This window comes from Saccostrea echinata, unplaced genomic scaffold (genome assembly GCF_033153115.1).
Source record: "Saccostrea echinata isolate AGI-Se365-2 ecotype Australia unplaced genomic scaffold, CSIRO_AGI_Sech_v1 ptg000023l, whole genome shotgun sequence".
NCBI classification, from domain to species: domain Eukaryota; kingdom Metazoa; phylum Mollusca; class Bivalvia; order Ostreida; family Ostreidae; genus Saccostrea; species Saccostrea echinata.
Genome location: NW_026889772.1, coordinates 15,642,468 through 15,910,997, shown reverse-complemented (window position 1 = coordinate 15,910,997; position 268,530 = coordinate 15,642,468). Strand labels below are relative to the sequence as shown.

At 34.0% G+C, this 268,530-nt stretch overlaps 12 protein-coding genes across 12 annotated transcripts; 7 read left to right on the top strand and 5 right to left on the bottom strand.

Annotated features, from left to right (window-relative positions):
- The first annotated feature begins 67,634 nt into the window (after nucleotides 1-67,634).
- LOC133191543 (uncharacterized) lies at nucleotides 67,635-70,253 on the top strand. Its single transcript, XM_061327291.1, has 3 exons — nucleotides 67,635-67,747; nucleotides 68,938-69,075; nucleotides 69,974-70,253. Exons 1-3 carry the CDS (start codon nucleotides 67,675-67,677, stop codon nucleotides 70,183-70,185), a joined length of 423 nt encoding a protein of 140 aa, XP_061183275.1. The 5' UTR covers nucleotides 67,635-67,674; the 3' UTR covers nucleotides 70,186-70,253.
- A 1,605-nt stretch (nucleotides 70,254-71,858) lies between these two features.
- LOC133191542 (uncharacterized) lies at nucleotides 71,859-78,387 on the top strand. Its single transcript, XM_061327290.1, has 3 exons — nucleotides 71,859-72,216; nucleotides 77,457-77,612; nucleotides 78,063-78,387. The coding sequence occupies exons 1-3, from the start codon at nucleotides 72,003-72,005 to the stop codon at nucleotides 78,206-78,208; spliced, it is 516 nt and encodes a 171-aa protein (XP_061183274.1). The 5' UTR covers nucleotides 71,859-72,002; the 3' UTR covers nucleotides 78,209-78,387.
- Nucleotides 78,388-80,717: 2,330 nt separating this feature from the next.
- LOC133191319 (trichohyalin-like) lies at nucleotides 80,718-82,244 on the bottom strand. Its single transcript, XM_061327067.1, has one exon. The coding sequence runs from the start codon at nucleotides 82,242-82,244 to the stop codon at nucleotides 80,718-80,720; it is 1,527 nt and encodes a 508-aa protein (XP_061183051.1).
- A 4,328-nt stretch (nucleotides 82,245-86,572) lies between these two features.
- LOC133191541 (uncharacterized) lies at nucleotides 86,573-88,972 on the top strand. The gene is made up of 3 exons (XM_061327289.1): nucleotides 86,573-87,008; nucleotides 88,331-88,486; nucleotides 88,700-88,972. The coding sequence occupies exons 1-3, from the start codon at nucleotides 86,792-86,794 to the stop codon at nucleotides 88,840-88,842; spliced, it is 516 nt and encodes a 171-aa protein (XP_061183273.1). The 5' UTR covers nucleotides 86,573-86,791; the 3' UTR covers nucleotides 88,843-88,972.
- A 5,868-nt stretch (nucleotides 88,973-94,840) lies between these two features.
- Nucleotides 94,841-117,892, bottom strand: LOC133191260 (nicotinate phosphoribosyltransferase-like). The gene is made up of 15 exons (XM_061327015.1): nucleotides 117,771-117,892; nucleotides 116,755-116,925; nucleotides 115,808-116,018; nucleotides 114,764-114,894; nucleotides 112,254-112,369; nucleotides 111,854-111,938; nucleotides 109,182-109,290; nucleotides 108,112-108,252; nucleotides 107,582-107,666; nucleotides 107,410-107,490; nucleotides 105,105-105,207; nucleotides 104,487-104,572; nucleotides 100,640-100,711; nucleotides 100,165-100,272; nucleotides 94,841-95,151 (listed from the first exon to the last, which is right to left on the bottom strand). Exons 1-15 carry the CDS (start codon nucleotides 117,847-117,849, stop codon nucleotides 95,074-95,076), a joined length of 1,656 nt encoding a protein of 551 aa, XP_061182999.1. The 5' UTR covers nucleotides 117,850-117,892; the 3' UTR covers nucleotides 94,841-95,073.
- Nucleotides 117,893-117,957: 65 nt separating this feature from the next.
- Nucleotides 117,958-126,741, top strand: LOC133191262 (uncharacterized). Its single transcript, XM_061327016.1, has 3 exons — nucleotides 117,958-118,079; nucleotides 124,831-124,930; nucleotides 125,362-126,741. The coding sequence occupies exons 1-3, from the start codon at nucleotides 117,967-117,969 to the stop codon at nucleotides 125,524-125,526; spliced, it is 378 nt and encodes a 125-aa protein (XP_061183000.1). The 5' UTR covers nucleotides 117,958-117,966; the 3' UTR covers nucleotides 125,527-126,741.
- Nucleotides 126,742-131,065: 4,324 nt separating this feature from the next.
- LOC133191263 (oxidoreductase HTATIP2-like) lies at nucleotides 131,066-132,843 on the top strand. The gene is made up of 5 exons (XM_061327017.1): nucleotides 131,066-131,230; nucleotides 131,314-131,424; nucleotides 131,548-131,685; nucleotides 131,836-131,897; nucleotides 132,332-132,843. Exons 1-5 carry the CDS (start codon nucleotides 131,066-131,068, stop codon nucleotides 132,531-132,533), a joined length of 678 nt encoding a protein of 225 aa, XP_061183001.1. The 3' UTR covers nucleotides 132,534-132,843.
- A 5,711-nt stretch (nucleotides 132,844-138,554) lies between these two features.
- Nucleotides 138,555-209,242, bottom strand: LOC133191259 (histone-lysine N-methyltransferase 2C-like). Its single transcript, XM_061327014.1, has 58 exons — nucleotides 209,124-209,242; nucleotides 208,623-208,771; nucleotides 201,555-202,302; nucleotides 201,193-201,392; nucleotides 200,677-200,728; nucleotides 200,269-200,487; nucleotides 199,819-199,955; nucleotides 199,340-199,449; nucleotides 199,066-199,170; nucleotides 198,895-198,952; nucleotides 198,477-198,654; nucleotides 198,049-198,163; nucleotides 197,719-197,909; nucleotides 197,160-197,277; nucleotides 196,926-197,001; nucleotides 196,473-196,582; nucleotides 196,152-196,271; nucleotides 195,491-195,598; nucleotides 195,040-195,168; nucleotides 194,248-194,352; nucleotides 192,508-192,689; nucleotides 192,031-192,308; nucleotides 191,549-191,629; nucleotides 190,863-190,916; nucleotides 189,958-190,155; nucleotides 189,552-189,707; nucleotides 189,320-189,424; nucleotides 187,560-187,675; nucleotides 187,089-187,362; nucleotides 186,817-186,882; nucleotides 186,415-186,537; nucleotides 185,796-185,873; nucleotides 185,511-185,631; nucleotides 185,093-185,280; nucleotides 184,794-184,867; nucleotides 184,604-184,636; nucleotides 183,021-183,135; nucleotides 182,709-182,783; nucleotides 180,994-181,104; nucleotides 179,053-179,759; nucleotides 177,219-177,305; nucleotides 175,516-175,648; nucleotides 174,027-174,122; nucleotides 172,534-172,694; nucleotides 170,868-171,171; nucleotides 169,095-170,503; nucleotides 168,866-168,901; nucleotides 168,591-168,730; nucleotides 168,272-168,477; nucleotides 163,303-163,457; nucleotides 162,972-163,127; nucleotides 162,574-162,801; nucleotides 162,036-162,077; nucleotides 155,484-155,568; nucleotides 155,119-155,238; nucleotides 146,345-146,518; nucleotides 144,040-144,132; nucleotides 138,555-140,132 (listed from the first exon to the last, which is right to left on the bottom strand). Exons 2-58 carry the CDS (start codon nucleotides 208,627-208,629, stop codon nucleotides 138,646-138,648), a joined length of 11,133 nt encoding a protein of 3,710 aa, XP_061182998.1. The 5' UTR covers nucleotides 208,630-208,771; nucleotides 209,124-209,242; the 3' UTR covers nucleotides 138,555-138,645.
- LOC133191258 (uncharacterized) lies at nucleotides 146,865-152,647 on the top strand. The gene is made up of 12 exons (XM_061327013.1): nucleotides 146,865-147,049; nucleotides 147,335-147,490; nucleotides 147,661-147,762; nucleotides 148,962-149,051; nucleotides 149,245-149,521; nucleotides 149,634-149,916; nucleotides 150,031-150,267; nucleotides 150,424-150,500; nucleotides 150,592-150,696; nucleotides 150,789-151,003; nucleotides 151,208-151,372; nucleotides 151,490-152,647. The coding sequence occupies exons 3-12, from the start codon at nucleotides 147,674-147,676 to the stop codon at nucleotides 151,749-151,751; spliced, it is 1,800 nt and encodes a 599-aa protein (XP_061182997.1). The 5' UTR covers nucleotides 146,865-147,049; nucleotides 147,335-147,490; nucleotides 147,661-147,673; the 3' UTR covers nucleotides 151,752-152,647.
- Nucleotides 152,708-153,528, bottom strand: LOC133191540 (P2X purinoceptor 7-like). The gene is made up of 3 exons (XM_061327288.1): nucleotides 153,469-153,528; nucleotides 153,087-153,326; nucleotides 152,708-152,982 (listed from the first exon to the last, which is right to left on the bottom strand). Exons 1-3 carry the CDS (start codon nucleotides 153,508-153,510, stop codon nucleotides 152,719-152,721), a joined length of 546 nt encoding a protein of 181 aa, XP_061183272.1. The 5' UTR covers nucleotides 153,511-153,528; the 3' UTR covers nucleotides 152,708-152,718.
- Nucleotides 209,243-221,827: 12,585 nt separating the features above from the next.
- LOC133191539 (uncharacterized) lies at nucleotides 221,828-248,607 on the bottom strand. Its single transcript, XM_061327287.1, has 5 exons — nucleotides 248,348-248,607; nucleotides 236,726-236,828; nucleotides 233,383-233,528; nucleotides 223,210-223,620; nucleotides 221,828-222,621 (listed from the first exon to the last, which is right to left on the bottom strand). Exons 1-5 carry the CDS (start codon nucleotides 248,544-248,546, stop codon nucleotides 222,101-222,103), a joined length of 1,380 nt encoding a protein of 459 aa, XP_061183271.1. The 5' UTR covers nucleotides 248,547-248,607; the 3' UTR covers nucleotides 221,828-222,100.
- Nucleotides 248,608-260,273: 11,666 nt separating this feature from the next.
- On the top strand, nucleotides 260,274-261,558 carry LOC133191318 (uncharacterized). Its single transcript, XM_061327066.1, has 2 exons — nucleotides 260,274-261,063; nucleotides 261,155-261,558. The coding sequence occupies exons 1-2, from the start codon at nucleotides 260,274-260,276 to the stop codon at nucleotides 261,556-261,558; spliced, it is 1,194 nt and encodes a 397-aa protein (XP_061183050.1).
- The last annotated feature ends 6,972 nt before the right edge of the window (nucleotides 261,559-268,530 follow it).

Genomic DNA, 268,530 nt, shown 5'->3' with positions numbered 1-268,530 from the left:
TTATAACCAATTAATTATTTATATCAACACTCGGATGCTCACAGGTATAGTGTCATCTATGTAAACACCCAATTAACACCATCATGCCAGCCCCAGGCGTTCACTGTTATCCAGGTAAGTCCAAGCTGCATTAATTTTACGCTTGATTGGCGTGTACAGACGCGCAATCAAAACTTCGAGAGATAGAGAGTAAAAAACGTGTGTAACGGGACCGAGGTCTTGGTTCGAGAGATAGAGAACTTCGAGAGATTGAAAGTTCGAGAGATCGGAAATAAATTTCCTTAGTTATATAGAGGGAAAAAACGGGACCGGAGGTTCACTTCGAGAGATCGAGAACTTCGAGAGATCGGAGTTCGAGCCATCGAGAGTCACCTGTAATTAAAACTAATTTGATATTGTATAATAAACTAATTTGATATCGTATAATAAACTAATAAACTAATTAATTAAAACTAATTATACTCGGGGGGGGGGGGGGGGGGGGGTATGATATTGGATTTGGAATTAGCATGCCCGTTGTCCATATGAATTGCAGCTTAAAACCAGTCTGACATTGAATCTAAAAAAAAAAAAAAACAAGTATTTAAAAAAAAAAGTTTTAATTATGGTAAATAGTCCCTACAAATCTAAGAGTCAAGCAGAAACCTTATTAAAAATGTTGCATCGAGATTACATTTTTTTTTCTTTTTATAAATCTTTGTAACAAATTGAAAAAAAAATCTTTGTTTTCAAATTTAATTTCAGAATGACATAAATATTCATTTAAATTGCACTACAAAGCAGACAGCGCAGATCCATTCATCCCTTGGGAGTAATGAGTGGACATGCATCCAGTTAAAGATTAATTAATGAGTTCAGTGTAGGAAGGCTAGCTGTCTCAATCATTTCTGTTAGAGCATCTCTGATCAAGCAGTTCTTATCTGTATCCTTTGGGAATTAGACAGAACATCTGCTGGTCAGTTTATAGCATATGTCATTTGATGGCCAGTCTTTTATTTTAAAATTGAATTGATATAGATTAAGTTGTTAAGACTAAATTGATACTGTTTAATTTGATATTTTTATTTAATTTTTTGAAAATATCAACTAGTAAATTTCAGAGCATCATGTCTCACAAATATGAAAGATTGTGTGTGTGTGTCACTGTGTGTGTGTGTGTGGGGGGGGGGGGTGCAGATGGGCATTTGTCAAGCTCTAACACTACCAGTTGAGGATCCATAATGTAATATTTGTTATAATGCCTACACCACAGGAAATGTATAAACAAAAATTATAAGAAATGGAAAAGTCTTGGAAGTCCTTGTATCAAGGTTGACTTGATTTTCTTGCACTCTAAACTGTTCGTGATAATTGAACAATATTTGATGGGCGTATCATGCTGTGGCGGGGCTTTTTATTATTTAATTGTATATTTTTCAATGGCTTATTCCTTTTTCCCTACACTGCATTATTTTATACATTGGCATAAGATACACAGATGTTTATAACCATGATTATTAAGTAATGATTTTAGGGTTGTTTTTTTTTTTACACTTTGAACATATGTTGAATTTTTCAGATGCAGGGAACATTAAAATTTCTAAGAAGATTTCAATTCTTGTTAATGAAAAGTTGTGTGAATAGGCAAAAAAATGTGTTTACTGTTACATGTTGAAGAAAAAAATTCTAGGCTCTCAGGATTTTTTTATGCATTTGCCATATTGGTTAAAAAATTAATTAAGCATATTGCTGAAAATAAAGTTGATTTTTTATCATTTTTAGCTCTTCTGAGCCAAAGGCTCAAAGAGCTAATGCTATGGCCATTTGTGCGGTGTGCGTAAACTTTTTAGAATATGGGCCATAACTCAAGAACCCCTTGGCCAATTATTGTCAAATTTGTCACAGGGTATCCTTGGCCCAAGGGCTCCCTTTTATACTAAAACTGGGGTTGTGACCCTTTAACAAGGGGAGATAATTAGGAAAATAGAAAAGTACTGGTTGCTAAAAAATCTTCTTCTCAAGAACCACTGGGCAGATTATCACCAAACTTACACAAAAGGATGAGGATATGTTGTAGATTAAAATTTGCACGGGGATTTACCCTGGGGCAAAGGGCGTGGTCTCAAGGTCACTTCAAAGTTGACCAAAAATTACATTTTATTAAAATGTTGATATTTTGCTTACTATAAGGACTAGGATCATCAAATCTTGTCAGTTGGTGCATCTAAGGACCTCATATCATGTTGACTCAAAAGTAGGTCACGGTGACCTACTTTTTAAATTTTGCGGCCATTCTTTTTCAAAATGATTTAGAGGCATATTTTGAACAATTTAAGGCCTATGATCATCAAACTTTGTCAGTTGATGCATCTTCGGTCCTCAAAGTAGGTCAACTAAAAAGTAGGTCAACTTGACCTACTTTTTGAATTTTATGGCTAATCTTTTTTAAAACAATTAAGGTCATTAATTCAAATACGGGGAGGCTTAGAATCATTAGATCTTGTAAGATGATGCATCTTGGGGCCATAAAACATATTTATTAAAAAGTAGGTCACAGTGACCTACTTTTTGAACTTTGCAGGCATTCGATTTCAAAGTGTTTTAGAGGCATAATTTGGACATTTCAAGTCCTATGATCATAAAACTTTGTAAGTTGATGCATCTTGGGTCCTCAAAAAAGGTCAACTGAAAAGTAAGTCACCGTGACCTACTTTTCAATTTATATGACTATAATTAAATATTTCAGGTACTAATTGGCTTAGAATCATCAAACTTTGTCAGTTGATGCATCTTGGGTCTTCGGAATAGGTCGACTAAAAAGTAGGTCACCGTGACCTACTTTTGAAAATTTATGGCTTTAATTAAATATTTCGGGTACTAATTGGCTTAGAATCATCAAACTTTGTCAGTTGATGCGTCATGGGTCTTCGGAGTAGGTCGACTAAAAAGTAGGTCACCGTGACCTACTTTCGGAAAATTTATGGCTTTAATAAAATATTTCGGGTACTAATTGGCTTAGAATCATAAAACTTTGTCAGTTGATGCGTCATGGGTCCTCGGAGTACAACAACTGAAAAGTAGCTCACAGTGACCTACTTTTGAAAATTTATGGTTTTAATCAAATATTTCGGGTACTAATTGGCTTAGAATCATTAAACTTTGTCAGTTGATGCCTCTTGGGTCCTCGGAGTACAACAACTGAAAAGTAGGTCACGGTGACCTACTTTTGAAATTTTATGGCTGTATTTAATATTTTCAGGAATTATTTGGCTTAGAATCGTCAAAATTTGTCAGTTGATGCATCTTTGGTCCTCGGAGTAGGTTGACTGAAAAGTAGGTCACGGTGACCTACTTTTGAAAATTTATGGCTGTAATTAAATATTTTGGGTATTTATTGGCTAGAATCATCAAACTTTGTCAGTTGATGCGTCATTTGTCTTCGGAGTAGGTCGACTAAAAAAGTAGGTCACCATGACCTACTTTCGGAAAATTTATGGCTTTAATAAAATATTTCGGGTACTAATTGGCTTAGAATCATAAAACTTTGTCAGTTGATGCGTCACTGGGTCCTTGGAGTACAACAACTGAAAAGTAGGTCACGGTGACCTACTTTTGAAAATTTATGGCTTTAATCAAATATTTCGGGTACTAATTGGCTTAGAATCATTAAACTTTGTCAGTTGATGCGTCTTCGGTCCTCGGAGTACAACAACTGAAAAGTAGGTCACGGTGACCTACTTGTGAAATTTTATGGCTGTATTTAATATTTTCAGGAATTATTTGGCTTAGAATCGTCAAAATTTGTCAGTTGATGCATCTTTGGTCCTCGGAGTAGGTTGACTGAAAAGTAGGTCATGGTGACCTACTTTTGAAAATTTATGGCTTTAATTAAATATTACAGGTACTAATTGGCTTAGAATCATCAAACTTTGTCAGTTGATGCATCATTGGTCCTTGGAGTAAAACAATTGAAAAGTAGGTCACTTTGACCTACTTATAAAATTTTATGATTATAATTTTAAAAAATATTTTAGGTATTAATTGGCTTAGAATCATCAAACTTAGTTGATGGGTCCTAAGAGAATGACAAGTGATAAGTAGGTCACCATGACCAACTCTCAGGTACTAATTGGCATAGAATCATCTTGGGTTCTCAGAGTGTGAATTGGAATTTCAAGGGTTTATGTAAATATACAGGATACTTCGAGGCTTCAAATAGAAGTGATAGGTTGTACAGTTTATCAGAAGAGCGATTCAAGGCCCATGGGCCTCTTGTTATGTACTAGTTAATCAATAGTCATGCATAAATATCACTGAATTTAACTATCTTTCTATCCCCTTTTGCAAAGGTGGATACCTATAGATTATAGAGTGAACATTGACTTTTTTCATGTTAAAATTTTAAATTTATTTTCATTATATTTTTATGTGATCTAAATCAAACCAACATCAATTCTTTGGTTTTTTGAGTCAGGAAATAATTTTATGGGATATTTAGACGTATTTACAATAAACAGAGGAATTATGGAAATTCGGACTACAAAAAAAAATTATGATTGTTTTAGGAATAAATAAAACATGTAGTACTGCAAAATGGATCAGATGAATTAGATTTATGAATAATAGAGCATTGAAGCTTAAGTTTTTCCTTGGCTGAAAAGTTGTATTGAGTGAAACGGCCAATTTTACTCTATAGACAAATCGGTCTTGTGATATTCACCTTGCTATAGACCAGACACATTTTCTATAGATTTTGTCTATCGGTCTACCGTTAATTTCGCACACTGAAGATGTGACAGTAAGTCAGTCACAGCCACAGTGAGTGTAACATTTATTTAATATTATTGTTAATGTTTACAAATAGTGAAATACTGATACTATGAAATTTTAATGGATATATAGAAAACATACAAGTACAACCATTTATTGTAAATCACATACATGAAAAGCTTTTTCTTTCAAGCAATTGGAAATTCTTCATCTTTTCATGAAATTATTTTATTTCATATATATAATAATTTATTTCGTATTTTAATTCAGTCAACAAATCATTGTCGCAGCCTAGTTCCCTTCATTATTTTCAGCAGTTCAGTGACAGAGATAAAATGATCCCCCCCCACCAAATGAAACTGAAAAGTGTTTGGTTTTGGTCCCCTTCAACTGAAATTGATTCCTACTTACCATGCTTACAGGCTTAACTATGAAGATGTGACAGGGAGTGTAATAACAATAATTGTTCAGACGGATACATAAGCTCATATGCGTATCAAATTTTAATGGATAGATAGAAATTAATATACAATTACAACCATTTATTATAAACTACATAAAGATAATTTTTCAAGCAATTTGAAATTCTTCATTTTTTATGATATTTTATTTCGTATATATGTTTATAGGTTTATTCGTATCAACAAATCTATGTACGAGTTAATAACGCAGTCTGGTTCCCTGCATGTTCAGTGACAGAGAACCAGATTGCAGGGAAACAAGCCTTGTTACAAGGTTTGAGGTTTGTTTATTTTATATTTTAATTTACACTTTTTAAAAATTATTATTATCATGCAAAACTCTGTGTGCAGATGAATATTTACATTTTAATGTTATAAGTCGTTTTGTGGTTCATTTATTTGCAGTGACTGTCCCCATGTGTGTTTACCTATTTACATTCACCTACTGACCTAGAGTCTCTAAAATATACCTTCTGTAATCATGACTGTTGTAATCTTGTTTTTATGTTAGTTTACCATATGTAACTTGACTGTTGTATAGATTTATAGCTATCACTGCAAGCTTTTAATATTTAGGTGAAGAGAAATTTCAGACTATCAATCACAGGCACTTGTTTCATATATGGTGCACCCCTACTTATTTTTACCACAAGGTATCTAACTCAATTTCAGGCACCCCCGCTTCAAGCTCGTATTTTGTTCATATATCATTATCAATCATTAACCTACTTTAAATGACATCGTTCGCTTCAAGAGACTTTTTTCTTGTCAAATAAATCGTTTCAGACGTCTCTGGTCGAGCCTCTTTATTGTAAACCACTCATTTATTCCTCGAAAATTACCTCGATACATTTTAAGACTTTAGATAGGATACAACTTCCAGTTGGGGGTAGAATAAAACCAGAGACTTCCGAGTTTTCCATTTCGAGGTCTCTGCGCAGGTAGGTTAAGGCTTCCCGTAGAATATCACAGTGCACTCTGTGCCTTCATATCTCTGAACTACCAAAATATGACGTCATAATGGAAAATGACATCAAGTCACTGCAAATTTAAGGTGTTATGACGGGGAGAGTGTCATGAACTTTACACTTTATTTCAAACTGCATGTAAAATGCTAGATAGCTACTGCAAAATTCACGGGTCGTTAAAGGTTTTTTAAGTCTTATTTGTCCGAATATTTTAAAAGTACACTGCTTACCTACCCTTGATTGAAATTCAGCATGTTCAAAATGCTTATGAAAAATATACTTTTGAAATGTACTCTGTTTTATACCCGTGGTTGGAGGTAGAATTTATTTTGTGTGTATAAAAGAGTCTGGCGCAGGTGATTAATGAGGATTAATCTGAGAATTTTTGTGGAAATCTGTAAGAAGAGGTTTTTCTCTAACTGAATCTTGCTTGGGAAAAATGTGTGTTGGCTTTGTTTTAATGGAGATTACGATATTGTGTGGAAAATACCCTCAAATTTGTAGGTAAATTGAATTTCTCAGGAAATATTTTGTACCCAAGTAATACCATGACTTTTCCCAAGCACATTTCGGATACACAAGGATACGATGAGTTTATTTATATGACAAAATGTTAATAATTATCATATTAATCAGTTGCGCCGAAGCGATTTATATGAAAAACTTCAAAATATTATAAATGACCGTCACGTGATCAACAAAGTCATGTGATATCATAACAAATACGTTAATATATAGCCGAGGAAACCCTTTATATAAATTGGAAGTACTAAAGTTCAATACTTATAAATTAAAACCAAAACCAACCTCGAAATGACATATTATGTTTTGAGCGCATTTTAAAGCTTCGGGAAGCCTTAACATAGCTGCGTGGTTTTATCCTTCATTTATAACCCCAACCGCAAATTTGTATCGAAAATTACCTTGATACATTTTAAGACTTTAGATGGGATACAAATTTCATTTTTTTCACAGGTCACAGGGTTTTAACTTAAAAAATAAAAATTCTCACCGTTAAGATATGTTGGAAATTTTAGCTTGTCAATGATATGTTGATAATTTGCCAAATTATTATGTAATAAAAGGGACTCTATATGATCACCCGGCGCTGTCGCTTTAGTTCAGTCTTCACAACAATTCTTTTTCAGCACATGCCCTTCGGGCATGTAGACCTATCATTTTTACCCAGCCCATTCAAATTTGTACATGCCCTACTCAAAATTCTTACATTTACCAGTATTGTGCAACAAAAAAAAAACCCATTAGGTATAAAGGTTTTATTTTAATTTTTTCAGCATCGTAAACCAACCATGGCCTGTGATTGCCATTTTCTAAAGCGTTTTTGTTCATAAATAACTTTTGAGTTGCATTCTGGTCATTTGTTGGCCGGTTTAGCTGAAATGAATTTCAGAATTGGGATCATGACTGTAGTGCCACAGTATGTGGCATTGATGAACGTCTCGTAATTTAGCAAGAAACTTCGAGAAAATAAATAGGTTAAACTAATAAACTAAAAACTTCAATGATTAGATTGACAATCATTTGACAGGTCGTATTGAGAATGTAGACAGGCAATCCATCTAAGACATTACATATAGCAACGTTTACGCGAATAATGGGGACAGAATAAATGGCAAGTAAAGATCGTACAATGAAAGAAGATTCACATATGCCCTCTTCGGACATGTAATTTGGCAATTTTTACATGCCTGGCTGCAAATTTAACAAGTCCCTGGCATTGAACTCCCGGGTTATTTGGAAGACGGTTAGTTTAGTTTCATGAGGTCTGACAACATAGATTCTCAATGTCTGCTCCCTCTACCCCATACACTTATCTTGGTAAAATTATATAAATTATATTATTAATTATATAAATTGATATAAATTATATAAACCGGTCTTGTTTATATAATTTTACAATGTCATAAACAGCTGCTTAAGTGCATATAATATTGTAAATGGATTTATATATAGGATTAGGGAAAGATCCTCACTTGATTATGCCAGCATATTTTGCTCGTAGGAGTTTATTATCTACCACACATGATCAATGTCACTTTTGGACGTGAATGACTTTTGACACCCTAGCTTCAGTTCAAATCAACGTTAACTTTATGTGACGTCTCTCTGAATCTTTTTTGGCATGTAACTTGGGTAAAAACTATTAAACTCTCGATGCATTTGATTTCTCTTAGCCCGTTTAAACATTTCCTAGGTCTATACCAGTTTTTGCAGGGGCGAAACTATATAGAAATTGGAAAAGAAACCCATCCCCTTTTTGACGTATTTGATGGTTTTAGAGGGGTGAAAATTTTCAATGTTACACTCAACTACATGCAACATCTATTATATTATACTGAATATTTTATACAAATACAAATAATAGTGAACCTTGAGTGCATAAATCTGCGCAGTCACTATTTTTTGGAATATCACCCGTTGTCAAGCAATGTTGACTGTTGCGACACTGGAGGGCGTGGCTTCATTATTCAGCGGGTAATAGTGCTTTTTAAAAATGTTTCTTGACGAATCAGATTAATTCATCTAATATACCTGAAAGTACAATATTAATTAATTGTCATCATTTTCCTATATTAGCATTTTTACTGGTAATGGTTTTGAAATGATAGGAACATGCACTGTTCAAAAAGTCTTAAAATGTTGTTTTGGCTCAATTTCTTTGTTAGATTACTGTGTTGAACTAAGGCAGGTCAATTAAAGTAACATGATCCTATAGATTCCATGTACATTTAGTACTGTAAAGTAGACAAATTTATTGTTCTCACAAGTAGTTCTCAAACATTGATTTAAGTTGGTCTCCTGAAGGATGTAATAATGCAATTGGTCTCCTTAAGGTATAATATAGACATGCATATTTTATTTTGAATTTGTATTAAGTCAATCATTAGAAATATATGGATCTTAATTAAAAAAACATTGTTTTTATTAGAATTTAAGATATGTATAATAGGCATATATTCTTCATGCTTTCCATAATTAAGTCCTTTTTTACAGGGTCTCTGCTATCATGTGGATGCCAGTGTAACAAATCTATGGAAAGAGAGAAAATCTCAGCTCAAGGGTCAACATGACTTTATTCCAAGAAAGGTAAATTGATAATTTTTTCTGCTAAAATACTCTTTTATAAATTATAATATCAATGCAAAAGAATGAACAAACGATGTACCTAACAACATTTTGAAAATGAAAGTGCAATAACAGTTAATAATTATGATCAATCGAATGAATGTTAATAATCCAATCGAAGTCCTTGTTGTATATCTTTTTTGCTAGGGCTGTGTATTGAGCAAAAAAAAAAAATAAAAAAGAAGACATTTTTTAATGCGATATGCTATATATTGGATTCTTTAACAATTCTGTCAAAAAAGTCTTATAAATCATTATGCATGAATTTTATAAAAATAATAATAGTTTTGCAACTCGTTTTTAATTTTTTTGTCTCACCATCTTCAAAAATTACACTTCAAATTCAAACTTTTCTTGACTGTAAAATCAACATGTTAAGTAAAATTGTCTATGTATTTTTTATGATTTTGTAATAATCATCTAAGATGTGCTACCTCCTTAATGATTATATCATTTTTGATCAGTTTTAATTCAAAACAGTTACCGGTAAATATAATCTTTGGTGATTGAAATTCCCAACTTTTTCACAGAATTACATAAAAAAACTGCCTGCCCAAAATGTATTGGAATTCAGTTATTTTTTTGATACGATATATTCATTAATCTAGATATGTATTGATATATTTGATGCAGCCCTAATTATTGCTTGTTCATAAAATAACTAAAAAATAAACAAATGCCAAATGTTGGCATGGTTGGCATTGCAACTGTATCTTACACATTCAAATCAGGCCATTCGTACAAGTTTTGGAACATGTTGGGTTCTTCACTAGTGCCGCTACTACAGAGAAGACAGCATGTTTTCAAACTGTGTCATTCAAAGTTTCAGTATATGAGAAACACAACAAATCTGAATGCTTAGCCATTAGACTAAATGATGAATCTACTTTATTGTGTTATCTATTGACATTTGACAATCATGATTTATAAATCATTTGAAATTTTTAAAAACAAATTAAAGCAATTCCCATCAATTTCTCCCTAGACAAATATATTAATGATAATTTTTACAGCAATACCTTGCTGTCAATTTCAATTCAAGTGATTTGATTTTTGATTTTTTTTGTTTGTTTGTTTGTATATTTACGGTTAATTTATCCTCAGAAAAAAAAAATTAATAAAGTAATTTTATTAAAATTTTATAACTTAAATAATGTCTAGATTCATGTATTGAATCATATAATTGTTTTGAGATATGTATCATATCATAATGTCTGTATTATCCCAACCCTATATGCCTACATATCACGATGTATCATTTCAGCATTTATTTGTTAGTTTCTATGTTCAAAATTGCTTTTGAGAATTTTTTTACTCATATTGAGATGCCACTGTCCCACCTGCCTGCTAACGTGGAAACAAAACTCCCCTCCGTAACAAAAGAGTGCACCAATGGAGATAATCTCAAAACTTGTGTAGTAGGATCAACTCCTAACAATGCACCACTTTTCAGCATTTATATTCATTGCTTAAAGGTTTATTCTTGCTAATGAAATAAGTTGTGGTGATGCATATATTTACTGTAAGACATTTGTAATAATGAAGCATTTGTGAGATATACCCTTTATCAGTTATTTACAAACAAGGCATTTGAAGAGGACGAGCACAGTGCATTTTTTAGCTCACCTCAACGAAGTTGGGGGAGCTTATGTAATACCCTCGGCGTCGGCGTCCCAGGTTAAAGTTTTTGGAGCAGTTTTCTTTTCAAGTACTTCTATAGCCTATATTAGTCAGAGATGCATGGAGGATGCTTCTAGTGTGTTTCATTGTACCAGTCAAGGTTTCAGATGCTGCAATTTCAGCTAAAGAATGACCAGGTTAATGTTTTTGGAGCAGGTTAAAGTTTTTGGAGCAGGTCTCATTTCCAAGTAACTATAAGCCCTATATTGACCAAACTTGCATGGATGATACATCTAAAGATGTAAACTACTGGACTTGCTTTGGATGCTGGATCTGACCTATATTTTCCGGATGAGTAACCAGGTTAAGGTTTTTGGAGCAGATCTCATTTCCAAGTAACTAAAAGCCCTATATTGACCAAACTTGCATGGATGATACATCTAAGTATGCACACTACTGGACTTGCTTCGGATGCTGAATCTCACCTATATTTTCCTATATAGGTGAGATTCAGCATCCGAAGCAAGTCCAGTAGTGTGCATACTTAGATGTATCATCCATGCAAGTTTGGTCAATATAGGGCTTTTCCGGATGAGGGGCCAGGCTAAAGTTTTTGGAGCAGATGTCATTTCCAAGTATCTATAAACCCTATATTGACCAAACTTGCATGGATGATACATCTAAAGATGTAAACTACTGGACTTGCTTCGGATGCTGGATCTGACCTATGTTTTCCAGATGAGTAACCAGGTTAAAGTTTTTGGAGCAGATCTCATTTCCAAGTAACTATAGTATAAGCCCTGTATTGACTAAACTTGCATGGATGATACATCTAAGGATGCACACTATTGGACTTGCTTCGGATGCTGGGTCTGACCTACATTTTCCGGATGAGTAACCAGGTTAAAGTTTTTGGAGTAGATCTCATTTCCAAGTAACTATAAGGCCTATCTGAACCAAACTTGCATGGAAGATGCATCAAGGGACGAACAATCTCAAAACTTGCTTTGGATGCTGGATTTGACTTACATTTTCTGGATGAGTGACTAGTTTTAAGTTTTCAGATAAATCTATTCCCAAGTAACTGCAAGCCCTATCAGACCAAAATTGCATAAATGTTGCATCTAGGGATGCACACTACTAGATTATTAGTTTAGTGTGGGACTTTGCCTTACTTAAAGACAACATTTGTTGAGGTGAGCTCTGTAATCTCTGATTACCTATGTTTATCTGAAGTTAAGGTGATTTAAAGCAAAAAAACATTTCTTGTCCCTATTTAGAAAGCAAAATATTTTGACTTAGTTTGAAGTTTTTTAAACCCATTAACCTTTTTAAAAAATTAAGTATGTAAACTAAATTTTGAATAAAGAGTTGGTCCTCTGTGTAAAACTTGCTCTGTGAGCAAGTTGAAATTACAATGCCTTTCATGATTCCTTCACAAAAAATGGGGTGATGACCCACAATATTAATAAATGTAGATTAAACATCCTATTTATGTCAGTTATTGAGTTAAATGAGCTTTCAACCATTTTATGCTTTATGGTTTTAAATAATATTTTATATTTCATAAATTAAATAGTGAAATTTGAAAAAAAAAAAAAAAAAAAAATTATTGATTTTTAAACTGTTGTTACATTTAGGCATGTGGGTATATGTACATATCCTGTTAAAGTCTTTGTGTATCACATTATATCATGATCTACTTCAGACAAATTAGTACACCTGTAGTTTTGAATACAATTCATACATTGATTTCATTTGCCGCAGTGGTCTCTTTAATATTGCAATAATGCATTTGGTCTTCCTAATACTTGTATAATGCAGGTACTGTATATACTCTATGTCCAACTTATAGGTGAGTCATAAAAAGATTAGTATTTTGAAACCAGGTTAAAACATCAGAGCATTGATTTGAAATTGTCAATTGATTCTGGCAAAAAGTTGTACCGATTTATAAGCGGGTTAATAGCAAATCCCTCCAAAATAACCTCAAAAAATACAACTGACTTCAGGGGTGTGCAATTAAAAAAATCAAGTACTAGCCCACAGGCTAGTGGCAGCAATAAACTTACTAGCCCCAAGTAAAAAGTTACTAGCCCAAATGTAAGAGGTGGGGGGGGGGGGGGGGGGGGGGGAGTAACAACTTATATTGAAAAAAAAAGATTATTGTTAAAAAAGTTAATTAATTAATTAATTAAATTAATTAAAGTTGAATTCTCACTAGTAAAATTGAATCATGTATAAATTAATTATTATGATAGAAAATAAAAATGAATTTAAATAAATTATTTATCCTTTTTTCTGTGCATTGCACTAGCTCATCTAAAATGAAGTGAAATAATTTTTTTTTTCATCTTAAATTATTAAAAACACTGGAAATATATTTTACGTAAATCACATAACAGTTGATTGAGTGATCGTAAATAATTTAATGAGATATCTGCCTTTATATACCATAAATACATGGATGGAGGAAATTCGGATTAGAAAAAAAAAATGATCGTTTTTGGAAGTAAATAAGTCAGGAAGTGCTGCAAAATGGATAAGATTATGGAGATTTACGAACAATTGGAGCATCTGCCTGGAAACTTTTCATTGGCTGGGAGTTTAATAGCAAAAAATGTGTGAAAATACCGTTAGTGAATTTCATATATTACATTGGTATTTTTAAATTTTACTAGCCCAAGGGGATACCTGCATGCAGAAAACCACTAGCCCAACCCCAAAAAATGGTAGCCCCGGGCGTCGATCGATGCTAATTGCACACCCCTGGACTTATAGGCGGACCACCTTATAGGCAAGTATATACGGTATAGTTTTTGTTGAATTTTGCTAACAGCAAATACTATGAATAATGAATTTTGGAAAAAAAGATTATTAAGTTTAATGATGCATGTATGTAGTGTAGAAATATTGTTCATATGCCTGTACATGGTACAAATATGCATTTTACAGAGTGTACATATGCCAGAATCATATGGACCGCAGACTGGCCCTGGTGATTCTGTTAAGAACAAGAGGCCCAAGGGCCTTAACGGTCACCTGAGTATAATACAACAATTTAGAGAATCCATAGAGTATAAAATGAACTGAAAAGTGAAGCTTTGTTGCCCAAAAGCAAGAAAAATAGGGTGATCAGGTTCAACAAAATAATTAGTCTAGTGTTCATTAACAGTTCATAAATTAGGTTCTAATCTGTTCCCCATTTATCACTATCACCATACAGTATATTAACAAACTATCAATGCTTCTGTACTATTTTAATTCCTTGTTGAAATCTCTTACATTGGACTCTCTTGGTCTTTGATGAACATTTAATAAGACAAGTTATTTTTGTCTCATTTTTATTTATTTATTACTTACAAGTCTACCTGATCATTAAAACTATGAAAGTACTTTTTGTATTATACAATAAAAAATCTTGCAAAATTCTCTTATTCTATTAACCTTTCAAGTACATTATTTACAGTGACTAATTATCAAAAGTAAATGGCAAAGGGGAATAACTCCCCTCAGTAGAATACAAATTAATAGAGCCCTGGCCAGGACCAGAACACTTGACAAAATGGCCCAGATGTTCAAAAATATTTATTAAAACTTTTACTCTTTTTGCCTCTGATATGCCCAGGTGCAGAGAAGATTTTCAAAGAAATAATGCAGTTTTTACTACAGATTCACTACATTATCAATAGAGCCCCCCAGCCCCCCCCCCCCCCCCCCACCTCCCATCCCCACCGAGAAACACCAGAGTCTCTCACCCTGGGACCAGAAGTTTATTCATCATACATGTAAGTAATCACTTTGTTTATCTGATTAACACTAAGGAGCAGACAGGATTATTTAACAGAATTAATGCATTTTCACTACATTATCAAGAGCCCCACCCTTACACCAGCACATCTGACCCAGGGGTCATGCAATTCACTACTCTGGAAGAAGTAATCATGCTCATCATAACTATACACTTAGCTTCTTTGCTTTTTAACCAGAAGCAGAAAAGAATATTTTCAGAGAAATTTTGCTTTTTCACTATATAATCAATAGAGCCCCCCCCCTTTTCACCAGAACCCTTGACCCTGGGGCCATGAAATTCACAATTTTGGAAGGGGCATACTTGCGTATCATAACAATGTACTAATAGTTTGTTTAAATAATACCAAGGCGCAAAGAAGAAGATTTTTAAAGAAATAATTCACCTTCACTATAGGATATATGTGGCCCCGCCCTAGCACCAGAACCCCTGTACCTGGGGCCATGAATTTCATAATTTTGGAAGAAGCATCCTTGCTTATCATAACAATGTACTTAATTTGTTTAAATAATACCCAGGAGTAGAGAAGATTTTTAAAGCATTAATGCATTTTCACTATATAATAAATAGAGCCCCAGCCTAACACCAGAACCCCTGATCCAGGGTCCATGAAATTCACAATTTTGGAAGAGGCATCCTTGCTTATCATAACTATGTATTTAATTTGTTTAAATAATACCCAGGAGTAGAGAAGATTTTTAAAGCATTAATGCATTTTCACTATATGATTTATATAGCCCAGCCCTAGCACCAGAACTCTTGACCCTGGGGCCATGAAGTTCACAATTTTGGTAGAGTCACCCTTGCTTATCATAACTATGTATTCAATTTGTTTCAATAATACCCAGGAGTAGAGAAGAAGATTTTCAAAGAAATAATGCACTTTCACTATATGATTTATATAGCCCTGCCCTAACACCAGAACCCCTGCCCCTGGGGCTATGAATTTCACAATTTTGGTAGAGTCACTCTTGCTTATCATAACTATGTATTCAATTTGTTTAAATGATACCCAGGAGTAGAGAAGAAGATTTTCAAAGAAATAATGCACTTTCACTATATGATTTATATAGCCCCGCCCTAACACCAGAACCCCTGACCCTGGGGCCATGAATTTCACAATTTTGGTAAAGTCACTCTTGCTTATCATAAATATGTATTCAATTTTGTTCAATAATACCCAGGGGTAGAGAAGAAGATTTTCAAAGAAATAATGCACTTTCACTATATGATCTATATAGCCCCGCCCTAGCACCAGAACCCCTGACCCTGGGGCCATGAATTTAACAATTTTGGTAGAGTCACTCTTGCTTATCATAACTATGTATTCAATTTGTTTCAATAATACCCAGGAGTAGAGAAGAAGATTTTCAAAGAAATAATGCACTTTCACTATATGATTTATATAGCCCCGCCCTAACACCAGAACCCCTGACCCTGGGGCCATGAATTTCACAATTTTGGTAAAGTCACTCTTGCTTATCATAAATATGTATTCAATTTTGTTCAATAATACCCAGGGGTAGAGAAGAAGATTTTCAAAGAAATAATGCACTTTCACTATATGATCTATATAGCCCCGCCCTAGCACCAGAACCCCTGACCCTGGGGCCATGAATTTCACAATTTTGGTAGAGGGCTCAATGCTTATTACAATCATGTCAACAGTTTGACTGCTTGATGTCCAGGAGTAAAGAAGAAGATTTTTAAAGATTGCATTAATTTTGGTGGTTTTAGCCCCACCCCTCAGACCCCAGGGGGGCAGGGACCATGAAATTCACAATTTTTGTCCCCCTTCACCCATAGATGCTATATGCCAAAATTGGCTGAAATTGGTTGAGCGGTTTCAGAGAAGAAGCTGAAAATGTTTAAATGTTGACGCACGACGGACGACGGACGATGCACGACGACGGACAAAAACGGATAGCAATAGGTCACCTGAGTGACTCAGGTGACCTAAAAAAAGAGGAAAAATCAGTGCTAATGTGCTCATTGGTCATTGGACAAAGGTAAATAGATTTATTTCATGAAACTAAACATGTAAATTACTAGGATATTAAAATATCACAATTAAAATACATGTACTGATATATATATATATATATATATATATATATATATATATGTATATATATATGTATATATATATATATATATATATATATATATATATATATATATATATCAGTTGGTCTCCTTGATGGAGTTAAATGCATTTGTTATCCCTTTTAAGGGGATGAAGGACACATGGTCATATGACTCTGTTTAACTACGTCATAGTCTCCGTTTATATAAGTGCAAAACTTGTAAAGCATCAGTTCTTGTATAAATTTTTGACAATTTTTTAACTTTGATTACCATCTTATATAAAAAAAAATAAAAAGTTTTAACATTCTTGTAAACATTAACAAATTAATTATGAAAAGGATTGATCCACGCCTCTGTTTCCCTAAACTGCACGTCCAACAAGTCGGTGACGTCATATACGATCTGTTAGTACAGCAAGATCATACTCGGTGAACAGAGGGGTGGTATTATTATGTAAAAAACAGGTCATAATCAGTATATGATGAAATATTTTGAGAAATGGGAAACACAAAAATTATTTTTGCATGACTGATGATGGAAATCTTATGTAGATATATATTATTTTGCTTATTTAGCTTACTTGTGACGTCATAATTGGTTTTTCCCGTACTCTAGAAATGTAACATGACACATTTTTGTCATGCTTATGTTCTCTTTAAATGTCCTGTGAAATATTGAGGTCAGCTTCATCATTCGAAATTTTTACAGTTAATCAATAATTTGAAGGATTTGCATTTCAACATAAATTAAAAAATATTGAATGATAGAATTTTTTGTAAATTACGTTTTTTATTGTTTAAGTTGTCTTAAAAAGTGCGTAATTTTCCCTATCCGGATGCAGTGTGATTGACGAAACTTGCTTTTTCGAATTTTAAACCCTGTTCACATATTGAAATATTTTAAAAGATACATGTCAAATTTAATATTTTTTTTTATATATGTTTAAAAAATCTCATAATGGACAGGGTAATGAGATTTTTAAACATGGAGAATTAAAACTCCACTTAGATACTATAGGGCAATGTATTTTTCAATCAATATCTCCAAAATAAGGTAAGAAGCCTAATGATATAACTGCTTTAGGTTATGTTGGACATACTTAATTAGAAATATACAAAATATGAAAAAAATTGAATGACAAGTATTTTTTCAGCTAAAGGTCCTTCTCCTCCTTAAGTGGATCTTTTAAATATTATGCAGTTTATTTAGAAGCTCTCTATTATCTGCACTGTTTACTTTTACAGGGTGTATGCCAGAATTTTTTCAAGAACAGTCTGAATCTGACATGGAAAAAATGAAGAAAAACAACCTTCCTGTTTATAAATCTACATTCTGACAAAGGGTAATTTTGTTTAGTTCAATTAGAATTGCACATTTAATTTCAGTTGCTTTCCTTATTGATATATTATAGCATTTTTATTCCCTTACGAACAATATGTATACTTGTAAAGCATGTATCACAAAATCTTCTGCAAACAAAGTTTTGGGTGTATATTGTTTGTTGCTTAATGTCCCTCTTGAGAATTTTTCACTCATATGGAGACGTCACCACTTGCCGGTGGAGAGCTGCAAATTTTTGTCCTATGCTCAGCACTTACGGCCATTGAGCATTGAGGGATCTTTATCGAGCCAGCACCTACTGTGACACGGGACCTCGGTTAATACGTCTGTCTCATCTGAAGAACGGGTCTCCACGTTCCACAGTGGGATTCAAACTCGCTATGTAAGGATCAGCTTCTTTCTCGGCGACTCTAGAGTAGACGCTCTAACCACTGCATCTGCTCTACTTTGGCAACTTTTTGTGTATATAAGCATGGGTATATATAAGCATAGAAATCATCATGTCCATCTGTCTGTTCATGTGTTTGGCCACTTGTGTGATTAGCTTTTTTGTTCCAATTCTGGCTGAGATAAATTGATTTAGGTCATCTAAATAAAAACAAATTAAGGGAAATTACTATGGTATTGGGATGAACATTTTGGAATACTGTCTCATTGTTCCATTGTGGTTGGTCTCTTTAATGTTGTAAATAATGCATCTGGTCTTCCTAATGCATGGCATACACTGTATGCATGTATAATATTGTTAAAGTTGCCTGAATGTAAAACAGTTCTTACGTTATGACAAAGGTAAATAGATTTAGTTCATGTAACTAAACATGTAAATTACTAGGGTATTAAAAAAGTTTTGAATACTGATTTACATGTGGAGAGTAGTTGGTCTCCTTAATGCAGTAATAATACATTTGGTCTTCCTTATGCATACTGTATATGATATAAATTTAATGACTGACATGTACGAGGGTTGATCCAAAGTTCGTGGAATTTCTTCATATTTTATTTATTTATTAGTGAAAGTGGTTGAAAATTACAAATAAGAATATAGACACTTGTTGAATTTTTTTGATAAACAATATTTTAAATATTAATGATAGTAACTCTATGGCAGTTGCCATAGCAAAGGATGTTTGAAAATGCAGGGGAGACATTTACTCGTTCATTATCATTTTAATTCTTAATATGTAAAATAAGAAAAAACCTCCACCAAGTGGCAAATAAAATGAGAATTTTGTCATAATTATGATTGCTTGACCACTAATATACCTTTCTGTGAGAGTTTTACTGATTTAACTTGATATTTAGATTATTAGTTGATGATTTCTTGTTCATCTTTTAATTGTTAGAGAACATCATATTTTGGTCAAGTTATAAGTTTTGTTAAAATCTTGGGAACACTCTGACTTAAAGTGGTATACTACTGATACAGGCTGGAGAAAAATGCATTAAAGCAACTGATTTACCAGTGGCGTTAGAAATTCAAGAAAAATAGAACTTCCATGGAGGTTGATTAAAGGTGTGGCCACCTTTTGGAGGGTCTGTTTTTCTCATAGACAAATTAAGCATTGATGGACGTTGACCGCTGACGTACTGTGCTTGACTTTGCTACTGAAATTGGAACACCACATGGAAAGACGGGGAGTATTTTTGAAATATGAGTGTAATATGAAGATAAGTCGATCGGTGTGAGAGGATACCCAGGCTTTTCTTGAGAGAGAAATGGAGAAAAAGGCAGAATATTCTGTAGAATTACTTAATCGAATTGAACATGAGGGTGAGATGCTCCTATAACGCTCCTATAATGTGACATGACATACTGGTACTTAACTTGACGTTACGTCGAAGTCTCCTCCTGATTTTACAAGTATCAATGTTCAGAAAGCTCGTGTGACCTTATTCAGGGTTCGACACTAACTTTTTAAGGCTTTAGTCCAGCCGGACTAGTTCTTCATTACTTTTACTAGTACGCACGCGATTTTATTAGTCCGTCAAAAAAAAAAAGAAAAAAGAAAAGAAACATCAATGTTTTTTAACATTAATTTAACGTGACAATTAATATACATATTATTTTTTGAAATAAACAAAGTATTTACGTGAAATATATTATTCCACAGATTCATTGAAATCTCGCAATCAGCAAGTATAGGATCGTATTCCCGATCTCGGTTTTTTTTTTTTGTCTTTCCATTACATCCAAAATGTCCAACATTTTTCTTAAAAGTGTCATACTTAATCATGATCGCTAAAACCTTATACTTCATATCGATCAGTCGAAAAACTAAGCGCTGAATTGACCCAGCATTGCGTAACTACCCGCCAAAAGCTAGAAATCTAAAAATACTCGCAGGGTTTTCCAGTAAAAGTTGTCGAGAATCGGACATCGGTAATTTATTGATACTGTTTTTCAGAAATTTTTATTGGTCCGTTCGGACTAATTAGCCACATATTTTATTGGTCCGAATGAAAATGTATTAGTCTGAGACTAACGGACTAAGGTTAGTGTCGAACCCTGCTTATTGGTAATTGGAACATGGTGAAAATTTCCAGTATTGTTGCATAATGACTCTATATTATAAATATGCCTATTGTTTGCTTTCATCAAATCACAATAAAATTTTAGAAATAATTAAATTTCACGAACTTTTGGATCAACCCTCGTATTAGATCTAAGATTGAACAGGTTATAATTCACCTGAGTCATTTAAATTACTTATTGGGCTTTTTGACTTTTGGCGAAAAGCCCTATTGTTTTCGTCTTGTTTTATTATTAGGGCTTTTTGCTTTCAGGCGAAAAGCCCTATTGTTTTTGTCTTGTTTTATTATTATTATTATTATTATTATTATTCTGACACTTTTTATGTCAAGGATTTAGAGAAATCTTTAAGAGATATATTTATTATTTTATAATCATCTAATAGACCATCTAACTGTCTCTGGAATGTAAGGTTTTGGACTTCCGGTTACATCACTTCCGGTCTTTGTAAGTCAAAACCTATCTTTTTAATAGGAGCCAATATCTTTGTTAATTTACAGATAATATCATTAAAATTTAAGGGATAGATTCTCGATACTATTTCCTACAAAAAAGTTAGCGATAGTGATTTTTCACCACAGATACTTTTCGAGCTATAAGACTCCAAACATTGAAGAAGTGGGGATGAAAATTTCAAAAGTGATAAATAATGGTTGAAAAGATACACTGAGCATTGCAGATTGTTAAGAATGATAAATACAAGTTACACTGTAAGTTTCATTTCAATCAGATCAGTACTTCCGGTTTTATGAGTCTTTGAAATTGTCTATGGGAGTTTCTATGTTAAATTTACTATTTTCTATGTTAAAGTTTTCTCTAAAAGTAAACAAGATATTCTTGTGAAATTCAGAATATAGAATGACTGTGACATTGTTCCGACCTGATTAAGTTTTGAAATTGAAATTCAGGAAAATAAGGGATTTCAAGGGGCCAAACCTGAAAACAGACTTTTCCCTGTAACTTTTTTATTTCTTAACCAATTTCTAAACCGTTTTTGGTTTTGGCTTCAGCATTAAGAGTACAACGTAAAATATTATGGTCCGTGGGTCACTTTTGTACCCCTTATAGGAGTTTCTGAGGACTGAAAAAACGTAATTTGTATTTGTTAAAATAAATAGAAAGTAAGAGTTATCTCTCTTTGCATGGTTGTTAGTACGCTTATGTACTATACAGGTTTCAATTTTGGTGCACATACAAGAAGTACTTCCGGTTTTATTAGTCTTTGAAAGTTGACTATGGGAGTTTCTATGTTAAATTTGAAATCAGGCATTTCACGTTTTCTCTAAAAGTAAACAAGATATTTTTGTGAAATTCAGAATATAGAATGACTGTGACATTGTTCCAACCTGATTAAGTTTTGAAATTGAAATTCAGGAAAATAAGGGATTTCAAGGGGCCAAACCTGAAAACAGACTTTTCCCTGTAACTTTTTTATTTCTTAACCAATTTCTAAACCGTTTTTGGTTTTGGCTTCAGCATTAAGAGTACAACATAAATATTATGGTCCGTGGGGTCACTTTTGTACCCCTTATAGGAGTTTCTGAGGACTGAAAAAACGTAATTTGTATTTGTTAAAATAAATAGAAAGTAAGAGTTATCTCTCTTTGCATGGTTGTTAGTACGCTTATGTACTATACAGGTTTCAATTTTGGTGCACATACAAGAAGTACTTCCGGTTTTATTAGTCTTTGAAAGTTGACTATGGGAGTTTCTATGTTAAATTTGAAATCAGGCATTTCACGTTTTCTCTAAAAGTAAACAAGATATTTTTGTGAAATTCAGAATATAGAATGACTGTGACATTGTTCCAACCTGATTAAGTTTTGAAATTGAAATTCAGGAAAATAAGGGATTTCAAGGGGCCAAACCTGAAAACAGACTTTTCCCTGATACTTTTTTAAAACCGTTTTTGGTTTTGAGTTTAGTATTAAAGGTACTATGTAAAAAGTATGGTCCATGGGGTCACTTTTTGACCCTCTATAGGAGTTTAAGTGGATAGAAGTACAGTACTTTTTGTTAATTTTTAAATAGTCATGACAGAGTTATGTCTCTTTTAATAGCCCTTGATGGACATTTATACTTGTTATGTTTTCAGTTCAGTAGGGATCTCGAAGTACCTTTTGGTTTATGAACCCTTTAAATTTTTTATAATTAAAGATTGATTTCTCTTTAACAGGTTGGAGAGAATACTCGAAATCGGGTATTATCCGTGAAATCGCGTATAGTCCTCGATATCAGGGTATCGTTGAATCCGCGAAATCGGGTATACCGTGCAACTTTCTGTAAAAACAGAAAAATAAAGCAACGGCGCATTGTGTCAGTTAGTGTTACTTGTACATCAGTATCTTGGGAGTTTATTTTTATTGAACTCAATTAAAATGGTTGTCTGACAAGTTTAAAAACACGAGACAAACACTGCTGAGGTAGCAAAGAAGGCATTTTTCAGTAGAAGTTCTAAAAAAAAATAACTACATGTCATCTGTGTTTATTTCCCTATAAATTATTCCCCAAGCTTAATTTCTTAACTTGTGCATTATTCACAAAATGTAAAACTTTGAAGAAATTTAACGACTAACGCTGTGTTATGTATTTTTTACTTAAAATGTATGGTGTCCCTTTCACGTTGAATTTAAATCATTCCTCAGTTGGTAAGTACATGTTTTTCTCATCGATATAGAATACCGACGCTTTTGTAAGGGAAAAAAAATAAAATAAAAATTAACAAACAAACATAAAAAAAACAACAAAGGGAAAGCAGGTTGAAAAATGATATAAAATGAAATAAATTTAATATCTACATGTGTACATGCATGTAAACTTAAATACATTTTTAAAAATTAACACAGTGTATATTGATAAAGGTAAAGAACCTTTTGTAAAATCATCAGTTCCTCCTATGGTGTATGTATACAGTCCTGCAATTCCCGCGGGGAAAGGGGGGGTGCGTATTTTTTAAAGAAAATATTTTAATGTCAGTTTACCATGAAAATTTTCATTCAAAGAACCCGCCAATGTTTTGGTTGCATTTTGATTGATGCAAGCGACGTTATTTTACCTGTGTGTGTTTGTGTGGAAATTGAGAACGAGATGTCTTGTTAAAGGATTTTCGTTTAGCTGGGGTGGGGGGGGGGGGGGGCTTGGTTCATATAAATAAATAAAAAAATCCAATTCGCACATCTTTTCGTGTGCTTATTATACATTCTCAATATAGAGCTAATATTCAAATATGAATTATATATTAAAGTTTTCACATATTATACTGTTTTTACTTTTTATACATATGAACAAACTGAAGTGGAGTGTTCAATCGCGTCTTAGCTTAAGTCTTGAGCTGCATTATTTTTAATTATTATGCTTCCTGTCAGTTTGTCTCTATATAATCAATACTCAACTATTTTCGCATAGTGTTCTAAGGATTTATATAGCGTAAGCATACTATGCCGAAATAGTGCACGGCTGTCTTTTCTAGAGAAAATGTAATTAGCACCCACGCTGGGGATCGAACTCACGATCTGGAGAACGTCAGTCCAATGCGTTACCGATTACGCCACAAACACCGCTACTTTACGAAATGTATTTTCAAGTATATAAACGTAGTTTTTATGCATTTGTCACAAAACAAGAAATAAATGAATATAATTTCTAAAAGACTGATATTATTGATAAGGATCTTAAAGAAAAATTCTCTAACAAATAATCGAATTTATCAGTAACCAAAATTGCAACGTAACATGAACTGGTTCTTCGGAGTCAATAAAACGCTTTTTGATATAACGCTTGATTAAAGAATGTTCAAGAAAATTTTCATTTAGATTTAACGTCTGCAAACAGGTTTGGGATTGAGAATTTAATTAAATTGTCGTATACAAACAACAGTCACTTTTTGTTATTATTCATCTATGGTGAAAAATGTGTTAAAAAATAAACATGAAGTTTAGTTATTTTTAAAACTTGTCGAATGTGGTAGAAAATAACAGATTTCTAACCTGATATTGTTTCGGCCTATAAACAATTATTGCATGAATGTTTTGGAGATATGAAGAATTCTATTCACTCAAGAGGGCAAAATAGGGAATCAATATGATTTTTATTAGATGAATAGATCTCTCTTTATCATGCAATGAATATATACCATTCAATGACATTTAGCACAAAACTCTAGAATAACATTTTACATTTAATTTGATTATTTTGAGAGGGGAGGGATGTTTCTCTTGGACACATGCATAACACATCCGAGGTTAATTTTCGCTTGACCGAGATAGTCCGGACAAGGAATAATTAATGTAAGCAGCTAGTAACAACCATTATAGCTATTCACTTTGGTCCCCTGAAGTCGCCGTAAAATGGTAAAATATTGCCGACTCAGCGTAATTAAATGATCAACAGTTATTTTCTCTCACAAGCTATGTTGCTGAGAACATCATTGTCTTTGCTAAAACGTTGGAGGCATGTTGAATCCAAAGGAAATTTTAATAATTTTAAAAAAAAAAATAAGAAAGAGTATGTCGCCTTTTATAACTTCTGGGGATTAGCTTTAATTGTCATTCTCTGTTTATAAAACATATATACTGGTACAAGATATATGTAAGGAATGCTATTCAACGGCAAAAAAATCAACTGATGAAAATAGATTCATAACACCCCCCCCTCCGAAAAAATACTAAAATAATATACACGTTATATTAGTTTTTGCTGTAATTTGAAACATTTTAACCATTAAATAGTTTATACATTTTGTAAGGAATTATTTTTATGCACAAGATGAATGTTAAAGCAATTAATGACGCATAATTAAATATGATAGAAAACCCCCTGTTTAAATGTCAGATTATTTTGTGTGTGAAATGTGTTTCCGTATAAATTGAATTATTTACAAAATGTTCATGTTTGTCGTATTGATGTGGAAATATTATTAATTCCAGACTTCTTATATTTAATAGTTCTGTTGTGTTGGGTATGAAAATGAAGAAGATGCAAATACTTTTAACATTATATAAAATATAAAAGCAGAACGAACGTTTGTTTGGGTGCAGATCATGAAATGTACTAAGCTGCACGGGTATTTGTTGTCCTATGCGCATTAATTCAGACTTCCAAATTGTTATTTGGCTAGTGATACCTTTAGATAACATTTGTCTCTAGGTGAAAGTTGACTTGGCAATATGCGCCATCCCATTGTTTAAGTTTTATAAGGTGATTACACCGCCTATACCCGATTTCGCGGATACAACGATAATCCGATTTCGGGGACTATACGCGATTTCACGGATAATACCCGATTTCGAGTATTCTCTCCAACCTGTTTAAGCTCCCAAATTTTTTAGGGGTCAAAAAGCCCTCTGTTTTTGTTGAACGACAAAAAAGGTCTAGTTATTATTATTATTATTATTATACCTAACACTTTTACGTTTCGGATTTAGAGAAACCTTTGGTTATATGTATTTTATAATAAAAGCGTTAGACAGCATATCTTAATGTCTCCCGTATGTAAATTTTGTACTTCCAGAAACCTCTCTTCCGGTATTTACAAGTAGAAAACTCATATTTCTTAAGGAGCTTAAAAAATCTTATTTTATATGGAAATTCATTCAAATTTTAGGAATAGATTCTTCAAAGTAAAACCTACAAAAAAGTTAGCGACAGCGTTATTGTACCTATGATACATTTTCGTGTTCTATGACTCCAAAATTAAGAAAAAGGGGGGATGGAAATTTTAAAATTTAGAAACCATGTACAGGGTTCGACAGTAACGTTAGTCCGTTAGTCTCAGACTAATACATTTTCATTCGGACTAATAAAATATGTGGCTAATTAGTCCGAACGGACCAATAAAAATTTCTGAAAAACAATGTGAATAAATTACCGATGTCCGATTCTCTACAACTATTACTGGAAAACCCCGTGTGTATTTTTAGATTTCCAGCTTTTGGCGGGTGGTTACGCAATGCCGGGTCAGTTCAGCGCTTAATTTTTCGACTGATCGAAGTATAAGGTTTTAGCTATCATGATTTAGTATGACACTTTTAAGAAAGATGTTGGACGTTTTGGATGTAATGTAAAGACAAAAAAAAAAAAAAAAAAAAAAAAACGAGATCGGGAATACGATCGCACTTGCTGATTGCGAGATTTCAATGAATATGTGGAATAATATATTTCACGTAAATACTTTGTTTATTTAAAAAAATAATACGTATTTTAATTGTCACGTTAAATTAATGTTAAAAAACATCAATTTGATGTTGTTGTTGTTTTTTTTTTTTGACGGACTAATAAAATCGCGTGCGGACTAGTAAAAGTAATGAAGCACTAGTCCGGCTGGACTAAAGCCTTAAAAAGTTAGTGTCGAACCCTGCATGTAGGAAATATATTTTGAAGACTACATATTGTTAAGAGTGATTAATAGAACATGTTCTATTAGTTTCAAGTCAATCCAAATAGAACTTTCGGTTTTATGAGTCACCAAAAATTGTCTATGAGAGTTTCTATGTTAAATTAAAGTCACGCATGTTCCATTAATTCAGAAAGGAAGCAAGCAATTCTTGTCATATTTAAGTGGAATACTTACTTTTACACTGTCTTCAGGTGATCAGGTGATGAAAACAAAATTCCACAAAATAAGGGATTTTTAGGGATAGGTACAAAAAAAAACAGTTTTTTCCCTGTAACTTTTTTATTTCGCAACCAATCTGTAAACAGTTTTCAGATTTGAGTTAAGCACGAAGAGTATATTTTAAAAATTATGGTCCGTGGGGTCACTTTTTGACCCTTTATAGGAGTTTCAGAGGCCTGAAAAACAGTACTTTTAGAGTTCTCTTGATTTCATCCCGTAATTAGATTTATCGGCCTTTGCGCAGTTGGCGAGCGTAGAAAGCGAAAGTAAGGTTTGGTCCTGTTAGCTGCATAGCTATACTTTTTCAACAAGCGCTCTGCTAGACTGGCCATGTATCCCATAATGGTTCATTTCATTTTGTTGCATCGAATATCACATCAAACATAAGAGATCTCAGCGTTTTAAGATATTTGACCGGGACTTTAGTGCGAAACTAAATTCGCTGCTACCTAAAATGCGTTGAACAAAAATATGGGGGTGGATCCTGAAGTGTTTTGTAGATGGACTTTCATAAATTAAAGTCAAATCATGTAAAGTTAGAAGGTACAGGAAAAAAACATGAATCTCATTTCATGATCACAAAAAGCATATTTTACAAGATGAATTAATTTTAAATAAAATTAAAATAAATTTGATGTTTGAAAAAGAAGATAAATATCTGAAAGGAAATTAACTAATCATAACAGGAGAAACAAATGACATCAAAGATATTTGAAGAAATTCTAGATAAAATGTATATCTTGTTTCTTTGATCATCAGAAAAGAAATTTTAGGCACTTCTGATTTTCTTCTTCTTGCCCATAAAGTTTATATCTTTTAGGTAAATGAGACAATGACCTTTGAACTTTCCAGAAAGTTTTAATGGGGTTTTCTGTAAAGTATTCTGAAATTTTAGGTTAATACGATGTCTGGTTTAGAGTTTAGAGGAAAAATTTACGTCGCATTGTGCAGAAAAAAGGGGGGGGGGAACGTAAAGAATGCTAATATATATAACGAATATACATAACAGAAATCTTAGCTTACTAAAGGGCTTATTGTGTCTGAAAGGTCAAAGGTCAAAAGTCAAGGTCCTGTGAAAGTATTTTTTTTTTCCCCGCTTTGAATTATATCAATGGTAAACAATTAAAGACTTAGGGAGTAGAGTCGAAAAGCACTTCAGTTTTCGTTGAACAACGAAAAAGGTCTAGTTAGGGCTTTTCGACTTTTGGCGAAAAGCCCTGTTGTTTTCGTCTTGTTTTATTATTATTAGGGTTTTTTGCTTTCAGGCGAAAAGCCCTATTGTTTTCGTCTTGTTTTATTAAGGTCTTCCGTCTTCACGGAAGACCTTATAGTGATTCTACTGTTTCTTATTATTATTATTCTTATTTTTTAGACAAATTTTGTGCACGCAATATCTCTAGAACTATTCAGTGGTTTTTCATCAAACTTTCAGGGATAATGCGCTTTAAAATGCCATTGTTACATTTGAAAGAATTTTGGAGAAATTCGCTTCCGGTTCCAAGTTATGGACATTTTTCTGATTTTGAAATGAAATTTTATCCGCACGAGATCTAAAGAACGGCTAAAGATATGAACTGGAAACTTGTTGGAGAGCATAGAACATGACTTCTAGATGTGCGAGTTTGCCTTTTCGTGCGTCGGGAATACTTCCGGTTGCTACCGGAAGCGAATTAAAAAAGTCAATTTTTTCAACTTTTACGTTTTTCAATATTTTTCTTTGATTTTAGTAGGGTTATATTCCTTTATAGATGCAAGTTACCGAACATAATAGGTATCAGATTCCTTGAGCATCATATGGCGAGACGTGTTTTGTTGCAAAACATTCAAGTCTTTTCGTTAATGTGTTACTAATTGGAATAGTCCACTTTGGGGGTGAAGAGGAATATAAAATGTGTAAGAAAACTTAGCGCTGCGTTTATGTTACTTGCCCGTATACAATATGTTATATGTACGTAACCTCTGATCTTAAATATGCAACTATTAAATGATAGAACTACTAGATGAAATCCCGCGCAAGCGCGGGGAATTGAATTTATACCACTACCGACAGAAAAAATTCAATAATATATATATTGTAGTTTCTACTGACAGCATAAAGGCTTATAGCAGGAAGAAATACTTTGTTCAAAATCCCGCATGAAGTAGAAGTTCGTCTCCACCTCAAACCCCTCCCCCCAACCCCACCCCCCTTTGTTAAACTTAAATAACAATTTCATTAATTGATGTTTATTGTGAAAGCTGTTATATACCATGTTATGGATATTGTACATGTATATACTGTGTTATGGATATTGTACTTTAGATATTCTTATTTCATTTCCGTCAAGAAATTTTCATTTTACTGAGAAATTTATTTGGGGGGGGGGGGGGTTTAAAAATTCACAGGTACTTGGGTCTTGGTTTATAAATATGTATGTACCTTATTGATATGTAAAAACTGTACCTTACCTCTTTTTTTTTTACATATCAATAAGGTACATCCATATTTATAATCCAAGACCCAAGTATCTGTGTAAAAAATAGCTTTTATACAACACCCTTTGAATACACTGGCGGATTTAGAGGGGGCAACCCCCACCCCCCACCCTCTCCCATTTTGTGTCCAAAATATACATAAAATTTAATAAATCATTTTTTTGTGTGTGTCTGTGGGCCCCTTCCCCAACCCAAAACTGGTCCCCCCCCCTTTTAAAATTCCTGGATCCGCCACTGGAATAGGTCGAGTATTTGATACAAAAGACTATTCAGAAAAAACATTAAATGTATTGATTAAAGCACAAAATTTTACAGCATTATTATATTAGAACAATGCCTTATTCATTAATTTTCTCTTTTCATGTAAGCAGGTTTATTGTACTTTGGGTTCGTTGCCACGATGCTCTCAGTGAGGAATATATATATACACATTTTACCAATAAATTTATTAGGAAAATCTACTAAATATATGTAATAGTCTTTCGATATATAAATATATTCACAACTTACAATGTTATCAATGATTTAACATTATTTCAATGACGATTCACACAAAACTTTTTTATGTTAAAGAAGCTATTTCTTTTTAACATCGGGCTCGATGCTATATGATGTTCTAGAAGCTTCTGTCAATGTTACGATCGGTGAATGACGAAAATAATTTGCACATTTTCCTTTTTAATGGGTTATCACAACTTATTTCTTTTATATCATTTTAAATCAAGTTTCGATTGAATAATTCAGTAATGACGTTTAATAAAATAAATAAACGATTGCTTGTTGCCAGTTTCATTAGAAATTGCCAGTAACTTAGATCCGCCAACGGGAAACGCCACCGTACTCACGTTTTTGCTATTTCATGGCTGTTTATAGAAAATAAAAGTACACTTTTAATTTAATGTACGATACTTACAATGCAAGTGAATTCTAAATATAGTTTATGGACATCATCTTGTATCGTGTGTATTCTTAGAGGAGTAAGTAAGAACTCTAGTACACCCGTTTCGGAGTTTATTTGCAAAATTTATTAATTTATAAGTATAGATTTCTGAGGATTACAAAACCTGTTTTATTTTTTAGATCAGAGGATGCACTCATATTATTTCTCTTCTTTCTTTTTTAAACTAAAACTTGCATCACTTTATTGCATCTCTTTCGCTGTTTTGAAATATGTTAGATTCCACCGGAAATGAAACATCAACTTCCGGTCTATTGCTCGGCAACAGTAAACGACTGAAGTCTAAAACTTTCAGGACTGATAGTCAGTCATCAGTTTATTTGAATCCTGACAAAATCTTGTATCGCCGTTACTTCCCGTCATGACAGGAAGTGATGCAAAAAAGGAAATTGTTAATGGTTAGCACGTTGGACTTTTAGGCTAACGACCAGGGTTAAATCTCCAGAGTGTCTGAATTTCTTATATCACTTTTTCAGCTTGAGTTTTCTTTTTTTTTTTTCAGAATCGGACAGAAGACCTCTCATTGCTCGCAATGAGTTTCTAGTTAAGGTCTTCCGTCTTCACGGAAGACCTTATAGTGATTCTATTGTTTCTTATTATTATTATTCTTTTTTTTTTAGACAAAATTTTGTGCACGCGATTTCTCGAAAACTATTTAATGAATTTCTTTGAAATTTTCAGGGATAAAAGGTCTTTATATGAATTTTATATAAAATTCCGTTTTTTGGTAAATTCGGTTCCAGTGCCAAGTTATGGACAATTTCCTGATTTTAAATTGAAATTTTGTCCTCGAAGGATCTAAGAAACGGCTAAAGATATGAACTGGAGACTTGTTAGAGATGATAGGATACGACTTCTAGATTTGCAAAATTGCCTTTTCGTTCGTCGTCAGTACTTCCGGTTGCTTACGGAAGTGATCAAAGAAATCGTTAAATTTCAACTTTCCTTTTTTTAATCAATACTTACATCACATTATTGCATCTCTTTTGTGGTTTCGAAATATGTTGGTCCCACCGGAAACAAAAACGTCAACTTCCGGTTATAAGAGAAAAAACGACATAATTTGAGTAGTTTTCTTTCCCATTAACATCTTTTGTAGATAAAGTATTTGGAATGAATTTTAAATATGTTATTCAGACAGCAAATGTCTAGAGTATTTTCAAATATCTTTGTAAAAGTCACTTCCGGTCGCGTGTTTTTCTGTCCTAAAAATGAGAAGTTGTCTTAGCAAGATCTCGGAAAGGGTAAGAGATTTTGACACCAAACATATATGAGCAACAGACCTTAAGATGTAGGTTAAACCATTTGGGTTCAGAGCATCAGCCGTCACTTCCTGTCGTCACAGGAAGTGATCAAAGAAATCGAAAATTTCAACTTTTCTTTTTTTACTTAAAAATTGCATCACTTTATTGCATGTTTTTTGCAGATTCGAAAGATGTTGGTGCCACCGGAAACAAAAACGACAACTTCTGGTTATAAGAGAAAAACTAAATAATTTGAGTATTTTACTTTCCCATAAATATTCTTTATAGATAAAGTATTTGAAATGAATTTTAAATATGTTATTCAGAGTGCAAATGTGTAGAGTAACCATAATAATCTTTCAAAAATTCACTTCCGGTCGCGTGTTTTCCTGTCCTTAAAATGAGAAGTTGTCTGAGCGAGATCTCAATAACAGGTAAAAGATTAAAACACCAAACTTTTATGAGTAATAGACCTTGAGGAGTAGGCAAAATCATTTGGGTTAAAAGCATCAGTCGTCACTTCCGCTTGTCACAGGAAGTGATCAAAGAAATCAAAAATTTTAACTTTCCTTTTTTGAATTAAAACTTGCATCACTTTGTTGCATCTCTTTCGCTGTTTTGAAATATGTTAAATTCCACTGGACACAAAAACGTCAACTTCCGGTTTTAGGAGATAAACTACGTTATTTTGATATTTGACTATCTGATAAATATTGCTTATCGATAATGCACCTGAAATGATTTTATGTATGTTGTAGATACTGCAAATGTCTAGAGAAAAGTCAGAGATTTTTTTTTTATAAATTTCACTTTCGGTCGCGTGTTTACCTGTTCTCAAAATTCGGATTTGTTCTCACAATATTGCTTGGCAACAGTAAACAACTGAAGTCTAAAACTTTCAGGACTGACAGTCAGTCATCCGTTTATTTGAATTGTGAGAAAATCTTGTATCGCCGTTACTTCCGGTCGTGACAGGAAGTGATGCAAAAAATTTAATGGTTAGCACGTTGGATTTTCACGCTGACGACCAGGGTTAAATCTCCAGAGTGTCTGAATTTCTCTTATCACTTTTTCAGCTTGAATTTTCGTTTTTATTTTCAGAATCGGACGGAAGACCTCTCATTGCTCGCAATGAGTTTCTAGTTATTATTATTATTATACCTAACCCTTTTTCGTCACTGATTTAAGGAGAACCCTTGTATACATGTATTTCATATTAAGACCGTCAGATTGCATTCCTAAATGTCTCGCATATGTAAGGTTTTGTACTTCCGGAAACGTCACTTCCGGTATTTACAAGTAGAAAACTCAGATTTCTTTAGGAGCTTAAAAAATTCTTATTTTATATGGAAATTCATTCAAATTTTAGTAATTGATTTTTCAAAGTAAAACCTGCAACAAAGTTAGCGAAAGCGTTACTGTGCCTATGATATATTTTTATACGCCCATCTTTAGACGGGATGTATTATGTTATGGCGTTCATGTCCGTCTGTCTGTCCATCTGTCTGTCTGTTAGCTTTTCTCGTGTCCGGCTCATAACTTTAATACTATTAGGCCTAGGATTATCAAACTTTGTCAGCTGATACTTCTTGGGTAGAAGGTGTGTCGCGCACTAAAAGTAGGTCGCTCTGACCTTTCATTAAGATGCTATGGCCAAATATGGAAAAATCCTGTCCGGCTCATAACTAGAAAACTATTAGACTTAGAATCATCAAACTTTGCCAATTTATGCATCTTAGGTAGAAGGTGTGTCGTGACCTATTCAAGGTCACTGTGACCTTTAATTTAAGTGAAATTTAAAAATAATAAAACTGTCTTTTTACTTTTAGATTACACAATCCCAAAAAATGCAAGAGTGTTGCAGTATCCTTATTAAAAATCTGTTAAATCAAGAAAATACTTATTTTTTCATTATATACTTTACAGCAATCTATAACAAATGTAATGTTACAAGAGAAATTCCACCACTCCCATGGGTGTAATTATCAAGCACTGGTCAAGGAGAATTTAATAACAGAAAATTGCATGTCAAATTAGAGAGAAATTAATGTGTTGAGTGTGAGGAGCTAACTGGTAGAGCATCTCTGTTCAAGCAGGTGTTATCTATATCTGTTGGGAACTGGGTAAAAAGAATCAGACCTGTTGGATTAAATAGTTGGCTAGCCTAACTTTGAAAATGAATTTGGTGAAAAGTAATTAAAACTTATTTGATATTGTATAATAAATTAATTTGATATTGTATAATAAACTAATTGATATTGTATAATATAATTAAAACTAATTATACTTGGGGGGGGGGGGGGGGGTATTGGAATCAGCATGCCAGTTGTCTGTATGAATTGCAGCTTAAAACCAGTCTGACATTAAATCTAAAAATAATGAAGTATTTTAAAAAAATGTTTTAACTATGGTAGGTAGTCCCTACAAATCTAAGAGTAATGCAGGAACCTTATTAAAAATATTGCATCAAGATTACACAAGTTTTTTTTTCTTTTTATAAATGTTTGTAACAAAAAAAAATCTTTGTTTTCAAATTTAATATCAGAATGACATAAATATGCATTTTTATTGCACTACAAAGCAGATAGTATGTATAGATCCATTCATCCGTTGGGAGTAATGAGTGGACATGCATCCAGTTAAAGATTAATTAATGAGTTCAGTGTAGGAAGGCTAGCTGTCTCAATCATTTCTGTTAGAGCATCTCTGATCAAGCAGCTCTTATCTGTATCCTTTGGGAATTAGACAGAAGAACTGCTTGTCAGTTTATAGCATATGTCATTTGATGGCCAGCCTTTTATTTTTGATATTAATTTGATATAGATTAAGTTGTTAAGACTAAATTGATATTGTTTAATATGATATTTTAAATTAATTTTTTGAAAATATCAACAAATTCAGAGCATCATGTCTCACAAATCTGAAAGCTGGAAAAGGGGGGGGGGGGGGGGGGGGGGGCTGCAGATGGGCATTTGTCAAGCTCTAACACAACCAGTTGAAGATCTAGAATGTAATATTTGTTATAATTAATGCCTACACCACAGGATATATATAAACAAATATTATGAGGAAATTGCAAAAATCATTGAAATCCTTGTATCAAGGTTGACTTGATTTTTTTGCACTCTAAACTGTTTATGACAATTGGACAATATTTGACGGGCGTATCATGCTGTGGCGGGGCACTTTATTTTGTTATAAGACTCCAAAGTTAGAAAAAGGGGGATGGAAATTTTAAAATTGAAAAACTATATAGGAGACTGAAATATTTTGAAGACTTCACATTGTTAAAAATGATTAATAGAACATGTACTGTTAGTTTGAAGTTAATCAAAGCGGTACTTCCGGTTTTATAAGTCTCCTAAAATTGTCTATGGAAGTTTCTATGTTTAACTTAAATTGAAATCACGCATGTTCCATTATCTCAAAAAGGAAGCATGCAATTCTTGTAATATTAAAGTGAAATACTCACTTTCACATTGTCTTCAGGTGATTAGGTGTTGAAAAGAACATTTCAAAAAATTAGGGATTTTTAGGGGCCAGTACAAAAAAACAGTTTTTTCCCTGTAACTTTTTCATTTCTTAACCAATCTTCAAACTGATTTCGGTATTGAATTCAGCATGAAGAGTACAATTTAAAAATTATGGTCCGTGGGGTCACTTTTTGACCCCTTATAGGAGTTTTAGATAATTGAAATATAGTAAAATTTAGCAATTCCAAAAATGATCAAGTAAGAGTTATCTCCGTTTCCTCAACTCTTAAGAGCTTTACATATTCTTTAGTTTCCATTCTGGTAAGCATCTGAAAAGTACTTCCGGTTTTATTAGTCTCCTAAAATTGTCTATGGGAGTTTCTATGTTAAATTGGAAATCACACATGTTCCATTATCTCAAAAAGGAAGCAAGCAATAGTTGTAATATTTAAGTAAAATACTTATTTTTCAAATGTATTTAGGTGATTACGTGATGAAAAGAAAATTTAAAAAATTTAAGGATTTTTAGGGCCCAGAACAAAAAACAGTTTTTTCCCTGTAACTTTTTCGTCTATGAACCAATCTTCAAACTGATTTTGGTTTTGAATTTAGCATGAAGAGTACAATTTAAAAATTATGGTCCGTGGGGTCACTTTTTGACCCCTTATAGGAGTTTTATAGAATTGGAATATAGTAAATTTTAACAGTTTTAGAAAATTTTAATGATCATGTAAGAGTTTTCTTGCTTTGCACAACTGTTAAGACACTTACATAGTCTTCAGGTTCAAATTTTGTAAGCATCTGAAAAGTACTTCCGGTTTTATAAGTCTCCTAAAATTGTCTATGGGAGTTCCTTTGTTAAATTGGAAATCACACATGTTCCATTATCTCAGAAAGGAAGCAAGCAATAGTTGGAATATCTAAGTAGAATACTTATTTTTCAATTGTCTTCAGGTGATTAGGTGATGAAAAGAAAATTTCAAATATTTAGGGATTTTTAGGGGCCAGTACAAAAAACAGTTTTTTCCCAGTTACTTTTTTATTTATTAACCAATCTTCAAACTGATTTTGGTTTTGAATTTAGCATGAAGAGTACAATTTAAAAATTATGATCTGTGGGGTCACTTTTTGACCCCTTATAGGAGTTTTAAAGAGCTGAAATACAGTAACTTTTAGTAACGTCAAAAATGACAATGTAAGAGTTATCTCCCTTCGCAGAGCACTTGTGAGAATAACATACTCTTTAAGCTTTCATTTTATACGCTTCTGAAAAACATACCTGGTCTGATTATTTTTTTATGGTTTTTTTATCTTGTTAGAATTATCTCTCTTTAAGGTGCTCGAAATTTTTAAGCGTCGAAAAGCCCTCCGTTTTTGTTGAACGACAAAAAAGGTCTAGTTGCGATCTCTTTTTGTTCAGTCATTATGTTTCAAGTATTGTCTGTAAACTATTGAACATTTTCAGCTTCTTTTCTGGAACTAGTTTCAACTAATTTCTCAGTTGAAGTATACAGACATAATATAGAAATGATTTTATCGACTTTCGCAGTCTATCATGAATTTAAAAATGTAAATATAAGCATTTAATTGTAAATATTGAACATTTAGCATCTCATAACCAGAGTTGGAAATTACTGACTGCCTGAGGCAGTCTGTTTTTCAGATAGGCAGGGACAAACTTTAGATTAACTTCGGTGGTCGGGGCATTTAAACAGCTAGTTCCTGTTTTCCATTTTTTTTTTTCAGGGTATAGTAAGTCTATTGAAGATAAGTAAAGTATAGTGTATCAAAGGAACACTTCTAGTTAAAAATATGAGTTGACCTATACGACCAATATTGGTTTCAGTCTTCAGAAAAAGCTTATCGATATATGTTCCGGTCACTGACTTTAGGCCACATGTGTGTAGTTTCTTCTTTCTCATGTATTGCTTTAGTTCTAGTTAATGGTAATCTAACAACCAAGCTTTATGACAAATGAGATGGCTTTAACTTTTCAATTGTCAACTTCCCTTACTTATTCAGCAATATGCCTTCATCACCTGCACACAGGGTTTATATCTCTCAGTTGATTCGATACTCAAGAGCATCCTCTATCGAGGTAAGTTATTGACAAACAAGTTGCTGAAACAAGAATATCAGCAGTCTTGTTTAAAGTCATCATTTTGTAAGTTCTATGGTCGATACAATGACCTTGTCAGCAAGTACAATTTATCATTAAGTCAAATGCTGACTGACGTTTTTCATACTTATTGTTAGGCCATTATTTACACACTGAATTGTCGATGGATTTTTCAATTGTTTCCCACTTGTGACAAGGAGCACATGGCGAGTGTGACCGGTCTGCAGGGGATGCTCACTCCTCCATGGCACTCTGCTCCTATTTTGTATTTTTTGATGGGCTTTTGAGCTTGAATACTGTTTGTTATCTCAATATATTTCATTCTAGTCAACTGTGTGTTCATATGATCCTACCTCAGTATTTAAAGAATGATTCATCCTTTGTATGAGGGTCATTCTTGATGTCTGACTGAGTATTGGCAACGGGACATAAAACCCTAACTGACCTTACCACATTCTTTTCTAATCTGAAAACCCTCATGCATTTTTAGCATAACATATCACAATTTGCACACATTTTTCCCTAGGAATGAACTGCATCTAATCTCCATAGAACAGTATCTCTCCCACTGGCACAACAGTACTATTACACATTATTATGTTCTTGAAAGGAAAACACAGCAATTATTGCTCGGCATGATTTTTTTTCCTGACACCTGCAGTATCGAGTAACACAAAGTGAATGATTCGTGTCCTTGAACAAAGTGTGCTAAGAATGAGGTATAGTTCCAGTTGATTGCGTTTAGTTAAAGAGAATTTATGATCTGCATTTCTATAGATGTCTTTTATATCAACACCAAACATGCATTTAAGGAAGAAAATATAAGTAAAATGCAAAAGCCTGTATAAAAAAATCAAAGTGCAAGGACAAGTGCACTTAAGCAATGCTTAATGGGCCCTATTTCAGTGCTGTATTACTTTAGAATATATTACCAAATTGTTCTCTTTTGGTAATAGTTAAACACAAGTGGACATTTCTAATTAAAATCATGTTAAAACATCACCTAAATCAAAATGGATTTGAAACAAAGGAAGTTTTTTAAACGCCTATAGATCCGGAAAAGTCATATCAAACCTATTTTGAGTTTCGATCGTTTATTTAAATCAAGGGGAGGAGACATTTAAATCAGACACTTGAACAATCTGATGGTGGATCATTGACAGGTGCGTTTGCCGAATGATACTTCTTGCGCTATTTTACCCGAGAAAAAAATCGAATGAAGTTGTATAGATGCCTGTATCCATAGTGATCAAACTAAGAAATTTGCACGCTTGCATTTGAAATAATACAATAAGTATTAACATTAGTTCCTTTAAATTTTAAAATGAAAAAAAGTGTATTTAGGTGGCTTTCAATACTAGTACCTTTGTCTTGCATGAATGTTAAAAATGTTTGACGCTTTTATTTATGATGACATTTTAACGACACTAAACTCTCCTAACCCTCCCGTGTTCCTAAAACCAAATACATACAAACTTCTCTATGCGGCACGACTTTGATACAATGATACAAAACGTGGCTATGTTTTACAGTGAGCATCTTTGAGGAATGTTTACCTGGGTAGAACTCACGTGACTACCGGTATTTTAAATAATTTATTCCACGGGTGGGTTCAACATAGGTCATACAGGTAAATAGCTCTCACTTGCTATAGGAAAAACATTGAACTTTTCATACATTTTTAATGTTTTAAGTACAAGCCTAATCTTGTACAAATTTCCTACTTTCACACAAGTTTTATAAATGTATAATGCGTTTTTTGTCAATCGCACAAGTTTGTACAACGTTAGGCTGACAATAAACAAAAGCTTTGAAATGAATGACTGTCCTCGAATTACTATGGAAAATCACGAATGTCAGGTGACCCCTACCACATTGTATGGCTTTGCTCTTTGTATATTCATGAATTTCAGCAATAAAATTTGTTGAATCTTATGGTTTAGATATCAATTAATGATCTGAGATGGGAAATTATGCTTAATTTGATTCTTCATTTTTCACATTTTACCGGGGCCCATAAGTGCACTCGTTCTTTAGTGTTTATACAGGTAAAAAGTTTGAAAAAATTAAAATGTGCCAACAAATGGATTCGAACCAGGACACTAAAACTGTTCATGTGAGAGTCGGCGGTTTATCATTCTGGGCTATGCTGACTATGAGGACATTTGTAATAAATATAAACCAGTAAGATAAAAATAGACAACATTTGTTTTTCCTTTTTGCCTTATACTTTTATGATTTTCACTAATAAATTGATTATTGAAAAAAGCCTTTAATATGACTGCTGATTTTATCTCCATCTGTTAATTTTCAACACCTTTTCTCATGATTATAGTAGATAGAGAACAGATTATGATTTCTAACATTTACTGTTACAGATCATTTCCTTGAGATAGGTGGAACCAACAGTCAAATACAGACACTTTTAAGAAAAGTAAAAATCTGGCTCAGGTTAAAAAAAAAATCATATACAGTTTTATCAATTAGTAATTTTTACCTTAATTAACTGGAAAAATCTCATTTGATGATATACAGGTCAAGAATGAAGAGTTTAAAGCCTAGTAGGGATTTTGGTCAATCATTACAGGTAATCTGCAGTCCCTCTCGAGAATTTTACACTCATATGGAGAAGCCACCACTGGCCAGTGGAAAGCTGCATATTCTGTCCTATACTCTGCACTCACGGCCATTGAGCAGTGAGGGGTCTTTTTCATGCCAGCACTTACTGCGACACGGGACCTCAGTTTATAAGGTCTCATCCGAAGGACTGGTCTCCACATCCCACAGTGGGATTCAAACCCGCGATGTAAGGATCAACTCCTTACTTCATGACTCTAGAGCAGACGCTCTAACCATGGGGCCACGCTTGTGACTAGCTCAGTTTTAAAGAAATCATTCAAGATATTTTTTATCAAACTTAATATGCTGATACATAATTAGTAAGTCATATTCAACTATTTCAAAAACTTTTGACCTTTCCTGTGACCTTGACCTCACCTTCCTTTAATTTGCATTTTGCATGGTTTTAAAACCATTTAAGATATTATTATCTAAGCCTATGCATCTATACATAATTTGGTGAGAATTTATCATCTATTCATTATTTTAGATTTCAATTTCAATTTCAAAGAAACTATTCAAGATATTCTCATCAAACTTCATACACTAACACAAAATTTCATGTTGCATTACTATACACTCAATGGGGCATTCATGTCCTATGGACATATTTCTAGTGTATTGCTATTTCTGTTGTTTGTTTACTTCCGGTCAGTAAGTGCCCCCTAGGGGGCAAGCCCCGGTCCTATTTTCTTTTCCAGGGTTGCAACAGGGCCCCCTAGAAAAACAAGTTGCACCATCCAATCAAATTTTGTTTTGTGCTGCTTTTTGCCAATGAAATTAAGGCTGGACAGCATATTTATTATATTCTGACCAATGGGGTTGCCGTATTTTCAAATAATTAGGATAGACTTACCACTTCAGTGTTCCTTTCATCACTGAAGTGATATGCATGCTCAAAAATTGACTAACTTTCATTTTTGTGTCAACTGCAGAGCAGAACGACACTTAGAGATCACTTTACCTGGTGTCTGTCTGTCCGTCTGTCACACCTTATATCTCCAAAATTTTGAGAGGCAGGGTTTTGATAATTAGCATTTATATATGTTTTTGAGCTCATGATACTATACTTTGAAACTGTATGAAATTCAGTTACCACACAAACTTATTTAAATACTATGAAAATACATTGGGATCAGTATTCCACAATGAATCGTGTTGACTGACAAAGTGACAATTAAAGTAAAGACAGTCTGAAATCCCTTTCCTCCGAGGATTGTTGGAAGCACCTACATGTGTATTAATAAAATGATAAATAGTTATTCATCATAATTTCAATTAAATTATTCATTTGAGGACTGGGGAACCATATTTTTTGATTGCCAGATTCTATCCCAGTCTTTTACTTCTGGATCCTTTTTTTTCCTTGCAGGCAAATGCATGAACCTCCATGCTAATATTAAACTAATAGATGACCACTCTTAGATTTATTTACCTCTTTAATGAAGATACCTAGCAGGGGACATATACATTCCTTGAAACACTCTAGTTCGATCCTATTTGATTTTCACTAATATAATGATTATTGAAAAAAGACTAAGGTGCTCTATAGTGATCAGTCTATTCATTCATCTGTCTGTCAAATACACATGTCCCTTGTTCAGAATACAGGTGACTCTAAATACTTCAAACTTTATATTTTTTAATTAGGTACATGTAGCTGCTTCGGAACATCTGAAAGGTCTATTACATTATCACTAGTTTTCTTCATGTAAGTTGAATATATTTTAAACTTTTTAATTTTTATTTTTGCCAGGTAAGAAAGAAATTCAGGAGTTCTTAAATTGCCCTCGGAGTTCTTGGATTGCATCAAACTGCTAAAAGACCTCAACAAAAACAGTGTCTTGAAAATAAAAATGAAAATAATCAGTGAAAAAAAAAATGATGAGAGAAAGAGCCACTAAAAATCTTCAAGCATTTGAGCTGAAATCTGGAAGTCAATCTGTGGACTTTACTGGTATGTCTTACTAAGTCATCATTTGTGTATAATAAATACACTAAACTGTAAACACTTGTTAAAATGTGTATAATTTTTAGATATAATTTGTAGCTCACAGACTTCAATAGTTTCATGTAATTTAAGTACAGTTCTTTGTAAAAATCATGCAAAATAGGCATGCAGGTGATATATGAGGGTTCTCGGAATTCGATGATTTTCCACACATAGTTTTCTTTTGCCCTATGAACCATGTATGCAAAAGGAAAAATGTTTTGATTCACGGTTACCATGGAAACATGGGTAAAGAATTTTCCCTAGCAACCAGCCGATTTTCAGCTTTGATGGACTAAAAAATCTCTTATCTTTCAGGCTCAAATTAAATGTAAATACTAAAAGAATTTCTTTTTCATTGCTGTTATTCTCAAGATAATGATCTTAACAGTCTTCACAATCAAAATATAGAAATAAGATTTAAAGATATATCTGTGATAGATGTGTGAATATATGCATGTTTTTCCTTTTTTGCTGACTCAGCATTTTCCTTGATTTTGGAATTATTCAATGCCTAATTACTCCAGTGATGGACCTCATACAGACATCCTATGTATATAACATAAAAGCAGAGGATTCTTTCTTTTAGAATTTGAATTCAGAAGCGTATAATTTTTAAACATTCCTATCCGTTGCCTAGCAACAAAAATGGATGTTTTGATGAATAAAAAGAGAAAAAATGTAGAATGCTAAAGTCATAAATCACATAACTTGTTATCTTTGAATACTCAAAACAAATTTTACAATAAATTGAAATTTTTGAGACCTCTCTGCAAGCTATGGAATGTTTTACAATTTGTAATCTCCATGGTAACAGCAATTTCCCCTTAGCAACACATCATAGAATAATAATTTTAGCATGTTCATGTACCTGTTGTTAAGGATTCTTCAAAGCATGCTGTAAAATTGTGATTAGGCAAATTTTACAATGTAATTAGCATCTTATAAAATTTTATTTTTCACTTGATTTTCCCATGGCAACGATTCTGAGCACATAGCAACCAATGTAACCTATGTAGAGTTAAGAGATTCTCTGTAGGAATTTCAACTGTTTTGATACTCAGAATCAAGATTACAGGACATGTTTATGTAAAATCATTGCTGGTACAAAATATACATAAATATATACATTTGCAATCAAGATTTAAAAATTCAAACTAAGAATGTTACCATGGTAACGGGTATAAACATTTTTAGTTCACCTGAGCCAAAGGCTCAAGTGAGCTTTTCTGATCGAAATTTGTCCATTGTTTGTCGTCGTTGTCGTCGTCATTGTCGTTGTAAACTTTTCACAATTTCATCTTCTTCTCCAGAACTCCTCGACCAATTTCAACCAAACTTGGCACAGAGTATCCTTGGATAAAGGGAATTCAAGTTTGTTCAAATGAAGGGCCATGCTCTCTTCCAAGGGGAGATAATTACAAATTAATGAAAAATTAATGGCATCTTTTAAAAATCTACTTCTCAAGAACCACTGAGCCAGGAAATATGAAACTCGTGTGGAATCATTCTCAGGTAGTGTAGATTCAATTTTGTTAAAATCATGACCCCCGGGAGTAGGTTGGGGCAGCAATGGATGATCAAAGTTTTACATAGGAATATATAGGAAAAATCTTTTAACATCTTCTCAAGAGCAGCGAAACCATAATTGGTCATATTTATATAGAAGCATCCTCAGGTGGTGTAGATTCAAGTTTGTTCAAATCATGACCCCCGGGGGTAGGTTGGGGCCACAATGGACGATCAAAGTTTTATATAGAAATATATATAGGAAAAATCTTCTCAAGAACAACAAAGCCATGATTGGTTATTAACTATTAGGAAGTATCCAAGGTAGTGTAGATTCATATTTGATAAAAATCATGACCCACTGGTATATATAAATATCTCCTGGGATATGTAGTGGTCACAATTGATTATTAAAGTTATGCATAGGAATACATAGGACATTTTTTTTCAAATCTTGTTCTCAAGAAGAGCAAAGCTATGATTAGTCATATTTATATGGAAGCATCCTCAAATAGTGTAGATTCAGATTGTTCAAATCATGACCCCAGGGGATAGGGTAGGATCATAATGAAAGTTCAAACTTGTAGTGAAAAAAGTCACAATTAGTCAAAGAAATATGAAAGCGTGTTTAGTTAGTGTAGATTCAATTTTGTTCAAATCATACCCCCCCCCCCCCCTCTTTTTTAGGGGTAGGTTGGGACCACGTATGCATTAAAGCTCTTCAATACTGAACTGATTTTTGCTTTTTTCCAAGCCACAGTGCTCAGGTGAGTGATGTGGCCCATGGGCCTCATGTTGTTTTTATCATTTTAGTTTTATTTCTGCATTTTCATTCAGGGTTCATTGATCTTTCTAAATTAAAAAAAAAGAAATATACAAGCACGGGTTTTCAAGTTTTGACAAAAAAATTAATGCACTTTGTTAATTATTATTTCATGAAAGAAATAAATTCATTTTTTTAATTAATATACAATTATTGCTGCTTTTTGAGGTCAATACGATGATTAAGACACCCGAGGAGTACAATATTCACCGAGCCCGAAGGGCAAGGTGAATACTGTACTTCGAAGGTGTCTAAATCATCGTATTGACCTAAAAAAAACCCAGCAATAACTGTTTTATTATACGATTATCTATTTTTGGTCCAATGTAGAATAAATAATTCCCTATATTGACCTGGAAATAATTCCTTATATTGACCTGGAGGGTCACGTGCAGGTCAATATAACGTAGTGTTTTTCTAACATTGTTGGATCTCAGCCAATCAGAGAAATTGGGAATTATTCAATCATACAATAAAGTATTTTATAAAATGAATGTTTGCATTTTGGCATAGTAATTTTTCCTTACTTTTTCCCATGCTTGTGCCTGAAAATGAATCTGATGTGGGATTTCCGTAGGGGGGAGGATCCTACTCTAGAGTCTATTTTCTGGGGGGGGGGGGGGAATCCTACTCTTGAGTCAGTTTTCTGGGGGAAAAAGATTTTAGAGGGGAAATCCTACTCTACAACACCGGTAGATAATGAGCTGATTTATGGTATGTCTCTTGATATTGTACAAATCAGGTTTCGAGTTTCTTTGGTCCATTTTTTGCTCACCAGAGCAGATGGCTCAAGCATCTTTTTATCGTTCAAAAATCATAACACTTAGGGATTGTGTGGAGCAACAACAATGATCAAAGTTATACAAAGGAATACAGAAAAACATGCTTATAGATAAGGAGCTTATATATGAAATGACGCTTACAGCTAAGAGATCTGTGGGTTAAGAAAATATTTGGTACTGTACTTTATCAAATGAGTTGAAATGGTGTATATTCCCGATGTTTTCCGAGCGAATATACACAATTTAAACGACGTGGATAAAGCGAATACCACGTCACACAATTATAGATGTTTTATTATTTGCACAATTATATATATTTTAGTTATCTCATAAGATTTTCTTTTTTCACAAAAAATTAAGATAATCCCTGTAAAATGATGTTAATTGCTTTCTATCCAAATCGACAACGCGTAAATTGATGACGTCGCACTGTTAACGTTGAAATGCTGAAAGTTTTTTGTAAATCTATACAAAATATTAAATCTTGGAATGATATTTGCTGCGTCTTTTAAAATATATGTGACAGTTTGTTGATTTATTTTTATACAAACGTTTGATTTTGAAGTTCTACACGTTGTAAAGACCGAGGAATCATTAAATGTAATCCTATTCTGAAATCATTCTGTGTATGGTGACAGTGCTAAGCCAGCTATTTGTAGAATCATAGTAAGTTATATAGTATAATGTAAGAAAGTATTGATGAAAGTGGCCAGATCACTTTCCTGAATGGTAAAATGATCATGAAACACCAACTTCACTAATAGGCCTAATGTTTCCTGTGAGAACGTGTTGGGGGTGTGGAGAGTGGGGTTAACATTCATATTTACAGTGGTCAGTTAAAAAAAATGTAATTTCGTTGAGATAAAACGAGAGCTTTCTTGTTTTTAACAAAATGTTTGCTCATTATCATTTATGTTAAAACGCAAGAACTTTCAAAAATAAAAGTTTCGAAAATTTTACGTCTTGAAGCATCGGATTGTGTCAAAACCGGAAGTGCTATTTATAAATCATACGGAAGGATAAAACATTACTTTATCTTATGGATAGTATCCACCACAAGCATGGGATTAAACTAATTAGTTTAATCTCACACGTGTGGTGGATACTACCTATAAGATAAACTTATAATAAATTAAAATTGTCTATCCCTGGTACTTCAATTCGATATAAGCATGTTTTACTATATATAGAAAAGTTTAAAAACAGCAAAGCCATGATTAGTCATTTTAATTCAGAAGCATCCTAAGTGCAAATTTTAAGTTTGTTGCTGACTGACCAACTTTTATGAAAGTACTTCTATTAGTGCCTTAAATGTAAAAAAAAATCCTTTTTATTCACTGCTCAGTTCAATAATAAAAATTTCAAATCTTTTTTTTCTGCTATGCCTGCAGATAATTAGCTGAAGTTTCTTTATATCAATGACCAAGATTAGGTTTGACAATCATGATTAAGATAGAAATGTACAGCCATCAGACTTAAGAAATTCACAGATGGTCGTTTGTTTGTCTCTTCATATTTCATTTTCTAGTTTCGCATTGATTGAACCATTTCAATAAGTTCACCTGTACAGAAGTTTCAATGTAAAAGGTGAAGATAACGAACAGTGATCGATCTCATAAAATCTATAAACATTACAAATATGTGAAGAGGGCATAAAACACGGACCCCTTGAAATTCCAGAGGTTGGACCAGGTGCCTAGGAGGAGTAAGCATCCCCTGTTGACCGGTCAAACCCGCCGTGAGCCCTATGTAATTATGAGGATGACGGAACTTTCCATAGTCAATTCAGTATAAAAACAAAGGCTTAACAATTGGTATGAAACAAGTCATCCAAATACTACCCAATGATAGGTTATATATATTTGCTAACAAGGTCATTATAACGACCATAAAATTTACGAAATACCAACTTTAATCGAGGTTGTTGAAATCCCTGTAACATCAACTTATCAGTGAGTAGCATGCCTCACTTTAAAAATTGATCGTACTCAGAGCAAGCTCTTGAGTACCGAATAAACAACATAAACAAGCGATACTGGAACATTAAAAATAAGGAAAGGTGAAAGTGAGCTTTTCTGATCACCTATCTTCTGTCTATCTGTCCGTCTGTCCATTGTTCATTTCTTATTTTTTCAACTTTTTTCTACAAAACCTGTTGGTCAAATTCAACCAAACTGTCGCAAACTAGTGTATTCTAACAAAACCTATATATCTAAGGGAGAGGAGAATATAATCGAAAATGATTCCTCATCATCACAATTAAGGTTAAAATGCATAATTTTTTAATAGCAACGTCTAGATGATTGATAGATTTTTCGATATTGGTCATATTGTACGAATGCAACATAGGTTTTATGATTTAAGAATAAAATTGCGCATTACAGGAAAAAGTTATATATGCAAAAATATTAACACAAGTTTCCTTTTTAGTTTTGGTTTTAGGACTTGATTGCAGAATGTATAACATTTATATATATTTTCTACCAGTAATCATTTTAATTGTCAATGTTCCGTAATCTTGATTCTGTGTAACAAAACTGTTGAAGTGCTTAAGGAGGGATTCTTTTCTGGTTTCTGACTAGATGAAATATTCAAAGTACATTTGCTTGTATGTCTTGTATATTACATGTAAGTGATTTAAAAAAAATCATAGTTTTCTTTCCTCATCAAAGTTGTACAACTTTAAATAGAAATGGTAAACTGAGTTCGAAATCTAACAGGGACTATATTTTTGGCGCAATGATGGCGTATGAAAAAATCTCCTTTTCTGCTTCTCAACATTACTATAGAATAATGAATTTACTTAAAATTTTCAAACAAAACAAGACTTTTTAAACAAGAGGCCCAAGGGCCTTAACGGTCACCTGAGTATGATACAACAATTTAAAGGATGCATAGAGTATACTATGAACTGAAAGGTGAAACTTTGTTGCCAAAAAGCAAGAAAAATAGGGTGATCATGATCAACAAAATAATTGGTCTTAATATTCATTAACAGTTTATAAATTATGTTCTATAAATCTGATCCCCATTTATCACTATCACCATACAGTATATTAACAAATTATCAATGCTTCTGTACTATTTTAATCCTTTGTTGAAATTTCTTACATTGGCCTCTCTTGGTCCTTGATGAACATTTAATAAGACAAGTTATTTTTGTCTCATTTTTATTTATCTACTACTTACAAGTCTATCTGATCATTAAAACTATGAAAGTACTTTCTGTATTATACAATAAAAGTTTTTGCATAATTATCTTATTCTATTTACCTTTCAAGTACATTATTTACAGTGATAAATTATCAAAAGTAAATGGCAAAGGGGAATAACTCCTCTCAGTATAATACAAAATAATAGAGCCCTGGCCAGGACCAGAACACTTGACCAAATGGTCCAGATGTTCAAAAATCTGGTAAAAATAATCTTCCTTATTAAAACTTTTACTCTTTTTACCTCTGATATGCCCAGGTGCAGAGAAGATTTTTAAAGAAATAATGCATTTTTACTACAGATTCACTATATTATCAATAGAGCCCCCCCCCCCCCCCCAACACCACAGCTTCTGACCCTGGGACCATAAGTTTGCTCATCATAACTAATCACTTTGTTTATCTGCTAAACACCAAGGAGCAAACAGGATTATTTAATAGAATTAATGCATTTTTACCATATTATCAAGAGCCCCACCCTCACACCAGCACATCTGACCCAGCAAATAAATTTTGCTTTTTCACTTTATAATCAATAGAAGCCCCCCCCCCCCCTCCCCCACCACCAGAACCCTTAAATCTGGGGTCATAAAATTCACAATTTTGGAAGAGGCATCCTTGCCTATCATAACAATGTACTTAGTTTGTTTAAACAATACCCAGGGGCAGAGAAGAAGATTTTCAAAGAAATAATTCACCTTCACTACAGGATCTATATAGCCCCACCCTAGCACCAGAACTCCTGTCCCCGGGGCCATGAATTTCACAATTTTGGAAGAGGCATCATTGCTTATTATAACAATGTACTTAGTTTGTTTGAATAATACCCAGGGGCAGAGAAAAAGATTTTTAAAGAATTAAAACATTTTCACATTAAATCAATAGAGCCCGCGGCGCTCTAACACCAGAACCCCTGATCCAGGAGCCACGAATTTCACAATTTTGGAAGAGGCATCCTTGCTTATCAAAACTATGTATTTAATTTGTTTCAATAATACCCAGGAGCAGAGAAGTAGATTTTCAAAGAATTAAGGCATTTTCACTATATAGTCAATAGAGCCCCGCCCTAACACCAGAACCCCTGCCCCTGGGGCCATGAAATTCATAATTTTGAAAGAGGTATTCTTGCTCATCATAACTATGTACTTAGTTACTTTATTTAATACCCAGGAGCAGAGAAGAAGATTTTCAAAGAAGTAATGCATTTTCACTATATAATCAATAGAGCCCCGCCCTAACACCAGAACCCCTGCCCCTGGGGCCATGAAATTCACAATTTTGAAAGAGGCACTCTTGCTCATCATAACTGTGTACTTAGTTACTGTATTTAATACCCAGGAGCAGAGAAGAAGATTTTCAAAGAAGTAATGCATTTTCACTATATAATCAATAGAGCCCCGCCCTAACACCAGAACCCCTGACCCTGGGGCCATGAATTTCACAATTTTGGAAGAGGCACTCTTACTCATCATAACTATATACTTAGTTAGTTTATTTAATACCCAGGAGCAGAGAAGAAGATTTTCAAAGAAATAATGCACTTTCACTATATAATCTATATAGCCCCTCCCTAGCACCAGAACCCCTGACCCTGGGGCCATGAATTTCACAATTTTGGTAGAGGGGTCAATGCTTATTACAATCATGCCAACAGTTTGACTGCTTGATGTCCAGGAGTAAAGAAGATTTTTGAAGATTGCATTAATTTTGGTGGTTTTAGCCCCACCCCTCAGGCCCCAGGGGGGCAGGGATCATGAAATTCATAATTTTTGTTCCCCTTCACCCATAGATGCTATATGCCAAATTTGGTTGAAATTGGTTGAGCGATTTCAGAGAAGAAGCTAAAAATGTTCAAATGTTAACGCACATCGCACGACGACGGACAAAAACGGATAGCAATAGGTCACCTGAGTGACTCAGGTGACCTAAAAATTCAAATGTAATTAAAATTAATAATAACGGATTGAAGTTTTAAAATATATCAAATAAATATGATTTTACAAACAAACTACAATTTTCTTAGCTTTTAAAAGCTTTCAATCTAAGTAAAGATTTGAGCAAAAAATATTTAAAAAGTGTTTTTCTCTCTTAGTAAACCATCAAAACTTGTTGTTTTTGTGTCAATTTGTATCTTTATATGACTGCTTCATTGTTTGTAAAAATAAGAAAAATTTAAATTTACGAAGCATATATTTACATTTCCAATGTCTTTGTCCGAGATAAAATTACAAATTGTAAAAATACTTTATTTCTACATAAATCTACTGTAGGTGCGGTTTAAAAAATCACGTGCGGGGCGGGACAAATAGAGGCAGAAGCGGGGTTATTAGCACGGGAATTTTCAGAATCAGCAGCATATAAATATAAGGAATAACTGTCAGATTTTTTGGATTCATGACGATGATCAATCAATTGGCTTGCATGATAATTTTATGCATAAACGCCTTCGGCGTTTATGCAAATTATCACGCAAGCCACTCGATTGATCACATCATGAATCCAAAAAATTAGACAGTTATTCCTTAAATAAAAATGACTAAAATATCCTAACAATTTAAGAAAAATTGAGGAAATTCGGGTTAGCCAATATCTACATGTACTTTAGTTGAATTATGCATGTTGATTCGGTGGTATCAACTGAAAGACCCTATATGGTAGTATCTTTTTACGCAGAAAGAAAAACATTTTAACTTTTGAAATAGAAGAAGGCATCACATGATTGGAAACAGTGTTTCTTTATTGTTAAAGTGAAGGAAAAAGATATGACCTTGACCTGACCTTTGTTCTAAAATTTAATCTTACTGATACCATCACTTAGTGATTATGTCTTCTTGATTCTATGAAAATTTCGTCAATTTTTAGATACAAGAAATATGATAAGAAACCCTCCTTAAGAATATGACTCTCAACTCTTCATAGATTACATTGGTTGTTATGTTCACATAACAAAAAAACTTTGATAAGATGCTAATTGCATTGTAAAATTTGCCTAATCACAATTTTACAGCATGCTTTGAAAAATCCTTAATAAAATCTTTACCCCCGGAAAACTGGCTCTAGAGTAGGATTCTCCGGAAAATGACTCTAGAGTAGGATTTGCCCTACAGAAATTCCACATAAGATTCAATTTTCTGTTACAACATAGCAAAATAGTTTGAAAAATTAACTATGCCAAAATGCGAACATTCATTTTATAAAATACTTGAATAAAAAAAATGAATTTATTTCATTCATGAAAAAGTAATTAAAGAAGTGCATTAATATTTTTTTTTTCAAAACATGAAATCCTGTGCTTGTATATTTTCTTTTTTGAATTTAAAAAGCTATGAATGAAAATGAAGAAATAAAGCTGAAATGATATAAACAAAGATGTTTATACCCGTTACCATGGTAACATTCTTAGTTTGAATTTTTAAATCTTGATTGCAAATGTATATATTTATGTATATTTTGTACCAGCAATGATTTTACATAAACATGTCCTGTAATCTTGATTCTGAGTATCAAAACAGTTGAAATTCCTACAGAGAATCTCTTAACTCTACATAGGTTACATTGGTTGCTATGTGCTCAGAATCGTTGCCATGGGAAAATCAAGTGAAAAATAAAATTTTATAAGATGCTAATTACATTGTAAAATTTGCCTAATCACAATTTTACAGCATGCTTTGAAGAATCCTTAACAACAGGTACATGAACATGCTAAAATTATTATTCTATGATGTGTTGCTAAGGGGAAATTGCTGTTACCATGGAGATTACAAATTGTAAAACATTCCATAGCTTGCAGAGAGGTCTCAAAAATTTCAATTTATTGTAAAATTTGTTTTGAGTATTCAAAGATAACAAGTTATGTGATTTATGACTTTAGCATTCTACATTTTTTCTCTTTTTATTCATCAAAACATCCATTTTTGTTGCTAGGCAACGGATAGGAATGTTTAAAAATTATACGCTTCTGAATTCAAATTCTAAAAGAAAGAATCCTCTGCTTTTATGTTATATACATAGGATGTCTGTATGAGGTCCATCACTGGAGTAATTAGGCATTGAATAATTCCAAAATCAAGGAAAATGCTGAGTCAGCAAAAAAGGAAAAACATGCATATATTCACACATCTATCACAGATATATCTTTAAATCTTATTTCTATATTTTGATTGTGAAGACTGTTAAGATCATTATCTTGAGAATAACAGCAATGAAAAAGAAATTCTTTTAGTATTTACATTTAATTTGAGCCTGAAAGATAAGAGATTTTTTAGTCCATCAAAGCTGAAAATCGGCTGGTTGCTAGGGAAAATTCTTTACCCATGTTTCCATGGTAACTGTGAATCAAAACATTTTTCCTTTTGCATACATGGTTCATAGGGCAAAAGAAAACTATGTGTGGAAAATCATCGAATTCCGAGAACCCTCATATATCACCTGCATGCCTATTTTGCATGATTTTTACACAGAACTGTACTTAAGTAATAATGAAAATTTGCTGTTGTCTGGCAAGATCAGAAACTATTATAATTGTCCAATTTTGGATATTGTGAAATAATTCATCTAGTAAAATTGGATATGCATACATGTGTGTACACTTACATGTAAATTAATTGTTATAGCAAATTCAATCTATCATTAAGTTGAATGTTGACTAATGTTTTTCATCAAAATTTTTTACACTGAATTGTTTGTGGAATTTTCCATTTGCCCAATCATGTCAAGGAACACATGGCAGGAAATGCTTTCTCCTCCATTGCACCTGGTGTTTTTAGAGGTCTGTGTTTGCTCTGCTCCAATTTTGTATTGTTTCAATGGACTTTAAAGCTTGATCACTGTTGGTAATCTTCATATTTTATATACTATTAGAGTACTTGAAGAGAACTGTAAAGATTTAACATACAGTATAATGCATGTATATTGCACTTTAAGTACAGTGCATGTGGTTTAGAAATGTTAATTCATCTCATAGTGCATTGAATTTGTTGAAAATTAGAAAATGTGTTGAAATTTTTTTAAAAATAATGTTAGATTGCAGATTTTTTTTAAATCATGCAAGTAAGAAATTGCTTAATATTTTTCAGCTTTTCTGGACAGTCTAGATGAGTTCTTGCTATATACCTAGCATTGTATCCCAGTTAAAATTTAAGGAGCAAGGTTCATTCATAAGCTCTACCTGGACAAACTTGCATGGATTAAAGCACATTAACAGATTTACTTCAGATGCTTTACCTGATCTACATTTTCTTCATGTGTTTTTTTGTTTTTGTTTGTTTGTTGTTTAACATTCCTGTCAAGAATTTTTCATCCATATGGAGATGCCACTACTTGCTGGTGGAGAGCTGCAAAATTTGACCTATACTTGGCACTCAGGGTCATTGAGCAGTAAGGGATCTTTTTTGTGCCCACATCAACTGCGAGGTGGGACCTCGGTTTATACGGTCGAATCTGAAGGACTGGTCCCCACATCCCCAGTGGATCTGAACCTGAGACTTAAAAGCTGAGGTTTTCAACCGGTCGGTTTTCCTCAGGTAAGTTTGGTGTGGGGTGGAGCTTAATCGAAGCGGGTGAGAAGCCCCGAGGGAACAACGCTGGCTTGTGTATACCTACCTATATACACAGGATGTTACCTGTATTACCTGTACAGGTTTTCCTACGACATGGTAAAACAATGTTATTGTTTTTTGTTGTGTGGGTTTGAAATGTTGACCGTCAAATTTACTAGATAAGGCATGCGAAATATTTTAGTTGCGAACAGAATCTTACTTCAATTCTTTCTTTTGAAATTAAAATTTTTTAAAAATAATTTGACAATTTTAATTATACTGTGTGTTTGTTAATTAATATTAAATGTTATAACGAATATAGGGCCAAATCTGTCATTGTAAGCTGGCGACACAAAGGGAAGTAATTCAAATTGCACGTCGTGCATGCAAAACGAAAACAGAAAGTGGGTCATAAATAAGTCTCTCAGTAAAAATAAAACTTAGAAACGCTGTTTGGAGGCTACATTTTGTAAAAATATGATAAGCTTAATAAATATTTTTGAAGATAATTCCTAAGTGATTTTTCCAGGACGCATGATCTGTATAAAATGGCCAGGGCTTTGGACTGGGGATGGTTTCCCGACGACTAGCTATTACCTGGTGAAACGGGAATGGAATCACCTGCTTCATACACTTTTTTTCCCTAAGGGATTCATAATTTCAAATATTATATGCAAAGCAAGACGTTATAATCCGAATAATTTCTCTTCTAAAACTGATTATTATACCGTAACTTTGTCACCTTGTCTCGAAGAAAAGCGACACGTCTACTAGCACAATTGTCTTATCTAAAATTTTGTTTGAGCAATATTGCAATGTTTTCATACTTGTTTTAAAAAAAATAATTTTATTTACTTCCATGATACTTCAAACGCGGGTCGGTATATTTTGTTAAGGTAGAATAAATGTACGTCAGTTAAACTATGTTTTGACAAATTATAGTTATCGATTGTAATCGTGAAATGAAATCCCCCCTTTATAAATTTTAATATATAAGCATATTTTTTCTTGTCATTTTTTTAATTATTTAACAGAATTATTACATTTATGGTATATTCTTATGAATTAAATAAAAAAATGTTTTCATTGCTTCTTTATCACGTTTTCATTTGCGGTAAGCATCAAAAGCCTGAATGTAAATTCGATGGTCGTTATGATCCCCAGACAAGGTACACAAGATATACACAATGGCAGAAAACTAAATGTCAATCAAATCCAAGTATCCAATCCCAGGCTTAATTTCAGGTGATTGACAGGGGTTCACAGACCAGGTAAATTTGAAGGAGGTGCTTATTTCCTCCCCCTTTAAGGATTAAATCCTTACTCGCGACTCTAGATTACACACTCTAACCTTTGCACCACATGGGGGACTCCACAAGAGTAAGTGTTTTGAACAGTCCTATTCTCATGTAATTATAAACTGTATGTTGAACAAACCTGCAAAGATGATGTATGTACATGTAAATGTTTCAGGGTACCAATCCTTGATTTGACTTAGATTTTTAGGTCACCTGAGTCACTCAGGTGACCTATTGCTATCTGTTTTCGTCCGTCGTTGTGCGTCGTCCGTTAACTTTTGAACATTTTTAACTTCTTCTCTAGAACCACTCAACCAATTTCAACCAAATTTGGTATATAGCATCTATGGGTGAAGGGGAACAAAAATTGTGAATTTCATGGTCCCTGCCCCCCTGGGGCCTGAGGGGTGGGGCTAAAACCACCAAAAATAATGCAATCTTTAAAAATCTTCTTCTTTACTCCTGGACATCAAGCAGTCAAACTGTTGGCATCATTGTAATAAGCATTGAGCCCTCTACCAAAATTGTGAAATTCATGGCCCCAGGGTCAGGGGTTCTGGCCCCAGGGTGGGGCTATATAGATCATATAGTGAAAGTGCATTATTTCTTTGAAAATCTTCTTCTCTGCTCCTGGGTATTAAATAAAGTTACTAAGTACATAGTTATGATGAGCAAGAGTGCCTCTTCCAAAATTGTGAAATTCATGGCCCCAGGGTCAGGGGTTCTGGTGTTTGGGTGGGGCTCTACTGATTATATAGTGAAAATGCATTAATTCTTTGAAAATCTTCTTCTCTGCCCCTGGGTATTAAATAAAGGAACTAAGTACATAGTTATGATGAGCAAGAGTGCCTCTTCCAAAATTGTGAAATTCATGGCCCCAGGGTCAGGGGTTCTGGTGTTAGGACGGGGCACTATATATTATGTAGTGAAAAAGCATTAATTCTTTGAAAATCTTCTCTGCTCCTGGGTATTAAATAAAGTAACTAAGTACATAGTTATGATGAGCAAAAGTGCCTTTTCAAAAATTGTGAATTTCATGGCCCCAGGGTCAGGGGTTCTGGTGTTAGGGTGGGGCTCTATTGATTATATAGTGAAAATGCATTCTTCTTTTCTGCTTCTGGATATTTAATAAAGTAACTAAGTACATAGTTATGATGAGCAAGAGTACCTCTTCCAAAATTGTGAATTTCATGGCCCCAGGGTCAGGGGTTCTGGTGTTAGGTCGGGGCTCTATTGACTATATAGTGAAAATGCATTAATTCTTTGAAAATCTTCTCCTCTGCTCCTGGGCATTAAGGTGATAAACTAAGTACATAGTTATGATAAGGAGGTGGGCCTCTTCCAGAATTGTGAAAGCCATGGCCCCTGGGTCAGGGGTTCTGGTGTTAGGGCGGGGCTCTATTGATTATATAGTGAAAATGCTTTAATTCTTTGAAAATCTTCTTCTCTGCTCCTGGGTATTATTTAAACAAACTAAGTGCATGGTTATGATGCATAAGGATGCCTTTTCAAAAATTGTGAATTTCATGGCCCTAGGGTAAGGGGTTCTGGTGTTAGGGTGGGGCTCTATTGATTATATAGTGAAAATGCATTGATTCTTTGAAAATCTTCTTCTCTGCTACTGGAGACTATTTAAACAAACTAAGTGCATGGTCATGATGCATAAGGATGCCTTTTCAAGAATTGTGAATTTCATGGCCCCAGGGTCAGGGGTTCTGGTGTTAGGGCAGGGCTCTATTGATTATATAATGAAAATGCATTGATTCTTTGAAAATCTTCTTTTCTGCTACTGGAGATTATTTAAACAAACTAAGAGCATGATTATGATAGACAAGGATGCCTCTTCCAAAATTTTTAAATATATGGCCTCAGTTTTTGGGGTTCTTGAGGAGAGGGGGGGGGGGGTCTATTGATTATTTACAGGTAACTCTCGATACCTCGAAGTCCACGGGACCGAGAAAAAACTTCGAGAGATCAAGAATTCGAGTTTTCAAGAGTCCGGAATTTTCTGGGTTTGTTGACATGTTTGAAAATTAGTCTTACCGGATGTAATGATTTTCATGCAGTGATAACCTTTTACACGTTTTTATAAAACAACGATATTTTTTCGTAATTAAGATGAATATTTCATTACACTGAGTAAAGCAAAAAATGTGTATCGTCATTTCATGTATATTTATTTATTCTTTGTAATACGGACATCATACTACGCATTCGTTACATGAAAACGACAGTTTACAGCGTACATAGCATTGACTATTCCAAACATTATCATTGAACGCCGTTCTGTAAGTATTTGTCCAATAATAGTCGTCATATTGACATTGAGGGCGTTTCTGCTTTTTCATATTTCGTTTAACTTTGACACAGACTCGAAATAAAAATTAAATTAGTGTTTCATCTTTTAATCAATTCAGTACTATTTTTCACTGACACAAAGTCTCTAAATTATCGTAAGTCAGTCGATGATAATTATTTTAATTAATAGCATATAGGCAAAATATGATTAATGATAAATCAATCAACACCTTGCAGCATAAGTGTCACCTGAATAAACATCCCGTTCCTCGAGACCCGCGTCTTCTGCCTGGGGCCATTTAAATGATAATTATATAAACTTGTATACACATAGCCACTTCGAGGTATCGAGGGTAAATTCTAATAGAATATGCATAACAGGACTACATTTTGACTTCGAGGGATCAAGAGTTTCGAGAGATCAAGAGTTCGAGAAATCAAGTGTAAATTTGCTTAGTTATATAGGGGAAAAATTCGGGACCGGAGACTCACTTCGAGCGATCAAGAGCTTCGAGAGATCGAAGTTCGAGCCATCAAGAGTTACCTGTAGTGAAAAGCATTAATTCTATTAATTAATCATTAATTAATCCTGTCTGCTCCTTAGTGTTGAGCTGATAAATAAATTGCTTAGCTATGATGAAAATGGGAGGTTCGAACAGAATCTTTAAATCTTGTGATCCTAGGGTCAGGGGTACTGGCATAACGAAGGAGAGGGGGGCTTTTGATAATATAGTGGAAAAGTGTTCATTCTTTGAAGTCCATAGTTATGATGATGAGGGTAACTCTTCCAAATTTGTAAATTTCTTGACCCTTGGTCTTGGGTTCTGGTGTTAGGGTAAGGCTTTGTTGAATCTGTAGTGAAAATGCATTGTACCTGTGAAATTCTTCTCTGCTTCTGGGCATATCGGAAGCAAACTGAGTAAGCGTATTTCTACCAGATTTTTAAACATCTGGACCATTCGTCTAAGCATTCTGGTCCTGGGCAGGGCTCTATTAATTTGTATTCTACTGAGAGAAGTTATTCCCCTTTTCCATTCACCTTTGATAATTAATCACTGTAAATAATGTATTTGAAAGGTTAATAGAATAAGATAATTATGCAAGAATGTTTATTGTATAATTAAAAAAGTACTTTCTTAGGTTTAATAATCAGGTAGACCTGTAAGTAATACTGTGGAATCATCATTGTTCGTGGGGGACCAATGTTCGTGGATTTCGTGGGTCGCCCTTACCCACGAATTAACATCCCCACGAACTTTTATTTTGTAAACATATTGATTCACTGAATCTATCATATAAATAAGTAATCCACGAAATTTCGTCCCCATGAACAACTAAAATTTTGCTTCCCCACGAACATTGACCCCAACGAATTAAAATGATTCCACAGTAGATAAATAAAAATGAGACAAAAATATTTTATCTTATTAAAAGTTCTTCAAAGACCATAAGAGAGGTCAATGCTAGAGGTCTTAATATGGGTTTAAAAATAGTACAGAAGCACTAATAGTTTGTTAATAGTCTGCATGGTGATAGTGTTTAGTGGGGGACAGATTAGAACTTAATTTATGAGTTGATACTGAATACTAGACTAATTATTTTGTTGATCCTGATCTTCCTACTTCTCTTGCTTTAGGGCAACAATGCTTCATCTATCAGTGTATTTAACTTCTAAATTGTTGTATTATACTCAGGTGACCATTAAGGCCCTTGGGCCTCTTGTCTGGATTAATGACCAGTTTTTTAGAGAAGGTTCATTCAAAGTAACAATATACTTTTTGGTGATCAGTAAACATAGATGATGCATCCTGCTTTCAGGGTTATTGAGGTCTTAAACATTACCAGAGTGTATGTTGAGTGAGACTTTGCCTTACTAGTAGATAACATTTATAGAAGTGAGCTTTGTATTCTTTGATTAGGTATGCTTTTTCTTTGCTCAGGATATACCATCAGTGCCAACTACCATACATTTTATATAATAGATGTAGCTTTTTTTCAACTGAATTTGATAAAACTGTGGATGAAAATAATTTGATTTTTGTACCTTTGAATGTATTGAATTAATTTGTAAAAGCTGTTATGATACAATGTTTGATATTTTATAAAAGTTTTTAGCACATGCAATCAATAAATGTATCAACATTTTTATTTTATTTTACTTTTTACCCTGCAAACTTCTTAAAAACAGAATAGTAATGATCCATTTAACTGATATTAGGTTAGTGTCACATTGTACTGGTATATCATGTATATTGAACTGTAAATGAGAAACATCTAAATATGTCAAATCACAGCATGAATCATGGGATTATGTAAGAAGTGCACTATCTTGTGCTTTGGTATGGTATTAATAATAAATGTTAAACTATCTTCTTTTTTTCAAATTAACAAAGGATATGCTTGAGTGACTGTATTTTGACTAGCAGTAAAAATAAAATGATTTTTAAGCATTTGAATTATTTTGATTCATGGTCTCTGCAAGTTTAATGATAGCAAATATATGTATTGAACATGGCATCCACATATTGCTATACTGGATGGGGCATAACTTTTACTGAATCTTAATCACAACCTTGAACTTTTATGTAGTACATGTACTCTTTGTTTCAACTGATCAAACATATTCTTAAATCACAAAGAATTTAAACAATTAGTCACAGGCACTTGGGGTATGGACCCCCCCCCCCTTTCCATTTTTTTCTTTTTAAATCTGGGGTCGAGTCACCTTTTTCCTATTTTTGTATTCTAATATGCACTGTATGTTATCAATAATGTAACTCTTTTGTTTCTATAAGCTGTTTTTAAATATATCGTTTTCGACTGATACATAAAAAGAGAGAATGCTTGCAACTCTTTTTCTCATCTGCCTCACCTCGCTTAAACTTCGCCTGATTATTTATTGAAAGAATAAGAAAACATGGAACATGCATACATCAATAAATTCGTTATACATTCTTCTTCCTTTTCATATTTCCATTTAATTTTTATGTGCCCCCGATTTGTAAATATTTCGATTAAATCACCTGCATCTAGGGTAAATTTTGTTGATGTGCACCAGCTGGGACGGAAGTGCCCGGTATTTTCGGGTATCATCATTACGTGTAATGTCATTCGGAACATTAAATGCGAGAAGGAATAAAGCCCGAATTTTCTATTCATATAACATGTAACGGTAAGTTCTGTGAATAACAAGATAACTTTAACTAGCAAATTCTAATGGATGAATATTAACTTTTAACAGACGACCTAGACAACCAAATTTCACAATATTGTTATGGCAAAGCCTGGAATTTTTTTTTCATGCAGAACATTTATAAAGTTAGAGTTACCGTTATTGCACTTCCGTCCCAGCTGGTGCACATCAACAAAATTTACCCTAGATGCGGGTGATTTAATCGAAATATTTACAAATCGGGGGCACATAAAATTGAATGGAAATATGAAAAGGAAGAAGAATGTATAACGAATTTATTGATGTATGCATATTCCAAGTTTTCTTATTCTTTCGATAAATAATCAGGCGAAGTTTAAGCGAGGTGAGGCAGACGATGAGAAAAAGAGTTGCAAGCATTCTCTCTTTATGTATCAGTCGAAAACGGTATATTTAAAAACAGCTTATAGAGACAAAAGAGTTACATTATTGATAATATAAAGTGCATATTAGAATATAAAAATAGGAAAAAGGTGACTTGACCCCAGATTTAAAAAGAAAAATAATGGAAAAGGGGGGGGGGTTCCATACCCCAAGTGCCTGTGCAATTAGTTGGAAAGTGAATGCACTCAATGACTATATGGTTTTAAATTAAAAGAAGCTGGGTATAAATAGCAGGAAAAATTACTTGATGTCCACTGTGAACTTTGTGTCCTCAACAAAACAATATGGAGTATACTATACTTGGTCTAAAGAATAAGTCTAATCTATGTCTGCATTCACTTTTAGGTTAAACTGTATTGGGCATTGAGAGTTTGTTTGTTGTTTAACGTCCCTCTCCAGAATTTTTCACTTATATGGATATGCCACCACTTGCTGCAAATGACCTATGCTCAGCACTCAGGGCCAACGAGCAGTGAGGGATCTTTTTCATGCCAGCATCTACTGCGACACTGGACCTCGGTTTGTACGAATTAAGGACTGGTCTCCACATCTCACAGTGGGATTCAAACATGTGACATAAGGATCAACTCCTAACACCGCAACTCTAGAGCATAGGCTCTTACCACTGCACCACGTGGGCAACAGCATTGAGAGTTAAACGTGGACATCAGAACAAGCTACTCTGGGCTTATACTCTCTATATATTGATTGACTCATATGGAGACGCCACCACATGCCGGTGGAGATCTGCAAATTTTATCCTATACTCGGCGTTTACGGCCATTAAGCAGTGAGAGGTTTTTTTTCTTGCCAGCACCTACTGCGACACGGTACCTCGATTTATACGGTCTCATCCGAAGGACCGGTCCCCCCATCCCACAGTGGGATTTGAACCTGCGACATAAGGATCAACTCCTTACTTCGCTACTCTAGAGCAGACGCTCTAACCACTGTGCCAAGGGGGCAGCTACTCTCTATATAAGTCACTTGTGCAATGACTTTAGTTTTATATTCAAGGTTTTGTACTGATCATGTTGAGTCACATTAGCACAAATATCTTTCTGCTGACCTTGACCATCCGCAACTCTTCTGGTTGGAAACAATATGTTAATTAATGCATAATCAGTGAAATTACTATGAAAGAAAAATGGTCTTCTTAAACCATAAGTTCGTACCTTCGTTACAATGTGTCAAATGAATAAAACTATTGAAATAAATTGAATGCTACCTCATTCATGTAAGCATCATGGCCCGTGTTACATTATTAGGTAGGACTGGGTATTTGCTACAGATTTTGTACTGTGATATTTTTAACTGTATTGCGATATGTATTGCAATTTTTTTAAACAAAAATTTAAATGGTATTTTCTTATCATATTATCTTCCTTTTACATACAGAATGTACATAACTATAATAAATAACCAATAAAAGATATATTGTGATTGAATTACAGTTATGCAATGAAATACACCCATACAACAGCTTTTGTCTTACTGTTGGGCACGATCGCAAGCCTTTGACTACTTTTCTTTATATTTTTATGATGGAATTCCAGAGTCCAAGCATTTGGCCGGTATATCGGTATTACAAAAACGTATTGAAATACGACATTTTTTGTCAAGATACCACAATATACCGGAATATCGGTATTATTGCCCAGCCCTATTATTAGGTCATTTTGAGAAGCTCAAAGAAATTTACTGTCACTTAAAAAATAGCTCATAATCAATTAGAAAATAGAATAAAGAAGAAGGTTTATTTAATTTGTTTATCAGTTTTTTATATACAACCACTGAACTGCATTCAGTAGGAAATATATTACAGCAGTGATATTTTACAGGTAATGAATTCATAATTTATTGATGAACTCAGTTTATAATTAAGTCACATTTACGTAAACGGCAGCTCAGAAAGCCACACAGAACTATTCCTTTGATCTCTGTTAAAATATTCAAAATGATGTTAAAGCGCAGTTGAATATGTTACGCAAAAATAATCGATCAGTTATACATCATGTACATTAAATATATTCATGCCTAAATCTTTCCCAACATTTCATATTGATGAAAAAAGGCTCCATTACCATTCATTTTTGCTTGCTTGGGGCGTCAAAATAATTCCAACAAGGTTCAAGTGAAAGTTTTTTGTTTGTTTGTTTGTTTGTTTGTTTGTTTTTTTTTTTTTTTGTTTTTTGTTTTTTTGGTTTCATAATTCACTTGTAAATATTGTTCTAGTTTACTTACTTTGAAATAAATGCATCTGCGTTGTTTGACCATAGATGCTATTCATAGAATCATCGCTTTATCGTCGTCGTTGTCGTCATCGCATCATTGTGCTATCGCTTTGAACATTGTTCTGTTATTTAAAATTTTACATAAGAGATATCTTAATTTTTGTGAAGGACAAGTTATCATGTCAAAGATTTTGTTTGTTTTTTTTACCTTTGTTTTCTAAATTTTAATTTTTTTCAACCAAAAATTTTCCTTAGGTCGAAAATCTTCGGACACAAATGTTGAATAATCTTATTATTAGTTCAACTGAGTTACTCAGATGTCCTACTGCTATCTGTTTTTGTCCGTCGTCAATTTTTCACATTTTCAACTTCTCAAAAACCACTTATTCAATTTCAAACTTGCAACAAAGTATCCTTTGGTGAAGGGGATTCAAGTTTGTTCAAATGAAGGGCATCGCCCCTTTCAAAGTGGAGAAAATCAAGAAAAGGCAAAAGTAAGAAGGTGACATTTAACAAATCTTTTAAAGAACCACTGGACCAGAAGAGTTGAAACTTATATGAAAGCTTCCTTACATAGTGTAAATCCCCCCCCCCCCCCAGGATAGGGTGGGGCCAAAGAAGAGGATCAAAGTTTACGTTGAAAATATAGGAAGAAATTCTTTAAAATCCTATCAAGAACAACAAAACCATGATTAGTCATATTGATATTGAAGCATCCATCCTCAGGTAGTGTACAGATGACCCCTGGAGTATAGGATGGGCCTACAATAGGCAATCAAAGTTTAACATAGGAATATTAAAAAAAATCAACAAGAGGCTCAAGGGACTAGAATCACTCTTCTGAAAAATTATACAACCCTATCAGTTCTGTTCTAAGCATCTTAGTATCCTATTTATTTAGATAAAACCTTAAAATTCCAAAAGTAAGTCACTGTGTCCTAACCTACTTTTTGGTTAGACACTCTGAGAATCCAAGATGCATCAACTGACAAAGTTTGATGATCGTGAGGCCCATTATTATCTTAATTATTTAGATATAGATATAGAAATGAAATTCCAAAAGTAGGACATATTGACCTACTTTTTGGATGACACAATACAAGGACTCAAGTATGTCAACTGATGAAGTTTGATGATTCTTAGCCTCCTGGAACCCTAAATATTTAGATACAATTATATAATTAAAAAAGTAGGCCACTGTGACCTACTTTTAAGCTGACAGTCCGTCGTCATGCATCAACTGACAAAATTTGATATGTTTTGATTGACATATTCTGAGAACCCGAGATGCATCTGACAAAGTTGATTCTAAGCCTGTTATTATTTGAAATTGGGAACATACTGTTTTTACTCTGTTTCTTACTATTATTATTATTTTTCTTCCTGGGTACTTTTTTTTGTCCGTGAGTGTTGTCGGAAACTGCTCATCCAATTGAGTTGAAACCTTTTTAGAGTTAATAGGCATGTTTTGTAGATTTGCGGAACGAAGGTCATTTTGTTAGCACGTGCATGCATGTGCGTGCGCTTCTAATGCGTAAAATGACCAAAATACTCGATATAGCCGTAACTTTTATATTTTTTGATGAAATGCTTTGACACTCAGAATATACAGATATATTAAAAGTGTAGACAAGATGACATGGTCACCATGCACATGCATGCACGTGCGCGCGTGTGCAATGTGTAAGATGACCAGTATACTTAATATAGTCGTAACTATTATACTTTTTGATGAAATGCTTTGATACTCAGTATATTAAAATATATTAATAGTGTAGACAAGATGACTTGGCCATCATGCACATGCATGCATGTTCGCGCGCCTGCAATGCTAAAATGACCAATATACTTAATATAGCCGTAATTTTTGATGAAATGTTTTTATACTCAATACATTAGAATATATTAATAGTGTAGACAAGATGACATGATCATCAATCGCATGCTTGCACGTAAACGCACATGCTGCGATGCACTTCTGAAATGACCAATATACTTGATATATATAGCAGTAACTTATATATTTTTAAATTGATGTTTTGAAACTACGAAAATAATGATGTATTGTGAGTATAGACGAGAGGACATGATCATGCACATGCATGCACTTGCGCACGCGTGAAATGCATTAAACGACCAATATATTTGATTGCCTTATTTAATGAAGCATACAGGGAATATTAAACACCAAAGGGAGTTGGGGAGTGTTTGGGGAACATCTGTAACGGTCCCCGTTACAATTTAAACTAGTTAAGAACTGTGCCAAACATATACGTTGTTCGTCACATGGCACAGCCAAATACTAGCATAAGGATTGTAAAAATTATCTGTTAAATTTGAAGGCATCGTAAAAACCTGTAAAAAGCATTTCTAAATACCTAAATGTAAAAGGATCTTTTTTAATCACAGTTTTGAGTAGGGTCGATTAACAAATGAATATATTGGAAAATTATATTATATACTGAGCACACTTTCTTAGAGAGATCAAATCCAAGTAATGTTAGTAATGATATTTCATATTTAACACTGAGCACACATAGTGCGGACGAGCCACATTATGATTCAAACTGTTCTGCGTAGAATAACATGATACACAATTTACTATTTGCAAAATACGCAATAAATCTGTTGATAAATAATTAGGATAGCTTAAGCCTCTGAATTATTTCCTAAAAAATTTACATAATTTTGATCCATCGTTTCCCGCTTGCAAGTGCACTTTGACAATTTTGATTTGTATTCTGGAGTTACTGACGCATGAGTCATTTTATTTTCAACAATCAACATAAAAAGTGTAAATACATGTATAGGGTTTTTCTCTACTCTGATAGTTTGGCAGTAAATAAGAATTATTATGGATATCTATTTTAAATTAATGACAGATATTTGGTATATACCATTGAGATTAGTTCACTATGAACTCACGTACTAAATTTTAGTTTTAAATTATTTTTGAAATATACATGCCCGTAGAAACGGGGGTGGATGGGGGGATGGCAACAATTTTGCAATGCGTTCAATGCTTTGTAGTTGGATGTGAAATTTATTTCACGAGTAAAACAGGATTTTTTTTTTTATATTTACACGAGTGAAAATAAAAAAAAAAATTCTGTCTCACGAGTGAAATAAATTCCATATCCAACTACAAAACATTGAATTTTCTGTCTATTACATTTTCTTCGATTTTCCCTTTCCATCTGTCTTTTCTTAGTTGAGCTGTTGAGACGTCATAGCTTATCAATTGATTGTCACATGGATGTAAGCAACATATTTGGGAAGAAAATGACAGTTTTAGTCTCGATCAAGACGATTTAGTTACTATCTCTCTCTTATGACAGGTCAGAAATTATTTTTTGCTTACTTTGATATCCCGTTTCAAACTGTGAGAGAATACCACTTCTATGATATCCTTTCACACTGCGATAGAATATCACTTTTATTCAATAAATAAATCACATTATTTCACCGTTAAAAATGTAATAAAATATTTTATAATACATTATTATACAGTTATGGCCTCTATGAACTGAAATTGCTTCCAACGGGCCTGTTATATATATATATATATATATATATATATATATATATATATATATATATATATATATATATATATATATATATATATATATATATATATATATATATTTACATTTCCAGTGTCTTTGTCCGAGATAAAATTTCAAATAGTAAAAATACTTTATTTCTACATAAATCTACTGGTTCATCGATAGGCGTGCTGAAAAAATAATCACGTGCGGGGCGGGACAAATAGAGACAGAAGCGGGGCTTGTAGCACGTGAATTTGCAGAATCAAGAGCATGTAAATATAAGGAATAACTGTCAGATTTTTTGGTTTCATGACGATGATCAATCGATTGGCTTGCGTGATAATTTTATGCATAAACGCCTTCGGCGTTTATGCAAATTATCACGCAATCCAATCGATTGATCACATCATGAAACCAAAAAATTAGACAGTTATTCCTTGTATATATATATATATATATATATATATATATATATATATATATATATATATATATATATATATATATATATATATATATTCCCCGGGCAATTTTGGTCGGGTTAGGAAAAAAATACACAAGCACGGAAGGCTTGAAGGCTTTGGTAGGCTAACACCGATGACGTCGTGTGGATAGCGTCATCATCAACCATGTGGCGACCAGTGTATGTTTTGTCCTTGTGTGTAGTTGCATTTATTTGTGTACTTCATTTAATTACAAGTGGTAAGTAGAGTCTACCATAATGAGATATTATTCTTTCAATGATATTGCTCTCATTCAGACTGGTATTCTGTCAGATTGTCTAATCTCGTAATATTCGCCATGATGGTAGCCTACTTTTTAAAACGTCAATGAAGGCCTACGGTCGTCTACCTGTAAATAGTAAAAACTACTGCTAGAAAATAAAAGACCAATTCTCTTGTCTTAAGTAATGAGTACATACAGTGTGTATTAAAACCGCAACATTATTTCTGGAAGGGTTATTTTTCTCTTTCGAATGCAGTCGTGGTCTCTCTGACCCATGGATTCAAAGTCAAAGCGACAAAGGTTGTAGGTTACAGATTCCACAAACATAGCATTGCTAGCTTATAGTCTTTTTCCTTTAAATATTATGGGGTTAGGTCCCTGGTATAATCAAGTACAATGACTTTTAATCTACGCATGAAAAGTTGGTTGTCAGAAAGGAAAGTTTCGCATTAAAAAAGAAAGAGTTCGGGGTGTATAAATCTACTTAGGTAAAATGGTGAAAACTGAAACTATATAAATAGATATATTCCGTGAATCAATTCATGTAAGCAATGGATATTTCTTTGATTTGAATCATTTGACTGATGTTTTGCTGTCCTCTCTTCGACTTGCTGTGAACTCTTGTTGAACATCGAAAAGTAAAACGACCCGGACACACATCTTGATATCATGTCCATCACTCCCTGACATTGGAGGCGACAAATTCTTTTAATGACACATTTTATTTATTTACTTGATTGATTTACATTAGTAGTTTGATCTAACCTCAAAGTTTTGGGTTAATACTTCAGGGAACTTGTGAAAATTTGATCTCGTGAAGTATGTGTACAATAGTTATAAAGTTTATAGGTTAAACAAATAAACAAGAAGAAAAGTAATATGAACCGACAGCCAAATCTATATTATAATGGACAACAAAATGATGTACACTTGAGTTAACACAGGTCTAACTCCGGATGACACAAGTACCTACAGGACGTAATTGGTGTGTGATTAGTCTCATGATTGGAGGTGTCACAGTCTGACATTAACAACTTCGTAAAAATTTCTACAAATGTTTCACATAAATATTTTAAGCTTAATTGTAGACTTAATATTGAAGAGGGGGGGGGGCGCAGCCAATTTTTACTTAATATATTTTAATTTATATTTCAATTTTGTTTTAGCTGATGCAATTTCATGTCATATTTGCAATTCCAACGCCAACAAAACATGCAATAAGAAGTTGTTTGCAAACTTCAGCAAAGTGTGTTCCTCCAACGCCATAGGCTGCAGAAAACTCCTGACGGAGGATGAACTCTATGGTAACTATAAAATCGATAAATTCATTGCAGGCCATAAAATCCAATTGCTTTGGTGAATAATTGGAGAACAATGATTGATCACCAATTTCCCAAATTAAAGTATGAAACGTATTTAATACATTTATGCCCCCCCCCCTCCCCCAGTTGTATGATACAGTCATGTGGTTTTGTCGTTTTTTTCTTTTTTCGTTCTTCTGCCCATTGTATTATTTTGTTGCCCTTGATTTATGGTGGCTTAAAATCATATTTCAAGTATCAAGGCAATGAAATATTGATATCGTGCCTGGGTCATAACTCTACAAGCCTTGCCCATGACCTGACTGTGTGTCATGACCTGGCCCCAGGATCATGAAACGGTCTTGGAACTTATTCAAAATGTTGTCATTAAAAAAATGTACGGGCAATTGAAAATTAACAAAAATTAACAATATAAATATAAAGGAATTTAAAAAAAAATATTTCAAAGTTATACATGTACGTTTTCTAGGACTCAGTCTAAGTACAAATTTCTGACTTACAATTTATTCATATATAATTTTCTTCATTAAAAGTGACTAAAAAAAGGCTATGTCTGCTGCCCAATCCCAGCAGGCATACACTAATTTAGCCCTCTCCCTTCTTACAACCGTACGTCTGAAACTGCTTCTTGATCCGTGAGCCAGAACTCAAAGACATATATGTCTAAAATTTTCAGGTTGCACATCAGATACAGAAATATTGTCTGGGCTATAGCTTTTGAAACACTTTGAATTATTTCAAATTCGACCCAATGTTTCCTATTACTTAAGTATCAGTGAGGTCAAGGTCATTGCTTTGATGTTAAAAATGATTTTGGAAAGGGAGAAGGGGAGACATCTGTTTTGGACGAAATAAAGAAAAAACAAAACTTTCGTTTTAGGTTTTCTAGTTGTGAGGAGTTGCTATAACAACACATATAAAAATCATACAGCTCTGTTTGGACAGTTCACCCGGGATTCCTGCACCGAGTCCTACAATTCCGTGGAATGTATCTGTGACACGGACAACTGTAATGACGCCACGTTCCCATGGCAACACCCAGGAATACTTTTGACATTGACAGCGGGCATTTTCTTGTCAAAGCTGGTATAGAAAGATTATGTAAAATGCATGATTGATATCTTTAGAAAAATTTCAAATATAGCTGGGTTAGTTGAAAACAGTGTTTTGTTTTTTGTGTCTTTGTTTTTTAATTTCTATTTCAGAAATATTGATAGTTTTATATACTAGTAAGTAGAATCTAGATAATTAGATATATAGCAGCTAAAACTTCTCAATTTGTCTGCAAACTTTTGACTATCAACAACAGTGCTTACTGGGGATTTGCTCGCTTAGGAGTTCTTGGTTTTGTCTAAGGATTGGATGTGAACAACTCAGTCCATAGTTTTCAAATCGACACTTATTGTCTGTTTTGTGGTTTCTTGTTTGGGTCTCATCACTATTTCATGTACCTCAAATGATTTTTACAACAAAATGGATTTTATTTGGAAGGGAAAGCAAATTCCAGAACAAGTGTCTAACAAGAAATCGTGTGAAAATATTATGCCGTAAATATGTTGGTAGATCTGCTTTTCTCTGCCCAAATTTTGAAGTGTAAAAGTTATTTCAAGCTGGCACATTTCTTTAAATTTTTAAAATATTACAAATATTTTCAAATATTATCACACTGTACAAAGCATGTTCAAAACAAGCAAATTATTGCAAATGAATTATAATGCTTAGTTTTGTAATGCATAGATTTTTATTTTTTTTTTGGGGGGGGGGTTCTTTTAAGACAGAAATATTAAAAAAGGGCAATTCAAGTCGCTTGATAACTGTATAGTTAGTCGATCAAACAAAAAACTTGTTTAAACGACATACATGTATCTCGTGCAAACGACATTTGAGGACGGAAATTCATAAGCACCACTCAGTGCTATCCTTTAGATATGTTAGACAGATCTATGTTACATGTAGATAAATGTACATCTTATTAGAGTACATATAAATTGTCTATTTCTGATATCAGCACTTACACTGGGGTTACCTTATAATGAATGGCACCTAATTTCATGTTTATATAAAAAAAAATGCTGCTGCTATCCTAACCTCCATCCCCACTCCACCCCCCACTTGTGAGAATTTAACATATTTTGTGAACCAAACTTTTTGCTTTGATGAATTTCTGATGTAAGACTTTTCTAACGCTACAGAAGCGGCAGTCTGACTAAATCCAGTCCCTACTATTTCACAACGAGGTGAAGACTGCCGGAAATAAAGGCAAACCTTCGGAAAAAGAATTACCCCCCCCCCCCCAAGCCAATACACACGCACATTCAATTTGTACTATATAGGAGTAGTGTCCCATGATATAAGAAATTGTTCAGAAGCACAGGTAACAACACTACAATACAACCTATCATCATATTACACATGCAGGTTGTTTTGGTGGTTAACAGTATATAGACCTGCAGACGCCCTATTAATCGGAAGTTCGCTGTATTTACGAGATTTGACCGCTATTTGACACCCCCGTGACATATATCATTCACTAAATACCCCCTCCCTCCCGTGCTTCGATCTCTATGACATTCCTAATTAGCAATGATCAATCACAATAAATCGCACAGAGTTAACAACAAATTATTTATGTAACTTGAAAAATGAAACAAACTGCGCCGAAAAATGCAATGGCAGTTTACATTCTTAACAATTATGAATGAGGATGTTTTATAACAACTAAACACTTACACAAATATGTGACAATTTGTCATCAAATACTATAAAACAAAGAAAGGTGGAGACCTCTCACAGTCATGGCGTCGTAATGTAATAAACGTTTTTTTTTCCGCGTGTGTCTTACTCACTCGCACTCCCACGCCCGCTCTAATATATTCCTCAATCTGTGTTTAACTCGCAGTGAACGAAAAATGGCCGGTGGAAACGCCCCAGCAGCATCTAAGGTGGCCTCTGTCTTCATCGGGCTCGGGTTTTTACTTTTTGTTGTGGGATTCGGTGCTCCTTATTGGGAGAAATTTGTACTGGGGGGAAATGGTGGTTTATGGCAACGCTGTGGAGCATTTTTGGGACTGGATGGCTGCAAATACTACACTGATCTGGATGATGTTGGGAAAGACACTTATCGTAAGTTCTTTAAATTTTGCTTATTTCAGGTGCTTATATTAAAAAAAAACATATAATTATAAAAGTTACTACATTTGAAACACATCCCAAAACAAGCATGTATGCAACAGCTGAATAGGATCGATAAAAAAAAAAAAATTGAACTTCATGCAGCATTGAGGCTGGACGGAAGGAAACATATTGATCAATTATACCGTCTTCTAGCAATTTCTGTGGACTTAAAAAGTAATGTTTTTCATTTTCTTTAAGTGTTCAAAATCAAACTACCTGCTTGAAAAATATCAGCACGATGATGCAGGATTAAGCATGCCATAGCTCCCAGAAATTAAACAAATGAAAGCAATGGCATCTAGCTAGTAATATTTCGTATGAGATATGGCCGCGATAAGGGCGTTGGCGTCTTAATAACATTTCACTGTCCGAGCATGACGTTTGATGTAAACAAAAACATTCACACCAAAAAATTGTGTGCTACACTACAGGCGGATTTTCACCGTATGTAAACTACAAGTATATCCCAGATAGCAAGCTTACGTTGGGCCAATGCAAGCCCAACGGTGAAAATTACGTTGGCCCTTTGTCAGTTTTATGCGTTGGGCCAACATCATCTTGCTCATCGGCCCAACATTCAAGCAACAAGTTGGCTCGACGTTGGGATACCATTCAACGGTTGGTTATCTGGCATTGGCCCAACGTTTAACTTCCTATTTGCCCAATGTTGGTTCAATGTTTTTTAAAGCTAAGAATGAATGTTGGACCAACGTTGGCCCTACGTTCTATAAACATGTTGGCAAATGATCGGCGATTGAATTATTTAAGTTCAACAATATGAATTCCTGTAACCTTTTTATTTCCATAATTACGAGTAAAACACAATTGATTGAATAAATCCTGCATGGTAAATTAGCTTGTTCCACAAACAAATGTTTTATTTTTTGTCACTTCTATGGAATGAAATCAACAGAGGGAAATAAAAGTAGTTCAATGTTTTCTCAAGTCTATCCCATATCACTTCAATCACTATAATATTCCTCTAGAATAAGGGTCCCAGTGTTCAAATTTGTGAAACTTTGGAATGTTCTCCTGCCACATATTACTTCTGAACCATTCACTCCTTTTTTCCTGTTCATGTTATTGTTTCTTTGTCTGTAAATTCCTTGTCTCTCACACTGATAATTGAGATAAATCGCTCACTGTCCATTAAATTCCAAACATCAATGGTCTTGTAACACAAAGGGTTTTCTCCCCACCAGATGCTATAAATGATATAAAAAATATATCAGTTTAATCCATTCAAAAATGATGTCACTTACTACTTATACGTTATAACTTAACCAGATCTAGTAAATATACATGTATCAGTGGCGTATATTCCTATCTGCTAATGTGTAGGCTAGTGAGAAGTCAGAGATTTAGCCCGAGTGCAAAATGTGGGTAGGCAAAGAGAAGGTCACCCCCTCTCGATATATAGGGATTTGGGGAAGGGGGGGGGGGGTCGGTGGGATCTTTTTTGCGAAGACATCTACGATTGTCATCTACAATTTGACAAGTAAAAATAATATTGTTAACATTTCAGTTTCAGTTTATATCATGATATGAAGACTACTTAACAAAATTGAGAACTTTTAACTTATTTTTACTCTACTTAGAAAATATGCAAACTTCCTTACTGAATAATCTAAATACAATCAATACATTTAATTTCCTACTAACCAAAACTATAGTTCCAGTAATTGTAGATGACACAGATACGATTGTCGTCTACAATTTGACAAGTGAAAATAATATTGTAAACATTTTTTTTTAGTTTATATCATGATATGAAGACTACTTAACAAAATTGAGAACTTTTAACTTATTTTTACTCTACTTAGAAAATATGGAAACTTCCTTACTGAATAATCTAAATACGATCAATACATTTAATTTCCAACTAACTAAAATATTTATTTCCAGTTATATTAATTTTATTTCCTGCACTTATCATGGCCTCCGGTTGCTGTCGGTGATTTTGAAATTCTCTGGTACAGACTTGATAAATTACTTGAGTTTCGGATTTAAAAAATCCCAACTAATAGGAAGTTTTGTCATTAAATATATAGTAAAACTGTCAACGTTGAATAGGTATAAAAGTACGGATTGCTGAGAATGCTATTTTGGCATTTGCAACAAAATAAAATTAATAGATAAGAATTATTATAATCTTTTCTTCCTTTTTCCAACCAATTTTTTTTTATCCATAAGAAAATGATGTGTAGGCTACAGCCTTTTTGCCTACATGTATATGGAATATACGCCACTGTTGCATATTTTGAAAATTGCAATTCTTGAATACTAGTAACATGTTAAATTTTACAAACTATGCTCAAATTAAAACATTTACAGAGATAAAATTCTATCAATCACACCTAAAACGACTATATTTACATTTCAAGGGCTAAAACAATCCATTTTCTCTTTCTTGCGATTCAAAACGGACACGTACATGTATATATATACTTTGTTCAAGTGTTGCAAGTGATAAGATGTGATCACTCCGAGTTTACGAAACAGAGCTGATTAGGATGACTGTTTCCTAGGAAACCGGCCAGTCACCTGCTAAGCCAGTGGATTTCACCACTGACCTAATTATTTGGAGCTCTAAAATTCAGCACTTCCATGATGCTAAATATAGAACCTACAAAATTATATACTGTGCAGAATAATTAAAACTTCTATATATATGTATTTGCAAGAGTCTCGGACACGAATTACAAACATAAATCAGTATTAATTAAATATCTTAATTATTTTCATAAATTAGGTTCTGGAATAATTTTTCGTTTTTTATTAACATATTAATAAATGGGCTATTAAGATAATCCCTCGTTCATAATATTTTAACGAAAGATGAGATGTCTCTATTGAAAGAAGCTTTAAAGTGGTTCTAAAAGATACAAATTTAATATGTGTAATTAACAGATCACCTACATGTATGTTAATGAAAGTTGTTTTCTTCCCAATATTCACTCCGTTGAACCAACGCTGGGCCAACGTTGAAAGCCATATCAATACCTCATTATAATCAAAATTAACTACACTGGGCCAACATTGGTCCAACATTACATGCCCAACACACATTTCATGTGTTTTATGTCAACATTACTTGGTTGGCCCTATGTTGGGCCAACATTACATCCCAACACACAGTGGCTTTGTTTTAAGCCATCATCTACTTGGTTGGACCTACTTTGGGCCAACATCAAATGCCCAACGTATAATGGTCATGTTTCATGCCAACATTTACTACAATGGACCAACATTGGCCCAACATCGCATACCCAACACCAATGGACCAGCTTTCATGCCAACATATCATCCGTTGGACCAATGTTGGACCAACATTTACCGCCCAACGCCAACACTATACCAACCTACCAACAATCAACCAATGTTGGCCCGATGTAGTCTTGCTATCTGGATATCTTGTGAATGTTAATATTAAGGGAGTCCGATCCTCGTTTTCTGCAAATCAGCAGTAAAGTAATTAAAAAATTCTCACAGAAATGTCTCTGAATTCACAAAGTAATGTGTATTTATCCGTGGTATTCAGAGGCGGATCCAGATACTTGAATAAGGGTTGGGGCACCACTTTGTGGTCAGGATGGGGGCCCAGGGGGCCTCAGGTTTAAGAATTTCTTTGAAACAGTTCTTTGCCTTGTTTTGGCTATATTTTAGGTATAATGAATGTCCCACATCAAAAAATTGATTGATTAATCTAATGTATATTTTGGTCACAAGGGGGGGGGGGGGGGGGCTAGGCCCCTGTCTATATCCGCCAGTGGTATTTCTTCAAAGTTCATTTTAATAGTTACAATGTAATCGTATTTCAATATTACAATTCACTTTATTGACAATTACCATGTCGGCATACAGTCACGATTAATAATAAAATAAAACAAATTAACACGATTAATACATGCATAATTATACATTACATAGGGAAATTCATCAAATCTCAAGTATATTTTCAGGGAACGCAAATAAAAGCACCAGCTATGCATTTTCTAATTGAAAATTGATCAACGAGTTTACGGTCATCTCACATAGGCGTCGGAACCGGGGGGGGGGGGGGGGGGGGCTAGGGGGGCTTAGCCCCCCCCACTTTTTTTCAAAGACAGACAAAATATAGGCATTGAAAAGTGGGGCTTACCCTTTTCCGTTGGTTTAGCCCCCCCCCCACCCACCCACCCACTTTCAATTAGCCACCCCACTTTCAATTTGCTTCCGACGCCTGTGTCTCATAATGCTTAAAAGCATTGGTATCTAAGGCTAGATTAACGGAAATTTGATTTCCCTAAAAATATATTTAGTTTTGTATTTTTTTGGGTACACTGAAATGTCAACTTTTTACTAGACCTTTCTAAGACTTTAAAGAGCCTTGAATCATGCTGAGTTGCTTGAAATGAAAATTGGTACTCGAAAAGATTTCAATTTCGAATGAAACTTCATTTTAAAACTCTTTTCATTTAAATGATAATTTGAATAGTTGTTGTTCCTGACTGAGGAGCCGATACCCTTAAGCTGAAATGTTCAATGATACTCTGGTAAGAGAATAACCCTCGCTGGAATAATTGACTATTATTGCTTTATAAAACGGTCTTAAAAGGCCATTTGTTCATAAGATAAAACGATAACGTACTTTGCTTTCATCTGAAACGTGCCAGGAATTAATTGTCTTATGTAAATAAGTACTAAATAAAACACAAGTACTTCTTTATATGGTTATTAGAAAGCTCAGCCACACATGTTACCAAGAAGTTCCCTATAGATTACCCACTGATTCAAAAAAACAGAATTAATCAATATTGAATGAAATTAGCCAAAGGCTCAAATGGATTATCACCAGGGATCAAAATATGTCGGTCATCTGTCTAACTGCTCAAACTACACTTTTTATTACAGATAAACATCATAGGGAACACCGAGGGATATATCCCAGGGTATTAATAGGGTTTGTGTGAACTTTTTGCACAATAAATGAACGACACTATATACTTGAACCTCCTTTAATATGTTCTTAGTGCAGCATTGATTTCTCAAGGAATTTTAATAAATCTTTAGTAAATATATCCACGTACATGTAATACTTATGAACAGGGTTTATGTAGGGAAGATCAAGGATTTTCACTTAACCATTAAGAATTCGGAGTTTCTTGCAAGCGAACCATTGTGTTAAATCCATGTACTGTTTGTTTCAGTCCCTGACTGGTTTGAGTCCGTGAGAGTGTTCGAAGCGATTGGTCTGGTTGCCGCCCTCGTCGGTCTTGTTTTCCTCGTTTTATATGTGTGTGTATCGAAGACTTCCGGAAATAAAATTGTGGCCCTCCTTACTGCCATAGTTACATTAGGAACAGGTAATTTAGTGTCAAAGCTTTCAGAATAATAAAGATTAATTTGTTTTGATATGATAAACGATGTTCTTGTGGATGGTAAAGTTATGCACCAGGTGACTATATTCCAAAACTTTCAACTCTGGTCTACGATCAATTGAACAGTAAAAGTTATTATTTAATAAAAAAAAAATTACAAGGTAAATGCAATTATTTTTTATAAATTCTTAAAGCAGGCACGTAGAACGAAAAGGGGGGGGGGCACACCACTTTTTTATGTCATATTATGTACCTTTCTTAAAAAAAAAATAAATTAAAAAAGAAAAAAAAAAAAAAACCTTTCACGCACACACAAACACCTTTTTTTTTTTTTTTTTTTTTTTTTTTTTTTTTTTTTAAAAAACGATGCTAAGTGCCTGCTATGAAATATACTCTTTTTGTTTTTTTTACATTGGGAGGATTTTTACATTTCAGGGGGTGTTATTCTTTTGGGTGTCATCATTTTCGGTTCCAACAAAGACACGGATTACTTAGACTGGGCCTTCGCACTCGCTGCTGTCGGTGGTTGTTTTTACGTCATTGCAGGAGTACTTCTCTTTGTTAGCATGTGTTCTAAATAATGTCATTATATATGTCATTTTTTAGAAATTTTACATAATTGCTTATATATTATTTACTTTTTTATAATAGTTACGTATATTATACATACATGCACATTTTACAGCAATAAAATTTTATTACATTAATATTGTGGATGTAAAAATATAACAACTACATAATAAAGTAATTAAAAATTGTATTTGAAAGTTGTATAATTCATTTGACATCATCTTTTATACTTCTTTAATACATCTAGATATAATTCCTCTCGAAATGAGGGTATAATTTTCGCCTTACCAATATGTAATTGACATATGACCCCTAAGCTTGGATTCATTATGTAACAGAGGATTCTGAAGCTAAAACAGGCCTCTCTTGAGGAACACAATTTTCAATTGTCCTTTGTCTCGTAAATCTCAACCTTTGATAAATGATCTTGAGTCAAGAGCAGAGCAGGATATATCTCGGAGAATACAAAATTTTGGTCATTCAAATCAAGTGTTTTGGTTCACAGTTATACTTCAAATCTTTATCACTTGGCACACACTTTACGAAGTTTTCAAAGTACATGTATAACGTTTTAGTTATACTGGTCAGAGACCAGAAAAGCTTATGCATTAGTAATATGTCCCTCGTCCGTCTCTGTACGTCTGTCGGTAAATAATTTTTCAAAACGCTATAACGTAAACGGGACGTAAAAATTACTCATATCAATCAGCGACTTAGTAAAACTTTCATAAAGGTTTAACTGCATACTGAAGAGTTCTAATCCATATGTTTTATGAATTTAAAGTGATCTGCCCTTTTATGTAAGTTGGAATAAATGGAAATCTTCAGTAAATGACACAATTTGAAATAAAATGAAAGTAATATTGACCAAAAAAAACCCTGAATACATTAATTGCATGTACGTAAACATGAGCGAATACTTCATTTTCTTTAAACATCTTTATATATTTTTTCTTGGTGAATGTTGTAGCTAGGTACTAGTACCCTTGTTGAAATTGAAGTATCTACACGTTTATATAAAAGATCTCAAAGTAAAAAAAAAACGTTTTCATTAGAATTTAGAGTTCCCTTAAATCCATTTCTATGTTAAAAGTAAAAAATAAAATAAAATAAAATGAAAAGAAACTGGAAGTTTTATGAGTGAATATGTTTATTATGTAGCGTGAAAAACGTTCATGTCAAAAACAGGCAAAACTGTTCTTTACCGTATTAATTAACTTTCTTTAAATTTGTTAAAAATACAGGTTTGAAATCAATTCTAAAAAATATTTAGATGCCATTTAATATCAATTTAGTGTGTTAACACGCACAAATCGACGCATTCCAGGATATCTTCATTTTCCTCTTCGGTTAGGTGAAGAATTTCGTTTTGTATAGATACATTTTGGCATATAAACAGTACAGATGCACTTGGAACCATGGCTACTGGGCGTTTTATTAGCTTATAGTCCAAGATTGAGTTTTCCTTTTTAGCAAAATATTTTCCGTGGATGACTGTTGACCCTGCAACAAACGATCCACCCCACTTGTCTGTTTTGGCTTTCCGTAGAGTTTTGCTCTTTGATGTGGCTTGTAAAAGATAAAAGTCATTGTCGTCATCCCCTGTTCACAGAACAGCAAACACTGTTCCTTCAGTAATAAAATCTGAGAGTGTTTCTGCCTCGGTATATTCTTCCTCAGAAATGTCAGGATCCTGATGTGTAGATTCGCTATTCGACTTCATTTTCATTTCTTTGGAAAGTCCAACTTGAGGTAAATTTTCACACTTTTCCCCTTCTAGACAACTGTCGCAGTAACACGACATATTACGTAATATGATTTTCCCGTCTTTAGATGTTTCTGCTCGATGTACGGCTCGAATTCCTTTAATTGGCTGAAAGTTCTCTTCAAACCTCGGGATTTCTTCAATATATCGAAAGATTCTTCTTTTGCAGGCATGAGATCACCGTGTCCTGAGATTAGCCTCTGCAAAATTAAATAAATCAAGCGCAGATCTTATTTGAGCTTTCCCGCGGATAACGGCCATATCAGCTTGGTTCTTAAGCAAACCTCCCGCTGCATCCTGTGGTCCTTTACCATGGCTACTTTCAAAATAATTTCGTATCATTTTCTGATATCCAAGCTCGTCAACGGAATGAACGAGATTTCCCAAACAGTTCCTGCTTTTATATTGGCTTTGACATCCGTCACAAAACTCATGCATTGTAGAGAGCGGGTAATTGATGGACTGCAAATATTCAGATATCAATTTCTGAACACATTTAACAAAATGATGGTCGTGCTTTTCGTCAGGAGAAATAAGAAAAAAATGTTCACAAATAATATAAGGGTCATCGGGGGTGCTCGATACACCGTCAACTTCTAAAATAGCATGTCTATAAATCAGTGAAATGTGAATGGAAACCTCAGTTCGTTGAAAATAGTTTGACTGGATTTCAATCTGCTCACTACATCGGTAGTTTTCCGAGAAATCATGAACTGTTAAACATTCGTTTTCCGGTAAGTTTTCGGCAAGATTTTTCAGCTGATCCGTTTGCCATTTGGCCCTGAATTTAAATGATGACCTGGGAAAAACCCCAACACCTTCTTAAAATACTTTATCATCTCACCGGACTTTGTTATTTTGTCTACCAATGTCAGTTTCTTCTTGGTGCCATTTTTTGTTTTGATGTCAACATACTCGAATTTTTTCCAGTTTACATCTGGCGAATCGTCAGACATATCTAATTCAGCGTCACAAAATTTCAGCAAATGAACACCGCATTTTTCACAGCTTCTTTCTAAACAGTCTTTCAAATGTAAATTTCCATCCTCCGTATGGCACATCGTATCTTCACATAATTCCGAAATTGTTTTGTAAACCTTGAATGTGTTTTCGTCCAGCAACCCATCGTTTGCCAACTGATTTCTACGTGCCTTGAAAGCGTTGAACAAAAACTTGCTCTCTAGATGATACCTGCAGCAGCATGTTGTTCTATCCTTTTTCCTTGCAGATCGGACAAAATATGGCTTACATTTTTCAAATGTTCTCTGTGAAATCTGAATTTCAGGATAATGTTGGTTAAAAGACATGAACAGTTCACTCTGTGTTTTTTCTAGAATTTGAATAGCATGGCTACAGTAAGTTTTTGGACCTATTCGGACACGCTTGACATCAGTTTTATTTCCAGTGTGCCGCGAATTTTCAGGTAGACACCAAAAATCATATACTGTTTTTTGAACTTCTTCAGTTAGTTTATCTGACCTTGTTTTCCTTTTTGTAAACTCAAAGGATGATTGTTCTGAATGCAAAACTCGTTGTCGGATTCGAACACCCTTTGAGATCCTTCTAACTGGCATTCCGAGTTTTCTCGCAAGGTCAACTTTGGCCCTAGATTTTTGAACTAATGGTTCTGATACAGATGCAGCTAGAATGTCGACGACTTCCCGCGACTTATCACTCCTCTTAAATTTCACCGAATTCAAGAAAGATTTCACATCCTGTATAACCGATTCATTCATTTCCAATTCTTTGCGTTCTTCCGGTGATGGTACAACCTTTCTACGCTGTAGTTCCTTAACCGTGGGTGATTTCTTTGAGGACAAGTACGCCTTTACAGTTGCAATACGTTTTAGAGGTGTCCTAGGAAGAGCTTCCTTTAACTTTCTTATTGCACGGGATTTGCTCATTTTATTTTGAAATATTTGTTGTTCCTCTTGTGTGAGCGGAAGATTGTGTTGCTTGAGTATTTTTTTCTTTTCTCGCCATCGTCTTTGTTTCTCTGTGTTTTTCTTGCGTTTTTCTTCCTTCTTTAATTTCTCTTGAATCTGTTTACTCTTAAGGACTGCCCTACTTTTCCGCTTTCTTTCTGTAGCTTGTTGTCTTTTTTCACGTTCTTCCTCTTTTTTCCGAGCAAGCCTCTCTCTCTGCTGCCTCTTCTTTACAGCAGCTATAGATTGAGACAACTCCTTTGCTGGTCTCAATAATTTTTGTTTTTGTTTCCATTTTCTCTTTTGTTCTCTGCGTATTTCCTCTCTCTTTTCTTTGATCGTTGAGCAATTTGACATACCTGTACCAATATATGATACAAATTTTATAATTTATATGTAAACTAATATATTAAGGAACGATAAAAATAGTTATCATACAATATATCTATACATATGTCATCCAATAAGGAATGAAATTTGAATTTATTATTGAATGTTTCATAGACAACATAATGGCTGGGGGTCCTCTTTTAGGTACATGTGAAACAATATCACTTAAGATTACCCCACCCCCCAACAAGGGGAAAAATAAGGAATACTTTTAGATCAATTTTGTTTAGAGCCAAGAAGATTAAATTTACCAAATATGTTTAGAAAAAAAATAAGGGTTTTTTAATTCTTTTTTTTTTAATTCTTTAAAAAAAAATGTAATCCTTAATTTTAATGTATAATATCTATGCTATCCAATCCAAAGAGCCGTAGGCACACCTGTCGCGGATTAAAATGGGGTCTCTGAGGAGACTTCACCCCGAAATATTTTAATGTAAAAGACTGAATAAAAGAGAGAGAGAAACTATTTTCTTCCCTTTACTAATGCATGTTTTTGAATGATAATAATATACTTTATTTCCAAAACATTTTTTGTTCTCGTCGAATTTTTCTGTCCTAAAAATTGTCTTAATTTGATACTTTTTACCCCCCTCCCTAAACTTTTTAAAGCCGATTCTGCATCTCTGTATATCGTACTGAATCGAACGGGACGGGAGCGTTGCTAGCAATTCAACATTGATAACACCATTTCTTTTTCTTAAAACACACTGAAGAATTAGTATATAGGCCTTAGTTTTGTCGACATGAAAAATTGCGCTGGTATGCATAATATATTGTTGTTTTAAATTGATTACCTTTTAATGAAAGCTATACATGTATTTCTTTGATTCGCTCCCTTCATATTGTCTATGACAACTGTATACAATAACCCCTTATAAACTGTTCATTTGCCACAATTCAGCAAAAACATACATTTATATCTAATGTAATCAAATTCATATTTGATTTAGATAGCAGAAATTTTCGGTATTTGAATTCAATTTGCCGACGGTAATTGGCAATATAAAAAAAAAATATGCATACCACGTATTGTTCCGATTTTTTAAAATTTAAAGTTTGTCCCATATCGTTATCTGTTTATAATCATACTGTATACGTAACATGTGCGTCATTCCAAGGGCGGATCCAGAGGAGTGGTCAGAACCCCCCACCCACCCACCACCACCACCTCCATCTTTTTGCAGACAAAACTACACTTGAGAAATGAACAAAAGCCTTCATAAAAATTAGTATGTACTGATGAATTGTAAGTCTTAAAACTTTCCCATGTCTCCCAAAGAGGAAAAGGAAATGTAAATGGGATGTAGACTGTAAAAACTGTCTAAGCAGTCAGGTTGTGAATTCCCTCTACCCCCCCTCCCCCTTTCATTTTGTGCATCCCCTCCATTTACAATTTTCTGGGTTTAACAATGAATGTGTTGATGTGTCTTAATTAAGGTGAATCTAAACCGTGAACATCTGCGCTTTTTTGTCGCGAGACGTCATAAGTGCAGATCACGTCAAAATCCTGTAGATAGACAAATTAGTAGAACAATTAAACTTCTTCATTAATTCATTGAATATCATTTCTGTTGCAAAACAAAGGAACAGGAAAGTCTAATATGGGTATAATTTTTAGAGAATAAAGAGTTTTTTTGAAAACTTATCAAGTGTTTGAAATAATTGTTTTCAAAGAGTACGAGTTCGGTACCATAGCATTTAAAATCACAGAAAAAACATTAGAAACACTGTCGAGGACATTTGAGTAGACAGAGATTCAGTTAGAATTTCGTATCATATTTTGAGACAAAAAACGTTTTGGAACCAATTAATAAAAAGCATAGTAGGAGATTATAGACCATGAGTAAAATAATAGGAATTGAAATATAAATAAGTCTTATAAACTTGGACTAAATAGGGCTAGTTTATATTATGAGACGCCATGAAACCGTGAAAGATTTCCTGTGACGGACAAGTAAAAACATGCGAAATTCCACATGAGCTATTTTTATGCATTGAAATTCATAAAATAATGTTTAAGCAGATCCTTGATACACTCCTTTCAGAATTAAATTGCATATTTTTTCTGAAATTTATACGACGGACTAAAAAAATCAAACAGTAAGGGTTATATGGAATCACAATGTTTAAAAAAAAACATAACGTGACATAGGGGTTTTATATGATATGAGTTTCAAATAAATGCTAAAACGTTTGAAAAGGATTTAAAAATGAACCTAAAATTTTTCAAGAACTCTTGTAAGCATTTGTTTTTGATAGATATTTGTGTAAATCAAATTTCCAGTACTTTAAAAATATACAACACATCTCCATAAACACCCTTACCTGATCAAACTTTGAATTTATCCCCTCTTTTTTTTCCGAAGTCTACCTTCTATCTTCATGCGTTAAAGGGCGTATTCACTCAGATCTAACGTTTTTTACGTCAAATTACTTATGATGTCATAAAGACGATGCTTTTTCCCGCCGACTGATATAAAAACTATCAATATTACAATTTTATAAATCGCTCATATATGTATTACAATTTTGAGTATATGCCTCAAACGTTACCAGTCTACATGTGTGTCTATGCATAAATATCAAAGGTATTAATATCTTAATGTAGATAAAATAAAAAATAATGACATATTTCCGAGTTTCAAAAGATTTTCTAATTTATTTTGAAGCAAAGTACTCAAGAGGTATTATTTATTTACACAATTATAGAGTAATGCATGCCGATATTCTCATTAGAAGGAAAATCAATTCAAAGCGTCACCAACACAGTGCGTAACGTCTATACATCTCCCACAGTTTTGGTTTGATTTAAGAAATTCTTTCAAAATGATACTCAGTTTTGGTTTGATTTGAATAAGACTTGGTACATATATAGACTATACAAGATACATAATTCTAAACATCGGTTTTGATTTTGACACGGGGTGCTTTCATAGTTTCTAGAAATAGAAATTTCGGTGTGTTTTTTTTTTTCAAAACCCATCTCTTCCTTCAATTTTGGTCCAATTTCAATACGACTTGGTACATAGGTAGAATTTACTAAGATACATGATTTCTGTATATCGGCTTTTAGATTTTTGACAAGAAATGTTGCCATGGTTACTAAAAATAGAAATTTCCGTGAATTTCTTTCAAAACACTTCTTCTCTTACAGGTTTTTTTTCGATTTCAGTAAGATTTGATACACAAAGTAAACTACACTAAGATACATAATTCTGTTTAACGATTTTTGATTATGACCAAATGGTTACCAAAATTATAAATTTCTATGTATTTCCTCCAATTTCAATAAAACTTGTTACACAAGTAGACTATAATTAGATAAATAATTCTATTTATTGGATTTTGATTTAAACAATTGATGTTGCAGAGCGTTAGTGTTAATAGAAATTTCTGTGAAATTCTTTCAAAACATTACTCCTAGCTCCTACAGTTTCTGTCAGATTTAAATAAGTACACTATTCTAAGATACACTTTTCTTTATTATCATTAAAGAAGTCCTCGAGAACAACAATTCATATTTATAGCGAAGCATCCTGAGCTAGTGTATATTCAAGTTTGTTCAATCCATAATCTATGGGGGTAGGATGAGACCAAAATTGGCGATCAAATTTTTACATAGGAATATATTTAAGATTTTTTTAAATCTTGTATTAAAAAATCAACAAAGCCATGATTAGTCTTATTTATATGAAGAATCCTCAGGTAGTGTAGATTCAAATTGTTCAAGTCATGGTCGCTTCGGTTAGAATGGGGCCACAATATGTTATCAAAGTTTTATATAGAAATATATTGAGGGGAAACATGCTGATGGAGAACAGAAGGGCCATAGTGACTCGGGTGAGCAATGTGGTCCATGAACCTCTTGTTTTCTTTTTGACAACAGTCTTCCCATTTCCTGATCAAACGCCACGGTCATTGACAGTCTTGAATCAAGGTTATATCCCACCTAAAGTTTAATCATTGTACATGTAACAACATAGTTTTTCGAGTTCGACGTATTATAATTTCAATACAGGTTCCAAAGTAAGGCCCCCAATATCATAGCTAATGACCTTCACCTATAAGATATACGAACGTCCTTCAGTCAAGATCATGACAAACCTTTACGATATGGGTAAAGATTTTTTTCAATTAGAGATCAAGGGTTACGGTCCAAACATGATTTCCTGATAGACAGACAAACAGTAGATAAGCATTAGGTACTACACGTACAATTATGCAACACAGCATGTCTCCCCTCGTTGGGGAGGACATAATGAAGCACAGGAATGCCTAAGTATTTTTCCCCATTTTCGATATTCATTAACAACATCACTCATTATATACCAAATAATTAGTGGCGGGCATTTTCATGCTCAATGTTTTGAATGATTTCGAATTAATTTGAAATAATCAACTCGAGAGATTTTTAACTAACATGACTTTGTGACGTCGTAATTAACTGCTTACGTGCACTTTACCCAAGCTCTCGAAGGTTGCTCACTCACTGCGTTAAAGAGAGCAAAAGTGAAATGGCTGGATTCGGAAACGCCCCATCAGCAACTAAAGTGGCCTCTGTGTTCATTGGCCTGGGGTTTATTCTTTTTGTGGTAGGTTTTGGGGCACCATACTGGGAAAAATTTATTCTTGGAGGATACGGGGGCTTATGGAAAATCTGCGGCCAAGTTCTAGGCATTGAGGGATGCGCATACTACACAGATCTAGAAGAAGTGGGGAAAAATACTTATCGTAAGTTCATTGTTACTCCTTTTCATTTCAGAATTTTTTTTAATAAACAAGGTAGTCGAAGCGGGATGCATTGTGTGCGTTCGCACCCCCTTTTGATGTTTCAAACAAAATAAACTCGTAGTTTATCTGTTCGAAGTTTTTTTTTTTAATTATTTATTAATTTAATTTATTTATTTATTCATTTATTTTTGATACGTAAAGAAATGACCTCAAGAATGCACTAAAACCCACTCAAAAAAAAAAAAAAAACAATTTATTAACAAATTCTGGCTCCGAGGAGGGGATGTCTTTTTCTGACCGTCTCCCGCACCCCCTTTCATCGGAAACCTAGCGCACGGCCCTGACAAAGCATAATATTTTTATAAGTTCAGTGAACATATAACAAATTTTATATATTTACAAAAAATTGGTCATATTTTCCAATGTGCAGCTTCATTTAGAAATACATTATTGATCTGTGTATTTGCGATGGAGTTTCTTCAAATATTGGAAATTGCTGGAAAGTGTACAACTTTGAAATTAAAACGAGAGGCAACATTTACAATTAAGATATGGCCTAGGTCCAAAATGAATCTAAACCACTGGAACCGAAAGAATTTACTCAACTTCTTATAAATGCAATCAGAAAATAAAATCTCAGAAGATATATATATATTAAAAAAACACACAACAATTATACTCGTCTATTCACTCCAGGACATGGCGGTTCACGATTTAATGAATTCGTAATGTTATAATCATGTTAATCCAACAAACACATAACCTCTTCAGTGAAAAATATGCCCCGTCAGCGTCGCTGCCCTATAAGCTTCTCTGTAGCAGATGTATCTGGTGTCGCCATAGGTATCAGTGATAAAAACAAAACACACATGTACGAAATATGCATTCCAAGAGTAACAATTATGTACAACAATGTCGAACACAATTAACAAAGAGGAGAATCGTTCTAGCTTCTTTGATGCATAGCAAGTTTTACACACGAAAAAAAAAGAAATGTTTAATAAGTAAAACATTGGAGCTGTTTCAAAACCTCTCCCAAGCAATCTAAAGTCCAAAAGAACAACCAAACAGTCCACACAGTAGATTTTTTAATACATGTATTTTGCCAATGGTGTTTACTTAAATGAAGTATCTCCAAATATCACCAATTGTGCCAAATTAATTTTACTAAGGTCCAACCTAATTCACATGGCTTGAAGCTGCTTTTTTTTTTTTTTTTTTTTTGGACAAAGTATAAGAGATGTTTGGTGAAGGGGAGCATCCTTGTTATAGTTTTAACACTTTGGAAAATGATAATGAACTTGTCCACTGTTTAATTTTAGTTCCTGACTGGTTCGAATCCGTGAGAGTGTTCGAATCGATTGGTTTGGTTGCTGCCGTTGTCGGCGTTGTTTTCCTCGTCCTGTACACGTGTATATCAAAGACTGCTGGAAATAAAATAGTGGCCCTTCTCACTGCAATAATTACTTTAGGAGCAGGTAACTTCTAGTGTCAAAGCTGTAGGATTTTTGTTTTATTTTAAGTAGTTTCAGACTGACAGAATATACACCATTATATTAATTCCTTTCAGCTGAAAATTATGCACTTTTTGAATGCAGGGTCTTCAGAGAAAATATGGTGAAAGTATAATCATAATGTAGTATCACAAAAAAATGTTTATATTCCTCATGGATTCATTCCTAATTTTACAGGAGCGGTGATCCTGCTGGGTGTCATCATTTTCGGTTCAAAGAAAGACATGGACTACTTGGACTGGGCTTTCGGGCTTGCCGCTGTCGGTGGTTGCTTTTACGTCATTTCCGGTGTACTTCTTTTTGTGAGCATGTGTTCTTAGAATCTGAATCTTAAAAATGGCTTAATTGATCGTTTTTATACTTTTTAACGCTTGGAAGTGGTTGAACAGTTTATGCTTGTTTATAGCAACACTCCTTATCACTGTATTTTATTAAAATGAAATTACATCATGATGCTTGTTAGTTGTGTTGAGAAATACAGTGTCTTTAAAACACTAAAGTTTAACATTGTTAAAGATAAAATGACTTAAGAATATAGATCTGTATGTAGAAAGTTCCCGGTGTAGTGACCAAAATCGAGTTGTAGGACAGTCAATCTGGGTTGTTTTGTCTCAAATAAGAGTTTCCTGAACAATTATCAAGCAAAAAATCAACCTTTCGTCAAATATATAAATAAATGTTCAATGGCGTATATTCTATAAGCAAAAAGGTTGTGGCCTATACAAATCATTTTCGTAAGGATAAAAAAATAGATAGGTATATTTGGTTGAAATGGAGAAAAGCTGATCATTAAATTTGTTTCTTTATTATTATTATTATTATTATTATTTTCTATTTAATTATTTATTTATTTTTTGCAAATGGAAAAAATGTATTCTTAAAAATACACATTTTTTATCTGACCTTTACAGTTCTGATTTATAATTAATGACAAAACTTTTGATTCCCATAGCTGGACATCCTCGTAAGCCAGGGGTCCTGAGTCAACACGTTGCCGTTGGACCCCTGGCATATTTCATTCAATATTTGTGGGCTGACTGTGGCGACGTCTTTCGGAAAATTACAAATCTTGATTGTTTTTCTCATCTCTCAACCAATCACATTAAGCCATTCTATGATAAACAACTTGTAACACGTGCATTTCAGGTGTCAACTGAATCCTTATCTAACTATTTATGAAAGCTTTAATTTGGTGCTTCTCAATGAGAGAAGCAAGCCCACGAATATTGAATGAAATATGCCAGGGGTTCCAACGGCAACGTGTTGACTCAGGACCCCTGGCTTGCGAGGATGATAGCTGGATGAAATTTTAGTGTTATCATGAGGTCAATATCAGACTAAATTCAAGAAAATCGAAAATAACAGGCGTCCATGATTAGGATAGGAAATGAAATTAAAATTAATTACTGAAAATATTTTTGGGTAAGTAGGGAAATTAATCATTAAGAATTGTTTGTATTTGGATTTATTGAGTAAGTTATTGATTCTTTAAGTTTCCATAATTACCAAGGAGTTAATTTAAGAATTTTTATTTATTTTTTTTGTTAGGTCAATAATGGTCTTCATTCCATGACATAAATATGATTACACTGTTATATTCACTAATCAAATGACAATCACAGATGTCATCATGTTTGGAGAAAACCCCCCTCCCCGTCAAGATGGGCGAACCGCTCCATACCTACTAGATGCAGAACTGAAGCTCTCTGGTTGAGCAAATTTGGACAGATAAACCAGAGAGCTACAGATCCAAGCATTGTAAAAACCTTCGATTTACGCCGCCGCTTTTTTGTCGCTCGCTTCGGGTATTGTTTCTCGTATTTTATGCGTTCCCCCAATTTACAAATGGTATCCGATAATTAATCATATAACTTTACTTCCTTTCTTTATACTTTATTTACCTTTCAACGGTTCCAAATGGCTCTATATATGTGGTCTAGGAATATCATTTTAAAAATTTCCCATCTATTTTGAAATGGTTTCCTAGCAAGTATAACATTTTAGCATGTTTTACAACTTTATGAATAATATTTCTCTTCCTGGAGAATTATAAAAATAAGACCCTTTCATGAGTGAAAAAAAATGAAGTTTTTCAGTTTATAGAGTGTTGCCTTAACTTTGATTTTTAATATCAAGTTTTCTTGTAGTTAAGGAAATCTTTATGCCTGTGCATTTCTGTGTAAATTTTACAGCCAAAAGGACTATGACTTGCACAAACTTCACTCTAAACCACAAGAAGGTGCATGTAAATAAAAATAGAAAATTGAAACTTTTTGGCTTCTTAATTTTGAAACATTTACACTTTGACCACTAGTAGCCCCTGGGACCAAAGCTTGAATCTTTGTATGCTTGCATAATTATTCAAGAGTGCACGTGCCCCTCCCAGACAAAACCAGTTTGTGTTTGTTTTAGTCTTACTTATCCGACGAGATCACCCGTGGGTATCCGACGATAGCCTTTTAAATTCTTCAGTTTACATTTTTAAATTTCAAAATGCTTTTATATGTGTAACTTTGTTAAAATGTCAGTAAAAATACTATATTGTTTAGAGACACGCAATCCACACTCATTTTAACAAAAAAAGAAAAGAAAAAGAAAAAAAAAAGGAACATTCTTGTTTATGCATGGGTTTACATTTGGCCCAGGTGAAGCTATAAAGAAGCTTAAATACTGACCTAAAGATCTCTTCACTCTTAAATATTTATAGTTGAAAGTAAAAAAAAAAAAGCAAGATAAATTTCCACTAAATATAGTTTAATATAACTGATAATCACAGAAATACATACACATGTAAATTGTGAAAATCAGAGAAAGATATTAATACGATAGAGATATTTTAGTGAACATAAAAGAGTTATTGCCTTTTTCCAATTGATTAATTTTATGAAATCTTTTCTTTTAAATATCTTTTACTAATCTTCATATATCCTTTATTATAACTTTTGAAAAACATTTTGACAAAACATATAATTCTATCAAAGATTTTACAAAACCCTGTGATATCTGATGATCACATGAACTCGGTTGCTCAAGTGAAGGTATAACAAATCGATTTAAGCATCTTTACATACACCACGTGTGCAAGCTCTTATAATAAACTGGATAAATTCCTAGATGCTGAAATGACTATACACTGGAGCACCTATAGATTTAAAACATATGCAAGTTTGGTTTGCATACATTGTGCAATAAGCTTAGAGCAGACCTTAATTCTGCACTTATCCTTGTTTCAACAGATAGGCGGACAATACAATTTCCAGTGTACATGCATCTTCCACAATATCCTTGTGTGGACGAGATATAAATTTTTCACTAATCCTTGCTAGGGATTAGGGAAAATGTGTTAGAATTTAAAGGATGTTTCAAAAAAAAAAAAAAAAAAAAAAAGCATAATAATTTTATATACTAAAAGAATTTTATTATTGATTGAAATTGAAAATTATAACCTATATATGTGTTTTATCAGACTGCAAATACATTTGTCATTCCAGCATACTAGCAACAAAAACTTTATGGTAATTGTTAAAACCACTGAACATTCATTAAAACAAACAAAACAATAACAAGTACAATGCATAGGGGATAGAATACAAGATGGTTTTGCTGATTGATGATTGAACTTGAAAGTCAGAATTCTCTGTTGAGACTGTAGCTTTAATGGTGTGTACTTGAAAAAAAAAACGAATAATATAGCAATCATTGCAATATTTTTCAACTATACAGCATTTTGTACCATTAATGTGGTATATATCTGTGTTTCGACCCCCCCCCCCCTTTTTTTTAGTTATTACAACTGGAATAAAACTGGACAAGAATTACTGTTATTTTTTAAATATTTCACAGAAATTTCTTATTTAGTAACCATAATAAAGTTTTCATGAAATCAGACCAAAACTGTATGAGCTGCAGTTTTTGACCAGTAGAGCTAAAAATTATGTAAAGGAATAACTGCTTGAATAGTTAATTTGAACACCCATTCAAAAACACATTTGTACTGTTAATTACAAATTCTTTGGGAAGAAAACTTAAGCAACACACATGAAGTATGCCTCAAAGAAATCTTTTCCATCTAACATTTGTCTCATACATTTTATAATTATTTATTGTATTTTCTATATACAATTCAATAAAAATATCTTCATTTCAAATAAAATCTTATCTAAAAATATAACAAATTCTCTAAAATCATAAAAACTAATGATTACATGTCCTCAGGCACAATGATTAACAAAAACATTAGACATTTTCTGGGGGGTTTACCCTGGGAAATTTGATGAGAATATATAGATGGCAGGCAGTTTACCTATGGGAGGACAGTGTAATTTCTCGTACAAACAGAAGAGGTAGTAACACAGACTTTGTAAGAAATAATGGCAGGGAGAAGAACACAGGTACATGTGTAGATGGCTGATATGTTTTTTTTCTATATTTATAGTGTTAATCTTATAAATTACATTATAATAAAATATGGAGTACCATCCAAGAACAACAGCATAATGTAATCTTTATGTAAAATTATATGTAAACTTTTTAAGATTGCCAGTTTATGTAGCGGCATGCCTAATGGGTGACACTAAAATGGAAATAATAAGGAAAGAATGACTAGATATATGGATACATATTCATCTCTTATAACATTGTACTTCGTATAATTAAAGGGGCACAGACAGTTTGGATGGGGAAAAAAATGAAAAATATTTAATTGGATTAATAATTTGAAAGAACTTGATACATGTAAAAACATAGCAACAAAACGCAAATTTCAAAAACCGACACAAAGATTTTCTAATTGTTGTATGACTCAAATATTGCCTAAGTTAACTACTTTGGTAAGGAGAACGTGCCATTATTACAGCCAGATAGGCCTTTAAAGGACAACTAATTAGGCCAGAAAAATTCAAATTCGTACAGTAAAACTTAGTTATAGTAAAAACCTTGGGACAGATGAATTTATTTGGCTAAATCACCAATTCATTATATATGTAAAAAGAATTCTTAAAAACATATTTAGCATGCTTCACTTCAAGTATGGCTATCAAAAATGTTCAGGGAAGTATCTAACCTTGAAGTAATGAAGTTTTCTGATAAATTTTAAATATAAATACTTGCAATAAAATAATGTCAATATTATAAATTTTGAAAATTTTAAAAACTTGATACAGTGTATTAAAGTTATAAATTGTGTTATTTTTAACCTCTACTAGACAAAAAATCAGTTCGCTAATTGTAAACTCATTGTCCAAATTCAGTATAACCATAAAATTTTACATGGAATTCTTTAAAATTTTAATGGAGATAAAAAAAAATTCACCATATATGTAAATTCACTATTCCATGCATATATGTATCATTACATCAGGTTCTACAACTTGCATTAATTATATTGATTAAAAACAGTCCAGTTTCGAAACTTATTGCCATTTATGTTGAATTATGATTCAGTCAAATAGAATCAATTTATCTAAATTTTAACAATCTACTTTAATTTACATATTATTTCTAATAAACTAAAATATACATAATATGATGTTTTTGTTGTTTTATATTGAAATTTGTAACTAAATTCTTCTTGACATGAAGCTTAAAATTTTACACTTTAAAAAATATTATAAAATGTCTCATTAAAGTCAGATCCTTTATTTCCCTCAAATCACTGCACAGGGATCTGAAGTAAGGGATCTCCTGGTGACCTTTCATGACATAAATATTCATCAAAATTTTGACCAATCACAGAGCTTATACTTCATTGATATTTGGAAGCAATGAAAGGATCCTTAGGCCAGTACAAATCAGAGTTGAAAGACGATCTATGCAAAAAGTTCATTACATTGCTGCAAAGAAAAGATATTGCAATCTTGCCATACCCTGTAGATCATCTGGACTTACACTTCTGTAACTGAATTCTGAAATACTGGCATATTCTTGCAGCAAATGTTTGAATGGATAATTGAAAGGTCACCAGGAAATGATTCTCAATGGAGTCTCTTCAGATCCTTGTGTAGCAATACCTGCATATGTGAGCAGATATGCATCAAGATATGCATCATATCACATGATACCTGCATCATCCCTGCACACAACCAACGAAAGTGTTGTCATAATTCTAACTCTTGTGTGACACAGATCCCTTACCTGGAAAGCAATGGATTAAACTCAGTCTTCGTGCACTGATTAACTGAAATAATGACCCCAACCCTAATGAAAAAAGACAATCATAAAACACCTTGACTTTAAATCACAGTATGGCTATACTGATAATCTAATACTGCATTATATAGCACAAATAAAGAGTATAAACTATTTATATGTTTAAAGAGATGTGATAATATTCAGATTTCTAAACAAGACAAAAATGATAGAGACTGTTCTCAGAAAATAAAACATATTGCACACAAAACAGAGGCCATTGAAAGAGATTGTCTAGAATACTGACAAGTAAGTACAAACAAAATGGTCTCCTTGTAAAGGCAGTTAACTGTCAATATACTGGTCTATAAATTGTAAAAACTAAGATTTTTATTGGTTATCAGGTCTGACTTCCACATCAAATTCTAACACAGCTCTCCAATAGGAGCATTCTTTAGCCAAAGGTCATGCATAAAGGTGTAAAGCTGACTGCTTACAGACACCTGAAATAGGAAAAAAAAGATCTACAATCAAGTTAATCATCAGAGCAAATGTAACACCATACAGAAAAATCTTGTTTCTAGATGCCCTCACTCTTAAACATTTAATATGTACATAGACACACAAAAAGACTGATAAATGCTCTGTTAAAAATAAGGCAATATATTAAAATGTAGTTGTATTTTTTTGGGGGGGGGGGGGGGGGGGGGAATAAACTCCTTTCTATTTACTGATGTTAATGTCTAATTTGTCGACAATTTTTTTAATTATACTAAAAACAAGAGGCCCAAAGGCCTTAACAGTCACCTGAGTATAATGTAACGATCCATAGATTAAAACAAAATAAGCTGATAAATAAAGCTTTGTTGCCCAAAACCAAGAGAAATAGCATGATCAGGGATCAGGAAAATATTAATTTAGCATTCATATCCAGTCTTGAAGTTGATCTATATATTTGCCTGTATTTTCCCCCCATTTGTCACTATCCCCATGTGGACTAAACGAACCAATAGTTCTAGAGCACTATTAACACATTTTATTTCCCCTCACACTGGCATCTTTTAGTCTTTGAAGATTATTTAATGTACAAAGATACACTAATGTGTCCCATTTTCATTTATATATTATTTAAAAGGTAACTGACCTTTCAAAACTACAAAAGTACTTTTGTATTAAATATTATAAAAATTCTTGTTTAATTCTGTTATTCAATTGACCTTTTAAGTTACTTATGTTTTTTCTTTTACAGTGATTAATTATCATAGGTGAATAGCAAAGGGGAACAACTTCTTTCAGTAGAAATTGATAAATTGACCAAAGGGTACAAAATTTCAAAAACTGGTAAAAGCACCCTTGCATATTACAACTTTATATACTCTGTTTGCCTCCTAGATGTCCAGGAGCAGAGAGAAAGATTTTCAAAGAAATAATCCATTTTCACTATAGATTCAATACATGTATAGCATTATCCTATTATCAGAAGCCCTGACCCAGGGACCAAGATACATGTATTCACAATTTTGGAAGAGGCTCCCTTGCTCATCATAACCATGCACTAAAAGTATGTTTTTGTAATAATAATGGAAAGAAAAGATTTTCAAAGAAACAAGAGGCCCATGGGCCTTGAATCGCTCTTCTGATAAACTGTACAACCTATCACTTCTATTTGAAGCCTCGAAGTATCCTGTATATTTACATAAACCCTTGAAATTCCAATTCACACTCTGAGAACCCAAGATGATTCTAAGCCAATTAGTACCTGAGAGTTGGTCATGGTGACCTACTTATCACTTGTCATTCTCTGAGGACCCATCAACTAAGTTTGATGATTCTAAGCCAATTAATACCTAAAATATTTTTTAAAATTATAATCATAAAATTTTATAAGTAGGTCAAAGTGACCTACTTTTCAATTGTTTTACTCCAAGGACCCAAGATGCATCAACTGACAAAGTTTGATGATTCTAAGCCAATTAGTACCTGTAATATTTAATTAAAGCCATAAATTTTCAAAAGTAGGTCACCATGACCTAGTTTTCAGTTGCTGTACTCCGAGGACCAAAGATACATCGACTGAAAGTTTGATGATTCTAGCCAATAAGTACCCAAAATATTTAATTACAGCCATAAATTTTCAAAAGTAGGTCACAGTGACCTACTTTTCAGTCAACCTACTCCGAGGACCAAAGATGCATCAACTGACAAATTTTGACGATTCTAAGCCAAATAATTCCTGAGAATATTAAATACAGCCATAAAATTTCAAAAAGTAGGTCACCGTGACCTACTTTTCAGTTGTTGTACTCCGAGGACCCAAGACGCATCAACTGACAAAGTTTAATGATTCTAAGCCAATTAGTACCCAAAATATTTGATTAAAGCCATAAATTTTCAAAAGTAGGTCACCGTGACTTACTTTTCAGTTGTTGTACTCCGAGGACCCAAGATGCATCAATTGACAAAGTTTTATGATTCTAAGCCAATTAGTACCCGAAATATTTTATTAAAGCCATAAATTTTCCAAAAGTAGGTCATGGTGTCCTACTTTTTAGTCGACCTACTCCAAAGACCCATGACGCATCAACTTACAAAGTTTGATGATTCTAAGCCAATTAGTACCCGAAATATTTAATTAAGCCATAAATTTTCAAAAGTAGGTCACTGTGACCTACTTTTTAGTCGACCTACTCCGAAGACCCAAAATGCATCAACTGACAAAGTTTGATGATTCTCAGCCAATTAGTACCTGAAATATTTAAATATAGTCATATAATTAATATATATATTTAATTATAGTCATATAAATTGAAAAGTAGGCCACGGTGACCTACTTTTCAGTTGACCTTTTTTGAGGACCCAAGATGCATCAACTTACAAAGTTTTATGATCATAGGACTTAAAATGTCCAAATTATGCCTCTAAAACGCTTTGAAATCGATTGCCTGCAAAGTTCAAAAAGTAGGTCACTGTGACCTACTTTTTAATAAATATGTTTTATGGCCCCAAGATGCATCATCTTACAAGATTTAATGATTCTAAGCCTCCCCGTATTCGAATTAATGACCTTAATTGTTTTAAAAAAGATTAGCCATAAAATTCAAAAAGTAGGTCAAGGTGACCTACTTTTTAGTTGACGTACTTTGAGGACCCAAGATGCATCAACTGACAAAGTTTGATGATCATAGGCCTTAAATTCTTCAAAATATGCCTCTAAATCATTTTGAAAAAGAATGGCCGCAAAATTTAAAAAGTAGGTCACCGTGACCTACTTTTGAGTCAACATGATATGAGGTCCTTAGATGCACCAACTGACAAGATTTGATGATCCTAGTCCTTATAGTAAGCAAAATATCAACATTTTAATAAAATGTAATTTTTGGTCAACTTTGAAGTGACCTTGAGACCACGCCCTTTGCCCCAGGGTAAATCCCTTGCAAATTTTAATCTACAACATATCCTCATCCTTTTATATAAGTTTGGTGATAATCTGCCCAGTGCTTCTTAAGAAGAAGATTTTTTAGCAACCAGTACTTTTGTTTCTATTTTCCTAATTATCTCCCCTTGTTAAAGGGTCACAACCCCAGTTTTAGTATAAAAGGGAGCCCTTGGGCCAAGGATACCCTGTAACAAATTTGACAATAATTGGCCAAGGGGTTCTTGAGTTATGGCCCATATTCTAAAAAGTTTACACACACCGCACACCGCACAAATGGCCATAGCATTAGCTCTTTGAGCCTTTGGCTCAGAAGAGCTAATAATGCATTGCTACTATATACATGTACTCAAACGAGCCTAACCCTAACACCCAAACCACTGACCCTAGGCTTATGAATTTCAGACTTTTTGAGAAAAAAACCCTCCTTGCTCATCATAACCATGCAATTAGTTTTTCTGTTTAATACCCAGAGGCATAGAAGTTGTTTTTTTTTTTAAAAAATAATGCATTACCACTATGTATTCAAGAGACCTCCCCCTCTCACATCAACCCCTGACCCAGGAGCCACAAATATCACGATTTTGGAAGAGGCGTCCTTGCTCATCATAACTATATACTTGGTTTATCTGCTAGATACCTAGGAGCAGATAAGATTTTCAAAGAAATAATGTACTTCACTGTATAATCAATTGAGCTCCACCCCCTCAAACCCTCACCCTGGGGCCACAAGTTTCAAAATTTTGAAAGAGGCAACCTCGATCATCATAACCATGCACCTAGTTTATCTACTTTATATACAGGGGGAAGATAAGATTTTTAAAGAATTCATGCATCTTCACTATATGATCAATAGAGCCCCACCCTAACACCATAACCCCTGACCCAGGGGCCAAGATATTCACAATTTTGGAAGAGGCACCCTTGTTCATCATAACTATATACTTGGTTTATCTGCTAAATACCTGTGATCAGAGAAGAAGATTTTCAAAGAAATAATGCACTTTCATTATATAATCATTAGAACCCCACCCCTCCCACAGAACCCCTCATCCTGGGGTCACAAATTTCACAATTTGTCAACAATTTGACTGCTTGATGTCCAGGTGTAAAGAAGAAGATTTTTAAAGATTGCACTAAATTTGATGGTTTTGGTCCCACCCCTAAGACCCCAAGGGGGCAGGGACCATGAAATTCACAATTTTTTCCCCCCTTCAGTCATAGATGCTATAAGATAAGATTTATCGATACCAATTTGGGGCCCCTCAGGGCATACAAGTAAAGAATAATACGCATAAGAAGAAATGCAAAATTGATAGCAACAACATGTCGATATTAAAAGAAAAGAAATTAACTAAACAACATGTCGATATTAAAAGAAAAGAAATTAAAAAGAAGATGATGATTATTTGATGTTGCTGTATGCCAAAATTGGTTGATATTGTTTAAGTGGTTCCAGAGAAGAAGCTGAAAATGCTCAAATGTTAACGCACTACATTTGACGCACACCGATGGATGAAAACAGATAGTAATAGGTCACCTGAGTAACTCAGGTGACCTAAAAACTATATTCCTATTACTAAAGAGAAATATATTGGCTCTTACAGTTAGCTCTGAAATGTTACTTCAGGTTGCACATTGGTATTAAATTTTGCAATACATTATGACCAAAATTACAAAACTTTAAGCAGACATAACTCATCTAAAATAAGCTTCTGAAAGAATTCATTTTCACACTTTGTAAAACAATGTTTTCTGAACATTTTAGTACCAAAACACACTTAGCTATTCAGAAAGGCAAGCAAGTTTATTGTTATCAAAGGTGAACAAGTGCTAGAAAGTGAAGAACCTATCCATCCCCTCTTTAAATACTACGTACCAAAAAAATCAACAATACTTCTGTGTTTATAAATCTGGTAAAATCAGAAAGCCAACATATTGCTTTTAACCTCAGCAAAAATATAACCTCCTATTTCCTCAGAAATGCATGAATCCGAGGGTGAAAATGAGGAATTATTTTGCTTCAGCCATGTTTTGACTACCTACAGTTATATACCTACTGGTGTGACACCTGCAGCATTACCTTGTATGGTGTAGGATTCAGTGCCCTCTTGTGGTCAATTCTAAGGGTTTGTAGGGATTTAAGGGCCTTGGTTCGTAACTCAGATAGTGATGGAAGAGGTTGTACCACCTATTTGATATTGAAGTTTTTAAAATATTTATAAAATTATAGTCAAATATATCAGTACTGTAGATCACCAAATCTTCGCGACACCTTATTTTCGGAAGAATGGTATTTGGTATTTACCAGTATATGCAAGACAAAATTTTCACAAATTCTGGTTACTGGTGTATATAAGCTATACTAATAAAAATATACGCGAGAATGACATTTTCGCAAGCAGACAGTCTTGTGTAATTACGCAAAATAAAGTTCTCCCAAATAAAAAGTGATTTACAGTAATTAATTTTCATATATTTTAAATAAAACTGAAATGATAAACAGTAATAACTTTGAATTCATTACAATATGGCTTGAATTTACAAAATCCAATTACCTTTCCTTTGTCCCAGTAACACTTGTGCAAGAGTTCTACCTTGGCTGGGATTACATAGGCTCGTCTGGATTCCTGAAAGTTAATTCACAAAATCAATAAGTAAATTTTATTCAATATATACAAGAAATATGATGGTACATACATATACCAAGAACAGTCCATGAAAACTTGAAAGCTTAATTCCATTGGGGTCCTAGCTTTCTTGCACCCCTGTTGGAGAGAGGGGGTCACTTTTTGGGAGGAAACTGGAGTACCTAGAGAAAACTGGTGTCCAAGCAACCGACCACCTCACCCTCTCACTACAACCATTATGATCATAGGGATCGAATTCAAGTTCAGCGGTGAGAAGCCAGTTCGCTAACCACTGCGCTACCCAGACATCCCCGGGGTTAGCAGCAAATCTCGAGGTACCAGTACATAGTTTCTACTTCTTTCCATTAAGTGTTAAGACTGAGATACTAGTATTGCATCTTCATGGGAAATAAATTTTACTTGCTATAAGCATTTGCACTACAAAGAACATTACTTTAACCCCTAGTGCTGGCTGTTGAGATTGTCTTACATTACTGTCCAGATGTACAAAATTATAAGTAAAGTGCCTCGCCACAGCATGATATGCCCGTCAAATATTGTTCAATTCTCATAAACAGTTTAGAGTGCAAGAAAATTATGTCAACCTTGATTCAAAGATTTTCATGATTTTTCCATTCCTTATAATATTTGCTGTTTATACATCTCTTGTAGTGTAGGCATTAATTATAACAAATATTACATCATAGATTTCTCAGCTGGTTGTGTCAGAGCTTGACAAATGCCCATCTGCAACCCCCCTCCCCCTCCTCATCTGTCGTATTTGTTTGATATTTTCAAAAAATTAAATAAAAATATCATACTAAGCAATATCAAATTAGTCTTAACAATTTAATCTGTACCAAATTAATTTTGAAAGTAAAAGGCTGGCCATCAAATGACATATGCTATGAACTGACTAGTAGATCTTCTGTCTAAGGATGCAGATAAAAACAGCTTGATCAGAGATGCTCTAACAGAAATGATTGAGACAGCTAGCCTTCCTATATTGAACTCATTAATTAATTATAATCTTTAACTGGATGCATGTCCACTCATTACTCCCAAGGGATGAATGGATCTGCACTATCTGCTTTGTAGTCTGTATTGCAGTAAAAATGCATATTTATGTCATTCTGTTGAAAACAGAGATTTTTTTTAATTTGTTACAAAGATTTATAAAAAGAAACAAAAACTTGTGTAATCTTGATGCAACATTTTTAATAAGGTTACTGCATGACTCTTAGATTTGTAAGGACTATCTACCACATTTTTAAAATAAAATACTTGATTTTTTTTTTTTTGAATTTTGATGCCAAACTGGTTTTAACCTGCAGTGCATACGGAGAAATGGACATGCTGATTCCAATATCCCCCCCCCCCCCCCCCCCCCCCGGTATTAGTTTTAATTATATTATACAATATCAAATTAGTTTATTTTACAATATCATACAATATCAAATTAGTTTAATTACTTTTCACCAAATTCATTTTAAAAGTTAGGCTAGCCAACAAAATCTATTTGATTCTTTTGCCCAGTTCCCAAGAGATATAGATAACACCTGCTTGATCAGAGATGCTCTACCAGTTAGCTCCTCACACTAAAACTCATTAATTTCTCTCTAATTTGACATGCAATTTTCTGTTATCAAAATTCTCCTTGACCAGTGCTTGATAATTACACCCATGAGAGAGGTGGAATTTCTCTTATAACATTACATTTGTTATAGATTGTTGTAAAGTATATAATGAAAAAAAAAAATGTTTTCTTGATTTAACACTTTTTAATAAGGATACTGCAACACTCTTATATTTTTTGGGATTGTGTAATTCAATAGTATAGAGACACAGTTTTTTTTAAAATTTCACTTAAATTAAAGGTCACAGTGACTTTGAAATAGGTCGCGACACACCTTCTACCTAAGATGCATAAATTAGCCAAGTTTGATCATTCTAAGTCTAATAGTTTTCTAGTTATGAGCCGGACAGGATTTTTCTTGGCCATAGCATCTTAATTAAAGGTCAGAGCGACCTACTTTTAATGTGCCACACACTTTCTACCCATTACCCAAGAAGTATCAGCTGACAAAGTTTGATAATTCTAGGCCTATTAGCATTAAAGTTATGAACCGGACACGAAAAAGCTAACAGACGGATGGACGGACATGAACGCCATAACATAATACGTCCCGTCTTAAGACGGGCGTATAAAAAGTAATTTTATACATGTAGACGTACATGTACTAAGTCTCAACAAGTGAATTTCAGGAAAAAAAAATACAGAAGATTACAGAAAAAGAATTCATGCAAAAGAAAAAAGAAATCTGAAATAAACAAACTTTCTGGAGCATGTTGAACAATATATATTCTTGTATGTGCCTCAACATATTAAATATATGGAGAATATTCAATGTTTTTAGTTGGATATAGAATTTTTTTCATGGGTGAAAATATAAAAAAAAATCCTGTTTCATGAGTGAAATAAACTTCATAGTCAACTACAAAACATGGAATTTTCTATTTATTACATATTCTTTGATCTTCATTTTGCCTCTGCTTTTTCATAATGCATTGTCATAGGCTTTGAAGTCCCAGATAAGCAGTCAAGACATTATAGCATTCAGGGAGAGATGGTCTACAGAACATGTATATATCTGATTGGGTGTCATAAATGTAGCTCTCAAGAGAGATGGTGTACAAAAATGTACTGTACCTGGATAGAGTGACGACATAAGACATTCCACAGAACATAGGAACACTCTACCTGTATAGGGTAATGACATAAGTACACTCTACAGAACACGTACCTGTATAAGGTGACGACATAAGAACACTCTACAGAACATGTAACTGTATAGGGTGATGACATTAAACACTCTACAGAACACGTACCTGTATAGGGTGACGACATAAGAACACTCTACAGAACACGTACCTGTATAGGGTGATGACATAAGAACACTCTACAGAACACATACCTCTATAGGGTGATGACATAAGAACACTCTACCGAACATGTACCTGTATAAGGTAATGACATAAGAACACTCAACAGAACACATACCTCTATAGGGTGATGACATAAGAACACTCTACAGAACACGTACCTGTATAGGGTGATGACATAAGAACACTCTACAGAACACGTACCTGTATAGGGTGATGACATAAGAACACTCTACAGAACACATACCTCTATAGGGTGATGACATAAGAACACTCTACAGAACACATACCTGTATAGGGTGATGACATAAGAACACTCTACAGAACACGAACCTGTATAAGGTGACGACATAAGAACACTCTACAGAACACGAACCTGTATAGGATGATGACATAAGAACACCCTACAGAACACGTACCTGTATAGGGTGATGACATAAGAACACTCTACAGAACACGTTCCTGTATAGGGTGATGACATAAGAACACTCTACAGAACACGTACCTGTATAGGGTGATGACATAAGAACACTCTACAGAACACGTACCTGTATAGGGTGTTGAAATAAGAACACACTACAGAACACATACCTGTATAGGGTGACATAGCTTTTAGGGAGAGATGGTGTACAGAACATGTTATACCTGTATAGAGTGTTGACATAAAAATGCTCTACAGAACGTGTACTGTACCTGTAAAAGGTGATGACATAAGAACACTTTACAGAACATATACTGTACCTGTATAGGGTGATGTCATAAGACACTCTACAGAACACGCACTTGTATAGGGTGACGACATAAGACACAGTCTACAGAACACATACTGTACCTGTATAGGGTGACGACATAAGACGCGCTCTCCAGGCTGTGGAGCTTTCTCTGAGGGCTGCATCATCAGATCCACCAGAGCATTGCCTAAAAGTAATCAAAGTCTGATGCTTATTAGTACATGTATTGTAAATTTATCATAAAATCGCAGTGATCTTTTTCTACATATACAGTAGAACACACTTAAGGCAAACATGCTTAAAATGAACTGATGCTTACAGCAAAGTGATTTTCATTCCCAATGACTAAACTGTATTGTGATACTAACGGATATAATGAATTTTGTTTATTATGAATCAAAATCATCTGTCCCTGGCACTTAGTTATAAGCGTGTATTACTGCAATCTTTTTTCTTTTAAATTGACGAATTTGAGTGTTTTTACTGTTATTTATATTCATATCATGTTTCATCTCAGAATTATAGCCTATTACGAAATTGAATTTCCATTCCCACTACAGGAATCCAGAATGATTTCACTGATTTAAACACTGCCTTTATTACTGATAATTACAATTTTGTAATCATTTGTGTATATGTATATTATCATAATCACTTCTAATAGAATTTCTAAACAAATTAAACAAAAAATGTGTTTGCAATTATTTTACAATACTGACCGTCAATACCAAACAAGCGATAAGCATGTTTCCTGCCTGGAATGGTCACCTTTTCTACATCCTCACTGAGTTTCATTCGAGGATTTTCATTTATTTCAACCAGCTAAAATTAAGAAAAAATAAATATTGCAGATAACTGTACCTTTTTCCATATTTATTTATATACAACTAAAAATATTTTCAATGTTTAAAAAAAATCATTATATTCACTACTCACTGTAAATATCTGAATAATTGCACTTTTTCAATCTTATCTGTTAATGGGTGTTGTACACCCACTAGTCCTGGCTGTTGTACCCCCGCCCTCCCCCCCCCCCCCCCCCCCCCCCAGTGCTGGCTGTTGTACAACCCACAAACTCCACCGCCACCCCCAACCCCTCCACTAGTGCTGGCTGTTGGGAAAATCTTACCTTGTAAGTTGTAACACCTCTTACCCACTGTTGAGAATGTCTTACCTTGTACACATCCCCTAGTGCTGGCTGTTGTACACATTCCTATAGTTCTGGCTGTTGTACACACCCCCTAATGATCACTGTTGTACACATACCTATAGTGCTGGCAGTTGAACAACCCCCTAGTGCTGGCTATTGTATAAACCCCTAGAGCTGGCTGTTGTACAACCCCTAGTGTTTGCTGTTGAGAATGTCTTACCTTGTACACAACTCCTAGTGCTAGCAATGTACACACCCCTACTGTGCTGGCTGTTGTAAAGAACACCTTAGTGCTGTCTGTTGTAAAACCCTTAGTGCTCACTCTTGAGAATATCTTATCTTGTACACACCCCTGGCTATTGTACACACCCCTACAGTGCTGGCTTTTGTACATACACCCTAATGCTGGCTTTTGTACACAACCCTATAGTGCTGGCTGTTGAACACACCCCCTAATGCTGGCTGTTGTACCCACCCCCTAATGCTGGCTATTGTACACCCCCTAATGCTGGCTATTGTACACCCCCCTAATGCTATCTATGTACACCCCCCTAATGCTGGCTATTGTACCCCCCCCCCCCCCCATGCTATCTATGTACACATCCCTATAGTGCTGACTGTTGTACACACCCCCTAATGCTGGCTGTTGTACACCCCCCCAATGCTGGCTATTGTACACACCCCTATAGAGCTGGCTGTTATACACTCCCCCTAATGCTGGCTTTTGTACACACACCCTAATGCTGGCTGTTGTACACCCCCCCAAATGCTGGCTGTGTACACCCCCCCCCCCCAAATGCTGGCTATTGTACACCCCCCCCCCCCAATGCTGGCTATTGTACACACCCCCTAATGCTGGCTGTTTTACACCCCCCCCCCTAATGCTGGCTGTTGTACACCCCCCCCCTAATGCTGGCTGTTGTACACACCCCTAATGCTGGCTGTTGTACACACCCCCTAATGCTAGCTTTTGTACACACCCCCTAATGCTGGCTGTTGTACACCCCCTAATGCTGGCTGTTGTACACACCCCCTAATTCTGGCTGTTGTACACACCCCCTAATGCTGGCTGTTGTACACACCTCATTATTTTAGCTTTTGTATACACCCCCTAATGCTGGCTTTTGTACCCCCCCCCCAATGCTGGCTGTTGTACACACACCCTAATGCTGGCTTTTGTATACACCCCCTAATGCTGGCTTTTGTACACCCCCCCCCAATGCTGGCTATTGTACACACCCCTATAGTGCTGGCTGTTGTACACCCCCCCTAATGCTGGCTTTTGAACACACCCCCTAATGCTGGCTGTTGTACACAACCCCTAACGCTGGCTGTTCTACACCCCCCTAATGCTGGCTATTGTACACACCCCTATAGTACTGGCTGTTGTACACACACCCTAATGCTGGCTTTTGCACCCCCCCCCCAATGCTGGCTTTTGTACACACCCCCTAATGCTGGCTGTTGTACACAACCCCTAATGCTGGATGTTGTGCACCCCCCCCCCCTAATGCTGGCTGTTGTACACCCCCCCCCCCTAATGCTAGCTGTTGTACACCCCCCCCTAATGCTGGCTTTTGTACACACCCCCTAATGCTGGGTGTTGTACACACCCCCTAATGCTGGCTTTTGTACACCCCCCCCTAATGTTGGCTGTTGCACACCCCCTAATGCTGGCTGTTGTACACACCCCCTAATGCTGGCTTTTAAACACCCCCCCCATGCTGGCTTTTGTACACCCCCCCCCCAATGCTGGCTGTTTTACACCCCCCCTAGTGTTGGCTGTTGTACACACCCCTTAGTCTAGCTGTTGTACATCCCCCAACTCTAGTACTTGCTTCTATACTATCCCGAGCATGTTGACAATGTCTTACCTTGTACACACCCCCTAGTGCTGGCTGCTTTTGACATGTGACTAGATGAGTACCAACCCCAAAGCTGTCTATTTCATGGCCCTATCAAAATCAGAAATCCATAAATTCAGATGAATTTTAAACTTTTCTCAAAAGAATTCTGAGAAATTTCAGTGAATTTAAGTTTTGTTACCTGCTGATTAAGGGAATGTATAGTATCTTCATTGATGTCATTACTGGCCACAATGTTTAATTTAGCAAACCATGGAACTTCAAACCTAAATATCAATGAATCACACTTTTAAAAATTAAAAAGCAAAGAATATTAGTGCAAAAAGGTTTTACCCACAAAATAAATGACTTCATCAATGCCATCTTTTTATGCCCCAGATATACAAAAGATAAAATGGTATTTTTATCATTAAAACCCAGGGATAAGAACAACACAAGGGCTGAGTATATATACAGCTGCTTTCTTTCTCTTCCATAAAATCAAGTATCAGCTTCTTTCAAGCAGTCTGTATACACATAAAAGGTTTGCTCTTAGATTTTTTTTTGATTGGCGATAATCTCTGATAAAAAACAAAACAAAAAAACCTGGGATTTTTATAAATAATCATCCAAAAATTCTTAAAGAAGTTGTCATAAATTTGTGAATCACATTATCATAATCGTAGAATGTAAGATCAATGCTCCTTTAATATAAATACAATGAACACTTACTTATCAGCTACCTTCTTGAAGCTTTGTCTGACTACCTGAGACAGGTATGCCAAGTCTCCACTGTCCAGACGAATTCCCCTAGGTTCATATCCAAAGTCACTCAAAGCCATGGCTACAGTACAAAAGTTAGGTAGCCCTGACCTACAAGTCACAAAAAAGGAATAGTTCTCCTAATCAAATTCACATCATTTTTAATGTTAGATGTAATGTAAAATGGTATTTAAATTCACTTTATACTGTAGAGTCCTAAGTATACGCGAGGAATTAATTTAAGGAATCACTGTCTAGTTAGTAGAGTATGCCAGGGCATCAACAATAGTTGGAAACGTGGGATAATTTGCATAACCGGCGAAGCCCGTTATGCATAAATTATCCCACGTTTCCAACTATCGTTGATGTCCCTGGCATACTCTACTTACTAGACAGTGATTCCTTATATTTCCATTTCATTTTGAAATAAAATTGTAAATTTAGATTTTAAAAATGTAGACGAATAGATTTAAATTACACGAGGCCTCACATGTCAATTTCAATAGTCCCCGCCCACTGACGTCAAACACAAAGACAGCCGCACGAGAATTACATGCATATTAGGCCTCCTTAGAGTCAGACACAAAGACAGCCGCATGAGAATTACATGCATATTATGCCTTCTTAGCTACTGACCTTTCGCTTGGCAAAATTTGCATTCCGTTAGAATGATCAAGAAATCAACTCTCCTAACTTTCAAAGAGTTATCACAGAGAAAACAAATAGAAATGGAAATATTATTGCATAATTTTGCGAGAAACACCACTTGCAAAATAAAATTACTCATTATTTTTTATGGAGCTGAAATCCATGTAAAATCTCTTTACCGACCACTCGTGAATTATTGTTTTAGCGATTTGAAGTTAAAAGGTCATTTTGCGATATTAAATACTCGCAAAAAATATGGAATTTACAGTATCATTCATGTTCTTTAAAAATCCAAATAAATCAGTATGCTATATATCAGAATACTTACAGAAGAATATTTATGATTAGAATTGACAGTATAATTTGACTGTTATACTCAGTGTGAGTCTTACCTTATGACATCGTATGTGTCAATAAGAGCCAGGAATCCATCAGGGAAAGCCTGAGCGTACGCTATAAATGCAGCCAATTCTCCCTCTGAGGCCTGATCATCCAAAAACTCTAAAACATTATCAACATTAATGAAGAAGCGAAGACTGACTCTACAGATTCATGCTTTAGACAAATCAATCATATGATTATTAAACAACTTATTTAATACAGCTAATTACAACAATACAAGTACTGCAGGGGACTAGTTCTTTAGTATCCTAAAGTATCCTAAATCTTGAACATGCAACTATGAAATTCCAATAGTAGGTCACTGCAATCTACTTTTTAGTTGACACACTCCGTTGACCAAAGATGTATCAACTGACAAAATTTTATGATTCTAAGCTTCATATTATTCTAAATATTGAGATAAAGGTGTGAAATTTAAAAATAGGTCATGGCGACCTACTTTTTGGTCAAGTTCGATGATTCTAAGCCTCTCATTATCCTAAACATTCATATAAATGTGTGACATTCCAAAAATAGGTAAAAGTGTGACATTCAAAAAATAGGTCACTGTGACCTAGTTTTTAGTTAACACACTCCCAAGCCCCAAGATGCATCAACTAACAAAGTTTGAAAATTCTAAGCCTCTCATTATTTAAAATATTTAAATATATAGATGATATTCTAATAGTGGGTCACAGTGACATACTTTTTGGTTGACACACTTCGAGGACTCAAATGTATGAACTGACAAGGTTTAAGGGTCACATCCCTATTTTTAGAATAAATATAAGCCCTTGAGCAAAGAATACTCTTTGACAAGAAGCAAGGTTCACTTAGGGTCTTTTTTGGCCCTGTGAATTTCTAAAATATCAAAACTGCTCAGTTTTTAGTTGACAATGCTTGAAATATCATTTTGGCCATTTGTGACTACATATCTATGAAATATAAAGTAACACTAACAATGCATTATGATATCACATTCCCATATCCTGAAAATTTCTTCAGAAATGGCCAAGAGTTTGACACATTTTTCAATATTTCCTATAGAGCACACCTCTAATCCAAAATGTGCTACTATAGAACTATTTCTGGAAATTATAAAACATTATTTTTTTGGGGATCGAGGGATGTGCTCATATTTTAATTCCTTGCTGAAGGTAAAATTCAAAGATATCACAATTTTACAAAGCCCTTTCTCCAATACCTGAACTCTCAGAGGAAACTTTGTTATAAGAAATGAAAGCACTAAGTCTCCAAATTATATTGATGTTGGAAATGAAACTTAGGGTGTTAGTCAATAAATTGGTAAATCTACAGGGCTATTTTATGCATAAAGCGAACATAGCTCTTAGGCAAAAATTGGCTAGGTTCTTGAGATATGGCCCATATTCCAAATAGCTGATCCATGCTTCACAAATGCCATAGCATTAGCTCTTTGAGCCTTCAGCTCAGAAGAGCTAACAAGATGCCAAATAGCCTTAATGGTCACTTGAGTATTATTCAACACTGTAAAGAATCCACAGAAGTATAAAATAAATCAAAATAAACAGAGAGATGAAGATATGTTGCAAAAAAGCAAGAGAAATAGGATAATCAGAGATGAACATAATAGTAACAAATCATAAAGTAGATCAGCTTATTTGCCTGCACTTGCCAATAAAAATACACTTTATTTGTCCAAAACATTTTAAACCCAGTGGTCCAGAATTTCACAAATCTGGTAAAACACTCTTGCTCATTACAACTTTGTCATCTGTTTGCCTCCTAGATGCCTAGAAGAGAAGATTTTAAAAGAATTACTGCATTTTCACTGTACACGTATAATCAATACAGCCCAGCCCTAATACCAGAACCCAGGCCTTTCAAAATTTGCTGGTACCCCCCACCTTTTACCTGACTCAAATCGTGATTGTACCAGCCAAATATACAATTGTTAGAGAAAAATTTAATAACATATTTAATTAAAATCGCTTCCACAAAGTACCTCTTATTTTTGTTAAAGTACGCCCTGTTTCTAGTCTTTTTGAAAGCTCTGAGAACCCCTGACACATGAGCCATGAATTTCATAATTTTGGGAGAGGTACCTTTGCTCATCATAACCAAGCACTCAGTTTGTTTGCTAAATACCCAGGAGCAGAGATTTTCAAAGAATTTATGTATTTTCATCATATGATCAATAGAGCCCCACCCTAACACCAGAACACTTAACCCGGGGGTCATAAATTTCAAAATTTTGGTAGGGGGCTCAACGCTTATTACAATCATGTCAATAGTTTGACTGCTTGGTGTCCTGGAGTAAAGAAGCAGATTTTTAGAAATTGCATTAATTTTGCCCCATCCTTCAGGCCCAAGGGGAGCTGGGGCCAAGATTTTCACAATTTTTGTTCCCCTTTACCCAAAGATGCTAATAATTAAGCCAAAACCGGTTGAAATTGTTCATCTGTTCCAGAGAAAAGCTGAAAATTTTTATATATACACTGTTGACGGACAAAAACAGAAAACAATAGGTCATCCAAGTCACACACAGCGAGAAAGCAGGTCTATCACAAGCAAATGGCTTCGTGAAGATTTAAAGCTATTTACTTACTTGTAGTTTTATCTCTGACAAAGATATTTGAAAATGTAAATGTTGAGGGATTAAGATTCCTGTTCAACTATTGAATCAAACAAATGCTGCACCTACCCAATATTGGGGCTAACTTCTTCCTCCATTTGACACAAACTGCTGAGAATTTGAGTACCTGGTTAGTTTTTTTATTCAGCAGTTCCTAAAACATGTGATAAAAACATGAAACCATAGCTACAAATCTTGCTTTTGTAAGCAAGTATGTTACAATATGGAGAACAGAAGAGCTTCAAAGGTAATATAATTTAATAAAAATGCATGTACTTCAAACAAAAAGTATTTTAAAAAATTTACTTTTATCTTAAATATGGGAATATGATCAAAGTAAAACATCCTCTAATACATTTCACTCTATTCTCTCATTACTTTGTTGTTAAGGGACACAAAAATGACTTCCAGGAACTGCTTTATTGCATGTTTTAAGTATGTGCGATATTTACATTAACATCGAATTCACCTTTTCTTGAACTTCTGACAGAGAAGAGTAGGAATTCACAAAAGCATGGGCATGTGTTCCTCTCACTGGAATGTTGTACATCTTTCCTGCCAACACGTTACTGGTTCCATCAAATCCTACAACAAATGGTTGAAGTATATTTGAGACATACTGCATAGAATAAAAAATGTGAACACTAGAAATTGAGTCATCATTGGATATTCCATTATATATCTTTCTGTCTCCATCAACCCCCCCCCCCCCCCCCCCAAGTTGTGGCCAATACCATCCCCTACTCCTTATGGATTTAACAAATAATGGCCACATCCCTATCTATAAAACAAGTGCCAACTGCCTACAAGATGAAATGCTAATAAGTTATGCCAGCTTCACCAATTTTTTTTATGGACACATAATTACTATAATATATATTTAAATCCATATAACATTTTCCGATGATTTTCTGTTATGCAGTTCTGTAATATTTGAACAATGCTAATACAATCCTTACTTAATATATATACATTGAATAAAGTTTAGTACCCCAGGTAAGGCCTGTTACATCTGATGTAGTTATGTAAACACTGGAAATGATATCTTTCTAGGTATGCTTGTATAATATACAAATTAAGGCTTATGTCAGCCTAGCAGTGACATTATGGCTGGCATTGCAGTACTATGTCACAAATACTGACATCTGAACCTGCTAATGTAAATTAATCATGACCAGAAATTAAACAGGTCTATAAGACGAGGAACTAACTGCTTATGATGAAACAACAAAATCCAAAGAAACTGTAATTTACAGCAAAATATAATAACAAGTAAACTATCTTTTTTTCTAATTTTCATTTTAGGCATAATAATCTGCTTTTTGTTCTTTGATAATCATTTTGTAAATTGTTGATGAGAAAACAAACTGATAAATAACACAAGATAGAATCATAATTTATACCTGTATTAAAAAATGTTATATATAAAAATATCACATGAATTTCTGAGTTCATACTAATATAATAGTCTATCATTGACAGGGAGATGGTGAAGTGATAATATGGGTTTGTAACCTAAGGACAAAGCCTTCCAAGGTATGTAATATCAATAAAGAAAACTATATTTAACAAGTATTCTCACTGGAACAAAACTTGGTTTTGTATAATAACCTTCTTTGGCACCTTTGGTAAAACATTTGTGCCATATTTCATTCACCTGGCATACACTTACCATAAAGATAAACATGCATATAATTTTGTATCAGTCAGTTAGAAGCCAAAGGAGCCAAGTTTGAATATGGATTAAAAAGTAATTTCCTTATTACAACATTTGGGTAAAGCTTACTAGAGATTTTGCCCATAGTCTTATGGGAGAAGAAGAAAAGATTAAACTTAAGTAAAGCCAGTACTTTTTTACTCTGCTGTTGCCCATATTCCTCTTGTTTGAGCTAGAAAGCACCGAAACTCAGATGAACAGAAAAAACAAAATCAGTCAAGAAAATATATACTGGTGAAAAAGAGGATTAAAATATTCTGGTTTAACACGTCACGAGCTGTGTCAACTAACAATGGCACATTTATGTCATCTAAAAAGTATTATCCTTAAAATAATACAGATCTCAAAATATTTGAAAATGATATTTTATGCACAATATCCTAATTGTGAAAAATAACCTCCTTTCATCATGATATTAGGCTTTCTGTAAAAAACTGTTTGTTTGGAATTGCCACCTGGGGGGAGGGGGGGGTTCAGACCCAGGAGGGAGCGAGGGAACTTTATATTATTTTTGTTCAATATTGAAGGAAATTAAATACTGTTGATAAAAATCTCAATAAGCAGTGAACACACTATTTTCTGACTTTTTCTAAAGGTATCTCCCATAAAAAAGAACCCAGTTTTTGCTTAGATCCGACACTAATTAAGAGTTTTGGTGGCACATGTGATAACAGCCAAGAGTTGATTAAATAAAAAAAAAAATTCTTATTTTTGGTCAATAAAATGTTTCCAGGAGGGGTCATTTCAATGAGGTGGGAGGCAATTCCAAACAAACAATAATTTTATTTTGGCCTAATCCTACAATTTTGGGATTGCATTTTTACAGTGTCTAATGCAAAGATACTGAAATGAAATATATGAATATAACAAATCAAACATAAAAATTAGATTATGGGTTTTTGTACATATACAAATCACACTGAATAAAAGTTACATAACTCCTCTCCAGAACAACACAGCAGACTTTTAATATACACTTTACACGGGGGAGATTATCTTTTTTTTCAAAAGGGATATGTAATTAAAAAGTAATATTTTACTAATCCTTTTGATCCCAGCTGAAGTGCACTCAAGGACAAAAACAAAATCAAGTTTGGGAACAACTGGTCTAATTTAGAAATCCTATTAGCACTGTACAACAGTTAAGGTTGAATCAGAAATCAATGTAAAGCTAATATTAATAAGAGCAGAAAATCAATGTTTCCTTAAAAGAATAAACAAATGTATTAAGTAGAATCAATACAATAATTAATACTACTGACCACCAAGATAGCAATATCTAGAGGCAGATAAGGCACCATCAGGACCCTGAGCTCGTCTCAGTCCAAACTCGAGTAGTGTTTTGTCTCGACCTGCTGCTTGTCTGAATCTCATTCCATTTGTGGCTACCAAACTACAAATTAATTTCAGAGATTTTCAGTGCATCTGATACATGTGTTTGCAAGGTGTTAGCTGCCAATAAAATTTTAGGCATTTGCTGTAAACTTTTTACAGACTAATCTAAATCTTAAAAGAAAACAAAACGCAAAGGGTTGTAATCTGATATAATAGATAAAATGAGTGTGACCTTTCTGGAAAACATGTTTTGCTTTTTTTTTTTTTTAACAGACATCCATTATACATGTATTTTTTAAATTAACTTTTCTCATATTGTCAAACATGAGCGAATCTAGAGGGTGGAAGGGACCTTTGAATCCCCCCCCCCCCCCCCCCCTCTGGAAAATGTGGACCCTGTTAAGTTGGTAGAAAGAGCCAAACATATGATGCTTAAGAAGTAAAAAAAGCCCCCCCCCCCCACTACCTTTTTTTTTTGCTAATCAAGAAATTTCTGGGCTGGATTTTTTAGTTATGGGGTGGACCCCCCTGGAAAAAAAATTCCTGGATCCACACCTGTCAAACAAAGTAAAAAATTATGGACATCAGTTTTTGTTTCATTTTTTTAAAAATAATTCTTCAATCCAAATATCAGCCTGCAAATTCATGTATATACTGTCATGAAGAACTGTTTCCTTTTGTTAATTTCTATTTTTATATACAAAACTCTTTATATAGTACATGATGTGCATACTGACTTCCATACTTGAGTGTATGAAACTCATGTTTTTTAATACATAACAAGCATACTTGTATTGATATTGTACTAGGAAAGGGAAAAATGTATGGCATTGGCTGGAGCAGGAATCGAACCTGGAACCCCTGCATCACTAGTCAGGTGCTGTACCACCTGAACTTTCAAAGCCAACACCCACAACCCAAACCATTACAACATGTACAACTAGCTATATATTTATATAATTTCATTTTACCTGGCATAGTTAACAAGATTTAGTAGAGGTGTTTCCATTAACTGAACTACAGGAAGGGGGCCTTCTACTGAGATGAGGGGGACCTTTGGGAACACAACCATCCCCTCATCAATGGCAATCAGTCGCACCTCATTTGTTGTTAAATTTTGAAGGTAATCAAAAAATTCACTTTCAATATTTTCAGGTAAAACTGTCTTAAGGTAGTTGATATCTGCAACACAAAAAATATATTAACTTTAAGACATAATCATAAATGCAAGAAATTGAAGAAGTGTACAACATGTAATTACTGAAGCAACAAAGCAAAGTAGAGTGTATCAGTTTGGGCACACAACCATGGTTATATTTAAGGCAAGGAAATATGATTTATTACTAACTTTGCAGATATATATAATATATCATGTATAAACAACATTTTAACCTTAGTTTTCATGACTTTTTTCTTTTCAAAATGTGTCCAAGGACCGTAGAAATAGGATTTTTTTATTGTCCATTACATGTTCAGATTGAGGTTTGTTTTTTTTTTTAAGTATGACATTGCCTTACTTGTAAGTTGTAACTAAATTGGGAAAAACTAGAGTAAAAATTTGGAAACATAGCTGACTTTTAACATTTTTAAGCTGGGAATAGGTCTGGTAACTGGACTCAAAAAGAACTCAAGAAAAAACCCTGGTAAAGCAATAGAAGTGAATAATAACATATAAATCATGGTTTTCTCCAAATATGTAACTTGAACTGACCAAGCAATTGAGATGTTGAGATTTTTTTAATGTATTGTTGAGGAACATTAAATCAAAGGAGAACTAAGTCAAGAAAAAATCTGACATCATTTCTGAAACTAAATGATGTCCAACTATTGTAAACATGCAGTAATGTATGTTTAAATTTCTATCACTTATATGACTAGCCATGCCCAACAACTTCAATGTTAGAAATAAATAACTCACCACTGACTGAGAACTTGAAACTTTTGACAAACTTAATACACTCTTCTAAACCAGCAAATATTGTAAATTCTCCTTTAAATGGATTTTTCCTGAAGTAAAGATCAAAGACTGCAGTTTCATTTCTCTTTCCACTTTTCCAGTAAGCGTATGCCATGGTTATCTGATACAAGTCTGGAATATAATAACATTCAAATTACTGTATTATTTGTATGCATGCAATCAAAATAAAAATTATTATTCTTCAAAATTTAGTATCTTTAGAATACTAAACATCCTAAAAATTCAAAACATAAATCTGACATATCACTGAAAATGTTGACAAAAGTGAAGTAACATGCTCCAAAAACTAAGACAAACTTTTACTATCCAAATAAATAAATCATTACCTAGTATATAAACATGCATTTTTTTTTTCAAATTCAGTAGCAGCTGACTCCTTGTTAACTAAAATCTTTCATTGATTAATATACTCTAATACAGTGCTGACACCTACACTGATTTCTATACAAGTGTACTTTTTAAATACTTAAAGTGAAATAAATTGGTCTTGATCCCTATATCAAATCTGGCACACTATTGTGGCACACTATAGAAGCTTGCAATGGAATGCATCGATATGAATGGGTCTTTCCATAACTGCAATAAACATTGCAGCCATATCCAATTAATATCTTATTGACCAGCATGACTGTAGTCCGTTTATAAAACTGAAGTATAAACCGCAAACTTTCATTTTCTTTTCCACGAACTTGGTAATTTTTTTTTTTTATCTCTGCAGCTAATGAATTTGTAAAGAAGCGTATTCATTGAAAAATATTGATTGAAATAAAATATTGGCTCCAACAGCATCAGAACCCCTGATGCGGAAATTAATCAATCCAACTGTTTAAACTACAGTATACTAAAATCAGCTGCACGTTTCAACACAAATGCCTATGATCCTACTTTCACTTTCGATGTGTTACCACTACTCTCGAAAAATACCAATTAATAGACATCTATTTTTTTAAGAGTACCTGTTAATGTGGCTTGAATAACTCCATTCTGCTCTTTATTAAGCACACGCGAAAAATTTGTATCCCCACTTGCAGACATCTTTGTTGCTATCCGACAAGGAAAAGCGTTTATCGCGATCGACCTTTCACTGAATGAAAACTCCAGAAGAATACCGAGAATTTAGTTCGTAAGGGCGATAATTAATATTCAAATTTAATGGCCGACAGTTGTGCAGACAGCGACGAAGATTTTCAGCCTAACGGAGATGAAAACTTTCTGGATAATGTACCGGGGAAATCCCAAGTCAAACAGATAAATGTTAATCCGAAGTATGCTAATATCTATGTTTATTTAAAGGCGTAAACGAAAATCAACTGTGGAGCTAGAGGTCACAGCTGTCAAGTTAATATGACGAGGTCGTAGAATGTAATTTATTATCCAATTTAATGAATAGACTAACCTGTAAGTAATATTTTCCCGTCCAAACTTGTCATGTTGGTAACTGAACCTGAAATTGATACACCGTGCTTGAAGAAGCTTGCCAAGTTCTGTGACGTAACAGTTAAGCATCCCAAGCAGGCATTTCAACGTTGAAACAACGTCGTACCTCAATGTTGAAATGACGTTGAATTTTAGTTGGATTTGAAAGTTGAATGGACGTTGAAATCCGACGTTGGTTCAACGTTGATATTTTACGTTGTTTCAACGTTGAATTAACGTCTACGGACGTTATATCAACGTTGAAAAAATGTTGATATATGAGTGGTTTTGGTTGATATTTCAACACATCTTTTACTTTGTAATATATTGAAAACCTTATCAAATTTGTTTGTCGTAATCTTTAACTCTCAAATTGAATTTGCTCATCTATTAATTGAACCTAGATCCATTACACACACTGGTGTGTATAATTAATTCCATGTATAACAGTAAACACATTGAAAGGAAATTTCCAATCAATTTAGTATTTATTTATTTCTTTTTACATCTATGAAAACATAATCACAATTTATTCCCATTTGTCATCACTTAATGGCAATTGCATGTCACATGTGGTTCAAGTCTAGGTAAAAATTTCACATAAGTATGAATCCGATGGAGTGATAATGTATTTTTGTTAACTATTCTTGGATGGTATTGTGAGTACTCCATCGACGCGGACATGTTACGTATTTCAAAATTCACATGATTTTAGATTGGTAAGGAAAGGACAGGACGGCTATAATTCAACATCTGCAAATAAATAAAAATACATTATTCAGCAGTTATATACATGTACAAGACTATATGTATAATTTGATCTTATATGTATCTTTGGAATATGATTTATTCAATGCGGATGTTCAACCCACTATGTCCTTATTCATCTGCTATTCAGAGCGCATGTGTGTCGCATTTTGAATCGTGCAAAATTTATGAAGGATCAAACGCCAAATATTTCATCAAAATTATTTTCAAAACACATTTGAGAAGCAAAAGTTGCATGTCATTGTAAAAAAAAATCATTTAAATAAACGCGTACTTACATTCATTGGGGATGTAACGATCCAAAATGTGGAATAGACATCAGCGTTTCACGAGTCTAGAAAACAAAATGGCGTTATCGATCTACACAGCTGGACAGGTTCTTTGTTTCAGTTCGCGCCAGTAATTTAATACCAAAGTGGTGAGCATGTTTTGGACATTGATAAGCTCGGACATTGAGGTTTTGAGGTCAAACCACATTCAAATAGCTACCGCGCCCTTGCATCCGATTTGTTTTTACATGCATGCATGTACTGAGTAAAATAAATGCATTTATTGTCACATCTTAATCAAACACAATTTATGTAGTATTTTGTAATGAACATTCGTAATTAATTATTCTTTTTTCAAACATGATTATATTAACAACACATTCAAATAATTATTGCATAAATGACAGCAACTATTTCGTCAAACTATCATTGGTTATACAACGTCAATCTGACGTTGAAAATAAGTTGTGATTTCAACGTCTTCTTTTCAACGTCATATGACGTTGTTATTTGGTTGATCAACGTCATAAACCAAGATCAACATATTTTCAATGTTGGTACAATGTTGTATGCCTGCTGGGGATCCTCATCTCTCGCGTCATTCTTCGTTTGAGCGAAAATAAATGAGAAACAGACAGAGCTTCAAGAGCATAGCAAGCGACTCTCGCGAAGTTCACTTGTAGGATTCATGCCTGTTTCCCTAAATTTGATAAAATTGCAGACTCCTGTAGAGAGAGTTTGCTAAAGATGCATATTTAGTGCATTCACCCAGCCAGGCATCGTCTCAAGCCACGGTCTATATCCGCTCATAGCTCTCTCCTACTCTCTCCAGAATGGGAGAGGATTGTACATTTGGGCATGGTTTGCAACGATGCAAGCCAGGCAATCTAACAGTTAATTGTTGATTTATGAGTTTTAAATTCTGAAAAAAAATTATGGGCTTTGTTTAATGTAAATAATTTTGGTTGTAACGCGTCATTATTGATAATTTAGTTAATATCATGTAACCTGTGTTACCTACATCACAATGGCATATGTCAAAAACATGGTATCAGGTCCGTTCGCCATATCTAACTGTTCGCATGAGTCTGTTCGCGCAGGGTCCGTTCGCCATAATTCTCGTTCGCCCTACACCCCGTTCGCCATACATCCCGTTCGCCCTATTGGTGATATTTTATGTCATCATTATTGTTGATTTTTTTTTTTTTTTATTAAATAGAACTAGTAAAATATTTAATATATTTCCTTTCCATCAGTATTGACTTTATTTCCGATTTTAATGTTTATAAAAGACGTAATCAGTTTAATTGCTGTTAATTTAGTACGGTAAATTAGGGAATACTTTCATTGTTTTGTTTTGTTATTTAAGATTCGTATTAAATGTATGTTTTAATAATAATAAAGGAAATTGAGGGTGATCATGTTGATAGGCCATTTTAATTAGGGATGAGCTGCGTCGGAGCAACATGTTTATTACTTATCCTTTATTCTCAACTGAATATAACATTATAAAACATTATTAATAAATTAACGAGTATCACATCGATTACTTAAGAGTTTCTTTTTATTTCTTCATCTATATTGAAAGTTCAAGTATTGGGGATATAATAAATTGTAATCTAAATAGAAAAATTCATGAAATTCAATCAAATCAAAGGAAATTACGAAAAATTAACCGACTAACATATAGAGGACAAACAGACTTTGGGCGAACAAGTTTTAGAGCGAATGGACTCTGGGCGAACGAGAATTAGGGCGAACAGCATCAAGGGCGAACCCATTTTAGGGCGAACGAACATACAACCCAAAAACATATCAATCTGCTTGACGTTACATTTACAATATGTACAGTTTGAAGGCATTTTTGAAGGAGAAATTGTCTTAGTTTCTATGCTTAATGATGGAAAATCAATTTTCGCGGTTCATTAAGCATAACCTGCCCTAATCCAGGTTATACAGTATAACTTGGGTAACTTAAATTCATTCCTTAAATATTTACATTTTAAAATTTCTTTGTCTGAGATAAAACTACAAATAGTAAAAATACTTCTTTTCTACATTAAGCACTAGTTCATTGATAGGCGTGGTTAAAAAAAAAATCATGTGCGGGGCGGAACAGAGAGAGACGGAAGTGGGGCTTGTAGCAGGTGAATTTGCGGAATCAAGAGCATGTAAATATAAGGAATAACTCGGAATTTTTTGGTTTCATGATGATGATCAAGCGACTGGCTTAAAAATTTATAAAAATTTGGATTGAAACTCGTATTTTTATTTATTTTCTTAATCAAATGATGTAAAATGTTTGTCCAATAATATTTTTTAAACTTAATGTTAGCTACTAAAATGTAATGTAAATCATATACATTATGCATACATATTAATAGTGCTTGATACGCATGCAGGCATGTACATTGTTTTTCAAAAAGGGGAAAGGGGCAGTCAGAAAAAAAGGTATACTATGTAAGATTAAAATTCCTGGGAAAAAATTCAGTTAGTGCCAATTGGTCAGATCTTGCACTCTTGATGTCATCCTTTAACAGTCCTGAAAATGGGTAAAAGAAGGGGATGGGGGAGGGGGGATCACTAGATATTCAATTTTCATGTGGAGCTTCCCTTTATATAAAAAAGGCTTTATTAGTGTTAATTATTGATAATTAACAAGATGGTTCAACAAATAAATAGTTGCAAATAAAGTAACATATGTATATACAATATAAAACATTTATTAAAAAAGAACAATGTAATTCTATACAAACATAACTCAATTATTTGCATAATCAAGAATATAATCTATGAAATCTTGGGTGCGTATCATTACCGCTACATTTTCAAAATTGTCATTACCGCTACATACTCATTACCGCTACAAAAAAGGTTACATTACCGTTACATTTAAAAGTATACATTACCGTTACATTGCCTCTTTCGGTAGCCAGCGGATTATGCTCGTACAGATTGATTTAAAATACAACATATACATGTATATGCATAAGACCTGTTTCCCAGGCCCTGCTCACCAAGGGGAGATGAAAATATAAGACTTTGATCAGAATGTTTTGGGGTTTTTTTTTTTAAATTTTATTTAAAATTTACTTATTTAATAAAAAAAAAAATTAGAAAGGTGTTAAAACCGAGCTTTGTTCATGGATAAAACACACAGTCTTTACATAATTGGTAGACCTTTGAAGGCAATAGGCTTGATGTACTGCTGTCTGGAAATCTCTTATATGAATTATAATGAACAGAACATACTACATGTAGTATTCCGTATCATTGCTGGCTGATTTGATATGTAGCAGTAATGAGCTGTAATCGGCAATAGTCTTATTGATAAAATGTAGTGGTAATGATCACCCGAAATTTCGAAGAAATGTAGCAGTAATGAGTCGAAATTTTTCGCAATGTAGCAGTAATGTTGACCTCACGAAATCTTCCAGACATATTATTTGAAGTGCAAAATGATTTTGGACTGATATTGCAGTCCATCTATTTTGAAAGTGTGTCAGTTATTTTGCTTTTGAATACAACCTCATTTCGCCCAAATGATGAATATCTATTTAAAATAGAAAATGATATACTATGGGGTAACTGTTCTGAGATTTGGGGTTTGATTAGGATATCATGGTAAAACTTGAAAACCAGTCAGTTTTGTTGAAAAGGTGATGAAGTGAAAAAGTGACCTTGACCCAAAACATAAAGTATTCATTTTTAAAATTTCAAATAAATTGCATGTATTAAGGTAGAACCTATGTCGGAAAAGTCTTTGTCACAAGATTTTCAAACTTTTCAAAATGATAAATTAGCACTCGCTTGTCAATCAGATAAAAATATATGGTATGTTTCCTTGTAATTAAATGTAGTACAGCCTGTGCAAGTTGGAATGATAATTTTACACTGCGACTACATATTTTCAGCCATTTTTAGGGGTACTGGTCATAATGAGAATATAGAAAATGACAACAATACTTCTTCAAACATCGTCTTTTATAGACTTTATCAATTGAACCGTATTAAGCAATATTATTCAACAATAAATTCTTTTTTATTCAATTGACATAAAAGATTAAGTCCACATTTCAACGATTATAGGCAAATGTGCTCAATATTTTTTTGAGTCAATTTACCACCTAAATTTGTATATATTTTTCAAAAGTCTTTGTCAGAATGTTTTCAATCTTTAATATGGTGAAGAAGATACACAAATAATTACAAAAAGTGATTAAAATATATACCTTTCGCCACAAACGAATGAGAGACACTCTATTTATCAATACTTCTTTTGTTGACCTTTCTGCACTAACACAGGATTTAATTATTAACTGACTGTTTTGCGGTTGTATCAGATTTACAATGTAAATATTTATCAAAAAATGTAATTTTTTCTATTTAAAAAGATATTTTAGGGAATCATTATTATTATACACCAACCATTATGAATAATTAACAAATAATTATGAAAGGGAATGTACATCATTTCATGATAGACATTACAAAATTTACACACAATATTTAACAGATCTTTGACTTGGAGACATTTTTATCAAGATATTGTACTATTTAGATTTCTTAGGTTTTTTGATTTCCTTCAAAATAGTTGCATGCCATTCACATTATCACAGTTGTGTAACTTCATTACAAGAGACATTCTTGGAGAAAGTACGGGGAAAAGTAACATTAAATTAATTATGACGTCATAATGGATCTAGCATCAAAAAGACGGTCTAAACGGATTTACTTGATATGACGTCATACGACGTAGGTTCTACGTTAACTGTAAAACAGTCTTTGGAAAAAGTATAAAAAGGAAGTACTGTAAACCAACTTTTATTCGCATGCGAAAAATATCTGCGAGTTTCGCGAAATACTTTACCTAGCGAACATTAATCACCGTGAACCATTTATTTTGCTTCGTTTTCATAGAGAATATATCCTCAGTTGCGAAAATTAGTCATTGCAGATTGATTTCAAAGTGACAAATCGCAAATAAAAGATGACGTGAATAATAGCTGGTTTACAGTGTATGGATGTATCTTTATATAATACACCTGTGTAAGCTGTAAAAATGTCAATTTATTAATTTCTGTCCAAAAGACTTCGCAGTGCTCATGTTTCACTGGTACAAAACAGAAAAAAAAGTTATTAAGAGGTCATTGCTATAAAATGAACACATTAAGCTCACTTTCATCTTCAAGATTAATGTGTGACTCAGCCACATTCCATGGAAAATAAATTTACAGGTTTGCCAAAGATTTAAGTATCAGCAAGGATGAATAACTGAGCATGTATTGTTCAAGAATAGTTTCTTCCAAAAATGACCAAAATTGTCTGTTGCTTTGATCTGAAAGTATCCATTTCAAAGAAAAGGGTTTGTTATGCCTATACACCGTGTATATAAATCCACTTTGACTCTATCATTGTAATGCAGAAACCATTGTAACTCCACAACTGATAATACGAAACAATATCACTACATATATAGAGGAGTAAACATGATTATTAAATTGTGATGTAACTTTATAGATGTTCATAATTGACATGTACAGTATATATAACTTCTTTGTAGAGATTGGGACTATGAGTGTGCTGTACTTCGAGTTGTTTCCTGCCTTTTGATTCTCTGTATTATACTTTTCCAGACATATGTGGATTACAAGGCATTTCGGGTGAGTTGCCCTTTAGTGCTATACATGACAATTGTTTTAATGTAAAAAAAGGAATGAAAAATAGCATAATGATCAACCTGACCCCCAAAAATTGAACTTTCACCTTTAGGGCCGTTTGTCACTCGAGACTAACCTTAGTATCCTGTGTGGCTTTGAAATTTGTTTTAGCAGAAATCTTTAATTAAAAGGTTTATGCTCTAATATTGAAAAAAAAATCTCAATTTATAGTGGATTGAAAGGTCTATACATGTATGTATGATCTAAGGATGCATACTTCAATAGAAATCTTTCTCAAGATGCTATATTAATCTTTCTTAGAATGCTGATTTTACCAAATGTGTATCAAATTATCATGACATTCCATACAGTGTACTAACATTTATGGAGATGAGCTGCAATTTATAATTGATGATTTTTTATGTTATTTGTAGATGCTGGAATTCTCAGAAGATGATTATGATGAATTACTTCCCCTTGGTTCTTCCTGCTCCCCAGACACTATTTTTGTGTGGCCTTCTAAGGGACATGGAGATTTGTGGACATGGGAACCTGCAGACAGAACACTTAAAGTCAATACAACATTATTTATTAGATGACATGCCATTTATTTTACATGTATTTTAGATATTTTGATATTTATCATAAAATTTTTCAAGTATATTTTCAGATCATACTTGGCTGTGAGTTCAGTTGTTTTACACTGACAATTTTTTTTAAAGATTTATTTATTTTTAGTCTCATGCATTAGCAGGCCTCAAACTGGAGTCATACAGTTACATGTGTGTACAATGTATGTATTCTGACAGAGATAATTTTTAGAATTTTATTAATGCATTACACTTGATCTTATTTTTACATAAAAAGTCAAAGAGCAGGTGTTGCCACCATGCTTCCAGTGTAGAATTTTTTTTTATAGCTAGGTTTAAGTTTGACCAAAGAGCCAATTGAGGCTTTTGTTGGTGTAAAGATTTCTTGCCTTATTTTTCTGTACACTACAGCAGTATATGTATTGGTGCCTGGAAACTTTTCCTTACTTGTTTAAATGTTTAATATTGTACAAAAAATGTACATTTAATATGTATTTAAGCAATTGATTTGTTGGTGCTGTTACATACAAAGTCAATAAATTGTGTCCTTGATATATGAATTTGTATTATTCTAACTTTTATTTATACAGTATGCAACATGTTTGATGTGATAGTTTTAAAATTTTGTAGAGTTGAACATGTTATGTAGAAAATTCAGGCTTACTTTCTGGAATTTTCAAAATTGTTCAGTATTTCTGTACATTCCTTTTTTCAAATGGAATTAAAGTTGTAAAATATTTGTGATACTGTGATGTACTTGTTTGAAATCACATTTGAAATTATAGTCAAAAAAATTGATACCAGAAAATGGTATAAATATTCCAACAGCTTTTAATGAATTACTGCTCTTTTGCAGGGCAAATTAGTATGGTTTGGTGAACTTTTAGTTGTTAGATGACATTTATAAACAATTGATGTTACGTCATATTTTACCAAACTACAGTAAAATCTGTCTAATCTGACACCTTTGTAATCCAGTTTACAGTGAATGCTGCCCCTTATTTTGATTCCCACTATTTTCCATGTTCTTTATCCTGTGTAATCTGACACCCTGTCTATTCCGACTCCAATTTTGTATACCGGTGTATGTCGGAAACTCCGAATAGAATGGTTTCACTGTATATCAGTTTACCCTGTAAAAGAGCAGTCCTAAGGTTATTGTGAAACAGTCTATTTTAATGCATTACTAATTGTTCAGTCAATAAATGAATTAATGAAGAAAAATGACTGTTTAAATTCTTTTTAGGGATGTAGTATTGTATTGTCACATGAAGTGCTTTTTATGGTTCAGTGTGCTGCATGAAATACAATCATGTCATCTATTCTTTGTCAGAATTCTGTAAAAGAGAGAACTAGAGGTAGCGTGAGCACCGGACTTACAAAATGATGCCCCGTCCCATATGAGTATAATGGCAAAGTCCATGTCTCGATATGGGAAACCAAAATATGTGTTCAATCAAAAGGTAAAATATAGTAGGTGCTCAAGGGAACTGTTTGAAAAACATTCGATGAAAGTCTCATTAAATTTTATTCAGTGGTTGCGGGTAAAAGATGGGTACTAGTATCTCCAATATTATAGAAACAATGGCAGTGTCCATGTTATATGTTTTGCTATAGGAAACCCAGATATATGTCCAATCAAAACGTAAAATATAGGAGACGCACAATAATAATGTCGTTTACGGAGTTTAATTTGAAAAATAAAAAGTACAGGACCATGATTAATGATAATAAACCCCCCCCCCCCCCAAGAAAAGGTGCATGGGAAACTTTAACAAGTAAAAAATAATTAAAAGACTTTCCTAATTTCGTAATTTTTTTTGTGGGGGGGGGGGGGGTTCCTCTCTCTTTTCGACAAAAAGAAAATTCGAAGAGGGGGGGGGGGGCAACTGGCCTTTAAATGATAATTAACAGAAAACATTTTACTCGGGAAACAGGCACGTAGCATCGGAGGGGGGAAGGCTGTCCCCCAGTTTTATCCCAAACATAACTTCTTTTTTTACTATTGAAAATGTTCATTGAAAGACGGTCCCCCCCCCCCACCACTTTTTGTTGCAGTGTAGTCAAATAAGGATAATGTAGTAGTCTATGAATAGAAGTGGTACTGGAAGAAGTTGGAATCTACAACCCACCACCAATACGAAATAGGATTTTCGTGTTTGGACCATACTTTTTATATTATTTTTATTTTTGCTTGTCAAGTTTTTTTTAAGTTGAATTTTTTTCTCAGGCTGCCCCCTTTCAAAAACGATGTTACGTCCCTGGGAAAAAAGAAGTGAAAGGGGGAGGGGGCAAGCCCTCCTGATAATACCTACATGTACGTGCCTGCTCTTCCTCAACAGAAAGCAAAGGGGCTCAAGACTTCCCCTTCTATTTCCGCCTTTGCTTCTCAGCGTTCGATGTTCCCATACACTAAGTGCAAATATGACGCAGTAATACCAAGTAAATAATAAAAACTGTCAAAATTATTTAATATTAATATATAATAATATTAATAATCCTGAACAGTTGTTATTTTCTCTGATCCTGTTTTCTAAAATAACACAACCTAATTAAATCAGTTTTGAATAATTCACATAATTTTAAATTTAATCCAAACTGAAATGATTTTGTAAATACATCTTTCGAATCTAACACAATGTCCCTGAAACCTGTACGCCATTTGTATAGACCATATCGGTAGAAAAATGAAACAAGGTTCTGAGGTTGTAATCAATGCTTTAAAACATCTATCTATAAGAAAACCTGAAATAGTTATAATCATGGACATTACAATTTTGTGACTTTTAGCTCACCTGAACCGAAGACTCAAGTGAACTTTTCTGAACAAAATTTGTCCTTTGTTGTCGTAAACTGTTAACAATGTGATCTTTTTCTCCAGAACCACCCGACCAATTTCAACTAAACTTGGGACAGAGTATCCTTCGGTAAAGGGAATTCAAGTTTGTTCAAATAAAGGGCAACGTCCTCTTCCAAGGGGAGATGAAAGAAATAGTAAAAATGGGCTGGTGTCATTAAAAATCTTCTCAAAAATCACTGGTCCAGAAAAGAAACTTATTTGAAGGCCTTTCTGACATAGTGTAAATTCAAGTTTGTTCAAATCATGACCCTCAGGGGTAGGGTGGGGCCACTATGGGTGAACAAAGTTTTACATGAATATATATAGGAAATTTTTTTTTAAAAAGATTCTACTTAAGAACACCAAAGCCATAATAGGTCATATTTAAATATGGAAGCATCCTCAAGTAGTGTAGATTAAAATTTGTTTAAATAATGACCCTCTGGGGTAGGGTGGGACCACAATAGGTTCAAAGTTTCACATAGGATTACATAGGGGGAAAATATTTAAAAATCTTCTTAGGAACATCAAAGCTACGATAAGTCATATTTATATGGAAGCATTTTCAGGTAGTGTAGATTCAAATTTATTCAAATCTTGACCCACAGAGGTAGAGTGGGGCCACAATGGGCGATCAAAGTTTTACATAGAAATACGTAGGAAAAAAAAGTATCTGCTGAAAAGGTCAAGAAAGGCTATAGCCATTCAGGTGAGCATTATGGCCTCATGCGCCTCTTGTCTTTTGAATAAAAGAAAGTATGTTTATAAATATATATACATATTAAGTACCAACATATAGATAGTAAGCTAAGTGAAATCTGAACATGGTTCATAAAAGGGAGAGAATTTATCTTTGTCCGCCATATTTCTCTTCATTTGGCAATATTTCTAGAGCCCCCATATAAGCCGTTCACTTGGTCACGATTCAAATGCTTTTTTAGGTCGTACATTACATTGCCAATGTACATGTAAAATACCCGGTAGAGACAAAAGTAACTACTGCATGCTTATTCCACGACAGGAGAAAAATTTACCAAAGAGAAAGAACGTCAGTTGCATAGGTCAAATGCAATTTCAAACCAAGACAATGTAAGTGTAAACTACGTGCCGTCCATTCCATTCAGGTATCCAGAAAGCAATTAGGTGTAACGAATGGTAAGTGTATATACTGCAGTGCTAATAAACTAATATGGTGAATGGCTATTTACTGGTTCAGCTTAAATTTAAAGGTACGTTTGTACCCGAATATAACGCTGAGTATATCTGCCAATAGTAAATGGTCAAGCTCCTAATAACTAGTAAACACAAACACACAAACAAGTGGACACTCATACATGGATAACACGAACGTTAATGATTTAAACTGAAACAAAAGCAATGGTTACATTCAATATATCTGATATGACGTCTGTCTTTGATAAAAGATACTCTGCATATGCATATCATTTAAGGTCATCAATGAAGGGTCATAAAGGGTCATGATATAGGACAAACAAAACAATCAGTATTAACCTGTGGCGACAGATTTAAGGTGAGTGATTTTTATGTCCTTTGTACACACCGATAATAATGGCTCATGGCAAATGAGAGTGTGATTAGAGAAGGTGAAATTTCAAATCGATGAGGACCCTAATACGCGGGGGAGGGGCTCTATAACCTTTCTTTGGATTTTTGAATTTCTTATACAAAACGTAACCAAAATTTAGCAAAGGATATTTTGCAAAGTTTAGTTGTCTTGGAAATTTATACAGGAAATGATAAAGTATTCATATTTTACATAAGTATTTAAAAAATAAATAACGCATTTGTTATATCATGTATATATGAAAGTTATGCATTAAATGTTTGATACATCTGATCTGCCTATAATGTGTGGATCAAATACACTTGTTAAGATTTTGGTCAGTATATATATTTAATAGTACATTTTCATCGATAGTTTGGACTTAATATATTGCAGGCTTTTGCTTAGGCGATTAGCTGCAGAACTGTAGCGTTATGGTTTTATATTCTAGTCTTTGACCGTAACGCTACAGATCCCGTAATGCAAATATGGTGCAATTTACGCTGCAAGATTTTTTGCGCACTTTAGAAATGTATTTCGCCGCTTTCCAACACTGGTCAATCAGCGACCTTTCATTCCCTAATAATAGACATATTTTATAACAAACCTGTATATTTTATCCACCTCCTAACCCTTTCTAGTCGTCTCTACAGACCAATAAACTATCTTCTTGTGATTTTGTTTTGATGGCATAACATTCTATTGGTCAGTAGAGACGACTAGAAAGGGTAAGGAGATGGATAAAATATACAGATTGGTTATAGAATATGTCTAGAATTAGGGAATGAAACTAAGGTAGTTGACTGACCAATGCTAGAAAGTGGTAAAATACATCCCCCAAAGTGCACAGAAAATCTTGCGCCGTAAATTGCACCATATTTGCATTACCAGCTGATTACGGGATTTCTAGCGTTATGGTCAGACTAAAATAAAAAACCATAAAGCTATACAGTTCTGCAGCTTTTAGGCGATCTGCTTAAACTCTTGTCAACCTGTCGAATACTGACCTATATACATGTATGTATCATATTTACTTTACATCAGAGAATGTTATAGGATCAAAGAAAACAGTAAACATAGAGAATGTAAAGATTATACATTCCAAAGTCAAAATGTTTTAGAACATCACTTGTAGTTTGTAAAAGATGACTACGGATGAGAACAATAATTACGTGGCATTTGTGGTCGGTTACACCGGGGAAACGGGGAAAGAAGTAGTCAAAGCACTGTCACTGACGGATTCCTTCAAACGGATCCTGTTAATCGGAAGACGTCAAACCAATGTCGCAGACAGTCTCGGACAAAAATTCGTACGTTCAATTTCAGGTGACATTTTAAGAGATCAAGATTTTTTTTTCTTATCAATTATGTAATTTGTTTTGTTGGTTTTCAGGAAGAAAAGATAGTGGACTTTGATAATCTGGAAGAGTATACTGAGGTCTTTGCAGGATGTGATGTCGGTTTTAATTGCTTAGGAACTACTCGATCTAAAAGTGGTGGAAAAGTAAGACTTATGAGGCAATTCTTTTTCGTTTTATTTGTGATTTATTTGCATGTGCAATAAGTGCACATATTGTGAAGAGCATGACAGGGTCGGTCAGGGATAAAAGACACTTTCTAATTTTAGGAAGGTTTTTACAAAGTTGACCACGACTATGTAATGAAGACGGCTGAGCTTGCCAAAGGCAATGGGTGTAAACGTTTCCTTCACGTGTCGTCCCAAGGAAGCGACAAAAACAGCTGTTTATTCTACACTCAGACGAAGGTAGAAAGAAAGAAAAAGCTTGTTTTTCTCAGGACATACATTAGTCTACTCCTATTTGAATCATCGCTATGTTATATTTTAAAAGAAATTTTAAAGAAAAAAAAATTTCAATGGCGAATAACCTGTCAATGCTGTAGGAATCTTTTGTAGGGGGTTGTGGAAGACGAGCTTCAGAATTTACAATTCGAACATTTATCAATATTTCGCCCTGGGTGAGTGTCAGCTTGTGATTACACTATATTACACTATAACTATTGTTATTTGTCATAAGTGCATAGCAATATATGTGCAAAATATCAAATCCATAATGATACCTCTTAAAGATCTCAAGACAGACGCCTGACCCTTATGTGTCCTTTTGCTCTGCAGGCGACACAAAAATGCAGACATGCACTGGACCAAGGCTATTTTGATGACATTCGTACTAAAGCACAGATATTACTCAATACTGCATGGTCTTATAGGGGCGTCAGTTTAATTGTTAGCGTATTTCACTTTGCCTCATACAAAGGATTTTATTTAAAAATGAACATTTTGACCCGGAAAGTTAAGACATCCAGTTAACATTCCTGTGCATTGCACAGCTTGTAAATGAATTCAACGAACATTGCAGTACATGGTAGCAGACTAATAATTACTTCTTCAGGTTTCTGCTCTGTGACCGCCAAGAGCGTCGGTTTGGCGAGAAGTTTGCCCAGTGCCTAATTTCGCCATGCCTCTGCTGCTGTGCCAAATATATTGGAGTGCCGACAGAAACTCTAGCAATAGCTATGGTGAGGAGGGCCTGCAAGCCGAACGGCCAAGTGGAAATCATTGACAATCCAACCATTCATTATATTGCTTCTTGAACATGAATGTTACTGTTATATTTATCATCCTAGTCATATCTTATTTAAATGAGGGTAAAGACATGAAATTCATATTCAATGTTATACACACCAAAGTATTCTATAAAATTTTGTTATTCTGTGGAAGGCTCGAGGTGATCCGGATGGCATTGGGACGGTACACGATTACATATATTGTAAATTTTGAATTACTGGGTGGAAGGTTAATTCAAAATTAACAACATTGTAGTTGCGTGAAAAAAAAACATTACTGATAAAAACAAAAGTAATCTTAGTGCTGATATTTCTCTCCAAAGTGTAAAAACTAACTGAAAGTCATAATCTGGGAATCCATTTTTTGCAATGTATAACCTTGACCTTTGGACCTCAAAATCAAGAGGAATCTTCTTTAAGTCAATGGAAGTTATTCATGTACATGTATATATAATTTCATTGAAAAAAGCTATAAAGATAAGTAAAGTTATCATAATGTACTATCAGAGGTGGAATACCTTAATTTTACCTTGACCTTTGATCTTTTAACTCTGACATCGATGAGCTTCCTCCAGTTGTCATGTAGTTTTTATTGCTAGTAGTCATGTGGGTAAGTAAAATAGCCATTGAAACTTCATCTGGAAGTCATCTTTTTCCAATGTATGAAATTCTGACCTTGACCTTTTTACCTCAAAATTAAAAAAAAGACCATGGGAAGTTGTAAAAATTTTATTGCAAAAGTAAAAGACTTTTGGAGATATCGTCCGGAAACGAAAGTGCTACAGACAGAATGTATGAATACTTGACCTTCAACTTTTTGACCTAAAAAACAAAAGGGGCCTTCTTCAGGCCATAAGGAGTTATGATACAAAATTTCGTTGCAAAAGGCACAAAGGCTAGTTTAGAGATATCATACGAAAACAAAAGTATTACACACAAACAGAATGACAGACGAGCGGTCAGACCATAATTAATATTCCCAACTTTCATTGAAAGACGTGGAAATATATAATTATTGCTGTTTTTGAGGTCAATGCGATGATTTAGCAACCCTCGAATTACAATATTCACCTCATTCGATTAAGCTACCTAAGGAGTACATTCACGGAGCTTGAGGGACGGTTGAATATTGTATGGTGGCTAAATCATTGTATTCACCCCCCCCCCCACCCCCCCCCCCCCCCGCTGCAAAATGATTTGTTCACCTGAAAGTCGGATGCCGATGAAATTACTTAATAATCACTTGAAACAATAGAAATCCTCGATCTATTTTTGGTCCATTGTAGAACAAGAGCCCCATGGGCCACAACGCTCATGTGAGTAACTTTGGCCCTGATGTTCTTCACCAGACCCCCCCCCCCTTGTAATACCTATTGTGGCCCCACCCTACCCCCCGGGGGTCATGATTCGAAGAATTTAATATCTACACCACCCAGGATGCTTCCACATAAGCTTCAGCTTTTCTGCCCGGAGGTTCTTGAGGAGAAGATTTTTAAAGATTTTTCTATATATCTCAATGTAAAACTTGGAATCACTATTGTGGCCCCATACTACCCCCAGGTTTCATGATTTCAAGAATTTAAAATCTACACTACCCCAGGATGGTTCCACATAAGTTTCAGCATTTCTGGCCCAGTGGTTCTTGAGAAGATTTTAAAAGATCTTTGCTATATATTTCAATGTAAAATTTGGAATCCCTATTGTGGCCCCGCCCTACCCCTGGGGGGTCATGATTTGAACAATGTAGAATCTACACTACCCTAGGATGCTTTCGTATAAGTTTCAGCTTTTCTGGCCCAGTGGTTCTCGAGAAGATTTTTTAATGACCCTACCCTATTTTTGTCTTTTCTTGATTATCTCCCCTTGTAAGGGGCTTGGCCCATCATTTTAATAATGTAAACTTCCCATCACCCAAAGATGCTTTGTAATAACTTTGGTTAAAATTGGCCCAGTGGTTCTTGAGAAGTTTAAAATGTGAAAAGTTTACAGACGAATGGACGGACAGACGGACGGACAACAGGTGATCAGAAAAGCTCACTTGAGCTTTCAGCTCAGGTGAGCTAAAAAAAGTAAATAAATGTTATGTTCACCTGGAAGGCTGGGTGCAGGTGAAATAATTGTATCAATCTGAAAGTTCTCGATCTATTTTTATCTGGAATATCACGTGCAGGTGAACATAACTTTGGATGATTTTTAGATTGTTTGATCTCACTCAGCCGAGAGCTCGGAATCATTCAATCATATACATTGTGTATAATAAATAGAAAAATCTCTCCCTCTTGATTATCTGGACAAATCAAAAGATTGCGTGGGAAGAAAAAACAAATCTAGATGTAAAGTAATATTATTTTTAATAAAATTTGATATTTTATATGTCTGTACTTCTAAAAAAAGCTATAGCCACAGAGTATTATGAAATTATCTCCCACAATTGTTGGAAAAATCCGGAGTTTTGCACTTCGTAGAATCTGTTAATTTAAAGATGGCTGCCGTTTTTATGCTTGCCTCGTTGTTCTGAGGAAGAACACGTTTAGCCTTTGCTCTTCTTGCATTTCTTAGTTTGACGGCTTGCATCTCAATTTTGTTCAGGTATGCTTTCTTGCCATTTGTCATGATGTCAGCTTTCTTCAGAAGAACAGCTTCTGTTTTTTGCCTATTCTGTTCTTGCTTCATGTATTGTGTATTTAGCATGTTTTCCTTGTGCCGAATACGCGCTTCTAAAATTTTCATATCCACTTGTCTTCCTTCATCACGAAGCTTTGCACAGTCTTTCGGTTCATAAAGATTTTTCGTTCTTTCGACGTGCATCTCCCTTCTGTCCAGCATTTTGGTTCTCTTGACTGGATCCTGAATAGCCGAACATAGCTCGTCGAAGAAGGCCTGAGGTAGGTTTCCACTAAATAAAAGTTTGACAAGAAATGGGGTTCCATAGGACCACAGGTTTGAAAAATTTCCCGGCAATTTCCGCCTCTGATTGCATTGGACCTGCAGCTGTGATATAGGTGGGAATCGGTTTTGAAAGGATTTTGAATTGACATGAACTTCTGTAGATAGAGTCTCAACTGTCAATTCATCGAGTCTGCATCTATCTAATTCATTTAATGGTAGTTTGAATCCTGGAATTAATAAAGACGGCAGTGGTTGACAAGTAGCCATGGTGGAGCGTCTGCAATGTGTACGTCACAGTACATTGTTATGTAGATCGAAACAAAAACGTCATAATAGATGACGTCGATATATTGTATAGTATACCATTTTGACCTGCGGTCTCTTGAAAAACCACTCTTGTGTTACAGCAAAAGTATTTTTAACAAATTGCACCCATGGTTCAAACCTAACGATGATGCAATACATCAACCTCTCCTTCCTTTTCTGTCTAAGAAGTATGCAGCGTAAACTGGCAATCGACTGAAAAAAAACCCTCTAAAATGACCAAAAAGTGATGGGGCTAACTTCCCACAATAATCTGACAAGCAAAAAAAAAACAAACAAACAAACCAAAAAAAAAAAAACCAAAAAAAAACCAAAAAAAAAAAAAAAAAAACCAAACGAAAAAACCCACGTAATTAACTGTTCAAATCCAGGCCCCGAGACCATGAAACATCTTAAGCTTAAGTCTAAATCTTTATGTTCTACTTAATGTTGTAGAAGTCATGCAGACCAAAATTAAAATGTTCTTCAACATTGATTTACAAAAAGTCTTTGTTATCTGCAAATTTAGGGAATAATTCAATAATTAATGAACATTTTATAGGCGATTGAAAATTTGACTTTAGTCTAAGTCTGTTTCATGATCCTGAAGCCTGAAATTTGCCAGTGGTCGACCTTACTGCAACAGAAAAAGTGTGGGGGGGGGGGGGGGGTCACCCAAATGGTATGTGCTTATTGCGGGCAGAGAATTTTGATTGGCTAAAATCTGTTTCTAAAATTACATCCGGAAAAATATCGCACTGTTTTTATGGAAAATGAGACATAAACAAATGTTATTTATTCACTGCAATATTTAATTCTAACCCCACTCATTTTTTAATGTTGCTGTCTGCCCGGGATTAGAACATACCATTTCATGGTGTCATTCGACTTATCCACTCGGCGAGCAGAGTTTTGACGCTGTTTTTGGAGACAAAAGAAAACTAAGACAAGCATGCCATAAGTGGTTGTGTAGATAAATTATTGTGGAAGACAGTAGTAATAAATAGTTTCCCAGTGTATTTCCTCTGAAAGTGTAAATGAATGCGATTCTGGGGAGGGGGGGGGGGGGTACTCCATGTAATTCGGAGCTGAATACCTTGTGTTTTTATTATACTATGGTTTAATTTTTTTTACCGAAACATGTGCCTGTGGCTCAAACTACAAGATAAATGTTGTCTATAAAGAACACCAAAATAACTAAAATCCACTTTTTGAAACACCTTTAATCCCTCTGTAATTCCCTTTTGTTCTTTGTTAGTCTTGTACACAGACCTTTATATCGCTTTAATCCGACTTACAAAAAATTTGGGGTGTAAAAAAAGATGAAAGTATGGAACTCCTTACATAGGGTACACAATATCGCCAATGAAATACTTTTAAATCAAATGATCTATAATTTTACTTTTTATTTATAACCATTCACATATCAATTTTTAATACCCCAAATTTTTTGTACGTTGGATTGAAGCAATCTAAAGGACTGGTCTTGAAGAAACCTCAAATAATTCTTTCCCAAATTTCAAATTTTATAAAAGAATCTTGTTCTAGGCGACCGTAAAAGGAGTGAATTAAAAAAAAAAGAAGTCAGATAAACTTTAGAAGGAGTTGGATTTATTTTGACAAATTGTGTGTACAAACAATTTGATCCAATAAATTAATCCATCACCACTCATCCAAATATGTAGTCGATTGTAAAGCTTAATTCGATCTGATTGTATCATTTGGTTGACAGATGGACTAGAACAAATCAGCGCCCTAACATTTTGACACAGCCCTGACATCCAACCCATCTATCATTTACATACTGTTAATCGTCTTTATACCTATAACATTTACCACCTTGGAACTTCGCGTAGAGTATAAACTATTCTCTTTAGAGAAGTGGACCGACTTTCGCCTACATGAGTACAAACTAGAAGTGTCCTGTAATGTGCTTACAGCCAAATCTAGACATCTCGGACACGTAGGGTCTGTCCAAAACCTTCATAATTAAGTTCTAAATATTGAAGTTGAGACTACGCTCTCGATTGCCTACTTAGACATAACGCTGATATTTAAAATGTTCAAGAAATCCAAGTTAGACTGTAGAGTTGTAGAAGTTCGGGCTTTACGGACCGTGGATAACGGCCTGGATAGCTCAGTGGTTAGAGCACCTGACTAGTAATGCAAGGTTCCCGGGTTCGATTCCCGGTCCAGCCATGTATTTTTTTCATGCATTTCTCCTTTCCTACTACAGAGTAATAATTTTTAGTTTTTAAGTCCTGATCATGTAAGCTCAAAATCTATAGGTGTCTCTAATCATTTTACTGCTATGCAGTGAATATGAAGATTCTGTGCGCAAATTATTGTGTGCTCTTAACAATATTAAATATTTTCTCTCGGCATTCTCCACTTCTGCAGCAAGAAACCTGGAGTAATGCATCACATTTTTTTTACCTTGATTTTTTAGCTATGACTAAATGAGCCCTACATCTACACTACAGTCAACCTTTTCTCTAAGCAACCAATACGAGACCAAATTTATACTAGAGAGCTTGTTACATCAATATTCAGTATTTATGACCTTGATCAATTGACCTTTAACCTTCTATCACCTACATTGAACTTATTCTTTATCTATTTTAATGGACACAGTGATTAATTTACAGTGCCTATATTGTACAGCTGTCAGACCACTGGTGCATGAAGTGAAAGGTTCGAACAGATGTTTACTATCTCAAATAAAAAGTTTGAAACTTTCTGATACTTTCTTGAAATTGTCTTCACGATCAGTTCCAACTTTCAAAAAAAAAAGTCTTGAATACATCACCCATTTTCACTTACTTAACATTGGTAAAACAATAGTAAGAAATTAAGTGTATTGCAAAATTTTTTATTTGCAGATCTAATAAAAGTCCATTGTTATATACATTAACTTTGTAAATCACATAAATACACATTTAATACATCACTGGTTATTATCTTTACTACTGTCTGTATGTGCTGTGGGACTAGTCTTTTCTCTTAGCTCTGTTCCCTCTGACACTGAAGATTCTGACACAGTAGTCATGTTTTGAACATTATTCAAGTCAGAAACCTGAGAGGGTTGACTAACATTAACAACTTGTACATTCGTGTTTGATAGGTCAGCTGCAGATGCACTCACATCAGTTGCTGGTGGTAAAGCAACATGAACAGCAGATGGATTCTGAGAAGCAGACTGTACATGGCTTGCTGGAACATTTGAAACCAAGTTTGTCACAGTTTGAACAACAGAAGTCTCTATTCTGGAGGAACTTTCCACAGATGTAACACTTGCTGGAGAACTTACATTTGATGTAGCTAAAGGATGATTAACACTTGGAGAAGCTGGAGGGGTACAGCTGGGATATCCTGAAGAAATGGGAGTGGGTCCTTGCCGAGAAGGTATATGTTCCTGGCCAGGATGAGAAGGTGGCCTAGATGGAGGTCTAGATACACCTGGTGAACCTTGGCGAGGTGAGTACCGTCCAGGAGATGGTCCAGCTGTTTGTGATGGACTAGCTTGTCTTGGAGAATATCGCCCTGGAGAGGGCGTTGTAGACTGCCTAGGGGACATCTGGTTTTGTGATGTTCCTCGAGGTGCACCACCAAAAGCAGCTTGTCTGGGTGACATCCTTCCATGAACCTGGTTATATGCATTAACATAAGACAGAGGAATCATTCCCCTGGGAGACATTCTTTCCTGACTATTTGGAGGAGGAAGTTGATGTCCTTGCATAGTTGATACAGGGGGGTATGTTTGGGGTGGCATATGTTGGACATGTGAGGTGACACTTTCTGTTTCTTTAACAATATTTATTGGTGTTGGAGCAGCCTCCACTTCTGAGGCACTGATTTGGGCTTTATCATGAGAATGCACTTGATCGGACTGAACACTTCCTTCAGCTGTTTTTGACGAACTCTCTGTAGTTTGAGGAGCTGAGTCAGATTCCTGAACATGAGCAGCAGAGTCTGTTTGCTGACTTTGAGATGGAGCACTATGTACCTGGGGTAGAGAACATGCAATAGCTGCACTCTGAGGAATACTTTGATGAATCATCACATTCATTGGCAAGATAGGCTCCTCTTGTTGGTCTTCTGTATCAGTGTTTTCACTTTGGTATGAAGGTTGAGCAATAGCTGTAGTGTATGTATTGCTAGGACCAGAGACACATGTTGAAGGAATCGCCAGAGAACTGGTTCCAGGATCCGGTTTCTTTGTTCCCGGTTTCTGGTCATTTACTGTGACAGACGGTGATGTTTCACTACCTTTGGCTTTTCCTGGTGATTTCTCCATGGCCTCGAGTTGATTTCGAGCTGTCAAGCCTGCTGTGTTGTTTAGAATTTCCATAATGCGTTTTTCTGTCTCAGACTGCGGTGTAAACTGGACTGGAGGTCTTGGCTCAGTGGCTCCAACATTGGTTGCTGCTGTGCCTGAAAAGAGAAAAACACAAAATTCAGTTTGAAAGTTCTTTAAAATGCCTTGTAAAGCATGAAACCAATTAAGCTTTGTAGTAACTAAGATAAATCTTGTGGAATCACATTAATTAATGGAGACCAATTTTCATGAACTGCTGAAAATTTCCATGAAGATTCAATTTCATGGGGGGAAATTTCATTAAAATAAAGCTTAGCCTATAGATTAGTGTTTGTTGAGGTTGTGAAAAGGTGGGTAAGGGGTACCCACTAATCCACAAATAATGGTATTACAAACTTGTACATTTCTATAAAAATCATTTTTTGTCTGTAAAGTTCTTTAACAATATAAAATTTGCAAAACTAAAATACAAAGAACTGAAGTTGAACACAAAATATAACTTAATCCAGATTATCAAAAATCTATGTGCCATTTACTAAACAAGAAAGTTTTGACTATGCATGCCATATTTCACACAACAACAATGGAATTCACCAATATACTTATTTGAAAAATATGATACTTTTTTTTTCTAAAGGATAGTATTGGTGTTAAATATCAGGATGGTTAGTTAATGCAGATACTCCCTGAAAGAGATAAATGAAGCATAAAACTGTGTAGATAACAATTAGTTATAACCAAAAAACTTGCAGTTCTTGGTTGTAATGGATTAAAGAACCAGAAACTCTGCTGGTGCTTAAATGTGCCTTATTTTTTTCATTGTCAATGTCTGTAGTACCTGTAACTATTTCTTAAGGTTTAGATTCAAGAACATTTTGGAAGGGAAGGGGGAGGGACCCTTTTCTGAGGGGAAGGTGGGGAGCCTTTTTACTTCTGTTCAAGTGGCTGTAATATTCCTCATTGCCTTAGGCCTCAAGTACCAGAGACTATTTATCCTGTAGCTGAAAGTACTGAACACTCTTACTATGAACTTCAAAATCAGACATTTTTTAATGCAACTTTTTTGGTTCTGGCATTTTCTGTTATCTAAAAATTATGGCCTCATGATACGTTCCTCAAATATCCAATTTTGTATCTCTTTGTAACATACTGAAAATACTTATAATGGAAACACCATCCTCATGTATCTTGCACAAATGCTTGGTTATGCACCTCAGTTTTTTGTGAGGAATCTTGTTTTAGTGGCAATACTTCAATCACAAGTTCTTGGGTAAAGTTATATTGAGGAATGTCTTGTCTGACCTTAAACACAAATGTGTCCATCATGATTGCAAAACAAACTTTCATCTAATATTTTGAAACTTAAGCAACTTTATCAAATTGTCAGAAAAATCTTAGAGAGCTGTTGATAAGTCAGACATGCTGTTTACTGAAATTGGAATTGAATTAATCCCATATTATTAAACAAAATCTTTAGCTGATATAAAACTTTGAATTAAATCACAGAATATATCGATAAATACCAGTGTATAAACACATTTCTCATTCATAATAAAGAAAGTCTCCAAGCATACGGAATCCAGTAAAATCAAGGACTTGCCAAATCTTAGTTGAAATCAGAGTACCTACCCTCAGGGGTACATCAAAGCATGCATCTCAGTAAGTATCCACAGATGCACCATATCTACAAGTTTGGTTTGGATGCCCTTTGGCATAGACCAGAAAAGTGACCTAAAAGCTGAGCTTAACCCCAACAGAAAATGTGATTCCAGTAAACATCACTATTTACAACTTCTTGGCTTGGAGTATATAATTCAGTATTTAAAATATTACTATCCATCTCTCTGTGCAACTGTGTTTGGGCCATAACTTTGTAATTAAGAAACAATGAAAGCTCATACTTGACACAAAGATTGCTTTTTACCTAAAGGTGTGTCATAGCCTTGACCCAAAATCATTCTGGGAAGTTCAAGGTTACTGCCAAGAAAAGTGTAAAATTTCTGTCTGGGCTATAACATTCTAATGGAAAATCTCTGGAAGTTTAAGTCATTCTGGCAAGTTCAATGTCACTAGCAGAAAAAGTGCATTATCCGTATCTAGTTCATAATTCTCCACTGGATAAATATTGGAAGTTTATGCATCAAAGATTACTCATGAACTGAGGGTTTGTCATGACCTTGACCCAAGGTCATTTTGGTAAGTTCAAGGTCACTAGCAGAAAAAGCATAAAATTCATGTCAGATCTGCAACTCTTCCATGGAGAAACATTGGAAATTCACACTTGACACAAAGATTACTTATGACCAGAGGGTATGTCATATTCTTGAACCAAGGTTGTTTTGTCAAGTAATGTATGGGCACTTTACAAAAAAATTGCAGCAGGGGGTCAAATTTTGTGAGCTCAGTCGCAGTACATCTAATTGTTCCTGTAATGAAAATTCATGAATAACATAAATTTTTTCCATATGTTATATTCTTTATCCTTTTCCAATAGAAGGCGTGCCTCTTGCAAGTCGACAAGGAAAATCAAAAGAACAATGAAAGATTCCAAATGTGAAGTTTGCCTTTCATACTATGTCTCAATGCTTGGTTCAACGTATTTACAATTGAAGAATACAGACCCGCCTTTTGTTTTCCTCATTTTTTTTAATCAAAAAGGTGAATTTTGAAATTTCTACAAAGATTCATGTGCAATATTATAGACCCTATAGATGCTCACTGGAACCATACATCTTTTGGTGAAGTTCATATGATTTTTCAAATTGCATCTCTTTTTGATCTTTTGATTGAGGACAAGAAATCTACATATTCTTGTATCCAGTAAAACCTTACCTGTTACGTGTCAATGAATATGGAGAAAAAAAAGAGAGAGAGAGAAAAAAAATAAACGTCCTTAAAATAACATACTGTCAGAACAGAAAACACACAGAGCACTAACATTCATATTAAGTTTCCAAAGCACTTGGAATTTGATGGAGAAAGTGAACAATGCAGGAGGTAAGGCAAACTAAGAACACCTAAAATTCAAATCTGTCCCAAATCACTTAATAAGGAAGCATGCAAGTAAATCTTCATACATCACAACAAAATTATACTTTTGATTATACTATATATAAATATGACGATGACACTTGTTAAAAAAATAAAAACAACAAAAATCTCTTATAATTCCTGTGAAAAAGCAAAGAAACGTTAGAGCTACGAATACACTGCACAACACAGATACACCTAGCGGCACACTTTTTTGATGGAATGCTTGTTGTAGTAGGTATGGTATTTTTGACTTGGTAGTATAAGGAAATAGTTAAAAGAATCTGCAGAAGAATTTGAGTGTGTAGCTCTACCGTTTAAAATCTTGCACAAGTTCCTGTTAAGATTAATTGAGTGGATCGAAAGTAATTTACGCAAAGACAAGCAAGATATAAAATCATCTATATAGCAAAAGCAGGAGGAGAAGGGAAAGGCAGATAGTTAATTCTTGGTATAAGGTGTTATTTGTAGCACATTATATGATTATAAAACATTCTCAAACAGGCATCCTCTCTATCTACTAATTAATTGTCCATTTCCATCTGCTTTAATATATTTAATTACTTACATATAGTTGTCAAACAAAGAATTCTCTTATAGTATTTTATCAAACATTTTTCTCATTTTAACCTTGAAGAATTATTTTCTAAACTTAAAAAAATATTTTTGTATATATCAAATTTCTGTTAAATAAAACTAGATATATTAAGTGACTTCAAATAGTTTTGAAACATTTCATATGGACTTTTCTCCCTTTCATAAACAATACTCCACGCAAAAAAAAAAAAAAAAAAAAAAAGATATGAGATAAACATTGAATATTATAAGGAGATAGTGAGGTTGTGCATTTTACCCTTGCCTGAGTAATTTGTAATAGAGCTTATGCTAAGAAAAGTGCATTACATGTATATGGGATAACAAACTAAACAAAAAATAGTAAAAAGAAAATGTTCAAAAAAGTGTGCCAATCAATGTACTGAGAAATGCCTTTACTTTCTGCAGTTTTCTTCTTCTTTTTACGTTTCTTTGATTTTTTCTCGCCAGATTCCATGTTGGTTACCATTTCAGTGGTAGGTGCAGAAAAACCTGGAACATCCATATTTTTTAATTCATAAATAAATCTCTATCTTATAAATGAAGAAATCAAACATTTCTGAAACCTTCAATTTAGAGCAAAACTACATTAGATCTTTATTTGTGTTTCATGTAGAAGAGAGCACAATGTAGTGGTAATTGAATCATTTTGTCCATTCTGATTAAAGGACTTAGAGGCAACAATGTTCACCTCCCCAATAAATCACCAAAACGTACAATCCCCCTCCCCAATATATCACCAAAACATACAATCCCCTCCCCAACTCCCAAATTCATCAGTCTACACAACTTGTTCTTGAAAAAAAGTCAGCATTTCATTATACCTCTACTTCTTGTTGTAAATCTGCCTTGGCAATGGGATCATACTTGGCATGGACATGAATCAACTCTACATATTGCAGAACTAGAAAATTGATAAAGTCAGGAGTCGATAATAAATACCAATATACCAATACTGTCCACCTTTGGTTGGCCTACCAACCAAAATATAGGTTTCTTTCCTTGTTATTTGACTGTGTGATATGGTCTTCAGTCAGGACTTGAGTTATAACTTCATACACAAAAGTGTTGAGAAAAGTAAATAATCTTGACTTTTTCATCTTGACATACACATTTGATGTCATGACCCCAAAATGTTCACCTAAGGGTTCATTCCTTCTTTAACAATCCTCTATTTAAAGATTACAAAGTATTTGTTTAACGGCTTCATACACATATATTGGGAGATGGACAGACAAATCAGTTATTAAGTACTATAAGGCATCTGCATAAGCCTAAGTGAGCTGAAATATTTTGCCTAAGCAATATTAATTAAGCAACAAGATGATGTCTGTGTGAAATCTGAAATTCAAAATCAATTCATCTAAAAAAAATGTCTTTTTTTCAAAAACAAGAGGCCCATTATCCTGAGAGTCACCAGACCAACTCAGCTCACCTGGGAGTGGACTCTGGTTTCATGTGATACAAATTTTACAATTTGGGGAGGACTTCATATTTAACATTACACTGCATGAAACTTGTCTTTAAGATGCTGAATCTGATTTAAAAAAATGAAGCTGTCATTTATTGTCATTAATTATATAAAATATGATGATTAATTTGCTAAATTTAATTGAGTATTTAATAGCATTCAGTTTTCAATCTTAGAAAACCAAATTATACAATCAAATCATTATCCTGATTTAGGATAAAGTTTGTAATGCCTGTGGAAGAGGCATTATTTGTAGGGAAAATACCGGTAGTCCCAAAGAATTGACACTGTATCAAGTATGTAAAATATAAACTACCAAAAATTACAATCATTTGTACAGTCCGATGAAAATAATCAATAACAGCAACCAGAAAACCAACACACTATAATCAATGTTTGTGACCATAAAGACCAAAGAGATATTAACCACTACTGAACTGAAAAGATTCAACAAACCAAGATGACCATTCCCTGATTCTACCGTTTTAAAGAGTAACTTGAGAATTCATCTGCAGGTTTACAAATTTCCTAAAATGATCCTCTACATAACTAATGAAGGAAAAACACAAGTAAAACCACCAGTGCTGTAAAAAGCTTTCATCAAAGAATATGTTTGACATTTATAGCTACTAGTTATCCAACTGATGACAATAAAATGTATTATCAAATTTATCACTAAAAATGACTTGCATTTCTCATTCAAAGGTAAAATACTAACAATACAATAATAGTAATCTGATTACTAAATCCTATTATGTGTTTTTCTAAACTTGCTGTTAAGAGAATTTACAGGAATCTATGAAATGACACAAACTATTTTTACTTTTATAGTAAATGATACTTTTACTTTTATAGTAAATGATACTTTCTGTGTCACTGAAATGTATAAATAACCCTTTTTTTCCATGACAGCACTCAAGTATTAATGCAAATAATCATTTTCTAGAGTACTAAAGCAGCCAAAACCAAATGATTCACTCAGTGAATCCCCTTACTAATGTAGTTTGACTATAAAACAATCCTAGTCTGTGTTAATCCAAATTATCAAGTCTACAAGATTCTGTTCATTTATAGCAAATTGACTTGGGAATAAATGAGAGCTGTTGATTATAAAAATAGGTTGTTTTGAGGGCACATCATTAAGGATTCTCAGGAAACTGTCAGTAAAAGGTCAGGACCAACCAAACACCCAATATCCTTGATTTAACACATGAAAGCAAACCCTGTACTTGCCTGCTTGGTATGGGATTTGTGGGTGTGGTCCCCCCTGGGGGCCCTCCACTTGGCCCTGGTTCATGGGTGTGTACATCCTTGGTTGAAAAGGGTGTCTAGCAGCAGGGTCTTGTGGTGGTGGTGGGGGACCAGGCATTCGAGCTGCTGCTTCAAAAGGCATACGCTGCCCAGGACCTGGTGAAAAGTTAAGTTCAAGGTGCTTAAGTCTGTCTTATGGAAAATATAGTTACTTAAAGCAATATAAGCTGTCAGCGGCGGCAATTTTTTTTTAATCACGAATGTAGCACGAAAACATTTTATCGATCTGAAATTTAAAATTATAGACTAAATTTGAACTCATTGAAGGTCTAAAATAAGTCGAAAAAGAGAAAAATAGCCGTTCATGAATTTTTGTCTTGCAAGACAATATTTCCCCGACGTAGTCAGAAATATGCAAGTGACCTCTGGGTCAAACGCTCGGAGACTGATATTCGTACTGATGTACGCATGTGCAGCTTGTCGGAGATGCAGAGCAAAGATGTCGGGAAAACGTGGTGCGAAGATTAAATTAACGGATTCGGCGAGAAAAAGGAATAAAAGGGAAGCGAATGCTAGGTTAAACAAAAACAAAATATATATTGGAGATCAATACGATCGTTGGACGGAGCTGCGGACAAAATTATCCGTGAAAACAAATATCGAAGTTGCAAAGATTCTGCTTGACAAGTAAGTGTGTACAAGTTTAATTATAGCCAATTTAATGCAAGATACTAGTATAAATGATTGGAGAAAACTCTTAGTACCTTACTTGACTTGTAAGCATCATTTCTTATTCAGCCGATGTTAGTTTTTTGTTGTAATATACAACAAATAAGTATCTTCGTAAGCCAGTTGATAGCGTAAATATTGTGAGGCACGGAAAGGGTAAATAACCAAACTCTGTTAAACGTTTAGATAACTATACAAGATATTTATATAATTATGTTAAACGTTTAGATTTCATTGTTCTAGCTATGAAGCTAAGGATGAGCAAAAATATACAAGTGTTCCTGCTGGAAAAAACTTCAAACCCTGTGTTACATCAACGCCTGGTCCACCAGCTTTGAAGAAAATATGTATTGTTCAGTCTGATTTGTCTGACATTTCACCAGATGAAGTGGGAAAAGAGTAAATATCCAAGCTTGTTTTACATTTGCAAAATTTTGAGAAGTATTTGTGTCAATTTTTGAATACATATATAATTACCAAAAACATTCTAAATGGAGTTTTGAAATTATTATCATTATTATTATGTAGAAAATTTACTTTTAAAAAGAAAATTTAAATAATATTTTCAGTGTTGAAAGTGCTATGTCTGGCATTGAGGAAATTGCAGAACCTACAGATCCAAGGACTAAGAGCTTTAAGCCATTTTCAGACAGTTTTGTGGATCCTTTTAGGTTTGACAACATTGCTCTTTTGTCACACATATTAAAAATGTTTCTTTCTAAGGCCAATAAAAATTAATTTGTGTGATGTACTCCGACTGACCTGTCAAAATTGCCCTTACCCTATCTTTTCCCCAGTACTTTAAATTTTAAATGTTTTTTTTTTTTTTGGGGGGGGGGGGGGGGGGTTCAAGGGAAATAGACATTGTTTCATTTTAAAGGTTTATAATTCTCTAAGATACTTTTTAGCTCACCTGAGCTTTTCTGATCGAAATTTGTCCATTGTCTGTTGTTGTTGGCGTTGGTATCGTAAACTTTTCACATGTTCATCTTCTTCTCAAGAACCAGTGGGCCAATTTCAACCAAACTTGCCACAAAGTATCCTTGGGTAAAGGGGATTCAAATTAAAGGCCAACCCCTTTTCCAAGGGGAGATAATTATGAATTCGTGAAAAATTAATGGCATCATTTAAAATTCTTCTTCTCAAGAACCACTGTGCTTGAAAACATGAAACTTAAATGGAAGCATCCTCAGATAGTGTAGATTCAAGTTTGTTCAAATCATGACCCCCGGGGGTAGGGTGGGGCAACAATGGGTAGTCAAAGTTTTACATAGGAATATATTGGGAAAATCTCTAAAAATCTTCTTCTCAAGAACAGCAAAACCATGATTGGTCATAATTATATGGAAGCATCTTTAGGTAGTGTAGATTCAAGTTTGTTCAAATTATGACCCCCAGGAAAATGCAGGGGCATATTTGTCATATTAATTCATAGGCATCCATATGAAGTACATCCCCCCCCCCCCCCCCCCCCCCCCCCCCGAACCACTTTTATATTTAAACTTTTCAGGACTGAATTGATTTCTGCTGTTTCCTAGCCAGAGTGCTCAGGTGAGCGATGTGGCCCCAGTGCCTCTTGTTTGAAATAACATTTTTATAGCAATAAATATTAAATCTGTCTTATCCGGTGTATCATGAAAGCATCAATAAATCTTAAGTTTATGCTTTTTATGACAGTAATTGATGTTAGCTATAGATACTGCAAAAAAAAAAAAACAAAAAACAAACAAACAAAACACCTACCTACATTCCCACCTTGAAAAATGTAAGTCGGAGTACATAAAAAAATATATTATTATTATTAGTGATGGCCTAAATACGTCATGTATTATTTTAGCATGAATGATTTTGATATATGCATTTTTATTAGATTGACAATGAGTGCCTCTGAACTGACATGCGAAGAAAATGACTCTTCTGATGATGAAGAATATGAGCCAAGTTTCCACCTGTCTTTAAAGTAATTTTTATTAGAATTATTATTTACTTAGTAATATAAAATTTAATTAAAAGAGGTTAAATATGTTTAATCATTGTAAATATTTCAGATAGCATGAAACATACTAATGGGAAAAATTATTGGTAATTGGTTCATTAAACTGTAATAACATAAATTTTATAATTTTGTTATGTTTTTTTTATTCTCTCTATAGACTTGACCATGGTGTGACGCTAGATGAGTCGGATTCAGAAGAGATTGAGGACGATGAAGAAAAATTTGTAGAACATGCTGAGTATAGTTGTCTACCAGTTATACGCAACAATGATGAAATTGAACAACTGGTCCATGATTGTCCAGCCATGGTTTACATTAATCAGCTGATTACCTTGGCAGAAACAGGAGTCCCTAAGATTTGTAGGGTGAAAGGATGTGAAGCTCAAGTTCACATTTCATCAGAAGTAGTGTCTTCAGCTGTGTACCTGAGATGGGTAATGAACTTCAGTATAATTTTAAAAGAATCATATATAATACATATTGTGACAAGGCATCATTCACCTTTCTTTTTGAAATACAAAGGCACTTTTTAAATTTCTGTTCCAGGTCTGCACAAACAATCATGAGGCACACAAATGGTGTTCGCAACCTCTTCTTAATAGACGGGTTCACAGTGGGGATGTTTTAATCTCAGCAGCTTTACTGGCGTCAGGAAATAATTTTCAAAAGATTTCCCTGTTTTTTAAGTTCCTGAAGCTCCCCATTCTGTCTGTCTCATCATTTATAAAGATACAAAGAACCTATGTCACTCCAACAATTGAAGAAATTTGGAAAAAGCATCAGAATGATATTCTAGAAGAATTCAGAGGAAAAGATGTTGTTGTTCTTGGTGAGTACAATATCAACCAAATGCTTGTATTGTTTGTTTTGTCAAGAAGAGGATATATTTAAATTTTCTTTTATTTTGATTATTTGTTTTTTTTTTTTTTGTTTGTTTGCTTAGGCGATGGTCGTATGGACAGTCCAGGTCATTCCGCACAGTACTGTACGTACACATTTATGGAAAATGAAACCCACAAGATACTGTGCTTAGTGACCATGGACAAGAGAATGACAGGAAGAAAAAGTGCAATCCTTGAAAAGGCGTGTTTTCAGAAGGGCCTGCAGTTTCTCCTTGAAAAAGAAATAAATGTGGTGGAAGTGGTGACAGATGCACATGTGCAGATTGAAGCTTTAATGAGTATGTGTCTTTGTATACTTCTTTGTTTTTTTTTTTGTTGTTTTTTTTTTCTTTTTTTAAAGCTTAAATCTGTAATTAGGATTTTTTTCTGATTTTTCTTTAGGGATAAATATATAAATTAGATTTACTGTAGCTATCATCATGTTTTTATAACAGAAAAAGATTACCCAGAAATAAAACATTCATTCGACATCTGGCATGGGTCAAAAAACCTTGGGAAAAAACTAATAAAGGTGAGACAATTTAAGATTTTTATTTTAAGAACATTTTCAAAATTTGGAAAAATGCTAAATGAGTAAACTGAATTTTGAACATTATTTTCAGACTGGACAAGAAAAATCAAAAAAACCAATATTACAGTGGACAAGAGAGATAGTAAACCATTTTTGGTTTTGTTCCTCTGTAGCAAATACAGAAGAAGAGTTTATTGTAAGTTTGAACTGTAAATAGAAAAACCACTTGATTCAGTTTGTGTTAATAGAGAGTGAAAAAAAATAATTTTAGACTGTTCTTCTTTTCAGGGCATTTGGTTTGGAGTCATACATCATGTTGTGAATGAGCATGAATGGATTTTGCCATACAGAGCAGGAGCAAAAAGTTCATGCCAGCATGGTCCATTAACAGAGGAAAGGAACAAAGATTGGCTTGAGGCAGGATCCCCAGCACATGTTGCCGTGCGTGAAATTGTTAGGGACAAAAGACTAATAAAGAAGATTCCTTACTACCTTAATTGCCGGTATACACAAAATTGATTGTATACTACATTTTTCTACAGATATTTTCTATTTATGCATATCCAATTATAATGTTTCCATTAGAAAATGAAAACACAAATGTGATATATATATAACAGATTTCTTAAATGTTAGATTAAAACTTTTCAGGAAGGTTTCACCATGTATATAGTTTATTTAGTGATTTTTTTTTTTTTTTTTTACAGAAGTACAGCCGCTTTGGAGAACTTTCAAAACCTTATTTTGAAGTACTCATCAAAGCGCCATTCTTACACACCTCCAGTGTACAGAGCGAGAAACCTTGTTGCTGCACTGGACCACAATGCAAATTGTGACAGAGAAGCTGCCAAAAGAAAAGATGGATCACTAAGGTTTCTTTTTGTCTCATTCATTTATTTTTTAAGTTAAAATCTACAATATACCATTGTAAATTATTTTGCTGACTAGGTTGGAATGCATTTTGAAATATATTGAATCTTGTACTTTAGGCATCAGCGGTACTACAGCAAAAAAAGTGGAAGATGGTCTGCCTACCCAGTAAGAGAAGAAAAACAATATCCATATGCAACTGACATCATGAAACTGTGTCTTCAGAATAGGATTTTTGACCCTGTTGGTATGAACAAGCCAGTTGTCCTTGATGTGGAGGATCCACGACGTGTGTCCGAGACCCTAGCTCCTGTTGCTCCACCGCCAACTGAATCTCTGGTGGCAGAGAAGAAATCTCGATTTCTCCATGAGAGCATTTAATTAGTCAGAATCAAGAAAAGAGACACGTCTCTGATCTTGTTTAATATTGCAATTTTGAACATTTACCTGTAACAACAAGAAGTCGGTGAGCGAATGCTCACTAGTAATACCCCCACTCTGATGTGAATATACACTCTCATGTTGACATCGAATTCATGCAAAAATGAATCCTACCATATGGCATGCCTAAACAAAGATTGTGCTAAAATTTCAAGCATCTGCGCAGAGTAGTTGCTGAGAAAACTGCGACGGAAATTTGGTACATACAGACGCATGGATAAACAGGAAGTTGACATCGGATTCAAACAAAAATGAATCTACCATATGGCTTGCCTAAACAAAGATTGTGCTAAAATTTCAAGCATCTGTGATGAGTAGTTGCTGAGAAAACTGTGACGAAAAATTTGTTAGTGACAGACGCACGGATAAACAGGAAGTTGACATCAGATTCAAATAAAAATGAATCCCACCATATGGCATGCCTAAACAAAGATTGTGCTAAAATTTCAAGCATCTGTGATGAGGAGTTACTGAGAAAACTGCAAAAAAAATTGTTTTGGAGAGACACGGAACACACAGACATACACACAAGGGTAAAACAGTATACCCCCCACTCCTTTGGAGTTATGCAAGCTACTTATAACAAGGATAATGTTGCAATCAAAAAACTTTTTAGATTTATGATATGCAATTTTCTGAATTGCTTGGATACTTTGAACATTTATGTTATTGCAGAATTTTGTAAATTTGTAAATAATACCTTTAACTCTGACACCCAAGTAACTCATCAATAGGTGTTTGATACAGTCTTTTAAATATGACATTGCATGTTTTGCTTTTTTTGTTCTTTTCTTTTCACATTGATGAATGAAAAATGATACATAGTATTTCAAAGATTTATTCAATGTTTAATTAACCTTATTGTTATATAAAAACAGCAATATGTGAAAATCAAATGTTGTCTTTATCAATCTAAGACTCCTTCTATGTATCCCACATATTGACCAGAAGGTTCAGGATATTGGTCTCGAATTTTCCATATGCAGCAGCTGGGAATGACCTTTCGGTTTCCAGCTCCAAGACGGCCATGCATCCACATAACATATTGTCTGTAAGCTGTATGTCGATGAGCTCTGTTGTAGTTGTCATCTCTAGGTTCTGCCAAAGCATCATTCCTAAATCTCATGGCAACTTCGAGAACCAATTCATCTAGCACTATGGTATAGAAATCCTATACATAATAGACATTACACTGACTGTTTATCTTCACCTTTTTTCATATCTAGTTGGTGTATAATAATATTTTGATCAGAATTTGAAAAAATGAAAACTTACAGCTAATTTTGTGTGACAGTTCTGGGGTATTTTTCCACAGCACAGTTTTTCCCTCTCGGTAGGCATCTCCCTACAGTTATTGCAAGAGCACCAGTCTGGAACCGCAGGGCTATTCCCTGGTGTTGGATCCCCATTATCATTTGCAGTCTTCAGGACATCCATCAATAATGAAGGCTGTTTCTTGCAGACTAACTTGAGAGTTTCCTGTAGTGCAGCCAAGTCCATATTGGAAATACATTCCTGAAATTGAAGTGCTTGTTTTAAAAGAATTTTATTGATATTTATAAGCTGGCTGAAATAAGAACTTTATATATTTCAATTGATATAGACATTGATATAGACATTTTATAATATATAAATATTAATATATATGTGTATATACTTCAAGCTGAGATTGTCTGTCCCGTCGAGCCTGAGCTGCCATTTCCAGTCTATTCAAGCCAGCTGGCTGCACGCGCTGTCGTCCTCTGCACCTTCCACGTCCTCGACCTCTCAAAACCTAAAATCATAAACAACACTTCATTTGTTTTTTATGTTTTATTTGGGGGGGGGGGGGGTAGGGGAGGAGTAGAACTGCACTACTACCTCAGTAGCTTTAAACTGTCACATTTTTTTGGGAGAGGGGGTAAAGAGTTTAAATAATTTGCTCCTACCCCAGTAGCTCTAGGCTGTCTGCCTCTACCACGCCCTCTTCGTCTGACATTGGATATCTCTTCATCTGATGAACTTGGTGAATTTGGTGAAACACTCCTTGATCTTGATCCATTTGATAACTATAAAATTAGTACGAATATAATCAAATATGATTTCAAAAATTATTTTTATTTTTTACATTCAAGTAAAACCCACAGTACCTGGCCATATGTGAGCCATATTTTTTTTCCACTATATATTTCATTGAAAATCCATTTTTCTAAAATATTATTGCAGTGTCTTTTGTTGCTTATTTTTATAACTAAAACACATAAATGTAGAATTTGTTTGCAGATTCTTCACATAATTTCAAAATAATTTTATCTGTAGTGTAAGAATTGCATTGATATAACATGTCAAATGTGAAAGTAAAATTCCAAGACTCTAATTTACAAGAAATCATAATTTGAGGTAAGAAATTTTTGTCTTGAAAAATTCATGAATTATTCTCACTCTCAGTGATTAGTGTATCATTTTGTTTTGCATTTTGAGACAAGAAAATTTGAACTATTCTGTATTATTCAGAAAAAAAATAATGGAAATTGGACCTCATAACATTTTTTTTATTAAAAAAAAAAGGTTTTTCCATGAAATATATAGACTGAAAATGCTGTTATGACTCACTTATTGCCATGATTATACTACATACACGTGTTGACAGAGAAATAATATTCTCAGCAAACTTACATAAACTTGATCTATGCACAATTTTTTATAGGCCTAATGGTTAAAATTTTTATTACTTTTTTTTCTATGCAGACACTAAAAAAGAAGTTCAAATTACTTGAGAGTGCAATAACTAGGCAAATAGGAGCGTAAAACGCGACTTGCACTTGCAGCATCTTACACATTCTACTGATCTGGAGATAGAAATCCCGTTGGGGGCCTCTTCATTTATGCAAACGTCACTCTATTTTCTGTTTAGCCTGTTATGCTTTCGGTGAGGCTTATTTAAGTTTTTATGCAATACTGTGAAAGAAACAACACTTTAAAAATGTTAAAGAGTAAATTTATCACGTACCTCTGATTCTTCCATCTTCGATTTGATAATGGATTCAGCATCTTGCACGCGCTGCTTAATACTCGGTTATCTCCGTATCCCGTCCCGAATATTAATTACCGGTGGCTGGAGAGACGGTCAGTTCAAACAAACGATCGATTTAATTAATGTATTTGTGTATACGCAACAGCTGTAGTTTACTGATACTTGCAGATTATCTATTTCTAACACATTATTGTTAATTAGCCTCATCAAATTGGGTTAAAAAATTGCCGCCGCTGACAGCTTATATTGCTTTAACTGAAGCTCACAAGTAATGAAAGTGGATTAAATCTGTACCAGGAAATCGTTGCATAGGGTCACCCGGCATTCTTGGGGCAGGGAATCGTCCACTCGGGTCATATGGCACGGTTCTGGGATCAAAGTACTGGGGCATCTGTCTCATCATTTCAGGTTTTTCTGCATTATTAGAAACACTGATAACTTTTTCCAAGGCATATAAGATTTGGATGAGGCATCAAATATTTGTTACAATGAATGATATGTTAATTCAACTTGCATCAAACGTACCTCGATATAATCAACATGGCATACATTCTTATACTATTTGATAAGTATACCATCAGAATCTTTAACAAAATATTATACTGTATTGAACCAATATTACATTATAAAGGTTTGATGGGAAGGTTGATCTGTAGTACCTGTATCGGGCAGTGGCTTGGGTAAGCTGTAAACTCTCTCTCTTTGTTCTCTCTCTTGATACTCCTCACTGAATGGGTTATTGTCCTGAAACAAATGACATTCAGATTTACTCAACAAATTCTTTTCAGAGGTAAGAAGGACTTCCACAATGTTACCTTGTACCAATGTATGACATTAATCCATGATTTTTCAAAGTAAATAAGATAAATTTGTATGGGAACCTAAACCCCCTCCAAATTCTTCTAAAGCCCATTTTTCTTAGATCGTCCATGGATAAATAAATAATTGTCATCTTCATTATTTATTTTGTCTACCATGCTTATGAATTCTGGGGAGATTAAATATTGACAGGTTATTTACATTGATTTAAACTTATAATTTATATAAACAAGGATTACAAAAAAGAAAATAATGGAGAAAAAAATGCACAGTGTAATATGTACATGTAAATATATAATGACAAGAAAATGCAACATATTTAGACCATGTTTATACCTAACAATAATATTTTTACACACACCCACACTCTATGGCACCACATTTTCTGGTAACAATTTGTAATTCCTATCAAATGCAATATTTATGACTGACTTTCTACAAGCAATAACACATTCCATCTCCACTGCTTTGGGACATCTTACTTAAGGTTAGATTACTACAATTACATTAATTTTTTACCTTTCTTTCACAAACTTAAATCTTTTTTATCTTTCTGACAGTTAAGACATCTTAACTCACTTTAGCTATATTACACGGACAAGGAAAGATTAATGTTTTTGTAATACCTGTAGCTGATTTCCAGAATTCATGGTGACAAGTAACAATTCATATCATTTCACATTTATCTATTATCTTACACTTTTTTTAAGAAGTCTGGCATGTTTTGACAATCCATAATGAAGTCAGACTTCTGAGAATCTGACCTTATTGTTGTTCAGGTACACAATCTGGACTGTATGCTGGTCAATAATGTTACTAATTTTAAGAACATGCCTCCACTAAGATAACCCAGCTTTACTATGTGACATGAGGTCATTTCAGAAAGTGGAAATATATTTCAGTTTTTTCAATGGTTTCACTAGACTAAAACTTGATAGTACAGTTTTAATTGTGGTGTGTCCTTCCATCAAGTTTAAAATTATTTTCAATAAAATAAAAATGTTAGAAAGTTAAATTTTCATAAGCAACCTCCTGTTAAGTTTGAATTTCATTTTCCAGATGCCTGAGGAATTCATGACTTGATAACATTTACAATATTGACAAAACATTTTTTTAAAAATTGAAATACCTTCAAAAACATTGTATTTGAAAAGAAAAATTTGATTTTTTTTTAAACTATACAATAAGACACACATATATATGTATTTTGAAATACTGCAGTTCACAGGTGTTAGCATAAGCAAACTAAACTTGTGCATGTTTTAGAGGAGCAATAAAAGAAAGCAATTACAACTTTATGTCAATTTTGGGAGGGACCAGACACTGTTTACCAATAAATTTTAACAAAAGAAACAAACCTTTACCACAGGTAATCAAGTAGCCCATTTCTTTTTTTTAATGCAACAGTTCTCTTCAAACAAAGATATAATCATTATTAAGCACATCTAAATGTTTGCAAAATATCTTTCCTTCTTATAACTCTTGTATTAGTGAGGACATAAAAACATATCTATCAAGATGCTTTTCCTACACCAAAGGTCTGTAAACAGACTGCCATCCTCTTTATAAGATTATTTTCCCAGTGAGTTAACATAACAAGATGGTAAAAAGGGAAATACAGTACAGGCAACGCGGATCCCGTATTAGACCGCGTCCCCTCCGCGGTATGTTAATCCTTTCCGCGTTACACCGTCGCGGGTTTTGATCGCGGTACTACCTGCGACCGTGTGTACACCGCGGCGGGGCCAGCTATCGTTATTCTTCAGCTTAGATATTGTTACCTGTAAAGTGTTGTTGATTTTTAATAGCGTCGAAAAAGGGGGGGGGGGGGGCGGGGGTAAGCCATTAAAGATTACAGCCTACATTAATTAAATGAATTTTTAATTCAATTTTTAAGTATTATCAAATTGTATAATAATTATTTTTTATCTATCTTTTTTTAATAGTCACAAAAAATTAATTAATTCTCAAATTTAAAAGGGAGCTTATAATGCCAGTGCGTGTGGTAAAATTGGATGAAATATCGTCAGCTGAATTATCGTATTATATATAAAATTTATTAAAATGATAAATCAATAATTCCACCATAATGATCATGAAATTGCTAAATAAATAATATACCTTATAATAGTAGCATTAGATTTTTTAAAAATGTCATATCGTTTTTTCTAAAATGCATTAAATACAGTGTTCACCATTTGCCAGTGCAGTTGTGTTCTCGATTACACGTAGTTATGCGTTTATTTGTCTGCGAGATTCTATCACAGTCATTGTTTTTTGGAAGAAAAAAAATGCCTCTGTATACAAATCTGTTATAAATATAAGCATGAAAAATGATGCTGGATAGAGATGGTAACAGTATGATATTAAAGAATAAACAAGTGTACATTTAGCATTAACTTCTGACAAATATTATGCGGTAAAGATGTAAGATTATAGAAGAAATATCAACATGTTCTTTTTTTTTTTTTTTTTTTTAGAGCACAGTAAATGAACTTATTATAATCAGCGATAGGCTACAATAGGGGTGCAACGATACACTAACCTCACGGTACGATACGTATCACGGTATTCAGTTCACGATACGATACGTATCACGATACATGACAAGGTTAAAAAGACTTTCAAGTTTGTCATATTTTTTTTAAACTTGACAGGGTTATATAAAATGTTCATATTTTTTTGATAATAATTAAAATAAAATTTTGTTAACTTGCATTGGATTGTTGGGTACATCTTTGAGTTTTGGCAATATTCTAAACCAATGATGAACGTTTACAGGGAACTACGGGGACCTTTCCTTATAATCTTCCTTTTAAATTGGAATGAAAAAGGAAGACATTCATTCTTTTATTCCTTTTATTTACGTAGAAAACCAGTTGTCATATTTCTCGTGTTAACATGTTTTAGTCAACAAGACAGTGAATTTTCATCGAAATACACACGTGATGAAATATCGTGTATTACCAAAGAATACGTTTAGATCTAAAGGGTTTATCATTTGTCTTAACATCTATAACATATAGTCACATTAAGTCCTTCTCAGTTTTAAATCTGAGGTCTGTAAGATGCTGGAGATGAGTTTAACTTCCGTTAATGCGTTATATTGGTGACCTCACGTTTTGCGCGGAAGCCATTTTGAAATTGTAAAAAAGGAAACAAAACGAACGATTCGGATAATTCTGGACCGATGGAACCGAACCGCGATATCAGTTTAGCGTATCGTGAATTGAACCGTGGAAAAATATACCGCGATATACCGTCAAACGGTTTATCGTTGCACCCTTAGGCTACAAGTTTTCAGGTGTCTGTGTAACTGGCCTATACCCTTACGAAATACCTGTAATTACGAAATACCTGTAATACTGTCAGATTGCGTGATCTTACATCAGCGATCTAGTGGAATCAATCTCATCAAACAGTTAGTTTTAGTGTCGGTGGCTATAACTGTTCCCGTGTTCTTCATAAATTGGCAGAATTAGACAAAGATAACTGGCCAATAAACTTATAAACCAGCTACAGTAAATTCTATCTATTCACAGAATCGACTATGAAACTGAACAAAATTTGATTCACAAGAAATTTCATTTAAATTATAACATGAATATTTTGTTTTTATTCGATGGACTTGATAAATCAATAAACTGATGTCAGGAAAAACTATGCACGTGCCGTAACATTCTATCCCTCTCTCTTGAAATTCTACTTACATGTACAGGTACATGTATAAACAAGGACGTAAACAAAATATGTATACTTATAAAAACTAATAGATTTGATTTATTTATTTTTATTCAAACTATATTAATTAATATGTGTCGTATGACTAGACAAAGATGTGCACATTCAGAGAGATTTACCCCAGGTACTCTAGGAAACTCACACTTGTGAAACCCCCAGGGCATGGCGTTTCGTGCTCTGGTCTGCTAATCTCTATACAGAGGAAATGATCGCGGCTAATACTTAATACACAAAGAAACAAAGTTTGTTAAAGTTAACGTTAGCATTTGATTTTTACCTTGAATATTATTGAAAATAAAAGTGTTGTAAGTGTAATATCCCCCTTCATTTTATTTTTCTGTGGAGTTCATCACCATGCATGCACATCCTATGTTTTTATTGAACTTGTAAAGGAGAAATAATTAAATAAAAACAAAAAAATCATCGTTTACCAACGAAATAAATATCAAGGTGAGGAAAAGATTATATTTTTTATTGATAGCTTGTAAACCGTTCATGTGCCCACCTACTGCATACTCTTGCCTTCGAATATTACGGCTTTCCGGTAATTTGACACTTTCAGAAAAAAATGCTCGCACATTTATACAATAAATCGAAATTAATTAAATGAATTATAGTGTTCTAAATTTGTTAAAAATACAAAAACTTAAACAATATAAAGATGTACCTTTTTTTCATAGGAATGTTAAAAGTTGTTAATCGGAACTCGCACTGACTATTGTTTAGCATGTGTATATCATTATTGCAGTTTGCATATAATTTGAAAAGACGTTTTAGAACTAATAATTCCTATAATATTTAATTTTGTTTCATGCTAAACTCTCAAATAACACAGCTTATATAAATATTTTAAACAAAAGATGTCGCTTAAGTATTGATACATGTATATAGTTTTAAAAACATAAATCAAAAAAGTTTATAATATCCTCTGCTTTACAAAATCTTTTTTTGGAGTATGTTTATTCTTTTTTATTCATCGTTGCAAAATAAAAGAAAATACTTTAATAAATAAACATACACTGGTTATTTTTTGTTACTACAGGGAGATTTCGCAAATTCTCGTTCGGGGAGATAACTCCCGTTTGTTTACGTTACTAATTGATCGCTGATTTATCCGCGGCGGGGACAGGTAGTTGATGAATTTCCCGTGAAGGGAACGCGGTTTACCTGTCTCACCTGGCCAAATCCCGCGTCGTGTTTATACCGCGACGGTGCGCGGAAAATACCGGATCCGCGTTGCCTGTACTGTATATACATTCTGTCCTCCCCTGCTATTTCTGTGAAATATATCCCCCTCACAACGAGGTAGACAAGCACTTCATGACATCCTGATCTTCATTTTACCAAATCATTATGTATATTATATGTATCTCTCATAGAATATCCATTACAGAAATTTAATATTACTTAGTACTCACAATTTAAACAAAAGTATTACTTTATGTTTGCTCTTTAGTTTCAAAAACTAAACAAGATACACTGTAGGAATGTTTTTTTCATGATTAAAAAAAATTAATATTGCACAAGCAAGTCATAAGCTTCTCTGACTTGCCCTAGCATGTTCTCTTCTAATACCTTATATCAGATTCAATGGTAATTATTTTCCATCTTGATGCAGGAGTGAACTTCCACAGAATCATTATAGTACAACAAGCAAGTGTTTTTTAATTTGTTGTCTTTAAATAATGTAACTTTGGTAAGCATTTGACCAATCTAACTCATTTAACTCCAGCATTTCAGACTTAACTATTGTACTCATGTCTCATAATCTCACACTATCTATGGTACTCATAATCTCAGGATTTCAGACTTAACTATGGTACTCATAATCTCAGGATTTCAGACTAACTATGGTACTCATAATCTCAGGATTTCAGACTTAACTATGGTACTCTTAATATAAGGATTTCAGACTTAACTATGGTACTCATAATCTCAGGATTTCAGACTTAACTGTGGTACTCTTAATCTAAGGATTTCAGACTTAACTATGGTACTCATAATTTCAGGATTTCAGACTTAACTATGGTATTCATAATCTCAGGATTTCAGACTTAACTGTGGTATTCATAATCTCAGGATTTCAGACTTATCTGTGGTACTCATAATCTCAGGATTTCAGACTTAACTATGGTACTCATAATCTCAGGATTTCAGACTTAACTATGGTACTCATAATCTCAGGATTTCAGACTTATCTATGGTTCTCATAATCTCAGGATTTCAGACTCATAATCTCTGACTGAATATGACCTCATGCGTTACCTTTCATGTTAGTGGTCTGCATTCTTTGCCTTGAAAATTGTGTCTTAGTAACTTAATACTTACAACATAAAAAGCATTCCTATATATTCTGATTAATTCTGAAGAAAAACTATTATAAAACGTTACTTCAAGGAGGATGCTGTATTAAACTGACCAAAATTACACATAAAAATAAACAATAAACGGGATAACAATGTATACTCCAAGACACCCCAAATGTTACGAGAACAACATGACATATTAAACAACAGATAAACTGATATAAAAAAAGGTCTATCCTAGGATAAAGTGTTGAGGGGTTATTTGTTGTCAGCGATTTGTTAGCTGAAGCGTTTGTTGTGTGTGTCATGCTGAGGCCTGTTACAGAGAAAATGTGACAATCTCACCTGTATGATAGCTTTGGGCCCTGCCACTTTAGTCTTGTTATCCTGAATAGTAGGGACATGAATTATCTACTATTTGGATTATCATTGGTTAGACCATCAAAATGCTACATATACCACAACCATCCACAGTCATTAATAGAAAGCTTTCTCATTCAGTGATTTCATTAATTATTCACTTAGCAAATGCACAAAATTACAGTCATTCTTCTAAGCAGTTTGCTTCACAGCAAAAAAAACGTTAAATGCTCTGAATGTCTTTCTTTTTTTAACAGACACAAAATGTGCAATACTATGTGATAATAATAGATGAGATTTATTAAAAACAAACATTTAATTTCATTCTTTTTGAATCATATTCAGTGGAAGAATTTTGTCCACAAAACTTGTTCAAAAAATTTCAGTTTCATAAAAAAAAAATCATTCTTACGATTTTTAAAAATATTTTTTCTGAAGAATTTTTTTTTCTCAGACAAAATCCTGCCACCTTTGTTAACAATCACATCACCTCAAATGTACAAAGTGATAAATAATGACTTACTTCTACCACAGTGTGTTGTGGACGAGGAGCTGTCGCAGGCATCTGCTGTGACTGTCGGAGTCGATCCTGCATGTACTCATCATAAGCCTGCCTGGCCGAGGCTGTCAGGCGAGCAGAGCCCTGCTGGCCTGGGATTCTAGGCTGTAATCCTCCTGTAGGAATAGGTATGATGGCAGGACCTGTTGTGGGGGGAATCTGACTGAAAGCCCAGTCTTGGCCATATCGTTCCTACAAAAAGAATAGGATATTTCGATTGAATCACCAAAACATGAATCTTTAAAGCACACTTCTAGAGCTGTAAAGAAATTCTCTATGTACATATCTGGAAAAGTTAACATGTAAATAACCTTCCTCACACACTTACTCTTGTATAAATTGCTTGACAACTTTTCCCTTACCCTTTTCTTTGTACGGTAATCTGTGGTCTGTATCTGGTGCTGTTTGGACTGCTTGCGGAGTCCTTCTAATTGTTTCTGAAGGACTGCCTGCTCCTGTGTCACTCTCTCTAATTCAGTGGCATCATTTGGTGAGGGTTCCCTTCCAGACTTCTTGGCCTAAATAAATCCAAAAAACATCCTCACCATGGTTATCATTAACTTTAACATCTACATACTATGGTTTGAAGCATCTATAAATACTGCTTACTTAGATGTGAAATAAAATGAAAGTTAACATTCATTCTACATTTAGAACAATATGGAAACACAAAAATATTAGAAGAATACATACTTGTCGGTTTCTAGCATTAATTGCCTTTTTGGTTCGCTTGCACTTTCCAATTTGCTGTTCCAATGCCTTGACTTGCATCTCTATATAATTTCCATGCCTCATAAGCCAATCCTCATATTGTTGTTGCTGCCGTTCTAGTTCAGGAGTCAACTCTCCTTTTAAAAAAATAGTTACAATAAATCAGGACCATTAAAGCTGTAAATTCCCGACATTAGATATCAAATCATTCACTGTAGGCATAAATGCCAAGAAAAACGGTCTTCGATTTTAAAATCTTCAAAAAGCACTGTGTAAAATACATCGAAGAAACATATTCTCATCTCTAAGATATATGTAATAGTAAGGAATTAGATACTGTAAATATACTTTTTTCCACAGGGTCATAATTCTGTGGGGTCACAATTTCTGTTCAGTCAGTGGGTAGAAAATTACATGGATTTTCTTGATGGACTTTGAATGTCTTAACGTAGAACCTACATCGTATGACGTCATATCAAGTAAATGAGTTTAGACTGTCTTTTTTGGTGCTAAATCCATTATGACGTCATAATTAATTTAATGTTACTTTTTCCCATACTTTCTCCAAGACTGTCTCATGTAATGAAGTTACACAACTGTAATAATGTGAATGGCATGCAACTATTTTGAAGGCAATCAAAAATCCCAAGAAATCTAAATACTAGTACAACATCCTGATGAAATGTATCTGAGTCAAACATCTGTTAAAAGTTGTGTGTAAATTTTGTAATGTCTCTCATGAAATGACGTGCATTCCCTTTCGTAATTATTTGTTATTCATAATGGTTGGTGTACATGTATAATAATAATGTTTCCCTCAAATATTATCTTTTTAGACAAGAGGCCCAAGGGCCTTAACGGTCACCTGAGTATAATACAACAATTTAGAGGATCCATAGAGTATAAAATGAACTGAAAGGTGAAGCTTTGTTGCCCAAAAGCAAGAAAAATAGGGTGATCAGGATCAACAAAATAATTAGTCTAGTATTCATTAACAGTTCATAAATTAGATTCTAATCTGTTCCCCATTTATCACTATCACCATACAGTATATTAAATAGCAAACTATCAGTGCTTCTGTACTATTTCAATTCCTTGTTAAAATCTCTTACATTGGCTTCTCTTGGTCTTTGATGAACATTTAAAAAGACAAGTTATTTTTGTTTCATTTTTATTTATCTATTACTTACAAGTATATCTGATCATTAAAACTATGAAATGCCTAATGTATTATACAGTAAACATTCTTGCATAATTCTCTTATTAGTCCCCTACCGGTGAAACTGGAGGGGACTATAGGTTTCCTCTGAGTCTGTCCGTCCGTCCGTCTGTCTGTCTGTCTGTCCGTCTGTCTGTCTGTCCCTCTGTCTGTCTGTCAGTCTGTCCCACTTGGTTTTCCGCACTTTTTTCCTAAACGCTTGCAGATATTGAGCTGATTTTTGGTATGTGAGTGTATCTTGATGAGTTACAGATCAAGTTTGCATTTCGTTCCGCTTCATTGATTTTTGACGGAATTACGGCTTTTTCAATTTTTAAGGGTTTTCCGCAATTTTCTTCTAAACGCTTGTAGATATAGAGCTGATTTTTGGTATGTGGCTTTACCTTGATCACTTATAGATCAAGTTTGCATTTCGTCCCGCTTCATTAATTTTTGTCTGAATTATGGCTTTTTCAATTTTTACGGGAACCAGATTACACTTGCCGGTAGGGGACTAGTATTGCTAATGCAATACTCTCAGAATGCTTGTTCCATTAACCTTTCAAGTACATTACTTACAGTGATTAATTATCAAAAGTAAATGGCAAAGGGGAATAACTCCTCTCAGTAGAATACAAATTAATAGAGCCCTGGCCAGGACCAGAACACTTGACCAAATGGTCCAGGTGTTCAGAAATCTGGTAAAAATACTCTTCCTTATTAAAACTTTTACTCTTTTTGCCTCTGATATGCCCAGGTGCAGAGAAGATTTTTAAAGAAATAATGCATTTTTATTACAGATTCACTATATTATCAATAGAGCCCCCCCCCCCCCTCCCCAGCAAGAAACACCAGATCCTCTCACCCTGGGACCAGAAGTTTGCTCATCATAAGTAATCACTTTGTTTATCTGCTTAACACTAAGAGTAGACAGGACTATTTAATAGAATTAATGCATTTTCACTATATTATCAAGAGCCCCACCCTTACACCAGCACATCTGACCCAGGGGTCATGCAATTCACTACTCTGGAAGAAGCACTCTTGCTCATCATAACTATACACTTAGCTTCTTTGCTTTTTAACCAGGAACAGAAAAGAATATTTTCAAAGAAATTTTGCTTTTTCACTATATAATCAACAGAGCCCCCCCCCCCCTTTTTTCACCAGAACCCTTGACCCTGAGGCTATGAATTTCATAATTTTGGTAGAGGCATCCTTGCTTATCATAACTATGTATTTAAATTGTGTAAATAATACTCAGGGGCAGAGAAGAAGATTTTCAAAGAAATAATTCACCTTCACTATAGGATCTCTATAGCCCCATCCTAACACCAGAACCCCTGATTACTGGGCCATGAATTTCACAATTTTGGAAGAGGCATACTTGCTTATCATAACTATGTATTTAATTTGTTTAAATAATACCCAGGAGTAGAGAAGAAGATTTTCAAAGAAATAATGCACTTTCACTATATGATCTATATAGCTCCACCCTAGCACCAGAACCCCTGACCCTTGGGCAAGAATTTCACAATTCTGGTAGAGTCACTCTTGCTTATCATAACTATGTATTTAATTTGTTTAAATAATACCCAGGAGCAGAAAAGAATATTTCCAAAGAAATAATGCACTTTCATATATGATCTATATAGCCCCCCCCCCCCCCCCCCCACCACCACCAGAACCCCTGACCCTGGGGCTATGAATTTCACAATTTTGGTAGAGTCACTCTTGCTTATCATAACTATGTATTTAATTTGTTTAAATAATACCCAGGGGCAGAGAAGAAGATTTTCAAAGAAATAATTCACCTTCACTATAGGATCTATATAGCCCCACCCTAACACCAGAATCCCTGATCCCTGGGCCATGAATTTCACAATTTTGGAAGAGGCATCCTTGCTTATCATAACTATGTATTTAATTTGTTTAAATAATACCCAGGGGTAGAGAAGAAGATTTTCAAAGAAATAATGCACTTTCATATATGATCTATATAGCCCCCCCCCCCCCTATCACCAGAACCCCTGACCCTGGGGCTATGAATTTCACAATTTTGGTAGAGTCACTCTTGCTTATCATAACTATGTATTTAATTTGTTTAAATAATACCCAGGGGCAGAGAAGAAGATTTTCAAAGAAATAATTCACCTTCACTATAGGATCTATATAGCCCCACCCTAACACCAGAACCCCTGATCCCTGGGCCATGAATTTCACAACTTTGGAAGAGGCATCCTTGCTTATCATAACTATGTATTTCATTTGTTTAAATAATACCCAGGAGTAGAGAAGAAGATTTTCAAAGAAATAATGCACTTTCACTATATGATCTATATAGCCCCACCCTAGCCCAGAACCCCTGACCCTGGGGCTATGAATTTCACAATTTTGGTAGAGTCACCCTTGCTTATCATAACTATGTATTTAATTTGTTTCAATAATACCCAGGAGTAGAGAAGAAGATTTTCAAAGAAATAATACACTTTCACTATATGATCTATCTAGCCCCGCCCTAGCACCAGAACCCCTGACCCTGGGGCCATGAATTTCACAATTTTGGTAGAGGGCTCAATGCTTATTACAATCATGCCAACAGTTTGACTGCTTGATGTCCAGGAGTTAAGAAGAAGATTTTTAAAGATAGCACTAATTTTGATGGTTTTAGCCCCACCCCTCAGGCCCCAGGGGGGCAGGGACCATGAAATTCACAATTTTTGTACCCTTTCACCCATTGATGCTATATGCCAAAATTGGTTGAAATTGGTTCAGTGGTTCAAGAGAAGAAGCTGAAAATGTTCAAAAGTTTACGACCGACAGGCGACTGACGATGGACGACGACGGACGAAAACAGATAGCAATAGGTCACCTGAGTGACTCAGGTGACCTAATAAAAAAAATTACATTTTTGATGAATATTCACATTGTAATTCTGAACGTTACCCCAAAACAGTCATTTGATAATTAAATCCTGTGCTAGTGCAAAAAGGTCAACAAAAGAAGTTTGATAAATAGAGTGTCTCTCATTCGTTTGCGGTGAAAAGTATATATTTTAATCACTTTTTGTAATCATTTGGGTACGTTCTTCATCATATTAAAGATTGAAAACATTCTGACAAAGACTTTTGAAAAATATTTACAAATTTAGGTGCCAAATTGACTAAAAAAATATTGAGCACATTTGCCTATATTCGTTGAAATGTGGACTTAATCTTTTATGTCAATTGAATAAAACAAAATTTAGTATTGAATAATATTGCTTAATACAGTTCAGTTAATAAAGTCTATAAACGATGATGTTTGAAGAAGTATTGTTGAGATTTTCTATATTCTCTTTACGACCAGTACCCCTAAAAATGGCTGAAAATATGTAGTCGCAGTGTAAAATTATCATTCCAAGTTGCACAGGCTGCACTTCATTTAATAACAAGGAAACATACTATATATTTTTAACTGATTGATAAGCGAGTGCTAATTTATCATTTTGAAAAGTTTGAAAATCTTGTGACAAAGACTTTCCGACATAGGTTCTACCTTAAAAGAACTTTAAGTACGCTGTGACAAATTTCCGTGGAAAATTTGTGACTGTGAACATAAAGTAAATTAATCCTATGCAGATAAAAGTACATCTAGAGTAACAGTAAATTGCTTCTCTGCAAGTCTGAAACACTGACATACATGTACATTGTAGTTTCATATATTCAATACTGTAAGAGGACACTAAATCCATGTACTTAATTAAATACTGACCTGTCATTGGGGGTTGAGGGGGTGGTTGTTGAGGAGGATGAATTCCCATGGGGCCCATACCAGGGGGCTGACCCCCATAAGGACCAGGCATCCTAGGAGGCATCTGTTGTCCTGGCATTCGTACAAATGGTGGTTGACCTGGGGGGATCTCTGGTTGTCCGTAAGGCCTCTGCACATTTTGATTCCAGTTTGGGTCCCCAGGGTGCCTACAAATGAAGTAAAATATAAATCAGACATTTACTCTTATATACACCGTATAAAAAATATTCACCATAAGATTAATTCCTACTAAAAATTGTTCAAGCATCCATTCTCTTACCTCATTCCCTCCATACGGGGACGGAATTGTCCCATGGGCATTCCCGGTCTAGGTGGTTGACCCATCATTCCCTCAGGTGGGGGCCGCTGCATTATTCCCATTGCTTGTTGCTGGGCCTGCCTTTGCTGTTCCTGCTTCTCCTTAAATGAAGCATACATAACTGATAACATAGTATATTGACCTTCAGTACTTCCAGGAAGCTATGGATTAAGATTATTTCTAGGGGAAAATCCCATTCTAAATGAATTATACTTAATGGCCTATACAAAACATACTTGTTTCAGCTTAATCTTCTCGTTACCCTCTTCATACTAAAATATGAGGATGTTATCTCAAAAAATATATGTGTCTGCAGATACAAATTTAGTTTATTTGATGATGTGGTGCATGAAGTTCCAGATTAGAAATAACAAAACAGAAATATCCATGTAAAATAGTGCAATTTTTGAAATGTGCGATAAGTGCCACATCTGAATAATCTGCTGAATATTTAATATGTTTTACCTGTTCCAACAAATCCTGTATCAAGAGCGGTTGTTCCTGAAGTAGCTGAGGTCGTACATTTCCCTGTGATCCTGGGGAAGATGTTGTGACAGGTAATGTCATTCCCCCCATTTGTGGCCTCACGCCTGGCATTCTCTGCCCTGGCATTCCATAAGGAGGCATTGAAGCTGTGGTCTGAGTGGTTGGTGGGTGACCCTGCACTTCTGATCCATGAGGTGCTTGGGAAGTAGCCATGTGAGGCACAGCAGATGGATCCATAGGATGCATCTGTGAAGTGGGGGTCTCCATTCCATGTCCCATTGGATGACTGGATGCTCCTGAGAAAGGTGGTCTACTTCCACTCATAGAAGCAGGACCTGGATTTCTCAAGCCATGCTGTGGGACACCTGATTGTCCTCCATACATAATACTGTTGGGTGTGGGAGTTAGAGTAGTTCCTCTTGGAGGTCCTTGCATCATGGGCTGACCATAAGTACCTTGCATGTACTGGTTTGTTGGGGTAATGGTTCCCCTTGGTGACCTTTGACCTGGACTTTGAGCAGGAGTGCCACCTTCCACAGTGGAGTATCCTGTCTGACTGGTGCTTCCAACAGGAAGAGAAAAGGGTGGCTGTGGTTTAGAGCCAGCATAAGGTGACTGTGGAGCAGACGACACTGTTGGAGAGAAAGGAGATTGAGTCTGTGGAAATGGAGACTGTTGACTGTTCATTGGATTGAATGGTGATTGAACAGTTGGTGTCCTAGGTGATGGTATGTTACTTCTTGGTGATGGCATTACTTTTGGAGAGGGTAGGCCAGGAGTTGGTGGTCCTTGACCTGGGGGATAGCTGGAGCCAGGTGAGGGTTGAGGCACCTGATGCAGAGGAGAGTGCATTCCTGCTGCATACGGCCCTCTGGATGCCATTCCTGGATAAGCAGCATTCTGATCAACACCAGGCTGAATTCCAGATGGAGTTAAAGGTCCTGAGCCAGGAGTTCTGGGTAGCTGGTCTTTACCTGGAGCTGAAGTGTCAGACTTGACAGAGTCTCTACGTTCCAGGGTTGGTGGCATGTGTTCGGAGCTCTGTTGTTGTAGGAGGGCAGCAATCTGACTGATATTTTGTTGGTCCTTTTTATCCATCTCACTCATCTGACTACCTCCCTCTGTCCCAATCTTCCTTTCCTCATTTTTCTTCTGACTGAACTCTAAAAACTTTGATTGGAAATCTGGGATTCCAGCTCCTGATTTTGATGTCTCCAGTTCAGAGTCCATTTTGTCTTTGGCTATTTTCATATCTTCCTTATTGTCTGCTTTTTCCATGGCACCATTTTCAACTTCATCCAGATCATCGAAGATGCTCTTGTTTTCATCAAGATTCAGTTCAGTGTCTGTGTCCACAAATTTGATAATGTCAAATGTTCCATCAGAACCTGTTTGGAAGAAAAAAAACAACTTAAAAACCTTTCACATCCCTTGTTTATATAAATAAATACAAACTTAAGTTACCATAATTTAAATATAGATAAATATTTTCAAAACTATACTTGTTAGATTGAAGCAAATTTGAATCATATAACAAACTCATGCACCTTGATGGTAAATGTACCTAAAGCATACAAGTTTGAATAAGAACAAACCTAAGAGATAAACTGACTACCTGTCTGAAAGATTAAGCACCTACATGGAATATCAACAATGACATTGGGTTCACTGAGTACAGTACCTACCTTAGACACCACTGATGTCTGTTTCATTTAGCACCTACTGATACAATATGGTTCTGTGAATAGTTACCTAAGAGATCTATAAGGTCAGTGTCATTAAGCTGTTTCTCATCCTCGGATTCTTTCTTTTCCTCTTTGTTCTCTGTTGTTTTTCCATCCTCTCTCTCTTGTTCAAGCTTCCTCTGTTCTTTCGTACCTTGGGTCATCCTGTTCTGTTCTCCGGACTCTGAGGGGTAAGATTTATAGGCCTGACCCTGACCTGGCATACTGGGCACCTGTTGGGCTCCCTGCTGATTAGGGGGCACTTGCTGACCCGGGACAGGGAAGCGTTCCATTATGTTAGGGAATCTTGGATCATGGCCAGCTAATGGATTCTGTAAACATTTGATATTTTAAAGTGACTATTATAAAAAATATGAAAAAATATCTTTAATAGGATTGAATTACTGTATTTAGGGGAATTTACTTGCAGTGTTGATTTTTGTTACATCTGCACTCTAAGTGCAGTCAAAAATTCAAGAAACAGTAATGAATTTAAAAAAAAGATCTTTATAAACATGTTGAAGAACACTTGCACAAATTTTTATTCAAACTTACTGACTCAAGAGTGAAAGGAAAAATAACTTAAGGAGGTTGGATCCTGTCGTCAAAAGTAATGAGATTTTTTTATCAAGTATATTTTTAGAATCTACACACATAGCTTAATTAAAAATGAAAACAAAAAATGGGGGTCAATGCGCTTCTTTTGGCGCTACAGGGCATTTAGTTTGACCTTTTTGCACTGTAAATACATCATACACATGATTCAATTTTTAAAGTTTTCCTTCCAATATTTTTTTATTCAAATAAATTATGGGAACAAACACAGTCTTATTTCATTTTGAATAGATACATTAAAATTTGTGACAACAAAAAATTTTTAAATTACTTCGCATGTTTAATTATTTGACCTTTTTGCACTCAAAAATATCATTTTTCTGGCATTAAAAATTTTAACAAGCAATAAAATCATTTGAAAGTAATGACATTTTACTGAATTTAAGTAGAATGGTTAAAAATATCTTATATATTCAGAAAATAAAATAAAAAGTGGGGGCCTGTGATGTTAATTTTTAGATAATACTAAAATAGTGCCAATTTTAAGCAAAAGTTAGGGCTATTTTTTTTCTGTATTTTTGCAATATATTTGCTATATTTATTAAATATGATGATAAAATTCATGATAGTTTATTTAATATATAATTTAGGACCAGCATGAAACAGTTCACGGCACAGAATAACTCTGTGTGCAGGCTGCATGGAAAAATAGGAATCCAAACTTAACATATTTCAAAGACTTCGAAAGAGAAAAAAGCGATCATTTTCTTCTAAAAATCCATCCGCCACAAGATATAGTTCCTCTCTTAATGCTTTTGATATGGAACTTAATCATGGAGTTTTAACTGAATATCGTTTAATTGGTATTGTAGAATCCAAATTTATTGTAAGAACTAAAACATTATGCAGAATTTTTTAAATATAGGTTAAGACAAAAATCTGCTCAAAAGCTCAGGTGCGAACCTCGTTAAATAAGCAAATGAAAAACCCTTTATACAAGTCTTAATTACCGGTAAGCAATCATTAAATTTTTACAAGCCCTCTCAAAAGATAAGATTTATTATGTATTTTTTTTGTCATGCAGATGAAAAATTGACTGCTGTACAATTCATGCTTTACAATAAAGGTACAAGACATACTTGTCCAGGCCTGATACTGGGCAGCTGGCCAGGTGACATCTGTTGGGATTGTTTGGGGGAGTACATTTCTGGCATCATTGGGCCATGGGGACGGGGCTGCCTCATCTGTCCTGGGTGAACGCCTTCATTATAAGGAGGTCGCATACCATAACCTTCCATTTCTGTAAAATAACACAGGTGTTTAGGAATAACAAACTAAAGATATAACCCAAATTCATAATTATATGTAACTCAGTAATTAATCTTAATTAAGACCAACTGATCTGTATCTTCTGTTTCATTTTCCATTGAATATAATACAGTATAGTGGTACAGTTCAGTATAGGATTAGGTAAAAAAAAATCATTAAAAAGTAAAAGAATTTAAAGTAAAGTACAGTTGAACTTCAGCATCTCGAACACCGATATATCGAATACCGTGGATATGTCAAAGTGATTTAGAAGTCCCAACCTCTTATTCTTTAAGTATTTTACCCTGGATATCTTGAATCCTCGGATATCTCAAAGTTTTTTCTCTGTCCCATCGAGTTCAAGATAACAAGGTTTGACTGTAGTCATATACATGCATTAACTAAGGACTGTGTAACAATTAACAATGAATCAACCATTACCTACCTAATATCTAGAGAAAAAATGTTTCTAAATGCAATTTGCCTTAAAGACCCTTTACCACTGGCTGGTACAATTACAGTTGAACTTGTGAAAAAAATTGCCAAATAAATTACTAGCAAACAAAATTTGTTGCTCTTGAATAAATAGATTTTATACTGAATCAAGAATTACAAAAAAAAAACAAAGCTGAAAAATGAGTTAATGTGCTAATTAAATCAATATTATGTTTTACAAGGTTTAGAATAATTAAAAGTAATGTACCCCTTGTTTCATGTTGAACTTCTCAAATTAACTGCACACAATGTTACACTTTTTAAAAACTTGATGGGATCGTAAATTCTGTGAAACCTTCAGTCTGAGAGAGATTTTTGTCAGACTGTAAATGAAATGGTTAGTTGGTGCAAAATGGACAACCTTTGTTATGATAATGTCTCTGTATACAATTATGAAACATGTGCATTGCAATAAAAAAAAGTGTACATCAATAAGGAGGGAAGGTGCTTAGATTCGTGCCAACAATGAGCATCAAGTAAATTGCAAATAGGTAAAAATAAAAATCATTTGGTTTTTAAACTTTAGTTTACAAGAATTTTCAAGCTGGGTTCATAGGAGATTATTTATATTATTTCTCTTTGCCATAACCCCTCAACAAACATGACAAATAAAATGACTTAAAACAGAAGTAATATTTCCATATAAAACATACCATGATTACATGAATTCTGAAGTACACCTACATGTACTCTAATGCAAATTTTGAAAAGTTTTCCTACTGGTAAGGTCAACATCATGAAACTATTTTGCAAGAATGAATTAATTTTTGGACATGCAGAAAATCTAATTTTGATAATAAGATGCCAGCACTACCAAAGGAAAACCTACCAGTGGGGTGGGGGATTTGCCTTGGCCCTGGCATTCGGGGTGGGGCCGGCCACGTCCCTCTGGACCCGGGGAAACGGGTCATCTCCTCAGTATAGGCTGTAGTAAAAAGCAGTGCAATAAAGACATCAAAGTGTGGAAGCACACAGCACAAACAAAGTATAATTAGTAATGGGTATTACCAGAGAGTACTAAGTATCTACACTTGTATATTTACATATCTAGTGTTAGAACAAGAGTACTTCAGAAGAAATTAGAGTACAGTGTCTCAGCTACGAGTAAATGGAGAGGCACCATGCCCCACCCTGAAATCAGTGCACCCTTGTGTCCCCTACATACAGCCCTGTATCCCCTGTTAGCGCCCCACATCACTATGATCATCCTGACCTTCACTCCTCTTATTATTTTGCTCCCAAGCAGATTACCTGATGACAATCAGAATTTTACACCTTCTGGACACTGACTATCATGCAATTTAATTTCGCATTACTTCCAACACAGGGACATATATATACACATTATCAGTTGTTACTTTGATATTCTAAACAGGAGTTCTCAAACAAAAACAAGCTGAAAAACCTCTGAGCAAGACCAAGCTAAATTGTTAAATCTTGTCAGCAATTCCACAGGCAAAATGCCCACATAGAGAAGAAAGAAATCTCTTAAAACCATTCACACTTCATAATGACGTCTACACAAATTACATGGATGCACATGGACATAAAGCAAATTTCTATAAAAATATGTAAAGCCTACCCTGTTATTTTTACATGTAATCAGAGTAAGACTGTCATAGAATCTGACAAAATCAAACGTCAGTTCTAACAAAGATATCTGGAACATTCACATCCCTTGATAAATGATTTACATTTTATCTGATAATGTTTAGGACTTTTCAATGACTCCTTGTACATGTACCTTATAAATAACTTTCTGTGAGGCTTTTTCCATTTCTTTTTTATAACGCAGACTTGGGAAGACAACAATTAGCATTATAACACAAGGAACACGTTATATGTATATATATTACCAGCCAGAATAAAACCAGTAAAACATAAAACAATGAAAGGAACCAGAAAAAATAATATAAATGGGTTAGTTAAGCAAATCTTTAAAACATCTAATGAAACAGAGATTAGTGGCAACAGATAACACATTGTACTGAAAATGTACGATCCTGAACATATTTTCATTAACTAGTTTACATGTCTTCACTCATCTACTGAATATTTTTCTAAACAGTACCGCAGTACTGTGCCAGTAATCCCATACCCCTTTCTTAATTCAATTTTCAGCATGATTTTAAACTATCTGCATAACCATTCTTATTTTATTGAAACTCCCAAACTCTACTTGTTTTCTGAACATAAAATCTTTGAATAAATGCGAAGGTTGAATTGACCATGAGTGTAGATAACATCAATTTAATGTTGAAATGACACGACATAATTAATACAGATGTTGAGCTGGGTGGTGCTGTTTTTAGTCTTACCTGGTGGGTGGCCCTCCCAGGGAGACTGAGGCGGTGTGGCCTTGCCCTGCCTCATTCTGGACTCTGCCTGCTTGTGTAGGATATTTCTCACTTGTTGACTTGTTTCTCCAGCTGATGTCTTGTCCTGCAATCCCTGCTTGTCAAGCAAAATCAGTATATTAAACATCCCTACATCATTCTTAGTGAACTTGGGAAGGATACAAGTCAATATATTTTTTTCCATATTTTAGATACTTTTTGAAATGGTTCCAATCAATCATGTCAAGGAAGAAAAACAATCAAACCTGTACCTGCCAGTGTTAAGCTATGTACACCACATTCTCATTTTTGAATTTATATATTTATATATATGTCAGTGTGTCAGATGACTGTAAACTGTTTCAATTTAAATAATCCCCCCTGGCGCCCCAGAGATAAAGGTAAAAAAAAGATTAAAAAATAAGAAAACCAATCAATGGAAGGCAAAAAGGCATCAAAATGCAGCAGCATGTATGTCAAACATCTTTAATTTTTTTTTTTAATCCAAAAATATTTTGCATGTGTTTTCATAAGGCCAACTTTGTTTTTCCCAACTCAGGAAGAAAAAATTGGGTCGGTAGGTAGGTAAGAAAATTTTTTATCATGGAAAATTTCAATTACAATGCTTATTTTTTAAAATCTATTGCCTACAATATATATATATATATATATATATATATATATATATATATATATATATATATATATATATATATATATATATATATATATATATATATATATATATAAAATAATTGCTGTCTGGAGGTTAAAAAAAGTTTTGAGTCGGGCCATTTTTAGCCAGTTGGTCATGAGAGGGCAACCAACCAATTTTTTAAGATGGCCTAAGTTGAGAATTTTTTACAGACAAATGTGCTTGAACAAAACTTCATAATTAAACACATTTTTAGTACTAGTATACATGTATGTACAATGTAATTACATGTAAAGGTGATGCATCTTGTACGGATGGTAAATAAAGTGCATAAAAATTCTCACAACATAAAATAACTGGACATTCAGTTACCATTTAAGGGGAAACAAAAACAAAAAGACGTTGAATCAGCTGTCCAGATTGTGCACTGCTGTGAGACTGGAGTTGTTAATTTGATTAAGTACTGGTACAACAACACTAACCTCCAATATGGATTCTGAATTTTCTGTACATTCAGAAGAAAACAAGAATCTTCTGTGATTTGTTAGATATGGTGCAGGTTAGATTTTCTAGTGGGAGAAAACAGCTGCTATGTATAGTAGGTTAACAAAAAGCACGTGCAAACTAAATCTGTGACCATCTGACATCTAAGAGCCTCTATCAGCTCGAGGCAACTATTTTCATGTGCCTTAAGTACAATAACTAAATGTACAAAGACACAAGAAGATGGGATTTTCTGGTAAGTCTGTACGCCAACATTCTCATATAGTAACACCAAATATTATCAAAGATTGAGACTCAATGCTGCAAGTCATATCTTTTTTAGATTAACATAAAAACCTATCCCTGCATGCCTTGATGGGGAGTAATATTAAACGGTAATTTTATTGTATGACACATTCCATTTACTATCAAAACCTGGATGATGAGCATGCCATTTTAGAAATCAAATTAAGATGTGTGCTATGTTGGGGTTACAGCTGTCATGCATTTGATCACCTGAAGACAATCCTGTTGTTTTAAGACTTACCAAATAAGGATGTTTAATAGAGGAAAACATTCCAGAGAAAGGGAATAGTGCATGACGTCTACTGGCAGCAGCATACATCTGCTGTAACTATGGCAACAAAAAAAGGTCAGAGGTCAGCAATTAATGACTACCATCAACTCAAAAGAGAAAAGTATAAGCCAGTGAGTTAACAAAAACTAAAATTATGCGTGAAGTCTACAACATCAATATTGTGAACTTTGTGTTCAAACAATCTTGTCCAACTTTTTATGATTTATGCCAATATATTGGATTTATGCATTCTTTTACTTTTGATCTGTGTAAGCTAAATAATTTTTGCCAAGGACAAAATTGTTTTTTAACTTAAAATGTTAAAAGACTGTTCAGGCATGGGCTATCTACATGAATAATCACACAAGTGGTTGTCCAACATAGATTTAATATCAATTTTTGAGAAACGTGTTGAGAAAATTTCAAACTGCATTTTTTTAAAATAACTATAAGCTTGAAACATAGCAATTTTACCACATCAGAAATCTTGCCTTAAACCTCTGTATATTTTGAACACAGAGATTTTTGTCATAATAATTAAACCTATCTGAAACCCCACTTGTGTTACGACATACAATTGCTGCAATTAGCACCTAAGGCTCTGTCTTTTCATTGTCATACTTTTCATTTCTACTGTTTAGTAATACATGAATTACTGAATAAGGAACATGCATAGCTGATATAAATACATGTATCTACAACTACTTGAAACAGCTGATATAAATATCTACTTATACTTAAATCAGCATCATTTAATGTAAAAGCATTTAGAGTTACATAGATTGGCTCATTTCCATTCCATCAGATGTAAGTTCTCAAGTCAGTAATGACAAGATCAGCACATGCTTGGTAGGACTATTTTAGGTGATAGCCATGCATCAAAAGAACCAGACTTGCTATACATAAATCTTTAGTATCCTTGGATCATTTGTTTAAGTAATTTTTTTTAATTATTAAATTAATGCTAATTTATAATAACTGTTTTACATCACTACAGACCTCCGAAGTCTTTCTTGTCCATCATTTGCTTATTGGACTTTACTTGTCAATTCTTAGATGCAAATTGCAGCAATTCACACCATCAAGGGTAATTTCCTAATACAACATATACCAAAAATAACAGAAAGCTTTACATTGCAAACCTCACCAAGAAAACAGTGTAATTAACATAGTATTTAATTTTTTCACAATCTCCCCATAAGTTGCAAAAGCAACAGATCTACCAATGAGGTTTGCAATAGAAAAATCCAAGGAAGCTAAAAAAAAACTAAACAGAGCAGGGAGTTACTTGAATTGTGTGCTCACAGTTGATTCTGATTTAACTGTATTATTAGAATCAAAGGTTAGTGTGCAACAGAAAAGCATTTGAGTAAACCTGCAAAAAACAACACTCTTAAAGGGGACTCAAAGTGAATGATTTGAACTTTTTCTCTTTGAAAAGTCATGTAACTGAACAAAACCAGAAACAAATTCAAAAAATGTTTCTGTCATTTTTGACTTTGGAAAAAAAACCAACTTTGTGTAACATCATGACTAAAAACCTGTGCTTGTGTTGTGCCTTTAACAGTGGTGAGACTTTGTTGATGTTTTTTCCTGTGGATTCTGGAGAATATTGTACTCTTCATGAGGTACCAAGTAGAAAGGAGTGTTACATACATGTATAACAAACACGAGGAGTTGGGTAATATTTTTTTTCTAGTGAAAAAAAAAACCCAAATGAATCACCATGCAGTGAAACCCACTGTGGGCTTGAATAACCATGCAGTGTAGCCCACTGTGGGCTTTTCATGCATTGAAGACTTACTGCAGATTGTTCCCTTGGTGGCTCCATACCAGGGTGTAAAGGTTGCCCATAGACATCTGGTCTTGAAGTGGGTGGACCTGGGGGTCTAAATGGGAGCCTCATGCCTGCCTGTCCACCCATTCTGTACAGTTCAGAAGCTGTACCATGTAATGGCTGTCCCATTGAACCTGGGACTGAGCTGGGTGGATATGGAGGCCGCAGATGATCTCCCATTCTAGGGTACATGTCTCCTGGCTGTCTCCCCCCACCATCTGGACTTTGGACCTCTCCTGCTGGTCTTGGACCAGGAGTACTGGGAGGAAAAGCATAAGGATCCTCAGTGTGGGAGGTCTGAGTAGCTGGCAGAGAAGACTGACGAGAGAATGGTGGCCTTGGACCCCCTTGTGGAGGAACCATTCCTGGCCTAGGTGTGTGAGGTGGCTGTGCATATGGATCAAATGGGTGACCTGGAGTTGGACCATGTCCAGAACTGATTCCCTCCATCGGAGTACCTGAAGGGTTTTCATAGGAATCAGACTCCTGAGCCTGACCAGGCCACTGCAGTTTTGCTGGGGACTTTTGGGGAGTTTGTGGTCCTGACATGGGAGTTGAGGGAGGCTTAACATAAGGATCCTGACTGTATGGGTCCATTCCACCTGAAGCAGTTCGGACAATGGGAGGTCTAGGAGGTCCCCCCTGAGGATGCCGCATTCCTGGTGGTGCCATTACTGTAAAATAAAATAAAACTCCAAATAATAACTAATTCAAAGTCAATTTCACCTTAAAAAGAAATTTAAGAATTAAAATGACACTTCAAAATTATTGTATATTTATATGCACCTAAACAAGGTGTGTTTACGAAACAGTATGTCATAGCTGAGAGTTCTATCTGAGGTTGATGTAACACTTGGACATTGCCAAAACATAACTGTTATTTCGTAATGCTGAAATATTATTGTCAAGATTGAAAAGTGAACAAATAGGCTGAAAAAAGAAAAACCTCTATCTCTGATCTAAAAAACATAAAACAAATGGCCCATGGGCCACAACTTTCACCTCAGTCACTTTGGCCCTGCTGTTCTTCATCAGCAAATTTCTTCCCCATCTGCTCACATGTAAAACTTTAATCTCCTATTGTGGCCCCATACTCCCACTGGGGTCATGATTTGAACAAACTTGAATCTACATGTACACTATTTGAGGATGCTTTTACATTAATATGACTGATCATGTTTAAGATATTCTTGAGAAGATTTTTCAAAGATTTTTTTTCTCATATATTTACTTATAAAACTTTGATCCTCCATTGGGGCCCCACCATACCCCTGGGGGTCATAATTTGAATGAATCTACTATGTCAGGAAGCTTTCACATAAGTTTGGTTCTTGAGAAGATTCTTCAAGACATTCACCCTATTTCTGCATTTTCTGGTTATCTCCCTCTTTTCAAGGACATGGCCCTGTGTTTTAACAAATTTAAATCCCCTTTACTCAAGGATGCTTTATGGTAAGTTTGGTTTAAATTGGTCCAGTGGTTTTGGAGAAGACGAAAATGTGAAAAGTTAACAGAGGAATGGACAGACAGACAGACAATGGATGACAGGTGATCGGAAAAGCTCACTTGAACCTTCCATTCAGGTGAGTAAAAAGAATGTCATATACGGTAATACAGTTTAAAAAGCCATAATACATGTACATGTATATCCAATACTTTAGAGAACAAAGTTGATATTAGGTAATTATTGCTTACTTAATTCAACATGTTGCTGGCATTGAGAGAACAAAGTTGACTCTACAATTCATACTAAGGTTATGATTCTCTACTCAACATATTCCTGGTATCAAATATACTGATATTCCAGCTAACAAAGTTCAAGGGTACTTAATCTTATCTAACTTTAACTCTAAACTAACTTAAGATTTTCTACATATACACGTAATTCAATGGTTTTAAGATGCTCACCTGGATTGAAGGGGTCACCATGTGATGCCATCATCCTCGGATCCTGTGGGGTGGTGGGGTGACTAAGGGGACTCTCTGGTAGACTACCCGGCATCTGACCAGGGGAGTGACCTGTCAATCAAGACCAATTTCTGATTCATTTGAAAACCTTAGTATCAGATAACATAGGCTTTTTAAATTAACATATCTTAAACCATTTAAGAAGCTGTATGTAGAGAGGTTCATCTCACTATACATTGAAACAAACTGAAGAAATCCTTCAGCAAATACATGTATCAAAATCACAACTCTTCTTGATCTTTGAGCTTTACATGTGTCCTGTTTCTATGCCAACATTTTCAGAATTCTCACTTCCAGTGCATCTCTGATGAATGCATGAAACAGAAGTAATCTTGTTACAAAGGCCCAAAATACCTTAACGCAAACCTAAAATTTTTGTTTTTTTTTTTATACATGTACCTATTTGACGAGTCGGTAACCATTAGTTCCACTTTTGGATATCTCTTTCTGAGAATTACATTTTTACTGAGAGTTTAGTTGAAATTTCTCTGCTTCTATTCCTAATTATCCAGAAACAATAAGAGCTATAAACAATGTGAACACTAGATCTACTTTCTTTAATTAATAAACAAGCCCCATACAAAGTGCACCTTCAGGAAATGGCTCGTACATTTTGCTCTTCCGCCTAAATTACAGTTCTATTTTCACTTCAGTATCAAAATGCTTTCAGTGTCTTTAATTTTTCACAATAATGTATGCTCACTGATAATAATGGTATCCTATTCTTAATATTGTTTCTTGAAGAATCTATGCATCAAGTTGAGTACACATAAGTACACATGAAACTTGAACATATGTTTGTACTCCTTAAACATTAGAGAGGTTTAGCAAGCCAATGTGTATGCAAATGTGTAGGAGGGGATTCCCCTTGGAAATTGGGGGGCCGTTTTACAAAAGAACTTACAACTAAGACCAAAAACTTAAAATGATTGTAAAATTGTGCAAAATTAATGATTCTTTTTAAAATTGCTAGCATAAAAATATCTATGTTTCTATTAAAAAGATTAAAACCTTTTTTAATTAATGTAAATTAGAAAGTTATAAGCAGATTTAAATTTTGGTCTTACATCGTAAGTTCTTTTGTAAAACGGACCCCTGGGTATTGGGTCATTTGCTATTGACAATTTTCTACACATATCCATTTCCGAAAAGAGGGTCGAGCACTTGCAAATCCAAACTTGTAACTTATATTTCCTTATTTGCTATTTATTTCAAGATGTCTGTTTTTCGAAAACCTGAAGAGTTAATGTGAATACTGACAAAAACAACTTAATTTTATCATCAAAAAATCCTATTTTATACAGTGTTAAACTCAAAACACACTAATCATGAAAGATTTTTTTCAAATAATGTGCATATATTAATATATATTAAACAAGAAATGTACTGTTAACATGATCATGTAATCCTAACTTGTTAATTACAATGTACAAGTCCAATTACATAAAATTTCTTAATCTCTCTATTGCATGTAAGTCTTTTTGAGAAGGAAGGCTGCAAATTTACATTTGTACTAGGAACTTATGGACACTGAGCAGTGAGGGATACTTCTCATGCCAGCATGGGACCTCAGTATTTACAGGCCTAACCAAAGGACACATCAACGTAGTTACAGTTACATTAAGAATTTAAATCCTTCCTAAACGAGGAAATACCTTCTGGTGTGGTCATCACAGAGGGACTACTGGGTACTCTGTTAGAAGGACTCATGCCAAGAGGGGAACCCATATCTAAAATAAGATTCAATATGTACACAATAAATAAAATGAAAATAAATGAAATGATGCAGACATAACGACGCTTAAAAAATTTACTGATATGTTCCTCCAATAGGACTACCATTTACGTACATGACCCGAATGTACCAATGACGCTAAAGATTTGATTCCTGCTCTGATCTTATGTTACCCATAAAGAAAATCTTACATATCATATATGTATTATTTTGATACAAAGTTATTACTTACTGTCACCTTGAGGTGGATAAGGAGAATTTTGAGCGAGAGGCATTTGTCCCTGGGGTCCTGGAGGCATTGGCGGTCCCATTATTGGGGGTTTATTCTTCTTTTTAAATTCTTGTGTCTGCTGCAGAAAAACATGTACAGTAACCACAAAAAGTAAATCCCTTAATCTAAATAATACTCAGTAATATAGAGGCACTGAGACATTTTAGCTAGATAACATACATGTACGAGGGTTGTCCGTAAAGTTCGTGGACAAGCTAAAATTTAAATAAAAGTTGCGTCATATATATTTATTATTAGCATATTTATAATCCTTTACTATATGTGAATTACAAAATGAAAAATTTTATTCAATTTTAAGTGTATAATTACAATTATGACTTCATTATCAAACTTGGGATGGTGACCCAGAGCACAACAAAGTTTTAATTAAAAAGTTATTAATCACTTTACACATTTCATTTGTATTTTGTAAAATTCCACGGAAATTTGGATGGCTTTTACATTATAAGGTTGACAAAAGTTATAACGTCAAACCTGTAAAATTTGAACGTTCAAAGTTTCGAAATGGCAGAGAAATCGAGGTCAGAGTTTTTAAGATAGTTTCGTCATTGTTCGAAAAAGGGACGTTTTCAGAAAAGGTGGAGCAGAGAGTAGTGATAAAATTGTGTGTAGACATCGGAAAAAACACCAACAGAGACCCATAAATTCCTTAAACAGTCGGGAAATCATAGTAAAGTAATCTATTCTTTAGTGTTTAAGTGGCACAGAAGATTTTCGGATGAAAGAGACTGTTTACTGGATGACATGCATGAAGGAAGACCATCGTTTCGAGATTGTAGTGCTGTAAAAAATGAAGTTCGTAACCTGACTTTGCCATATTTTCGTACATACAGTCGTTTTACGCGGACAGAGGTTTGATGATTTGCAGGATCTGAGACAGGAAGTTGTTAAATATTATTTCATGTATGAAACCAGAATAGATTGTGCACATTTTTGATGACTGGTTGAAACGACATAAGAAATGTGTTGAGTGAAACGGTGACTGCGTTGAGAAAACTTAAATGTATTTAGCATTTGACATCGAGTAACGTCAAGGATTTTCGTTTTACTGCTCCGGGTATGAGTGTGTATCTTTTTTGTATCTGATAAAATATAACTATTTGTGCTTTGTTTGTGATTAAAACTTGCATATTAATAAACTGAAACATCAATTTAATGAAAATAATAGTTTCATATGTTTTATCAATGTTTGTCAGTAAATATCAATGTTGTCCACGAACTTTACTGACAACCCTCGTTAGCATGACATGTCTATAAATTACAATTTTATACTGGGGTATGTTTCAGATGTAACAAGAGTAATTTAATACTACTGTATACAGGGTTATTTTCACCCCATTTAATTTTCACCCTTTCACACTTGCAAGCAATTTTGCCCCGTTTTAAATTCGCTCAGTCACAGTTTTGTTTAAGAAATTATATTATGTTCTTTGAATTTGCCCCGTTTAAAATTCGCACACCTGTGAGTGGGTGAAAGGGGTGAAAATAAAACGGGGGTGAAATTTTCCACGTATACAGTATACCTTAGTATTAGCTCGGTTTTTCCTGGCCTGCATCTGAAAAAGACAAAAAAAAAAATCATTAACAGGCAAACCAGTTATAATTTTTCATTTAAAACCTGCACAGTAATACTGAAAGAATTAACAATGCACATTCAAATACTGATTATAATGTTTTTTGACGAAATATTCAATAATAGATCCTATTTCTCACCAAATAAGGTTGCTTCTCATCAGAGGATAACTCTCGCCAAGCCTTGGCAATTTTCTTAACTCTTTCTGACCAATCTATTAAAAAAATACCATGAAAAAGGTATTATAAATCTCTAAAAAATAAAAATTCAATCAAAAATCTTACTATAAAAAGCAAAATTCCTGTATTTCATCTTTAAATACAAACTTCTCACCAAACTGATAGTGAAAACATGTCCCTCTCAGGTTCAAATAACAATCATCTACCTCCTAAACTTTACACATTTAAATATACCTGTCTTGTTGAAGCTAACACTGTACCTGGGTATTGTTGTTTAAGCTCTGGATGCCTCAGATTGCAGTACAACACGGCAGAAATGGTGGATTTCTCTCCTAGGTCCTCATCACACTCCCACTTCAGCATATTACGGCGGCTTGTGGTGGTGCCTCCACCATCTTCACCATCAGCCCCCACCTGTTGCCAGGAGGGCTGTTCTCCTCCCATCGCCCTGTCAAACAATAAATTACAATTAAGAACGGAATGGGTTTTTTCCCAAACAAATTTTACTGAACAATAAAAATGCATTTTTCTTTTGATACACCATTTCACTTTTTAAAAAAAAAACTCTCAAAAATACCACTCAGTCTGCTTTTCAAAAGCTTTTAAGTTTCCATTTAAATGTTGAATATCACAAATTTTTGACACTGTTATCCTTTGAGCCAAAGAGCGAAACAGTACCTGAAGTCTCCGTAAGGCATTCCAGGCATTGGTGGCATCTGTCCTGGGTGTTGCATGTGGGGTGGTAGACGTGGTACAGAGGGGCCACCCACAGGGAACTGAGGTCCTCCACCTGGTACAGCTGCAATTTTTCAATATTTAAGCATTTACTTTGCATGCATTAGATACAACAGGCTAAGAAAAAAATCGCTTTTACTTTTGCATTGAAAATTCTATTATCCTACTGAAGTTCTAAGAAAATTGTGTACTGTTTAATATCTGATTTTGTATTGTTTGACTGATTACATTGATTAGGATCTCCATCAGGTTGAAGGACTCCCTTGAATATGTCATCCACTGTCTGTCCATCTATCTGAGTCAAATCTGTAAAGTGAGATAATAATTGTTAAGCCTGATCTTGCAAGATATTAAATACTGTAAACTAGTTTATGTACATGTACTTTTAGTCATAATGTACATTGATGCATAATCATAATATTGATCAATCTCTATCTCAAAGTTAGGTTTCTTTCAGTTAGGTAGAAATTTGTTTAATACTGTAGATTCCTTATTGAAGGTGAGTACTTGATATCCCCAAATGACTTGTAGGTGCCAAAATGCAAGAACATGAATTTGGGAGTGGACTTTGATCTAGAATTTTCACATGTATTTCACCAGTATAAAAATTAAAATACTTTAATTTTAGGAGTGATGCTTCTCACTTACATTTAGGAATATACAGTAAAATAAGCAGTCTTGATTCCCTTTCATCATCATTTTCTCTGTACATGTATTTATGTGCTGTATTTGAGAATTTTTCTCCCTCATATTTCCATTATAACTTTGCAGAAATTTCTAAGAATGTTCTCATACTATGTATTAAGAAAGTATAAAATGAAGTATGTAGCCTGAATTATAAACTTACCATCAGGAAGCATTTTATCAACATCAATAGTGGTTTCCACGTCAGACAGGATGTCTGGAAGCTCCCCACTGGGTCCTGCTGTGGGTTGACTGGTCGAAGGCTGTTCCTCTGATATAGGGAGATCTATTAGAAGCAAAACTCATCTCATTTAATACATGTACTTATTTATAGAGCCATGATTAATTTCTTATCAGCTTTTGACATTGACTTCTAACAAATAAATTCCGGCAACCTGCAAATGTTGAAACTGGAAGTACATTTAATTTACAGAACAACAAATTAAAAAGCAACCACAAAAATTGTTCTGTGCATTTGGTTCAAGTTGTCATTCCTGATGGAGAATCAGATCTACAAATAAAACCTATATCTATTAGATATTATGTTCACTTTGTCAACACTTACCTCCATCTTTGAAAATACTCAGAAGATCATCAGGTGGTAGTTCTTCTAGGTCTGGTAACACATCCCCTGAAAACAAAGACCTCTCTCTCAATACGTACCAAATCTGATATACATTTAATTATTTAATTACAAAATGATCTAACAAATTCTTCCTACATTTTGTACTTCAAACATACATGTATAAAACCAAAGCATGTTTAGGAACACTATCAGCAACTACATGTATTTTACATTTGATAGTGTAGATATATAGTGTTTTTTTTCAGAAATACCTATAGGGTTAATGTCACCACTAGTTCCTGGAAAACTCGGAACTAATGATGCCCCAGCTGATAGAACAGATTGAGAGGTTCCAACAGAGGGCAGAGCTGCAGGGAGCTTAGAATTTCCCTGGTTTAACTCAGGAAACAGCGAGGGCTGGGGGATGTCTTTTGGCAGGTTAGGGGTAGATGCCCTTGATTCGTTGTCTGAATCTGAGTCTGCTCTGTGACCTTGTTTGACCTTGGCTTTACTTTTGTCCAGGATATCCTTTCCAAAGAAGGCTTCCTAAAGTAAAATTAATTTGTCATTCAGTTTTTAAAATATGGAATATGACAACATTTGAAGGAATTAAAAATAATTCAGCATATATAGATACACATACAGTATATGATGTTGTAAAATATTGTTTACATTTATAGAAAGAAAGGTGTCTACATCTGTTGCCTCAATTTGGAAAACAATAACTAGTAATTTTGACAAACCTGTAGATAGTTGGGAAAACTGTTTTCCAGTTGACTTTTCTTGCGTGCTTGGCGCTTCCTCTGTTTCTTCATTTCACCTTCCCCTAACTGAATTGGAACTGGTTCACCATCCTCACCTTATGAAAATACATGTAAAATGAAAGAACAGTGAAATTTTAAGTTACATTATTTGTGTAAAAACATAAACATGTACTAGAAAACTGACCAGTCAGCAAGGGCCCTGCCGAGGGGTAGAAATATAAGGGTGCAGCTTACAGAATGAGAATTTTAATACAAAAATTTAAAAATATATGAAGAAGAAGAATATGCATTAACAACTGTATTTATAAAATTTCAAGATAATTCTTAAATATCCAACAACCTGTAAAGAGTATCCCTGTATTTACATAAGGCAGTAAAAACATCTTATTTATAATAACTCAATTAAATGTATATTTAAACAAGAACAAAGCATGTGTTTTATAAAATGCCAGCCTTCAGAGAATGCAAATATCACCCAGGCTTGACCTTAACTTCAAAACAAACATCAGTTGCAGACAAAGGTTAATTTATCTTAAAGTGACAAATAAAGATAAGCCTGGAAAATTTTCTTCCCAGACAAGATATTTAATCCCTGGGGATTAGTTGCACTGCTCTCTCATCCTTTTCTTCCAAGTTTACAATAAGAACTTTTTCAGTAATGATAGAATGAGTTTATTATCCGACTACCTGTTAAAATTAATAGTATTCTTGAATTTACACAAGGGAACCAAAAAAAAAAAAAATGAATAAATAAATAAATAAAAAAAAACATATCTTAATGTATATCTTGTTTTTAGAATTCAATAAAATCATAACTCATTGTGTTTTTTACCAAAATAAAGTATGAACATTATTAAATCCATATTTCAGAGAATGTAAACATTATTAACTGACCTTAACTTCAAAACAAAATTCATTTGCAGAGGTATTAATTAATCTCAATTTGAAAGAAACAGATAATGCTTTGGATTTCCTTCAAGAGGAAAGTTAAATTAATCCCATGGGACTTGTTGCAGCTTTCATAGTTTACAATAGGAACATTCTCAGCAGTTATCTCTCTTTGCCATGGCATTCATTCAAATGTAAAGTTAAGGAATCTACCCCACCACCCAAGCTCCAAACTGGATGACATAGAGAACCAAACTTAGCATCAAAATATGTCTTACTGCCTCTTCAACCAACATACCAAATTTGAACTTAATTGGTCAACTACAAAAAAAGTTATTAGAAAAAAACAGAAAATTTGTGGATGGAAGAATGACAGACAGACGGACGGACAGACAGAGTGATTACTATAGGGCACCCGCAAATCCTTGCGGGGCCCTAATAAGCAACTTATTCATAAACTATCTAGTTATCATAAAAACATAAATCTAGTTATCATAAAAACATAAAGGATTATGCTGCTAGGAAGAATATTTCCCCTTTATTACAAAGATTTGTTAAACCATTGCTTGCCCATTGATATTTTACTTTTTATCTATAATATACAGGTAACATTTGTTGTGAAGTATTACAAGGAATGCATTTCATATTTTGATAATTATCGCCTTAAATTTGAATTACCAGTATTTCACTATAAATAGTGGGTCAATTATGAACAATTAGAGTTCTCATATGAGTTTTGAAAACATGCAAAACTCTTACATGTACATGTATAGTACACACAAACAAAACTTAAAATCATAGATTACATGGCCAGTGATCACCAGCATAACCTTTATAACCTCAAATCCTACCTTCAGGACGAGGTTGTCCATCTGCCAATTCCGCAGGAACTTCTGACATTTGCCTCTTAACATTTGCTTGTCTACTCCTTTGTTTGGCAATAAATCCTCCCACGCCTGAAAATTTATATTGAAAAAAATTAACTGAAACCAAAGGAGAGTATTTAACTGAAGGTTTTGAAAGATGTATCATTTTTTTCCTCTCTCTAAACAATGTGGGAGTTGATTTGATGTCAAAACACACCCAGTCCAATAGTTGTCCTCTTCTTTCTCTCTTTCTTCTCCCCCTCCAAAGGGATTCCTGGGGGTACCTGTCCTGTGGGGCTCAGCAGGGAGTCGCCATCCCCTCTGACTTCAGCTGTTAGTGGGGTAGTCACCTCACTCGTATCATCTAGGCCATCTGAAATTCCAATGTCTCATCATGTTAAAAACTTCCACCATAAAAACTTTTGAATATTTAAGATTTTTTTTAAAGAACAATTTCTGCAGATTTTGCGACCAATAGATTATATAAATTCTTCTGTTCCACTGCTTTCTTAAGAACACTTTCCTGCGATACTGTAGATTTAGATCAATTCCAGCAAGAGTTTTAAATTCTTCAGAAATTTTCCCCATGATTTACGATTTTTTCCTGTGAAATAACAGCTAACCTTTTTCTAATTCATCTCCCTCTGTAGACATCTGAGTTGCCAAGCGTTGCCCTGGTAACATATCAATTGATGGTCGTTTGTTGGTACGTCTCTGTCGTTTCACTTTTGGAATCTGTATCGTTATTTCCTGCATGTGTTGTACTCCTGTCTCCGACAAGTAAACTCCGTCCATCAAGTATCGCTTTTGAGGAATAGGTTCTATAATATTTAAGTGCAAATTGATCAAGCTTTAAACCCAAACTACATGTTATGGATTGTCTCAGTCATTAACAAACTCAATGATTTTAAATCAACCTGGGAGAATCAATCTTACAGTGAGATAAAATGAACATGTGATCATCATACATGATATACAAGTAAATCTGCTAAAATTTCCTCATCTACAATGTGATAAGACATAATACTGAAGTCAACAGCAATTATTCTTACAGTTAATGCAAATTAAGATTAAAAAAGTCAAAACATTTAAAAAATATGCAAGCTACAAATCAAAATTGTAAAATAATTTGAGATTTTTGACACACACATACAAATATGGTAGACATGTAGGTGCAGGCGACACATGTAATAAAGGCTTTCTTGAGTATATGTCAAAATCTGTTTAGGCATTTATATGGTCTATCAATCAAAAAATGTGTGCTGCAAGGCTTGCCTGATCTAAAACTTTACCAATAAAATTATGCAAGGAACAGTCTCAGAATTTTCACTTCAAAGTTTTTAAAATCTTACAGCTTTATTGTCACAAAACGTAATTCCCACATTTACATAAGAATTTGTATAACGCATCCTATACAAAAATGGAAACATTTGTTCATCCAGACTTGTCAAGCAGGGTTGATTTGAAAAAAACAAATAAAGCTTTTTGGTGTGCAGCAATAAAGGTGTCTTCTACATGCAGATATTACCGATAGGAAAATAGACTGGAGGAAACTTGGAAAAGTAGCTGCTTAAGCTCTCAACTGTCAACAAAAAGTCAAACAATGACCTTTCTATTTAGAACAAGATGAATTTAAAGGGTTTTAAAAAACATTGGTTACAAATTCCAAACAAATCTCAAATTCTTCCCTTGTTTTTGCTTATTTTCTAAATCAAGAATAAAGTTTCCTTTCCTCAACATATTACAAGAACATTAAAAGATTTCAAGTAGCTGTTGCTTTCTTTTGGCCCCTTTCCCTAAGAAATAGTTTTGAAAACAATTACTTAATGAAATAAGGTTTCTTTTATTGATGTTAAGAGAAATTTGCAACTTGAAAATTTATTATCATTTTTTATTCATTGCATGTTATAATTATCAATGGCAAATATTATATCATTAAAGTACACATAAATAAAATTTCAGCACTTTACTGTGCATATTTAAAATTCAAAGCAATTTCCAAAGAGGTATTGGAAAAAAAGTTAAAAATTTCTCCTCTTTCTTAAATTTTCTGAGTTATTTTTTGCTGGTTCTTGAAAGATCCCAAAGCAATTAATATTGTTATTTAGAATTGTTCACATAACTGAGATGTTAAGATTCTACATAAGCCTGTACATGTCCACTGTACATTTAATAGACTGGTTCTAGTAATTCTGCAAGGATGTGAGTGAGTACCTGGCTCTCTGTAGAATGGAGGGGTGGAGGGTTCTTCTATCTCCACAGGTGGTGGTGTCGGTGGTGGGGGAGGTGGTGGCACTACAATGAAACAGACAGAATCCTATGTATTATATGTAACTGTGCTGGATTACTTAAAGCACCTTAGAGCAATCTATAATTGAATGATATCATGAGCAATTTATATCGTAATTCAATCGAAAGAATTGACAAAAAACATTGTTTAACTTACAGACCTTAATCAGAAATTTTCTGAAAGTCTAAACTTTTTCAATTACATGGCAGACTGCTACTGGATTATGAAGCACTTGCAGAAAAAAAGCTTGTCAACAGTAGATATCAAAATCATGCCAATTTACTAAAGCATGAGTTGTGTTAATGCTTAGAACCTTTTAATTCACGCTGGATATCCTGTAAACAAAGCACTATAGAGGACAAGATATTCAAGAATTCCAGTTTAATGGATGCACAAATTTACTTACATGGTCCGTCTTTGCCTGTCTTTGGTCTACAGAACAAACACTGATAGTCATAATCAGCAGCCCTCTCCATATCATCCTCTGACCGGAGTCCATCACAGAGGGCGTGTAGCCAGCGATTACACTGCAGACACTGGATAATCATCTCATCCTCGTGGTACTTATGTCGACACACTGGACAGTCTATCTTACTGCGACAGGGACCACACTGAGTGTAATTGTTCTGCCAATTACAGCCAAAGCCTGGAGTGGTACTGCCACAGTTCACACACATTACACACCTATACAGCAAGTGCAATATGTAACTGGGAAATCTGTATATAAATGCTGCATTCAGCAGTGTCAATACACCTGTATCTTAAGATAACAAACAACATGGACATGTGTGTGTAATGTTATCTTGCTTCAAGTCAGTTGCAATCAAATACAGATGTACTTGTGTTCATTTCTAGAGATCTAAAAGAAAAACTGTGGACTCACCATTTACATTTCCAGGTTCCTTTTGGCACATGGTTCAAGGGTGGATCCAAACAATATATGTGGTAACTGATATCACACTCGTCACACAGGAGTAATCTCCCTTCATCATGAGGCTTCCCACAGCCCTCGCAAACAGTGCAGTCAAGGCAACGCCAGCCCTTCTGAAGAATCACCTTAGTTACCTGTAAACAACAATGCAGGCTGAAGTCATGAACTAGTGTTAAATCTAAAGCAAACTAGCATGGCGCGGCGCCATGCCCTTTTCTCTCGGCGCCATGCCCTTTTTTCCAGCGCCATGCCCTTTTTTCTTTGCAAAAATAAATAAATATGCCTAGCAGAGGCAAGATGGACTAGTGGCTTTGTTTATTCAGTGCATGCTGATTAGCCCCTTTGTTTATTTAATGCACCAAAGGTGTGAATTCAGGACAGGAAATCGCTTCTCGCTTGAACGCACACAGCCACCTGGCCAGGTAACATGCCTCAGGCTGTCAGGGTACAAGAGATAACACGAGAAAATATCATTTGATTGCATTGATAATGCAAGAATTAGCCCAATGTCAAAGATAGATTAATTTGTAAATTAAAATGTTACACATTTTAAATCAGGATCGTTTTTTTTTTTAAATTGAAAATAGAAAAAACACAGTTCATGAAGAAATGTGAAAAATAAAACTGCTGATGAATTAAGTCAACTTACAATGTACAGTACCAAAAAAACTGAATATTATGTGTGAAATGGGCTAGAAAACAACAAAGTATGAAGTTAGTTTCTTTCAACATGTTCAGTGATTCTGTGTTTTAACTTTTTGAGTTGACACCGAGAGGCTCAATGTTTCTAAGCCAGAAAAAAAGTTTTCACCAATTTATATATTATTTCAAGTTTAATTTTTTGGTATGATCAGTTTTCACTTGATTTTGTTGGTAGATTATTTTCAAAATAAAGAAAATGCCCTCTACATTTATTATCCAAGTAGCCCCCCCCCCCCCTCCCCACTTTGTAATTTTGTTCTGTTATTTACTTCATACACAAATAACAATATTAAAGCAAGGAAAAAAAATCATACCCCAAACTAAAATAATTCTTTTTAAGCATAACCTTGATAACCATACTAATTTCTTGATTAAAAAATTTGAATTTAAATTTTGGCTATAATTGCCCTCTCTGTGTGTATTAAATGAATTAAGCTGACAGATTTATAAATTTTTTCTTTTAGATACTTGTATAACTAAAGATTTCAGTATTAAATAATAATTTAAGTACATAAACATGATAAAGAAAATATTTATAATTTCAAAGACGTTAAAAAAGTGCCCTCATGAAAACTTGTCGCGGCGTAAAGTGCCCTTTTGATTATTGGATTATCATGCCCTTTTTAGGGTCTGGATTTAACACTATGAACTCTACAAATACATTGTCTACTTCCTTGTACAAATGTTTTGCTAAATGTGACAAAGTCAGATTTTTCTTTTTTCAAATTTTGACAGCTACATTGTTGAAACCAATTCTGGATAATATACCCATTTATAACTTAGGTAACTTTTAAAATTACACACAACTTTTGATTTTCATTACAAAGTCTTCTTTTACAAGGCATGTAACTACATGTAATACTTGTATTGCTTTCTAATGAGAATTAGTGTTGTTTTAATCTTCTAAGAATGCTATATTTGTACTCTGTTTACAGCTAGTTTTTATTCATCCCAACTAGAAATGCTTTTAAAACCCCCTGAATCTCTGACCTTGACACTGGCACAGTATGGATGATAACATTGGCCACACTGGGTGCAGACAATAAGCTTTCCTTCCTCTCCTCGACCAAAACTGCCACAACTTTTGCAAACATCCTGAAGGAAATAAAAATATTACTCAGGAAACTTTCTTTTCTTTGTAATAAATTAAATATTAAAGTATTAGATAGAAATTATTCAAAACGGAATTGAACAAACCAAAGGATGTACATGTTAAGGGGTACAGCTATACATTTTGTATCAAGTGCAGTAGAATTCTTACATGACTCATTTATAACCTTTTCTGACCTTGCACAAAAACACTCAACACCCCTAGTAAATCATCAGTTTGCTGAATACCTGATTAAGGACAAATCTGTCCTGAGCATTGGCCAGTATACTGGTCTGTGAATGATTACAATACCTGATCTAGGACAATTCTGCCTTGAGCATTGGCCAGTATAATGGTCTGTGGATGATTATTATACCTGATCTAGGACAAATCTGTCTTGAGCATTGGCCAGTGTAATGGTCTGTGATAGGATTACTATACCTGATCTAGGACAAATCTGTCTTGAGCATTGGCCAGTATACTGGTCTGTGATAGGATTACTTTACCTGATCTAGGACAAATCTCTCCTGATCATTGGCCGGTATAATGGTCTGTGAATTATACCTGATCTAGGACAAATCTGTCTTGAGCATTGGCCAGTATAATGGTTTGTGAATGATTACAGTACCTGATCTAGGACAAATCTGTCCTGAGCATTGGCCAGTATCAGGGTCTGTGGATGATTACTATACCTGATCTAGGACAAATCTGTCCTGGGCATTGGCCAGTATAATGGTCTGTGGATGATCATCACCATCGTCATCCTCTTCTGTTGAAAACTGAGTCTTCTTTGGAGGTTCTCCAGGAAGAGCTGGTGATATCTACACGTACAAGCATTGAAAGTACAGCTTTTGGAGTTTCGGAGAGAACATCAGCAATTTTTTTTTTTACATCTTTCAATCACAATTTTTTAAATTCTTTCTCTTTCAATCAATAAACCTTCAAGGCTCTTACTGAACACATTGTAATAATCTAAAATTTTGTCTCTAATGCAGTCTTTAGAGCATGAAAGGAATTATCAAAAAACGTTTTGGTTTTTAAAAATAATCATAAATGGAACAAACTGAGAGCCCTTTCCCCTGTAATAAGGGGCCTTAGCAATAATATTTCTGAGGAGATTGTGTGTTAATTTCCAACAGGTACCTGTGCTTGTAGTCCAGGCTGACTGGTTTTCAGCTTTGGTTTGGGTCCCCTCTTTCTCTCACAGAATGCTGGAGGTCTTTTTTTCTTTTCTGGTGCCATTGGTCTTCCCTAGAGGAGATATGATGTTGATAATCTATACGAGTATGTAGTGTAAGGCTGAGTAGTCATTTAAAGCATTCCTTTTACATCAATTTATCATGCACTTAAGTAATTTTGCTGTCAGGAATATTTGACAATTTTGACGTTAAAAAACAGAGTTGAAATATTGGCACTTTATATTTTGGCAAATTTTCATTTTAAATACTATGCATAACTCTGTGTAAACGTTATGCAAATGTTAGCACTATTTTTGTTTGATCTGCTAAAAAAAACCCCAACTTTTTGCCCGTTATACAGAATTTCCCAGTGACCTTTAATTTGTGATGTAGTTTTTGTCAAAAAATCTTGCAAGATCAAGATTCCAGATCTTAAAATATGTGGTATACAAAATACAATGTTTATATTCAAGTACATATACAAATAAATACAAGTAACTTAACTCAATCCTTGATTCCTTGTAAATTTTGATGTATGTGTATTCATGAATGTTACTGAACTTCGAAAGTCTTGTATGCACATGCTTTAGTTGATGGCATAAAACTAAAATGATACCAGCACTTACCCTTGACCTTCCAGGATTTGACACTCCTATTTTCTTGCGGCTCATGGCATTCAGTTTTCCTCCTTTGCTACCGATACCACACCCCTCTATATGGGGATGAATATGGGGAGGGCTAGAAAACTAATGAAGAAATTTTACAATGACAAAAAATCAAAAACACGTACATGTAAATTCATTATCCAAAAAATACCTGTATGTGTGTACATTGAAATTTGCAATTGATAACATGTCTTATGTAAATTTCACTCTTTTTTATTCCATATCTACACATGTATAAATGTAAAAAAAAAAAACCAAAAACAAAAACCAAAAAAAAAAAACCTTTTCCAGTGCATTGATGTCTATATCCATGCTAGAGATTGAGTCTTCATTTAGGAGGAAGGAGCTGGAGCTTTCATCCATGATGGAGGAAGCATTTTCCATGTCAGAATCTGTAAATAAAACATATTCACAGTCTTCAAGTCATTTCAGACATTTCTTAATCTTCTTTGATTAAAAATAGAAATTTGAAATATACATGTATGTATGTCTATCATAATATGAAAACACAAGTACAAATATTCCTAAACAAAAAGTGTTAATACTACTCTGACTTATTTGAATTTGCCATACATGTACAGTGTACTTTCTCAAATTAATTAAAACTAGTATATGTACCTATCTCAAATTGTAGAGAAAAATTGCTGACTGAAAGAATATAAAAATTACAAGTAGATATTTTAACAGCCTACAACACATCAATATACATGTACATGCACACATGTATTTACTTACAATTACCTTTGATGTCAAACATTTCATTACTTGGCTCCTCATGGTAAGGAATATTAAAAGGAAACACAGATTCCATCTGAAATTTTAAACAGTATAAAATTTGTATCAACTCTTATAAAAAGAACCCATTACCATTCTTGTAGAAACAAAAACTTAATATGAAAGGATGCTTGACAACATTTTGAGAGAAAACAAGAGATATACAGTGTAGTTTATTTGTAGATCTGTACTCACTCTCACCTCTGGATCTCTGTTGCGACAAACAGAACACATGTAGTCCACCTGTTCTTCATTCTTAACCCTCTCCAACATCACATTGTCAATGTAGTCATCACATTCAGCATGAACATGCCTTAAAACGTAAGGGATAATTTTAACACCAAAAATTTCAGGCCGTAAACATAACTTAACAAACACCTAAATAAATGTCTGAAGATATCAAGGTTCTGACAGCCAAGAAGCCTTATTGAGCCAAACACTTCAACTTCTGGCCAAAATTTTTGGGAAACATATATTCCAATTATAAAAGATCTGTTTCAGTTATGTGGATGTTTCATTAATCTAGATGATTGTCTTAAGAACACAAACATCTGGATTAACGAGACTCAACTTTAAATGTAATTTGGCAATATTCAAAATTGCATCATACTAATTTGAAATTTAATGAATATTTACAATGCACCTACTATATTTGTTACCTACATATTGTTAAATGCAAATAACATGTTGATGTGCACAATTCAATAAAAATTCTACAGCTGATTTTATTTTGCTAAACTTTATCTCAACAAACTTTTTGCAGGTGTTGCACTGTATCATGGCCTTCTGTGTAAACTGTCGGTAAGCCTTGCCACACAATGGACAGGACAGGCCCTTGTTTCTCTGCTGATAACAACTGTCACACACAGAGTAGTTCAAATGCCATCGTGAACTCGGTCCACTTCCTGGGGTTCGTGCACCACAGTCCCCACACACTCTACAGTTCTGCAAAACAAAGAACAAACTTACATGTATCAAAGTTTGGGGAAATTTTTCAATCAGATTTTCATCAATTTTGTACAATCACAGTTTTGACAATGTCTATGTAGATTGTCAACCTTGATTGTGTGCTTATGTACTGTACCTTGCACTTCCATCCATTCTTTGGTATGGCTGTCATGACAGGCTTCAGACAGAATGTGTGGTATCCCTTGTCACAGGTGTCACACACCAGCATCTTACTGTCCTCACCTGGTTGTCTGTCACAGCAGAAAATTGATTATTTTTAAACAATTAAGTGATTCACTACCTCATTTACAATATACATGTATCTGAGCATTCAACACTGTATCATGAGCAATACAGATTGTAAACATCAAGCAAGATCCATGTCAAAGAATTGGATCTTCAGTCAATTTTCAAGTAATTTATGCCTTTTTAATACATTATATCTGTTACGCCTGCATTTTCAATTCTAGGTTCATTTCCATTGAAAACTTCAAATTCTAACAAGAAAGGTTGATTTCCATTACAAGTTTAAAGCTGGATATCAGTTACCTCCCCTTTTCTTACCTGCACATTTGGCACACCTTACAGTCTGGGCATTGCCAGCCTGCTCTGACCTCAGGAGATAGAGCCACTGATGGATGGAGACAGCCACCATGATAATGATGTCCACAGGAAGTACAGAACAGCTGTTTATTGATCTTGTCAGCTTGGCAACACAAAACACAGTATGCTTCTTCACCAGCTGAAATCAAATGCAAACTGGAATATCAACAGCACATAAATTCTAAACTGAATCTAATATCCTTCATCAAAATTGTGCAACAAAGTATACACTTTTAAGTAATTCTCAATTGTTTTTAAAATTCAAATATCACTGTATCTACAAGTACATTAGCTCCCATTAGAGGAATGTTGATTTATGATTTTAATATTCTTTTGAAAATACTGTTCAAAAACACTGAGGTTGAAATCTTGCACATACCAATAGCCTCAGCTTGATCTGAATGATCAGGGCATAGAATGGCCAGTTTCTTCTTGTCCTATAATACAGAAACAGATGGTCATCACCTTATTTATATATCAACATCAAATACTGAATAAATAATTGTTCCAATATATAAAGCATAATGCGTGTCTGTCTGTGAGATGTTACCTGGAAACATGCACCAGCGGCAGCACAAGGGTAATGGTACTTCTTTGTACACTTGGGATAGACACAGTTGATAGTGGCTCCATATCGCCTACAATAACTGCATTTCTACAACAGGAAAATAATCATGTTTTATTTCTTCCTTCATTATTTTTTTCCCCCTAGTTTTTCTTAAGGATAAACCAATTTTTTTCTCCTGTAATGAAATCACTGCTCAACGGTATCAAGACATATTTTACTAGAAGTTTTGTGACATGGTTGTAAAATCTTAGTATACCTGAGAAAGCCCATTGAAGACAGCCTTGTCAACAAACTTGAGAGTTCCATCAACGGTAGAACTGACTCCATCTGACCAGGCAGCACAGAGATGATGTGCCCACACATGACCTAATTAACAAACAAACCCAAAAAAAGAAGACATTAGCAATCTCAAGGTTATATCTCTTTCATTTTCTCTCTCTCTTAATAATTTGCCCAGAAACTTGCAACTGTGCAAGTAATTTCAACACTCCCTCTCAAAAAGAAAGGAAAACAGGTTTCACTATTAAAAAAATTTTAATTTACAGTAGCCCTTCCTGTAAATAGAGTATCACTGGTAAAAACCATAGATGGCTACAATACCGGAGACACAATCAGCATCTCCAAATAAACAATTCATCTTATCTAACTCAAAATCAAAGTAGAGATGAAAATAAAAAATACAAATCTTATTTCATGTGACAGCTGCCAGATAAAAAATTTCCGCAGGAAACTTACCTGTTGATTCAAACACATGCATTGCTTCTATTTCCTCTGGGAATCCTAACACTGTAAGTTCATCCCCCAAAAGCATGCAAGGGTCATCCTCATTTCCAGTTCTTCTTGGTGAGTGACTCTTCTCTCTCTCCCTTTCACTAGAGGAACATGCACACATATTCAATTACACACATAATTACAAGACTGTATAATGTTCATAAAAGTGTTAGATATTTTATCCTACAGTGTGACAAACAAACTTAAATCAATATTTTACATAGCAGATTATTTTCTCTTTTCTGTGTTTATTCACATTCTTGAGAGAACTGTAACAGTTCATCCCTACCTCACTTCTTAAATAGGTCTTCCATTCATCCCTACCTCACTTCCTAAATAGGTCTTCCATTCATCCCTACCTCACTCCTTTAATATCCCTACTCCACTCTTTTAATAGACTCTCTTCATACCTACCTCATTCCTTTAATAGGTCCTCTGTTCCTCCTCCAGGTCAAAGGTTTGGAAGTGCCCTCCTTCTCTTGTGATCTCTCATCAAAATCAGCAGGTTTCTTGTCATTTTTTGCGAGAGTCTTTCGGAAGTTAAAGCCTTGAGTGGGCTCAAATCGAAAGATTTCCCCCTGACCCAGCAAGCTTCTTTCTCCACAGTTACACAGACCGCAGACACGAACTGGCCTGTTTAGAAAAATATGCATATCTTCAAAGGCTGTACTTTCTACCGATAGCTCTTTTGTGTTATAATTCAATGAACTGACTTAAAAACTCACACAAAGTTATTAGTATAGTTGCTCTTTTCACCTCTAAGAACTTCTTTGATTACAATTATACAGAACCATAATTGCATATATATAAATGAATACTTACAGTTGTGAGTCTAAACTAGCTTCATCCATGTTTTCAGACATCACTGTAGATACTTAAGGAAAAAAGAAGGAAGTGATAATATTTTCCTATTAACCTTTTAAACAAATTCTGTATCAAACAAAAAAAAATTAAATGGTGAGTCACAGTGCGTATTATTTCCTTGTCTTATTCTGTTTTTAAATGAAATATGATAGAATGCAGCATGTGAAAGGATTTGACTTGTAATATTACATTACAGGCCTAAATTTAAAACTTATATATTGTTTTGTTTTTAATATCTAATTTAAAGACTTCATTGAATTAATTCCATGTAACTTCTCAAACTTGAGTTTATAAATCTTTCTGTTATATGAAAAGATTTTACACACGTCACAGTATTATTGCACTGGTAATAAATACTTTCAAGTTTGTTTGTTTTTTTTTATTCACACAGATAATATGTCAATTTAGCAGTGATGCAAAGAATCTACAATTAAAATCAATATCCCATCCCTTTTTTTTCTCCTCTTGACTTACCATCTTCATCCATTTCATACTGGGTCGTTTCTTCCCCTGTGTCCATAGCGAGGGGAATCATAGGAACCTCTGCCTGAGACAGTGAACTCTGACTCCCAGAGTCCATTTGATCAAAAGGTGGAAATTTCCTGCTGATGCCTGCACTGTTGTGTAAAATCCTCTGAGCTTTTGTAACAATTGATTTGGCTAAAGGTTTGCTTCTAAAAAGCAAGGTGAAAAATTATACTTCATAGTATATCTTGTAAAATTTCTTGACATTTGGCTATTTTATCCTCTTTTCTGAATTTCTTTTACAGTCATAAAGTTGGGAATGCAGAATACAGAGAATTGCAATTGTTTTTTATGTAATCATTACTACTTACGATGATGACCTCCTCCTTGGTGCAGGTTCCTGACCATCTTTTCTTGGCCTTCCAGGTCCTCGCTTGATGTTTTGAGACAAAGACAAATTCTTGCTTTGTTGAAAGAAGTTTGGATTTGCCTGAGGAAGTGAAACAACAGGCAGAATATCTCCAGGGGCAACGGCCAGCAATGACTCGGAGAGACTAGACTCGGGGAAAGAGGAACCCAAATACCCCTCTGGAGGTGTTAAATCCTCCTGGTGAAGCAGATCAGGTGGAGGATCAGTGTCAGGGAAGATATTTTGGGGATCCTCTGGAAGTTCCGTGGGAAAGTCTGTGAACTCTCCCTGCTCTTCTAAACTTGTTAGTAAGGGGGCTGGCGAATTGGAGTCCACATAAGAATAATCTTTAATCTCAATACCCCCTTCCTCTTCAGTTTTCTCATAAGCAGCACTGGTAATATCAGGCGGGCCACTTGAGTCGCTCAACTCTGCTGCCTCATATGTTGTAAGTGTCAGAAAGTCACCTTCTTTCTTGATGGCCTTCGTGGGAAGGTTGGTATCCTCCTCTGGGTTAAGGTCAGGAGGATCACTGGTATAGGGGTCATCTAATGAGTAGGTGTCAGTTTGTGTGATATCTGGAGGGACACTCGTAGATGACTGACTGTTGTCAGAGTTTATATCTGCTGCTACAGACGACTCAATGATGTCAGCTGACAACTGAGTCTCTGCTTCTTCGACTGTGTTCTCCAACTTTACTGCGTCAGGTCCTACAAATAATATGCTACAACCTTATGGCCATTTCCTCATCTCTGACCCAAGTACTAGAATTCTAGTTCACAGTAGCAAGACCAAAAATGGGGAAAATAAATGCCTTTATTCCGTCATCAGGAAGAGGATAAGACTTCTCCCTAGACTCACTTAACATGTAAATCAAGCTGAAATTCACAATGATTAAAGACACCACAGACCTAATAAAAACATTCCAAGTGTAAAGTATGGATCAATATAATAATCTTTTAGTACTAAAATCTTACGATATTCATGAAATTTACTTAACTAGATGTGTCAGGGTGAGGATGACTCGAATGCCCCCCTCTGACATGCCAGAGTGTGAAAATAACAATGGGTGGAAATGGCACAAAAAGAAACTGGAATAATTAAGTTGTCTATACCACAACATATTTAAGCTGCATGAAATGGTGATTACTTTAATACAAGCAAAGTAATAAAAAGATCCAAATACAAAGAATAATTAGAAACTTTTAGGGCCATAACTTTTGTAAAAATGAGTCAATAATACAAAACTCATATTTGATCTGTAAATCATCGATAAAAGAAGCAAATCAAAGATTATTATCAAGCATTGCAAAAACATTGATTAGGAATTTTAAAAGTCCAAGCACAATAACTTTCAGCAAAAAATAGGTCAAGCATCATGGTACTTGACCTTGATTGGTAAGTCATCATAATCAATAGACATACCAAAACCAGCACAGAAAAAGTAGTCCTGAAAGCAGTGAATTAGTGGAAATTTTCAGGATCTAAGGGCCATAACTTTCATAAAAATAGGTCAAACATGAAACTGATCTGTAAGTCATCAACATCAAGAGAGACATACCAAAAATTAACTCATCATCAACAAGCATAGCAAAATAAATCTGGAAAACAATGATTATTTAGAAATTTTCAAAGTCTATAAGTTTATTACTTTCATAAATATGGGTCAATTAAAACAAAACTTGAACTTGATCTTTAAGTCATCAGTATCAAATGACATACTAAAAATAAACTTATCACCTGCAAACATAAGTAAAAAAGTCTGAAAAGATAAATTCGACACAATGACAATGATGGAATGACAGAATGACGGACAAAAAGGGGTAACACTATATGCCCCGGCCATTTTATGGTGGGGGCATTAAAATTTTCAGTTTAAAATTAAAAAAAAACAAAAAACAAAAAAACAAGGGCAAAAGATCCTACTGAGTTTTATTCCTGATCTAAAGTTTATCAGGCAGATATTTATTCACTGGCCTTCTTGTATTAGTGATGACAATAAACAGAATAAATAACATAAAATTGACTTTTGTTGATATTGAAGTCTGTATTAATATATATCACATGATAAAATTAATGACCACATAACAAACAATGGTTAAAAAAATAAATAATAAGTAAATAAATGAAACTTTCATGCACATAATTTAATACAAATAACAAAAATCACACAAAGCTTAGACCTATGCCAAGTTAAGGTCAGTAGTATAATACATGGTTCATGCAAGTTTTTTCAAACTTTATGTATCCTTTTGAACATCTATTTAAAATGAAAACTACAATCTCATATTACTGTTAAAACACTGTAGCTTTGATCTTTTTCAGCATGCTGGATCTGTACTCACATTTTAAACAGACACTGAAACACAACTATCAGTAGTTATATTTACCTACACAAAAGTTAACAGCATTACCACCCCTTCCAAGGACACTAACACGCCACTAGTATTTATGCTTATAAAGCATTACAAATTCACCATCATATTACTGTGAGTGAAATATTCTGTGTTAAAATGTTACATATGCATGTATAAGACATAGTAATACACATATATATTGATGACAATTTAAATAAAGATACATAAAATGAGCCCACAGATATGTAATCATTAGAAGTCATGTGAAAGACAAAACAGAGTGCCATGAGTCTGATGTTTCTATAAATAGTTTTTCTATGATTAATTTTCCTACAAGTTATCCCCCTGGCTGTCATCTTGAAAGTCAAGCTTGTGAATTTTCCTCTTTGAGCAACCAATTTTTTAAACATGTACGTCAGAAATAAAAGGAAAAAAAATCTTCACAATATTGAAATTAAAGTTGGTAAAAATAACCAAGGAAATACTTGTATTTCCCAGGATAGTGGGAAATGCTGGTAATTCCCCGGAATTTCTGGTATTTCCAGGGAAATACTTAAAAGTAATAATTCCTGCATTGGAGGAATTGTTGCTAGTTGGAGAATAAATACCTCTTTGGTCTTGAGATTTTATTTGGAAATAAAAGCCGAGCCCCAGGTGGAAGTTCTTATTTCACAACAAAATCTTGAGTCTGAGGGGTATATTTTTCAACAATTCCAATGACAAGTGAATTATTTCTTTTATGTTATGGTGATTTTTTAAACTTTTTAAACTATACAGAGAAACGGAAATGCTAACAGAAGTGTCTTATGATGTCACAAATGAATGCCACGTACTACTTGTTCATTTGCATTTCACACATTAGAAAAAGTTTAATGTAATTCAAAACCCTAGTTAACCTTTTTCCCACCCAATCACCAAAAGATGCCTTGATCCTTTTCCTATTAAGAGCAATCAAGTAAGATGAGTAAACTGATTTTAATTTACTGATAATTTGTTGATGAATGTTTGCAATTTATTGGAGAATAATGCCACAGCATTTCTTTGATCTTTGAGATAACCGTAGTAGAATGGGAAATAAAGTACAGCTACGTTTCATAATTTTAATCATGGCTGTTGGGGTATACACACATACATAGCATACCTTACTAGAAGTAGATGTAAAAGTCTAATCATCTTCCAAATAACCACAACACAGTTTACTAAAAGACTTGTGTCATTTGTCTTAATACTTGAGTCAGGTGTGCATACAGATTCTAAAACTGAAACCCAAAATTCCAATTTTGTTAACTAAAGATGGATCCAAGAAAATTGTTAAATGTAGAGTATGGTGTAAATGTCACACCTTTAGTTTTTCAGCCCTACTCAAGGTAAATATCTCTCAAAACAGGAGCACACAACTATCAAGAGTCAATTTGTTATAACAATGTTTGATCGTAATATATACAGTGTTTACAGGATTAAAACAAGTTTATTTTGTTCTTAGCTTAATTCATTACCTGTTAAATCCTACTAGTTTGAAAAGAAACTCTCATTAGAAAATTTCACATTTGTTTATCAGATACACAGGGAAATGTGTTTTCTTATAAAATGCTAAAAGGGATAAAGAGAATCTGGAGTGATGTTATATGTACGTAGTGCTGACACTATGAACAAGTTTGAATTAAAGTTTGAGATGTGAAAAAAAAATATCAAAAAAAAAAAACCAAAAAAAAATTCACTTCATATTTCCCAGTATTGAGAAAATTTGTACAATGTAGTGTTTTCCCTAAGAACTGGCCAACAGCCAAATTGACTAATTCAATTGATAAAAATGCTGCTGAGAAATCAAAAATTTTAAAAATAATTGTTGTAATGTCTACAAAGATTTTTTTCATAAACCTCACCCCTAGTCTTTTACAATTGATATAAATAATGACCCTTTACTTTGAAATAAAGGGAAAATCCTGCAATGTACAATGTAGTATATACCAGCAGGATGGGAAACACTGGTAATTACCACTGGTAACTACCATCACTTGTATTTCCCTACCAATCCTGACTAAAAGAATTAAAGGAGGCTTTCTCAAAATGCATATTTGTCAGAAAAAGAGTTTTACCTATACCTCAATGCCCTGTTTAACAATTTTAAATTGGTTGAAACTCGACATGTTGACATCCAGTATGACGGCCAATGGGAAATAACTCTTGCTCAACTAAAATTGAAAGCATATACCCTGGAAAATATACTTTCCCACAAAATTACAAGTTGATTTTCTGTATGTCTCTTTCTCTCTACATCTACTTTCTCTTAATTTCACAGAAAAAATAAAACTGCTTGCATAACATGACAAGTCTATGCTGGCACCAAAGAAAGATTATCACTTATTACTTTCAAAGAGCCAAATGTTGAGAACTTCTGAATTACACAGTGAGCATATAAAATGTATCTTTACCTAAAATCATAAAGTGCTTGTTATTAATGCCGAGTGTGTTAAGACAGTGTATAAGATGTTAAATGAAGTTGTTCATGTCATTGGTAAAGTTGACAAGTTCACACTACAGACGGATGATGCATTTTTGACACCTCTAATCAAATGATCACTATTGCATGATTCCAAAAAAGCAGGTTTGTTCCATCACCGTTTCCTTACATTCCAGTCAATAAACAGGGTGGATCCAGGGCAAACAAAGTTCAAGAAACTGTACTCAGAGATGTTCAAAACCACTAAACTACTTATGAACAATTTCTTTAAAAAAATATGCTTACAAATTTCGGTGCTTTTTTGTATGCTGGAACATGTCCAATCATTACAAAAGCAACTGATAGGTCCCAACTGATATGTTTATATAAATCCTGTAGAGATTGAAATACAACATTAATAAAATTTGGTTTTGGAACTTTATAAATATATGATATATTACTATGTTATCTTAAAAAGGTTAGTTCTCTAACAGACTCTTCAAAAATAATGCAACTACTTTGAACATCTCATTACATACAACTTTTTGAAATGCCAACATTATTAATCACATACAATAAAATGTGGTTATGTCAAACTATAAATTGACATAGTTTGGGGTACGTTCTTTATCAATCATGTTTGGATATGATGCACAAACATTTAGGAATGATCATCAACTTTTTCTTAGATGCAAGGTTCTCAAAATAATTTCAAAATGACTTCTTTATTGAGATTGATTTTCTAATGATGCATGCAGAATTTATCAAATCTATAAATGGTCCTGTTATCTGCAGCCAGCAGAATTCAATGAAAATTTACTGGCTTTCTTTATTTTGAGAACCAATTCAGGGTGTATGTAACAAAACAATGTGTGGAAACAATGTTCTCCTTTTTACTAGAACATTACAAACTGTGCTGACTCTTAAATTGCTTAAAATTAGAACTAAAGAAATAATTATATTTTTTTGGTGAATTGAACAATGTTAAATAATTGTACCATAAAGCATGCACTAAAACTTGAAAGAAAAGAATTGGACTGCTTAGCAAGATCAAATGACCTTTTTTAAGTGTTTATAACCAAATTCAACAATTAAACATAATCAAATGATGTTTTATGAAGAAAACACATGCTAATATAAACTTGTGATTGATTTAGATTTTACTATTATATTAATTTTCAAAATTTGATTAAGAATAAAGGATTAAGGAATTCAACAGAACAGTGCAAATTATATCTAGAAATACCTAGAAATACCATTATTTATTTTGCATGTTGCATAATGGTGAAAAGTTAAGTACTTCAATGTGCATGTACCAACAGGCTATAAATCATGTTTCAGATTAAAATGTCATGAAAAATGAATTGTATTTGGTAAGTATAAATTTTACAATCTACAAAGTAATCAACTGTCAGTAAGCAGGTCCAGCACAATCTCTTGTTAAAGCTATATAGCTTGAAATAGCTGTATAGCTTTATTAAGCTATTCAAAATAGCTTGATAAAGCTATTTATATGCAGGTTTTCACAAAAATGTTATTTGTACAAAATACACAAAAAGTCGCAAGTATTTGACTATTCATATATGTAATATGGATTATCAAATCAACAACCCAAATCAAAGATAGTTCTAACATTGCAGCATTTGAATACTTTTAAGAAAAAGATGAATTTCCATTGTTTGGGTAACTGTACACTACCTTGTGTGCTTTGAGGCATAGATAAGTATGATTGCCTCTCATTGTACATGTACTGAATTATTACCAATCAATTATCATCTTGTTGACCATAATTGGCCTCCTTTCAATTTCATTGAAGAAATAACTGTATCAATTGCTTTATATAGCCCCAAAACTTTTAGAACTTTGAGTACAAAATCTCTTAAGGAGACGCAATTTGATGAGTGATTTTTACATGCATTATTTTCATAAGAATTCAAGGTTGAATATCATCACTGCACCAAGGTGCAACTTTTTATGCATACTTGGAAAATAACACATTTGAGAAAAAAGTGTAATAAAATAGCTAAATCAAACTATTCTAAATAGCTTAATAAAGCTATATAGCTAAATCAAACTATATAGCTTAATCAAGAGATTGTGCCGGACCTGGTAAGTACAAGAACCATAACTCATGCGGGATTTAAACCTGGATCCACCCATATGGAGACTAGCATACGAGGCCAAGACTACAATGCAAGTGAAGAACAAACTGAAAATGCCAACTGATACCAACCTGACATGGAGAGTAGTAGCAAATGCTGACGTTTAAGAAGAAAGAGATGCCAACAGGCAGCGGCCTAGCCGAAATAAAATCCTAGTGTGGCGAGGAATGGGAACCCTGTCACCTCCATAAAGTCTGCTTCAAATCGAGGATATAAGAATCTTCAAGTAACAGAAAATATAAAAACAGAATTCTATATTACACTCAAGCAGGAAAAAAAATTAAAATAAAAAAAACAAACATTTCAAATAAAAGATGAATAAAGCAAAACAAAAACAATACGTTGGTGAACATATTTTGAGGATCCATCGTGAGTTAATATTGTCTGTTATTCGGATACGGTGGCACTGTTCTGATAGAATATAATGCATAACTGCACCTGAAACTTGAAAGCTATTTTGATATATCATAAATGATCTAATAAATGAAAAGCGGAAAACAAAGCCATGTTGCAATTAAAAAAAAGTTACGAAGCTCCACCTATTCTACTGAACAAGCTGTGCATATACTTACAAAATCTTTAAAGAAGATTACATATCACAGATACTCTTTACATTTAGGTGCGTTTTAACGCACTTCAATTTACTCAATTCTCATCGACAGAACAACTAGGCATTGGACGCCATCTTGAATTATCAAGTTTGAAGAAACTGTAGTCCCTTGTGCCTTTTCACCAACATTTTGAAAATGTCATTACATTACATTTACAGGTGAATTAAAACTTATTTATAATCATATAATTGAAAATCTACGAAAAATCTTTCGTATCAAAATGAAATATTAGTGTTTTTATGCTTTATATATTCATCCGCGCTGCTAAACTAGTTCTTCTACACTGGTTCTTAGCAATGAGAACGCGGCTAAATGGCTTAATGTAAGTACTGGACCAGATAAAACAACAAGGAGAGGTGGGGTGGAGTGAGATAAATCTATGCAGTAAAGTAACAAAATGAAAGACTTCGGAGTCAAGTTGGAAAGCGGCTTGACTATAATACACCAGAAGCCCCTTCCCCTCTTTTTCAAGTAATTGTTCCGTTTCTTTTTTTTTTTTGGCTTGTCGAAAAATTCTTCTAAGTGAAATTATGAAGATATACCGAACAGTAATCAAGCTAAAAAAACCGTTAAAACAATTCAAATTTGGAGCAAAGCTCATCACAAGAAACTTCAAAACCGGCGTCATTATCATGAAAAATGAGAATTTCTCCGCGCCCAACTGAACTCGATACTTGCAAATCGAATTAAATGTCAAACTCACAACTTATCAATTGCACAATGCTTCTAGTTCTCACGAATATCGCGTAAAAGAAAATATCAATTCACATTTTCATATAGGTCTCACAGATTTCAATACGCACGAAATCCAAACAAACCTCGAAAGTTTGATAAAATGTTTTCACCAGACACTTTTTATATTACAAAGGAACAATATTGGTAAGTACTAGAAGCATTGTTCTGTTGATAAGATATGAGTTAGATGTTTAACTCGGTGTACATATATCGAAAATCGACCCGAGAATGCCGCCTCCGGCTGGAGACGGCGAATTCCCACATTTCATAATGGCGCCGGTTCCGACGTTTTCCTGACACAACAAATATCGAAATCGTAAAAAAAAAAAACCGCCTGGAAAAAGTAAGATATTTCGGAGTAAGCTCATCATCTCATCACATCAGAAGTGGGATCAGGTGCCACAGAGAAGTAAGCATACCCTGTCGACCAGTGTGAGAATAAACTCCATGTGAAGGTGATCTATTGCTACATAAATAAGGGAAGTTGACGATAGAAAAGTTGAGTCGGATTTTTTTTTTCGGATTGAGTCATCTTTTCCCAGGAAAAATTCCTGGATCCGCTCTTGATGAAGTTTTTATTCTTCTAGTATTTTTCCTATGCTGTCATAAGTTTTGTTGATGTTTTCTCTGTGTTTAGAGCAGACTTATTGTTATATGATATCTGTCTCCAGTTTCATACACAGTTGGGGATTCAGATATTTCTGAACCGAGGGGGGGGGGCGCTGTTTTTTTGACACCCCCCCAAAAACCACTTTAATGGAGGGAGGTCAATTCTCATGGACAAACTGTTTTCCTTCAGATATAGATTTAACTCTTCTTTCTTACTAGAAAACTGTTCACGGTAGCACAGTCAGTAGAGCACTCGCTCCGTGATCGAGAGGTCGTGAGTTCGAATCTCGACCGCGACTGACCTAAGTCGATAAAAAATGGGTAGCAACTGTTCTTTCGCCATGCGCTCGCCACTTAATTTGAAGTGAAAGTTGCGGGTCCCTCGGATGAGACCGTAAAAACCGAGGCCCCGTGTCGCAGTAGGTGCTGGCACGATAAAGATTCCTCACTGCTCAATGGCCCTCAGTGCCGAGTAAAGGCCAAAATTTGAAGCCCTTCACTGGTATATGGTGATGTCTCTATATGAGTGAAAAATTCTCGAATAGGACGTAAAACAACATACAATCAATCAATCAATCTTACCAGAGAATCTTTATTTCCTAGGTGTAAAGTTATTTTATTTGGAAATTTCCGTTGCGGGAGTGGAAACAAGTCCTTCGGATGAGACCATATAAACCGAGGTACCTCGTCGCAGTTGGTGCTGGCACGAAAAAGATACCTCTTTGCTCAATGACCCTAAGTGCCGAGGATAGGTCTAAATTTGCAGCCCTCCACCTGCAAGTGTTGGCTTCTCCATATGAGTGAAAAATTCTCGATAGGGACGTTAAACAACAAACAAATATTTGGAATTTTTGCTCCATAAATCATATCATTAGGGACCCAGAACCCATCCCCAACCCCATACCCCAGGAAAACAACACACGTTTACCTTGTTGATTTTTATGTCGTCTTACACTACAAAAGAATCACGAGTCACCAGAAAGGAAAACAAATATTGGTTTTTAAGTCAAAAGGACATCCATTTGAATACGACATTTTTTTTTTGCCTCAGATAAGTGGTGTTGCATTTAAAATATTAACTTTCCGGCAGAAAATTACACGTTTAAGAAGTGTGAAATTCTTGTTTTAACGGAATAATTGATACTGTGAAATAATTATTTGGGAATATCCTGTTTTCTCTAGTCTGGTCCAACAACATCACTTCGTGGTTAGAAAGGGATTGGGGATTTAGTTGAATATATAACTGTCAAAGTTAAACATTTTTACCACTTTTTTTATGTATCATTGACATACATCTCCAGCGTTCGAGGCAGTATATTATTTAGTCTACTTTTCCCCAGCTTTCATCCTATATTTACGTCAGATTATTCCAAATATTCTCATGTATAACATATGTCATTTGTATGTTTCTGTATATGTAAAATAAATCATTTAACCATACAATGTTACCAGTGGACTAAACTGAGAGTATATACAAGTTGAGCAAACAAAATTTACACAAAAAGATAAATAAATAAATAAAATAAAATAAAAAAATTAAAAAAAATTAAAAAATAGGGGGTTGGTTGGTTGGTTGGTTCTGCCTTGGATAAAGAGCTGAATCTGGTTCTGCTGAACGCACTCTCAATAAAATTAATGATTATGGTTTATGTAACATGTATAACAACGAATGATACCCTTTAAGAAGTGTACATGTGTTTATGTCTGCATTTTAGAAAATTTTAGTGGTGAATGTTTTGCTTAATGTATCCATAAGATACGCTTTAAATATAATATTTTCTCTCAAAACGAAATAAAGTGATCAATCTTATAGATCTAGGAAACAAAGCGAATCGTGAACAGGGCAGGAACACGGACCCCAAGAAACATCAGAGGTGGGATCAGGCTTCATTCCCTGTCACACCGGTGACGGGTCACGCCCGCCGTGAGCCCTACGTATTGATTAGGTATGCGGAGTACTCTGTGATCAAACATTATAAAAAAGTGGCATACCAATTGGCATGGAACATATCAGTCAAAGTATGACCCAAGAATAAATTGTATTTAACAAACAAGTATATCATAACGACGGTAGAATTTGAGAAAAGATGACTTTAAAGACCTTCTATACACTGATAAAAATGTTTTTCGGGCTTTGAGAGAATTGCAAGGCGTAAAGGAGGTATCAAAATTTTCTAGTTTAGTTTTACGAGGGTCATTCATTAAGTAATGAAAAAGGTTATAAAGAAAAAAAAATAAAGCACAGGGAGCAGTTTCTTAAATTTTTAATCCCTTAAACTATTGCATGAAATATGGAGATAACGAACAGTATTCAAGCTCAAAGTCCATTAAAACAAGACAAATCGGAAGCAGAGCAAACACGGACCTCCAAAAACAGACAGAGGTGGGATCAGGTGCAATGGAGGAGTGAGTATCCCCTGCCGACTACACCCGCCGTGTGCTCCTTGTCATGATCGGGAAATAACGGAAAAAATCCGTCGACGATTCAGTGTGTAAATAATGGCCTAACAATTAGTATGAAAAATGTCAGTCAGCATATGACTTAATGATAGATTGTATTTGCTGACAAGGTCATTGTATCGACCATAGAACTTGCGAAATGATGCCTTTAAACGAGACTGTTGATATTCTTGTTTCATCAACTTGTTTGTCAATAACTTACCTCGTTTTAGAAATTGTTCATACGTAGAGCATGCTCATGCGTATCGAATCAACTGAGAGATATACACCTCATATGCAGGTGATAAGGGTATAATGCTGCATAAGTAAGGGGAGTTGACGATTGAAAAGTTAAAGTCATCACGTTTATCATAAAGCTTGGTTGTTAGATTACCATTAACGTCTTTTTCTAGTAAAATATCCAAATATGAAACAGATGTGTCAGACTCTGTGGTATCTTTTATTTCAAGCTCACTGGGATATATCGTGTCGACAAATGAATGGAAATAACTATTGTTAATTGATAATACTTTGTCGATATATTTAAATGTCGAGTTGAAGGCAACAGCAAGAAATTTCTTTTTCTCATGTATAAGATTTTGAATTAATTCTACTTCATATGAATACAAAAATAGGTCTGCTAACAACGGGCGCAATTGGTACTCATGGGAATTCCAAAAGATTGTTGGAAGACCTGGTCTCCAAAAAACCACATAGATATTGTCAATCAGAAATTTAAGCATCTTTTTAATATCAACTTCAGAGTACTTGTGTGTACAATCAGAATGTTTTTAACAAAATAATTTTGCAAATGACCAATGACAAGGTGAGTAAATTTACGAGTTCCATTTTTATTGAAAAAGCAGCTGTCAATGATGTCAAAAAGCCTGGACTTTAATTTATCGTGGGGAATGGTTGTATACAGAGTTGAAAAGTCATAAGTTTTTATGTCATTTATTTTAGTAAAATTTTGTGATTTCAAATTTTCCAAAAGTTCCTTGGAATTTTTAAGTATCTACATCTGATTTACACCACTTGTCGAATATATTGTTGCACAGTACTCCTGAAGTTTCTCCTTCACTGCTGTTAATATTTTTTTGAGGAGTAAAGAAAGAGACTTGGTAGAACATTTACTGAAACCCGCTATGTATCTTTGTTTGTAAGGATTTTTATGAAGTTTCGGAATCCAGTATAAATATGGTAATTCAAATTCATTTTGGTTATTGGGAATATTAAAAGTATTCAAAACTGACATATGATTTTGAAGAATTTCCTCCTTAGAAAGGGAGCTATGGATGTAAGTTGGATCATCACTTGTAGAATTAAATACCAGTTCTTCTAAAATACTGACAATTAAGATAATGAGCCTTACAAACAAAGACAATATTGTTACCTGCTTTGTCAGCTGGGACCAGTACATACTGATCGTATAGTCTATCTAATTCTTTTTTCACTTCTGAATTATTGAACACAGAAGGATAGATGGCTTTTATATTTCCCCTCAATCGCTTAATGCGAGATTTTAACATATATCTGATACATTTAATCCGTTCTGACAAAGTTTTGATTCCAATTGAAAGATCGGGGTTCCCTAAATTTTGGCCCTTTTAAGATAAGTGATTTAAGGTCCTCATTATTAACTATGTTTACGTCACCAGTAATAACGTGTCAAACAGGACTATAGTTGTAGGGTGAAGAAGAACATGAACACGATGGAGGGTTATGTATCAGATGCTCAATATCAAGACTCTGTAAAGTTTCCTTGTATTTAAAAAGTTTGGAAGCAATAGTCGGTGTATATTTGTAGGAAATACAGGGTGTAGTCCTCAGTTGGAAATATGGTGGAATACAAGACTGGACCCTTTTGTGATTAAGAATAATACTTATATTGACCGCGTCAATTCCTTTGTTGGCATATTGAAGTTTAAGGAAAAAACGGGTAGATTTAGCTGTATTTAGCTGTATGTTCACAATTATACATTATTAAGTCTTTGTACCCATGACCAGAACACTTCAGCATACTCATCTTTAGAGATTCTCAAAAGACATGGATAGATAGCAGTCCTAAAATTGTTTTGTTTGTTTGTCTGTTTAACGTCCTTTCGAGAATTTTCACTCATATTGCGATCTCACCACTTGCCGGTGGAGGACTGCAAATCTAGACCTATCCTCGGCACTCAGGCCTATGGGCAGTGAGGGATCTTTTTCGTGCCAGCACCTACTGCGACACGGGACTTCAGTTTATACAGACTCATCCAAAGGACCGGTCTCCACGTCCCGCAGTGGGATTCAAACCCACGACGTAAGGATCGACTCCTTACTCTGCGACTCTAGTCTACAACAAAACGCTCTAACGACTGCGCCACGTGGGCGACACATGAAATTGTAAAGTTTTCCTTTGATTGTTTTTCTTGCGTTTTGGGGATAAAAAAATCTCACAATGACTGTGAAAGTTACCATTGATGGCCCTCTTGAATAAAAAAAAGAAAACCTGTATATGACATGTTTGGAGACCTTGCTTCTCCTTGCAACAGCAGGACAACAGCTTTCTCTCTGATTCCACATTTTATTACTGATCTTTCTTTGGGGTTATAAAAAGTGCACCCATGTTTTGTCATCCATCACCCAAGTTTATTCATACCTTCTTTTGTTAAAATGTTTATTTCTGAATAGACCACTGGCACATTTAAAGCCTGTTTTCTCTTATACATCTGTAAGGAAGTAATGCACCAATCCGATAGAAATAATTTTTAGTTTCATTTCCTTTGTCAGAATTATATAAACTGTTGTGGTGATGAAATGTTTACTGTCTTAATAATGTCTTTCGATGTAAATCTGGCATTTTTAAGATATCATGTTGAAATTATTTGGTGCCCCTATAGATTTCGATTGACCACTTCGATTGCGATCTTTAACTCGCCTTTTTTTTTACTTTCGAATTTCTAAATCCATCTGAAAACTGCACAGCCTGAAAGACTAGTATTCCACATTTCAAAATCGTATCTTTTATAAGGGTTCTTTAGCGAATTTTGTAATGAAGCAGTTTTCACATACGCCCTTCTTTTTATATTTTCTTGGCAGAGATCATTTTTAAACAGTTTTCAGCTCAGTGAAGTGACCATGCTTACTCTAAAAGTGAATTTCTTTGTGAAGAAAGTACTTAGGAAAAATCTTTAAATGGTCAACAAAGGATTTTCTTTCACATTACAAAATGCTTAAATGCCTATCTTTTGTCTTGGGCCAAAGGATTCATATGAAATTTGTATTCAATGATAGTACAGCAAATGTATGAAAGGAATAGACTCAAATCGCCCTACATAATGGAGTTAAGAAAACAAGAATTTACGTTTATTTAACAATTGTTTGTGAATATTACCTCAAAATAGTAGACACATATGTAATAATGGAAATGTTGTTTTTCATCTGTCAAATCCATGAAAGAAATATTGTGTCTTTCCGAGAGCGAGTACTGTAAGTTCCTAAATAATTATCGCGTGATTTCGCGAAAAGCACCACTCGCTTTCATTTTTATATTGCTGAAATACATTGAACAACTCTAGATCAAAAGTCAATTCACGATTACATGTTCCACGAATCATCTCGCGATATTAAGAACTCGCGCAAAATAAGGAATCTACAGTATAAAATTTGGTCTCTTCAAATTAAAATTTCTGTTGTATTCATAGTATTGCAATTCAACTCATTTAGATGATTTATCTATTTCCTACAGACATTCGCCGATCGTTGCATCCAAAAATTTCAACTAAAACAAATTCTACAGTGCGTAGATATTGGCCATCTAAAACAAAATTCTCTTAAGTGTTCTTGTTCTTCCTTTTCTTTCATCTATGGTCTAGCTGAACACCTAAAAGCTATCATTTTAAAAGTTTTTAAATTTAAGGATCCCAGATCTTTCAAATGGCGACAGAACTTCATTTCTAATATGGATTTCGTAGACTAGTATGCTAGAAGATGGGCTAAATATGAAGGGGAAGACCTTGACACTCAGAATGTTAGATATACACTAAAGAATCGCATTTGAAAACTAAAGGGCAAAATGCAAACTATCTATCCTTCCGTTTTCAGTAGAACGGAAATGATAAAAGAATTACATTAAAAATATTTCTTGGTTCAAGCTGACAAAGCTTGTAACATGACAATTTAGTCGTTGTTAGCTAATTATTATCAACAGTATATAGAAAAACTTGATTTTAACTCCACATCTTGTAATCCAACCTTTACTTACAGTTCCCTTTCAAAGGATGACATTCTTCAAAATCATCTAAAATTCAGCTTAACATATGTTTAACATTCCAGTCAATGAAATTGAGTTTGATTTACCCTATCTATACTGGATTCCAAAACTTCATAAAAATCTTTAAAAACTCAGTAAATGTTCAACCAAGCCCTTATCCTTACTCCTCACAAAAATATTAACTGCTGTGAAGGAGAAACTTCAGACGTATTGTGCTGCAAAATATTCAAGAAGTGGTTTAAATCAAATGTGAATTCTAAAAAAAACTCCAAAGAACTTTTGTAAAATTTAAATCTCAAAACTTTTCGAACATCAATAGCATCAATACATATGCCTTTTCTACGCTTTATACAACCCTTCTTCACAATAAAGAACAGACTTTTTGACACCAAAGACATCTGCTTCCTCAATAGACATGGAGCACAGAAATTTTTTATATCTTGTGATTGGTCATCTACAAAATTACTTTGTTAAAAAATCATTGCAATTCCACATACAGGTACCCTGGAGATGATATTAAAAAGATGCTGGAGTTCCTCATTAACAAAATCTATGTAATCTTTGGAGACCGGGTCTTCCAACAATCTGACGGAAATTCGTTGGGCACTAAATGTGCTTCTTGATTAACCGACCTAGCTGTTCTAATATTCCTTTAAAACAGAATTTATTAAAAAATCTTTCTAATGAGAAAAATAAAATCTTACGGTGGCCTTCAACTCAAGTATTTAGAAATATAGAAGACGTTTTATCAATTAACAATAGTTACTCCCATTCATATGTTGACGCGATATATCCCAGTGAACTCGAACTTAGACACTACAGAGTCTGTCACATCTGTTTCATATTTGGATGTTTTACTGATTATAGACGATAATGGCCAACTAATCACTAAACAGTATGACAAACGGGATGACTTTAGCTTTTCTATCGTCAATATATTTTCATGCAAAGCATCTCCTTTTTAAGATGCGAATAGGACTGTGAAAGGAGGGGGGGGGGGGGCTTTTATGCTTGTTTTGTTTCTCCGACTCCCTTAAACATGATAATGAGTTCCTGATCCCACTACACGAAGTTTATTAAAATACTGTTATAGATTGATAAGTATATCAGATATTCATTGAAATTAAAAAAAGAAAAACCTGTAATTATTTAATTCTTAACAACACTATGGAAATGCTTGGAAAACAGAAAATCATTTATACTTTACAGCAACAAATACTATGAAATCTCAGAACTTAGATAAATGTGTGCGTTTTTTTTCTAATTTATTTTTATCTTGATTTATGGATGTACATGTAATATGCAATTAAAAAGTAAAAGGATCTATTATTGCAACCATGCAGTAATAAATTTCGTAATTTATATTACTTGTGCAGCAATATACCATTATCGCCTGCATACGGGGTTTATATCTCTCAGTTGATTCGATACGCAAGAGAATGCTCTACATATGAACAATTTCTAAAACAAGGTAAGTTATTGACAAACAAGTTGATGAGACAAGGATATCAACAGTCTCGTTTAAAGTCATCATTTCATAAGTTCTATGGTCGATACAATGACGTCAGCAAATACAGTCTATCATTAAGGCAAATGCTGATTGACTTTTCATATTAATTGTTGGGCCGTTATTTACACACTGACACCCTCCATGACACCTGACCCCATCTCTGATGTTTTAGAGATCCGTGTTTTGCTTACTTTGAGTTCTTCAAAGCAATCTATCATTAAGTCAAAGGATGACTGAAGTTTTTCATACTAATTGTTAGGCCATTATTATACACTGAAATGTCTATGGATTTTTCCGTTATTTCCCGATCATGACTGATCGGCAGGGGAAGCTCACTCCTCCATGGCACCTGATCAAACCTCTGATGTTTTAGAAATCCGTGTTTGCTCTGCTCCTATTTTGTATTGTTCGATGGACTTTTGAGCTTGGATACTGTTCGTTATCTCCATATTTCATTCTTAGACGCATGTCTGCATTAGTGAAATATATGGAGATAACGAACAGTATTCAAGCTCAAAAGTCCATCGAACAATACAAAATAGGAGCAGAGCAAACACGGACCTCCAAAACATCAGAGGTGGGATCGGGTGCCATGGAGGAGTGAGCATCCTCTGCCGACCGGTCGCACCCGCCGTTTGCTATAAACTGTTCTTTAGAGAGAGTCTCTCAAGAACATTGTTTGGTGCTGTAGGGTAGGCAAGGTGTATTAGTATTTGGATGACTGTCCTAATTCTGGAAGCATCTCGGTCGCTTTCTGTCTACGTTTTCTAATTGAACTCTATATAGTTCTGTCCTGTTCGTGGGAGCAAAGTGATCCTCAAGCGCCTTGATCAGTTCATCGTAGTCTCTTCCATGTTCTTCACTTAGATTTCAAAACATCCCCTGTGCTTGTCCCCACAACGAGACTGCTATTCAATGATGAACATGCCCCCAAGTGATCCAGTCTAGACACATGTAGCTTGTTTAATGTAAGTAGATGGCTTCTGAAAAGCATCCCCCTCCTTTGGCTTTACCACGTTAGCCTAAGTTGTTTCAGGAAAGCGCTGTCGTCCGACTATTATACCTGGTTCGTTCTCCATGGCAGTTATAGGCGTATCACTACTTGAAATGGACGCACGTTTAAGATCTACAATCCTTGATGTCTCACTAAGAATTCCACTCTGTGGCACTCTGCTCTGAAACCTAGCCGAAGCTTGGTTCACGTCTTCTATTTTTTCCAGAGTCGCTTTTACGGACTGCTGCTGTAGTTCATAAACTTGCCGAAGTCGACGTTGTCTGATGATAGTTGCCCGCGGCTTTGCCTGAATTCTCAAGCGCCGTCCTTCGTAACCATGTGATTTCGGCTTGTATCCTGGCTATTTCTTCATCTAAGCTCGATACGTTTTAATCACCAGAAAAGAGTTCTAGCAAAGGTAAATGCAAAAAGAAAATAGCAAAATTTACTTTTTATTTTTAATTAAATCAAGCAACCAAATCAGTCCCTACACTGGCGCCAATTTCTGTAACGTGTCTGCTTCAACACGTAATACAATTTTCTTTGGGTCTAAGGCTCCCCTCAGATAGCTTGCTGAGGTTTTTGATTGCTGAGTATAAACTTATTTACAAATGTAATTTATACAAATACTGGGTGCTTCTCTAGCACACAAGATAATGAAATGATCTGAATCAACTGTACCCTAATCAATAGGGCTTCTAACACTGTCGTCCTGTAGAGACTTCCCGAATTTAAGCGCCCACAGAAGCAACAAAAACACTGGCACATCACTTCTACCTGAAGTGACTCTTGTTTCTTGATTCACACAGACTGCCTGCTAATGCAACGCTCACGTAAACAAAGTTGCAAAGGTAAGTACTGTTCAGCAAATCGCAAAGCAATATTGACTGACGAACAGACTTACAACTATTCTCCTGCTGTCTTCTCACACTGCGGCTTACACTGTAACTCCATCTGCAACTGAATCAATAGAGCCTGGGTTTTTTTTTATGTATACACAGGGTGTATCATGTGATAAGCCTATTCGGCATATCTGAACGGACAGAGTTTTATGAACTCAGGGTCCCAGGGACGCTCTGTCTCCTTCCCTTAATTTTCTATTGCCGTTGCAGTTTTACCTGTCGCGGTATTCTAATGTTAGGAAGATCGCTTTGTGATAGTGATTTCCAGGGTTCGATTCTCGTTCCCGGCGCCATGCAAACCCAAGACGTATAACATTGATAGCGATTGTTCCTTCCCAAAGCGACCGGCATTAGAAGTGAAGTCACGGGTCTTTCGGATATGGCCTTAAAACCGTAAATTCCGTGTCAAGATAAACGTTTACACAATAAAGAACCCCATCTCACTGCTCAACGGCCCAGAGTGCCGAGTAAAGATCTAAATTTTAAGCCCTTCACCGTTATTTGGTGACGTCTCATATTAGTGAAAAAAATCTCGCAAGAGACGTAAAAACTTGGAGGGAAATGAAAAGTAAAAATTGATGCTGGATGAAAAAAATCATAAAAAATCGAAACTCTCGAAAACCCTTGAAAAATCGAAATTCAGAATTTTAATATTTCATAATTAATCAACGAAGTGAACCCTTACTCGCAGACCTTTGACTGGAATGGTCATAAGATTTAGTATGTTGTTGTCCGTGGCCTAAAAATGTCAAAAGTTAAGGTTTCTGGGCAATGAAATATGTCGCATATACCTGGATTAAAACCCATGACTGGAATGAATTCAAATTTAAGCATGTTTAAGTATGTTGTTGCTGATGACCAGATGATATGTCATAATAGTAAGGTCATAGGTGAAAGGTTAAATTCATTGGGCAATGGAATAATGAAACGTCTTTTTTAAATAAAAGTTAATATTTTTAGCATCAGTTTCAGTTTCACTTTTTGATAAATACCTGGTAATCTACTGACAAAGGTAACATTCCACATCATTATTGTATCGGGTCAAAGGATGTGTAGTGACTTTCTTTAACCCAATGCAAGATTCATGATTATGTTTAGATTTGGACGGTAGTTAGATTAGTCTTTGGAGTCTATATAGCTTTATCGGTATATACTCAGCTCCTGGTCTTCAACATACAACTTGAACTACATGTAGTTTGTATAATAATTAATACAAAGAAAAAAAAATTAACCTCATATTGATACATAACATGAATAAAATTATAACGTGTATATGTACGCATTACTCATTAAGAACATGAATAGTACAGTTGTACATGTGTATATACAATCTTCCCTTTGACAATATAAATGTACATTACAGAAACGTGATTTTTTGTACTAACAAAACGTCAAACATTTTGAATAGTACAGTTGTACATGTGTATATACAATCTTCCCTTTGACAATATAAATGTATATTACAGAAACGGTATTTTTTGTACTAACAAAACGTCAAACATATGTTTTGGGTTCTCGAAATGTTCTTTGTTTCATTTTATACAACGTTGATGTTTTTATTGAAATTTCAGCACATTCTCTTGAAAATTTTCCCCTACAAACTTTCCAACAATTCTGTATAGCATTGTTAAAACGACTGAATGGTTCACATTCAACAACAAAACATCCAATCAGAATTGAAACAGATGAGGTAAAATACAAAAGTGAGGTCAAGAAAATAACAATTGAGGGTATATATACACCATTCAAATTGATAATCGTTATCGTGAAATAGGATGACGTCAGAAGGAAATATATGACAGATGAACTTTGAAAGAATCGAAGTGCCCTGATGTCATGTTCACGAATGTGTTTATCCGTAACTGCAACACTACACGGATTTTTACATGATATGATTATGTATAGAATGGCTTCTAGTATGAAGGGAGCAGCTGTTGTTATAATGGTTTGATACACGGACCATACCAGAGCATGAACGTTCTTAGATGTCCAGTCCGTGCCACACATTCCCAAATCTACAAAACACATCATTCAAAATCACAGTAATTGACAAGACAATCAACTCAAATACATATAAATTATTTACTTTATTAAGAATACATACTGTAGTGTAAACCAACTATTATTCGCGTCATCTTTTATTCGCGATTCGTCAGTTTGAAATCAATCCGCGACGATTAATTTTCGCGACTGAGGAATTATTCTATACAAATAGAAAGCAAAATAAATGGTTCGCAGCGATTAATATTCGCGAGTTAAAATAGGTTGCGAAACTCGCAAATATTTATTGCACGCGAATAAAAGTTGGTTTACAGTATTGCTCTTCATATACACTTTTGTCTATACTTATTACCGCCAAAGGTTTCATTTATATCAAATAAAGTAGTATCTATAATCTTTAGAAGGCAAGAAATACCACGGAAATAAGTACCAGCTCTGGAATTAGTAATCGCCAAAACAAATAATATACCAACCCTGTTTTCTAGATCATTGTAATAGTAAGCTTAGAAAAGTATAACTGTTCAACATATTTGAAATCAAGCTTAATCGTTCTCTAGAGATAATAATGTTTTATGGCAGGAGTATATAGAATTCATTCATACCCTGAGAGATCAGAAACACGTTCATATAATCCTCATATTCCTGCTCATCAATGGTGGTATTTATTATTACATCTTTAACATTGAGGGTTTGAGAAAGCTCTGGATGCCACACTATAGATTTGAAGACTTCACCAAGGGATCCAGTTGTATGATTATACCATAGCTCTTCAGCAATAGGCAAAGAGGGACAACGAAAAAACATGTCGAATCCTACTTCCGTCTGTCTCAGTTGGACTACCTTGATGCGTAAATTTTCCTCAAATGTTTTCCGAAATAAGTACGTAGGATTTGGCAAGGTCCTTTTATCAATTTCGTTTTTTAGTAAGTATGAGTACCAACTAGGAAACAGAAGGTGATTTGTTGTTCCATTTTCTCCTAGAGGATAATAAGACAAAGAAAGCTTCAGGTGACCTGCAAATATGAAACACAAATTAGGAAGAATCCTCATATATGTATAATGTAGAACTACTTCTGATCTCAGTAAGGTTCTACAAGTTGACTTTTCTATTCATTAACTAGAAGAAACACGTCCACATATATTATAAAGCTACTTTTGATCTCGGATAAGTTCCACAATATGACTTTTCAATTCACAAAGTATATTAAGAAAAACAATCTGTAGGGAAAGCAGAAATCAATTATTCACGGCCAGGAACACGTTGTTCCTTTACAATACCGTTGTCAGAGACCTTTAAAGTTAAGCACTAAAATTGGTTCTTACCATGACCTCACAGGTGAGGTTATGATGATATCCTTCCGGTGTCATAACTTTAGAGAACTAATAAGTAGTTTAATTTCATTTTCCAAGTGAGTTAATTGATTACAATCCCTCAAATTGCAATGGGGAACAGAACTGACAAAATATTTGTTGGTGCATCAATAACGTCAGATATTAACAGGTTATATTACAGTAGTTTGCGTTGGCGATACACCACCCTGCTCGAAACATATTTTGATTTGTTTAAATTTTCTTTGAAATGAATATATTTTTCTTTTATACAATAAGAAATACCCAACACTTGGTACAGGTACTATGACGTATTGTTAGCACCTGAAATAAAAATCAAAGCAAAGTAACACTGAAAGTTTTTGCTAAAATTAAAATTATGTCCGTTGTCATGACAAGTTACGAAAATTCAGTCCGTTGTCATCGGTCCGTTGTCAGAATTGTACATAATACAACATCGGTAAACTACTATTTAATGCATTCTTTTTATCAATTATACCTGAAAATAGAGGGAAAAGATGTTGGAAAGGAAAACCAGTCATACATGTATCATTTCGCCGAACGAATACCGGGGTATGTAATTTGTCTGAACCAATTTCTAATTTGTCCGAACAAATATCTATTTTGTCCCAGTGAATATCTAATTTGTCCGAACAAATATCTTATTCGTCCGAACAAATAAATATTTTTTTATCTGGCCCTCCAACGGCGCCGTGGGTTTCGAACAAGTGCTATTAATAGAAAAATTAAAAGCATGTTTCATCGATAACATGGCACTGATTCTTCTATAATTGTTTCTATGAGAAAACCTTAATATATTAAAATTAAATTCAAAGAACCAATCTCATTATAAAACAAAAATAATTGAATATATCAATGGATGGACGATTTGACAAAGGAATTTAAGATTTACTGAGCTTCAAAGTTATACTATTATTAAGGGTGGACACTTAGCAGCACGAAGCGCATGCAGTGATAAAGGCATTTCACTCTAGTGTGGAGAAGCAAGGGAATTGATCCTTACGTCGCTTGTTCGAATTTCAACGCGGACGTCAAGACCGGTATAAGTCCCGTATCGTAGAAGTCAGATGTTAGTATGAAATAAATCTTTTTCTGTTCTATTTCCACAAGTGCCGAGTACAGATCTAAAGCATCCCTCAATCATGTTAATAGGCAGTCGGTAGTATTCAAGGAACATGAAGCAAACAAGCAGCCAACCAACAGACTTTGGCATCGTGTATAGCTAACAATATTTCACTTTATAACTCATAAAATTCTCTTTACATTTTACGAATAGTAAAATAAAACGCATATACTATTCAGTATGTCTATTATGATTATTATTATTTTTTGGTACTGCTGATATGGACACCAAAATACATGCATGAACGTACCCAGTAGAATTGGAATTGAAATTACTTTATTGCATTTTTTTAACTTTCAAATTGTTGAACTTTGAGCTGCTTTCTACGGAAGCCGGTATAGGTGCCAGGTAGAAAAACATTTTCTGGCGGTCGCCACATAAATAACTGGCGGCCGCCAGAAACTCAGTTATCTGGCGGTCGCCAAATAATTTTCTGGCGGCCGCTAGTTATTTATGTGGCGGTCGCCAGATAATTATTTGGCGGCCGCCAGATAAAATATTTTTTCTACCTGGCACCAACCGGCTTCCGTAGCTTTCAGACAACCAACAAAATTTTAAATTATTACTACAATCATCATGCTATTTGCTTAAATCTTTTATCTCTTCATGCATATAGCATCGCTTTTGAAAGAGGGGGAGGGGGCTAGGACAGTAATTGGTAATTAACCTGAAATTTCTTTGACAAACTACATAGAAAGAAGAAAATCTTATTTAGGGGGTAGCTTAATTTCCAACTTTTTGGACGAGAGAATTGACTCTACTGAAACAAAAAGCGGGGGTTGGGGCAACAGACCTTTCAAAGAATACTTTCATACTGATTACATAAACGGTATAAGTTTAAGTTGGGGACCACCCCCTCTCCCGATATTATGTACCTTAAGAATAAATAAATCTGATCATTTTCGCACCATTTCATAGACAGACTTACACGTTAAGACAAGTGACACTGGACCATATCAACTTAACATGTACTGACAACGGACATTTTGCTTATAAATTTCACGTTCTCATATAGTATGCTTTCTGGAAAAGGCTGTAATATGTCTAATGAAATATGAATAGAGCTACTTTTCAACCTACGAAATTAAAGTGCTTTTTAAATAAATATGATTCCAAATCTAGTCGAGAGAATGGGTCTCGTTAAATGCAAAGAAAAGTAAAACGTTGAGAACGGATTACACCAGGAATAAAGATGAAATCATAGTAAATAACAAGCAAGTAGAAAATATACATGATGCTATATCGGACAAAGAAGGAGTGGAGACAAGGATATTAAAAACAGGCGACAGAAAGTAAGGAGGGTGTTCTGAAAGCTTACGGAGAATACAGAACACCAAAGTAATAGGAACAAAAATGCATTGTATATCTTCTTAAAAATTTGGTAAGAATAGTATTACTGTATGGATGAGAGGCATGGTAAATCAGCTCTAGCGTGTTACAAGAAACGCTTATGTCCCTTGCTTTAGCATCAGTTCAGACATATAGTAAATAAAACTAATGGGGATCATCTTTTTAAAATATTATACATGAAATATGGAGATAACGAACAGTATTCAAGCTCAAAGTCCATTAAAAATAATACAAATCGGGAGCAGAGCAAACACGGACCTCCAAAAACAGAGGTGGGATAAGGTGCCATGGAGGTGTGAGCATCCCCTGCCGACCGTGTGCACCTTGTCATGATCGGTAAATAACGAAAAACTCTGTCGACAAATCAGTGTGTAAATAATGACATAACAATTGAAGAAACTAACCAATTTTTCTCATTTTTAACAGATATATATATTCTATTACAAGTGCATACTTCGTTAAAATTTTATATAACTTTTACTGTATGTGTACTTAAAAAAGCGGGCTTCATATTTTAGCGGCTTTGGCGCGGACAATAATGCGTTAATTCATGAATACCGTTAATAATTTATTGATAAATACATTATACGGCGCGGACGAGTTTAGCGCTTATTCATAATTACGCCAACCACTCAATACCCAGTAATTGAGCTAAATTTTGAATACGTCAATTTATGTACACATACAGTATATTGCAAAAGACAAAAAGACGAACAGGCAAACATGCAATCAATTAATGGTATTATAGGTTTTTAGCTCTCCTGAGCCTTTTTAAAATCACATTTTGTCCGGCGTCTGTCTAACTGTTCGTCTGTCCGTCTGTCTGTCAGCCCTTCTGCAAAATTTTAACATTTTCTACAGTCTCAAACACCACAGCGCTAATTTCAACCAAACTTGCCATAAAGCATCCTTGAGATAAAGGGGTTCAAACTTGTTCAAATGAAGGGTGGCATCAATTAATTAAAATCTTCTTCTAAAAGATGAAGCTTCATAACGTAGTGCAGATTCAAGTTTGTTCAAATCATGAAATCTCAGAGATCCATATTTTACATAATGCATGTGTACAGGAAAAAATCTTCTCCAGAGCAGCAGGGCCATGTTGATTATTTTGAAATTGAAGCATCCCAATGTTGTGTGGATTCTACTTTGATTTACGAAGCATAGCTCCTTTAGGGCTAGATTTGGTCACAGCATGGAGTCAAAATTTTTATCTAATGAAAGAGGGAAATTTAAAAACAATCTGATACTGATAAAGAACATCACGGACAAAGTTACTCAGGTGAGTGTTTTTGCCCATGGGCCTGTTGTTCAATTTTAAAATATGGTAACAGAAATTTTATATGTTTTATTTGATTATGACTTTTAAGAATGAACGTTTTGGGAAGATTTCGTAAAGCTGATTATAAACATGAAAAAAAAAAAACCCTTAAAAATGTAATAATCGAGTGGAAGTTGCATTTATTACAGAAAATGTTCCTTGGAATAAATAAGTAATCATGAAGTAAAATGTGGTTTTGGTTCTTAATGCAATACACAGTGCAGTAAGATATATAACATCACAGCCGCCAGCTGTTATTTTCCCTTAAAAGCCTCAATGTAAAATACACACAAAGGTGTCGTATTTTAAGCATTCTTTGGAACATTAACTTGAAGATTTCGCAAATAAAATTTTAATTGCATCCACAGTTACAATTTCTAAAATAGAAATAATTTTGAACACTAAATGTATTAAATATACAAATCTTGGGAATTTAAAAAAAAGTATTAATTTACTAAAGAAGTAGAAGTACAATTGTTACAATTATTTTCCGTACGAAATATAAGCTATGTTTCATTCCAGTGTCTTTATAAGGACCTTGTTTGTAAATATAACCTATCATTGGATCGTATTTTAACTGACACGTTTCCCAGCAATTGTTAAGTCATTGTATTTTATATCCGTTTAATCATCTGATCTATACAGAGGGCTCACGGCGGGTGTGAACGATCGATAGAGGATGCTTACTCCTCTTAGGCACCTGATCCAACCTCTGGTGTCATTGTCCTGTACACGATTTTGTTTTCTTTACTGGGTTTATGAGATTGATCACTGTCCATTATCTTCACGTTTTACATTACGTGTATGTCTATATCATTGTAATTTTTATCTTTATTCGATGCAATGTCGTCTTACCTCTTCACCAGCATTATATTAAGCACAGCTTAAAGTATTTTTTACCTATCACGTATAGGTAATGAAAATGTACAAGTAATGAAGCAATGAGAATTACTTAAGATTATATTTCCTTCGTGTTTCATGTTCAGTTTGTATTTCGGATTTATTTTAAGGGTATTAGACACTTATTAATATTTTTATTCATCTGATTTAGTCATTATCCCATATTATTTTCTAACATAGTTGTCACACGGTTATCGGATTTTAGGCTAGGATTCTATTATATGATGTCATTGACTCCATTATTTTTTTTCCCTACGGAAACTTACAAGAGACCTTCGATGCTTTCTCTGATATTTCAGGAGGAACTTGGCTAAAAAAGGACATTTTTGATAAAAGTAGAAAGTACTATGCATATCATTGAAGCTTGGATTTTCTTCGACATCTATTTGTTTTGATGCATTACGATTTGATGCATGTATCTCTTCTGGATGTTACAAATGGGCGATAAAATACAAGTGATTTGCAATTTAAGAAAGATAAATAAACATGTGGTACATTTCAATTTCATTTCAAGTTTCACCAAATTTCCTCATTTTTTTTAGTTTACACACCCACCCACCCACTCACACACAATGTCTCCGAGATTTTCTTTTCATGATAAACATTATATCCATTTGTTGCTTATAAGTATACTTGATTTTCCTCTTTGAGGGGGTTTATAGTGATTGAGTAATCAATGAAAAAATCTGAAATTCCCAAATATAAAAAGTATCTTTTCTTTTCCTATATCATAGCACATCTCAGATCACATTTTGCAGGAAATCAAATTGCAAACATTGGAGTATAATGATAGTTCTGGTTTTTTTTTCCAAGTATATTTAAGATAAATGATGTAATACAATACAAAATACATTATAACTGATTTACAGAATCATACTACTCATATATATGTGAACATTTACATTATTATTATAACTTTGATCATGTTGTACTCGTACTGGTGATGTTATACGATACAGAAGGCATCATTATTCAGGATTCATTAATAGAAATTAATCAAAGAGACGTGAGAATTCACACTGCTTTTGGATATATAGGGTATCGTGATTCATTAACAGAACTGTTTCGGTCTGGAGGGGAAAATGAGTTCACTCCTCAGATTTCATAGAGAGTTAGACAATCATCCTCAGAAACAACGGGAAAAGAGCAATTCGTTAGAGAGCTCGATAATTCCTAATATGAGATGAATTAAAAAAAGCAAATAATCCCAAATACCGATCTTGTCATGCTATGTTAGTGTAACTCCATTACGAAGGAAAAATGGATTTTTGTATTTATGTCTCCAAAAGGCTATTAATATTGGTAAAAATTACTAAATAGTTGAATGAATTTTTTTTGTCTCTTAGCTCCTTTTGTAAGCCTATGCTTAAAAAAAGTAAACCAGGGTAGGAGTAAACTTAATTTTTATAAATGTTTTTTTTTTTTTTTTGGTTGATAATAAAAACAAGACATTGAACAGATTTGTTCTGTACATGTAAAACGATTATTCTAGTTGTAGATCCCAAGTCTGTATATCTTGCCAGTTTAAAATGTCTTTTTCAAAGAAGGATGTTGTAAGCCAATAATGAAGAGATTGTTTGTATCTTGTTCAAAAGTTTATTAAAAATTGATCGTATATATTTTTAAATGCTAGTTTCTGAAATCTCATCAGAATAGACCAATAAACTGGTTATAGCAAAAGTTTTTAAGATCCGTCCCAAATATTTAAGAAGAGCGTAGAACTAAAACTCCAAAAGTAATAATTAAGGTGAGGTCCAAAAAATTAGAATCAAAATTGTAATCCAAAGAGTACTCCAAAAGAGAGTCAATAGATGCCTAATGAATGATCGAAAGAAAGAAGAATAGAATGCCGTTTTCCGGCAAAACAGGGTATTTTGTGCTCAGAGGGTATTCATGGTCCCCGATATAAAAGTACTTTTCGTTGGCTGACTTACCTTTGTCATGCCACCTATGCTTAGTCCGTAGGTCGGTCCGTTGACCTATGAACCCCAACATGGCATCACCCTCCAATCCAGGTATATCTTCATTAATAATATTTATGGACTCAGTCCCCATCTCTGCATCACAGGAGTTCTATAGCCCTGAGCTCTTTTACTTATTTACTTCGAAGTTCCCAAATTTATTACTCTTAGTCAAGAATCTTAATAGTAACTATACATTTCCGTTCAAATTTTATTACTTAGTATCGACGGGCTTGATTGCATGGTCTATTCTGATTGATTCCATTACAAATGAGTTTACAAAATTATAGTTCATTGTATCAATAACAACATCCAATTTGATCTAACAATATAATTATAGTTCATGCTGTTAAAGCCTCTTTCCAATTATAAAATCACTGCATGTGGTACACAAACAATGTAAATCCCCGTTTAACAAACTTTACTTTTATTTTACTGTCACTATTAATAACTAAAATAATTATGTTATGAATATAGTCCAAGTTTAAAATGTTCAGATAAAATGTCCATTCTAAACCCTATATGTTTACAATGTCCGTCTTTCTGCCAGGAACGCTAACTATTGAAATTATCATATATTTGTTCATGGACCAATTTACATATCATGCATCTCATTTTGATCAAAAGTAGTTTAAAGTCTTTGAAACAGTCTTGTGCTCCCTATTAAACGAAATAAATAAATAAATAAATAAAAAAAATCTGTTGGAATTTCGATAGACACTAAATGTGCTCCTTTATTAACCGACCTGTTTTTATGTTATCATAAAGCAGAATTTATTCAACAACTCCTACATGAGATGAAAACTTTTGCTTTGGTCCTTCATTCTATATTTATATATGTATCACACTGGAAAATTCACTGTTTCAGAAAAAAAACCCCTTTATTTTGGACTTTAATTTTCAATTTCTAATTTTTGTTATATTTGATTTCTCTTACAATATTTTTCGAATCCAATTGTTTAATTGACCATTGACACTTTTTGGACTTTTGATCTGTTATAACAAAGAGACAGAGTGCTATGTCTCAAGAACTGCTAATCTCTTATAACAACATTGTGTTATTATCTGTTTTTCATTTCCAAACATCAAAGAGTCATTATGTATACTTAATTACTCCATACCCGTGAATCTTTCACTCATTTCACTTGATGTCAACACCTGTCATCTATTTACTCATTATGTACATTCTTATAAATAGTCATGTATAATTTCAATCTTTAGTCTGGAATACACGAAGGCCAGTCTCGGCCACGTCCGACTCGTCAGGACTCTGAGTCCGGGGCCACTTCGGTCAGATCCGACTCGATCATTTATAATATGTCTGTTTGTTGATTCATGTAAACTGTTGCCATCGTTGAGACTCATCTAATAAATACGGAATCCTTCATCATTTGCTTTATCTCTGGAATTGCATATCGGTGGACCTTCGGGAATACGGCACACCTATACTTTGTTTTTACCTCACGGCCACACAGCGCCTCTACCTATACCTCGTACCCCCCTACGCCAACGTTCCCTCACCCCGTTCGTTCTGCTAACAACGGATGCTGTTCCAGACGAATTCCTAAGTACCGTCCAAATCTACACGGTCACATATGTATTAAGACGTCGTTTTATCAATTAACAATAGTTATTTTCATTTATATGTCGACTCGATATATTTTAGTGAACTCGAACTAAAATACATCAAACAGTTTGTCACATCTGCTTCTTGTTTGGATGTTCTTATAATTATGACTAACCTAAATGACAGACGGGATTACTTTAACTTCTCCATCGTCAAAATTCCTCTACTTACTAAGGTAGTAACATTCGATTATCACCTGCATATGTTTATGTCTCCAAACTGATTCAGTACACAAAAGAATGGTTTTAGTACGATCATTTTTTTAAACTGAGGTAGGCTTGACATATAAGGTAACATTAGAGAGATTTCTATTCTCTTGTTTAAAGTTATCATTTCGCTATATAAAGACCTTGTTTGTAAATATAACCTATCTTTTAAACTTTGACTGAAAAGATCACTTCCTTTACCTGATCAATACGGAGAACTCAGTCACCAGCGTGGCGCAGTGGGTTAGAGCGTTTGCTCTAGAGTCGTGGAGTTAAGAGTTGATGCTTATGTCGCGGGTTCGAATCCACTGTGTGACAAGGCAACCGGTCATTCGGATGAGACCGTATAAACCGAAGTCCCATGTCGCAGTAGGTGCTGCATGAAAAAGATCCCTCAGTGCTCAAAAGCCGTTAGTACAGGTCTAAATTTGCAGCCCTCTCCGTCAAGTGGTGGCGTCTCAATATGAGTAAAAAATTATCGAAAGGACGATAAAAAAAAGAAGTCCCACCTCTGTTTTTTTCAGGAGTTCGTACTTCTGCCCTTTTTTTTTTTTTTTTTTTTAAATTTTTATTGTTTATGATTTAAGAGAATGATCACTTTTCGTTATCTTATTTAGTAAACACTTTTATAAACAATATTTTGTCCTTTAACAAATTCTTAAATAAAAATATATTATTCCCTTGTTGTTAAATTATATATTTTCCTATGAACTTATAATTTTTATTATATACTAAAAACCCTTCAAATTAAGATCTAATGGCCTGTAAAAGGTGCTAGAGATGGATCAATAATTCTGATTCCATAAAAGTTTGTATTTGACATCTATGTCAAGACCGTGCGAATATTGATTTGAACATCGTACAAAGCTCTGACATACGATATTTTGTAATTACTCTCTCTCTCTCTCTTTAATTTTGCGTTTAAGAATATAATATTTACCTCTATAGTAGGAATATTCTCCGAGACCATAAAGTGGTCCGGTAGCTATTAGAATGATTAGGATGAAGATTCCCACGACGATCATATTCACATTCTTTACTGAGAAAGTTGACGGATGATCAACTTGAAGCATAAATTTAAAGTACCTGTGGTAAAAAAGATAATAAAAACGATAATAAAAACGAGGCAGAAACAATACATTTGCTATTAAATTAAAAGTAACAAGCTAAATTGGCTTCTCTTCAAAATTTAATTACCCTCCTTCTATATCTAGCTGTGTGTTCTCTCTGGAGATGAGTGCTCTTAAGCAAAAGTATTGTTGTTAAATATAACTGGCATTTAAAGATCATTAGTGATTTTAATTTCAGAGAACATGTTGCTGTTCTTGGACTCTACAGTAAAGAGTCATTATACAGCAAGTTTTGAAGTACATTTATCTCAATAATACAATGCAGGTTTTCTTTGCGTTAACATTTCTTTAAACTTTGTGCGAAAATATTCGATACACGTTTGTTAAGTTCTTGAAATTTGCACTTTTTAAAACTTTGTCATTTATCCAAATGACCCATTTTCAGCAGTTTTATTTTATTTACAATCGGTTTCATAATTCACAAAGTGCAACGTCCTATCTGTCGATTGAACAATTACATGTATTATGCAATCCAGTGGTGCATATGATATCTAAGAATCATTGCAGGCAAGTTAACATTTTTTCTAGGTAGCACGCAAAATATGGTGAAAAACCATAAAATTAAGATCGGATAAATTCTCTAATCTTCTTTGACTTCTGTATATACTATTAGAGATTGTTCTTTCTGACGTATCCGTACAAGTATCCGTATCCGCATACGTATCGAGGTGAGAGAGGCATCTCGATCCCGATGTCTAAACTATTTACTATAATTTCCATCGTTATTTGTTTGGTTTTAAAGAAACCCCAGTAATAGCATATGGTATTTTTTCTAATAAAAAATGTATTAACCTGCTTTAAAGGACTTTCATTTCGCTGGAAAAATTTTAAAAAATAGATAATGAAATTAAATAAATTTGTATTTGTTTTCATTATATTGTTTAAAACTTTGATTGCAATTGTGTTTAAAAACATTTATCGGGATCCCCCTCTCTCCCTCTTAACATCAGGACATTTTATTGATTGATTCTGTAATTAACATTAGATGACATAAAAGTTACCCCCCCCCCCCCCGCTCACACACACACACTAAAATGCAAAAGACGTTGATATCCACACAACGAATAAAACCTTGTAGCCGTTTTCTAAAGAGAATTTGCTTCCAGACCCTTACCAGTATATGCTTAAATATGCCAGTTCCCCCCCCCCCCGGAACACACACACATTTTCATAGCGTCTGTTGACTTTCTTCATTCTTTTTTCAATGAACTATTTGACAAATACCTGTATGTCTTCCCTTCCCCTCCCCAGTTGAAATTGTTACTTTCGTGCCTATTCTCATACGGCTTGATTTTGCTTTATATTTTGTCCTTTCAGCAGTATTAACTTGAAAAGACTTCATGACGACAAAAAATAGGTAATGAAATGAAAATGCAATTGTTAAATTTGATTTTTCCTTTTAGTTGTCTTGTTGTCGTACATGCGTATTATATATAATTCATGGTTTGATATAGAAACTGTTTCATAATATGGTATTCATTATCCTAACTCTCTTTTTATAAGAAAGAAAAGAACATTAGGCTAAAAAATTCCAAAACAATAGATTTATCTATCTATTCTATGGTACCTTGTCCATCTAGCTGGTTTTTATTTATTTTTTAATTTTATTTATGCATTTTGGCCCAGATCGGGACAAGTGTGAGTAAATTCAACAAGCAGTTTATAAAATTGAAGAGAAGAGGCTGCTTCAACGTAGCAGAGAAATAAACAAACACAGAATAAAGGATAAAATTTATACAAAACATTTAATTGATAAAATATCAGCATTTTTAAAGAGTTTTGATCCCGCTTGTACACAAAGAATTACAGTAGTCTAAATTTCAATAAATAAATCATTAAGTAAACTTTAGGCAACATGTATATAAAGTAATGTATAAGACATAAATAAAAAATTTTCTCCGTTTATCTCTCCTTTTATCGACAATTGTTTATTCATCCGCGATAAAAATGCGTGTAATTGTATCACTTTCGAAAATGGTAGTCCTTTCTCAAGCTCTCTGGAATTTCTGATAAGGCTATCACCTAGGGAATTTAGAGTCTTCAGACCATCCCAATTGCCAGCTTTCCAAAGCTTTTCTGGAGAACTATGTCCATCATATATAATCAAATGATATACAGAATGTTAATAATGATAAAAAAGAAAATGAGGATGGAAATTTTCAGTGCCCCCCCCCCCCCACACACACACACACAAACATTCACACAGAGTATGCAGTATGGTCAAATTAATCTTTCACAGTTAATGTATCCGTAATTATTTTTGTGGAAAAGAGGAACTCAAAACTTAATATCCATACCCCCCCCCCCCCCCAAACATACATACCCAGTAATAGGTTTTTTAAGAGTTTGATTAATTTCTACACATTTTTATTGTCAAAGTTTTGCTAAGGTGACTTGTCATTTTTTGGTTTCTCCCTGCCTCGGCCCAGCTTCCCCCTTCTCCACTTTGTTAATCAATTTCAAGTGTCTGCTTGATGTATACAAACTTATACTCATCTAGAATGTTTGATCTCTGACACCTCAAACAGTTAAACTTTGTTAACTCAAATCCTTGCATATCGAAGTTTTAATTGGTCCAACCAAGTTGCAAGAGATAACGAGCGTTGAGTGTATGCATTATGTGGAATATGTCTTGTACTGCTAAAGGTTACTTCGAGAATGAAACAATAATATATCCTGATATTGTGTGTGTGTGTGTGTATGAGAGAGAGAGAGAGAGAGAGAGAGAGAGAGAGAGAGAAGGGGGAGTCCCTTTTTAACCTCTTTTTAATTTTTAAACAATTTAATAAAAATATACATACTTTTTTACTAATTTTATTTTTTTTAAATCCTTCCATAAAATGATAGGTGTGAACAGCAACTTGATACGTTTTATTAGAAATATTACTATACGAGTATATCTTATTTTCCAATGAATGAGGTTAAAATCAAACAAGAAACGATGGAAATGGTACCCACGGTTAAATCATCGGGATCGAGATGCCTCTCATACCTCGATACGTATACGGATACGTCAGAAAGAACAATCTCTATTAATCATAATTATTTTTGGTGTCGAGCAGCAGTCCATCATAATTCTGTGTTAACACCATATCAAATGAAATCACTATTTTTTCATAGTTTACACTATGTATTTGAGAAACAACCCTGTACCTTTCCATTGCAGCGATACACAAAATCCACGTAGAACCAGAATAGACCACGAGATCGACAAATCCGTACAGCTGACAGCCAAGGTCATCAAACGGCCAGCCACCTAAAACAGAAAGGACAGAAAGATACAAGCAGTTCCCCTGTTCCCTCCTCTGAAGTTCAACAATGCATAAATGTCAAGTGAAGTATCTCACTATTTCTCTTATTAATTCATTCAATTAAAATAAAAAGTGATTTTCCCTTTTTCTCTGAATTTATTATATCACATCTGAGCAGAGGAATAATTGTGAAAACGTTTTTTTAATCTGAATGTGAATCTGAAAATCAGTGAAAGCTAAAGTTAATTCAAAATTCAACTACGTGTATCTTTTATTTGTTACTTGACTTCTAGTTGTCAAGATATGAGCAGTTTGACCTCTTGTAAATTTCTTATATTGACATGTCCTCTTGGTTCTGGTTAAGATCTCGGGGCTGATATCCTTAAATGCTTAAAAATCTATACTACCGGGGATATTGTTAAAAAAAACCTTAGCATTTTTCATCTTAAAACGCCATACTTTTTTTTAGGTTAAGACAATACATGTATTTATTCAAATAATGATGATGGGTTAAAAATTCTCTCCATAAAAGAATCCATGGTATACATTTACAAATATCTGAATGAAAGAAAGATATACTAGTATATCTTTTTATATAAACTTAAACACCTGTTTCTGCGTTTGATCTTCGACATAAATATGTTATATTAGTTTTCAGTATTTCAATCAAATTAGCAAGATTTTCGTTTGTATATAGTGCTATATTTTTGTCTAGTTCCCCCTCTTTTTCTAAGCCTTGTAATTGTATCAAATAATAATTCCAAATATCGATTTCCCTTGTTTCCTCCGGGAATTGTCTATGAGATTTCCGTAATATTTTTATCCCTTGATAGTCGAATTCTTTGTGTACTCAAAAGACATTCACTTTCACACTCTCTATTTTTCAGCACTTAGATTCAAATGACAACTGGACTTAGAATACCTCGTTCTTATCTAGCCTGCTTTATCAATTGCATTTTCATGAACACATTTACATCCCAATACTTTTAATAGAATTTGTAATGGAGGAGCACTTGTAGCTAAAACGAATCTGCTACAAAATGATACTGGTAACAATGTTGCATAATTTAAGATAATACTTAATTACATTTAGGAATTTGCTGGAATTAGTTGTTCTACTATCGCAAAGTTTCGTGATGTAATATTACGCCAGGCTATAGCTTGAACATTGCAAATATCAAATCAAAGAAGAAAACTTGACACTATGAACACAAACTTTTGAATTTTTCTAATAAACAAAAAATACAAACTTAAAAGGGACAGATCAAAATTAGCATATTGCATAAACCTTGCAATGCCATGTAATTTGTCCATATTAGAATCAACATTTACTATAATGCTTTGCCCTTATCATAAAATTTCGACTTGGGTTTTTAATTCTAAAACAAATATTATATAAACCACTAATAATAATTTAAAAAAATAATTTAAAATGCTAGACAACCATCTCTTTTACCGTCTTACTTGGAAGACAGTAAACAGAGTTGGAGTATTTACATCCTTTCCTCTTTTGCGATTGTTAGGCAATGACGATTTCATCATAATTTCAATTATTTCATTGGTTGTATTGCAGTTAAAGACAAGAGAGGTACTTTCTGGTCATCTAATTTCTGTACAACTAAACAATTTTTCAAATGAAAATGAAAAAATCGACAAAACAAACAAAAGAAAATTAGTATTAATAAAACCGACTCTTTTAATTTCTATAGAAACTATAACAAAATGTTTCTATATTTTCACGATTAACAAACTGCATGCAAACATTTAAATTTATGTTTACTCTTTCTTCTTTGTTTTGCACTGTCTTATGTTTTAAGGCTCACTTCTTTAAAAACGTTGAAAACAGTACTCATGGTACGGCCTGATAAATGTATGTCGGTTTACTTTTTAATATAATATGTTGTTGATACAAACGGCAAAGCTTTTTGAAAAAAAAGCTATATTATATATTTGTTGTATACCGATTCCACACGTCACAAAAGGTGGTCCCCACCAAGTTTAGCTACTAGCATTCGTCTAAACTTTGTGGCATGGATTTTTTAAAAAAAAAAACAACGAAAATAATACTTTTTATTGTGTCGCCTGCAAAGCAGTGCAACACTTAGGGATCGTTTTACCCGGCGTCTGCCCGTCTGTCACACCTTGTATCTTGAAAACTGTAAGAGGTATGGATTAGATATATTGCTTGGCACTATGGCTTTTGTAAAATAACATGGCTACTGACCCCGTGACCCTTGAACTTGATCTACTTTTCAAAATACATGTAGTTCATAGTGCCGATATACAGCATATTTTTAAGAGGTAAGTCTATGCGATTTAGCATGTGCACAGTTTGTCATAAAATATTATGAAAAATATCAGCTTCACAGTTCACTTGACCTTTGACTACTCTGGACGGTTGATTTAACTGACGTGTTTTGAATTTTGAGAAGCAGATTTTTGATGAATAGTATTTATAACAAAGCTCATTACACTGTACATTGAAACTGTTTCGTATACAGTTGCCACACAAACTGAAATTTAAATACTATGAAAATTCATCGGGATCGATATACCAAAATGGATGGATGTATACTGAAATTTGCAGGAAAAACAAAGTAGAGTCTCCTTTGGAGGATTTTTGAATTTAACACATAATAAAATGATAAATAATTATTTTTAATAATATGAATTTCATTATTCATTTTATCTTTAAGGACTAAGGAATCATATTTTTTATTTTACCGCAGTCTTTATTCTCAATGTATGTTTTTCTCTTTGCAGGCAAATGCATGAAGTGTAATGATAGTAGCAAATAAACATCTGACCACTGTTAGATTAATTTGCATCTTTAATGATGCTATAAAGCAGGCAAACAAGAGTTCTTTGGAACACTCTAGTTAGATAAAGTTTTCTAAATATGCAAATATCTCGACACATACGCTGAAAATAATAAAAAAAAAAAACAACTTCTATTAAGCAAGCTGATTTTTTTTTGTACATTTAACACAAATTATTGCAAAAATACAAGCTATATCACTTTAATTTCCCTCCTGATGAAATATTAATTTAGTATTTCATACTCGAGATTTTATGTTCTATCTAGTATACGACAACGTTTTAAGTGATTTTTTTTAAAAAATAAAGTTGCCTTGGGGATTAGAAATACCTACTCGTATTTCTAGTCGAACGCTCTTTATCTGTTTATAGAGATTACAACTGATTGACATCATACTCACTAATCAAGAATTCATTCCCCCTAACATACATAAAATAAAGGAAATAGATAAAATAAAAAGTAAAATTACAATTACCTCGGGGAATTTTTATGCATAAAATAATGGTTTTGACATTTATTTCTGGTGAAAATTATTATCAACACTTGATTGATTTATAAATAGAAGTTAAAGTCTTGCGTTCGTCATAATATCATTTCAATCATCTGGTTTAAAGCAATCATAATAAAAAAAAAATGCTTAAGCAAAGGGCTAGATGATATTGCATAATTAACTCAAATTTCCCTTGTCGCACGGAATTTTTATATCAGATTTTGGTTGCAGCCTTTGAGTTTCAACCATATAAATTACCTTTCATGAAATGTTTAAGATTGAATTTACAGGTAAAAATTTGCATTAAATCCATTTTATTGTGCTCTTTGAGACTGTAAACTCGATGTTCTTTGTATCATTGACAAAGTCACTTTTTACCTGCAATATCAATATTTACTGCTTTCGGTATGAGAATTGAGGATAATAAACTTACTTTAATTAATGTCTATGGACCAAACACTGATAGTTCAGAGTTTTACGAGTAGGAAAGATCGACATTTTTAGAACTGGACAATGATTATCTTATACTAGGCGGTGAATTTAATCCGGTTCTTGACCCTCCAATAGATACAGAAAATTATTTTAGCATCAATAACCCTTAGGCAAGGAAAAACTTTAGAGATAATGAATGATTTACAAATACTGACTTCTTCAGGATTCTATATCTAAAAATAAATGTTTACGTGGCGAAAGAAAAATCCATTCAAACAAGGTCGATTATATTATATTTTAATTTCTAAAAATATGTGTAATTTGGTTGAAAATTTAGCGATTAAACAAGGATACAGCGCAGACAACTCATCGGTAATTCTTGATAAAAATTTAACACCTTTAGGAAAGGAAAAGGCGTTTAGAAAAATAACTCTGAAGTTTAAGACAAGACAAATATTTGCAGGTTAAAAAAACAATAGAGTCCAATATGAAAAGAATAATGTGTTTATAGAAGATATAAATAACGGTATATTTCTTTAAGTCTTCCTGATATTCCTCATATAAAAAGAAAGAAAATAAATAAGCAAGAAGATTTCTTAATTGCAGAAACAAAAAAAAAAAAACAAAAACAAAACAAAACAAAACAAAACAACAACAAAAAATAGAGGCAGAGAACATATTGATTTTACAGTTAATAGAGGAGAAACGAAAACGAATTTTGAGAAAAAGTTACTGACGTTCTGAAAATTAAACATATGTCTTACAGGTTTAATAAAAAAAATTAAGTCACCAGGTATGGAATTCCAAATACGACAGCCAACTGCTTACTGCCAGCTGCTTATTGCCAACTGCTCACTGTTTACTGCCAGCTGCTTACTGCCAACTGCTCACTGACCACAGATGATATTGCCTGCTTTCCTATCATTAATGTCTTTAATACACATGGTTGAATAAACCCTATGATAGCAAGAATATTACAATAATAACAAAAATTAAACGATGAAGGCTAGGAAGGAATAAATAGGAGGCAGGAGTATTTCTTCTTAAATAAATGTATAAAACATTTAATTCTCACATTTCCTTGCAGGCAAATAATTCAAATAGCTTTTTTGACGGGGAAGAGAAAAAGGGGGCGGAGTTAGAAGGATCCTGGGTAACATTTTTGGTATAAGCATTTATATCAGAAATACTGATGAAAATTCATAATACAAGGCATTTATTTTACTTTATGTAAAAACAGTTGATCTTAGGCAAAGGGGGTGGGGGGGGGGGGGGCACAACCCAACAGAAATCCCTTGAGAAGTAATAAAAAGGTCACAGGCGTCTTTATTAAGGAAGCGCTACTGTATATTATATGTTGGCAATTTATTGGGACCCCCCCCCCCCCTTACCAGTGTTTTTACAGATCTAACATTAACCATTTAAACAATTTAAATAAGACACCTATAAAAACTTCACAAATACAGGTGCCCTTTCATAGGGAAAAAGAAGCACTAAAAGATATAGATAGGCAAAAATTATGTTATTATAATTTTCATTAATATTTCTAGTATAAATACATATAAATGTACCAACAAATGCTAGCCCCAAGACCCTACTAAAAGTTTGTTCTTTTGTCGTAAGTGACCTCCCCCCTCTTTAACTAAAGGACCCCACCCCTCGTCAAAACAGCTACTGAATTATTTGTCTGCAAGGAAATTAGTGAATTAAGTTTTTTTTTTTTTTAAATTTTTAAGAGGAAATAGTCCTTTCGATTTACTCTTTCATCGCCTTCACAGTTCCTAAATCTGCTATTCTTTTTTTATCTTTTTAAAAACTACGCACGCTGAATCTCGTTTTAATTCAATATTAATGAGAATTTGGCCATTAAAACTTGTTTGAATGCAAAGAAAAGTTCATTAGTAATGAATTAATAATACTAAAACCAGTGTCAAAAAGTTAATTGCGCTTATTTACAACTCATTTCAGGCTTTAAAACAAGACCAGATTTTCATATACTCACGGAAATGGGTAAATAACCCTTAAATCATCTCAAGGGGGGGGGGGGGTTTAGAAAATTTTGTCAATTGAAATCAGGCTTTAAAACATAACCCGATTTTCAAATACTCATGGAAATGGATAAATAACCTTTAAATCTCTCCATATGTTTAACTTATGTAAAATTCAACAAAAATTGTATCAGGTTGACTAAGAACATTTTTAAATTTGTTATCTCATTTGAAATTGGTAATAAAATACATGTAACTATTTTTGCTGTTTATAGTCTGTAAACACCCCCCCCCCCCTTCCTGTGAAACAACAAAACATTTGCTATGAATTTGTGAAATAAAAATTCATAATACCTGTAAAAAGAAATTGTTGTTTCACAAGGGGGGTTGAAATAAATATCTGTGTTCCGTTGATTTGTATAGTGATAGACACTAGTTTTACAAATTAGACATATAACTCTCTTTGCTTTCCCAAATAAGTTATGTTTTATGAAAATTCACATAAATATCTATATTAATATTAAAAAAAACCCATTCAATAATGTTAAATTTTGAAAATTGAGTTGGAGGTAGGCAGCAGAATAATTGCGTTCGCAGTTCTTTTTCTTGCGATCATAGGATTTATCAAAGCATGCGTATTAAAGATATTAAGATATCAATATAGGCAATATCATCTATAAACAGTGGCAGTTGGTAGTAAGCAGTGAGCAGTTGGGTAAGCAGTTGTCAGTTTGCATTAAGCAGTGAGCAGCTGGCAGTAAGCAGTTGGCTGTCGTATATGGAATTCCATAACCAGGAAGTGATAGTTTCACTGCTGAATTTTTTTAATTTTTTGGACAGATTTGAAACAATTTACAAAACTTGCAATAAATGATATATTTCAGAAAAGAACTTTCTATTTCTCAAAGACTAGGGGTAATTACATGTTTACCAAAAGGTGATAAGCAAGAGAATGTCTGAAAAATTGGCGGCCTATTACACTTTTAAATGGTTTTTTTTATAGTCTTTCATCAGGCCGTTTAAGTTTTAGAATAAGATCCACTCAGGACAATTTTATATCAAATACTCAATCTTGGATATTTGCAGACATATAGGAGAAAATACCAGATTTCTCTATGATCTTATGGCATACACTGAATCCAGAAACAAACCGGGATTGCCTGTATTAATGGATTTAGAAAAGGCTTTTGATTAATATCCTGATCCTTTGTGTTTAAAGTATTCGAATGTTTGGGGGTTTAATAAAAACATTATTGAATGGGTAAAAATTTTAAATATAAAATTGTGTGCATCTAGTCAACAATGCGGATTTTTATCTGAACAGTTTGATATCCAAAGAGGATGTCAAGGACATCTTGTGGCACAATATCTGATTCTTCTTTGTACAGATATTCTTGCAGTTATGATTAAACAAAACCAAAACATTAAAAGGATTGTGAATAATAAGAGAGAACATAAAATATTCCAGATTTGCAGATGATATCCGGTTGGCCCTTGATGGTTCACTATTTTCAGCATTAGTGCCAAGATTCAATTGATTTCTTTTAAAAGTTTTCAGGACTTAAAATTAACAGCTCAAAAATTAATATTGTTTGGATGAGTTTTGAAAGCTTCTTTTCATCTTTCTCATTGGAAACTTAATTGGCGTTGCATAACTTTTAGTTTACTTGAAATTAATTTTTCAGTATAACTAGATAAAAATTATTGCCGAATGATATAAACTATAATGAATGACTATCAGAATGTTTAGAATCTGATATTTGTGTCCAAGATGTCTTTAAGGTCTGTTTTAGAACAACTTTGGATATTCCGAGCAATGGTTACAATATAGAATCCTTCCAGTGAATCACTATTTGAAGAAAATAAATGTTTTATCGAATTACCACTGTACTTTTTGTAAAATGCAGATAGAAACAATACATGCAACACGTATTTTTATATTGCACAAAAATCTCTTCATTGTGGTGTTTTCTTAGTATGCACAAATTTACATAAAAATGAATGAAAATGAATAAATGCATTGTTCATTCATAGAAAGTCGTCGTTATATCCAAATGCTGAATTGAAGGCCATACTAGTAACAGACTTCTTTTCAGGTAGAGTTTTTTAAAGCTTCTGCTTCATAAGTTTTGTGTTATAGGGTGATATTAATTAGATATTAAAAATGATTGGCTACTCAGCTTCAGCGAACTGTAAAACACACACAAAGTTATAAAGTTGGTAAAATGTATTAACTGGTATTTATTTTCATATAAAGGGTCCTGAAATGTCACAATTTCGAATACATACAAAGGTGTTTGGTCATCTTACAAATTACAAGATTTTTATTCAATGAAAAAGGTGAAGATAACGAACAGTGATCGATCAAAAAAACCTACAAACAATACAAATCTGTGAACAGAGTATAAAACATGGACCTCTGGAAATTCCAAAGGTGGAATCAGGTGCCAAGTAGAAGTAAGCATCTACTGTGGACCGGTCATATCCGCCGTGACTGAGCCCTACGTATTGATCAGGAAGACGGAATTTAGTATAAAAAGAAAGGTCTAACCATTGGAATGAAATATGTCAGTGTCAAAATACGACCCAGTGACAGGTTATATTTGCTAACGAGGTCATTATAACGAACAAAGAATTCATGAAATGCTGAATTTAAAAGAAATTGTTGAAATCCCTGTAACATCAACTTATCTGTCAGTGTATTGCATAACCCTTAAGTATCGAGTAAGCTGGAAAACATAAACACTATATGCAAGTTATAGCGGAATATTACTTCATAAATAAGGAACAGCTGAAGTCATCTCGTTTGTCATAAATTTTGTTGTAAGTTGGTCCTTATCGTCTATAGTCAGTAAAACATCAAACTATGAAACAGATGAGGTAGAATAAACGGTGAGTGTGTATGGTTTTCAAATAAATTCTATGAATAGCTGCACCACAAGGTTCAGTTATAATTAAGAAATAAACAACAATGTTAAAAAGTTCTCTAGGAAATGAACTTGGTTGGTCACGTGATCAAATCCTGTGAAGCCCGAAGGGCTTCTCAGAAGATTTGATCACATACCAACCAAGTTCATTTCCCAGTGAACTTTTTAACATTGTTGTTTATTACTTTTATTTACATTTGAGAAGAATATTCTGAAAAGAACTGCATTTATTACACGAACGGCCCGCCGTATTGCTATGTTGTGACGCGCAATGACCTAGAAGCTGTTTGGTCTTGAGAGTTCGCCTCGCTCCAACATTTGAATACATACATTGATGTTCAGCAGTCCAGTTCAGGAAATATCTGTTCATAATGAAAAAACCATGATCGCTACTGAGAATAATCTTACTTTTATTGTATGAGTTCTTAATATATGAAGTCAAAAGCGGTGGTATCGTCTTCAGTTTACATACCTTCAAAGGAATTTCGGGTTAAAAAGGTAAGCGTGATTTTAAGCTAATTAAAAACATTCTTCACACCGAAGAAAGAACTAATGATCATTTGTTGAACGAAAATAAACATATATTTTTCAATAATTTTATCTTTTTCATCGCTTTAACGGCTTAGAAGTTCCGAAACCAGTGTCACCATGACAGAAATGTGTAGACAAGATATCATCTCGCTGTGTGATTCGGTCACGCCATGACCTCTGACCCCCTAATAAGTTCATACAGAATTGAACATTTTCTCTTCAATAGGTTCATCTAAGAAAAATATTTGCAAATGTAAATAATCTGGGTTAAATGGTCTAAAAACATATACCTGATCAAAAGGAACGAAAATGAAACGGGGGCGAAAATAAATCGGAAGCGAAAATTTTCCCTATTCAGTATCAAGATATAATTTTTATTTATTCATATTTTAATATGAAAAACTAAATTTTATAAATTCGTGTACAGTATTCAGAATATAGCTATGACACAGTGTACAATTTGTTTTTAGCTGTGAAAGAATCATCTTTGAAAATGTGTACACTATATTAAAAAAATGGCTTTTTATTTACTGTAAAAGGTGGAGAAAACAGTGATCAATCTTAAAAATCCAGTTAACAAAGCGAGTCGTAAACAGGACAAAACACAAACCCTGGAAACACCAGAGGTGGGATCAGGTGCCTAAGAGGAGTAAGAATCCCCTGTCGGCCGGTCGCACCTATGTATTGATCAGATAGACTGAATACTCCGTAATCAAATTTCGCCTAAAAGCAATGACCTAAGAAATGATATGAAACATGTCAGACAAAATACGACCCAACGATAGGTTGTATTTACAAATATCTAATCGTCTTATGTTTATAATGTCTAATGTTCTTTACCTCCTTTTTTTTCAAATACAGCTGCACAAGCTTTAACGTGTGACTTTTCCAAATATTCAAAAATCATGCTATATTTTGACATATTCATTTAGACATTTTATCGATGTATCAGATTAGATATGGAGACATATTTATAAACTATTAAATCAACATGAAATTCTTCTCAAATAAAAAAAGCATTCAGCTGATACTATTGTACCGTAATATTTTGCATAATGTTAACATAAACTGAAAAACATCATTTTGCTGATATGACAAACATAAAAATGTCAAATATGTCACCATAATCCGTTTGATATATCTATAAAATGTACCTATTATTACGACAAGGGAAGATCAATTCTGTCATTATCTCAGGATGTTGATGGCAGCTTAAAGCCACCATATAATGAGGTATGGAGACTATTTTGAAATATCGATGTATTTTATTTTGGACTTGGTAATTAATTAATGTCAAAAACACCTTTTTTCAGGACAGAAGATGGTGGCATACGTATAAATCCTAATCTTACATCTAATTTCTTTATTTGTCTCAGATTTTATGAGAAAGGAACAAGAAACTCTAACTATGGTAATTAATGCAGTAAAACGTGCTACATTTTGTTCTATTAATAAATGATGGTCTTAGTATACCAATTAGAAAGTCATAAACCCAACGATACACATGAAGATCCCTTGATCGCTCACATGACTTCAAAGGAAGATTGCAATCTGTGTTGGATACCTTGTTAAAGGTACTTTAATCTGTTTTTAAAGTTTGAAATAGCTAAAAAAAAAAGCATTCCTCTATGCATATTTGAAGTTGTATACTTAAGAATACTTTGAATACTTAAGAAATAAATGTGTGGAATGGTGAACAATGATACCATTTTTAATACAGAGTACTAGTATTTATTTCTAATAAATTTAGAATACCACATATTATAAATACACGTCATTGCATATATCTTTTAACAAGTAACTATAATGTTTAAATGTAGAATTTTGTCTGTTTTAGCATTAAATCCTTTAGAATGCAAAGTCTTCAGTATTCAGGTTTTTGTTTTTTGTGTTAATGATTTGAAATATTGACAAGTAACAGATTTTGTGATAAATTCGTGATGACTTTTAACAATTTTAAGAGCTTATATACTTTGCATAGTTATTGTTATTTTTATATTGATGCCAACTGTAAAAACGTGTTACAATAATGACATTAAAAAGTTATATGCCAGTAACCTTACCTATATTTCGATACAGAAAAAATACCTTGGCAAACAATTGTATTTTTGTAAAGAACCAAAATTATGGATATTCTAAAAATTACAAATTTTAAATCTAGGATCACAGGAGGAAAAGGGAAAATACAAAAAGTAAATAAAGATGTATACTTTAGAGACTTAAAACACTCTAGCCCTATATTGAAGCAAACCAATGAGTAAAAGAACTAAAGATAAGAAAACGATTTTTTACCTGAGAAGTACAATAATATTATCAAAATTAATACAGATTTACTTACCGTAGATAAGGGCAGTAGACAAAGCTACGAGACGTAAAACACATGATATTGCAGAGATAATGATAACTAAATTGGTGATTTTCTTCAGAACAGGATCACCAAAAGAGGAATAAACTTTCAGAACTTTGGCTGTTCCCACAATAACGATCATAAAGCAAAAAATAATACCAAGTAATTTCACGATTTCAGGAGTTTCCATTGCCTTGGCCGTTCGCCTTCTACACTAACACAAAACTCTGCAACTGTTTATAAAATTCGTAGACATCAATCGATTAGTACGGCTTATACAAGTGTTCAGACGCTGTGTACCAGCGTGTTATTTTTAAACATAAACCTGGCTTTTGAAACTCCAAAGAGTCTGCTTTTTTCTATGCACCTTTTAAAATAAGCATAGCAAAAATATACACATATATTTTAAAACTAAATGTGATTCATATGTTAGTTTAATAGCATCTTTTAAATGTAGTTTTGCTGATTAGGGTCTGGATTTTCTTTACATTCCAGTGAACCAATAACTTAACCATAAAATCGTTCGTTGGAACCTGTTTTGCTTTATGAAAATCGCTAAAATTCTTCTAGGTATGTTTAGTTTGTTTTTCCATAGTAAACCAATAATACTTACTTTCCTGATAATCCGGCCCAATAATAATGAAATATTTATACCTCAGTATGAATCTTCTATACTGGGCTGAAATTGATGATAACTTAAACTGTTTTATAAGTTTGTATCATAGGAATATTTTTATTTCTAAAAATGTCACTTAACTGCTCATAAGCATGAATGCTTCCGTGTTTGAAATTTCTACTCAAGGATGTCCGTCCCTCAGCCAATAACGATAACTATAGACATTTTAATTTATTTGAATATCTCAGAATGTAGCTTGAAATTTAATTTTGTTCGGGCGACAAATTATTCATTTCATGCTTCTAAATATGATGTTAGTTTAAAGTTTTTGAAACTGTCTTGTACTTGTAAATAGTAATAAATGCTCCCTATAAAAGGACTAAATGTTGACATTGTTAGTGAAATCAAATGTCCTTTAAAACCTAAATAGCAACGCTTATTACTATAAAATTAAATTGGAAGTAGTAGATCTTTCAAGTTTTTTTGTTTGTTTGATGTTGAACGTCCCTCTCGAAAATTTTTCACTCACATGGAGACGCCCCACTTGCTGGTCGAGAGCTGCAAATTTATACCTATACTCGGCACTTAGGGCCATTAAGCATTGAGGGATCTTTTTCGTGCCAACACCTACTGCTACAAAGGACCTCGGTTTACACGGTCTCATCTGAAAGACCGGTCTGCACGTCCCGCAGTGGATTCGAACCTGCGACGTAATAATCAGCTCCTTACCCCGCTACTCTAGAACAGACGTTCTAACCACTGCGCCACGCAGGCGACTGTAAGAAAAGTAGTACACCACATAAACATAAAAACAAGCAGTTTGCAATATTGATACCCTTTATTTTGTATCTGGAATATATATTTGTTGATCAATTTTCAACTAGAGAAAATGTATAATTACTATTATATTTCCTTAAAACATATTTGAAATTTTGAATTTTTCCCTCTTTAATTTGATTAACACTATTGATGAATTTTAATAAATTTTGTGAATTCAGTGACATTTCAGTAACTAAATTGCTGGTTTTCAGAACAAGAGGGGCGTAAAATCCCAAGTCTAAGCCATTTCATTATCCAAGTCCCAGGAAACCAATTTAGCAGAGTTTATATGATTCAAAAATTGACTTTTAGAATATTTATCAAAATTTATTAAGAGCATCAACATAAACATGGAAACGTTTTAGTGATATTCTGATTGACAAAAGTACAATGAACTTGTTCTTTGACCTTGAGCATTTTTTTTTGGGTAAATTTTCCGTTGCTCAAATTTTAATTGAATACTTCTTTCTTAAATTAAATAGTTTCCTGAGGCCAAAGTGTAACTGATTTGAATAATTAGAAGTCTGATCCAAATATATTATTAACATTTTATGATAAGTAATTAACTAATTATATACATGTATTACTTAGTGCCTAATCTTAGTTAATCATCGCTAACATGAGTCGCAGCAAAAAGATGTGTGCTGTAAAAGATGAAAAATCGGAGATACTTCTTGTTACCAACAGCAGTTGGAGATAAAGGGGTTAATAGAGGGGGCGTCATCCTAATCATTTGGCAGGAAACCAAATTAAGATGCCAGTAAGGAAATAAAGCCTTGCTAAAGGCACAATGAATTCTGAATGAGATTGGACATTTTTAAGAGCGGAAAACTTTTCTAACATAAAGATAAAAATAATTTTTTCGTTCCTTATAGGCATGAATGGATTTGCAAGTCATATACATCTACGTTTTAAATATCATCGAAAATAGACAAATGTAATATTTAACCTATTAATTTTGATGTAATAAAAAATGTAAATAGTAAAAATTTTTGAAAAACAAATATACTGCAGTATATCATTATTTTATAAGGAATAAAAAACATTTTAAAAAATGAAAGTATTTGATGCTGAAAAAACCGAGTGTACCTTTAAATGTATGAATGCATTGGTTACCCAAGAGCATGCTCTACGTATGAACAATTTCTAAAACGAGGTAAGTAATTGACAAACAAGTTGGTGAAACAAGAATATCAGCAGTCTCGTTTAAAGTCGTCATTTTGTAAGTTCTATGGTCGATACAATGACCTTGTCAGCAAATACAATTTATCATTTAGTCAAATATAATGCCGACTGACGTTTTTCATACTAATTGTCTGGCCATTATTTACAAATTGAATTGTCGACGGATTTTTCCGTTATTTCCTGATCATGGAAAGGAGCACACAGCGTGTGTGACCGGTCGGCAGGAGATGCTCAATCCTCCATGGCACCTGATCCCACTTCTGATGTTTTATACGTCCGTGTTTACGCTGCACCAAAATTTGTATTGTTTAATGGACTTTTGAGCATGATTACTGTTCGTTATCTCCATATATTTCATTGTATTAAAATTAAAACGATTATTATGTAAAAAGCCAATTTGATTGTCATTTTTGTAGGTCACAATATAAATGTGTCTTATACTTATTACTTGTATTTGGCATTTAGTTACGAAAAAATGACAAAAAGCTATTTTCGTGATAGTTTCAAGAGAGAGTTGGGCACCGAGTATAAAAAATTTCAGACATCAGTCGTGCATATTGGTTTGGCCATGGTTGTATGTCACTAAATGGTTTTCGGGTCATAACTCAGTACTTGTACAGTGTATATGATGTGCTTGGTTATGCAACTGGATTTTGCTTATTTTGCTTCATATACTGTTCGTGAGCTATATTTTTAGGGGAGTCGTGCATTCAGAGATGCTTACCGCCAGTCATACACGTACTTCGAAAGCGTTGTACACAGATAACATAGCACATCAGATAAGTTTCACCTAAGCTGTATCTTTACATATATTCATTGCATATAGCAATAAGAGACAAATTGGCCACAACGCACACCCAGTAATTATTTTCATTTAATGAAAAAGTTTCTAAGGTTAAAAAAAAGTGTTTGTAAAATTAACTTATTAAAGTCCATGATTTCTTAAAATATCAAAAATAGTATATTTGTGCTTGTTGTCAGATTTTCGAATTGCACCCTTGTTGATCTTGCACATTACCTTAGCATTTTAACTCTGTTGTAGCATCATCCTAGCCCCATTGGCAATTATTTGAAAAAAGGCAATTTGATTTGAATAATAATAGGTCTGCTGTTCTAAACAAGAGGCCCAGGGGCCACATCGCTCACCTGAGCACTGTGGCCAGGAAAAAAGGAAAAATCAGTTTAGTATTGAAAAGCTTAAATGCATAAATGGTCCCAACCTACCCCTAAAAGGGAGTGGGGGGGGGGGTATGACTTGAACAAAATTTAATCTACACTGCTTACATAACTTTTTGACTAACTGTGACTTTTTTCTCTACAAGTTTGAACTTTCATTGTGGCCCCACCCTACCCCTGGAGGTCATGATTTGAACAAATTTGAATCTACACTATCTGAGGATGCTTCCATATAAATATTACAAACCGTGGTTTTGCTGTTCTTGAAATTTTTAAAGGTTTTTCTTATATATTCCTATATAAAACTTTGAACGTTCATTGTGGCCCCGCTCTACCCCCGGGGGTCATGATTTGAACAAACTTGAATCTACACCACCTGAGGATGCTTTCAAAAAAATATATCCAATCAAAGCTTTGCTGTTCTTGAGAAGAAGATTTTTGAAGATATTTCCTATGTACATCTATGTTAAACTTTGATCGTCCATTGTGGCCCCACCCTTACCCTGGGGGTCATGATTTGAACAAACTTGAATCTACACCACCTGAGGATGCTTCCAATATAAATATGACCAATCATAGCTTTGCTGTTCTTGAGAAGAAGATTTTTCCTATAAACTCCATGAAAACTTTGATTGTCCATTGTGGCCCCACCCTACCCCCAGGGGTCATAATTGGAACAAATTTGAATCTACACCACCTGCAGTTGCTTCCATATAAATTTGACCAATCATGGCTTTGCTGTTCTTGAGAAGAAGATTTTTGAAGATTTTTCCAAATTCTCCTATGTTAAACTTTAATTGTCGTCCATTGTGGCCCCACCCTACCCCCCGATGGTCATGATTTAAACAAACTTGAACCCACACCATCTGAGGATGCTTCCAAATAAATATTACCAATCATTGCTTTGCTATTCTTGAGAAGAAGATTTTTGAAGATTTTTTCTATATATTCCTATGTAAAACTTTGATCGTTCATTGAGGCCCCACCCTACCCCCGGGGGTCATGATTTGAACAAATTTGAATCTACACCACCCGAGGATGCTTCCATATAAATATGACCAATCATAGCTTTGCTGTTCTTGAGAAGAAGATTTTTCTTATATATTCCTATGTAAAACTTTGATCGTCCATTGAGGCCCCACCCTACCCCCGGGGGTCATGATTTGAACAAACTTGAATCTACGCCACCTGAGGATGCTTCCATATATGACCAATCATAGCTTTGCTGTTCTTGAGAAGAAGATTTTTGAAGATTTTTCCTATATATTCCTATGTAAAACTTTGATCGTCCATTGTGGCCCCGATCTACCCGCCGGGGTCATGATTTGAACAAACTTAAATCTACACCACCCGAGGATGCTTCCATATAAATATGACCAATCATAGCTTTGCTGTTCTTGAGAAGAAGATTTTTGAAGATTTTTCATATATATTCCTATGTAAAACTTTGATCGTGCATTGTGGCCCCACCCTACCCCCCGGGGTCATGATTTGAACAAACTTGAATCTACACTACCTGACAATAATTCCATATGAGTTTCATCTTTCCTGGCCCACTGATTCTTGAGAAGAAGATTTTTCAATAATGCCATTTTTTGCTATTTCGTAATTATCTCCCCTTTGAGGAGGGAGTGGCCCTTTATTTGAACAAACTTGAATCCGCTTTACCCAAGGATACTTTGTGCCAAGTTTGATTGAAATTGGCTCAGTAGTTCTGGAGAAAAAGATGAAAATGTGAAAAGTTTACGACAACAACGACGCCGACGACAGACAACGGACAAATTTTGATCAGAAAAGCTCACTTGAGCCTTCGGCTCAGGTGAGCTAAAAACAAGATTAATAAAAAGGTATTGTTTTCTACATAAATACCCCCCCCCCCCCCCAAAAAAATGAAGTTTTACCAGTTGGTCAATATAATAAATCATAGATAGGGGAAGATTTCTCACTCACACAAGACGTCACCATTTTATTCGGCACTCGGGTCCATTGAGCAGTGGGGATCTTTATGAAACCAACGCCTACCGAGACACAGGACTTCGGTTTTTAAGGTCTCATCCAAAAGATCCATGAATTTAACTTCTCGTTCGGGCGATTGGCGAAGGAACAGTCACTACATATGTAAATGTTTTAGGTTTTGACGCGGCACCGGGAACGAGAATCGAACCAGGCATCTTCGAATCGAGGTTACGTGCATAAAAGGAGACACATATGCCGGACAAAAACTTGATCAGGAAAGCTCATTTGAGGCCCTGGCTAAAACTGGAGATGCGAACCTAAATAATTTGTAGAGTCTAAAAGTTAAGTAACCTTGTGGTAGCACAGGAGGTTAATAGTGCAATGAACAGAACTGGCTTAGAGATCGTGCGATTAATGACTATTTATGTCTAATTAAGAACCTTTAGCTTAGCACCACATGATGTTAACAGACGGTCAGTAACATACACTCAGCCTTTTCTCATCAACAAACTGTAAGCGCTTCACTACAAATATAAACTCGAGAATGCATCTGAAATTAGTGAAAATAATATTGTTTCAATAATGCTTAGAAACTTACTAATTTTATTTTTAGAAAATTGTATTGAAATATTGATGAAACGTCATTCCTATAATTTTGCAGTTTGTAAATTACCTTATATTTAGGCAGTCCGATATTACTAAGCAGTAATCCAGTCTCAGTGTTATCTCAGAATGGTTCAGCACTGATATCCATCAGAATAGAACTGTTACTTGAACAAAAGAAATTTAAACAGTTGTTTATTTATCACACATCAATATATTTATCACACATCAATATTTATTTTATATGTACAATGCTTATTTTGAAACAGTATTATATTATGTACTAGTATATCACTGGCAAATGAAAATCAAATTTTTAATTAACAGTTAACATAAAATGTATCAAATTAATCACAAAAAGGTCCAGTCTTGTATTCCACCATATTTTAAGTTGAAGTCCACATCTTGTATTTCTTACATATGCTTCCAAACTTTTTTAAATATAAAAAAAAACTATACAGTGCCTAGATATCGAGAAGCTGAAACATAATCCTCCAGCCTGTTCATGTTTTTCTTCACCCTACAACTATAGTCCTGCTGGACAAGTCATTACTGTTAACCTAAGTAAGTTAATAATGAGGACCTTGAATTACCTAGGAGGGTCAACGCTTAGGGAACTCCGATCTTTCAACCGGCGTCATAATTTCATAAATATTATTAGATGATGGGCTAAATATGAAAAAGAAAATCCCTTGGGTACCAATTGCGCCCCCTTTTTAGCAGACCTATTTTTGTATTCATATGAAACAGAATTTATTAAAAAACTTCTACATGAGAAGACATATGAAGCAGAATTTATTCAAAAACTTCTACACGAGAAGGAAAAAACGCTTGCTGTGGCCTTCAACTCGACATTTAGATGCATCGACGATGTGTAATCAGTTAACAATAGTTACTTCCATTCATATGTCGACTCGATATATCCCAGTGAGCTTGAAATGAAAAAAATACAGAGTCTGACACATCTGAACAGTATATGGATATTTTACTAGAGAAAGACTTTAATGGTAACCTAACAACAAAGCTTTTATTATAAACGTGATGACTTCAATTTTTCAATCGTCAACTTCCTTTACTTATGTAGCAATATACCCTTATCACCTGCACATTTGTTTTTTGTCTCCCAGTTGATTCGATAAGCAAGAGCATGCTCAACGTATGAACAATTTCTAAATAGGCAAGCTTTTGACAAAGAAGTTGATGAAACAATGATATCAATGACCTTGTCAGCAAAAACAATCTGTCATTAAGTCAAATGCTTACTGACGTTTTTCATACTAATTGCTAGGCCATTTTTCACACACTGAATTGTCTACGGATTTTTCCTGATCATGACAAGGAGCACACGGCGGGTGTGACCGGTCGGCAGGGATGCTCACTCCTCGACGGCACCTGATTCCACCTCTGATGTTTTTTGGAGGCCCGTGTTTGCTCTGCTCCCGATTTGTACGGTCTAAACGGACTCTGAGCTTGAATACTGTTTGTTTTCTCCATGTTTCATGTCATAATGATGGCAGAATAGATACAAATGGAGATATTAGATTAAGGACTTAGGCGTAATTTGTATTTCTGAAATTTTTATGGGTATTAATTTTATATTTAAGATTATTTCTGTACTGCTCAATATGCTTTTTGTATATGAAGGAAACAAAGCTAAACTTATAATAAAATAATTTATAAAGGGAAAGAACATTCTGTTGTATAATCTTTTTAATGTATAATAAACCTTTAATTCTGAATAACTTCTCCCACCTCGATACTTAAACTTGTATGTATAGAGCAGCCCGGTCCTCTGGGATGCAATAAATGAGCATTTGGTAATTTTAAAGTGGCTGAACCTACAGAAAGCTCTCACTAGATAAATAATAACATCACTGGGTAACATTAAAGCTTATTTGTTTATATAATAAGTAGCCACCTATGTCAAAGCCTCGTAAAAAATACCAAAATAAGTTCGGATGCAAAATTAATGAGAACATGATTTACAATTCCCAATCGAACGATAAAAAAGGAGCAAGATCAGAAGCAATGAGCTTGAAAAGTAGTTGCTTGATTGTCCATTATTTATATATTTTGTTGATGGAAACATCAAAATCAAAGTGATCAGGTTAAATAGTATAGCAGACATTGTGACCGTTCCCATATATACACATTGTTCACATCAAATCCTTGATAAGGAAAAGAAAAATTAAAACTTCCAAACCAAGGCTGAGCTTAGGACTGAGAAACAGGATGGGAAGACTGGGGAGTCTTAATCCTATCGCAAATTATATGACATTGATTTTTTTAGGATGTTGAAAAACAGATTTTTAAACAGGAATGACACTAATATGGCTGCTAAACAAACAAATTGACTAGCCATAGTGTTATTATTTTTTTTTAAATGAATATTGTTTGGTTTTCTTAATTTTATGTACTGTAAACGTACTTATTTCCACTTGGTCCTAATCCCACGGTATCACAATTTCTGTTGAACCCGCGAGAATAAAGAACGCGGATGTCTTGGATTGCCATTGTATGTCAAATGCACTTTTAAAATTCACCATGACAAATAACGGAAATAAATCCCACAAAGAAAAAAAGTACGTCTACAATATTTCTGTGTAAAACTTTGATGATAGAATATAATTGCAGTCTCATCTGAAGCCCGTTGAGTCAAGTTTAGAGCAAGAAATATTTTTCATTGCGTTTAATCGCAATAATCATTGCGTTTAAACGCTAAACATTTTGAGTTTAATCGCAATACTTTTTTCGTTTAAACGCAATAAAATTTTAACGTTTAAACGCAGTAATTTTTGCTTTTAAACGCAATAATTTTGCGTTTAAACTTTAAACGGAATAATCTTTGCGTTGAAACGCAATAATCTTTGCGTTTAAACGCAATAATCTTTGTGTTTAAAGGCAGTCATTTGTATCAAACCTTGCAGAATACAACGGACCCACGCATACTGATCTATTTTATTTCTTTCTCTTTTTTGCTTGTTAGGAAATTGTGTAGTGTCTAGCTTTATAGAATCCTACGAGCAAACGCTCTCTGAAAGAATAAATCACTGATGTGAATTTATAGAGGAGAAAAAAAATGTCGGGTTTTAAAAACAAAGACAACCTAAGAACGAGACATGTCTTTAACTTATTAGATCCCTATATTCTTAATGAAGATTTGGTCAGTTGCTTACAATCACAAATCACTTTTCCATTTTGTTATTTTTTCTACTTTGAAACAATTTCTGCAAACAATTAGAATGGTTCTTCTAAATAAAAGACTAAAGAAGAAAAAAAATGGTTTAATAACTATCCCTCACTATGCGGTCACAAAGTTTAACCCATGTATAAATGGGTTCAGGAAAAGACTAATGAAATTTTGGAATTACGTACAACCTGATGAATTATTTAGACTTATATGTATATTCACAACCTTTCCTATGGTTGCATACAGTAAACATAAGAACATATGAGATGGAATCATATGAGATCAAAATCAAATGAAAACAGATTGATTGATGTATACTACCAAATTGACAAGTATGTATTAATACCACTGAAGCGTTCTTAATTAATTGTGATACGTAAGCAATTGATCAAAGGCTTCATTAAGAGTGTTGGGTTCTAATAAGTTTAAGACATTCTGGTTGTTAGAATGCCATTGTTTTACTACAATTTTCAAAAAACTGGAAAATTCTGCAAAAAGACAAAGAACCAAACGGTTCTTTGAAGAGTCGGATCCTAATAATTATAAGCTTTGGCTTATTGATGTCTAATTTTGAAACTACAGTATCATTGTGTTTAAATGCAAAACTGATCCTTAAAAGGAAGGAATATTGCGTTTGAACTCAAAGATTATTGCGTTTAAACGCAAAGTTATTGCGTTTAAGCGCCAAAATTATTGCGGTTAAACGCAAAATTATTGCGTTTAATCGCGAATGAATTGCGTTTAATCGCAATATTATTGCGTTATTTCTCAATATTATTGCGTTTAAACGCAAGAAAATTATTGCTTTTAAAGCCTAATATTAAACGCAAAAAGTATTGCGCAAAATCATTGCGTTTAAACGCAAAAGATTTCGTTTAAACGCAATCTTTTGCGATTAAACGCAAAGTGTTTTGCGTTTAAACGCAATATACTTTGCGATTTAAGGCAATCTTTTGCTTTTAAACGCAATGATTATTGCGATTAAACGCAATGTTTTTGCGAACTTTGCATTGAACTGGTTTTATTTTGTGTTTCAACAGCAATATATGGATTACTTGTTTTGGTTTTTTAGACTGTTTTAATTCCTTGTTCTTTCCCATCACTCATCGTTCCTTGTAGTTCCTCTCTGCTTGCCATTCTTTGTTCAAATTTTACTTAAAATGCTATTTGAACTTCACACCAGTAGACCAATGCTTTGGCCCCCCCCAGTTTCATTGGAAGGGACTAGTAATATTTGAACTTAATGACACGGTGAAGGTTATATGGGACATGATGCAATTTTTCAGGACATGATGCAATGTTTAATAGACAAATGATGTAATGCTTTACATAGACAATGTCAATACAAATGTGTGTTAATTTTGTTTCACATTCACATGGCTTAAAATACATCATGAGTAAATTTACTATATTTTAATTCCACCTAATTGTGTCTGTCTAGGTGTAAATTTTGTGCAAGTAGTAAAAATTCTCCCCCTTTCAAAAATAAATTTGGATGCAGAATTTGTGTATATATAAATTTTGGTTGACGGAACGCGAATAGAGTTAATTATGGTCCTGCTATTCTTGATAATATTTTTAATTCTTTCCCCCTACATTCATGCATATTCAACTGAACTTTTTTTTATATCAGACATGAGTTCAGTCTATGGATGCATTTGCATTAATATTTAGTGGTTCAAAATGATTGTTAACTCAGTTGAATTCAAGTTTGTTCAAGTTTGCTCAGCCCCCTAGAGCTGGGGAAGGTCAACAATTTTTTTATGTTTATAGCATAATATCGCCGAAATATGGCTGAAATATTGCCGACTTGGCGTAAAACAAGAATAATCAATCAATCAATGATCATGTTACAGTAATGTGGAATGATTAATGGTAATATTTCATGAATGGAACAAGCCTAATTCTTTTTTAAATGTGTGATTAAAGACATTTTCAAATTTCTATGCTGTGTGATTCTTCACAACTGTTTCAAGACAGTACTTGTGAGCAAGGACAAGCCCAGAGTTGCAATTCAGAACTGTTGAACTTTCTATCTATATTTGAAATACAATATGACCCGATGATGCAATCGAGGAGCAACTAAAACTTGACAAGATATTTCATCATACTATGATGGACACAGCAACCAACACATATTTGTAAAATCTAACCCTCCCAAATTGTTTGTAGGGGGTCAAGGTGACCTAGAAATTTCAAATTGAACAAAAACAATGAAATCATGCACGTTTCTGACCTCATATGAACCTTTAGTTTTATACATTATCCTGAGCGATTGATATCAATGAAAACAAACAGACGTCTATATTTGATTAAAGATAACAAGGTGTATATATAAGTCAAACGTTTCATGTCTAAAACAAATCATCAAAATGTATCAAACTACTACAAGCAGTTTTGGATTTCTTTTCATATTTCTGAGTACAAATCTTTTGTTCTTCCATGGAACACAAGCCATTGCCACAGCAACCTCTAGTGGACAAGTGGATTCTAAAGTTCACCAACGGCTTCTTCATCTGGAAACCATTTTAGAATTAGTAATGAAAGAGCTGACAGCTGTCAAACAAGAAAATCAACTGCTTCAGCAAAAAGTCCATGATCAGCAGATTCAGAAGTTACAACAATGGAATCAAACAGTCCAAACGAAAATAATTTCCCTGGAGAATTCGCTTAAAACTGTGCAAAGAGAAAACAAAATGATGAAATTTGAACTTGATCGTTTGAACACCACTTTGCCTCTCTTACCACTAGACACCATACCGATGGATAAACTGCACAACCTCAAATCCACATCCATTTTGTTATTAAAACAAAATGCTTTCATGAAAGACCAACTGGAAAGTCTGAATTCTAGCTTCATACACTCTAGTCTTGATGCAAAAAGATTGGAAAGTACATTAACTGAGAAGTTAAGTCGAAGAGTCAAAGACGGCGAACAAGAAATGATGAACAACATGTCTGCCATCATAAAGGATTTAAAAGTCCAGGAGAAAAATTTATCACTTTCACTTTCAGACGTAAAAAACAAAATGGCCACACAGCTAAGCTCCATACTTCAGCAACAACTGGTACAGGCAGAGCAACAGAAACTTACAGAATCAAAGATGCAGAATGTCACACAGTCTCTTCTGCAACTGCACAGCGACAGAGCTGCACTAGCAGGTATGTATGCACAACCGACCTTCTTCAAATCTTTAAAAAATCATAAAAACTAAAAACAATTTGCAAAATTGCAAATATTATCCCTTTTCAGGTGTTACCCACAATGTAGCTTTTACGGCTGGAATTAAATGCTGTGCCGACAACACAACATTTTCAAAAGGAGAAAAGATTATATTCCCGGAAATCATATACCAGGTGGGAGGAGGATATAACCCCAAAACAGGTGTGTTTACCGCCCCAAAGACAGGCCTCTACATCATATTCTCTACCATAGTTGCAGATAACAATCAAAAATTTAGTACAAGAGTCATGATCAATGGTTCACTAAAGGCTAAAGTAATCGCCTGGTTTAATTACCAGTCAGGCTCCAACTTTGTTGCCTACCGGTTAAAAGCAAGGGATCAGGTCTGGACAGAAGTGGATGATGGGAGTCACCTGTACTCTTATTATCTAGAGACTACTTTTTCTGTAGTCATGATCAATAGGTCATCCTAGGGGCTGAAATATTATTTAATTATACTTGCTGAGTTCAATACTACATGTTATCATCCTAAATATTATTTCAACGACTGTATGCTAAATAAAAGAAGTGTTTGATAACAAAAATATCCGTTACTAATGATAAACAGACTCGGATTATACACTTTTTCTCTGCCAGTTACATAAAACTTCCCCAAATAACCTTGGGTCAAGGTCTTAATACAGTCTCAGGTCAAAAGAAATTCTTGTGCTAAGAATAAACTACGGGTGAATTAAAAAAAATGACCACCAAACTGAATTTTTTTTTTGGAAAAAATCATCTACTTATAACATATTTTTCACTTATATTATCATATTGCACATGCATTCTAGTTTAAAATCCTGAAGTGGCAATAGAATAGACAATTGGATTAAAAAGTTTCAGAATTTTTATTAGAAAAATTTCTGTTGAAAAATGAAAATATCATTACACCTTCAAAACTTTCTAAAATACATAATCACAAGAAATTATAGCTTTTATGCTTCAAAATGGTACAAGGGGTATAAATGATTAAATCTAGACCTTGAAGGAGTATCTTCTCTTGTGTATGTGACAAAAAATTGGATTTTGGATTGTTATTTTACATTATTTTTTCAATTCTGATTTGAAAGGTTTTAATATGAAAAAAACATGAAGCAATAAAATTCCCCAAAATTCACTTTTTGTCCGTTCAAGTCAATTCTTTAAATCTAAGCCAGATTTTTTTTATATACGAGTTCTCTTACAAAAAATATTAGATTTTGAAGTGACCCTATGTTACATTATTGTGTTGCATTCCAGACATCTGATATGTATTTTATTTAACATTGTTTTAAAAATTATAACACACGATAACCCATTCTTACTTTGAAAATCAATTTGTTGTTTTGATATTTTTCATCGTTTACGGCAGGTTTTTCATATTTTGAAGACTTTAAAACAAGATTATTTGCAAAGTGTAATATATATAAATTGTATTTAAAATATATGTGAAATGATGAAAACTATTCCTTGAATTGACCGTAAAATTTCTGTAATTTGTTGATAGACATAGTGTTTTGAACATCAAATAGTATCAAACATTTTTTTAACTTATTTTTTAGTAAAGATAGTTAAAGAACATTGGTAATTATAAACCAGTTTTGTTGCACTCCTGACTGCAGTAAAATTTAAAATTAAAACCATAGAACACAAAAATTCATAAAGTGTTGGCAACATCAAGTTGTAATGAAATTGTGCAATATTTTTAGTCCAATACTTCATAATCAAAACAGATGAAAGTATTTAAAATTCGCATTTTATCTGGAGTTATTCTTTTTTTTTGCAAAAAAACTAGCTTAAATGTATATTTAGAAGATAAAAAATATTTTATAGCATATTTTCCTTTAGAGGATAAACACAGTAACCCACCAGAAAAATTCTACTCATCATTTTTTCTTTATTTTTATTCTTATTGGATGATTTATAAGTCCAGCATATTTGTTGCACTCCTGGCCAAAAGCATTGGGGCCTTTAAAGTAGAATTGTGAAGTGAAAATTACATAATAACTTGTTCTGTTGTTTCAGTGAAGTTGAGGAGGAATTACTTGAATTTTATGACAATTTTTAGTGTGTTTATTTTTAACATTCATTAAAAAAAAATCACGAAAAGATAAAAACACATCTGAATTGATAAAATTGAAAAAGGAAGAATTTTAATAATAAAACTGTCAATAAATTAGCATTAAATTATACAAAAAGATCATTATTAATTAATGAATGCTTTTAAGCATGAATAGAAGTGTTTTTGTCACACAACTTGAAACTTTAAAAAAAATGTCTTGCACTCCTGACCATAGAAATATGGATATGAAGCACAGACAGATCCTGTAATTGATAAATCTATTTGGTAAAAATGTTATTTGTGTCTTTATTTTCCAAAATAAAAATCAGAAAATCATATAATGATAATAGTTTTTTCATGCTTGGGAGTAAAACATCAAATGTTGCACTCCTGACATTATTGGGTATGCACATATACTTGACTCTCATTAATGCTGCTTGTGATTTATATAACATTTTTAAGTTTTAAAATGTATATCAGTTATTGTTTACACTTTGAAAATCTTTTTTTGTCTTAATTTTCTTTCAGAATTTTACAATTGATGTTTTTTTGGCAACACTAAATTTTTTCTGTTGCACTCCTGACATGTTATAACATTATTTTAAACATCAGCCATGACCACAACTTGATTAAACGAAAGTAACTACAGTCCACATTTAAAGCTCAATACTTTGAATATTATCAGGAAAGTCTTTATTTTCAACATAAAGCATTATTTATTTCACAGATCTCCAAAAAATATTGAAATTTCAAAATGTCACAAAAAGGTGTTGTACTCCTGACAATTTAAGCATTTTTTGGGGCATAACTTTTTTGTTAATTGAGATATCAACGAGATATTTGGCAGGTATTTAGACACTATCTAAAGACATATGCCGAGACATAGAAATCTATTTTCATTACTTGTATTTTTATTGTGGGTTGATAAATATGCGTTTGGTCATTTTTTTTTAACTCACCCCTACCAATGTTTCTCTTTTACAACATATGGCTAGGACAGGAATTATACATTTTTCTAAAAGTGACTTTGAATTTGAAAAATAACCTTCGTTTAAGGTCCTGACACACCCGCAGTTCGAAAGTAATCTTCATGTGAAGTATCAGCTATCAACGATTTTCTATTAGAGAGTTATATATTTTTCTGAAAGTTACCATGAATTAATACAAATGTCCTTGGGTCAAGATCAAGAACACCCGCTAAGTAATCTTTTGTCAAGCATTTTCTTCCACTAAAGAGTTATAAACCGGACAAAATTATCATTTTTTCTCCTAGTGACCTATGTGTTCCCCAAGTGACCTTGGTGCAAGGTCATAACATACTATCAGGCCATAAGCAATCTTTGTATCAGGTATGAGCTTTCAGTGTTTCTCCATTACAAACTAGATTGGTCAGGAAAAATTTTTACATCTTAAGGAGACTCTTTTTATGACATACTACGTTAAAAAAATAAATAAATAAACCTCCATTGTTTCATTCGTTTTCCTGAGGGCAGGTTCCCTCTATTACTGATCTAAATCTTTAACACGCTAGAGAATTCTATTACTATAACGAATTCTGAAACTTGTTATAACGAATTAAATTCGTTAAAACGAATTCTCTAATTTTTTATAACGATTTAAATTCGTTAAAACGAATTTGACAAATCATTATATCGAATTCATACATATTTTTCTATAGGTCCTGATTGTTGAATTTGATTTAACGAATTTAATTCTTTATAACAAAATTTTTGAATTCGTTATAACGTATTAAATTTGTTATAACAAAGTTTAGAATTCGTTTAAAAGAATTTAAGTCGTTATAACAAATTTTTGAATTCGTTATAACGAATTCAACAAATTTGTTATAACAAATTCTACAATTCGTTATATTGAATTCGAAAATATTTTTGATAGGTCCTAAATGGGCTTCCGTACTATCAACGAAGATGTTTGAGGACGTATTTCTGTATTCTCCTTATGACCATGTATCCCTAAAAATTGCTGTATTGGAAATGTATAATTATCCTTCCTAGTTGCACAGGTTGCACTACATAAAATTTGATAATAAGGAAACATGCCATATCCTTTTAATTGAGGGATAAGCAAGGGAAAATAAATCATTTTAAGAAGTTTGAAGATTTTGTGACAAAGACTTTCCGACATAGGTTCTACCTCAAAGACGTACAACACAGTGGGGGAGATATCTCATGCGATTTCAATTATTAACTTGACGTTAAAGGTGCTTGGAAACAAATTTGAAGTTAATATTTTCTCAAGTTTTCGATATAATATCATGACTTATATGTTGCTATAGCATTTCAAACGGAAATAAAATTAAAAAAAAAAACAACTTCTTTTAACTACAAATTTCGGGACGCGTTTGATTGATACATCCTAGCACTTTCATAAAGCAAACTTTATATCCTTAATACTTAAGAAAAGTAAAATTTTTGTTGTGTATTAATGATATATATTCAAACTATAATCCAGAAAATTCAGAGTAGAAATGTAAGAAAGCAAAACCAACTCACCAGTATTGTCAGTCCGTGCTCAGTGATGTGTGCAGAGTTTAAAAAATGGAATATACCCGGTGAAACGTAAACATTAACAATAGCAGAGCTCGTGCCCATAGAGACTTGAGACAATCTTAGCAAAATGGGGTATATAGTATAATAGGGTAGAAGAGACCTAGCGAGTCGCCATTAATTCCTCGGTGCCTCGCTTCAAACTCTAAAAACTTCGATTTTTATTTTAAAAAAAAACATGAAAAAGTCTTGCCAGTCGAAAGGCAGAATGTTGTCCTTTATTGTCATAAATTGATCATTTACCTTACTTCATTAAAACTTGGAAAAAAATATTCGAACTTCCGAGAATTAGGTCGCCGTCGTTAACCCTACACCATTTTTTCCATGCAATTTTCGTGCATTACCTTAATTTTTCCGCACTTGTCATCTGTTGCACTCTATCTTAGAGCAATGTTTAAAAATATAACTGCTTCTGGTCATCCTAACAATATTTGAGGGACCGTTGATCGTCCGTCTCGAGAGATAAGCTCCATTTTCACCTTCGATTAGCCTCAGAGTTCAATCGGGTCAGCCATACTTGATTCCGTAAACTAGTAATTTTATCCAATCGTCTTTCACCATTTAAACTTTTGTCATTCAGTGTGGATTTCATTCAATGTGGTTGACCCGATTGAACTCAGACGCCACCACTTGCCGGTGGAGAGCTACAAATTTTGTCCTATACTCGGCACTTACGGCCATTGAGCAGTGAGGGATCTTTTTCGTGCCAGCACCTACTGCGACACGGGACGTCGGTTTATACGGTCTCATCCGAAGGACCGGTCTCCACGTCCCACAGTGGAATTCGAACCCGCGACGTAAGGATCAACTCCTTACTTCGCGACTCTAGAGCAGACACTCTAACCATTGCGCCACGTGGGCGACCGATAATAATTATTGAGCGTCAAATTAAAATAACTAGCGATACGATTCCGATATTTTGAAAGGAAAAATTAGTCTCGTTCAACCAGACGCTCGGCTGTCTCCGTAAATCTCCGACGAGAACTCTCTGCTCATTTTACCCTGGATATCTCTAATCCTCGATATCTCGAAATTTTTTTTTCTCGGTTTCCAATTGAATTCGAGATAACGAGGTTTGATTGTATATATATAGAGGGAGAGAGATTTATATTTTTACAAAATGTTTGTTTTAGGTAATTTTTCGAATTGATGGTATGGATTATGTCAATATGACATTAAAAGATAATTTATGAGAAAAAGTCGAAACGGCCCGCGGATCTATATCGAAAGGGGGGATTCCTGTCTTCAAGCACCTGTGATTTTCAGAAGCAAGTCAGTTACATACATCTCGAATCAAGAATATATGTTTATTTGCTTGATTTTAAAGCAATATGAGCTGCATTTTGGAAAATTTTATTTTCTGTTAAAAATGTGCTGTTATGATAAACCTGTTTGTTATCTAAACCTTTATGATCAATTAGACTAAAATAAAGTGTTAAAATATAATATAAAATATTATAAATAAGATAAAATATGAAATAGAATATAGTATTATGTTAAAAAAAATCAATATTGTACAGGACGACAATAATGTAAATTTGCTTAAATCAAAGCATATAAATAGTTCTTCCATCGCAAATATGAACAACACAAGATTATAAACATTCTTTTTTCTGTCATTGAAATAGTTAAGTACTATATTGCTACAAAAATTTCCGACATCAAAGTTGCAGCTCATATTGCTTTAAACAAACACACGAAGCCAATCGTAAAAAAAAGCCAGAATAACTGGTAACTCTTGCTTTCTCTTAATTCTTTTTCAAATTTAATTTTCCTTTTCAACTCACCTCGACGAAGTGAAGATGGCCTTATGCTATACTTCCAGCTTCGTGTGTCGGTTTAATTTTTAGGAGCAAGTCCATTGCTAAGTACCTGAGAGCCCTACTAAGATCGAATTTGTCTTGCATGCATTAATGATACATCTTTGGGATTCACACTACCAGACTTGCTTTGAGTGATGGATATGACCCGTATTTTTTATGGGTAACTTGCTACAGATGCTGGATTTGACCGAAATTTTCCAGATGAATGACCAGGTTTAAGTTTTTGGAGCAAGTCCATTTTAAAGTAACTATAAGGCATTTGATGACCGTACTTGCATGTATGGTGCATTTAGGGACGCATACTACCAGACTTGCTTCGGATACTGGATCTGACCTATATTTTTAGATATTCTGAATTATTGATAGTGTTGATCTGTAGCTCGCTGGTCTGATAAAATTGGGATGGACGATCATAGACTGTCATTAATTTTTGCCTGGGAGCTACAGTTCTGCAACTAGATTATTGAATAGTTTAAGTTTTGGGTACAGGTCAATTTTCAAGTGACTAAATTGTATACGCCCTAGAAAGACCAAACTTGCACACTTAAGACTTACTTCAGATGCTGAATTGACCTACATTTCCTAGATAATTGAACAGATTCAAGAGTTTGGAGCAAATCAAACTCCAACTAACTATAAGCCCTATGGTGACCTAGTTTGCATGGCTGATGCATCTAGGATGTTCACTACTAGGCTTCAATCAGATGCGGGATCTGACCTACAATTTCTGGATGATTGAAGTTTTTGGAACAGGTGCATTCGAAAGTAGGCTACCAGAACCTTGCCTACATGAATATTGCAGCAAGAGATGCACACTACAGGAACATTCATCTAGCCCGGGTCATGAAATAAACATTTTTAATTAGTAATTCATAAAATGTTTAATTATTATTTACTAACATTTGAAAATTATAATGAACAACATAAAAGGAAAACAATTTTAATAACATTTCAGATTTGTGTTTTCTATAATAA

Bases quoted from the DNA above. Each gene is read 5' to 3' on its own strand.
- LOC133191543 (XM_061327291.1), top strand. From the start codon at position 67,675: ATGTGGCGACCAGTGTATGTTTTGTCCTTGTGTGTAGTTGCATTTATT. The intron at 67,748-68,937 runs GTAAGTAGAGTC...ATTTTGTTTTAG, and splicing joins ACTTCATTTAATTACAAGTG to CTGATGCAATTTCATGTCAT. The intron at 69,076-69,973 runs GTAACTATAAAA...CTTTCGTTTTAG, and splicing joins GACGGAGGATGAACTCTATG to GTTTTCTAGTTGTGAGGAGT.
- LOC133191542 (XM_061327290.1), top strand. From the start codon at position 72,003: ATGGCCGGTGGAAACGCCCCAGCAGCATCTAAGGTGGCCTCTGTCTTC. The intron at 72,217-77,456 runs GTAAGTTCTTTA...TGTTTGTTTCAG, and splicing joins TGTTGGGAAAGACACTTATC to TCCCTGACTGGTTTGAGTCC. The intron at 77,613-78,062 runs GTAATTTAGTGT...TTTACATTTCAG, and splicing joins CATAGTTACATTAGGAACAG to GGGGTGTTATTCTTTTGGGT.
- LOC133191319 (XM_061327067.1), bottom strand. From the start codon at position 82,244: ATGTCAAATTGCTCAACGATCAAAGAAAAGAGAGAGGAAATACGCAGA.
- LOC133191541 (XM_061327289.1), top strand. From the start codon at position 86,792: ATGGCTGGATTCGGAAACGCCCCATCAGCAACTAAAGTGGCCTCTGTG. The intron at 87,009-88,330 runs GTAAGTTCATTG...GTTTAATTTTAG, and splicing joins AGTGGGGAAAAATACTTATC to TTCCTGACTGGTTCGAATCC. The intron at 88,487-88,699 runs GTAACTTCTAGT...CTAATTTTACAG, and splicing joins AATAATTACTTTAGGAGCAG to GAGCGGTGATCCTGCTGGGT.
- LOC133191260 (XM_061327015.1), bottom strand. From the start codon at position 117,849: ATGTCTGCAAGTGGGGATACAAATTTTTCGCGTGTGCTTAATAAAGAG. The intron at 107,491-107,581 runs GTAACAAAACTT...TGATTTTGATAG, and splicing joins TACATTCCCTTAATCAGCAG to GGCCATGAAATAGACAGCTT. The intron at 95,152-100,164 runs GTAATGCTGCAG...TTCCTATTTCAG, and splicing joins TGAATCCTACACCATACAAG to GTGTCTGTAAGCAGTCAGCT.
- LOC133191262 (XM_061327016.1), top strand. From the start codon at position 117,967: ATGGCCGACAGTTGTGCAGACAGCGACGAAGATTTTCAGCCTAACGGA. The intron at 118,080-124,830 runs GTATGCTAATAT...ACTTCTTTGTAG, and splicing joins CAGATAAATGTTAATCCGAA to AGATTGGGACTATGAGTGTG. The intron at 124,931-125,361 runs GTGAGTTGCCCT...TGTTATTTGTAG, and splicing joins TGGATTACAAGGCATTTCGG to ATGCTGGAATTCTCAGAAGA.
- LOC133191263 (XM_061327017.1), top strand. From the start codon at position 131,066: ATGACTACGGATGAGAACAATAATTACGTGGCATTTGTGGTCGGTTAC. The intron at 131,231-131,313 runs GTACGTTCAATT...GTTGGTTTTCAG, and splicing joins ACAGTCTCGGACAAAAATTC to GAAGAAAAGATAGTGGACTT. The intron at 131,425-131,547 runs GTAAGACTTATG...TTCTAATTTTAG, and splicing joins GATCTAAAAGTGGTGGAAAA to GAAGGTTTTTACAAAGTTGA.
- LOC133191258 (XM_061327013.1), top strand. From the start codon at position 147,674: ATGTCTGGCATTGAGGAAATTGCAGAACCTACAGATCCAAGGACTAAG. The intron at 147,763-148,961 runs GTTTGACAACAT...CATTTTTATTAG, and splicing joins AGTTTTGTGGATCCTTTTAG to ATTGACAATGAGTGCCTCTG. The intron at 149,917-150,030 runs GTGAGTACAATA...TTGTTTGCTTAG, and splicing joins AAAAGATGTTGTTGTTCTTG to GCGATGGTCGTATGGACAGT.
- LOC133191540 (XM_061327288.1), bottom strand. From the start codon at position 153,510: ATGGCAGCTCAGGCTCGACGGGACAGACAATCTCAGCTTGAA. The intron at 153,327-153,468 runs GTATATACACAT...CTTCAATTTCAG, and splicing joins ACAGACAATCTCAGCTTGAA to GAATGTATTTCCAATATGGA. The intron at 152,983-153,086 runs GTAAGTTTTCAT...TATTATGTATAG, and splicing joins ACTGTCACACAAAATTAGCT to GATTTCTATACCATAGTGCT.
- LOC133191259 (XM_061327014.1), bottom strand. The intron at 197,910-198,048 runs GTACAGTACATA...TTTGTTTTGCAG, and splicing joins AGAATGGATGGAAGTGCAAG to AACTGTAGAGTGTGTGGGGA. The intron at 146,519-155,118 runs GTACAGATTTAA...ACTTTTCACCAG, and splicing joins CCCTATGCAACGATTTCCTG to GTCCTGGGCAGCGTATGCCT.
- LOC133191539 (XM_061327287.1), bottom strand. From the start codon at position 248,546: ATGGAAACTCCTGAAATCGTGAAATTACTTGGTATTATTTTTTGCTTT. The intron at 236,829-248,347 runs GTAAGTAAATCT...TTTCTGTTTTAG, and splicing joins GTCTACTGCCCTTATCTACG to GTGGCTGGCCGTTTGATGAC. The intron at 223,621-233,382 runs GTAAATATTATA...TCATATTTGCAG, and splicing joins AGAATATTCCTACTATAGAG to GTCACCTGAAGCTTTCTTTG.
- LOC133191318 (XM_061327066.1), top strand. From the start codon at position 260,274: ATGTATCAAACTACTACAAGCAGTTTTGGATTTCTTTTCATATTTCTG. The intron at 261,064-261,154 runs GTATGTATGCAC...ATCCCTTTTCAG, and splicing joins CGACAGAGCTGCACTAGCAG to GTGTTACCCACAATGTAGCT.